Raw genomic sequence first — 260542 nt, 5'->3', positions numbered from 1 at the left:
TTGGTTCTGCCTGGTCGCAGGCAGGCAACTAGCCACGTGGTCGGGCCATTAGCGCTCACGCTGGAGAGCAACCATGCTAAGCCTGCCCTGGCAGGAGAACGCAGGCCGCTATCAAATACACTGGCCCTGTTGATAGTCACTCAAGAAGTCAGCTGCTCCTGAGCCTGCCGCAGGAGCCCTTTAGTAGCTTCAGCTGGAGAAAACAGAGGCGGGGGGGGGGGGGGGGGGGCGGGGGGGGACACAAGGTGGCTGCCAACAGGTGCAGCCCACCTCCCAGTCCCGGGTAGGGTTGGATGCATTGGCATGGAGACCAACTGAGACCTGGGCTTAAGTCCTGGATCCACCACCAGCTAGTGGTATGACCCGAAGCAAGTGTGTAAATTGCCTATGCCTCAGTCTTCTCATCCACCAAATAGTTGCTTCCTCAGAAGGTAATTGTGAGGACTGAGAAATGTGTGTAAAAAACTCAGCAATAAATGTTCCCTTGCATATCACCCCTACGGCGCAGATAAGCTGGACGTGCCATTTCCTATACGTAGCTGGTGCTCCCCCTCTTTGCACAGTCCATTTTCTCCCCTTATGTTCCCCTACTGAAATTCTACCCACCCATTAAGATTTAATTCAAAAGTCATCACTTTCATAAAGGCTTCCTTCCAACTAGATGGATCCTTCCTTCAGCTGTAGCTCTTTGTAACAGATAGAAACTGCATACGGGGCAGTAGTCCTCAATCCTGGCTGCATATTAGAACCACTTGGAAATCTATTAAAAATATTGATGCCTGGGCCCCTATCCCAGAAATTCTGATTTAATTGGTCTAGGGTGAGGCTTAAGCAGCAATATGTTTGAAAAGCTCCCTAGGTGATTCTAATGTGCAGCCAAGATTTAGAACTACTGTTGGTTGAATGAGTATGTGCTTAAATAATGTTTATCAATGAATTCAAGCTAAGATATTAATGGCTTAAAGTTTTAATAGACTAACCTTTAGAATACTTGCATTTTTATTAAAAGCAGTGCAATTCTATGCCCCAAGAATACAGAGGTAAATAAAATTTTTTAAAATGTCTAGCCTAAAGGAAGGAATTTAACTTGGGAGATGCACAGGCCTTATCCACACTAAAGCAAGATATGGGGTACTCTGATTAATCTAGGTTGGGTCCGGTGCCCATCTCTGTCTCATCACTATGGCCAAGGAAGCAGTCAATAGGGAGTTGTCAGCTTCCTTTACAAGTAAGGCCTGTGGCCAGAATAAGCATTTCTCAGAAGACAAGAGGTGAGTTCTGCTTGTAAAAGAACACAAGAGTACTGGGCAGATGTTGGGGATGAATCTCTACCACTGTGCATCTCTTGGCCACCTAGCTCTCTCATACACCTTCCTCTTATTGTTTAAATAATTCCCCCAAAACTTCCGTGGTTGATTGATTGCAAGAAAGGCTCCACTTCCCCACTTTGCCCTCTATCTATGCCCTTTGTGATGTGACCTTACAGTAACTTCCATCAAGAGGTAGAGTCCTTTTCCCCATTCTTTGAATCCGGGATGGCCTGCGACTTCCTGTGGCCAATAGAATAGGATAGAAGTGCCAGTGGGCTAGTTCTGAGCCTAGGCTGGAAGAGGCCCTGTGTGCTTCTGCTCTTTCTGTTAGAACCCTGCCACCAACATCAGAACCAACCCAGGCTAGTCTGATGGAGGATGAAAGACTCTGGAGGCAGAGCCAGATCATTCTAGGTGAGGCCACTTTAGACGAGGCAGCCCCCAGCCAACCCACCAGCTGAGTCCAGACACACGTGTAAGCTCAGCCAAGATCAGTTGAACCTAGCCAAGGCTGAAGAACGGCCCAACCAACCCACAAACTCATGAGCGAAATAAATGGTTGTTGTTTTAAGTCACTGGATTTTGTGGTTGCATGTTAACAGAATTTTTGTGGAAATAGATAACCAATATAGCCACCAGTTTACAAATGCAATAATCCTACATACAAACACAGACATATTCAGCCCACCTCAATGCAAATAGCTGAATGTCCAGTATCACAGGATAATGTCTGTTCCTGTCCATTAGGTGCAAATGTGACTTTTCTGATATTAACATTTAATAACAGCAGAAAATTAGGACAACGCGAATCAAAACTTCCCTCTTAGTAATGGGGGATAGAGAAGCACATGCAGGGGCAAACACTACGTAGCATTGATCCTTGCTATTGATCCTTGCCCAGAGTGTTCTAATTTCCTTTGGGAGTTGCCTTCACGCATTGTGTGTGTGGCCTTGGCAGGAGGTGATTCCAGCAACCTCTATCCACAAAAAAATATCCTGCTGGTCAGGGATAATAAGATAAATGATGACTTTACTAGGTCTCATTGGCATCTATGCGTTGAATCATTTCCCTGGCAGTATATTGAGTTCTTTAATTGGCCGATCTGGTAGCTCAGGTTCTGCCAGCTGGGTGATTTCCTCCTCCATTTTCTTCAATAGCGACCCTAAGAGAGAGAGGCTTTGGGAAGTTTGAACACCTCAACCGTCCAGCTCACCTACAACTGGTGCAGACCTAGAGGCCTAAGGATTTCCCTGGGACTGGGGCAATCGCTGGCTCCTGTCTCCAGATTTGAGATTTCTCTGGCAACATCATAAGTGCCTAGTCACCAGTGCCAGAAATGTGGTCCAGCCTGATATTTGAACTAAACATTGCTGTCGATTTTTTTTCCCAGCCTCTATCTGCCTAGGTCTTAGTTTAAAGCATTACATCTCTGCCTCTGCCCTGTGGTTGGGAGCATGGGCAGAGAAGGCAGACAAAACTAATCTCTCCCTTTACCCCAGCTAATGCTTGGGAGGGGCCTGGGAGATAAGATTTCCTAATTCGCCTGGGTTTTCCTTGGTATCCCACTTCAGGTTGGACCGAGAAATAGACTTTTGCAATTTGCCAGTGCGTGAATGCCACACCTTCAGCAGGATAGGACCACTGCTGAAGAACAGAAAGGGATTCGCTTAACAAGGACATTTTTTTCCTGCCATTTCTCTCATTTCATCATGGGCAAAGCACATCTTCCCCTTGCAGCACCATACCAAGTGCCTGAAGAGAGGCAGCCCTCACACTCTACTACCATGACATTTTCTACCACATCCTCCAAAACTTTAGTCTTTACGGACATGGGATTGGAATTCCAAGAGACCACAGGCTACAGTTTATTTTAACCAATAGCTTCAAATCTGTGTAACAGCTCCAGAATTGAATCACATGCTTGGAAGGTTTTTCCAGAGAAAGAAGGATGCTCTTCCCAGAACATCAACATTCTTGGCAAACAAAAGAAATCCCTGACTAATATAACTCCATATTGTACACTGCTCCTCTAAGGTTGACAACTCTGATTTATTGGTAGGGTTTGCTTTCAGTGGTACATTGAGAGGGATTCTGAGGCCATGTGGGGACTCTATGAGAAAGAATGCCATGATTAATTAGTTATGTCTGCCAAGGTCAAAGAAGGGAGAGTAACAAGACCTACGTCATGTTTTGCCATCCTTGTTCTAGACCAATTAAGCATAAGATCAGGTCTGCTATGTAGCCTGGTCTTTATAAGATAAGAGTTTGAGAATTTGATAAGCATTTAAGATAAAATTTGAGAAGAGTCTGACAAAAAATAATCACCTTAACTTCCTAATAAAATACGTTCACTTTCCGGAAAACTCATTCATTTGTATATATAAATCAACATTGTCAACAGAAGATTTTATTTGCACTCCAAATATGCTAAAGTCATCCCCGATTGAAACTGTCACATACTTAAGGTCACACACCTCTTTCTTTTGAAATAAAAATTCAGATAACAACTGAACACATATTATCTAAAAGTAATTTCATCTTTTTGAGACTCAGATATCTTTCTTTCTCAGAAACCATCGCCCTAAAATCTCCTACTTACTCCTCTTTCATCACCCTCAGCTGCCATGGAGGTTGGGAAATCCTGTATGCCACCTGCAGCTGGGTCCACTGTTGCCACAAACAGATCCAGGGTTCTGTTAGTAAGGAAGAAATGGGTGAATGGATATTGGGTAGGCAACTAATGATGTCTGCCAGAAAAAATCTAATTCAAAAGAGAGAATAATCCTGGCCCTCTGAGACTTAGAAACCATGGGAATCTGGACCACTAAGGAAATGGGAAACTTTCCTAATGAACATGAGCCCTGTCCCCATGGTCTACTCACTCTGCCCCAGGCCAAGTAAGATGTCCCTGCCGAGGACACAGTAAGTCTGAAGATGAGGCTAATTTCAGATACAAACATGTAACCCCTGGCTGGAAAAGAAGACTTATTTCTCAGAGGAACTAGAATTACTATAACTGACCAAGGTCTTATAAGCCTAGAGGTTTCTACCTGGAGCCAGAGATGGCCCTAACCTCCCAGAATGGAAGGCTGGAGTCTGTGACATGTTTTCCATGATGCAGCTAATCTGGCCAAGTGTTCCGCATGCTGCCAACAGTCCTGCTGAATCCTTCCTGACAGCCTTACAAGGCCTGCCACAGACTCCTGACCCCGCCCTGGCCTGCCCCTTCAGGACAGTTCGTCCCAGGAGACCCCACTAACCCTGCAATGACCCCTTGCCACTCTGACCTCTCCCTGAGCTTTCCGCCTCTGACCGCAAGAACTAAACAGTCCCATACTATACCCCAGGGAGGCCCCAAACACTGAGCCCAGGGAGTAGCTAATTGGTTTTTTACAAGCCTAAGATAATTCAGACATTTAAATATTGATGTTCATTTCTGGGCAGCTATAAACACAAAAGGGGGGAAAGAGCATGTTTAACTGCTTCCTGTCATTTGGTCTCACCGTGATAATGGTCTTTAGTCAATCAGACTAGCTTTCTCAAGAGGGAACTCATTTGCATTCCAAGGGTGTTCACTGTGCTCTGTCTCATTGTGACAGAATGGTCCATCCACTGGGTGGCTACTCTGTTCACCCAGCACCCCCACATTTTGGGTTGGCAGGATGGCTGTAGAAATCCTGGGCTAAAGGAAGAATAACGTAGACTATATTCAGCGCCCGAGGAAGCATTTCCCAGTAGCTGAGATCCTGCTGAGGATGGGGAGATGCTGATATTTGACTCCAGCTCAAGAGTGGGAGGCTGTGGTGCCCTGCCTTTCCCTCTTTGAAGCACACGTGTGAGGGGAGACACAGGTGGGGACTTAAGATGTCAGAGGTAGACCACTGAGCTGACACGTCCAAGAAGGAATCACGGTACCATTTCTGTCCTTCTCGAAATCCCACTTACCTCCTCTGCTAAACTCGTTCTGTGCTTGTCCCGTCAGGCCCTCAAAACCACTTGTCACTACGTCCCTGACATCTGCTCACTTTTTTTTCTTGTACTATTTTGTATTATTTCTTGAAAATGCCCATCAACAAGCAGACAATAATTTGTTACAGTGCTGATACTTCGGTTTTCACGTGTATTTGACTGTTATTATTAAAGACTCGTAATCTACCCATAGGATCTGCTTCTTTCTTAACCAGGATCAAGGAATACCACTAAGATGTGGAAATAATGTTAATAACAACAGCATTCTCTGGTTCAATTAAAATAGCATTAGTGTTACAATACAGGCCACAGAATTACAATTTGCTAATTTATGCACAATTGAAAGATGGTCTATCTCTCATAGGCTCTTATGTTAATAGGTACTTTATGTTATATTTACGTAGGTTCTCATATTATCACTCCTTAGATTCTAGACTTCTTGAGGGTAGTGTCTTCATTATTCTGAGGTCCTGGAGTCACATATTCACTTAGTACAAATTGGATGTTGATAGAAAGCACAATTTTCTTTCATTTTTCTATTAACTGATCCCCTTTATAAATGCCTAACTGGGCAGGAGGGAAAAAAACCCCTAAATTTATATTAACAACTCAGAAAATTTCATCCTCTTCATTAACTTTTACATTTTCTCTACCTAACTGCTCAATCTATTTTGGAAGAAATGCTCCATCTTTCAGATTTCTGCTTTCTCTCCCTGTTTTCCTCAAGGTGACCTCTGGGTACAGGGGGAGAGGTGGGGCTTCTGTGGCTTTGTGGTAGCAGTAGGGTGACAGGGTCCTCAGATCAGCACTCTATCCTGGATCTTCATGAGGTCTACTGCAAAGGGACTGGCCTGGACTGCCTGGGAACTAATGACCACAGCGGGTTAGCCACTCTCCTGCCAGGAGGTTCTGCTGGAAACCGATCCTGGAGCCTGGGGCTAGTGTAACTTTCGATCAGTTCTCTCTTTCGGCTTGATCTGGAGTTGGTCATTTCCCTGGTGACTTAGTCCCACATTTGCTCTTGCTTGTGCTCAGAACTCCCAATGGATCCTGGCACAGCCAATGTGCCTGGCAGTCCTCAATTGCTACCCCTAATAGAGTGACTGCCCTCCTTCTAGAAAGTTCTGTCAGACTCTTCCTTAACTTTCTGGGCTCCCCTTGGTTCTTCTGGGTCTCGTTCATGCCAAAGAGAAGCAGACAGTGAGCTGTTCAGAGGTCTGCCCTCTGCCTCACTTTGGGCTGTCTGTGAGTTTACTTTGCTATGGCCATTCTTGGTTGCTGAGAGTGGGCTACAAGGCTCTGTCCCCACAGAGCCCCAAGTGGAAAAGAGGACAGAAGCCCCTCTCTTCACCTTTGTCTTCAACTTAGCACATTTCATTGAATCTACGATGCCATTGGTTTTAAGATATACCATTGTTCTATACACCGCTCAAAAAGAAAATAATAGTGCCTAGGAGGCTATGGCAAATCCTGATGCATCCTGATTTCAGAGTTGTAAAAGTGTGAAAATATGTGTATATTAAATCAGTGGATGATTTATATGTGTAACATATGTTCCTGTCCAAAGAACGTGGGCCTGACCACTACTAACCATCCTCTCTCACTTCCTTCTCTCCACATTTCCTCAGGCCAAGAGGAAGCATGGGGCTTTTTGTTTCTTGTCATTGCATACTCCTGCTACCCTAGAGCAGCAAGCTTCACTTTCTAGCTTCCCGGTGTCACAGAAGAAACTCATCTATTCAGGGACGCATAGCTCTTGATACGATGATACAATGAATTTGGAAAGTCTTTTCTGTTTCAACAAGCCAACTTGTGACAAAATCCTCTTTTGGATATCAGAAATTGAATACTAGCTCTTTTTTTTCCTTTTTAAACCATTTCTATAACAATAATAAACTTCTAGAAAGCCTGCTTTTTGGATGACTCTGGCAGAACGGGGAGGAGTTCAGTTCAAGAAAATAAAAAACAAACAAGCAAAAAAAAAAAAAAATCAAACCACATGCAAATATTACCAAAAAATTATACTATTTCATTTTTATCTACCCACAAGGCCTAGCACGGAGCAATGGGAAAAACTGACATGCAGTAAATTGTAGCAGAATAACAAAGAATGAAAATATTTCTACTCGTTCCCACAGCCCCTTTTTACGAGTACCTCTGAAGGCAGAATTTGTATCATTGACTTTCTTGGCAATTTCCCACAAAAAACTAAATTAGACCTTGTTTGCAAGGGACCCACAGTGGATGTTGACTTAGCAGTTGACCTCTTTGCCATTTCCAAATTGATAATATCTCTCCCACCGAAAATAACCCTGGTGCCCTATATACTTTTGTATTTCTTTGTGTTGCGATGTTTGGATGAGGAATGACTATTAGATCCTTTTTACTATTCTAGTTTTTTAGTATCTCATATGAAAATTGTTATTATTATCCTGTATGAATGTGACTTTTTTTACTATTATTTTGGAGCAGGCCGAAAGAGAAATTCCAGGGGCAGGACTCGTAATGTAGGGGTTTTGTGCTGCTGCTGAAGTTTTTTCTTCCTGGCACTCTCTAAAAAGAAACTTTATTGAGGTGCCCGGTGGGTAATGGGAGTGGTTTCTCTGGCCAGCACTTAGCTGGCTGTACAAGCAACAACTACGTCTCAGGGCCTTTCTCCCCGTTAGCCTGTCCCAAGACACTGACAACAAAATCTAAACCTAAAGTAATCGGCAGGTCAACAGTAGATAGTACTGGAAGTACACAAAAAGAGGTCACAATCTGAGTGCGTTGACTTGTAGATAGGGAGCTGAAAGAAGTGAAAAACTTAGAGAATCACATGGACTTTTTCTTTCGTATTTTTCTTCACCAAAGCCTCATCAATTATTTCTCAGATTTTCAGTTGCAATGTTTTAATCACATAACTGTAGTTGAAAATATAATTTAAGTGAAACTATCATATTTCTTTAAATATGCATTTTGAAGTATGATGTTCACTATATTTGGGGTGAACTTGCGTGCGTGCGTGTGTTACAGTAAATCTCTAACAAACTTGACTTTGATGTGGAAGTCATCAGAGCAGCAGTGAGTGAATGTCGCTGAAATTCACATTGCAGGCATTTCTTTTGGATACTGATGGTGAGCAAAGTCATTATCAGTTTTGCAAAGTGATCTTTAGGATCCTAAAATGAATGAAACCTGGAGTTAGAAGATTCTCACAAATATCCAGGATTACTGTAGGCGGAACATTCTTTTCTAATAGTAACTAACTGTTAATGGCTTTCTCTAGCAGCAACTATGATGCAATATTTCCTCATCAGGTTTTTCTTCTGTTTGCAATTGCTCTTGTGCCTTATGCTGAGCAGCATTTCCCAGCAGCAGATTAATAGGATGCAACACAAAAAGGGCCAGTGAATCTGTTTGTTACAGTCTACTTACTAAAGCCATGGCTACAATACTCCAGTGCTGAAGTCAGTGAAAAGGCATCATCCAAATACAATCCAAGGAAAATGCAAGCTGATACAGCACAAAGATGCTTTGTTTAAGAATGGCAGAAATTTCCAGCAACTATCTGGAAAAAAAAAAAATGCAGGATGGGAGGGAATGTAATCAAATAACAAAACAAACCCAAACTAAAAGAGAATCTTTATAAACCAGCACAAGGACACTTTGTTGTTAAGTGCACACAATGAATTTTAAAGATCTTTGTTCAGAAGGGAAATAAAGTATTATGAAGGACTGACACATTTGATGGATGGATGGTTTCTGAAAAACCACATTATCAATTACTTTTTCCTTGTTTGGCTCCAGTCCAGTAATTTTTATTTGAACAAGCCACATGCTAGCATGGCTTTGATTGCAGGAAGTGACTGGTTGTTGTTAAAGGCTACTATTTCACTGATGGGCTTATCTCTTCCTCCCCCCTCCCCTTTCTGATGGGACGCAGATATGAAAGGCACAGCTTCAGTTGTTATAAACAGAGTCGGGGATTGTTTGACGGATCCACCCGTGTTTTGCTTTCAGCCTTCCGTGGTACAATCCGGACAATGTATTCAGCAGTGCTTCAGAAAACAAACACTTGAATTCAGCTTATTTCTGCCCTCGACTTGGATATGCAATTTTGATTTTTCTGACAGTCATGGCTCTCATAAATCTGTTTGTTAGCAAAAAACAATTCCGAATATGATATTCTTTTTGTTTTTTACATTAGACTACTATCTCAAGTGAACCTTGCTGAGATAAAAGGATCTTTATGAAACAGTCAACCTAAAATGTGTCAAGGGTCTTCTCAAACAATACGGTGCCTTACTCTTGCTTTACTTATTTTTCATCTAATCAAAACAAGTACATTAGAACACTGTTTATTAGTCTAAATATAAGAAATATAGCTGATTAAACCGTACTATTATCAGTTTTCCTCTATAATTAAAGAAAGATTAGGGGGCACTCATCAGTGGGCAGGAAATTATCTATGAAATCAACTGTTGATATCCCTGGGCGTGTGCGTGTGTGTGTGTTTTCGTGTCAGTATCCGCTACTCGTGATAACTTCCTTTATGATTAGAGTTTTTGTGTGTGGCCATTCCTGAAACTTAAAATATTTCTAAATTCCCAGGGTAGTATGTAGACAATAGGCTCTGGAGAGTTACTTAAGTATGGCCCCTACTTCCATATTTTAAACACTAACTTTAGTGATTATTCCTCTACTGAGAATTAAAAAATAAAAATAAAAAGATGGGCTGTGAGCATGGGTCATTGATTATTCATCAGAACGTAAAAACAATTTGAATGAATTAGGATTTAATCTTGTTCAATGGAGGAAATATAAATTTAGCAGCCATTTGTTGATTCACTGGTTCATATCAAAATTTGTCTAAAAAAGATCCCACAGCATAGAGAGATATATAAAATGTCTTATTAACCACAACTTAGTTCCTGAAAACAAAATGAAGAAAACAAAAGATATTTTGCATCAAAATTATGTATCTAAATGTCTTATTCCTTTCTGACCTAGAAAAGGGTAGTTTGGAAACAGGAAAAAAAAAGCTTCTAGAGAAACAGTTCTGGGTTTGAATCTTACGCTGCAATTTGCAGGCTGGGTGAATTTATGTACTCGTTAGAAAACCTGTCCAAGAGGCCATGGTCTCAGCTTTAAAATGAGGATGAGATGGAGATTAAGGTGTTGTATTAGATCATTTACAGGACAGTGCCTGGCACACTCAGTAAATGTTAGCTACCAATGGGGTTGATTACATGTAATAGCTGTGAAATAAATACAGGTCCTTCCTAGGATGTAACAGAAGGCTGTGAGGCGGGCTCATAACAGAAAGCAGAGGCTTTCCAGCTCCCTAAGTCTTGATACTCAAAAGCAAAATTACACATCCCTTTTTATCACTATTTAAATTTCCAGTTGAATTGACTAGTTAGCACTTTATTTACCAGTTCTTCCTCCCTAAGCTACAACTTTGTATACATTTGGTTTTAATAATTAGCAAAGTTCTAGTTGTGCATGCAGTAGCTTTACAGATAATAAAAATTTAATTAAACTTACTTTGATGCAACTTTGATTATACATTTTCCTAAGCATTGCATAAATAATTCAAAAATGTATGTGACTAACATACTTCATTCAACAAAATGTGGATTTTCAAAAGCTAAGTGTTAGATCGGGTTGTTTGTGTTAGGCTATTGTAAACATTCTGCTCTAGAACTGATAGAAAATGTACAATTAGCATACGTTTTGTCAGCACAGTTATTATTATCTAGCATTTTTATAGCTTACGGTACATTTCTGAATCTGACTAATTTTTACAACATGATTCACATGTTTACTGTTTTGGGAGCAAGTTGTTAGAGAACACTGATTGCAGCATAGCAATCTAAATGTTTCTAAATGCAATTTGCAATAAATATTTGACAATTCTTTATTTTCCATTTTCAACGTCTTATTAAAATATCCTTACACATGACAATTACCATCATAATAAATCATTTTCCACATGATTAATTATATATCTTAAAATTTTCAAAGAATATAAAATCCTCCAAGGAGTTAAAAACAAACTGTTTCCTGTCAAGAGAGCATAAGTACCGAGGGTCTTAAGGCTGTAAAGAAAAAATAGTCTAGGCCGCTGTTGAAATCCTTGATGAACGTCATTCCTGGAGAATATAAGATTATTTCCACCATGGCCTCCCTTTTAAAAGCCTAATTTCTTTTTAAATTCTCACTGGATAAATTATAAAAAGTGCCTCGTTTCGGATTACAAATCGAGAATGGAGAATGAGTGAGTTTTTTCTGCATTTCTCTCTTTCATACATAGAAGTTGCAAAAATTAATCAGATTCAGAAATCAACCCTAAGCTATAAAAATGCTCTACAGTAGTAACTGCACTGGAGAAAGATACGCCAATCACGCTGTGGGTACCCTTCCTAGGAAATGAGGGGAGATGAGGGAAGGAGAGTTGCTAAACTGGACAACGGCTGGGTGGCATCTCCGCTTGAGCAGCTCAAGGGGATGCAGATAACCAAGGGACAGGATGATTCATATTCTACGCTCATTTGTTCATCCTTCTGAGTTGGTAACTCCTTCCATCACCCAAACCTTCAGTAAATGTGTTTATCACAGACAGCTTGTGTCAAAGGTACTTCAGAAGAGTAAAGAATATCCTAAAGGGTAGCTGGTGTGGAAAAGGGACAGATGAGCATGAGGCATCAAGTGGAGCTCAAGCTTTCATTAGAAGCAAGAGATCACAGACAGCAATGATTCAGAGAAACAGAGCCCCTCCAGAATCCCTGGAGCTACTGAGAAGGATGTGAGGTCTCTCAGCCTGTACACGGGTGGATGGTGAATCATTCCCATTGAACGCTATAAGAACAAAGATGAAGATGACTACGTCCGATTAGCTGACATATGGGATATACTGCCAACACCTCTCTCTATATTTTCTAACTGTACATATTTTAGGATATTAATTCTTCTTCTTCTTCTTATATATAGCTATAAATTTAGATCATAGAGTTCATGTAAACCTATATTTATACACACTCATGAGTCAAGCCAGTCACTTTTCTCTGAGTTATAGTTTTCACACTTGGAAGGTGGTCACAATACCTGCTCACCCTACCTAACAGGGTTTTGTAAGGAAGAAGAGGCAATGTGGAAACACTTTGTAAAACACAAAGCACTGTAATTAACATAAGACATTAAAAGGCAGCTCCAGTGGTGTGGAACGAAGTGGAATCTGAAAGCTCAAGTTTGATTTCCAACTTGTTTGCTTACTAGCTGTGTGATGGTCAAGAGGCCATTGGTTTCTCCGAATGTCAGTTTCCTAGTCTGCAAAATGGGGATTTTAATAACTCATCCTTCTTATCTCTCGGTGTCTTTACATATTACCAAATGTAGTATGTGACAGCACCGTGTAAACATTTGTGATCCAGACAGAAATGAGGTACCAAATGGTCTCTCTTGTGGACATATTTAATAAAAACCCATAATAAAAGCATTTGAATCTTGTTCTATATAAAGCCAAGCAGTGGAGGCAGTGTGTGTTTGGGGTGGGGGGGCGGGGGGTGTCTCCATGAATGAAATTTCCCAGAATATCATAGTCTTTTCTAAAAGTAGTAGTGCATTGGACTAGACCTTACACTGTGAATGATGGCTCATTCACACTACTTTACAAGGATTTCTATTAAAGGAAGTCATGTGATTTACCAGAATTGTTCCAGGCTACATAATATTGAGGACGAGTTTTGAATTGAATTACAGCAGTGGGAGCCCACATACTAGCATTAAGATTATAGACCCTTACAGTTTTGACCGCTTTGTAAGACAACTAATCAATTTTTAACAAAATGTGTCTGCTTCCATTTCCTCCAAATCATATTCATTCTAGAAGTTCATTTCTTTGGAAGCATTAAAAACGGGGAAAGAAAAAGTGATCAAGCTTAGCAGAAGATCCTGAGTCAAAATCCATTCTATATGACCAATGCAACTCCCAAATTATAAAATAAAGCCTTTTTAGAGTTGCAAATGTTTGCATTTAGTGGGGAGAGGTTTAGAGATCATACCTTCTCTATCGATGGGACACCATATGGATGACATCAGACAGCTTCAAGGGACTAACCAAAGTTAACCAGATTGTGTGGATTGTGAGTTGAGCCCGAGTTCCAGTGAAAATAACCCTGGACTTTCATGAATTATTTTCTCATACTAAGCAGTATGGTATCTAGTTATATTTTCCTACATCTACCCCATTCCCACGCCACCCATTTAAGAAAGTAAATACATAGTTTTTCTCCTGTGACATCTGCCCTGCAGGCTGTTGTGATGGTCAGTGAGACCGGGAGCCTGTGGGAAGCCATGGTGAGAGCTGAATAGGTGTGAACCCTGCTGTGGTGGAAAGGAAAAGGACTAGAGCTTAAGCACCGTTGATGTTGATCATCTCTTTTGAACTGTGCTTCTCAAGCCTTCAGAGACTCAGAGGTGGGGGGCGGGAGGGAGGGAGGGAGCGGATTGCCTTCTCAGCAGCCACAGTAATCCTCAGGTTCAGCTTTTGTCCAGTGGCACCTGCAACACAGTCATCTCCCTGATTCACCCTCGACCCCCATTTCAGCAATAAAACATCTGCTTGAAAAGGAGTAAACCATGCAGGTGAGTTGGGTAGTGCTTATATCACATACTTTAATTGAATACCCACTTGTAGAAAATAGGTTTTATATAGGCATGAAATAAGGAGGTAGGAGACACAAGTTCTGATCTCCTCTTCGGTACTTACAAACTGTGTACCCTCTGGCAAATAACTTCTTTCTGAACCTCAGTTGATTCATCTTTAAAGTGGGGATAATAATACCTTATTTGCTTAAAGGCAAGGGAATGGAAAGGCAGAAAAATCTCTTAAAGGTCCCTTCTAGATTCAAGGAAAGTAAAGATAACGTGTTTTTCTTGAGTAAGAAGGTCATTTTTACTAGTGTATTTCTTAAATATGATTATTGCTTACATAGGTGTGACTACTGAAGACAGGGGGTCCTCTACAGACCTTTATCATCCTCACACACTCATTTATCCCAAAGCACCACATTAGTGCCAGTGTGAGTAAGCCAAAAGGGGATTCCTATCTTAATAACATAGAGTTCTTTCAGAAGGAGAAAGACTCCCTGCCTCTGTAGCTACTGATGCTGAATCCAGGTCACCAGTCCATTCTCCAGTTGACTCCATGGTGAGTTCTAGACAACCTTCCACACCCCACTGTGTCTGTGCCCCAAGCCCTGGGAGGGAAGAAAGGCCTCAGTCTTCCTTCTTGCCAGCAGATTCAATTAGGGACATCTCAAGAGATTCAAACAACGTAGCACTTCAATAAGGAGAGTTCTTTTCTTCCAGAAACCTCCTTAGTCCCTATGCAAATGTGTCCACCCTATTCCCAAGCCAAGACCCCCTCCTCAAAAAAAGCAGTGGGTGCCCACTTGCCCTTTATCCACTAAGTTAAGAAGGGACATACCAACACAAAGATAGCTTGGCAATCTCCACCACTAAACATAGAGGCAGCCGGCAAAGATAAGGCTCTGCCTCACCAGACAAGTTCAGAAATTTGGCATTCTTTGACATTGATGTCCTAATTTTTTTTTTTCCCTGAGGAAGATTCACCCTGAGCTAACATCTGTTGCCAATCTTCCTCTTGTTGCTTGAGGGGATTTGCCCTTAGCTAACATCTGTGCCAATCTTCCTCTATTTTGTATGTGGGTTGCTGCCACAGTGTGGCTGCTGACAAGTGGTGTAGGTCGGTACCCAGGAACGGAATCTGGGTGGCCGAAGTGGAGCATGCTGAACTTAACCACTAGGCCTCAGGGCCGGCCCCCTAAATTTTTGAAAATAAGGAGTATACTGTACAGTTATGTCCATCGTATCATAGATGGGAGGGTGCTAGCAAGTCATTTACTGAGCAAGTCAGTTGCTGATCTAGAAATGGATCTGCATGTCCTTGATTTTCTATGATCATTGCTGTTCTAGTTCTAAATTCAACGCAGAGCTTGACATTTCTGAACTGCATAGGTGGCCTCTCGGTAAATTAAAAGGAGCCCATCACTCATTAGCAGGGGTGAGGCCATAGCAGTGCCAAGTGGATGTGTGACGGGGAAGGGTGTACACCTCCATAATCGTCATCAGCTGCCTAAAATAAAAGTAACAGATATTCTTTAATATAGAAAAGAATGTTTTCTTAATCTTAGGCCAAGTGTGAATAAGGGCACTTAGGACCACTTTCACATTCGTAATGATCCTGTCACTCCCTGCTCAACAATCCTTCCTCTCCCCAACAATGGCTTTTAATTACACTCAGAATGGAAAATGAATGCCTTTATCAGGTGTAAGAAGTTCCACGTGATCTGGATCCACAGATGTGGCTGTGACCTGATCTTACACTATTTTTACCCTGGCACACACCAGTCTTTTAAAAATCCTCACATTCACCAACACTTCCGCAGATGGCACTTTTGCATCCACCTGAAATTTGCTTCTCAGTGATCTCTGCCATGGCTGGCTCTTTCTTGGCATTCAGGGTTCTGCTTAACTGTCACCTCTTCTAAGAAGCCTTCTATGACTTCCCTTCTGAACTAGTTCCACTACTCTAGTCCCGCCTATACCCCCTACCCTGCTTTATTTCTCTTCATGGCACATACCACCACCTTCGTATTATGCTGTTATTCGTTCAACTGTTTGTCTACCTCTCTCAGTCAGAATGTAAGCCCCAAGAGGGAAGAGATTTTGTTTACATAGTTTACGGTATCAGTCTGAGTCCAATTATGAGAAAAAGCATGCAGTAATTTGAACAAGGAAAGTTCAGTATAAAGAATTATTAACTATGACAGGAAATGAGAGTAAAGAGGGATTGGTGAGTAAGAGGTAAGGAGAACCTTAAAGAATACAGAAATAGCAGACGTAAGGAACAGCTACTACCCCTAGGGCTGAGATAGAGGACTCAAGAAAGAGCCTCCCCAAGACCCAAACACACCCTATGGCTGAAATCCAGCCCTTGCTCCAGAGGGCACAGCTGGAGTGGCTGGACTCTGCTGGAAACCTGCCTTCTGGAACTTGCCAGAAATCCACACTCCAGAACTTACCAGAAATCCATTCTCTGGGGTGCCAGGGAAAGCTTTTCAGGGAGATGTCTCATCAAGAGCACAGCTCCAGAAACACTGAAGGGGGGTCCCGGAGGAAGCTGCTGGCTGCTGGGTGCTGATTGCCACCTGTGCTGTAAGCACCTGCCCAGCTTGCACACCAGAACCAGGAAGCAAAACCCTTTCTTCTTGTACTGTCTCTCCAGCACCCTCTATCTACAATGCTTTGGTACCAGCTGGCAAAGGAACCTATTTAAAGGGCCCAGATCCATTTTCACAAAGCAAGCAAAGAGGATGATTTTGGAGCTGAGAAACAATAAATCAAAAATAGCTACATTTACTGTTAAATTCCCTCACCTGGCACATATTAGGTGTACAATAAATATTTGATGGAGGAATAAATGATTTATAACATATAACCTAAATGAAAACAATGTGCTTGCTTTGTATATATCACTTTAAGAGTGGAACCCCCAGGCCTGGCTTCCAACAGGAAGGATGCTGCTGAGCCTGTCCCACATGAAAATTGTAGAGCTCCCTACGGCAGGGTAGGAGTAAGACAAGCCCTCAAGTGACTTCACAGCTTGGCTCGACAGTTTGCAAGAAGTGCAATGAGTGAAGCGCAAGCAGACAGCAGAACAGACAAAAGCAGCCGTGAGCCCCACTCACTTTCTGTGTCTGGGCCCAGGCTGGGCCACCGGATGCTTCACTTGGCATCTTCCCGAGACATCATTGTGAATTATGTAGATCTGCCACATGGACAAAATGTGAAACATATCCAAGTGCTTGTATTTTAAAATGGTACTTAAAAAAATAAAGCAGCATCCTGATTTCTCTAGTCACTCTTCTGTTGACACAAACTGTCAAGAGAGTTTAGGAGAAAGGTCCCTGCTACAAGCTATTTGATATTTCTAACAAAGCAAAGTTTCCTCTTTGTCCACTGACCCTTTCAATAGCTCTTCAGGTTCTATTATTAGGATTCTTGTTCCTTATCCTGGGAAATAACCGCACAGAATTTCAATAAATATGGCCCAAATGATGCAGAGCTTTCTATATTGACACAACATGGTGCTCACTCATTAACGCCATCAACAATTGTTTACTGAGCATCAACTATGTGCCGGGCATCATTCTAGGCATTTGGAGTGTGGCCGTGAACACAACCAAGTCCCTGTTCTCATGGAACTTACTAATGTTCTGGCTAGAACAGATAACATGGAACTTCCTACAGAGGCTCTGTGGGTGAGCTAACAAACTACTGAAAAGCTCTCATGGGAGTAAATAACCAACCCTAGAATAAAACATGGTTGTTGCTAGAAATTGTCTCATTCAAGTCTTGGAGTTTTTGGTTCTTGGGAATGTTCCAAAACAGTGCTGACCAATGGAGATATGTGAGACACACAAAGTAATTTAACTTTTTCTAGTATCTGGGTTAAAAAAGTAAAAAAGAAACAAGCAAAATTAATTTTAGTAATATATTTTGTTTAACCAATTGTATTAAAAATATTAGAATTTCAACATGTAATCAGTGTAAATTATTGATGTATTTCCCTTTCCTTCTTTTGTACTAACTCTTCAAAATCCGGTGCATACCCATACTTACAGGGAATCTCATTTTGGACTGGCCGAGTTTCAGGTGCCCAGTAGCCATGTGTGGCTGGGTATTGTACAGAGGAGGTTCAGATACCCGCCCAAAGAGTCCTCCATCCTCTTATTTTGGGGATGGAGGAGAGTATATTTGCTGAATTGAAACATTCTGTCAACTCTAATTCTAGGATTTTAGTAAAGAATTTGAGGAAGGTGAAGACCACCACAGCCTTCCTTGGCACCAGCCCTCCACAGTGCCCAGTACAGAAAGAGGCCCACAGAATGAGCTAGGTTGGACATTAAGCCATTGTTTCATTCGTCCACCGAGGCAAGGGATATTATAAAGAAGAATGGTTTTCCACTCATGCTGAACCATCTCTGCCAACTAGTAGGAAACTAGAGCAGGCAAAGGACACACAGAAATGAACGTCCAAAACCCAGACTTTTAAATTAGCCAACACTCCGCTAGACCTTTTCAGAATTCCTCCCCACCCCCAAAGATTAGAGGTTCATTAGGAAAGGCTGTGAGCGAGCGCACGGCCTCCCCTTGAGCTAGGGAGCTGCACCCAACCGGATGAGAACTAAGGGTGCAAGCGCTGCTTGCCCCAGTTCGCCCCTTCTGGCCACCGAGTCGGCCCCCACCTCCTTGGCCCCTTCCCTAGAGATGCCTCTCCCCGTCGTGCCCCTGCCTCCCCTCCCCACTTTCCCAGCCCTTGTCCCTGCGGTGGCCAACCCGCTCGCTATCTTTCGGGGCCCTCGGGGCCCCCTGACCGTTTCAACCGCGACAAACTAGACCTGCTCCTCCAAAGACTGGGGAAAAAAGAGGGGCAGTCTTCTTCCTACTGATCCGGGGGAGGGAGCATCTCGGGGCGCGTAGGGGCGTTTTCTCCCCAGTGCCTGGGGCTGGCACTCAGTTGACACTACTTTAGTGCAGACCGACTGGCGGTCTGCGGCTGGGCCCCTCGGCAAAATTTTTTGGGGAATCAGGCGACCCCTACCTCCGGGGCCCCAGGTCTCACCCCAAGACTCGACGGTTACGCCCCCGCGACCCCCGGACGGAGCGTCTTGGGGAGCTTCCTTGCAGAGTCGCTTGGAGGCGGCCCCGCCTCGGGGTTAAACGATAATCACAGCCCCCTCGGGGCTGGGAGAGGCGTCCTCCCCACCCGCGTCCCCGGCCCCCCTCCCACCGGGTCAGCGTCTAGGAGCTCCGTCTCTGGCTCTAAACAAGAATAGGGGCCGGAGTCTGCGTTCACACGGAAAATTATGCTGGCTCCAGCGGCGCGTAAAATTGATGTGAACCGAACGAAGTGGGACCGGCGTGATCCTCCCTCTCTTGTCTCAACAGGGGTTTCGGCGCGTTACACAAGGCCGAGCTTGTCTCTTTAAGGAGACATTGGACCCTAATTAGTCCGCATTCCTGGCGCGGCCGCGGAGCTAGGGGCCGAGGGTGTTTGGGTTTGAGGGGGGCGGGTGGGAGGACGAGACTCGGAAAGAGATCTTCTGACCAGCCTCCATTCTCACCGCCCCCTCCACCCTCTTTATTTTGCCGCCACCACCGCCACCAACACCCAGTTCTGAAGATGCAGCCAGGGCAGCAGCAACAGCAGCAGCAGCCACCGCTTCTCGCAGTCCCACGTTACTTTGATTGACAGCTGAACAAATGTTTCCCCGGTTCGAACGCTCGCGCTAAGGAACGTCAGCCAAGGCAAAGCTCCGCCTTGGGCGGGCCATCTCCGCCCCGCCTTCGCTAACCCCATCCCTTTCCGTTCATTGGTCCGAGCTACGGACGACGCCTGGCCCCCACGTGGGATCCAGCCCGGCCGGCTCCTCCCCGCTGGCTCGCCATTTGTCAGCAGTGAAATGATGGGCAGTAACACAGAACGGCGATTAATGTTCAGCCATCTCTGATTGGTTGCTGGAGACGCCTGCCGCGCCGGGGGTGGGCGGGGCGCTTGGAGAGCGCCCCAGAGCGGTCGCGTGGCCGGCCGGTGGTTGTAGTCAATCTGGCCGAATCCTCAGCCGCGGTCGCCGGGGGCGGACTACATCTCCCGGGATGCTCCGCGGGCCCTCCACGGACGGTTGTGAATATGTATCAGAATGTTAATGATTAGCTGCTGCTAAATTTGGTCAAAGAAGTCACCTACACAGAGCGTGTTGTTAGAGCTGTTCCGAGCGGGTGTTTGGGCTGTTGGCTGCTTTCTTCCCCCTCTCACACACTTGTATATTATTTTGAGGTGGTGTTCGCAGAGTTTGAAAGGAGAGAGAATAAAAAAAAAAGCCGCAAGCGTTTCACTCTCCTTTATTTTTATAATCCCCTTCAATTTGGGGTTAAAAAAAAGACAAGAAAACAGGAAGGAAGAAAATAAGGAAATGAGATGTGGTAAAAGAAGCTAAAAGGTGCCTTTTTAAAAGATCGTTGCTGTGAAGTGAAAAAAAATCTCCAGAGAAACCAAAAAGCACCGCCGAGACCTCTTCCGAACCAAAGGAGTTTGTGTTTGCTTTTAGGAAAGAAGAGAGCGATCATTCATTCGGAGGAATAACAACCAATTAAAAGACAAATAAAAAAAAAGTTTGGAGTGGGACGCCGAGCGGCGGGCGAGCGGGCGGCGCTGCCGGCGGGCGCGGGGCGCGGAGCTCGCACTTGCCCGGCCGGGGCAGCGGCGGGCGCACCTCGGCGGAGCGAACGGCGGAGCGTTGCCGCGGGAGACGCGCGCCGGACAATGCCCGCGGCGGGCCAGTGACGCCCGCGGGGAATGCGGAGCGGCCCGGCCGCCGGCACCCAGCCGCCGCCGCCGCCGCCGCCGCCGCCGCGCGTTCCTGCCGCCCGCGTCACGCGAGACCCGGCGGGGGCCGGGACCGCCCGAGCCGCCCTCGGACCCAGCCGGCCGCCTCCGCCGCCGCCTCCTCCTCGGGGCCATTAAAGCCAATGAGCCGCGCGCCTCTGCCCAGCGCAGCCAACTAAATCGGTTTGGATGATTCGCGACCTGAGCAAGATGTACCCGCAGACCAGACACCCGGTGAGTGCGGGCGCCGGGGGAGTCCCCGCGTCGCCCCCTGCGCGCCGACTTGTGTCTCGGGCCGGAGGGGCGTGGAGGGCGGCCCGGAGCCCGCGCCCCGCTCGGGGAGCCGCCGCCCCCCGCCCCCCGGCGCGGGGGCACTCTCGGCGAGGGGGGGGGGCGCCGAGGCGATTGAGTTGTAGCCATTTTCTTATTGTTGTCTTTGAAGCCCCTGGAAGCCGCGCCGAGCCGTTGGCCGTCCCCGCGCCGCCCCTCGTCGCGGGGGGGCGGCGAGCGATGGAGGAGGCGCGACTCCGCGCCCGGGCGGGGAGGGCGCCCTCGGCGGCGGCGCGGCGGGGCCGGCGGCGGCTCCGGAGTGCGGGGCGCTGGCCCCTCGCGCCGCGGGCCCCGGGGAAGAGCGAGCGAGCCAGTCCGCCGGCCGGCCGCCGAGGGTGGCGGCCCCGTGCCCCCTCCCCCGACGCGACCGCGGCCCGACGCCATGGCGCGGGTCCCCCCGACGGGCCAGTTTCGATTCCGGGTGGGGAGGCAGTGGGCGCGGGGCGCCCGCCGTCGGCGAGGCGGGGGGCGGGGGCGGGAGCCTGCGGGGTCCGGGGCGGGCAGGGGGGCGCGGGGGCCCGGGGCACCCCGAGCCGAGCCCTGCGGGGCCGTGCGCCGAGGGGGGCGGGCGGAGAGTTTCCTCGCTCCTCGTGCCTGCGCGACGAGCCCCCCGCCCGCGCCGCGCGCTGTTTTCTCCAGCTCGCTGCCTCGCCTGTGATGTGGGCTAATTAAATATTTTATTGTTGTTCTTTAGGCACCGCATCAGCCTGCTCAACCCTTTAAATTTACAATTTCCGAGTCCTGTGATCGGATTAAGGAAGAGTTTCAGTTTTTACAGGCTCAGTACCACAGGTAACGATATTGACTTTAGCTGATCCTCCTGTTTGCCTAGCTCTTGTCTTCCCTACACACACACACACACACACACACACACACCCCCCCCCCCCCCCCCCCCGCTTTTTTTTTTTTTTTTGGCCTCCACAAAGGTGTTATTATCATTTTTCCTTGTGGGCAGAAAGGGCAAGTCACGGCCTCTCTTTCTTAGGCAGGTGTAAAGAAATTAAGCATCTCTCCTTTCTCCCATAAATAATAATAAAAAATAAAAGGAGGCAGAACAATCGAAACTGGGGGGACTTGGAAAACGCTGAGGCCAAACTTTCGGTATTGATTTATTGGGGCCAGGAGAATGGGAGGCTGGGAAGATTCTGGGGCCTTTTGCCTTCCTTGCTTCTTTATTACTCCGGGCTTGATTCCTTCTCACTTCTTTCTGCCGTTCCACCGAAATACCAAGAGCCGAGAGCCCTGAGAAGTCGCAAGTGAGCGGTTTCATTACTTTTATGCTGCAAAAAAATGTTTTGGTCTCTGAGACTGTCATTAGAGTGCCTTTGAAATATTTTTCTTTCACTAGCTTTTTAATGACGTGTAATTCGTATTTCGTAAATGCGAGAACCGAAACAAGCCACTGAACTCGATCCACACTTTGCCCCTGGGTGGTGGTATTCAACTTGTCTCTGTTTTGGAGGGAAAAAATAAGACATCATTCATAAGACACGCTTGATTCATGTTTTCATTAATCTCTTCGTGGAACATTAAAGAAAAAAACCTCCCTTTTGACATTGTGGGGGACTTACTTGTGCTTGGATATGTAGACATTGATGTTTATTTCCTTGTTCTTGTTTTGTTAAGTGAATTTAGTGAATATTCACTTCAGGATGAGGTTCCGGAGTTAAATTGGCTACAGGGATTTTTTTTTTCTTAAAACAAACAAACAAAAGCCCCACATTTGATCCTTGTTGAAAGGGCAAGTCCGGGCTGGTTCCAATCACCCCTTCCTCTCCCGCCTCTCTTTCAATAATGAGGGTGGTATTTAAGATAGTTGATTTGGCATTCTGCAGGTGATGATTTAGAGGAGGGAATGTGTATTTACGTTTGAAGGAGGTAAGTCGAGATCTGCGTGGTACTTAGATTTCCTTCTGTCTTGGACAGCCTGAAGCTGGAATGTGAGAAACTGGCCAGTGAGAAGACAGAGATGCAGCGGCATTATGTCATGGTAAGAAAACTGTGTCACAGATTCAAAGTGCCTGTTAGGTTGGGATACCAAAAGCAAGAATACGCTCAGATGGCTGGAGGCTGCAGGATGGATCACAGTTGCAGTGCCAGTGCAGTTGAGCTTGTGGGAATATGACCATTAGCAACCTGTAATTCCAGGTTGTTATAACTTGCCTTTGACAACCAGCTTTGATTGGAATTTTCAGAAAGTTCAGCTGCATGGGGTATAATTTTCTGTGCTTTGTTTTTACAGGTTGGAAAAAAAACAAACCTCATTTATGTTTTGTTTAGAGTCACAAGCAAAATGTTTTTGTGTTAATGGTTTTCTTTGTTGTTTTATTGCTCTTGCTCTGAACAATTTTAACCAGACAGTTTTTCTGTAAACTGTTACAATTTTAATGTGTTTTACTTCTTTTAAAGAATGATAGATAAGAAAAGACACCAGACAACCCTTCAGATTTTCCCCCAGTCTTTATGTTACTAGTGTGTGCGTATTGCGTGTGTTTTCAATTTCTATAGTGTTAGGTTGGTTTGAGGAGTGTTGTAGTGTCGTGTATAACCGATTTGTTCTGCCAGAATTTCTATAATGCCAGTTATACTACATGTTCAAAAAAATCGGATCTGCTTTTTCAGAAGTATTACCAAGCATATTTTTATGCTTGTTCATAAAGGCTCCAGAGTAACTCATTCATTTCCCATCGAGCCTTTTCCTTTGAATGTATGAATATAAGCAGTACACTACAAATGAGAAACTGAACTCTGAAGTAGCATCACCTTTTTGAACAGTTCTTTCAAAGCATCAGCATTTGCCTGACATGTTTTTGCCATTAACTTGCTCGCTGTGCCTAGGAAAGTCCATATGGTACCAAATTTTCATCAGACCTTTTTGATTCATCTGCCACTGATGTATAAAGACAACTGAAGATGTTAAGAATGCTATGTTTGAACTTGATTTTATTAGTTTCGTGAGTTAAGTCTCTTAGAGTCTGTCTTAAGGTGCTTCTAGTTTATTAGGCTGAAGACAGCGGTAGAATGTTGCTTCTGATTTAGCAGCATAGGTATTACAGATATTTTGATATGGGTGAGGCTTTTATGTCTGTATTAAACATATTTGGGGGATTTTGAACAAACCAGGGAGATTGATGAAAGCCACGAAGTTAATTACTTTTCCTTCTTTGACAGTATTATGAGATGTCCTATGGGTTGAATATAGAAATGCACAAGCAGGTAAGTTATTATTTCTTTATAACCATTTTAAATGACAATAGTACCGTGCACTTTAGAAAGAAGATTGTATATTTTGCAATTTTATTCTGCACATTTTTGTGGCTACCTGTATTTTCAAGGACTGTGTACTGGAGAGAATGCTGTTTTTTCAGGTGTGGATCCCCATCTTTTTTGCATATTCTAATTTTTTTCATTTAAAAATGTGATTTAAAATGTCTGAATGCATATTAAACTTTGTACACTTTCAAAAGCAGGATGCTCAATTTTAAAATATGTCTCGTTTTTCTTTTGAAAGAGTTAATTTGTGTTATTTCGGGCATCGAAAACTTGTTTAATGAAAGAGCTTTTCTTGGAAAATATGAGAAAGTAAAATTGTAAATTCTGTGGAGCCTCCGTTGGCTCAGTGTGAAAGAAAGGATAGAGGGTGAACTGGGAAGATCAAAATGAAATCTGTGGAGCTACAAAAGCAATTGATGTAAAATCCTTGTACTGGTCCCCTGAGGCTATTTAGTTGGGTCTTACCAGGAACTGTAACTGTTCCTTCCAAAATTTGTACAGAGTAAATGAGCCTGATAGGAGGATGTGATAAGGTTCAACACTGGGTCTTGAAATCTAGCAATTAGTTCAGCCAAAAAAAAAAAAAGCAAAGAAAAAAAGATAATGATTAGTCAGAAAGCATTGAGAGGTATGACTCAGACAGCCTTTTTTTGCAAGAGGCTGAATAAAATGGTTTGATTTAAGTTTTCTAGCTGGAAAAATAGCATATATATAAAAAATATTGTTTGGCAATAATAATTCCTCTAGGAGGCATTTCTTTTTAGTGATCTTCAGGTCTCTTTCATCAACCATTTCAGAAAAGGTGTGCACGTGTTTACCTGCTGCGAAAAGATGAGGGAGAACAATGTTTTTCATCTCTTATTTATACTTGTGGTGAATGTCATTACTTTCTAAGTTTAAAAAATATGAAATGATCACATATTATTAGGTTTTTACGACTTATGGATTCCTTTTTGCATATAGTTAATTACACGTTGATAGTAGATCTTTAAAAGATGACTGACAATAAAAGCAATCGGAGAGGTAGTGTTTGAAAACAAAAAGGTGGAAAAAATGAGTCATTACTTATACTGAGGACTTTTTATTTTAGATACTTCTTATTACTTCATATGCTGTTTGGTTATGTCAGTGTTAACGTTATCATATAGTTTGCTGTGTGTTAAAATTCTTATTTTGGTGTCTTTGCCGTTTCTGTTTAGATTAGTAATGTAAGTATCTTTTGCTTAAACACAGTCCGTCAAACTTACGGATAGACTGCCCTTCGCTGTACCTTACAGGAATAAATTACACAAGAGATATTGTTTGTTAATTATCCTCATTACATGTCATTTTAGATCTGGATCTTGTACAAGTCTTTTTTTTTTTTGTCCTCACCCAACCACTCAAGATTAGTGTCTTTTTAAAGATTGGACCAGATGATTAATGCCCCCTTATTTCTCCTCCTGTATCTTGTTTACCCTAACCACTTAGTTTCCAGATCTCTTTATACCATTTATAGTTCTGAGAGGCACAGAGCTTGTATTTGGCTGTATGTATTTCTTTGGTGGGGGTGGAGGGAGGTGTGCTCTGTGAGATTCCTTAATTTTACACATTTTATACCTTTGTAATTCTGTCGTCTTCTTGTCCAGCTGGCTTCAAATGCCATCCATTTAAAATTGAGAATGGAGTACATTTTCCCTTTTTTCCTCTTGCTTTTAAATTCAATCATATCAAGAATCCTGAGGGCAGTTTATCACATTATGAAATACAGACAGCCCTGCAAACCACCTACTTATTATATTTTCTTTCTTTCCCCCCTTAAGCACAGAGGCATATCTGTCTTTATTTGTTTTCCTAGGCAGACAGCCTTGGTTCCTCTTGGCCTCTCTTCCAGATGCACTCGCTGGATACCCTCGTAATGGAAAGCAGCAATAACGCAGGGAAGTTGCCCTGCGGTGTAATTGGGCCTAGTTCTCAAGATCGGGTTAGGCTTATTCACTTATTAGATTTGTGTCTCCAAGGGTTCAAGAGTAGGAGTCCCCGGAGTCCTTGGAAGTACCCTAGTAATTGGTGGCCCTGATATTTGAAACCTTTGTGTATTTTTTGGTTAAAGCTCCTGTTCTTCTTGGCTGCTGCCAGCCACAGAGTATTTATTTTCAGAGAAATTTTTCATTGGAACAGAAGATGACGGCTGTGATGGAGTCATGACTCTGTGACTTAGCAAACTGGTAAAAGGATAATAGCACAGAGCAGTGACAAAACAGGATGGGGGGGGTCGGTATTATGGCTCCTCCCCTTTCTGTATGTTGCTCATCATCAGTCACCCTGTGTTGATCCTGATAGAGAACTATAAAGTGAAACCTATGGGGAATTTGTCATTCTGAAATGAAAGCTAATGTAATTAGTACCAATTAAAGTACATTTAGTAAATTGGATTTAATCTTAATTAAGCCTGCATAATGTTGCCAATTTTTAACAATTATGTTTGAGAACATAATTAATTTAAATTTTGGTAACTGAGTAAATAACATTAGACTGGTAGAATTAGTTGATTTTTTTTTTTAAAGGGGAACTCGGTGACATGACATGGAATTAGAGCATAAAATATGTATCTAATTTCTGGTAATCTTTAGTAGGATCGATAGACTGAGCAGATGAAGCTGGGGAGAAAAACCAGGGAAGTTAGAGTGGAATGTTCTAGGCTATAATATGATAATGCTTCACTGCTGTCTTAAGTTCTAGCTTGAAAGTGAAGATGACAAATGGGACATGGTTAGAAATGGCACATGTTTTATTGTGATGTCTTCATAATGGAATTTTTTAAAATGAAAGAACATTGGCTTTTATTCTCTAAGGATTTCCCTAAGTGGGAGGTTTTGGTTTTTATTTGGATGAGACAGTTGGCCCTCGGGGCAGTTGTTACTTTTTTTGCTGATTGTTCCTCTTTATAGATACAGTGTGGCTCCTAAATGGGTCAGTGACCATGGGCGGGGCAGGGTGATGCCTGCAGTTGATAACATTGCTAAACGCTGTTCGTTCCCATCCTTCACCTGGAATGCTGTAATTAGGGAAGACCGCCCTGATTTAATCTGACAGCAGCAGTTACTACTTTAAAAAGTGAATGTTGCATGTAGATTAGGAACAGTAGGTAAGTGAATTCAGCCTCTAGAACAGACCACATTTTGAGAACATCTCATGACTTCCTCCTAGTGAATGTTCTATAATCTGAAGGTTCTTCTAAGAAACTTTAGCTTAGAATTGGGACTTTAGAGACTAGAAAATTGTAGAAATCTGCAATACTTAGAACCTAAGAGAAGTGAGTGCTGCACATTTGTATATATGTTTGTGTGTTCCTCTGTGTATATGTGCATGCATATGTGTGTATGCATGTATATGTGTGTGTATATATAATTACTGTTTTTTTAGAATCAGGGCAAGAAAACTCCTGTTTGACTCCAAGCCGTGTAAATTTTCTTATGAGACTTAGGCCACAACCATTTGAGTGCTGCTAAAATATTAATTGAATAGAAATGAAAGGGCCTTGCCAGCTGATAGGATATCATAATCATAGCCTCTCTGGTCGATGGTAAATGATGATAAATGACATTAGGAACCTTTTAGCAAACTGTAATAACTACAAGGAGGGAAGCAGTATGGATTTGCATTATATCTGATACCCTCTAGTACCAAGTGGATTGCCAATACTGCTTGTTTAGCATTTTCTAAGGGCAATAGGATATTGATTTCTGACTTACAAGGAACAGCTCTATTTTCACCATTGAAAAGTATTGCAGGTTGTTAAGAAGAAATTGACTTGAAGAGGCCGACTGCTGCCCATCATGGAGCAAATAAAGCAAAACTGCCGAAGCATGGTGGAGCAGAGAGACGGGCCCTCAGCAATTTGTTGCTATTAATTTACCATGCTCGACAGCAAATCAATCGGCATCTACTTCATCTGCTGGAGAAAATGCTGTCCAGGGCAGATAAAAGGCTCGGCATGGTACAGAGAATAGACTGGATTGGCCAAAAGGAGGCTGCAGTTAATGTGTAAATAAGTGAAATCAAGGCCACAGTTGCAGAAGAAGCTGTTGTTAATTAGGTTGGTGCTTTTTCATGAACTATTTTAGAAAGCAGCCGTGGATTTGGAGAGTCAAAAGAGATTTATTGAGGTTGAAGTAATAGATGACTGGCATGACATTCCAGCCTTGAGTGTGCTTGATTCTAGGGTGCAGTAAATTTATTTGGGGACAGTGCTTGCAGTGGAAGTCAATGTGTATAAAATTCTGTTTAGATTTCCCAGAAGAAAACTTGTTTTGGGGGCATTACTAATTTCTTGCAAATCTCCTCTCTTAGGTTGTATGTGCTTAGATTTGGAGGAGTAGGTGCAGGAGTAGGTATTTGAGAATGTAGGCAGAAGTGTGTCTGTTGTATTTTTACAGTGATTATTTTTTCCAGAAATGGATGTGATTGAGTTCTTGTATAATAATGAAAGTGAACTGTTACCAAGGGTTGGGGGTTTGAGCTGAAAATGACTAATAAACCAATGAAAATTATGCATATGGAACTTTCTTTTGCTGTATAAACATTAGGAAATAGTAATGTAGAGGGGCTGAACAGTGGGTGGGCACTACTGGACTGTAAAATCTCAGAGAGGGGTTACAAGTGGAATTTTGATGACTGTGCAAAAAAATTCCAGATACAATTAGGAGACCATGTGTGTGTGTTGGTGGGGGTGTTTCTTATGTTTTGTGTTTTTTATTAGGGTTTAAAGCCACCTTTTCTAACTTAAGATTACTTGTTCTTTGATAATATTCTGCAATTAATGTTAATCCAGTGGAGGTTATTGGTGGTGTTTTTGTCCTCTGCCTCTCTGATTTGGACATTTTGGGGTGGGACAGCAACTTCAGTCCCATTTACTAAATCTAGATATATATAGACTTTAAATTATGTTTTGTCCCAAACTGGGAGAGGACCTAGCATTAGGACATTTGATACCAAGTGGCAGTGCCTTGGTCGGGGACCTAGGGTGCTGTCGTTTTACGTGTCACAGGACCTTCAAGAGAAGCGGATCTGTCAAGGTGGGTGCATAATTAGGAGTGTTTTCTGGATAGCTTGGGTTTCTCCTTTTTCTCTTCTTGCGTGTTTGGTTCTTAATTTTCTCTTTCTTGAAGTTTCAAAATATCTGAAGATTTTTCACCTAAAGCGGTGATTGTTGAGCGAAATTGGAATCTCCTTTGAATGAGAGTGCATGTTTATTGTATATCTAGCATGTGCTTACCACTGACCTGGGCACATTGCCAAAATTCTTCAGTTCTCACAATGATTCTAAGAAAGGGATTATATCCAATCAAAGGATGATTGAACAGGGTCAGATCTGCACAAGGTGATACAGTTATTAGCTAGTGGATTCAGGACTGCAGATGAATTTACCTGGGAGGATGTCTCCTGGAAGATGGGGCTCCCCTGGTTGGAGGTTCAGGCCCCAGCTCATTGCTGGAATGGAGAGCCCCTGGGAGGCCGGGATAGTCCTTGGGTTTGTCCTTGAGTCACTGAACTTGAGGCTCATACCCCAAACTCCTGGAGTGTCAAGGCATTCTCTGCAGCTCTGCCTGGAGTTGAGGCGGGAAGGCTTGGCCTGGGCTCTCCATCCACACTGCTCTCAGTGGGTGAGAGGGCCAGGATCCCTTTCTCTTGGAGTCTCCCACAGGGGAGGAGAGCTGCTTGCTTATCAAGATTGAGTTTGCTTCCTCCCTGGGCAACCTATTTCTCATTTGTTTACAAACTTGCTCTTCCATTTAACTTTTATCTTTTCCTTGTGGCTTCTAAAACTATGCCTGAAGAAAAGGGGCTGTTTGTTAATCATCGTCCTGTGGGTTTTTGAAGGGGGAAGCTGGGAGGGGAAAATGTGATGTTTTGTGGCCTCTTTGTAGTTCAGAAAGAGGTTCTTAGATGCAGGAAATCACACGCAACTCAAACTTGTAAATGAAGGCAAATGTTTTGCTTTTACTGTAAAAGATTTTCTTTGCAGCATTCGAACAAAGGGATATTTCCTTCTCACTGCCCCTAATCCCTACTGAATATTGTTTATTTTTATTTTTTGTTTTCTGGGCAAGGTTCTGTGTATCCTAAATAATAAACTTCAAGCTGGGTTGGACTGATGGACTGACGAATAAGATGTGCCTTTGTGGGTGCTGGTGCAGACCCAGTGAGGTTGAGGTGGTGCAGGCACCAGCTCATTGTTCTCACATCCTTCATTTTGTCTTCCTTTCCTAGAATTTTACCTTCTTTTTTTTTTTGCGCTATAGAAGAGGGAAAGTCAATTGAGAATTAAATGTTTAAAATGTGCACTTAGAATTTGTTTGTTTTTAATAAGAGCGTTTTTATTGCCTTTCTTGTGACTGGATAGCTGGCTTATCGCTTCAGGACAGCAATAATATATTTGATGGCTGTGGAGTGAGTGAAAGGGATGTGATTTTTGGAAGGTACTTTCCCTCAATCCCACCCTACACCTCCTCTTAAAAAACTCCAGCAATGGTGGCAGATCCAGTGGTCTTGTGGCTAAGTTATCCTCAGTTTTGTGAGCTGGGCTGTTGGAGAGAAGCAGGAGGCAGCACACTGACGTGTGGGCAACTGAGTATTTACGCGGATGGTGACAGTTTGCAAGGCTTAGGACTTGTTCAGAGTAAGTGCACTGCAGACGGAGTTGATGAAATTGTTGCTCTCCTTTAAGGGGGGAGGGCCTCAGAAGTTTTAGTCAAAAGTGAACATAAGGGTTGTTGTGACTTTGCCTTAGTAACAGCTGTCAGTGGAAGTTGCTTTCTATCTGTACAGAGGGATTTAGCTGGCATTCATCAACACAAATCTATATACCCTCTCTCTTTTCATTGGAATGGACCCAGCGTTTATGCCCAGCTCTTGCTGTTTCTCTACCACCAAGCCAGAACTTTCCTCAGAGCACTGCAGTGTGTAACCCATGCTACATCCAGGGGAACGAAGGGTAGGTGTGGATTTTCTTAGCTGGATCTTCAAAGAAGCAGAAGAGAAATACTTAGGACACCTCTTACTTAGGTACTTTATTCACTGGTGAGTGGGTCACTTTGTGATAATTATTGAGGATTTTGCCCACAAATACTTGGCAGTTTGTAATGTGAAGGGAGCTTCTTCGTTTCATGGAGAGAAAGGGTGGCTGCTCTCCTGTTTCAGGGCTTGGGCTCCATCCACCGGTCAGGTCCTGGCGGGCCTCGGACCCCTGCAGCCTCCTGGTGCTTGGAGCGGCGCAGGCAGTGAGAGCATGTGGGAAGGAAAATGGATGTTGACCTTCCGATTTCTTAGCAAGCTTATTTCACTTATTATTATTCTAATTAGGATTCTGTTTTTATTTTCTAACTGTGTATTCTGCTTCTCTAGATCTGTAGATTATTTTGGCTAAATAATTTGCAAATGCAAGGAACTACAACTGGAAAGAATAGTAATCGCAGAAATGATGAGCAGTAGTACTCTCTAACTCCCTTTCTTTACAGAGAGCTTAAGGCATTTTATATGTTCTCCTTAATCTTCCTGATGTTCCTGTAAAGCAAGTAGCAAGCTTGAATCCATGTATTTATTTAAATAGCTTTTGTCAGTGGAGTACTCGACAGTTTGCCAAGCAGTGTCATTCCCCTGGCCTCCTTGAACAGATGACACTGAGGCTTAAGGGCTTAAGAGACTGGCCCTGTGTCACAGTATGGGAGGATCAGCATGCGGGCGGGGAGGCCAGGGTTCATGCGGGTCAGTGACTGTGCCCAGGGCGGGGTGGGGGGGTGGGGGGGCGGGAATTGCTGGCAGAAAGGGTAATAGTAGGTTTCTTGAGTTCCCTTTCAGGGCTCCCTTCACTGACTGTGCTGTTTCCAAACAGCAAATTGTGAGCTGGTTTCTGTGATTTCTTGGCTGTATGCAACATGAGAAGATAGGGATGCTCCTGGCAGTCCACGAGGTGTTACAGTGTCATCTCTAGCTGGAGATTTGATCTGTGTGTTTGTGTGTGAGTGCAGAGCCTCCCTCTCCTCCCCTTTACCATTCCAGTGTCCGGGCCCTGCCTGAGGGAGACTGCGATCCGCAAATTAAAATGCAAAGCCTACATCCACTTTTAGCAAAGCGCCTAATAAAGCTGTCTGTTCCCGCATTCCTGAACTGTACCATACGAACACTAGGCTAGATAGAAACTTGTTTCCTGCCAGTCTCCTCTCTCCCACTAGAACGTAAGCTCCGTGGGAACAGGGGCGTTTATTGCTGTTCTCTGCTGTGTCCCTGGTACTGAGAATGGTGCCTGCCACACAGTAGGTGCTCGTGAATGAGGGAATACTTGCATTCAGCCTGAGCTAGCCAAGAATATGTGTGATTTAATGTTTTTAAGGGCATATTTAGGTTGCAGGATAACAAATGCTGAGCCTCCACGCCCAGTTAGGCCTGTGGTGACTACCTGTTAAGTTTGTGGAAACGGGAAGTAAAAGCTGAGCTGGGTGCCTTTCAGGAGTGAGGAAGGATAGTTAAAGTAGAATATATGTATTTTAGCATGGTTAATCTGCCTTTTTAAAGATGAAAACATGAATCCTTCCTAACTGAATTTAAAATTCAGTTTGAACATCACTCCATCACTAGTCAGTGTGTCTCTGAAGAATTCTTTTACTATTTAAAGGTCTCTGTACATGTGGTTTGGGTGAGTGTGGGGAGATATTGATCTTAATTATACTGTGGTGTGTTTAGCTAACTTCCCTCAAAATCAGGAAAAATGCAAGCTTCTAGTTCTTTTCAAGAGACAAGGAACTTTGAAGATACCTTAGTTTTTTATTAGTGTAGATGGTAAAGTGTTGTTGAAAGTAATAATCATAACAGTAAGCCATTTTAGAGAGCTTATCGTGCAGGTGATATTTAGCTTATTCTTGCAACAACTTTATGAGATTGTAGTATTTTTATTTCCCATTTTGTGTATGAGGAGGCTGAGAGAGAAAGAGATTAAATAGCTTGTTGATATCAGCCAGCCAGTAACATATATCCTGGGTTTGACTCGATTTCAGATCACTGTTGATAGATGTTGCTGCCGTATTCCGAAAGCTGTTTGGAGCACTCTGCTACCAGCATGCTCTCCTTCCTCCCCGCAGCACTGGACTAAGTCAGGAGATTCAGGTTCCAGTTCTGACCTGGCCGTAACCAGCTCTGATATTGCTGAGTACCCTAACTTCACAGCACCCGACTTTCCTCAGCTTAAAACAAGAGTATAAGTGAAGGCTGGGACCGCTTTGAGCTCCTTTGGTCTAAAATGACTGTTTGGTTTTGGTTTGTTATTTCCTATGACCCAGTGAACAGAAATTGAGACTTACTATCACTTCTTTTTTAGTCTCAGAAAGTCCCTTTTAACACCTATTTTCAGAGTTTTTATTTTTAAGTCCAAAATTAACCTAATGAAGCTAGAAGTAAAAATGAATATTTATGTAGTACCTTATATTTTACAAGGTACTTTCTCATCCATGTTTTGTTGAAGTCCCAGTAATGTTGCTAACACATTTTCCCCATCTTGGGGGTGAGTAAAATGAGACTGGGATGTTAAGTGACAGAGTTCCGCAGTTAATTAGTGGATGGTTCAGAATTCACTGATTCTCCTAGGGCCGGCATTCAGGGTAAAGTAATGTTGATGCAGAACTAGAGCACTTATTGTAAAACATGTCATATAAAGATATGTGTATGTATATACATAATATAATACCAGTGCTGCTTTAAAGTGATCAGTTTTTATGTTTTCCCTTGGCATATGTTAAGAAAATTTAATCATACAACTTCTGAAATTGTATGAATTATAATGTGATCCAATAATTTTTTCCCAAAATGTTAAGGAGATGTGTAGTAGTTTATTACCTGTTGTGTAATTAGCTCCTGGGGTTAGTTACCCTTCCAGGATTCAATGTAGATGTCGGTTTCTCTAGCTAAGGGTAAAGTCTGCCTGTACACTGGCTTGCAACAAGCTTGAGAGCCTCAGTGCTCGGGTTGCTTGCATTGTCCTTTCAGAAGTCCTTTGCTTAGGGAAGGTTTGGACTTTTCAACTTGGTTTATGGTAAGTTAATCGTAGGAAAATAAAAGAAGGGGGGCATGTTTAGTTTTGGCCTTTTTAAGTGATGAATGGAGGGCATCACGTGGAGATTAGGCTCCTTGACTAAGGTGTAAGCTCCAGAGAGAAGGATGTGTTTGTTACTGCTCTGTCTCTTGCAGCTGAAATAGTGTTTGGAACTTGCTAGAGGAAGTGAATGAAGGAATGCTGGAAGAACTGAAGGAATGGTTTAATTTTTCCTTTCGTTGTGTCTCCTGTAGCACTCTGCATCTGAATGTCAGCCACCTGTGTCTGAGCTTTGTGTCTGAGCTCTGGGCAGGACTTGGCTTCATAATGAGCAAAAAAAGCCTAGGTAGGCAGTCAGAGGTTAGGGGTTCTCATCAGAGCTCTGACACAGGTCCTTGAGCTGGCGATCGGCATTTTTAAAATTTAGGGTTGGATTCATTTCCAGATGATGATTTATTTCTACAGTATCTTTCAGCTGTAACATCATATGATTTAAAAATGACCTGGTAGTCTAGTAGTTAAGTTCAGCACACTCTGCTTCAGCAGCCTGGGTTCACTTCCCAGGCATGGACCTACATCACTCGTCTGTCAGGACCGTGCTGTGGTGGTGGCTCACATATAAAAAGAGGAAGATTGGCAGTGGATGTTAGCTCAGAGTGAATCTACCTCAGCAAATAAAAAAATAAAAATGACCAGCGAAAAATAAAAATAAAGATGACCAGCTTTAGCAAAAAGTCTGTCCCTAATTTTATTGCTTGACACCAGAGGCATGCCATTTCAGTAAGTTAAGGTTTAGAATCAGTTTTACATATGAGGAAATATTAATTTTTTCTTTTTTGAATAAGCTTACTTTCACGGTGTCAGGCTATTGTAGACTGCTAAAAAACCCTAATATTGCCATTTTTACAACCTGGAACCATGTGCTGTGTTGCTTCTGTCATAGGTATGGTCATATCTTAGATGTCCTTCTCTAGGCCAAGAGCCTATCAGTGACTACACATAGTTACAGATTTTCCATATGTGTATCTTTGGCAAATATTAATAATAACAACAGTTTATTGAGCACCTACAGCATACCAGGTGAGGCACCAGATGCTTCAGATGTATTTGTTTAATTCATAACCCTTTGAGGAAGAGATCTGGTTATGCTCCTTGTGAATGAGGAAACTGAGGTAAAGAGGAGCTAAGCCATCTGCCCAGGGCCCCGCAGCTAGGAGGTTGCAGACTGGGGATTCACGCCCAGGCAGTCTGGCCTCAGAGCCCGTGTTCTGAACCATTGGTAAAACCTGCCTCCTAAGCAACCTTTTTAGTATGATAAGCTTGCTTTGTTTTGTTTTTGTTTTTTAAATGTATGAACTTAGTCTGCTGAGTTCTGAACACAGTGAGCTTAAGTGTTACAAATAATAGTGGCTCTCCGTTTGGGTATATATTTGTATCAGAAAGATACTTTTTGAATTCTCAGATCAGCACGTTCCCTGCCCCCTCATCCTTGTTGAGAAGTGCGGCGTTGAGGGGAGCAGTCTTGTTAGCTGAAGGCCTTTCTCTCTGCCACCTGGCCCTCCCTGCATGGGCGCCCTGCCTTGACTGCTTCACTAGCCATACCAGTGGGGGGAACACTTTTTTTAACAAGTAGAAATAGCTTTGGTTTTCAGATTCAGTTATTAATTCGCAAAGCAGTTCCTTTACTCTTTGCTTCAGGACTTTTTACTAGTGTAACTGTTTTGTTCTTTTTTCAAAGATTGGCACCTGAGCTAACATCTGTTGCCAATCTTCGTTTTCTTTTTCCTTCTTCTTCTCCCCAAAGTCCCCCAGTACATAGTTGTATATTCTAGTTGCAGGTCCTTCTGGTTGTGCTGTGTGAGATGCCACCTCAGTATGGCTTGATGAGACGTATCGTGTCTGCGCCCAGGATCTGAACCACTGGAACCCTGGGCCGCTGGAGCGGAGTGCGGACTTAACCACTCGGCCACTGGGCTGGCCCCTCCTAGTGTAACTGTTGAGTGGAAATATGGGTTGAGTGTAGTTTTTCAGCCAGGGTTGCAGAGCCATGCACATGGCCATGGATTGGTTAGTTATTCCAGGTTGTAGAAAAATAGTATAATTTTTTTGTGAAAAGTTCACTGGGTTAGTGAACTGATCACTTCATCTTTAATCTGCTGGCTCATGGCCTGGTGACCATAGATAGGCCTGTAGATATTTTGTACTTCCGAGCATGAAATTTCTAAAACAGGCACAGTACCTTTTATAACCACATGGGAGTGTCCAGAGGACTGAAAAACCATTGAGTGCCTGCCTGGGGTGAGAATAGGATGGGCGTCCTTGGCTGGATTTTTAAAGGATCCACATAGTCTTTGAACTGATTGTAAGATTGTGTGCCTTTGTGGGAGAAGAGTCCGAAGCACTCATTGATCTAGTGAGGAAACCAGCACCCAAACGAAGGAGGGTGAGAGCTGTTTCACTAGAGCAGTGGTCTCAAATGGGGTCATTTCCTTTTGCCCAAGGACATTTGGCAGTGTCTGCAATACTTCTGGTTGTCACAACTTGGAGGTGCTACTGGCATCTAATGGGTAGAGGCCAAGAATCAGCCTTGTCTGGCTTCTCTGGTTAATTAGGTCATTTTGAGAGAACCTGTTGAACCATGCCTGTCTTTTCAGGTTTTTTCCTCTCTTTCTGGGCTCTTATTTCAAGTTCAAATGGGGATGCTAGGTGGTCTTCTGTAAATATCTTTTTCCTAAAGAAGGGAGAGTAATAGACTTGTTCATTGGAACTGTTGGACTAGTGGAAATTTCTTGCTTTAAGTGAGGCCCGTTTGTCCTGGCTATCCATCGAGGGCACCAGAATTAGTCCTAGTCCTTTTCTAGGTGATACTTTTTCAGAAGTGTTGTCCTTCATTATTAGCCTTCCTTTGTCCATGCCAAACAGTCTCAAGTCATTTCAGCCATTCTCCTGGACACCGTCTGGTTAGTGTCAAGATGTATGTGATAGACTGGGCCACCTGAGAATTCAGCATGACTCGTTGGCCTGATCTGCCCCAGCTGAGGGATTAGGGCAGGTCTTGCTGCAAAATAGTCCTACTCTTTCACTTAGCTTCTTGGATATGTCCAAGTGTGTTGTGCTTATCTTTGTCTAGTCCTGATCACGTTGTAATAAACAAAATGGAACCTTGAGTTTTCTGAGTAGCCAGTGGGTCTAGATCACGGGTTTATTTTATTTTTGAATGTCTGGGCACTGATCTTGGGGTTGCTTTTTCACCCTGTATGTTCTTTTGTGCTGTGCTATGATTGTAGGTGACTATTGTAAAGGCTTTTGATTTTTTTGAGACATAAAACTGTTTTGGAGTGTGATTTATAACCTCTAAGTGTGTCTACTTTGGTTAACCTCCAAAAATATTATAGTTCACCTAAAGTGGTCCATTAAAAAATATGGTGCCAGTTCCACAGTTAGTTGCTTGAACGTTTTTTGGCTGAGTTGGGGAAGACAAAATGGTTGTTTGGGCTGCTGCTGCTTTTTTTTTTTTTTTGCTGAGGAAGATTCGCCCTGAGCTAACATCTGTGCCCATCTTCCTCTATTTTTTAGTATATGGGCTGCCAGCGTAGCATGGCCGTTAACAGAATGGTGTAGGTCTGCACCCAGAAACTGAACCCCGGCCACTGAAGCTGAGTGCGCTGAACTTAACCAACTGGCCACCAGTGCTGGCCCTTGTTGGGGCTTCTTAATGGAGAAATTGTGTCCTGCAAAATTCCAGAGTGCCCTTCTTTGGCTTTCACCTTTATGTGGATTCCCGGAATGTGGAGATGACGGCTCTACTTCCTTGAAAGCCTGTTCTTAGGTTTATGAGGTTTCAGATTTAGGAGAGGCTGGGTCAGGCATAGTACATTTATGTACAAAACTTCGCTTTTTAAGATGGCAGCTCATTTCCACATGCTTGCTATTGCTGGCCTAAGAAGGAGTCCCATAGTTAGGACCTCCTTTCATGAGATCTAAGCAGAGCTGATAGGGTTTTATTGTAAACTAAGCAAGCACTGTTAGGATATGTTGCTTCGGTTTAGGATGCGTATAGAACGAAATTCGGTAAGAGTTTGTAGAATTTGGATTGCAAGATGGTCTTCGTGCCAGCTTTCCAGGTTAGATTTATCAATCCCACTTTTTCTTTAATATTTGACTTTACAGTCTGGGAGCATGCTTTTGTCACTTTGTTTGAGGCTTACCCAAAAAATCAACTTTCTAAATGGAAACATTTAGCTTCTCAAATTGAAATATCTAGAACTGGACCTGCAAAGATTAAGATGATTATAACCTAAAGACTTAAACCGGGAAAAGAATTTAATCCTTGTGAGGTGGTTTTATTCGTCCTGCATTGAGAGAGGTGCTTGGTAAGAGTCAGTCTTCAGTGCCTCAGGTGGAAAGCAAAGGCTGCGATGGCTTTTGTTCGTTCATTCCACAAATGCTAGTTGACCTTGCAGTCGTGCAGGGCCCTTGGAGGGCTAGGGAGTTAGGAGAGGTAGATGCTTGCCTCCCTGGAGATTTTATGGCATTTGGACCATTGTGGAGACTGTAAGGCAGTGTGTGGTGATGCTGCTGTTGTGACGTAGGCAGAAAAGGAGGAAGTCTTTCTGGTTCCAGAGTGATTAAGGATGCTGTTATGCAGGATATAGGGACATTTTAGTGGGACCTCAGAGGAGGGGGTCACTTAAGCAGGAAGAAAGGAAAGGGAGGATTCCAAGTGGTAGTCCCAGAGACAGGAAAGTGCTGTGTATATTCAGGCTCTGGTTAGCATTTCCAGCTTGGTTGGGTGATAGAGGAGAGAGTGGTTGAGAAGGTTTGTTTGGGCTGTGTTGTAGAAGGGCTTGAATGCCAGTTCTAGTACCTGGGCTATCCAAGGAAAGCAGAGGGAAGGTTAAGCAGGCACTAGGGCGGGGACCATGTCTGTTCTGCTAATTTGCTTTGTTCTCAGCAGCTGTCATGGAGCCTGACAACAAATGTTCAATAAATGTTGATTGAAATGACTTGTGTGGAGAGGGACATGACTTGAGAGGGACAGGGTTGAGGAGGTGACCTGGGACTGGAAAGGAGGAACCCAAGTGACCCAGCAAATCATTGGATGAGGGATGTAGAAATACATAGGAGAAAGGCCTGAGACATTGACCTCAGCAGACTGGCAGAATCACGGTATCATTAGAAAAAGAGACCTTGCGGGTGACACTTCATCTTGATTATGCTAGGGGGTGAGATGCCTAGGGAGGAGGGAGTGGTGGAAGGAAGAGATAGGAAGGAAGGGGAGCTTGTTGCTTCTCTTCGCCTTCATCCCTCCATATCAGCACCTTCCCTTCATCTCCTGCCAAATCTCTACTCCTGCCAAGAACCTCAAGGATTCCTTTTCAGCAAGACCTGTATTGTGCCTTTATTCTACATCCAGACCACAATGGACCTTGCCAGGCAGCCCTTTGTGGGCAACGGTTTAAGGAACTTGTTTTAATAAGGAAGGTGTTTGACCTTTGTGTCAATGCATGAGAAAGTGTTTCCCTTTGTCATTTTGCTTGATCACTGCCATTACCTTTATATAGATACATAGTGGGAGTTTGCAAATGATCTGATTTTTGACTTTTCCCTTTTAAAGGTTTTTTTAACATTAAAAATAGGTACAGAATTCTCTAAATTATTCGTCAGCTATGGAAACTCGTTGCTCCAGTCGTTTGTTTCTTCTCTTTCTTTTAAATTGCTGTATCATTTGGCCAACACTGTGGATAGGTCAGCGATTTCATGTCCTTTTTGTGTTGAGAAATTGCATGTAAATATGAGGGTAAGTCTATAATTGTCTTGAGAAACTACTATATTTCAAAAGAAATAATTTTTCTCATTGTTCATTTTGTCCCTGATGAGCTGAACACTGAAATTACAATGGATGTTTTAGTCATTGTGTATGATATGTGTGGTTAATTTTCTTTTTTCCCCCCAAAGTGAAGCACATTCTGTGTTTTAGACCTTTCTCCCCTTTTAGATGCTTGTCTTAAGCTGCTGTAGTTGAGTGAGAACAGCAGTGATAGTAAGGAAAGTTAAGTAAACATGAAATTAAAAAGGCCAGAGAGTACATTTTGGTAAACCAAAATATTGTTTGGTGGCATAAAGCCGCAGATCCATTCCAAAAAAAAACATGCGGAAATGTGGTTTTGATGTCTGTCATGCAGTCTGTTTCAACTGTCAGAAACATACGTTGCTTTATGGGGTATTTTTTTCGAGTCTGACCGCAGCTTTTAATTTCCTTTACTCCACCCACACCTCTCACCACACCCACTTGTATCTAGTGTTAATTTATGGGCCATTTAAATGAAATGACATAATCGGCAACCACCAAAAGGGTCAGCAGTTATGGCAAAAGTCTCTTGTGTTAGGTGTGCTAAGTATCAGTTTTGTGCTTTTGGAAACTTTTGTAAGCAGAGCAGTTGTCCTTGTTTTTGGACTTTACAATCTAAGTTATATTGAGGTCTTTAACAGTTGGTTTTGAAGTGCTTTGGTCTTTTGCTAAAAAAGTGGTATATTCACATTAGAGGAATTTTAGAAAGGGAAAGACTCACGCATGGTCCTACCACTCTGGTGGAACTGCTGACCCAGACAGATGCTGTACTGTGTCTCCATCAGTTGTGCTGCGGCTGATGGAGAATCATGCTCCCCTACTCCATCAAAAACTGCTGGTCAAGGTTGAAAGGGTAATACATAAAATAAACATGAGTATGTTTTTCTTTCTTTTAAAAGTACAAAAAAGTCTATAGTAAAATGGAAACTTATGTTTAAAATTAATTTTGATTTATTGGTAACTTTATGGTTTCTTCAGCTTTTTTTTATGGGCAGCACAATCCTAAATGTGTTTTAGGATCTACTCATAATGCAGTGAGTAACTCGTTGTGATTTGGGTAAATCATTTAACTTTTCTGAGTCTCACTTCCTCGTCCATATCCATAAAAGGAGCAGATAGAACTGGATCAGTATGTTTTATAAGATGCTGGTTCCTGGGCCCCTTACCCTGAGATGTGGGCATCAGCATTTTCTAAAAGTTCCAGGAGTGATTCTGATGTGCAGCAGGGTTGAGAACCAGCAAACTAGAGTAGTGCTTCTCAAACTTCAGCGTGTCTGTCGGTCACTGGGGACCGTATTACGATCAGCTTCGATTTCTGCAGGTCTGGAGCCCTGCTTGATAGTCCCCAGTCTAACGCCAGTGATGCCCATGCTGCTGGTCTACTGACCTCATTTTGAGTAGCAAGGAGCCAGAGAATCTCCAGAATTTCTTCTATTTCTGTCATTTTTTATTTCCATAGTATAGTTTATGTAGTACACGAGAGTTCACGTGCTGCTTGAATGAGACCCCTTATCTAGGGTATCAAGATTGATAGGTAGTGTAATATCTGCATAACCTCTTATTGCTTAAGTTCCAGACATGCACCTCTGGAACGGGTTCGGCAGATGAAGTCGTTTTAATGGTACCTTGCTTTAGGTTGCCTCACTGAGCTCCACCTGGTGGCTGGTGGGTTGGTCCCTTGTTACAGAGAAGAGGGGCGCTTTTCATTTCTCCCTCTTCTGCTTACGAGACACCGCTCTAATCGGTACTTAGACTTTCAGATTCTCTCTCATCATCCCTTAACGGCTACCTTGCCCATATTGACCTCTAATTCCTGAGCAATATTTTAGGTAAATGGGCAGAAAGAATCATGAAGTAGTACATTTTGTTTTAATACGAGCACATTCCCTGCAGAAATTTATTAAACATAAGTAAAGCAAGGATAACTCCCGTTTTGAAGTGTATTTTGTTGTGGAAGAAACGCAAACGTACTTAAGCTGGAACATTTGCCGTGCTCTTCTTTAACCGTGTCATTTAGACATAAGAAAGTGCTGTTTATAACTGTAGTCCTTTGCTTTTGTTTGTTGTAGCACAGCGTCAGACTAGCAGGCAGCGGGTCTAGCGGGAAGACCCCGGCTGGGGTGTCTGCAGCCCTGATTTCGAGGCCGTCATCGACTCTTAAGTAGCTAAGTGTAACTGTGGACACTTAGCTTCTCCACGTAAACCAGGGGGTCTGGGAACGTCCCATTTGTTAAGGCTGTGTTGGAGAATTTTTTTTGCCTTGAGGGAGTATACCTATCACCTATTCTAAATTCCCAGGCAATAAGAAATTCTAGTGTGCAATGTAGGAGTGTGGCTTCAGAGCAGCGTTACTCAGTGTGGTCTGTGGACTGTTTGCTAAAGGTGGGCCTTAGATAGGAGCTGTGCCAGACTAGAAGTCAACATACCACGTCCTTCAGGCCTGTCCTTACTGTTCAAAAACAAAACCAAAGAACAAAAAATCCCATCTAGCTGAAGTAAACAACAGTTGATTTAATTCTGGCACAAGCCCTTTATCTTCTTGCTGATGGATCACAATTTGGGCACTGACTACTTTAAGTAGCTCTGCTTTAAATATTTAATTAGGGGTCGGCCCCGTGGCTGAGTGGTTAAGTTCGTGCGCACCGCTTGGGCAGCCCAGGGTTTGGCGAGTTCGGATCCTGGGCGTGGACATAGCACTGCTCATCAGGCCATGCTGAGGTGGCGTCCCACATAGCACAACCAGAGGGACCTACAACTAGAATGTACGACTATGCACTGGGGGGCTTTGGGGAGAAGAACAAGAAAAAAAGAATAATTAATCAAAAGATTTAACAGGGTGGTTTTATAAATTAGGAATAGACAAATTGAAGTTCATAAAATAAAGTGTAACCTAAAAAATAAAAACGTAAGTTTAAGGGCAAGTTAGGTTAAAGATCAAGTTCAAGGTGGTATGGTCATGTGCAAAATAGTAAGTTAAGTCAAGGCACTTGATACAGATTCACAAATAGGAAGCTGTAAAGTACTTCTGAGTTCTTTGTAATTTAATAACTTGCCTCAGAAGATTTGGTTTTTATTTTTACCATCTACCTGGTGGAAAAAACATATTTCTGTAAGTCTCACATAACTGTTATTCTGTAGTCTTAAATTGCAAGCAGCTTTGAAATTAAGCCTGACTTCCCCTCCACCCCTCTTCTCCCCCCCAGCCTGCTTTTACTACTATATATAAAATTTACTGCATCCAGGGCAAGTATCTGTTTACCAAGAAAAGAGGAAGAGAGATCCTTTGCCAGTAGCAAAACATAAATACTGAGAATGTCTTTTCTGGGTCACAGTGCAAGAAAGTGGAGAAACGGCAGATTTTCTGGGGCTGGGCCTGTGACCTCTCTCTCTGCAGTTGGTTGAGAGGCACTGTCCTCTGTGATACTGTGCCAGTGAGTCTGCCCCCACCCTCCGTTAGATCCACAGCCCTTCCTGGGTGTCGTATAAGTTAGTGAGGCCTGCCTTCCTGATTGAGAGAGAGGAAGAGCCCTGAGCTTGAATCGATACCTTACAATACGGTTGCCCAGTTTGTAGCACTATCTGATCTCAGTACTGTCTTAGGACAGAAATGCTTACCGTAAGGGATTTTATTCGTAAGTCTCCACTCATAAATATTTCTGCCAACTAGATATGGGACTGCTATTATTCTTCCCATTTCATGGTTGTGGAGATGGAGTCCCAGATCACTTAGGGGTTTGCTTAAAGTCGTGGTTCAGCTGGATTAGTAATTAGAGTCAACCTGGGATTTGTGAGTCCACTATTGTATCATTCACAATGTCTGGTGTGCTTTCCAGAATGTTTTGTCACTTGAGTCTGGATGCTTCCCTTGCCTTTCCATTGCTGTCCCGCAAAGCGAACCTTGAAACTGGCCTGTGACTTCCCTATCTTATTGGATGGAGCACCATGGCTTTACACGTTGGAGTCATAAGTTCCTTACTTCTCTCATTGTCCAAATCTAGTGAAGTCACAGCATGCTGCTGCCTCTCCCTATGCAGTGTCTCCTTTCCTTGCCTCACCGACACTCTCCAGCAGCCCCTCCTGTCTGGCTGGACTGCTTGGCTGACCTCGCGGCTGATGGCCGTGCCTGCAGCCTTTGCATTCCCCGCTCCTGGATCTGGGCTTGTGGGAGCTCAGGGTCCACTTCTGTGTCTGTCTGCATGGAGTCATTCTTGAGGGACCCTTCTCCACTCCTGGAAATCCAGCTAGTGTCTCAACATGGCTCTGTCCTCTCATTTTACTCCTTACCTGGGTGATGTTGTCCACTCTGCTGAGTAGATGAATCCCATTTTTTTTCTTACTGGGTGACATTGGTTTATAACATTATATAAATTTCAGATGTACGTTATTATATTTTGACTTCCATATAGACTGCATCGTGTTCACCACCAAAAGTCTGGTTGCCATCTGTCTCTTTGCAAATGTGTCTCTTTACCACTTTTGCCCTCCACCCACCAGTTTTTTCCTACAACCTAGATCTCTCCTCTGAGACCTTTCTGTGTAACCCAGTCCTCATTTCCCTTCACTGTCTCACAAGTACTTAAACTCAGCATGTCCCCAGGTGACATCCTTCCCCACTAGCTTGCTTGTGGTCCAGTCATCTCTATCTCGGGAAATGCCCAACACCATCCACCCAGTTTCTCAAGTCAGAAACGTGGAGGCAGCTGATGACTGCCTTTCCCTCACTCATTAGCCACACCCAGTCAGTCGGCTGGTCTGGAGTCTACTCCCAGTTACTCTTGCACTTGTTTAGTTCTCTCCAGCTATCTGATCATGGTGAATTACTTAACCACTTTATTCTTTGGTTTTATCTGTAAAATGAGGACGGAAATAATCCTCTTAAAATTGTTTTACACTTCAGTGAAATATCTGGCACGGAGGAAGCTCCGTGAATGTTAAAATGAGGAGGAGGAGGAGGAGGATCAGGAGGATCAGGAGGATCACGATCGTGGTCAGTGCTTTGACCACCATATTTAGGGTGACTCTCACCATGTGTAACTGGTCTGACCCAGGTGGAGATAATCCCAGGAGCACTGGGCTCTCCTGGGTCTGCTTCTCCACCCTCATCTCGTGCTGCCGCTTTCACTTGCCCTGTCGGAGGAGCGTGAATGTCCCACACTCGTGGAGCAGGCTGATCTTTCGCCTGCCCTTGCCCTTTCCCCCATCCCTCTCTCCTTTGTCTAGCAGACTCACTGCACCCTCAGGGAAACAGAGTCCTCTGGAAAGCATTTTAAAATACCCTGCATTCTGTATTTTTTCCCAATGTCTGTGTCATTTGCTAGGTTATGGGCTCTAAATCTTATCTTGTTCCCCTACTCTTTTCTTGGACTGTCACAGTGCCTAGTGTAGTAGACAATTAGAATAATTAGTATAGTAAACCTAGTATGGCTAGTATAGTAGACAGTTAATGAAAATTGTGGAATTAATGTGGCTCACATGTTGCTCTCTCCCCAAAGCCACTGTAATGACTTCAGCCAAAAGGGGTTTCTTCCACTCCCTCACCTTTGCATTTCTAGGGCTCCTCTGTGTACCCACCTAGGTACCACATGGTGTCTGTTACTGTGTTTAGGTCCATTTGGTCTTCACCTGAACTAGATTATAAACACTTCAAGGATCCAAATCAGTTCAACATTCGCTGCTGTTTCTCCTTAGCTGCTAGCTTAGAGTAGGAGTGAATGAATGAGCTGATATGTGAAAACATCTGGTTGAATTTCCTAAGCCTGTGGTGCTACAGGAATTCATATTGTTCTTATTCTGAAATTATCTTTCATCCTCCATCTTTCCTCTTGTGGTATGTTTTGTGGTTATAAATCTCTTCTGTCCTTCCACAGCCACTCAAATATAATCAGTGGCAAGAAGAGGGTGGAGGGCAGAAACGCACTGGAGTGTCTTGACCTCCTGTCTGGCATTTATCATAGCTTTCCCAGGAATTGTCCTTGATAGGTCCTTGCTGCCTTCCAAATAAAGTTCAGGCTCTTTAGCGTGGCATTCAAGACCTTCCACAGTCTGACCCTAGTGAACCCTTTCTGTCCTTATTTTCCTCTGTTTTCTATTGCATGCATCCTGCACTCTAGCTGAATGGTTTTTCAATCCTGCCTGTCCAGTAGAATCATTTGGGGAGCTTTAAAATAAAATATTGAAGCCTGGGTTCTACCCTCCGAGAGCGCGAGCTCATTGGTCTGCGGTGAGACCTGGCTGTTGGGGTTTGTGAAGGATCCACTAGTAACGTTATTGTAAAGCCAGGCCTGCAAACCGCTGACTAGCTCAGAGTTTCCCATGAAATATAATCTCTAAGGCCTTTGAGAAGAAAGAGTTCCATAGTCAAAGAAATTTGATTAGTACTGCATTTTATATGCCCCTTTCCAAAGGTTATAACTAACGTTGTCAAATGATAGACTGAGATGTCCAACAGGAAAAAAAACTTGTTTAACTTTAAGCTTTGTGAAGTTGTCAGATCAGGGAGCCCTTTGTGTCTACATAATACCTGTTAATATCTGCAAGACTTGGTATAGAACCTGCTTTGGGCAATGCTGCTTCCAGGCACATCTCAGTATTTGTTTTTTTTTTTTTTTGAGGAAGATTAGCCCTGAGCTAACATCTGCCAATCCTCCTGTTTTTGCTGAGGAAGACTGGCCCTGAGCTAACATCTGTGCCCGTCTTCCTCTACTTTATATGTGGGACGCCTGCCACAGCATGGTTTGTCAAGCACTGCTGTGTCCGCGCCTGGCATCCGAACTGGTGAACCCCGGGCCGCCAGAGCGAAACGTGTGAACTTAACCTCTGCGCACCAGCGGGCTGGCCCCTCACATCTCAGTTTTTAAGTCACTTCTTTATTTGTCCTTCGTTGATCATCTCATCTAAACCAGACCCACCCCTTGCCCGAGGCTTCTCTCTTAGATGCTTTGTTTTCTGCTTTGCATTTCTCAGTATCTGAAATTCCTCCTCGTGTAATTGTGTGTTTCCCTCTCTCTCCTGTCCCTACAATGTGAACTCCATGACAGCAGGGACTCATTTGTCTTGTTCACCTCTGTGTCTCCATGCTTGTGTCAGCACCTAAAATAGGCCTGACAAATAGTAAGTGTTTAATAATAAATATTTATTGAATGGACAGAAAGGCAGTAATACATTCATGGTTTTGGCTTTTTCTAAGGTACACGTGTTTAAATGTTTTAAACTGTGTGCACAATTTAATTTCAAAGCAGCTTGAAATACATTTTAAAAGTAACTTCGGATGCAGGAGTACAAATCCATGACGACAGTTTCCTACGCCTTTAATTTTCTCAACCTGCCTAGTAAAGTACTGAAAGGAAGAAAACGAGCAAAAGTAAATGTGAGCCTGATTAGAGGGAAAATGCTGTTATTTTTCTGATTGTAGAGAGTTCTCAGTCCGTGGTATGCGACTTGTTTTTTGTTTATTAATTTTTTAACCAGCTTGTCGCAGGCGGCTTCTCTTGGTGTGCTGGGGTCAGTAAAAGAGTGTGGGTGAGGATCAGGGAGTAACATTGGACTTTTGTGTGGGATACACTGCACCAATGACAAAAACCCACAAAAAACAGACAAGAAATTAGTAGATTCTAAGTAAAACCTTCCTAATTGTTAGAAGCCTCCCACAGGGAGTGTATTCACACAGGTTTGTCAGGGACGGTAGGGAGTGGATTTGTGTGTCTGAATCTGTACGTGGGATCCCGTGTGTGTGATGCTGCATCAATTCCTGGACTTGTTGGGAAGGGATTCGAATAGCATGTTCTCCCTAGGGGTCCTCCTGCTGCAGCTGTGTCCGTCGTTCGCCATACCCGGCTCTGGCTGTCCAGCTTTTGAGCTGGGTTGAGATATGTGAACTGCTCTGCACCCGAGGTAGTGTGTATAGTCCCTGTGACCCACGACACCTCGAATTATCAGAAACTGCTCTGTCTTCCTGTGAGACCAGGGTGTTGGCACATGGTGAGGGCCTTGCCTTGTGCTGTTAGTATTATCACATGGGTTCACTCAGGAGGTACCATCATGGAGATTTGTCATGACTCAGCGTGCAAGGTGCCCTCTTACAGATACCTCATTTCCAGTGGGTCAGGGGATCACAGTCTGGTGGGAGTAATCTCAGGAAGGGGGTTGAGTGGCATCTCCTTTATTGTATTTCTAAAGTAATCTTTTAAAACACATGGCCTGCCAAGGTTTCAGAATGGAAATTTTAATCATTTACTTATCAGTCAGAAATTGTCCAGAGTGAATTTGCATTTCCTTTTGTGGCCCACTGTGATTACCTAGTATTCTTTTGGAGCAGCATGGCATCCTAAATGCCAGAAAAGATGGTGTTGGGCAGGTAAACAAATCAAATCAGAGTATAAGCAGGTCTTCCAGATGGCTGTTCCTTTACGATTGAAGTGCTCTATTCCCAAACAAGATTGGCGTGCTTGCAGAAGATTTCAGGAGATTTCCAACCACCTAACTTGAACTGCAGTTTCTTCTGTTCATTCTACAAGTTTTTTTGAGTGTCTTCTATACACCAGGCAATGGGGTATAGACAAAAGATAGCTCTGCCCTCCTTGAGCCTACATTCTCTGGGACCTTGCTCCTCAGCGTGTGGTCTGCAGACCCACATTGCCAGTATCCCTTTGGAGTTTTTTAGAAGTGTAGACTCCCAGGCCTCCCTCCAGGCTGGATTCTAACAAGATTTCCAGGTGATGAGTATGTATATTAAAGTTTGAGAAGCACTACTCTGGTTCGTGTAAACAAAAACATAATGTGCGATAATTTCAGATGATTATAAATGCTGTGGAGAAAAGATTGTACTGGGCCAGAGAGTGACTGGGAGAAGGAGCCATAGGGATGGTGAGTGAAGAAGCCTGAGGAGGTGTCCTGTGGGCTGACACTGGGGTGAGGAGTAGGGAATGAGCCCTGAGCAAATCTGGGGAAGGCAGTTCCAGGCAGAGGGACTCCTCCTTGTCCTTGCCATGCTTTTTGTTCATCTCCGTTTTTTTGATGCCAGGATCAGGCCTCTGCTTCTCCCCTTTTCTGCCGTAGCCGGGCTGGGCCCATGGATTCACTTGCCCACTGTGCCTGGACCTGGTTGGCAGGCGGTATGAGTGCACACAGTGGAAGAGCCAAACTCTGATTTTGATAGGAGCCAAGCTATTTATCAAGGCAAGAAAACAGTCTAAGGGGACGGAAGGGTCTCGTGGCAATGATGGCTTCGAAGAGTTGGAATTTTATATAATTGGGAAGAGGAAGAGGAAACTAAGAGAGGCTGTGCTAGGATGAGAGGAAAGGATATGCTGAGGAACATGGATATGGATGAAGATTTGTTGAAAAATGGAGATAAGCAGGAAGGGAACAGAAAAGGAAGCCTTTAGCCTAACCTCAGAGGATAGGCTGGAAAACAGAGCCTGGGTCTCAGTGTGTGCAAGGGGCTTATTGCTCTCCTGTACATAGGTGTCCTTGGGAGAACTTGGTAAGGACCATTTGTGGTTTTTTTCTTTTTGGTTTTGTTCCAATATCCAGAGCTTCTCCGTCTTTAGGTATCTCTCACATGCATTTTAATTGCATAAATCATGTTGGGAAAAATCAAGGTGAATGATCTTCCTCTACTTTGGGCACAAGGAATATTTGTCCCTTCCACTGTTGCTGGGTATGAAATGCTTAATTGTAAATGAGCATTCAGAGGCGCCTGTACATTTATGTCAGTGGGAAGGAGTAGGACCCAAAAAAAAAAAAAAGACATTCAGAGACAGAGGAGATGAGAAAGCAGAAAGTAGCTGGCAAGGCTTGCTGTGCCACCCTGGCCCAGGAGTGAACTTGACTGTCTCACTGCTCAGATTAATCACGTTCTCTGACCAGCTCCACCTTGTTCCAAGAAGGTTGAGGTTCAGCTCACCAGGGGAAGTCATTTCCTTCCCCTGCTGCTAGAATCCCACTTTTCCCTCCCTTTTTTTTTTTTCATTTTCCCTACCTTTTCCCTCTGGTGAAGCTGAGTATAACCATGATAACATTGGTTACAATGCTTTTCAGACTTGATAACTGAAATGATTTGACCTTGTAAGAGTAATTAGTTCTCTGGCACAAAAATCATCATTCTCAACCTTGATGATATATCACTCTTAACATTTGAAGCCATATTTAAACACAATAACCAGGGCCCAGAAGATGTAGGTAGAATAATAGGCAAATATCTGGCATTTCCCTTAAAGACTTTCTAGAAAGCTCGGGAGGTGAGAGGAAGGGGCACGTTTTGCTTGCCAGTGCAAAAATGCATTAGTAAAGTACAGCTTCCCCTTTGGGGACAGATTGGGATAGTTTCATGAAGTGTAGGTATACTGCGATACTCGTCGGGAAGGACATTGTCCTGCACGCTCCTGCTCCAGCACCACAAACAGCAGCACCGGTAGATGGGGTACTGCAGTGTATGCAATTAACTGAGCTGCGCACAGGGTACTTGATGGCACACTTAGCATGCAGTAAAAGAGCATAAATATGCGTTGAAAACACAAAGCAGATTGTTAGTGCTTGAGGACTACTGTTAGAATCATTGCTTTAGTTAAACTCATTGGGTGAGGCGGGAGGGTGGGTGGGTAAAAAAATGGTTGAATATTGGCACTTTGATGTTGTTCAAGTAAGACTGAGAACTCCTAGACAGTACCTCTTTCTCTTAGAGGAAGTAGGATGATGAGACCTTTTAAAAAGTTTTAATACTTTGCAAAAAAAGTCTTAGTCGTTTGAAACAGTCCTTTCGGGACCTGTTAGATGTCCTGTTAAATTGATTCTTACAATGTTGTCACTCATTTTATTGTTTTATTAAGCAATATAAAGTATTTTGCACAAAATAAGCACCTCAACTAAAATAAAACTTGGGTGTCTGGTTTACCAGCTTGCTAGCAGTGCTGACAATACCTCTGATCTAAACTCTAAGCCTTATTCTAGTCTTTTTTTTTTTAAATACGTAAAATTTGTTTTATTTGTTACATGTTCTTATCTCTTTTGTAAGGTTGAATTTTGATGACAAGATAAAAACTGAGTTGTCAGTTTTGAGAAATAGTACTACTTGAATATTTTTCCTTATTTTTAGTCTGGATTTTTATTAAGTCAGGAGGAATTTCTCCTTAGTCCTCTGGCTTTTTAATCTAGGGGCAGGCAGTTTCAGTTCCAGAATTTCTCAGAAAATTTGGAACACATCTATGAACAAATTGAGATAATTTATTTTCTGACTGATATCAAAAATTGCAGTCCTGGTTCTGTAGTGGTAAAAGGAGGCTGAAGGAGAGGGTTGCAAGATTTATTTGTGCTTATTCCAAAAAGGATTTCAGACAGAATAAGAAGGAATTTTTCCTCATTTTTTAAAAGTGCTTGTATATAATGAATGAGTATATGTTCTTGATAAACACTTAAAAAATAAATTTATCTTTTAAAAAAAGTCTTTCGGCAAAGCAACTGTTGTAGAAAACAAATTAATTGTAAAAGGTTATTCTTCAAGAATGTTTTCCTGAAACTATAATTGTTGGGGCTTTGAGGGTTTTTTTTGTTTATTTTTTGCTGGTTGGCTGCTTCCTAATAATGTTTCGTTATTCTGTTTTATTTCAACAATACTGTTTAGTAGCGTTCTTATTTTGATGAGAAATATTTTTTAAACCAACAATTGCTTTTGATATATGTCTCTGATTACTAAAATAAAGTTATCTGTACTTTCTCTCAAGTTTATTATGTTGTTAAAATTTGTTTAATTTTTTAAGGAAATCATAGGCGGAAATAATCTAGATAAAAATTAGATTTTTATTATATTAGGGCTATTAGAGGGGATGTAATTTAATTCAAGTGTAGGCTTAGCTAGTTTTTGTCTTACTTAAATGACTAATGTAAGTTGTTATAAGTGATAAAGAAAATACATATTGGATATTGTGTGCTTTGGTGTTGTTGCTTTTTAATCTAGTGATTGAATTGTGGCGTTTCTTTTCAGTGCGTGGCATTGCTTTCACATGATGCAAGGTAGTTAATAAATTTTCCAATGTTCTTGAGTTGGAGTGTGAAGAAAAAAGGGACGAAAAGTTCTTCCCAGTGTTTTCCTGTTTCATTACTGATGGTCATGCTCCCAGTTGAGTGGCCGTCACCACTTGGGAGTGAGTTAGCCTGTCAGCGCTCATGTGCCAGGTGTTGGGTGCACAGCCAGGGTGTTTTCATGGAGGGCCGTTTTTTGCCAAGTTGCCCTTTTCTAAGATATCTTGCCCAAATAGGTTTTTTTTTTTAGTGGAAATGGTCATCATATTTATTGGTTCTTTTTACTGGAGGGTGGTGTAAAGATGGGAAATTAGAGGAGAAAATAGAATGGTAGTGAATTTTGTGGGTAGGAAAATACTATGTGTGGAACTTTTAAATGAATATTTTGATGGATAGGGGAAGATGTCATGGAAGTGTCAAAAATTGTTAATGTTTGACAAACTTTGGCTGCAAAAACAATCATTTTGTTATATTTTGGCATGAACAGTTGTCCTTTTATTGGGGCCATTAATGCTGTTTTGGAATATTCATGGGCATCTACAGACAGTCGTTTAGCAGTGTCCGTAAAGCATCAATACCGCAATAACATCCAGGAACCCTAACAGCAGTATTTCAGAGTCTCTGCCTGGTTAAATGGGCTATCTGTGAATGTACTTGCTCAGGGATGCATGAGCCACATCACCAATAAATTTGATTGGAAGCTGCAGCCCTGGCATAGGCTGATGGATAGCAGATTAGAGCCCTGATTAACCATGTGATTCGAAGACTGGGAATATATTGTCTAAGCAAGATTCATCAGACGCAATCAGAATTTCAAGTGGTCAGATGGAATTCAAATGTGTATTGTGGCTTTTCCTCCCATAGTGCTTTTCCTCCTAGGTTGCCTTTTTTCCCCTCTCTTTCCCCAAAGCTGAAAAATTCTTCTTTGATGAATCTGCTCCTTACCCTAAAGCTGTCTGTCTGTTATTCATCAGAAAGCAGGTCGCAGTTCAGTGAGCAGAAGAAAAGATTTTAATAGAAGCTGTGCCAAGGGCTGTAATGCATCATTTTAGGGCCCTAATTACATTACAATGACAAATATCAATGGTGACAACAGCAATAACCTACATCCTTTAATGGCTGTGCTGGAAAAGGAGTTTGGGCCCCACGCCATTAGATTAGACTCAGTTTCAAAACATAGGCCATTAGAAGTGTGTGTCCACAGTATTATTGGCTGATCCCTGAAGCCCAGTGGAAAGGCCTGTAAATAAATGATGCCTCCCTAAAGCTGGGTCCTATGGGACAAAAGAGGCAGAATTAGATGACCACGGAAGCCGCAGTGTTTCCGAGGCAACTTTAGCTTTCAAAGTGAGGAATGGCCTGCTTAATTTTATGAAATCACACACACTTCCCACCCGCCCTGCCGCCAATTAGCCTGACCATGAAAATGCCTTGGCAGGACAACTTAAAGAAATTAAGAAGTCTTTTAAACAAAAGGAGACCTTTAAAGAGTTTGGAAGATTCCTCCCCCCCTCCCCTTTTCTGTTGTATATGTTAACATACAGAATCAATAAGACAGCTTTTCTACTTTTCTACATGTATTTTTAATAAAATGTAGATTTCTTTTTTTCATGGTTGCTCAGAGTTAAAATACTCTAGGTCCAAAATGAAAGGAGCCAAATAAATACCTTCGGTTTTATTTTGCCAGATGAGTAAGTTTCCTTAGAGTAGTTTTTATTGCCTAGATTATGTAGGCAAACTAAAGAACTCGGTTTTCTTATGTGCCCACACATTTTTCAACCCTTCCAGCAAGGGACTATTTTATTTATGTAAACAACATAATGAGGAAAATATGCTTGGCAGATGGTTCTAAGCATTAGAATTATCAGTTTGGTCTGCCCCAAAGTGTCTCATTATCTTTATTCTCTCCCCCTCCACCTTTCCCCACAAAAAGCTTAACAAGCCAACGCCTTTGAGACACAGTGCCTTCAGTGTGGTGAATGCTGCTCTCTTTTCTCAGCTCACACTGGAATGTCACCCCATAGCCACTGTGCTGTGTTCGTCCAGGTGGAGAGTGGTTTGGTGATTCCCATTGCAGCTTTTCATGGTGGTTTAAGCATTCTTAAAGGATAGCTAAATGCTCCATGGGGCCAGTGCAGTAAATTAAATCAGGTCAGCACAGTTGGGTCCTTATTCACTGCTGCTTATTGGTGCTGCGTTTTTGTCCATCCTCTTAGGAATGCAGACTGGAATGGAAAGCTTAGGTTTGAAACTTCATGGTGAATTTGTGTTTTCTCTCGGCTGGCAAAGTTTTTAAGGTGCTGGCATTTAAAAGATTGCATAGCTACAAAGTCAGAAGGGTTGCTGATGAAAGACGGAAACCTAGATTGCATAAGTAGAGTGTCACTGTCATTCTGGTCATGACTTAGCAAGAAAAAGAGCATGTTTGTCCTCTTATAAAATGAGGAACTGACCCTGGATGGAATTTATTTTAAGAACCTCGGGAATAGCAATTGCTTTATGTTTTCTGCCTCTCAACACTTGTCTCCTTTACCCCATCGCATTATTAAAATAGAAGCTATTTTGTATGTATGTATATAAAAACCCACATATTTACATGTCACATACATGTCAAAGAATATCAGGAGCCATCTGATAATACAAATTAAGATGAACATCAGTGAAGCTCTGGGGAGGTTTTTAAAAAAACTTGATGGTAGTTCTTTTCTTTTTCTTTCTTTTTTTTTAACTTAGTGTAGCATCCTATTGGTATAAAATTTTTGTACTTACAAAAATTATTGGAGAATAAACTCTGTTACCTGACATTATTGGAACTTCTGAAGATCTATAGTACAATGATAATGTTCCAAGGTTAACCTTCATATACATACAGATTGCTTTCTGCTAAATACAGGAAGATTTTAGCATGTTCTAAACTTTGCACAGTGAAAACCCTGTTGGTACACATTTGGCATTTTTTATGCTTGAAGAAAACATGCCATCCTCCAAGAATTTAAAACTAAGGATCTGAATTAATCAACTTACTGGGTTAGTTGGATGCCGTTCTTTGGGAGGTTGGGGATTTTGTTAAGTCCCGGTGCCTGTGTTTGAAACAAAGCTCACAGATGCAGAAGTTTAGTGAGTTATTCATCGAGAGGCACTGGGATGTGGGGAAGAATGTCTCTTTACATTCTAAACTAAAATCTTAGGAAAAACCACATTAAAAAGAACAAGGGTCCTGTTGAAGGCTTTTGAAAGCTGATTTCCAGTCATGAAAATAAAATTCCTTTTTATGTTGTCCTGGTGCTTGAATAAGTTGACTTTTTAAGATGAATGCTGGTTAGTAAATTGTGCTATTAATGTGGCACTGTTGTCACTGACTCCTTTTAATAGGCTTGCTGATGAGAGTTTTTCTCTTCCTTAGGAAATATGCCAGCCAGAATATAAAGTGTTTTTTAATATCATCCTGTTAATATTTCGGGAATTTGTAACCAGCTGACTGTTCTCTTTATTGCTTTTCTTTCCTTTTTTTTTTTCTTCTTTTTTTGCAGGCAGAGATTGTCAAGAGACTGAATGCTATCTGTGCACAAGTCATTCCTTTCCTGTCCCAAGAGGTAAGGCAGCTGGTTTCTGGGCCTGGGCCAGCAGGTGCCATTGTAGCGGTTTTGCAGAAAAGGGATTGTGGAACTGACTCTCTGGCCTTGTCTCTTGGTGTTTGTATTGCACGTTTCTAAGATACAGTGTTTGCATTCCAACTTCTACACCTTATTAATATGCAGTGCCATATAATTGTTTATATAATGGAATATTTTCTAATGTGCAAAGTAAAATTCAATTGGTAAAACATTTTGCTGTCATTGGATGACATAGTGTTGCTCAGAATTTTGACTGTTTGTCATAATGGCATCTAATAGGGTCAAATGAAAAGTTTCCCAGGGACAGGAGCTTGTTCTACACTTTTATCACTGGCATTAGGAGTTGGCAGAAGACATATCAAGTAGAAAGGCTTTACACAGTAAACAAACTAATGCAATTTTTTGGCTAGCTGCTTTGAAAAAGTTACTTATTGGGGCCGGCCCAGTGGTACAGTGGTTAGGTATGCACATTCCACTTTGGTGGCCTGGGGTTTTCCGGTTCGGATCCCGGGTGCGGACCTGGCACCGCTTGGCAAGCCATGCTGTGGTAGGTGTCCCACATAGAAACTAGAGGAAGATGGGTTCGGGTGTTAGCTCAGGGCCAGTCTTCCTCAGCAAAAAGAGGAGAATTGGTGGCAAGATGTCAGCTCAGGGCTAATCTTCCTCAACAAAACAAAAACTTATTATTACCTGATGAAGTCTGTGTTGTTGGTTCATTTGGAAAAAGACAGGCAGCATAGACTCAGTGGACTTAATGCTCTGGGTACCATGGTTCTCACCCATTGCCAAGGGCTGGTGTCCACTCATTCGCTTTCTCTTGCTCACCCCCAGTGGAAGTGCATGCTGTCTGCAGGTACCCACAGTGGAATGAGGAGACGCATTTCTACTGCCTGGTGACTTCCTTCTGGCTTTTTTTTCTCTGTGTTTGCTTACTTCTGTTAGTTACAAAGTTTAGGTGGGAGTGCTGGAAAGGTTCATTTGCTCAGGTAAGATCAGCTGTGAGAAGGAAGAAGCTAGCTAATGGAGTATCTGCATATCTTGCAGCCACAGTGCTTTGTGTTGTGGGCTAGAAGGCACCAAGTCACTGTCCTCCTACCCTTCAGTTCTTTTAAGTGTGTTGCGCCACCGCTTTTCAGGAGAGCGGTTCATTTGACTGCCTACAAGTGGGCATGTGCTGATGTTAGCGTGCAACTGGTATTTGAGTATGCGCGTGTATTATACATAGGTGGGTTCCTGTGTGTCATGTTATCTGGTCTGAGCTGGGTTAGACCTCAGTAACCATGAGTACCTTTCATCAGCTGTGTATCCCATGGGGGTGCTCATGTTCACAAACCGTGGACCTAGGTTAACATCCTGAATTCAAATGCTCTTCTGGATCACAAACAACAAAGGGTGTCTTGTCTTTCTCCCCCTTTAGATGTGACCACAAAACCACCACCCACTGTATCCCCATTTACCTACTCCTACTTAGGTTTTGCTTGTGATGACTAGATTAGATGGAGTGGTAAAGGAGAGTTAAGGGGCCTGTTTGCGTTTCTTTGGGAAGCCTGGCTGCCTTTGCCTGATGCAGACCAGTGTGTATTTCTTCTTACTTTTAGCAGGTCTGCTTGATGGAGATGGAGAATGGGAAGAATGTATAATGCACAGAGCTGTAACCAGGCTGAGGTGTCATACCCCAAGGTAGAGAGAAAAGCTTGAATTATCCCTGGGGTGGTATTAGCCCTGGACCTCTGCAGGCACAGACCCCTATGTATAATCACCGATACAGCGTTTTCCCATGGCATTTTTGTAGGATTTGTGGGGTTATGTTCAGAAGTGGAAGGAGGTCTTAGGGGTGTTGATGGAGGTGATTTGCCAATAGGTTGTTTTCCCACGTGAGTTCTGTTGTTTCTGTGAGCGGGTCCAATAAGAACAGAATGTGTAATGTGAGTGGTGCTGAGCAAGACTGGACTGGACTTAATTGGCGAAGAAAGTTGTACCCTGTAGAGGAAAGCCATGGGGAGATGCTGGCAACTCCTTTTCTGCTTGAGGCTGGGACTATAGGCATCATAATCTTACCAACTATTTATTTCTCCAATATTTTCGCATTTCTTGGTTGAAATCCTTGATTCATGTGTAATGAATGACCTGTGTCATGGTTTTCTAAATCCTAATTCAGTATATATCTTTTGCTTACTTTGGATTTAATTGGCTCTTCTTTTTTTAGTTTCCTAAGGTGTGTGTTTATCTTTTACTGTGTGGGCCACAGACGCGTTTGCTCCTGTCCAGTCCGGGCCTCTCTGATGTTTTGTGTCTGAACATTGCCCACCTGGTTCCTCCTGTGGGCGTTTGGTGAGCCTCAGACTCCTCACTTCTACCCTGAGGCCAGATGGACCAGAATCTGGAGGGAGGGAAGGAGGCAGGTTCTTAGAGGAAGATGAATTCTATTTCCTGTCTCCTCAGAGGCATGGAAAATGACCCTTGCATGGCTGCGAGCGTCACTCGGTGCCAGGACTGAAGGCTCTTAATCTGATCTTTTAACACCGGCTCTCTGTGTGACGGTCTCACTGCCAAAACGGCAGCTGTGGCATTCAAATTGATTTTAAAATGTTTTTATTTAAAAATTAAGTGATTGTATTCAGAAAAAAAGTGAAACATTCCCTGAAGACTGGTACATAAACTGCAGCCCAGTGGTTGATTTTGGAGTTTGACAGGAACAAGAGGTAAATTTACAGACATCTAGGTGAAGTCTATTTTTAATTTAGCCTCCCATGTGCTGATTAATGAACCTGCTTAATAATGCTTGTGTTTAGTTTGTCACATTTTCTGAAATTAAAAAAAATATATAGTACTGTATGATAGCCACTCAATAAATTGTTTTAATGGCAAGACTTTTTTTTAGAAGTAAAGGTTGTATAATTGTAGTTCAGAAGTACTTGAACTGTGTCTATGTATATAACAATCACAGGAAAAAGAACTTTCCTATTAGATTTCACTAAAACATTTTTTAAAAAGTTATAGCCAATATATATCTTAATGATGTGCTTGTTGCACTCACAGACCACTTCCAAAGTCCCGGGCGTTAGACGAAGATATTGCCACCTCTTACCATTAAAGTGAGGAACTGCAATTCTTAAAATTTTATAGGATCCCTACTATCAGAGAAATGTTATGAGTCCACCTCTCTGAAGCTGTTTTTTGCTCCCACTTTCTTTTAGGAATGGGTAAGACTGATCTATCTTCTGCTGCCCTCCGATTTCTTCTTTAAAAGGCAAATCTCAAAGTCACAAGTGGGAAGCTCTTCTCTATCCTGCTTTGGGTCTCCTTTGCTGGGGAGGAGCTATAAATAATCAACTCCCTGTTGGCAGTTCCAGAAGCAAGAGATGCCAGGATGATGACAGTCACATCTGGGTCGAGTCCTGGCCTCCCTGTTAGGCCTTGCTTGGCTTACTATGACCGAGTTAAGCTGGGTGACCTTTAGCAAGTGATTGCCCTCACTAAGCCTCAGTTTCCTTGTCCGTATGATGAGGTTAATAATAGCCTGGAATGCGTGTGATCCCTGTGAGGATTGCTTGGGATTATACACATGCGGTTGAGCACACAGTGAGCACCTCCTCATGTTGCCCGGCAGTAGTACTGGCTGCCGCGGCGCCAGGGAAGCTCCAGGTTTTCTTCTGGGAGGACCTGGAGCCAGCGCTCCCTCCCCTTTTTAGTCATTGCCTTCCAGAAGAATGCAAATTGGTTATCTTCCCTCTAATGTCCTTCTTATAGAAGGAAAAAAGTGTAAATTAAAACTGAACCCAGGGCTGTGAACTAGCTAAAAAATCTCAGTGAGGCATATTAGGTAGCCCCAAGGGTGATTTTCTTCTAGCTCCAAAAATTAGTTTTCCAATTTAGCAAACACCTGTCTCTCCTCAACCAGTAAGCAAAGATCCAGAAGGTGACAGCTCTTCAAGGTGGTCAGCCTGTAACGCTCCCCTCTGAAGGAGCAGTGGTTTAGGATGGGGCTGGTTTTACCCACACAGCGCTCTAGGAAAACAAGCTTCGCGTCCATTTGGGGAACTGGCTGTTTTGAAAATACCTGGTTGCTGAGCTGAAGTTAGTTTTGTTTTTACAAGTAGTTTATATGGATGGACTCTCCTTTTCATCAGTGATTTCAGGACATAGCTTGTAGACCATTAGACCTTATGGGCCCCTCGGCAGAGTTGAAGGATGCGGGTAAGTACGGACTTAACTCGAGTGCCCCACCCCTCAACACACCTTTAAGGAGATTCTGATGTAGATTTAAAACTATGTGCTGCTTGTGCAAGCGTTTCTGCTAATTTGGAATCCGACCAACTCTGCCTCTTACTGGCTTTGTGCTGGGAAAGTTGATCTCTCAGAGCCTTAATGTTCCTATAGAATGGCAAGAATAACCCCATCTTTATAATGTGTATTGTATGTATTAAAATGTAAAGCACTTGGGATAGTAAATGCTAGTTTTGTTTTTTTCCCTTTCCTGGGAAATGGATTCTATTCCAGCTTATTTTGGTTTCCAAGACCTTTGGAGAGGAAGGACTTTGTAAAAACTGGAAGAATTCAAGGTATATATTTCATAAGGAGCTGGCTGGCGGTCTTCCTGTGAAGGTAGCTGGGCCATGCGGCTCCAAGGACTGCTACCAATGGTGGGCAGTTAGCTCCACACCGATTATCTTTCAGAAGGAAGGGAATACTTTCTGTTTTTGGTAAACCAGTAAGTATTATCTTAATCTGTTAGATTGCTTAAACATTATATATTGGGCACTAGCTGAGGACCTGATTTGGAGGATTTTTGGGTTGGCTAGGGTATGTTTCATGGTGATCAACAAGGTGCACCTAAGACCTTTGAGAGCTTCAGACTCCTGGTGGGCTGTAGGTCAGTAGGTGAAAGGGTCTTACCTTATAGTTGAACATCTTTCCCCAGGGTACAGTGGTATTTTCAGAAATGTGTTGCTCTGCTAACAAGGAGCAGAGTTCATTGGAAGAGTTATGTGAGAGGCAGTGTGGTAAGAGCCTGAGGTCAGGCTGACTTGGGACCAAATCCTGGCTCAGCCGCTTGCTTCTCCCATTATCATGTTGAGCAAAATACCAGCTTTTCTGGGCTGCAGTTTCCTCATCCATATAACATGGTATCTGTGCTGTAGGGTTTGTTATATGAGGATAAGTTACAGTGTAAAGGACCTAGCTGGGTATTTGGCTGCTTTAACAGAGATCAAAGGAATGGTGATTTAGTGAAGTTAAAAGCTGCTCTCTCTCTGACATAACAGTTTGCATAGAAGCAGCTGTAGCTAATTTGGTGACTTCATGATGTGGTGAACTCAAGTCCCTTCTCTATTGATTTTCATCATCCCTAGCACCATCACGTCCTGCCCCAGCCAGCAGGAAGGTAAAGAGAGAGAGGGCGTGTGTGTTTTCTTTTAAGGGCATGATGTCGAGGATGCTCACCTTTTTGCTCACTTTGCAGTGGCCAATGCCTAGTTCCCTGCCCACAGCCAGCTGCAAGGAGACTTGGCAATGTGGTCTTAGCTGAGTGGCCATTATGCCCACCTAAAACTTATACTAATGCAAGAGAAGGGATATCAGGAGATAACAGGCAGTTGATTCTAGTCACAGTGCTGTGTATTAATTAACAATAGTGGTCATTATTATTATTGCCAGTGTTGATTTGAAGGGAGGTCCTATTGAACCAATGGTGTGTCTTTGCATGACAAACTTTAGCTCTGACTAGATAGTCAGCACAACTCATATTTTAATTTATCACAGAAAATATACAGTAATGCATAGTTCTTGTTATAGAAGTCTCCTCCCAGGTCTGAATTGTAAGGAAGAGAGTCACCTGTCAGGTCTTGTTTATCATTTATCCATTCACAAAAGGTGGAAAGGAACTCACATGGATGGTATGGGCCCTGTGGGCCGTCTAGGTCTAAAAGCACAGCTTATGTTTATGCTCATATTTTAAAAAGTACAAAGATTCTTGAAGACACCTCTCAATCAAATGATGGGTAGAGCAGATCACACATATGCCTGCCGTGTTTTGTGGTAGCCATGCTGGAAGGAAAATGCCACTTGAAGCTAGAAAAGTTATTGTTAGGGAAATCTCATCTTGTGAGTGGAACATTTTTCAAGTCTTTAAATTAGTCCTTTCCACCTTACCTATCTCAGACATACTGTTTTGTGAACATGTATTGTTCTTGAACTGGGGAAAATGGGATCAAATTTTTTGACAGTCTTCCTCTCGCATAAGTACATATCGTGGAAGATGTATTGGATAAATCACTCTTTGTTTTGTAGAGTTTTAAGACATCTTAGAAAAATTAACTCAGGTTGATTGTTTTGTAGCATCAAACTTGATCCATTTTAATGTCTTGGGCCTCAAATCATTTCCAAACCACAGCCTAAAGTAACCTGAAATGTGTATACCTTACTGGAGGGAGTGAGAGAGCATAAAAGTGGTTCCTCATGACCAGTGGCTTCCTAATTCCCATTTATTAAACCCATAGTCATCCTTACCTTTGGAGAAATGGCATTATTTATCTTTAACCTTGTTTTCAGCAGATTGCTACAACTTGTTTCTAGTCATTCAGTGCCAAGGAGGATGAATATTCCCCTCCTCCCCCACTCCTCTGTAATTCCTTAGCTGAATTTTCTTGTTCCCTGAGTTACTGAAACTGGATTGCTCCGAGGCTGCTGGAGGAGCCCTGTGGACCAGACCTCCCGAGTCACGGGGAGTCAGGGCGGTGCCCAGCTTGGAGGCCCGGGCTTACCTGTGAGCAGCTGGTTTTCCTTGCATCTGTAAATATTGATTTAACAAATGAAATAAAGAATTCAAATCATTCTTTTGACTACATTTAACAGTAGTTCTATGATCATTAGAATTTTTAGAGTATAAATGGGAAATTAGGAGTGAAAATTTTAAGCCTTCTACTTTTATTCTTATATTTACCTAGGGAAAAGGGAACATTCGAACCTGAATGCTTTTTAGTGCAAATTTAATTTTAACTCAAAGCTTGGTTTTTATTGCCCTGTTAGCTTTTCTAACGGGTAGTAGCAAGTAGTTAGTGTTTTTTTGCCAGAATTCTGTTTGTTTGGGTGCTCTGCATTGCATTTAAATGGTAGAAAATATACAACTTATGTAATGGTGATAATAGGCATTTATTTAAATTCCAATAGGCTAGAATAGCTAGTGAAATCAAATGATACATGAATTTCTATTTTGGACATGCCATAAATTTGGTTCTTTTAATTTGATGGAAGACCAGCCCTTTCTGAGATATATGAGATATAGGTGTATCTCAAATGCTGTTTATTTGGCATCTGGGTTAACACAGTACTGATTTACTCTGAACCACATTTTACATGTATAGAATAATGGTAAAATGGAAGTTGAAAAACGTGATCAGTCACTTTCATATTGTGCCTTAGGGAGGAAATGAACAAAATGCGGTGGTTACATGCACTGGTGGCAGTGTTCTCGCCTCATAATGGCACCAGGTTAACTCATCTTATTGCTTGTTAACTTTGTAAGGAATCAATGGCTTGTGATAACACGGTTTGATGTTAGGAGAGCTTGGCTGAAACCACCAGAGATCCCCTGATAAGTATGCAGTGACACCCGTAAGTCTGTCTTCAAGAGCATTCATTAAATGCCAGCAGCCTTCACAGGAGACGTCTGCTTCCCAATCAGGGCCATTTTATCAGAGTTAGCAAGGTATTATGACAGCCCCGTATATCTAAGGAATGTCCTGAAGTAACTAATAGACCTGGATTGGGGCTTTAGAGGATTTGGTCCATTTTTCTGATTTCCGCATTGGCCCACCTTTTATTTAAAATGTATTTTTTCCCCACAATACTGAATGAGGTATCAGAGAGCATAATCCTGTCTCAGGTACCATGGTTGACTTATTGGCTTGTTCTACATGACCATGTGTTTTGGTGATAATTGGATGTTTGGTGAGATCCTTATGGTGGCATTATGGCCTGCTTGTCCTCAGCAAGTGAAAGATGATTCTCCAGAGGGAGAACTTTTTTTCTGCAGGTTTAAATGTGGACCACCTTCCAAAGGCAGCAGTGCTAAAAACCCTTATCTTTATGTGTCCAAAGAAATTAGCGTTAATTTGAGAAATTGATTCATTTCTTTGACTTTCAGTTAGGCAGTGATTGGATTATTACTGGGGCTAAGCTATACCATACTTTAAGTAGAGATGCATTGCCTAATACAGTAGCCAGAGCCATTTGTGACTATTTGGATTTAAAGTTAAATAAGGTTAATAATTCAGTTTCCCAGTCACGTTAGCCACATTTCAGGTGCTCATTATCCACCCATATGTGGCTAGTGGCCACCATATTCTTAGCACAGATCTAGAACATTTCTGACATTGCAGAAAGTTCTATTGGAAAGCATGGACTTGAGCTTGTTGGATCTATCAAAGAATGGCCGATCCCCAGCTGAATGAAAATGGAGAAGACAAGGCTGAAGGATCAGAAAGAAAAAGACCTTGGGCATTATTTCCCAAGGTGTGCTCCTCAGAGCTTTAATCCCATATTCCATAGCTGAAGTTGTTTGGAAAGCCCTGTGTACATATTCACTCTGTTTGAGATTTAAAGCTCGAAGAAGACCTGCAGTTTACCAGATGTTAGCCAAATTAAACCTGGTTTTTTTTTTTTTTAAAGTAATACCTAACAACTTATGAGACCAACGTTTCCTTGAATACCATTTAGAAGAGGCTGACTTGAGGAGTTTTTGGTTAAATTTGAGGCTTTTTTGTGTCAATAAACTTGGTAGAGTTACTGACAAAAGCTCAGTAGGATTTTAGCCTGACTTACTGGACACGGACATTCAGTTTGTTCTGCTCAGCCACACCTGGAGTACTGTGTCTAGTCACGTCAGGCATCAGGCATACCAGAGGAGTAGCCCGGAAGATGAGTGGCCTAGAGCCAGTGACCGGGGGATATTTATCCTGGAATAGAGAGAATTGAACACAGGCATTCTGCCATCTTCAAATACCTGAAGGGCACTCCAGTGGAGGAGAATTTAGAGGCAAAACTGGGGCCAGTGAGAAGAAGTTATGGGGAGTAGATTTCACTCACTATTAGGGCCCATTATTCCCAAATGGAAAAAAGCTTCTCTGTGAGGTAGTGAATTCCTTTTCAGAGGATGTAATCAAGCAGAGGCTGATTGATTACTTACTAGGGTGTGACAGAGGAGATTCATCATTAGATATAGTAATGGCCTTTGACCTGTGGTTGGTGCTGCAATGCCACCATCCCATTCCCCTCAGCCCAGGCAGCATTTAGAAGTCTGTAGGCATTTGGAAATATGGAGGGTGGTTTGTTGGTTGGTTGGTACAGTGCTTGGGAGGCTACTGGCATCTGGATCTCGTGATTTCTGAAGGCTCTTTCTAGTTCAGATTGAGTGGTTTTTCATGTACATGTGGCTAATGATTCCTGTTGGCAGAAAGGATCTTTGGTCCAAGTTCAGGCCTCAGTGTCCTTCACCTAGAATACTGCGTTAGCCTTCTAGCTGTTCTCCCTCCAGTCTGGTTCACCTCCCTGCCGTCTGGCTTCTTCTTATTCCCAGGTCTGTCTTACTAAAATGCAGAACTGATGGCACTCTGCTGCTAAAAAATTTTAATAAAAAATGTCTTACCAGGATAAAGTCCAACTTCTTTGCATGTCATGCAAAGCCCTTCAACTGTTTGGGCTCCTCCTGCCTTACAGATTTCACTTCCCACTAGTAGTACGTGGTTCTATAGGGTAGGCCTGTGTCGTACTCAAATGACTTAATGACTTTATGCGCTTGCCTTTGCTCTTCTTTTTGTGAATACCTCTTCCACTTTAAAGAGTTTTGCATGAGTGTCTTGCCACACATGCCCAAGAAGGCCCTCAAAATCCTACTGTGCCTTGTCTCTCCCAACTTCCCCTACCCTAGTCTCCTCCTCCAGCCACACATTCTTTCTCTTCCTTGACAGACAAGCTCCTTTCCCCCTCAGGGACCTTACGCAAGCAAGCTGTTCCCTCCCCTTGGAATTCTTTTCTCCTTGCTCTTCATCCACAGAGCTCCTGCAGATCTTTCAAGTCCCAGTTGTTGGGTCAGCTTCCTTAGGGAGTCTTCCCTCAGCCCTAAGATTAGGTTAGATAATTCCCTGATAAGTGATTGCATAGCATCCTGTAATTTTCTTCATGGACATTACTCTCCAACTGTAATTACTTTACAGAGCCTCTTGAGTATTATGCATTGTCTGTCTTGTTCATTATTCTAATCTCAGTTCCTACCACAGTGCCTGGTGCATAGTAGGTGCGGAAATAATTGGATGAATGAATAAGAAAACAAAACCCTATCCTCCTGCCCCAGGAAATGTGCTGGCCGTTCCTTCCTGTAACTTCCCCTGGGATTCTCTCTCCTATATTCTGGTACTGTAGGGCACTCTCTATGTCTGGAAGTTCTGTGAGGAGGGGGACCGTTATCTCTTGCTCACTTGTGTCTCCACCTGTCAGGAGTGTCAGTGTTGTTCATTATAAGAATCATACTTCATTTTACATCTCTGTTCTTACTACCCCTTTACTGACCCTATCAATAAGGGAGATATTTTAAAAAATTCTAGGATATAATATAGAGTTTTTTATTACTGTTTTTATTAGAGGTATCACATCTATTGCCATGCCCTAAAGTACTTTCATGGCAGGTATTGTCATTGTAATCTCTTCTGAGAAGCGTACGTTAAACACGGATTGTACACACTTTAGTGGTTTGTTAAGATCTGTTTCTCAGCAGGCTTTGTTGGACTGCTGAGCTTATATTAATTATTTCAGCCTCTTTCTTGTAGAAAAAAGTTTTCAATGCTTTTCCAGAACAAATGCAAAAATAATTTTATGATGAAAGTAAGTAGGCAAGTGATTTAGCATATAGAATTTCATTTTACTGGCTTTTTTTTTTTCCAACTGTGCTTGTATTCATTAAATCTCAATATTTTATTGAGATATAATTTACACATCATAAAATTCACTGATTGTAAATGTACAATTTAACGGTTTTTAGTAAATTTACAGAGTTGTGCAACCATAACCACAATGTGTAGGGGTTTTTTTTTTTTCAGGATTTTAAAAAAGATTATCAATCACAGTATTTTAAAGAATAAATAATTGGGCATTCTTTTCCTCTTCCAAATCCCTGTTAGAGGCCCCCTCTCTCACCCTTGGCTTATTAATATATTCTCAGTGGCATTTTATTTGGTGGCACTGGTGAAAAGGTCACACCGGGAGCTCATATCTGAGTGAGCAGCTTGAGCAATAAGAGCAGCCATAGTGTTGCCTGCCGCAGATTTCCTGGGGCTGGAGTGGCTGTCACCACTTGTGGTGAGGGGGCTGAGGGGATAGGCAGGAAGTGGGAGAGGAAATGAGATGTAGGGTGGAGTGAGGAGAGGAACAGATGGGGCAGGGGAAGAAAAGGGGAAGAGATGGCAGACATAATGGGAAAGCCATCGTGGTTCTGAGAAGATGTGAAAAACTTGCTGTATTTTCTGAATCACAGAGCTTACTTGTTAAAATTTGAAAATGGAAAAAAAAATGCCCCCTGTGGGTCAGTTTATGGGAGTACTTTAGGCTTCTTTCTCGAGTGTTCATTTTTTCTTTTGTGATCGTTTACCCCTTCTTCCCCAAGTTTTAATTTTCACCCCTTTCCTGGTGTGTGCTGCTTTAGTCTGTGGTGTAATGTTACTGTGTGGCTGAGTGAGCAATGTTGGGTGTTTCTGGTGCTTTGAGAGCACACAGGGGAGGAGGCATTCTTTCCCTTAGGGAGCTTCTGTTCCAAAGGTCCTTAAACAGCAGATGATTCACAGTTGTAAGCAGAAATAGGGAAGTAAAATCCTGAACTACAGGTGAAGTTCAGATGTGGTATTATAGCCCATGGCCATTGCCATGAGAGCAAAGGGAGGAGCTCAGTTGTGACTTCCATTGTCATTTTAGATTTTTAGCAAGAGTTTCTATAGGAGCATGTGAGTGTTATGGTTCACTGGTGTGTTTCTGGTTTTCTCAGTAAATGCACTTGATTTTAATGCTGAGCCAGAGCGGTTTCAGCCTAAGGCATCTTTGCCCATCTTGGCAGTTGGAATCCAGTTTATGAAGCAAGAGTTGATCAATCTTCATGGTAGGAAGGGCTTAACTAGATGCATTTTCTGCATCTCTGTCTCATAGAAGTGTTCTTTGAGTACTTAATACAGAGTAGATGATATTTCAGTAATACGGAGATTTTTCAGTAATATACAGAAATGGCACAGAGTAAGAGCTTAAAAGCTTTTGTTGAATGAATGGGTGCATGAGTGGAATGAATGATATACCTCTTGGATGTATACACATGTGGTGTTTTGGCGTCTGTTTCAGTGTTTTGGACATTTTGCGCAGCCATTGTTGAATGTTGGAAAGTAAGAGGTGGGAAATCCCATAAAATTTCCATGCATGTACTCACTTTGAGTACTAGATAAGTCTCAGAGTCGTCCTACATGTTATCTTTTTCTCTGCTTTCCAACTGCTGCCATTTTTCACTACTCTGATACACACATTGCCTTAAATCTAAACATGAGCTCTGTGCTTGGCACATAGTAGGTAGTCAGTAAACATACATGGTCAGGCTGGCTTCGAGGAGAAACTACTGTTACTGCTCATTTTACTGACTATGCCTCTTGATTCCTTTTAGTGTTTTCATAAATCTTTAGGATTTTTACTTTCTTTGGAGAAAAGAGGGAAATTAATTATTTCACTTTGACAAATACTTTATTAAAGAGTAAGAGAATGGATGGAGATATCTATGAAGACTTTGGGATTGCTTCTTAAGCCCTTATTTTTAAACTCTTACAGTTAAAAAAAAAAAAATCAGAGATACGTAGTTTAATGTTCTGAGTTTTAGTAAAAGCTTAAAATGCAGTGATCTGTTATTTGACATTTTTCTTCCCATTAGTTGCAGGCACAAAATACACATTTCTATTAGGAAATCAAGGATGAAAACACCACTTGTAGATGACTAATTTAAGCAGTTTCCCTTCCCACATCACCCCCTCACCCCCCATCACCACCCCTCCACAGCTGGGAGGTGGATAGTGGTCACCCTGGTTGATCTCAGTGACTGTGTGTTTGAGGGTTTTGGAATGTAGTGCGAGGTAGCTCAGGGAGAATTTCATGTTTCACTCGTGGCTTACCTCTTTGTATGTATTGGGCAGTATGATAGCTGAGCTTCATGTTCACTTCAAGTCAGTGGAGAAAGTTAACTACATTTCTCAACTGGGATCAGCCAAAATGAGACTCTTGCCGACCACACAGAGGACTGCCTGTTTCACAGCACAGTCCCTTTGGCTCTTCATTCACTAAACCTAGTGAAAGAAGTCCAGAAGAGACTATTTTAGACCGAATTTGAGTGTGTAGATCCTAGAATGTTCGAGTGTATTTAGTTGGGAATAATATTTACACTTTGGGGGTACTTGTCTAAGCTGTTGTGTATGTCCGAATGTAAGTGAGTGCCTCCATGTTGAGACGTCTGTGCTATTTTTCTAATGTTATAAAAATTACTAATGGCAGTTCTTGCTCATTTTCTTTAGAACTGAATCATGGATAGAGGGATTTTCATATACTATTCGTCCTAGTTTTTCCAAAGGAAAACTAACTTAAACTTGCAGGTTTTGGTTTTTCTATTGCATTTAAAAGAAATACCTGAAGTTCTTAAACTTTACTGCTAGGGAGAGTTGTACATTTTTAATCCCTTTTAAATTTGCAGCCCTTCCTGACAGAAATTAAAATGTGAACACTTTTTACATTTCCAGAAGAAACATGAATGTTTAGTTCTGTATGTCCTTCCGGTGTTTACTCTAACAGACAGCAGGAAAAATTTTAAAAATAAATACTTATAGGAAGTATTTTCAAAGTTTTTATGTAGATGGCAGAGAAAAGGGGGTACAAAGAAAGCAGGTCAAATGGGTTCTGTTGTTTTGTTTGTAGTATTAGTGGAAGGTGTTGGGTCAGTTTGCATCACTGACATGAAAGGAAAATGTAAGCTGCTTCTACCAGTTGTAAGGGAGCATCCTTCATGGGGGCGCAGTTGGATGCCCAGTTAGTTCTCAGCAGTGTAGACCCAAATGTACCCTAGAGATTTAGTCACCCTCCACCTGGGGCTTCTATTTGGAGTATGGAGACCCCTAAATCCTATTTTGCATGTAATTGAAGGTAGAGGACATGTTAGGAAAAGCTGTTCTTGACTGAGTAGACACAAATAATTGTATTCTGTTTCTGATCTTCATTTATAGCACCAGCAACAAGTGGTGCAGGCTGTGGAACGGGCCAAGCAGGTGACCATGGCAGAACTGAACGCCATCATTGGGGTACGTGGCCTTTCCATTTTAGCTCTGATCTTAGTGTTTGTCATCAGTTCTCTTGCTTTCTCTTCTTAAATTTTATTCCATCAAAGGGGCAAAGGGCAATAGAAGTCCATAAAGTGAAATTAAGCACTTTGCCTTCAGTCTCATGTGAAATTTGATGGCTGCCTCAGAAACTTTGGATCACATTCTCACCAATTCAGGTTGACATGTTCCCAAAAATTCTCCCCTAAGGAGACTGGGTAGTTCTCTTTTATAATATTTCTTTTGCAATCAGCTTCTGTTGCTAACCTATGCCAGAAAAAAGATACAGATTGCCCTGATGTCAAAATGGCCTGATTTTTTTATCTTTCCTCAAATATAGATTATCTTAATTATTATCATTTTTAGTGAAATGTGCATTTTCACATCTCCCTGCTACTCTTCCTCCCTTGTGATGAGTGGTTCTTGTGGGCTAGTGTCCATTTGTAGTAGAAAATAATAGATGAACTACACCTTTCTGAAAAATCAGTGGCCTAGTTGTAAAATCCTTCCTGCATAGTAGCATTAATGTTGCATAGAAATCCTGCTGGAATTCATGGGTTTGGGCAGTCACTCCACTTCCATTTTGTTCTCCCAGATTAAGATAACAAGTAATAAAATAAGGTGCTAAAACTTAGAAATAATAAAGGTGAGAAATCTTAGCTGAAAAGAGCACACTACTCACATCTCTATTTATGCACCTGGTACAAGCAGTTCCTTAGGTTATTCTAATAAAGACACTACAACTGTGCCTTCCTCTTTCTGCCCCCTCCCAAATACTTTCTTTTGTGTATAAATTATACACAAAAGTCTTTTCTCTTTTTTCCCCTCAGTGTATCAAACATACTTTGAAATGCTAATTATTCCATTTACTTTCATTAAAATTCAAATTGCCGAGTGAAGATGCGGAGAAGGGTCGCCTGATAATCAATCTGAAGTGAAGATATTGCTTCAATTACGCCTCTGTCTTTTAACAAGGAAATCAGAACTCTGGGGTGACTGCCGATGGTGGTAGGGCAGTAGTCTGATTGTAGCTTGTTTTTTGATGAGCTGTTTTGAGCTCTATTTTGTGTCCCTCTGACCACAAGAAAACAGTGGTAGTAAATTAGAAGACATAATAAAGGAGAAAGAGTAACCTTTATTTCCTCAGAAGGGCTCTTGGGAAAGAAGAGCCTGAATCAGAACAAGCCACACTACAGACTCACTTGTCATACATTTTCTGCCAGGGGTGAGGGAGAGATGAGAGATGATTATGTTTCACAGTTAGTTTTTATTTCCTAAAATTCCAGAAAAGAGTAGCGTAATAAATTTTTTAAAACACTGAGAAGGCATTCATCTTAAAGTTAGTGTATATGTATATATACCAGTTGTGTTTGCTCGAAGTGTGTGTTGTATTCACGCTGGGCTGGTTTTGGTTACCAAATCTCTCGAGGTCACCAGGGGCAGAATCTGCTTTTTTCAGCCGCTACCCTGTCCGCCGTCCGCCGTGAAGGAGACTGTGTGGAGTGAGGACTGACCGGAGGGCTTGCTGGGGCATTTCTGGCTTAGTGTTGATTGATTGTCTGAAATGCTAAAACGCAGGTAGCCATCCTACCTTCTGTCTGGTTGGCATCCTTCTGAAGGAAAACGGTGCTTTTTGTTTCTTTTTCGAGTCTTATTAGTTACTGTCTGTACACTGGAGAGATTAATCTAAATCAAAAACACATTGTTTTGTGTTGGATGTTGCTTAGAAACTTGAGGGGAGGTATAAAATCAGAACAAGTGCCCTTCCCTTCATCACATCAAGTACACTTTTAATACTGTTTTATATCTGTTTCATTTTACATATTTTGTTTTGAATGGGATGGCAGATTGCCTTTTCTCAGGGAAAGGATGACTTATTAGACTGTAGCCAAGTTACTGACAGACATATTGTGCGTGTATGGATTTAATTATTAAAACAAAGCTAATTTAATTTTGTGACTTAAAAACTTATTTGAAGAATTAACTCAGTCGAATTGCATGCTATCAAAGCAGCATGTGCTGTAGTTGCTGGATCTGGTGGGATTTCCAAATTATTTGTATCCTAGTAGAAAATGGAATAAAAAAATCACATAACCTGACTATTCTGAAAAATTGATTGCAGAAATAGAAAAACAAACCCAGCAGTTTTCAGGAGTCACAAACCAAGCAAGAAAAGAGCTCAATTATCAACTTACTTGCTGCCTTTCTGCTGCTGCTGTCCTCTGTCGTCTTTGGTCTTTTGTCTGTTTCAGCCCTGGTAGTGCCTTGTGTCCAGTCGTTTTCAGAGTTGTAACACTGTGGACTTTTAAATGCACCCGCTGTTCTGGCTGCCCTTGGACATGGCCGTGTTGTGAGGTGCTGGTATTTTGACCTGCTACTGAAAGTGGTGAGGGGTCAATTTTAGATTTTTGTTACTTGATCTTTAGAATGTAGTCGGCAACAATTTTGTGCACGGAGGGAATGAAAATTTTTCCTCCTGAGAGGCAAAGCCCTGTCTGAAGCCCCTGCACACCTTCATTTGTTTATCGGTGCACATGCATCTGTTTTATATGTGTGTGCACCATCTACACAAGCACAAATGTTCCCAGATTTAATGAAATCTGATGAAGCACCTTTTTAACTCTGCAATATTATTCTACCTTCATTGGCAAATGAGCCAAACCAGTGATCCATGCAGTTTAAATGCAAAATGCTGAAGTGAGCCTGAAACCTGGAGAGGCAGCTTGTTCTCTTGACAGTAAGCTAGTTGTGTTTAATGGAATGAAACACAGTTATAATGATTTCTTTCACAGGTCATGTTCAGTTTAAAACTGTTGATAGATTGAAATAAGTTAAATATCATTTATCTTTTATTTATAAGGAAAAAACCCAGGAAAATTCCTGTGTTGTTTTCTGCAGTTAATATTTTGTGTTTTGTTTTGAATTGGTCGTATTTTACACTTCCCTGAAGCTTTCCCGCAGTTTCCCCAAATGGGCTGAGGGAGCGTTGTGTCTCTGGTTTGATCTTGTCATGTGTCCTACTAGCCACTGTGTTTTTAAATTAGAATTTCTGCGCGATCACACTGTTGGAACAACACACAAATTGTAGTTTTAAATCAGTAATATGATCTAATTAGAAATGATGTTTTCATTTCCTGTATTATTAAATTGAGTCATCTGACTATCTTAAAATGCTTTTTAAATCCATTACACTATATAATCAGCACATGCTGTGTGAATGTGGTAATGCTTAATAAAGGAGGCTGATTTGGAACCTCATAAGAATCTCTCCAAAGAAACTACCATTAAGAAAAAAGTTTTGTTAGTACAAACATTGCAAAAGGAAATGTTTGGCTTGTAAAAACAGAAAATGGAGTTTCTTTGGATCCCCTCCCCCTCTTTTTTAACCTGACTCTTTGAAGAATAAAATGATAGAAATATGCTTTTTTTTTTTAAAAAAAAGCAAAGCACACTCCCTTAAAGAAATCCTTAAGAACAGGTATGCCATGGTGTTGTAGGAAAATGCAGTTTAGCACAAGAAATGCTGAACCTCAATTTTTAGCAGTGACATTTTAATGATAGGAAGTCTGCAAAATTATTTGCCATCAATTGTGAAGGCAATAACAAGCCTTGGTGGTTTTTCACACTCTCTGTGTTAAGTGCTTTCAGAATGACAGCGTAAACTGTGTTAGAGAACTCCAAGGAAGTAAAACTGATTAAAATGTTCATGCTTGAATGGTGCTGATGGAATAGTTCATTTGGACTTTCTCTACCTCCTGCAGCTCAAGCTGAAATATTAAAATTCAGTGGATTTAAATCTCTCTCCTCTCAGCTCAGGAAAAAAACATTACATTTTAATAGGTTTTAAACCCATAATTCATTGGTTTGGAGCAGCACTATTAAATCTATTTAAATATTACTTGTATTACTAAGGAAATGATTTAAATGACTTTGCCTTTACCATCCTCTGTGTTTGAGTTGATTTAAAAAAAGAAAGACAATACCTTTGGGGTTTTTTTCTTTCCTCTTAACATTTGTTTTATTGTCCTTGTCATATGATTGGCCCTTAAATTATATACATACACATTCCAGATTGGCATTTTGGCAGAGGGTCTTGCTGTATGATAGTTTTAAAACGTGTGTCCCTCTTTTTTCATTATAGATTTCAAAATGCCGTTTTCAGTTTCAGAGGCATTTAGATGCGCCACTGTGGTCATTTCCCTTGTTGTCTTTTTAAACTAATTGGCTGTTAGGCAAAAAACTGAAAGATATAAATTTGTAGGTAAATATAAAAACTTGTGTTTGTGTGTTTGTTTTCCCCTCCCTCACATGACAGCGTCCAATAACACAAAATTTGAATAAAATTAAAAATACAACTTCACTTTCTTAACAAAAGCAAAAGTTATTAAGTATCAAAAAAGCCGTATTTTCCTCTCTTCTGTGTTTACTCATAAAGGGTTTTCCAGAGATATTGTTACTTTTGCAGTGGCCTTGCTGTTGTCCTCTTTTGGGCACAGATATGGCAGCAGTGCTGAGCAGTGTTGTCCTTACCAGGCCCACCTTACCCCTCCTCTGCATTTCTCTCCTGCCTTTGTCATTACAGCATGTTATCCCCAGCTTGAGCCACCTCCCGAAAGCCACACTGGGAAGCTCTTGCATTTTCCCAGTGCTTTTTTTGGGGACTCCACCCTTCATTTACGCATGTGCAGCGTGGAAGCATGAGAGAGCTGCCCCCCACCCCATGGGGTAATCCTCGACCCTTAGGGAGTCAGTCACTGGAAGGCCCCCCTCCTGTCCTTTTGGTGGGCAGTTTTAAGTGCTTTCTGTGTTCCTCCACGAAGGATCCCAGCAGAATGGAGCTTCAGTTGCCTGTGGTGGTGATCAACTCAAGAATATATCCTTGTTTTGAGTTTCTCTCCTCTGATTCACTTTCCCTATGCCCCACGCCTGTTCTGGGATCATTTCTCAAAACTACCGGCAGCCAAGCCCTGTCCCTCCACTTTTCTAGAGGAACTAAGACACTCAGGATTTGACTTCACAGGCCTCAAGCTCTTTAAGGAGGCTTTCTGGTGTGGGTAGGCAGTTGTACTCTTGTGCCAGAATCATGGTTTGTTTTCTGATGTGAATTCTGTGCATAAAACATTTTCTTTAACAGCCTAGCTTTTACATTGTTTTTTAAGTAAGTAATTTTCAGTATACTTACAGGTGAGCTTCCCTTTTTTGTCCTCCCAGCTGATTACTATTGGTATTTTCTAAATATGGAGTAAACTTAAAAACGAGCCAGAAAATTGATTTGTGTTTTATCAGAGATTGTTGTTCAGCTTTGTTACTGTCTACTGAAGAGTGTGCCTGGAGCTTAAAGGCCTTATACGATATGCCGGCCCCTGACGGCATGATGTGCACAGCTTGGTAACACTGGGAAAGGGGAAAGAGGCTGGTGTTCTGTAATTGTAGGGCTTTGCTTACCTGCCCTCAGAAAGCATGATAAAGTTTGATTGCACGTAAGCCAGAGCAGCTGTACATCGTAAGTCCACACATTCCTCTCTATCTTGTACTGGTGTGCCTTCCCCTCACCTTTTCTTTTTAAACTGGTTCATTTACTGTGGATCAGGAGACTATGTTATTGAGTGTTGTAGTCATAATCTAATCTTTGTGCTACAGTTTGATGAGGCTCTAAGAGGCAGTAATTTCCCTTCTCTCATAACAAAGACTCTCATATATTTAAGTAATTTTTTAGCTCTGTCTCCACTTCAGAACTCCGTAAAAAACCTCGGTAAAGAACAGGATTTGTAATTTATGCGTATGGTGTGCTTTTAATTTCTGTTACAAAGCTGCCCTAGAAGAATTTTTTCTTGTTGCTAACGTGAAGGACTACTGTTTGTTCTTTGCATTGAGGGAGGAGATCTCTCCTCCTTCCCCCAATAAATGCATTTTCATGGCTCCAGGTAGAGTTAAGTGCAGAGAGTCACAAGAGCTGTAGAATGTCTCTCACTGGGTGCCTCTGACTTAGCTTAAGGTATGTGAGCATTGGGCTCCCGCTAGGAAGAGAACAGAGTTTCCCAGATCTGGGAATCTGCATTTCATTCACACCACAACACAGCAGGCCCAACCTGTATAGGGGTCCAGGGGTCCTGGTGGAACTGTTACACAGAAAAACAGCTTTCACTCAAGGCAGCTTGCAAGCTTGTTTGCACATTGTTATCCCTAATGATTGGTTAGTGTCCTCCCATTTTGCTTCCCTTTCTCTAATTCTCTGATTGACTTCCTCCTGGTAGTGTTCCTGCAAGCAGCACCTCCAGCTCATGTCTAGTAAGCCTTCTTTCCCTGTGCGCCCAGCCTGCCTTGTGTCCCTGAGAGCTGGGAGGGAGGGAGCTGGCCTAGGCTGTAAGACAGGCAAGCTCACCCCAAACGGGCAGCGAAAGAGTTGGTGACTTAGGCTAAGTTTTAAGGACTATTATTGTGTATTCCTCAAAGCTCCCTCTGTTTGAGAAAATCCTACCTGAAAATGCATTCGTGATCTTAAGTGTTCTCCTAAAGACCTTTTGTAGAAAGGTTAAAACCTTTTAGTGAATGGTAAGAATGATTTATGATTACATCCACTCATTCATTCATTCCACAAATATTTGAGTATCTTCACCAAATCCTATCAAAGGGGCACATTTTAATTTTCACTTTGAATGTTATTTTTAAATGTTTTCTGAAATGATCCTCAAATTACATTTAAATCATTTTATTAAGGTTTTATTAGTTGTAATCGTTTTTGGTTTTACATTTTACTACACATAATAAGCTTTTAATTAACACATTTTAATTTTGGTACAACTTCAGTTTCCAAGGATAACAGGGTAAAGAAAGAGATAATAGAAAACATGATAAAAATGAGGCTGCATATGTTTACAGATTTGTATATTTTTTATATTTGCAGCTATTTGGAATTAGGAATCTAGAAATACGAATCATTATTCTTTTTTTAAGTCAGGTTTATTGAGGTCTAGTTTACATAGAGGAAATTTTCCTTTTCTAGCATACGGTGTGATGAGTTTTGACCACCAAGTGCAGTTGTGTAACTGCCACCACTCTCAAGATACAGAGCATTTCTCTCTAGCCCTACCCTGTTCCTCCAAATTCTCTTATTCTTTGTAGTCAGTGCTATTCTCTACTCTAGTCCCTGGAGACCACCGATAATGTTTTTTCTTCCAAAGTGAGCATTTTTGAGAATGTTGTGTAAGTGGAATTACACACTATAATGTAGCCTTTTGAGTTTTCATCCTTCATTTAGCATAATGCCTTTGAGATCTGTCCGTGTGTTTCCCTGGATCAGTACTAGTTAGTGCCTTTGTAGAGCTGGGTAATATTCCATTATATGGATGTACCCGTTTGTTTACCTTCACCCCTTGAAGGACATTGGGTTTTCTCCAGGTTTTGGTGATTCGTAAATAAAGCCCCAAGAAATATTCACATACAGGTTTTTGTAGAATATAAGTTTTCATTTGGGGGGCAGTTACTTGGAAGTAGGATTGCTCAGTTTTACGTTTAACTTTCTAAGTGGCTGCCCTAGGTTTGCCAAGTGACCATTTTGTTTTCAGTCTCACTAGTCTGTATGAGAGAGCCCTTGCTCCACATCCTCACCAGCATGTGGAATTCTAGGTTTTTGGAGTTTTTTAGCCGTTTCTAATAGCTGTACGGTGGTACTCATGTTTTTATGCATTTCTGTAATAGCTAATGAGGTTTCTTTTTATGTGCTTGTTTCCCATACCTATATCTTCTCTGACGAGTATCTGCTCAAATCTTTGCCTTGTTTTTTCTTGAGTCAGTTCTTTTTTATTTTTGAGTTTTGAGAGTTTTTTAATATTCTGGATTTAAGTCCTTCATGTATTTTTCAAATATATTCTCCCAATCTGTGGTGCTTAATTTTTTTTAATAGTGTTTGAAGAACAGAAGTTTTTAACATGGATGATGTCTAATTTATGACTATTTTTTATGAGTCTTACTTTTGATGTGTTCCTCAGTGATCTTTGCCTAACCCACCACAAAGGTTTTCTTGTAGAAATTTTACATTTAGGTCCATGATCCAGTTGAAGTTAATTTTTGTTTATGGCGTGAGTTGTGGGTAGAGTTTCTTTTTTCTTTTTTTTTTCAGATGGACATCCGATTCACTGGTTCCAGCACCATTTGTTGAAAAGACTGTCTTTTCTCCATTGAATTGCATTTGTACCATTGTTGAAAATTGATCGACTCTATGTGTGGGTCCATTTCTAGGCTCTATTCTCTTCCGTTCGAGTGCATAGCTAGTCTTTTGCCAGTGACACAGTGTCTTGATTTCTGTAGCTTTCATTATTGATATTCTCCATTCTATTTTGTGCTTATTCTTTACTGTTCTCACCCTCTTTCCAGTACCCCTCAGAGCTCTGGTTAAAACTCAGAACTCAGGAAGGTTAACCCTTTGCTCTGATGGCTGCCCATTTTGCTTAGAATGAAGTTGAAATTTCTTACCATGGCCTGCAAGACGGTGAGCTGACCCTTCACCCACCTCTCTGATGTCGTCTACTACTCATTCTCTTTATTTGACTTGTCCTTCAGGCACATGGCCTTTTTCTTCTGTCCCTAGATCACCCCAGGCATCTTCTTGACTGAGGGTTTGTGCACCACCTCTTCCACCCTCTAGAATGTCCGTCTTCCACCTCTTGACGTGGTTTTCCTCATGCTCTTCTTTGAAGTCCCATCTCAGATTTCATCTCCTGAGAAAGGATTTCTCTGGCTGGCAGATGTTAATAGCTCTTTCACATAACTCATTCTCTGTCCCATTAGCCCATTTTATTTTTCTCATAGCAATAACCATTTATGTGTGTGATTTTCCCGTCACTAGAACGTGAGATCTTGTTCATTTCTATAGCCATGGTGCCTAGGACGATATCTAGCTCATCTTTTTCAATAAATATTTGTACAATAAGTACTCAGTAACTGTTGAATAAATGTACAATAATTTGTTTATAATATTTAATAAAGATCTGTTCAATAAATATTTGTTAAATGAACAAATAATCAGTTTTGAGCTATTTTCACATTGGGACTTTTACCCCCACAATTTTGAGCCAAGATTGAGAGAAATTGTGAACTGATAGATAATACACAATTCTGGCTATCACCTATATAGTATGAGCTTAGGAATTTCACTTAGAAGTTTTCTCACCTGCGGTGTAGAATGCAGGACCGGAGCTGATAGCCCCTGAAGTATTATCTGCTCTTCTAACATCGTATGGTTTTGTAAACCTCTTTGTTTTGATGATCATAGGATATTTTTAAAACTTAGGGACCTTTTGATTTCTCTGGATTTATTGTATCCCTAGGCTTATATTCTTTTCCCTAAACATGTAACTAAAAATAGCAAATGTTTTTGAGTATTTGCTTTGTGTCAAGTACTGTGCTAAGCATTTGCATGTATTATTCTATTTAATCTTCACATCATCCCCACGTGGAAGGTAGTCTTACTGTCCCCAACTTTGCAGATAATGAAGCTAAGGCTCCGAAGGGTTGTTAGTAGTTTTCTGAAGGCCACACAGGGAGAAACTGGTAGAATGGGGATCTAAACTTAGACTGACTTCAGAGCTCACGCATTTAACCGTTCTGTTACACTGTCCCTTATTTGTTCCCTCGACTTGTGTTCGTCTTTCTCTTACACTAGGATCAATAGTCTCTTTATCCCTCTGTGCTAATAGGATTGTCCAGTGCTTAGTGTCCAGAGTGCAAGGAGAGAAATGGAAGTTGGGTGTGCCTGATGCACATAGTAATTGGTTAGCCTAAGTTCTCTGAATTGTATTAGTTCCATAGAGCAGTTGGATACTTTTGACTCCTGCTATTGTTTCCTGTCTGTTGTAACTTACTCTCCTACGTGAGAATCAACAGTTGTCATAAACACTACTACCAAAGCAAGTATTTTAAACTTAGGTCCTTGGATCTTCTCAGATTTCATGCTTGGGTCTTAGGCTGTTCATTAGCTCCCTGAGATGTTGGCAAAATTGTGTGTGGGGGTGGGAGGGTGGGGTATACGTTTCCTGGGGAAGAAATTTTGATCTTAGATTCACCAAGGGTCCCATGACGCAAAAATGTTTAAACCTGTGCTTATGGGACTAGAACTCTGCAAGATCCAGATAGGAAAGAACAAAGTGTTTGGTGGAAAACCTGTAGCTAGAAAGCACTTGTCTATAGCATTACGAGGAGACATTGCTGGATGGTTGTTCAGAAACCTGGAAATCAGGAGTTGACACTGAATTTGTTTCTAAATATTGGGGGAGTTTCTTCAACTATTGACGGGTTGGGGAAAAAAACAACTACATTTTGTTGATACTGTCATAGGTATTATGGAAAATAAGTTAGCCACATTAAACATTTAAACTTTAACTAACAATTAATGATAATGACTGCTTGGGATATTGTTTATATTAAAAGGAATTAACTGGAGCCAGCAGCTCAAATAGTCATAAAGAAAGTACAGGCAAGTAAATATTTCTTCAGAATGCTTTGTGTTTTACTTTCCTGTTTATAGAAACATCCTTTAAAGTTCTGGGGCACAATGACAACTAAGAACTGGTCCCTGCCCCTTCAGCGCTCATGGTTTCATGAGAGGAGTAGATCCATAGATGGATAAATCTCATTTATATAAATTTGTGAACCAAGCACAAGGGGAGACTGACTGGGGTGGCAGTTATCCATGAAAATAAAAGTGAGGGTCAGCTAATTAGAGCAGTGGGTGAGGAAGGGGGATGACTGGTAGGCAAGGAACAATGGGTCCACGCTAGGGGACGTAAATAAGTTAGAACCCATAGAGATTGCTGGGATATTTTGGAGAGTTCTGTCTTTGAAATTATTTCATTGCCTTATACTACATAAACTGTGTATTTTTTCTCTGCTTCCATTTCTCCATCTTGAGAAAATCTTGTCCATCCTACTTGTGAATAACAACTGCTTCATGGGTTATAGTAATATTGCAAACTTAAATAATGATGTTGACCTACTAAGCAAGAGTTTTAGCTAAACCCCCCCCCTCCCCCCCAACCCTTTTAAGAAAAAATAAAGATGGCACATTCTTGATCCCTTTTTAAGGTGCTTCCCTGGCTAGTCTGCCCTTGTGAGTCTCGTACGTTTTTTCCCCTTGGTAGATTCGTAACAAAGGAAAGAGTTTATCTTGGCCCAGCTTGTCTTCTGTGGCCAACAGGGACAGTGCCACTGTGGTCCCAAAGCAAAGTGGCAGTCATGTTGTATTTTTTTATTTCCCTAGGGTGTTTCTGGATTGACCCAAAGCAATTTGTAGACACAGCTCTGCACAAATTAATATCTGGGAGAAGAAACTGTTGAGAGGAGAAAAACAGTTCAAGCTACTGTCTACTTGGATTGAAAGCTCAGAGGTTGCTCCTGGGTTTCTTTCAGCTAATAGCCTCAGAATGGCCTATGAGTAAAGACAGATGTCAAGGGGCTGGCTCGGTGGCGCAGTGGTTACGTTCACATGTTCTGCTTCTCGGTGGCCCCGGGGCTCGCCGGTTCGGATCCTGGGTGCAGACATGGCACCACTTGGCAAAAGCCATGCTGTGGCAGGCGTCCCACATATAAAGTAGAGGAAGATGGGCACAGATGTTCGCTCAGGGCCAGGCTTCTTCAGCAAAAAGAGGAGGATTGACAGTAGTTAGCTCAGGGCTAATCTTCCTCAAAAAAAAAAAAAAGACAGACAGATGTCAAGGCAGGTTTTGTTGGTTGTTTCTTATGGGCAGAGCCTACCTCCTACAATGGAGGCTAAAACATTCCAGATACTCTGTCCAGCCTTCCTCACAGCTGAGCTGTGGGCATGTGACCCTGTCTAGGTCAATGAGATATAAGGAGATACCTTCTTGTCCTTAACAGAAAGAACCATAAAGAGAGAATTACCCTCCTTTCTGCATTTGAACATGGTCATGTGAGATTATGAGTTAATGCTTGGAGATGTGGCAGCCATCTGGGGGGAAATGGGATACAAGAGAGGCCACAAGAATCAGAGATGTTGACCCGGAGGCTTGATATTGCCAAGTCATCCAACCAACTCAGGACCACTTCTGTGAGAATTAAACACCCCTATTATTTAAAGGCCACTTTCATTTGGGCATTCTGTAACTTGCAGAGGAGCTATCTTAACTGATATACTGTAATGCCATGGTGACTTTCTACATATGTATCAAAATTGGAAACAACCTGAGCTTTAACCCAGTGATTGAGGATTGCTCAAGCGAACTCTCATATATCTATACAATGGCGTATATTGTGTAGCCATTACAAATGATGTCGTGGTCAAAGCATTACTTAGGGATATGGGAAAATGTTTTTTGATACACACTAAATAGAACAAGAAGTAGCATTTTAAATTACAGGATAGCATGATGCATTGAAATGCATTGAAAAATACTAGATGGACTCAACCAACGTTATATTAGTAGTTTTCTTTGGATGGTAGGATTATGCTTGGCTTTTGATTTCTTTCCATTCTATTTGTCTTCGTTTAACATATAGCTTGTCCAATCTAAAAAAGTTAAAACCATGAACCTAAAACTGCTCTATAAAAGTAAAGTATTAAAAAATTATAAAACAATTTTTTTCTAGGCCCATTCTTCCTCTCTTCTTCCCCATCTGAATTAATAGTACAAGCATCTACCCAGTTAGTTGAGGCCCGACTTTACAAGGTATCCTGTAAAATTTCAGAGGGGCCAGCCTGGTGGCCCAGCAATTAAGTTTGCGTGTTATGCTTCAGTGGCCTGGGGTTCGCCAGTTCAGCTCCCGGGTGTGCACCTGTGCACCGCTTGTCAAGCCATGCTGTGGCAGGTGTCCCACATACAAAGTCGAGGAAAATGGGCACAGAGGTTAGCTCAGGACCAGTGTCGCTCAGCAAAAAAGAGGAGGATTGGCGGTAGATGTTAGCTCAAGGCTAATCTTCCTCAAAAAAAAAAAAATTTTTCAGGAAAAAAAGAGTTTGTTTTTTATCTTGAAGTAGAGAATGATTTCTTAATGGGTTGCAGAAAGCTCAAACCATAAGAAAAAAGATTGATAATATTACTCAGTTAAAATTAAAAACATCTGTTCTTCAAAAGATATCTTAAAGAAAATGAAAAGACAAGCCAGAAACTGAGAGAAGGTATTTGTAACACATATAGCCAAAAATTGATTATGATCCAGCCTATACCAGTTAAGGACAAACTAAAAGTTCAACTTAAAAAACAAAACAAAACCAAAAAAATTCACCACAGCCTAAAAGTCTTATTATTATTAATATTTTTTAAAGATAGGCTTTTTCTTTTTGGTGAGGAAGATTGACCCTGAGCAACATCTGTTGCCAATCTTCCTTTTTTTGTTTCTTTTTCCCCTTCCCCAAAGCCTCAATACACAGTTGTGTATCCTAGTAGTAGGTCCTTCTAGTGCTTCTATGTGGGATGCCGCCACAGCATGGCTTGATGACTGATGTGTCCGTCTACGCCCAGGATCCAAACTGGCGAACCCCGAGCAACTGAAGTAGTGTGTGTGAACTTAACCACGACGCTACCAGGCCTGCCCCAGGGTTGTCTTACTCTTAAATGAAAGTCTAATGCCCTTTCCTTCGTCCATGATCGGATTCTTCTAATATTCATATTCTGTCACACTTGCCCCTTGCTCCCTGGGTTCCCATCAGACTTCCTTTTTTTCCTTGGCCCCTCAGGCACCTTTCCTCTTCTGGGCCTCTGCAACTGCTTTTCTCTCACCTGCGATTCCCTTCTCCCAGTTCTCTGCAATGTACTCTCATTCTCAGCCTTCAGGTCTCAGTTCAAGATCACTTCCCTAGAGGGGCTGTCTCTGTTGATTTTTTATGAATGAAGGATTGTTTACCTCTTGTGGTAAGACCTCCCTAGTTAAGAAAGATGAGGTAGCCGACTGGGTGGTGTGGCACGTGCTCCATTCTTGATGCTGATGCATTCTCCCACCAACTTTTACCTCGAGTCTCAGTGTGCAGGTGTTGGCCTGTAAAATTCTGCAGCCAATTCCAATGTTGGGGAGCTAGGTTCATGCCACCAGGCAATTCTCAACCATCAGCTGGGTGTCCTACAATTCAATTCACTTCTGATACTGTCTACTGTGAGATGGCGTCAGATCTCACAGGTTAAGAACTCAGTCCTACAAGACTGTCCTCCCACCCCGCTGCTTCAGATGCCAATTGCAAGTCCAGGTTTTCACCTTTGCTTCCAACAGCCCCTTCCTTGGGTTTGAGTAATTTGCTTGACCGACTCATAGAACTCAGAGAAACATTTTACTTACTAATTACTTGTTTATTATATGAGTATAACTCAGGAACAGCCAGATGGAAGAGATGCTTAGGGCAAGGTATGGGGAAAGGGACCATACTGTCGCTGAGGTGCCACACTCTCCACATCTTCACATATTCATCAAGCCAGAAGCCCTCTGGACCCTGTCCTTTTGGGTTTCTATGGAGGCTTTGTTACATCAGCAGGATTGATTACATCATTGGCCGTTGATGATGGAACGCAATCTCCAGGCCCTCTCCCCTCCCAGGAGGTTGAGGAGTGGGACTGAAAGTTCCAACCCTCTAATCACATGGTTGGTTCCCCTGGCAACTAACTCCCATCCTTAGGTGTTTTCCTAAAGTCACCTAATTAAAATAACAAAAGATGTCCTTATTGCTCTCATCATTTAGGAAGTTTCAAGGGTTTTAGGAGCTCGCTGGCAGAAATGGAGATGAAGACCAAATATATATTTCTTGTTATAAATACAGTATCACAGCCTGGTTCAGTGTTCTTCAAATGGCAGGTCATGAGAGTCACGAGTATGCAGTGAAATAATTCAGTGAGCTGTAGTCAACATTTTTTACTAAAAAATATAAAAGAGTAGAAAACATTAGAGTGTGCCACACATAGTATTTGGTATTGTATGCTGAACTTTTCATTTACATGTGTATTGTATACACAGGAAACACACGAGTTGTCAGAATGTTGGGAAGCAACTCATCTAGGTATCATCTGAGGTTCATTCTACTTGTAAAGTTCGAAGATCAAGTGCAAGGTTGTTGAAAACCTAAAGTAGATAGGCTTTTTAAATGTGGCTTTACTTTTTTTAAGTACTCTGAAGTAACAAAAGAAAGGTTTTCTGAGCAGGATCCCGTCCTTATCTTGGTGACGTATGACTAAAATACAAAATAGCAGCATCAGTTTCAATAAGATAATGTGTTAAAAATCTCTGAAAAAAATTCTTTAAATAGCTTAAACAACTACTTCCTCTGGGAAATTGTATTTCTATTATTAATTTGCTTAGAAATACCTTTCTTAGTAAACTTGGGACCAATTCAGAAAAAATTCTAACAGGGTCACTGATGGGAAAGTTAATATAATGAATCAGGTGTTTGGCTTTTATGCCCTCCTTTTCTTGCTGGTATTACTTCATGAGTTACATTGCAGTTAGGACGATGGAGTCCTTGGCACTGCACTCCTGGGCTTTGCTTCTTTTCTCTGTTACCTGTCCTCGCCTTAAAGACTAGGCCGGGGATCTTGAGGACCACAGGGAGCTGTGGTTTTATGCTGGCCGCGCGCATCTTTCTTGGGTTGCTCTAAATGCAGGTCCTTCCCCTGCAGTAAATCTCATGGTTTAAGTCATCAGGAATGAGTTACAGATAAGCTTAGGTTGAAAAGTTCCTTCGTTTGTTCTTTTTTTATTCTTGTTTCTTTTCATTTGTTCACTGAAACTTTAGCTTCTGCTAGAGGTATTTGTTAAAAGCAAGAACTCCCAATCTTTTGGCCAGAAGGGCACATCTTGTTTTCCCCACCCCCACAACTAGAGGGAAGTGGAAAGAATAGTAAAACAAACACGGTGTACTCATCACCTAGATTCACTAGTTAATATTTTGTCACTTTTGCTTTATGTTTGTGTATACACACACAGACGTACATACTCTTTGTGCTGAACTGTTTGAAGGCCAGGGTCAGTCATGATGACATTTCACACCTTAACACATCAGCTTGCATCTTCTGTGAGCAAGGGCCCTTTCCTGTATAAACATGACACAGTGAACCGTCCACATAGCCAGTTTATAGCTCATATTCTTATTTCCCCAGTTGTCCACAAAATGTCCTTGATAGCACCTTTTCCTCCCTCACGCTTTCCCCTAATCTAGGACTCACATTACAAAATGCCTTTGTTGTCCTGTCTCTTTAGTCCTCTCTCGTGTAGAACAATCCCCAAACCATTTTACTTTATGACATTGGCATTTCGAAGATTCCAGGCCAGGCTTATGGAATGTCCCACAATCTGGATTTGTCTGGATTGTTTGCTTATGTTTAGGTTCAGGTGAAGCATTTTTAGTAAAAATACTACCCCTTGTTTCACATTATCGGTGAAGTTTGGTAATCTGTGGGGTGATGCTTTGACACTGAGTAACCTGTTCCTAGCAGCTGTTTACCCAGGGGTTTTAGCATCTGTTGATACCATTAATACATTTGAAGTGGTGAAGTGGTAAATTTTAAATTTTTTCTCCTTTAAATTAATATTATTCCATAAAGAAGAGGACCCCGACCCTCCCCCCGCCCCCCGTGTGTGTGTGTGTGTGTGAGTGTGGAATTTTTTCCAATAACAGCAGCCGCCATTTATTGAGTGCTTATTATTTGCCAAGCACTGTGCTAAGGGTTTTATATGCACAGTCTCATATAATTCTCCCCACAGTCTTAGGGAGGTAGATTTTATAACTGTCCCCACTTTGTACATGAAGAAACCGAGACTTGGAAAGGTGAAGTGACGGCTCTTGCTTACATAGATGGTAAGCATTCCAGCCAGGTGGCTCTGATGCTACTTCATTATGATGCGTCCCTGAATGCCATCCGGGTCTCCTTTCTCAGACTCAGCCCAACCCCGACAGACAGTGTCCTTACTAAAAGGGTATCTTTACAGTCCAAGGAGTATAGATACCAGCCTAGTCCTGGGCCCTCACCTGTGCTTGCTGCTCTATTTCAGAGTCTGTTGCCCCCTCTCTCCTGGCCCCTCTGAAGGTCTCTTGGGCCCTCCCTCACTTATCTCCTAGCCTGGCGGCTCCTGGGTGGATCGCAGCACACGTGCTGAGTGCACGCAGCTTGGCCAGCTGGTAGAAGAGGAGTTGTGGGCCTGGGAGCCGTTCTGTAGTCCTTTGCCCCAAAATGCCCCACAGCTCCTCCTGTTTTCTTGGGGACCCATGGATCCCCCTCCTGGAAACTTTTTATTAAAATGTGTTCTAATCTATTATACTTACTATTCCTCATGCTTAAGTTGTGCTTAAGTTGTCTGAAGTTTTGCCAGTGAGGACCCCTTGAAGTTGGCTTGTTGTCCTGTTTGTCACTATCCATTAGTCTAGGGAGCTTTCTTGCTTTCTGCAAGATGTAGCAGGCTCACCTTGCACTTTTTTTTTTAAAGAAACCAAGATATGGCACTAAGTGTGCTCATAGCTACTGGAGTGTCATTACTTCTAAGAAAAATGCGTATTTTTTTTTGAGGATCCTTCTGTTGTTGATAGCATAGTAGGGATGAGGAACAAGAAAACCTCTGTCTGGTTTCCAGTTGGAGATGGTCCAGAATTGTTAGGGACGTGTATGGACTGCAACTGTGCCCTCACCCAGCTCCTGGTTGGTCATTAGCCTGTCAAACCCTGGTGATCAAGTAGTTGGGGACATTCAATTAAAAAGAATTCCTGTCTTTGCTCAGAAAGATAACATTTCCTGTGAACTTCAATTTGCAGCGATTTTTTTTCTACCCTTCCTTACAAACTTGAAACTGCAAGGAAATAATTCTTTCTTACAGAAACTCCAGTAAAAAGCTATTAACAGAACTGAGGCTCTGTCTACCACCTCATTGCTATATATTTTCAGAAATAATTACTATTTTTCAAAATTAAATTTATTATCTTAATGGAGTACTTACTTGCCTACGTTTCAAGTTCACTCCATTTTAGTGTTTATTCTCTTGAATGGCTTAGCAAGGGAACAGAAAAGAGGATTTTTCTTTTGTATTGTGGTTTGAGATGAGTTGTTTGTTGTTGTTTAATGTCACCCAAAGATAATCATGGCTTAGGAATGCCAGTGAGAAGAATTTTTCCAAGATATGTATCTTTCTCAGTATATTATTCTCAGTTATGGTTACATACAGTGTAGTTTGTTTTTTTTTTAAGATTTTATTTTGCCTTTTTCTCCCAAAACCCCCCAGTACATAGTTGTGTATTTTTAGTTGTGGGTCCTTGTAGTTGTGGCATGTGGGACGCCGCCTCAGCGTGGCCTGATGAGCGGTGCCATGTTTGCGCCCAGGATTTGGACTGGTACAACCCTGGACCAGCAAAGCAGAGCTCGTGAACTTAACCACTCAGCCACGGGGCCGGCCCCCAGTGTAGTTTATTTTAATGTTTAATTGGTACTGCTGCAGTATATGCCATCCTCTTTGATTCTTTGGCTTTATTGTTTTTTGGGTTTTTCCTTCTAAAATCAACATTTAACCTACCGGTTAGTAATTATGTAGAATGGTGATTTATCTTAAATTATTTTAGTAAGAAATCAATGTTGATCTGTGTACTCAATATACATTTGCCTTCCCTCTGTCTTTAAAAGCAAGAGGTTTGATGTTTCTTAGCGTGACTAGAGGGTGAAGTAGTAACCCTTTGCAGGTTAATTGCTCTGTAATTAGCACAGATGGGGCAGGGATCTGAGGACAGTGTTAGTGTCATGGGGAAACATCTCCAAGCTTTCTTCTATTGTAGGGCAGTCCGTTAGGTTACCTACTCTCAGCTCCTTGAGTAATATCCAGAGAGACTTGACTCCTTCTCCAGGGAATCTGCTTTGAGTTTTCCTCTGTTGATGAGATTCTTTTTTATATTGAATTCTTGAATGTTATTTGAAATTTGGTAAAACCTTTTTTTAAATAGAGGAAAGGGTGAAGTTCAGTTTAGCTGTTGGTGACTTACTGTTTTTATTTAAAGAAGATGGCCTCTAGGTCATTGATTTCATTGACTAATCAAGAGTCATCATCTGTTGTATCTGTCAGTTTATTACTACGACAGTTTCTAAGGTGAGAAAACTTACAAAGAAGCTTAAAAATGACCACTGAATATGGAGTGGTCTAGTTTATTGATGTAAACATTTTAAAACCTACCAAAGTATTTCAGTATATCTGTCTTATATTTTTATCTTATACTTTTTGGTGACTTATTTAATCTCATTTTTATCGTAGTTTTATATTTTAAACACTTGATAAAAATTATTACTTTCTATAGGATGCTGTACCAAGTGTGCTTTTTTTGGTTTGATATTTTCTGTGTATGATGGATGACTTGTAAAAGGGGTTTATGGTAACCCCTTCTCATTTTTTTTCCTCATAAGTTCTAGGCATATTCTTTTGAACAATCTGACTGTAATTTGGATGTTGGCATTCATAAGATCTTGGAAAGGGCTTTATAATTTTGGTGTAATAAGTAAAAAATTAAAACCTCTTAATGTAGTGTGGCATCCTTGAACAGAAAAATGATATTAGTGGAAAAACTAGGGAAATCTGAATAAAGTCTGTAGTTGGATTAATAGTAATGTACCAATGTTAATTTTTTAGTTTTGATAAATTCTCTGGTTATGTAAGATGTCTTAACAGTGAAAGTCTGCTAAAAGGAATATAGGAACTCTTTTTCTATTTAGTAGAATTTACTTCTTCGGAAGGTTTAAGTACGTGGTGATGTGACTAAGTCCTGGTGAGCTGGGTGCCAGGGTGCAAAGGCCTGAGGCTGGCCTCTTCTCTCCAGAGTCTCACAATCTCGTTGGCAAGTCAAGGTCATCTCATTAATAAAAAGATGAATAACAGTACCTTTATGAGGCAGCCTATGCCAGTGAATGAGACAGGGGGCCCTGTAAGATGGTGGTCAGGTGGAATGTTTGGAGAAGCCTTTGCAGAACAGGTGAAACATGAGCTGAGCTGGGCTGGGTGAGCACAACTTAGATAACTAATGGAGGGGTGGTTCTGAGAGACGGGAGATGACATGAATTGAGGAAAAAAATTGCCAGTGGTGATGCAGGATAGGTTCATTGGAACCAAAATGAGCTTCTGGAGACTTGTAGTAATCAAAGTGTGGGATAATAAGGGTCTCCCTAGTATATGGTGGCACTAGAAACATAAGGAATTATTTCAGAATTGACAGGATTGAGTGATTATGGATATAGGAGCATAGAAGAAAAACGAATCGACAGTGACTGATATTTTGAGCCAGTAGAAGGTGCTTAGAGGGTTTGTGTTTAACATTTTCATCTTCAGGTAATGCTGGACTCCCAAGTCAAATTGTCTGGCAAGAAGGTAGACGAGGGGTACTGGAGCACGGGAGAGGAGCGGAAGGGTTAGGACTTTACTTTTTAGTGAGCAGGAGAAAAAGCCAAGATGGGACTCTAATGGGAGCATTCCGAGAGCTCACGAGAGCCCTGGTGATCGTTGCAGGGGGAGCAGAGCTTCAGCAAGGAGGATGTGCTGTCCATGGCTGCAAATATGTCAGAGAGGAAGAAAACTGTGAAATCTGGAAATAAATGCTGTCTAAATGGTTATCAGTTTTATGAGAATGGTGGGCCTGGAATCCCGATTACGGGGGGTTAAGGAGTAAGGGGTGTGCATATGTGTTTGTGTGTGTATACAGGAGAGGATTGTTGAAAAGCGGGGACAGCAGATTTACCCCAGCTTTTAAAGAAGTTTGGCTGTGTGAAGACAAAGATACAGATACATATACAGGGCAGTAGCCGAAGAGGGCAAAGGAAGGTTGTTTTAATTAAGTTTAACAAACATTTATCAAGTGCCAGTTATGTGCAAGGACCTTGTATTAGGGGCGGTGGAGGACACAAAAAGTGATTAAAATACCGTGTTTTTTCCCCTCCTGAAGAAGCGCTTCCTTAAGTTCCTTTGGCATTAGATAGGCAATTCATCTTAAACAAAATGTTAGGGATGTTGATGTTAAGCTTGCAAGCAGAAAGACAAAAATCAGTGACACAACAACCGAGGATTGGGGAGAGAGTTGTAGAATTGACGGAGCAGGGGAAAAAAACATGAAAAGATGATACAGCCCTTGTGGGTAGGGAGGGGTCGGCTTTGGAAGGGAAAAGGGATCCTCCTTTGTCCAAGGTGGGCATGGAGGGAGGAGAGGAATAAGGTAGAGTTAGAGCTGTTTTGAGGTAGAATAGAGCACAAGTGAGGAGCCCAAGAAGTCTTCACTATGAATGGCATGTGCAACAGACTAGGGCTATATTGTCTGCCTTTGAAAAGTTGCCTGGTCGAATGGAAAAATAAGACTGTTAATACTTAGATTTTTGTCCTGTGAGAAAAAAATAAAAGTGAAACACCTGGATCACTGAAGATACTGCTTTTGGCTGAGGGTTTTTTTCTTTTTTAATGTCTAATGAAATAGACATGTATTTTTTAAGTGCTCAGCTAGTACAGGACTATCTCAGTGCCTGCAGTTCACTGGGCTTCTGTCAGATGTGGACACTCACGGAGCTCAGAGTCAAGGAAGGGTGATGAGAGAGAGAGGTGCAGGCTCTGAATAAATGCTTGCCAGTTGAACTCTGATCTGAGATAGAAAGTGTCTACGTGCCCGACCCGTGCACGCCAAGTATTTGGGGATTTAGAGAAGAGAATTGGAGGAATTTTGAACAAGATTTTGAAATGAATTTGCCGTATATTTACCTAAAGGCTTTGTTTTCTTCATAGATGTTATTTTCTGCACATTTAGAAAATGTGACTGTGTGCTCATACTTTCTGGTCAGAACTAAATAGCTGTACATAAAGAAAGATGAGCATGATGTTGGCCACTCAGAGAAGAAACACATTGTTTTGAACTATCTGGTTAGGTAACACTTTGGCAGGGCTTCGGGGTGGGCATCGGCAGGTGGAGCGTCTGGATCGCTGCTCTAATTTTCCATTTTCTGTATGTAAACTTGCCTTAGAAGTGTTTGTATTTATTGTATTGACTATATTTAAGTGCACATAGCCAGAAAATAGGTGTAGGTCAGCTGGAGAAAAGAGCTAATTAGTGCTGTACTTTGACTTTTATAGTCAGACGCAGGAAGACATGTAGAGGGGAAGAGCAAGGAAAGAGAAGTAATTTGAGGAGGAGAAAAAGTGATCACTTTTTTCTTTCAAGTGTTTCTTTAAAAATTCAAAAAAGCATTTCAAGATCCTTCTTACCAGGGAAGAGGGAGCAGAATATGCCACCCCACACATTTTTTAAAAAGCTGTTTTGTGAAATCCTGCTCAGACAGAAAATTATCGAAGAGACTATTTGGCTATCATAGGATAGCCCTGAAAAGTGGTTTATTTAAAGGCATTAATTAAAATGTAATCAGTACGAAAGTTAGTCTGAGAATTTCTCAACACTTGTTCTCGTAGAACGTTGTTAGTCAGGGTCCTGTTGAAGGGCTTCCTGTTGAGGGTCACATTTAACTTAGCATCCTCATTGGCTCCTCCCCAGCCCAGTTCCCAGATGGAAGAGGCGGCAAGGCCTGCCCACAGTGGTTCCTGTAGCTGAGCTTGAGGCGGCCTCGACTGAGGTCAAGCACGCCCATTCTGGCCTCTCGAGGGCTTTCTCCATGTGTTGCCAGTGTGCTGGTAAAAATGACTTTAAACTCTTGTCAGCACAGTTACTGGTGCATGCATCACAGTCCCACTCAGATAAACCTGTCACAACGCAGAGGCGGCCACTGGAGAAGAGTACAAGGGCAGGCCTCTAGCTTTCCATTCGAGCATCACTAAACGTGCACAGAGTGCCCAATTATTTCAGCATTATTGAGCAAGCCTACAGGAGGACCCAAGCCTTGCTACATTAGATTTTCTTTAGTAATTTGCTCAAGTACCGCTGAGGACACTTAAAGGGCTTAAAACGGTGGCTGCAACCAGTTTCCTTTTCTGGGTTGTTAATTCAGGTTTTCTTTTTCAAATTAACTCTCGGTGCATGCTGTGCAGTGGTTCAGGGAGAACTGTTGAACACTAATTTTCTCAATTTTCAGCTTTTTTTGTTCAACATAACTGCTTTAACAGTTAGTCACGTATTTTTTTTTCCCCTGCTTTATTTCCCAAACACCCCCGGTACATAGTTGTATATCTTAGTTGCAGGTCCTTCTAGTTGTGGGATGTGGGACACTGCCTCAATGTGGCCTGACGCGTGGTGCCGTGTCCACGCCCAGGATCTGAACCCTGGGCTGCCGCAGCGGAGCGCGCAAACTTGACCACTCGGCCACGGAGCCGGCCCCCAACGTATATGTTTTGATTAGAAATGTATGATAGCGAGGCCTTATATTTTGGAGAACAAAATCCAGACTCTGTGTTAAAGAAGTCAGAATTTCAACTATTAAAAGTTACTTAGATAATTTCACTACTTAAAAATTAAGCTATTTAAAGTGCATTGTAAAACCCTGAAATCTAAGAAAGATAGCGTTCTCCATATATATCTCCCTCCTTCCCCTTTTTAAAAATATATGTGAAGGATAAATCTTTCCTTCATGGATGCTGGGTTTTCCATTTTCTTTTTGCACTTCCTTTCTCTCTTTTTGTTGCTGGGGAAGGGGGGTGGGGCAGATATAAGGGACAAGTTCAATATCTTTGTCTCATTTCTCACAGCAGCAACAACTCCAGGCCCAGCATTTGTCACATGGACATGGTCTGCCGGTGCCTCTGACCCCACACCCTTCTGGGCTTCAGCCCCCTGCCATTCCACCCATCGGTAGCAGTGCCGGCCTTCTGGCTCTCTCCAGTGCCCTGGGAGGCCAGTCCCACCTTCCAATTAAAGATGAGAAGAAGCACCATGACAGTGATCACCAAAGAGGTGAGCGATTCTCTCAGGATGTCAATCTGATATTACCTGCTTGCTGCTGAGGGTAGAGTCTGGCTGCCAATGTTTATTCTGTCTTTGGATTTAATTTTACTGGTGACTAAACAAAGGGTTTCTGTTGGGAGGTAGATTAATTAGTGGAAGCGGTCATTTGCCAACTGATACCTTAGTGGTTGGCAAGAGTTAATGCACTCCTCGAAGGCAAGGGAGCCTGCTCCTGCTTATTGCCTTTGATCCAGCTGCTACCTCCTGTGCTCGCTAAGTCTTAAGTCAGTTATGAAATCCCACCATAGTCTGTGTTTGAAATAGTGAGTGGCATTAATAGCTAATTTTGACCGAATCTATTTTGGGGAAAGACTGACTGATAAAGCCTCACTTGATAATTTGACAGAATCAATTATTATTTATAAATCAGATCAGCCTATATAGTGCAGTGAAAACCTCACAGGTAAGAAAGCAATTTCGGTAGTCTTAGTAATTGAGAAAGTGCAGCCCAAATTAATGAAGTCTGCTGGTTTAACTACCTCTCTCACCCAGTCTGTATAGAAGCACGAAATGGACTCATTTCTTCTGATAAGAACAACACAATGTATGCAATTGTTTTAAATTTTAATTGATTTAAAGGCCAGTTGTGTTCCTTCTAGGTTGGTCTCCTCCCTCCACAAAAGTAGGTGATGATGCAGAGACATTTTGATGTGACTGTATGTTTGTAGGGTGCTTACTGATAATTCTTATTAGTTAATGGCAGAAAAGCAAATGAAAATGTCTCTCCCAGCATTCCTTTGTGGGAATTTACTTAGCACATAGGCGGTTCATTAGTTGGAAGGGTGTGGTTCATTATTAAAACCTCATATCTATTCCTGTTTCAGTGTCATTACCATGAATTATCATCTTGGGTAAATGCTATTTATCACATAAACATAAATTTCCCATCTCTGATGTTGAAAATACTATAATATCTGTTGTGCAGTTACCTTAATGCTATAGTTCAGAGCTAAGGCATGATTACAAACACTTTTCTAAGTGTAAGAGTTGATAAGGAGTATGAATCATGAATATCCAGCTTTGGTTTCTGAAATTGTATCAAAGGTAGGTTGACTCTCTGTGAATCTGGTTGAGTAGTGTTAATAATTAACTTTATAGCAAAGTTGACGTCTGTGCCATTTATTATTTAGCAGAGATGAAGTTTGATAAGTGTATGATTTTATGTAAACTAAGTGGTATTTTCCTTTTTTCCTTCTTCCCACCACTTGATCTGTGTGTGTTGCTGCTGTTTTGCCTACAGACAGAGACTCCATCAAGGTAGGACTCAACTTCACAGATGAAGGAATGGCTTAAAGGGGCTCACAGTGATGTGAATAAATCTGGCAATAGATTCTTCGAGATGTAGGGAATGATTGGTGGGCTTTACCACATAGTGGTTAACAGCATTTTTGAATTGCTTTCATTTGTGTGGTTGAGATTTTTGAAAATGTTGGTCCCATTTCTCTATCAGAACCAGATTTGTAGACCAATATTGAATTATAAGATCTAGCTTGCATTGCTCTTTTTATTATCTCTCGCCATGTGAAAAAGAATAACTTTTTCTTCAGTTGGGCTTTGGCTATAAGGTAAATAATAATGAAAGGAAATAAATTGGTTTGCAAGGAAATACACATTAGTCTCATATTTTGGGAAGTAGTTCCATCCTACAAAACTCTTTATCAAAACATTTGTTTAAGAGGATTTTTCTTCACCAGAAAGAATTTTTGTTTTTTAATTTAAACATCTTGGTTTCCAGTGTAGCAAATTATTCTCCTTAGGTTTTGCATCTGTATTATCTGCCTTCTGTATCTCTTTATAGACAAGTTGTCAGGAAAGAGGAAAAGTATTTTGGGCTGAATGATTTGGATATGCTTGTGTAACACCAGAGTGGGATGCACTAAGGATGCCTGAATTTATATAGTAAGCAAACAAGAAAAACAGGCTACCATGGCAGGGAATGAGTAAAACATGAGACTTGCTTGAGCACTTCGAGCCAGGCACAATGTAAATATGCTACCATCTTATGCATGAATGTATTACGTGTTCCATTGTGTTTTGTTTGTATAGATTAGAAGGAAAGGGCAGTTCTCAAGCAATGGCCAAAGCATGGTTGTATCAATTCCTTGTCTTGTATTTTACAATTGAATGTTTTGGAGCATGGGCAGTTATATCTCTTGCAGTTTCTAATGAAGTTATATATGTGAGGACTAAAATCTTCTCCACAAACCACCTGTGCTGTCACTTTGAATGCCTCTTTACTACTTGTCCTTCTACAATAAAAGGGAAGGAGGGTTTTTTCCAAAGTCCTTAAATACAGTCATGCATTGCTTAAGAATGGGGGTACTTCTGAGAAATATGTCGTTAGGCCATTTTGTCATTGTGCGATCACAGAGTGTACTTACACAAACCTAGATGGTATAGCCTACCCCACTCCTAGGTTCTATGGTCCTGTTCTTATGGGACCACCATCGTATATGACGTCCGTCATTGAAACGTTATTTGGCACCTGACTGTAATGGAAAATAAAAATGAAGTCTATCTATTTTACCCTTCAAGAATCTTTGTAATTTGAAAGGGCATGTACACACCCATAGAAATGTCAACATTTACAATTGGAACTGCACACATTGAATTATTTAATTATGCATTTACAGTTGTGTATTTTGTTGTGTAATATGCATATCAATACCTAGATTAAAAAGTATTCTTAAAATGTAGTAAGTGTTCCCCACATGTGTACTTAGGAAGTAGTAAGTAAATGCATTGACCAGGATTAGCCGATAGCAGCCCTTGGAAAGCCTGTCTAGTTATTCTGAGGCCGTACTATAAACATTCCCTGCCTTTTTTTTGATAAATACATACCTTTAGGCAGGCCGGTGAACTTAACGAAAGCCTGCTCTCCTGCCCCACTCCCGGAAGACTGTGAAAATATTTATACTCCAGTGCACACTTTGTGTCAATTACATTTTATATTCCCTCATGCCAGAGAAGGGTGTTTTGGAATCGTCTATAATCTTTCAGGATGAGTCTGGGAATGAGTGTCTGTATAGCTAGAAGCCAGGGGAAAAAGAAAAAGGAAATAGAGACGGATGATTTTGCCTTGATTTATTATGGAACGTAGCTATAAATCGACTATAGATACAGTTCTCAAATTTGAAATTGTGTTGTGTCAGGTTTGGGGCTGTCCTGTGGCTTTGCGGGGTGAAATAGTTTGCTAATTTTCATAAACGTGTTCGTGATGCTCAGAGAAGCAGTTAGTTGCTTGTTCCATCGATCGTCCTCATCCTTCTGTAAGTGGTTCCTGGTTAAGAGGGGCTTTTTATGATTGTCTGCTGTATGACTTGAGATGGTTTTTATCTGCCAGAGCATGCCAGTTGCCTGCAGCTGGAGTCGGGCTTGTATGAAATAATTTATTCATGCAGGATAATGCTCCTTAACATTTAACAGGTAATGAATGTGACATAAATTTCCTTCTTGCTTTTAATTTTTCCCTTTCCTCTTCTAATGTGCAAACAGGCAGCTCTAGTACTCTAAATAATAAGTAATTTTTGGCCATCTGTCAAGAGGAAATTTCAATACAAATTTAAATTAATGGTGCCTGAAATTTTTTATAGCTCCTCTAAAAGCCTCTAATGTGCAGAAAATTCTGAATCTGCTGGTAGTAATTAGTGTTGCATGTAATGAGGATGTGGGCAGTGTTATACAGCCCCAGCGTAACATTTTGATATGGTAGCAAAATTTTGATTTATACAAGGTTGTGGATGGGTTTAATTGTGAGAGATACTTTAAAATGTTTTCTTGACGTTACAGATTATTAAACAGGGCAGATTTCAGAATAGCTCATAAAATATAAATTTAAACTTAATGTAAAGATTCAGGTAATTAAGGTGCTACTTTAGGTGCCAAGTAAAATGAAAGAAATTCACTTGTTAAAGTGTTGGGCCTTTTTCCTCCTTTTTCTTTCTCAGAAGTTCTCTGGTCACTAAACCACTTGCTCTTGGCTTTATTGATCATGTTTTCTATAGCTTCAGTCACCCAAGTATTCCTAAGCCTGTTATTTGCAGACCTATATCTGAGCTTTTCAACAAGGGTGGAGAATGTAAGTATGGACCTAAAGGAGAAAGCGCTGGAGGAGCCCAAGAATCAATTTATTTGCTGATGAGAAACCAGAATAGTGTGTGTTGTGGGGCTTCTGAAGGGGCCAGGGCACCTGCTTGTCACTTGGCTCTCCAGTGACTCCATGTGCCCAACCAGAAGCTTCAGATTGGGGACTGAAAATGTCAAGAAACGGACCATGAGCTGCTCTTACCCTTAATGGTAGGGTGGAAAGCCTAAATTTAGCTCTGCAGAAAAGGCCCTCTAAACAGGTTCCGACTTCTCTTTCATGGGCTGAGGGGAGCGGCGGTGGGGGGGGGGCTTGCTCACCTTCTGCTGGAGTGTTTAGAACTGTTTCCATCATCCCTTGAAAAGATGTAAGTGAAGCCAAAGCAATGTTTTCTGAGGTGGTGGAGCCTTCCACTGTCCGTCCCTCCTACTCAAAGCTGAGGGGTAGAAGTAGGTTGGCTCTGAAGTGGTGGCAGAGAGGACATTCCCACACGCTGTCAGGAGCTTCCTAGTTGCTGGAGGTACCAGTTCATGAAGAGGTGTCGTTAGCTTTACATCACTCACTTTTCACCTGAGTGGCTGAAATGAGGGTAACTATTCAGAGCTGTGTAGGCCAAATTGCCTAAAACTTGGTGGGAATTTGAGGTTGAGAAAGCAGTCTGTTTGCCGCCCAAGTGTCTACACAGTTTCAATACCTTCTAGCAAAAAGACACCCAAATCAAGACCAGCTTGAATATAGAGAGCAAAATTCACTATCCCCAATTATTGATTAGCTTCATGGCCTCTCCCAAGTTGAAATTATCATGCGTGCTTTATTACTTCCTAAGTCTTTTTCGTGTACCTGCACGGTCCTCCTGCTTTCTATCTTGAATGCACTGACCTCCTCAAGTCGGGCCTGTGAGGGATTTCCCATCTTTTATTTGTAAAATATAGCGTAAGTACATTTTTTTCCTGTAAGCAATGTTTTTATTTTTATTTCATTGGAATGTCTTCCCCAAAGTGCTGTATGCTTCATCAAAGAGTATGGGCATTTTTAGTGACTTGTATGTTGCCAGTTGATCTCAAGAAACACGGTACCATTTTAAAATGCCTAATACAATGTTTGAGTTTGTTTCCACACATTCTGCCAGTATTGAACTGTTTAGTTTTTATAATTTTTGCTAGAATAAGAAGTATGGATGACTTTATTTTTTTAAATTTATATATGGTTATTTTTTAAGCTAAATGCTTTTCTATGAGTGTATGTACTAGGCTTTTTTTTCTTCCATGTGAAGTCTTTGTTTTTGTTTGAGAGTTTTCATAGTGATCCATTCATTAGTGGTATCCAAGGGAACGCCAGTTAATCTTGCCCCAGCTATATTTTGGTGTGTATTCTATGTAGATGACTAAAACATCATACATTGCATTTCTTCTAGTCTCTCCAGTTACCTTCTGTTGGTAGTGAATGTCTATCAGTTTAGAATTAGGCTGAGGCTGTTTTTATGTTCAAATTGAAGTGCATGATTCAGGCCAAGAAAGCACTTTTGGGTGTTACAGGTGAAAATGAGTTTTTAGCCTGAATTCACGAAATAATTACTTATTTTTGCCCCTCACTTTTGTACATCAAGACTTAATGGTCAAGGTTCTCTTCCAGGATCTTGTGTGACCTGTGTGACGTGGTCCCCCCCAACGCACACCTATTTCTCTGTCTCAAAGGAATATCACTCTGGAAAGAATATGCCTTTAATATGTTTAACCCCTCAGCATGTACTGTGTGGGGAAAAAAAGGAGCAGAGAAGGAACCACCTGAGGAGGAAAGAGGGGCCAGTAGGAGAGGGAATAACCAAATGGCCCAGGGAGTTGTGTTTTTCGCACTGCATCCTCCCACACACCTGTTTTAAGTAACATTGGAGTGTTTGTAATTTTACCTTTTGGGAGAAAGTTTGGTGGGATAGATTTGCATTACTATAGACTTCACAAAGACACATTATAAAAAGACAAATGCATAATGTAATAGAAGGATAGATTAAAAAGAGGAATAGATGAAATTGATAAAACATTAAAACAGGGAATAAACAAAACAGAAAAAATCTAGACTAAACTGTAGTGGGGCTTACGTTATCTCCTGTTTTCCTCTCACTTGTCAGTAATCTGAGAAAAGAAGCAGATAGGGCTGTGACTTGGGCCTTCCAGTTTATCCACTCGAACCCAGCGAAAAGACCGTGGATCCCTAGTTCCCCACCCAGCCTCGCTGATTGTAGGCTCACTGCACGTGGGGCTCCTAGGATAGATTTCAACTGTGAAGGTAGCTGGTGTATGCCTATCCTTATCTCATACACGGGAAAGGTTTGGAGGTTAAGGCCCTGCCTAAGATCACATGGCCAGTGCCATTCTCAAAAGCAAGCTTTTGGTCTCATTCTTTCTTGTGAAAATTTGAAACATACTCAGGAGTAGAAATAATAATACGAAGATCCTCCATATATTCCACCTCGACACATAAGAACTATCAATATTTAGCCACGTTTTAATCTATTCCTTTATTTCTTTGCTGAAATATTTTAAAGATATTAGCATGCATTTTACATAAAATGAACACATTTCTCTATATATAATAGACATTTTTTGGTAACCACAATGCCATTAATCACTTAATAAAAATAATTCTTTGATAGTTTCTAATATTCAGCCTATGGACAAACTTTGATTATTTAAAATAATTGGTTTGCTTGAAATGGGATCCAAATGGGATCCATTCCATTTTGTTGTACTATATGTTAGTTCTCTTTTAATCTAAGCGTTTCCCTCACTTTTAAAATTCTTCCTATTCCACTGATTGGGCCAGCCTTCCTGTAGAATGAATGGCACATATTCTAGATGTCTCTGTGTGCTTCTTTGTGGTGTTAAGAATACTTTCTGCTGAATCATACCAGGAAAAGTCTTTTTCTTATGATGGGAGGATGAGTAGAACAGTGAAGTCTAGGTTTGCATGTACATGTTGGTGGCGAACAGTTTAATGAAGTTTACCAGTAATCAAGGGAGTAAAATGCCTGGAAATGTACACTGATCATCAATAAATAGAATTCTATTTGTATCCTTAACCTTTACACACAGACTATGATGTATTTGAAATCCAACTACACTTTCTAAAAAGTACGTACTGTTTAAGATAGGCTTTTTAAAATACCTTTTTAAGTAGGATTTTTAAACTATATTAAGCGCATCTATTTCCTTGTGGGTGGTGTCCCTGATGCCCCATGACCGAACAGAGTAAGGTTCTTTCCCACTAAAGTTTTAGCTCCTTGAGGGCAAGAATCTTAATCTTTGTGGAAAGGTATAGAAGAACAAATCATGGATTGTTTGAGGAGGGAACTCTCATAGAATTAGAAATATCTGGACTCCATGCTCAGAATCCTCTCTCCCCCTCCAGGGAAGCTATGTGTCAATGGGCAAGTTGCTAAATTTCCCTGGATCTCGAAGCTACGACTCTAGGCCTTTTTTCAAGCATTTAGAATGTAGATGTTTTGTTACATTATTTAATCCCATCTTAGAAATGAATTTTACAATAAAAATCTTGTTTCATAGGGTTATTTCAGCAGTAAAGTTGGCGGTACCATTAGCCAAATAAACACAGAGGTAATTGTATTTCATTTTGAAGGCTGGGTTATATGGGGATAGTTTAATGTTTTAAAGTATACCTTTCAAGCATTTAATGTTTAACTCTTTCAGTTTTCCAAAATAAGATAGTAATTTGAAATTAAAAATTTCAACATTACTTAACTGTTGCATTGTAATTCTTTGTAGGGGTGTGTTTGTTTCTACCATATATTTTGCTATTGAGAGTTACCTTGTCAAAGAACAGTCAGAAACTTGTGTTCTCTGAGTTTGTGGTGCAGTAATTTGTTCATATTAATTGATACCTGCCTTCAGGCATGTAAACTGTATGAAAGGTAACAGGTGCCTTAATTCCACAAAATGTCGTAATTGTTTGTCGAACACATGAATCAGTATCTTTAGGGCATAGCTGGTTCTCAGGTGGTGAGCATGACTGGACTAATGATGTGACTGGGGGAGGTGTGCTTGTCTGCTGCGCCCTCCTCCACTGATCGAGGAGGCAGACCAAATAGTAATTAACAGAGGAGGGCTGCTTGTGCAGTCTGCCTTCCCCAGCTGATTTTTGCCAATGGTAGTGTAATGCTTTTCCTCCAGAAACCGACCCTCTTAGTTACTAGACTCACATTTTCATCCTGATGTTTAATGTCTTTAATTTTCTTAATTAGAATGCATTTCATCTCTTGCAAAAATATTATACCATGAAGTTTTTATGTAATTGGCACTTGAATTTCAAAAGCATTTATTTCTCAAAATGTAGATAATTCTTCCAAAATAATTATTCCAAGCAATTTTTCACCGTCTTTTTCTTGTATTCTTAGATTAACACTTTCCCATAACCCACTCTGGAAAAACCATAAAATCACCCAGGGAGAAGCTGAATGCTCTCACTTCTTGCTTTCGTGAATCATTTTGGCTGTGACACTACCTCTATCGAACTTAAATATTTTGTTCTATGATGGTTTGAAATAATTCAGGTATCTTCTGGGTTAAAGACTCTACATCTGGGGGCCACCAGCAACTAGGGTTGTAATTTTTGGCATGAAGAGGAGTCATATCTAATTATTACCATGGCAGTTGCATTGGGACAGGATTGAGCAGAATCCAGCTTTGTGAAAGAGGACTAGAAAGGAAGTTTGCTGAGGGCTGAATAATATTTTGAGTAATTCTTTTAAATAAGCTTGCTGTTAAATGAAAGAATAAAATCATTTTTCAAGACTAAATAATGCTGCTTAGATCTAGCAAATCAAAATTTTAAATCTTAGAGTTGAATACTTAGTTGTTTTACTTTGAATCTAAATATTAAAGTAAGTGTTGCTTTGCTTATCAGAGTCATTATTCAGAACGAATCCAATTATTTCTGTGTTTACACCGCTTTAAACAACATTTTAAGCTTCAGGTGCTAGTATGGTAACGGTAACTCCTGTTCACGCGTGATGGTGTAATTGGTGGTAAAGTCTTTCCCTCCCCCCGCCCTTAGGTTCAGAGGTGCCTCTGGTTTTGCTTCACTGGAACCAGGAAAACAACAGCACACACGCACGCACACAGGCAGTCTACTCGTGCACAATCTCCCTGTCTTCTCTCACATTGTTTAATGTTCCATCCCCTCTCCGTCTGAATGTTCACGAAGAGCTTAGACTTTCCTGTCCTTCACTACCCCCCCCCGCCCAGTACTGAATTGTAGGCAATGAGGTAGAAGTTAAAACGTCTTAAGTATTATTGTTGTAAGTGAACTTTCTAAGATATGGTGATAGGGTGAGCCTGAGGAATTCTTTTTCATGGAAATGGATGCATTATTTAATTGTATAACACCCTAAGGATTCTTTAATTTTTTTTTCAAAATTGGTACTTTGCAAGTTGTAGAGCGTTCAGATTTAAGGGAAAGAGGAGGGGGTGGGGGTGGGGAGGTAAACAGGATAGTGGTGCCACCAAATGAGAGAAGCCAGCAGGCAATATAGCAGCACCTCATTTTTATTTATTCTTCCTTTCGGTCATTTTAATTATTCTAGAAATTTTCAAGTATTCTATTCATTTATCTTCCTTTAAACTTCTGTTTTTCCTGAGCGACATTTGCCCTTTTGAACAACAAAATAAAATTGGAAATGCTAATGTTTTGAGCCAACTAAAGGAGGAAAATAAAAATGTCACCATGGTAACAAAGCTGCTTTCTAGATGGTTTCCTAAGATATGCCTGAACTAGAAGCAGATGTCTGATTTGAGAATCTTGCCTCCTTCAATGTAAACAAATAACTTCTGGGCAGGTGTTGGAAATAATATGGAAATCCTATTAAGGGGCCCCAGGTTCCTGTCAGTCAGGAAGCCCGTGCCACAAAAGGGCTGGTTGTCACATAAAGGAGCAGAGTAAATTCTCATTAGGCTCGAGCTTTTCCCAGGAAATGATTGTCTCCGTGTGTTCTTTCTCCTGTGAATCTGAATGTAAGCTGTTGCTTCTATTGATCTATTCACTGGCTTTATTTTTCTCCTCTTCATTCCAGATCCTCCCTCGCCCCCTCCAGCCAGCCTGTATTCTCCCCCTCGCCCACCCCTTCCCTTTAGATTAACACTTGATCTGTGCTACTGCTCTGAGAGTTGTGACATTTGTGATTTTAACCTCCCACCCTGGGTGGGGAGGGGGGGAGGAGAGAAGTCAGTCTTCGTGCCTGGGCCTATTGGACAAAGAACCAGGCTGATTAGGCCAAGGGCTGAGGGCTGTTTGGAACTGGCAAAGCGAGCAGCAGCCACGGTCCTGAGTACTGTTCTGTGTACATTTACTTGGAGTTAGATTTTTATGAATAAAGCAGAAACTAAAAGTATGAAGAGACTGCTTTTAATGAACTTTTCAAAACCTATATAGTTGTCTGGTAAGCCTCTAAAACTATGCTAATACTGGAGCTCCTAGCCACATGAAGCTTTTTAAATTTAAATTAGTTAAAATGAAATAAAATTTAAAAACCCAGTTTCTCAGTTGCGCTAGCCATATTTGAAGTGCTCAGTAGCCACATGTGGCGGTCGAAACTGCCATACCAGTGCAGAAACAGAACATTCCCATCATCGCAGAAAGTTCTATTGTATAGGAAGAGATTGGCCTGGAGAGGCTTGCTGTTTCTGCTGTTCCATCTGGGTGAAACTGACTCCCCATATTCAAAAGCAAGCTTCCTCCCCATGTGTAGAAAATAAAGGGGCGTGTGTGTATTTCAGTTTTATAGCTTCTATACCCCTCAGGAATGGTGATACGGCCGGGTGCACTAATATAGTGATCTTTCAGTGATTGTAGGTCTCTTTTTTTCCCTTGTGGAACTGGTTGAGCAGTTTAACATGGATCTTCCCAAAATGGACCTCCAGGAGCTGCATTTTAATGTTTCTAGAGGGAAAGTTGAGGCAGTTTGGTCGTGGTGGTAGGGGGATTTAAAGGCTGGACATAACGATACTCTTTCTAATACTCGGAAGGTTAAATGTGGATAAGCACAAAACAAGGCTTCAGAAAAGCCACACTGTTATTATGCAGCATTTCTCGGACTACAGTCCCTGAGACGTACTTCATAAAGCCAATAAAGCGCGCACTGGTGGTCTCCCGTTGCCGTAGCAACGGACCATGGGGCACAGTGTATGTGAAATGCGTGAACATCTGTAAATTAATCTTTTTTAGTTTGTTCTTTTCGTGGCACTGATTGGGCCACTCGGGCTTGTGCCTGTGACTCTGTGTGTGGAGGGGGTAATCTGGAGCTGTCCCCAGGTCCTTGCCTTAAAGTGGATGGTGGGATGGCGAGTGAAGGGAGATTGATCCTGGTAGTGCATTCGACAGTGGAGGGATTTGGCCTGACAGCACTCCTAGTGGGACATTATTAGCTTACTTTCTGGTGCATGGGGAAATGAATAAAAAATTTCCTAGTAAATCTGGGCATTATTGGGTTTATTGGGCTGCCCTGAAAAGAAAATCTTCAGAGAAAATTGAAATAATCACTTGTGTTTATACCATAGTTATAGGGACTTGAAAGGTCTCTGAGTTATTTCACACCCTTGCCCTAGCCCCGAGCCCAGCCTCGGCCCCGGGATTATCAGCAAACCCTATTGGACCAGTCTGACTGAGACTCCTGAATTGCATGCTTAGACTGGAATCTGTTTTGATAATAAAACCTGGTCGTAACCTAGTCTGACCTTATTTCGGGGAAATTTTCAACTAAACTGGTGACATTTTTGCTCTTGGGAGAATAGAGCAAGCTATGACTACATAGAGAAGCATCCAGGAGCAGTACTTTGGTTAGATAGTTATTCCTCTGTTCCTAACAAGATTGTCTGCAATTTTTCCCCTCCCCCATGGCCCCCATTTTCAAACTGGCACCCCTCCCTCCAGGCTGTAGCACCACTCTACAGACTTTGTGTTCAGTTCCTCCTGTCAGCGCCAGATGCTCACTTGTAAACTGTTTTGCTCATCCTTGTCATTTTCAATTCTTTTCTTTTCTTCTTTCTTTCTCCTACCTTTTTTCCTCTCCCTCCATTCTTACGGGTCAGCCCTCTTTCCTTCTTGATAAGTGTATTAAGACAAAAGTCTATGCTACATGCTAGTTCATTTGATTTACTTGATTGTCATTAATATTGAGGGCCATTTAAGCAGGAAGAACTCTTGTCAATTTGTGTTTGTTTTCCTTTGGATAGCTGTACCTCTGTAGCTGAGAGATTTCCTGGTTTTCTGTTAGACAACTAATCAAAAATTATTATTTTAATGGTTCCTGACTTCGAAACCTGTTGGTGTTGATAGATGAACTTGAAAATCGAGCAATTCAGTCTAAATAAAATATTTAAAGTAAGTCGGTAGGTATTGATTTGGCAGCTGGAGGGCAAATACGCCTGCACTGCCTCGTTGGGGGTGCACAGGAAAGATTAGATAGAATCCTTTCCCTCCAATCGCTTTCCTATTAAGGTATGGAACTGAGGTACACTGCTGTCTGAGTAGAATAAAATGTATTAATGGATTGTTCCTCTTCATTTCTCTGAGCTTCCAGGTAGTCTTGAATTCTTTTAAAATGTGCATATAAAACTAGTTTATGATGATTTGGAGGACTAGCTTCTGAAAGCAGTCTTCCTAGGAAGCTGCCAGGGCTGATGTGCAAATGCATGCAAATGTGGACCCCTTAGCGAACGCAGACAGCAGCGCCAGCGGCAGCGTCCGGTAGACGCCCAGTCCCCGTGGTGCCTTGTACTTGGCGTCCACGTGTTTGGAGGAGTCAGCAAAGCAATTGCACTTTAGAACTAAACTGTTAGCCTCGGACTTGGGGGTTGAACCTCCTCACCTGCTTCTCAGGCAGCTTCTCTGATTAAAAAATAGCTTTCTGTTTCTGCTCCAGTACATAGCCCCATTTCAGTTCAGGTGAAATTTTCTTCTTTCAAGAATTATTAAATTTTAAACTTTCCAACTTTCTGATTGTCACTAGAAGCCAGCCTCAGAAGTACAGCAGTTAAAGGGATTATTAGAGATGTTTAGAAGGAAGTAGAATTCTCAAATTGTGTTTTTCATGTCCTGGACTATTATTTGTTCTTTGAAAGCACAACTTTTTATGCCAAAAACTAAAAATTCTTAGACACTCCTGGTAAGAAGTGAAAATTCCACGGTAATAAATGGCAGTGAGTAAGCTGGCTGTAGTGAGGAGAGGAAATGAGTTTGGATCTCGGCTGTTTCCTTCATCTGTGTTTGACAAAGTGTTTTAAAAGCAGTAATTTCGTAATCTGGATGGTTGAAGGCTGGAAGAGGAAAGAGAACACGAATAATCTAGAAGAGAAAAGGTTTCCAGCATTATTTTATCCCTACAGTATGCACTAGCCCAGCAAACAGCAATAATCCTTGAATTTTATTTTTAACTTTTTAACTCTGAGTTTTTAAAGTATTTATGGAAATAAAATCAGTACTTTCATTACTGTTGTGGATATGTGAATTTATAAAAACAAAAGGTATTTAAGGGAAAAAATTCTTGCATAGTTTTCTTATACACAGTATTTCAGTGGAATGTTCAGTGGTAGGAGTGATCTCAAAAGATGGGGTTCCCAAAACTACATGATACTGTCCACTCGTGGACCACCCCTAACATTTGCAGGGTCTGCAAAAGAGTAAAAATGGAGATTCTCATATCATATGTCTAAGTATTTAAAAGCTAAAATCCAATTAAAAAACACACCTTCATGATGTTCTCAAAGGCCAGGTTTGAATTTAAAATTCTCAAGCCCCTTGGAATTCATTGCTGGAACCACATGGGCCCTCTTGTATTTTCTTGTAGATGCCGCGGCTTTCAGTTAAAAAAGCTTCATTTCACCCTAGTGGCTGCCCTCAGGTCTAGGTGTGCTGAAACCAATAGCCTGGTCTACCCTTGGGAGGCCCCGTGAAGAGGACTGTAAGCCCTGAGCATGGGCCTTGGACAGGGAATTTCAAGGTCCTGGTGCCCAGCTCATAGTCTAGAGGTGTGGTGGGCAGAGGGTGTGTCTGGGCATGTCCCTTTGGTCCTGAGGAGAGGCTCAGCTGGATGAGGGCTCGGACCCCAGGTCCCAGACCCCTCTTGCCAGGCTCTTTGGTTTGTATATGATTTCACAAGCCGTCCATACCATTAAGAGGAAAGAAAGGGAAGTGGGAATTTAGAAGTTACACCTCAAAATAATTCTTTGTTAAATAAACATCAACATTTTTCTCAAAATTAGATCAGAGAATTGTCATTCTAAAATATCTTTATATTTAGGTATAGTTTAGGTACTTTTAAACTCTGCTTTGTAGCTTGTTTATATATGTTTAACTAGGCTTTTTAAATACTCCATTAAAAGTCCTAAAGGCGTATTGCACCCATTGCAGTGCTTGTGAAAGGCAGAGGAGAGACTTAAAGTTGAATGAGGTGAAAGACAGTCCAGCTCCACTCATGGGTGCTGTGAATGGCTGAATAAATGACTTTCCACTCGGCCCCACCCCCAGTCTGGGCCATAGTAAAGCTTGGGCCTGTAGTGACAGTGCCAGGCAAGGTTAGACCTGAAGCGTTAGTCGCAAAGACTTGGCTTTGTTAGACTACAGATTATCACTGGGAACTAACTCGGGTCATGATTTCTGTTTTCACCTGCTTTTGTTCCTTTCATGTGCTTCTGCAGTCAGACAGCTGGAAGTGCCCCAGAAATATTTCAAGAGCACTGTTTAGTAGTTGATGTGGAAAGTCGTTGAATAATTCACATAACAGATGATTAGACAAGCGCTTGTCCATCTGACTGAATTATTCTGCATGTTTGCTGAAGCAGTGAAGGAGGATCACAGCGTTTCCTCCTCCAGAGGGTATACAAGTGGCCATATTGACCCATCTAGTTATTGGGTTTCAGCCTTTTGTTGACATTGTTGTAAATGAAAGCAGCCCGGCCAAGCCCGGAGCAGCTGGGCTGGATAATTGTGAAGGATTCATGCTTGTTGCTGTTACCCCCAGTGTTTGCAGTGGGTTGTTTGCTTTGACTTTTGTTGAACTGTTGACAAAAGCATTAGATACAAATGGGAACAAATAAAGTGGTGAGATGCCAGGAGGGCTTGGCAGGAGTAGTGGTTTTCATTCTGACTTAAATGGGGGATCTCGGCACTTATCTAGATGGGAAACGGAAGGCGGGAGGCAGAGAGAGAGTGTGTGTGTGTGTGTGTGTGTGTGTCTAACTGTATTCTTTTCGGATAGCTTTGCTCACAGAGGTGAGAGAATTAAGGAGGCCACCATGTCTTAAACCTTAAAAAAGCCACACCATACTTTGCCCTTCAGGTGTGTTGCTGGCCAGGAATGCCATAACAGAAATAGTTTCTGGATTTCACCTTCTCAGCCTAAAAAAACATGTTTTATAATGGAAGTATTTTGGATTGGGGAGATGACAGGCATGACGTTGAGGTAGGGAGGATTAAGAAAAACAGTATATGCTAAAATAGTATAGCTAGCAAAATGGAAGTCATTTACTGGAACGCTTTTAATTTGGTTTAAACAAAATACTCTTTTGTATATTCAAATAGGGAGTAGCTCAGCTGTTGTGAAGCCAGAAAATTAATGGTATTTTTAGTGAAATAGCAAAAGCATGTCAACAACATAGCTGCCGATGATAATGCTGGCATTTTATTCATGAGGAGTTATCGGTGCAGGTTACTGGACAGCATAGTGTGACTGGAAATGATTGAGTGTCGGAGAAGCTGCTGTCCTTCTGCTCGATGATTTCATTTTGCATTTAGTCTTCCTCAGGCTTCATTTGTGCCTGTATTTTGCCTATCAAAACCAAAATATAAAGTCTTCTTGGCTGAGGATTGTACGCGTATCTCCCTTGAAAATGTCTCGAAGTGAAAGTCCCCTTTGAGTATTGATTCAGAAGCTGCAGGGTGTGTTTTCGATGCACAGATGGTCAGTGGAGGTGGGTAGTCCTTGCAGAAAGGTCTCTGAAGAATTCATCTAAATGGGCGTATGGGAGTTGTCTAAAAGCGCTAACCAGCAAAAAAAAACTTAGAGCAGTGGGAGAGATGGATGACTGTCACAGAGTTTGCCTTCCCTGGCAAGTAAAGGATTTGGACCACATAGTGAGGCCAGAAAAATGTTGATGAAACCCAGGCAAGGATAGACAGAAACTGTACTTAGGAAGTTAAAGTGCCCTCAGAGACAGTGCGTTTTAGTGATATGAGTGTCAGAGAGTTTACTAAAAGTATATTTGAATGGTTAGAAAAATTAAGCCATGTCTTTGTTGTTTGGTCTCCAAATTTGGTCCGAAGGGCCTCGGGTACCCTCGGTATGACCACCTTTTGTCGGTACTGTTCACCCAGTTTGGGAGGAAGGAGGAGGCTGGTGCTTCCTCTTCCACACTGTGCTCCAGCATCATCTGGTGGATTTTCCTCTACCACAGGGACAAAAAGAATGGATTGTACCTTTGTGTGATTGTTCTTTGGTTCCAGTACCTCATATGACCAAATCTTAAGGAATTATAGTGGGAAAAAATAGGAATTTACTGAGTTTATGTGAAAAGTGGGAATGGTCCATTGTTTCAATCTCTGTAGACTCTCTAGTACTAGAGACTAGTAATCAGTTGGGAGTTGGAGCCGGTGATTTTATGGGTAAACAGAAATGGAGGTGTGCATTATATGACTGCACTCTACCGTTTGCTAAAAAGAAATGCATTTCAATGCTTCCTGGGTTTCAACTCATAGCTGATAATTTTGCTAATTTTAATACTAGATGATCAAGTGTAGGGACCTAGATCTGAAGTTCATGAGAAGAAGCCCCTGAAAGGACTGCTGCTGAGTGGGAAGAATTGCATCTGGGTGGCTGAGCAGTTCATGTTTCTTCCAGAGTTTAGTCCTCAAGGGAGGAGGTGGGGAAATCATGCAAGTTAGAAAACTTGAAGAGACAGTAAGGCAAGAAGTTTATCATCATTAGCAAGCTAGAAGAAGGAAAGAGACCGAGACTCCACAGACTTGACTCCGCATGACTCCCAAATTATGAGACCCCGGGCAAAAATGCAGCCAAAGGCTCACAGGGAAAGGAATGAGTTCAAGAGAAATTGGCCTAAGCAAGACAGATAGATGGGTGCGTTCACCATCAGGCAGTGGCCAGAGCCACAAGGGGCAGCATGTTTCGGAAGAGACGTGTTTTATAGACGGATCTTCCGAATTCCTCCTCTCTTACTACTCGAGCAGGTATTCCTGTTTCCTGTGCTCTTAAAGCTGAAAGAACACCCTTGTAAAGGGTGACTCAAGGTGGCCCTTTGTACACTCTTTGAACCACATTTCTTAATGTGCGGTTCTGTGTGTTGGGACCTGTCCACATGTGTGCATGTGACACGCTGTGAACTCTTGCTAGCCCACAGGTGAAAGGCAGTGCTGGGATACTGGCTAGAAACTCAAGTTCTGGAGTTAGGTGGCCTGGGTTCAAACCCTGCCGTCTGCTGTTTACCACCCTGTGACTTTGGGCAGGCTACTTCTCTCGTATTCTGTATACTGTGACGGGGACAGTAAAGGTAAATTTTCAGGGGTGCCTGATACTTAGTAGATGCTCAGTGAATCTGTTAGTATCTTTTCAGCACACAATACAGATAATTTGAAAATAACTTGGTTCCGTTTATTCTTTTGGGATTTAATATTTAAATTAACTTGTATTCCACAGGCAAGCACCTGACTGACAGCAGAAAGGAGCAAACTAGAAGTGTGCCAGGCTATGGGGAAATTATTCTGGGATTAAAATTTTGCTGCACAAAATCTACAAAATGGATCTTGTATGTGCAGATGGTTGAGAATTAACTTTAGCTGATCTGAGCACATGCTTAATTCCAAAGGGAATTGCGTGTTTTGGGATGGGTCAGCCTCGACTGAGAACATGACTTTTATATATTTTACAGCAAAAACTACTTGCCACTCATAATAGATGAGACCAAACAGGGAGAACCTGTGGGTTCCCGTCAGTCTAAATCCTGATTTTAGAAGACATCCCCCTGCTGTGCCAGCGCTCTGTGCTTCCTCTGGTAGAAGCTACTGACTACTCTTAACCACCCTTACCAGGGTGGAAGGACTGGTCTGCGGACCGTGGGCCTGCGGTTCACCTTGTGTTTTGCGGAGAGCCTGTTTTATTTTCATGTCAGATTATCTGTGAAATGGACTTCTTCCTCCAGGGTCAGAAAGCGTAGCAGCCCCGCCGTTTCTCTAATTGTATGGGGAGAGGGAGTATACCCAATGGATGCTTGTCGAGCAGGAGAGACTCTTGCTGCTTTTCATTATTTTACTACTCAGACACCTAATCCCTGTCATAAGGTTGGCTGTCTGGGGAAGGAACACACCTCCCTGCACCGTAATACTGATTTATTTGCAGCTCCTTTTCCTCAGGCTGAGTTAATAGGAGTCTCACGAGGCAATGAGAGTTGGTCTTGGTGTGGGCTTTGGCAGGAGTGCGTCTGAGGGAAGAAGGATGTTTGCGACATCCGGGGTTCTGGGGGACAGCAGGCCTGGGCCCAGCACGGGAGGCTAGGGACTGCGCACACACCCCTATTCGAGAGATACTCTCGTAAGGGGAATGCTGAGAGGAGAAGGCTTCTCACAGTGTGCTACCTGGGCACTGTGTTTTCAGTAGAGAGATTCTCCAGAAAAAATGTCAGTCTGGAAGATTTCATATGGCCTATGCTTTTTAGGCCACTGAAATAATATTTTACCTTCTTTTGCTTATTTTATCTGTATTTTGTGTGCCTTTTCAGTGGTAAGTGCTCTGCTTATCTTCCAGAGTTTACAAAAAATGAGGGACCCCTCCCATCATGGGGAGAGAGTACCCAGAATGTAAACTGAGATTACTTGGTCATACCAAAAGGGTTCTAGCAAATTCTGTATTTTCTGAATAGGAGTGACAGAAGGGCCACAGTTCTGAAAGCAAGGTAACACACTGGGCATAGGGTGGAGCTTGCCCTTGTGGGGAGAGTGCTGGTATAGCTGGGTTTCCCACTGGAGAGGGCAGTGAGGGGCACCTGAGCAGATAGGATTTCAGCTCCCTACAGGGGCCAGGGCCGGTCTGACAGAGCTTTAGAAGGTGTCCTTGAGTGGCTCTGTTTTCTAAAGAATTACCTCAGCTGGATGTTTAGAGCCATTTTCCTGGATGATCTGTTTCCTGTGAAACAGAGGACCTGGGAGCCGTCAGGCGATAACTTGGGGCAGCCCGTTCTTACAAGTCACCAAACTTTGCTTTTAGAAAAGTGTTACCTCCACCAAAGTCCCAAGAACCCTTTGTGGGGTCAGCTATGCTTAAGAATTCTGGAGTCTTTGTTTCTCTTTCTCCTCCCGGAGACGCCACTTTTGAGTGCTTATTAGCTCAGTTTGGAATTTGATCAAAAGAGATGCGCATTTCTCTGGTTATCAAAACTAAACACCAACTATGTTTCTTTATAGAGATTTATTTTATTTAAACGATAAGGAAAAGGAATATACATTTCTCTAGCTCAAAAACCTCTAAGAGGAAGGACTAGATTAAGTGGAAACTTTCTATGGCCACAATCAGAGTTCTGTTAAAGAAACAAGTGCGAGTGAGGGCAGGTGGGATGGAGAATACTAGCAGCCCAGGGACTCAATTAAAAATGCTTTAAAGATGTGATTCCGGTCAATTTGGGTAGTCGTAGAACATTGCAAGATGTGTGAAAGCATGCTTGAAGTGCCAGCAGCCAGTGAAAAGGGCACGGTGTCAGAAATCCTGCTAGAAATTATCTGCCTTTGGCTTTCAGAAATGTGAAGGATACGTTATTGAAGAATTCAGAATATCAGAGAAAATTGTACAGTCTTTGCATTCTACAAGAAATGAAAATTTTAAAGAGCTAGTTTTCTTTGGCTTAAGATACTGAAATTTTTTGTGGTTGTCACAACATTTGTTTTGGGAGATGTACAAATCAAATCTGATTATAACAAATATCATTACAGCAAAAATATTGCTATAACCAAACAATTTCTAGACCCCAACCAATAGTCCACTTACTTAAAACAGTGTTGAATGTAACTCAGTTTCTTTAAAGCAAAATACTGTGGGGTAGTCTTGGAGGTTTTTCCTTCATGATTTACTTACCTCCTGGAATCCATGTATGTGGATTGGCAGTAAGTGATTTCAAAAATATTTGTTTACCTTTGGAATACACTATATGAGTTTTAAAGTGTAGTTTCCCTTTCAAATTATCCATGTTAAAGTATTTGCTTTGGTGGGAGGAGTCCACCCCAAATGAAATGCTGCTGTCTGGTTCCCTACTTTGCATATGTTAGTTTCTCTTATTTTTATATCCAGAAAGTTCTTCATGTATAACTTTCCCCTAAAAAAATTAAAGTAGTAGCATAATTTACATCTTACTCATTGTCAGCTGCTAAAACCACAGGCCGCAACTTGCTCAAATGTAGTAAATGCGAAACAAAACGGAGGCTCAAAATACGGTTATGGTGAATGGTCATTGTCACGTGTGAGTAGTGTTTGCCTCTGAGCCTGGCGCAGTGCTTTCCATCCTGGCTGTGCATGCCTTCCTCAGCGGGGTAGCAGACCAGGCAGTTCTGGTTGGTGGCCCCTGCCTCTGGCTGTCCCTGGGCCCATCACCCTAGGATCTTCCTCTTAATTGCCCTCACTTTCTCTAGTCCCCTCATGTGACACATACCTCAGGCTTCCCTTCCCAGACAAGAATAATTAAGTTGTGGCCTATTGCTTTTCTCGATGTTTATGGAAATTCCTAGAAAGCTGCTTAGTACAGAGTGTAAAGCATACACTTTGTAGCCACTGCCATGGGTTCTGGAGACAGCTCTACCATCTGCTAGTTTTGTGACCTTGGACAATAATAATAAAAATAATTAGCACTCAGGGTACGTTTACACTGTGCTGGCTAGGTCTGTACAGCCATCCTTCTGTTGAGTCGTAAGTGTCCACTAAGGTGGAGTTTACTGTTACCTCCAGGCTCCAGTGAGGAAAGTGAGATGCAGGGAAGCTGAGTGACTTGCCCACTGTCACTCCTAATGTAGTCTGTCAGGTGAGCTGATGAGAAGCAAGTTAGCCTCCAGAGCCTGTCCTCCTCCTGTCTACACTCGGGTCAGTTCAGGCCTTGTCGGGGTGTACTTTACTTGCTGTAGGATAGTGTGAGGATTAGAGACATACACGAGAAGACTCAGAAAGGGGCTTGCTACTTACGAGGGCAGTTAATAAATATTCTTTCCTGTCTGTCAAGTCCACAAAAATCCAAAGTAAATAATGCTCATTTTGTCTATCTGTAATACCCCTGATGTGGTGAGTTCTTTGTGTGACTTATGTGTCATGTGTCCTTAGAGGGTAAGCTCTTTACGGGAGGAGGAAGCATGAATTTTTAATACTTCACATTTTGTGGACCTTGAAAATGGTGATTCGAAGCCATTTTTATTTCACAGCATTTTGGAATGTCATCATACAGTCCTGTGTGTGTTTTTATGTTAAATTTCTCATATCCAGCAGATGTATCCTCCTCCTCTTAACAGCTCAGAATCTGATTAATTAAAATTTATGCAGATGAGAATCTGACAAAGAGTTTAACTTGTAGCCTCATCTGTTTGTTGGAGATTAAGAGGAATACTCTTAGAGTAATAGAATTCCCCAGTGTGGGTTTTATAGTGTGATGTCATTTTCATTTAATGGAGAAGCAAAGGTAGGCTTTTTTTTTTTAAATAAGTGATAATACCTCCTAACTTAAGTGTCTATAATAATTTATAATTTTTAAATCTGTGCTTGTAGCTCTCCCTTAATTGATGAACAAATGCTCATGCTTTCAATGTCTCGGCTGTTCCTATCAGCTGACCTTTGGAGATTGATGACGACATGGATTGGAGGGACCACTTGTGTTTCATAAATAACTTAGAGGCCCCTCTGAACTGTTGTTTTCCTTTCCAGTCCTTCTGTTCCCTCCCTCTGCTGCCACCCCTCCTCCCACCAAAAAAGGATCACTTAGTACCTTTCAAATAGAACAGATGGCGTGGTTGGGTGCGAGTCACAGAGGAGTGAATACTTGATTCCAGTGCTGTATCAGTTTGTTGAGGGATAACTTGAGGAATTAAGCTGAGGACTGTATATGATGGTGATTTATACTGTTGGAATACCAGATTGGGGCCCAAAGCTTGACAAAAGCATTTTTGTGCCAATTTGTGAATCCAGTTGAAAAAAATTAAGACATACAAATTAAATCTCATTTATTGTACATTTAACAAACTGCCTTTATTTAAAACAAAACAAAAACAGTAAGATGTCAGGCTATCCTGTAAATCCAGAATGTCTAGTCTTTAACACCTATTTGTGACTGGGGGCTTAATCATGTTCAAAATTCCTGTTCTCTAGGCACTGTCAGTGCCACCCTCATGAGTTTATTTGCTTCCCCTTTAAACACGATTCTCAGCTTTACGTTAGGGAACTAAAGTGAGGTGAGATGGTGTCTTAGAATCCTACATTGGCCCCCTTGATCTGATTGGATCACAGACATCATGGAAGATGCTTAAAGCTAGATTGCCCTGGTAGAGTGGCAGTAAGGGATGGCTCTTTTCTGCTCATTTTCTTCTACTGCCATATTTGACGGTCTGTTAATTGCCACTGATGTTTGTTTTAGATACTCTAATTAAAGGGATTCTTCACTGTTTTTGCTCCCCAAGGCCTTTCTAACAAAGGGCACAACAGATAAAGTAAATAAATTACTGCTTTCGTTATCACTGTTTGGTTCGGTAATCTAACTCATGGAGTGTATTTTATTATTTTTAAAATTAAAATATGTAGAAAGAGAAAAGAAAGGCCAACTGGAGATATGATAGAAAGAGCATTAGACTGGGATTCAGGGGATCTGCCGCCACCATCTGATCTTGGAGCTGCCTCAGACATGTAAATCAAAGATTTGTTCGATAATTTAATTTACTTCCTATGTGTGAAGGTGCATTTCACCCCACCCCCCCATCTGTGTGAGAATGATGCTGTTAGCCATGACTCAAGCAGTGGTGTAATGGAAGGAGAGTGGGTTTGGAATTGGCGAGATCTAGGTTCAAGTCACCGTCTGTTGTAGACTAGCGATAGGCGACTTAGCAAATTAGTCAATTTCTCCCGGTTAGGTTCTTTATAATAACAACAACGGTAATAATATTATCCATTTCACTGGGTTATTACAAGATCAAATGAGACAATGTGTGTAAAGTACCTTGCAAAAATGCCTGGGATCTAGTGAATTCTCTGTAAATGCTAGTATCATGTATTTAAAATGATATTCTGGCTAGTTCAGAATACTTTTTGCATGCTAAAAGTTGTAGTGCCTAGAATTAATGAAGTTTGTGGCCTCTTTATGATTTTCTGTCCTTTTGAAAATGTACCCACAGTGGAAATAATAGTAATGGCTAGACTGCTGGAGCATCTGGAGCACGTGTCATGTGCCAGCCATTGGGCCCCTGTGTTTTCAGTGCCTTGTCTCATTTTAGGGTGTCCTTTCCCTTTCCTTCAAGATGTTAATTTTAGTTATCTGTAAGCACTGGACTCTGATAATGGCAGGGACTTTTTAAATTTTTTGAAATTGATAATCATGGGTCTTGATAACCTGTTTTATAGTTATTTCTTCCCTAAGATACTTCTGTATTTTGAATTTGTATATAACCATTTTTATTTTCTTTTCTGGAAACAAACTTATGTTGAGCCTGTACCATCCCAGAAGTTCTAAGATGTAGCATCCTCACAGCTATCCTGCTTCTGAGTTTTGTAGCCTTGTTGTTAATTTCACATCTCTATGAATGTGGTCCAGTTATGGGCGCTTTTTCTTATAGCATCAGGATTGGGTAGTATAAGAGGTTCTTTACATTTACCAAACTCAGAAACTTCAGAAGGAAGATTACTGAAAGGTTAACCTTACCAAGTGCTCTTAGTCAAACTTCTTCCTTCTCTTTTGAATGCCTATTTGTGTATAAAGGTGAGTATCACATATGTAGCTTGTTAGCAAAGCAATATTGAGGGATGCAATTGCTCAACAAGTTAGGGAACTATTTTATACTGTATACAGTTCCTGTGTCTGTTATAGAAATTAGTAGACTATGTTGTGAAACACGTGAAATGAGGCAGAAAAGAAATTGTGCACTACCTTACTGAGTCAAGGATGCTTAGGTCCAGGGATGATGGAGCTTCATTAAGTTATGTGTGGGAACCTGCCTGTTTGATCATTAGAACCTGTGTTTCCTCGTAATCCAGACTCTGTGAGCCTAATGCAATAAAGCCGAAAATCATGTGTAGACTTTAATCTGCATACGTTGTTTTGGATAAATGTCCTTGTTTATCAGCAGAATTCCATTGCAAGCTTGAATTGGAAACCACTTGCAGACCTTGTTCTAATCCTAGCTTCCAACTCTTACGAGGTAGACGACCATGGACAAGTTCTTTCACTTGCTTTTACTTGGTATTAGCACCAGAGTGGTTGGACTAGGAGCTCTCTCAAGCTTGTGTCTCCGTCTAAAAACTGAGATTCAATCTGGGGAAAATTATGTATTAATGGATTAAAATAAGTCTTGGATATACTTTGTCAACTATGGTAAAAGGAGCTCGCCATCTACCAACTCAGTGAACACTGTATTTTGTTTTTCATGTTTAGGTGTACAAATGAAAATAGCTTTCATTTATTTGTTAGATTTTGATAAAGGGCTGCTTTATACAGGTTGCTGTAGCAAAAGCAAAGGTCAATTGGGCACAGACTCTTTGTTCATAGAGTGACAGGATATACATACTAAGAAGGTCATAAGATCTCTAGCTTTCATAATATGGGATGTTGGAGCATGCTGTCTCAGAAATTAGAGATGTAGGGTCCACTTAAGGTGGGCCGTTCCAAAGCCATATTGCCTTTCTAGCCACAGGTATTTAGTGATTCAGTGGGTAATTATTAAGAAAGCCATGCTACATACTTTCCAAGGATCCCTTAATTCTGTCCTAGGAAGTATTTTATCTATGTTTTTAAAGCTGATTTTTTTTTTAAATGACTATTGTGTGTCATAAGAAAATGTTGCTGGGGCAGCTCCACGGCAAGTTCGTGCACTGTGCTTCGGCGGCCCAGGGTTTCCCCGGTTCGGATCCTGGGCACAGACCTAGCACCACTCACCAAGCCATGTTGAGGTAGTGTCCCACACAGCAGAACCAGAAGGACCTACAACTAAGATATACAGCTGTGTACTGGGGGGCTTTGGGGAGAAGAAGAAAAAAAACGATTGGCAACAGAGGTTAGCTCAGGTGCTTGATTAGCTTGAACTCACCTCAACTGGAGACTCAGGTAGTCTGTTGTAAAGATCTGGTGCCATAGGCCACCCTAATGCAGCAGAAGTTGGCAATTACTTGACGTTTGGTTTTGGAATCACCATATTCTGTGGTTTTCTTAAGTTAAAACTTTATAAAAGAGAGAGAAATAAATTTTCAGACTCTTCCAAGATTAGGCAGGCCCACAGTCCGTTATCCACTACTATGAAATCAAAAAGCTCTGAAAACAGTAAGGTTTTTTTGCGTCTCATTTGGTAACAAAACTGAATTGACTATAGAAATATTAACGTTTGATTATGGGGTCTTATCCCAGACCCTATTACAGTAAGTGTATCACTGCCTTTCTCAGTTTCCCAAAATACTGATTTCCAAAGCACATCTGGCCCCAAAGGATTTCCTGACATGCAGTCTCTTAAATGCAGCCTTGGACTTGTGTGCTTATCTTATCACCGACTTTTCCATGGACACAACGCTTTGAGGGCAAAGACCTTGTCCTTTTCAGCTTTGAACATTCCGTTATTCCTGTCTCAGTGCCTCTGTTACAGTAGTCATTTGTTACACTCTTGAATAAATGAGTGAAGAGAGGGAAAAACGTTCAGGCAACTTGAGCCCATTTTGCTCCAGACCAGTCAGCCAGCAATTTCTCATCCAGTGTCCTAGGCGTAAGTTAAGCCATGAAACTGAGTTGACTGATAACTGAAGTTATCAGATGACAATTTATGACCTTTCTCCTGCCTTTAAAATGATGAAAATCAAAATGCTTAAGCGTCTCAGGGTGGGGAAGTGACTCTGGGGTAGAGTGGCAGACCATGCCACGCAGATCCTCATCTCCCCCTTGCGTCCTGTGAGTGCACCCTGAGGAGGAGTGCTGGAAACTTGCTGTGATTGTTGTAGTCTTCAGATTATGAAAAATGTAGGAATACACCACATTCTCTTGCAGTTATATAGATGAGAGGGTAGGCAAACTATGGCCCACAGGCCAACTCATTTCCTGGTCTGATTTTTTGTGGCCTATGAGCCAAGACGGGTTTTACATTTTTAAAAGATTGTAAACAAACAATGTTCAACAGAGACCTTGTGTGGTCTGCAAAGCCTAAAATGATTACTGTCAAGCCCTTTATGGAAGAAATTGGCCCACCTTTGATATAGACCATTAATTTAACTTCCAACTTACTCCTACTGTCTTTAAGATGAATTCCTTCCTTCTTTGTCCCCATTCTTCTTTGTCTCCAAGAGTCTACTGACTCCATGGTCATTCTTTGAGAGTTCAGATGGTACTTTTTTTGTGAAATGATAACCCTGCAAGATGCTTTTGTATCCCCTTTTTAAAATCTCCTCGGGGAAATTTAAATGAAGATGAGATGTAGAATTAAGCTGAGCATAAACATGAAGTTGAGAGTTACTTTAATATTCAAATGTGGAGAGAACCAGTTTAGAGTTTCCACAGTGCCTTTCCTGACTAATTTTATGAAGATATTACTTTGGGCCCTTCCTCTTCAAAATTCCTTTGAGTCACAAAATTGTGTACACAATTTGAATAATGAGAATTATTTCAAAAATAGTGATTTGGGAAAATGTTTATTGCTTTTTAAAGAAATGATATTTTAAAAATCATGATACATATCTAAGTTATTAATCCTGGAATATCAATGTAACTTAGGATTCATACTGGTGAGCCATTCTATTTTTTCTAAATTATTTCAGTGACATCAATATGCAGTGTTTTATATCTTGCCTTTTTACCCCGTGAATTGAGTAATCTCACTGACCTTGTCATGTTCTCCTTATTTCGTGTCAGGGTATTAGTGAAAATGAGTTGATGTCTAGAGTTGGAAGCCCTATCTTCTAATGCCAGCTTTACTTCTCTCTAGCTGTGTGACCGTAAGCAGTCGCTTAATCTCACTAGATTTCTATTTGCTCCTCACTAACATAGTCGTGATAGTTCTATCCTAGCAGTGTTTTGGGGAGGGCAGCGAATATGGTGATATATGTGGAAATGATCTGAAAATTCTAGAATGCTTTTCAAATGTTAGTTGGTATTGGTGAAGCAGCAATGAATTTATGATAGTTTACCATTTATACGTATGTTGATTCATTTCATAAGGTATTAGAAGTCATAAGGCTGAGAAGCAGAAAAGAGTGAATTTGCTTTTTAATTTACATTGTTTTCATCTATTCCTAATATGGATGGCTTGAAAAGGGGAAGGGGCTTTATTCCTATAGTGCCTGTTTTCAGTTAAATGATTATATCTGTTAGCAATTGCTGTGTAATAAACCTTTTCAAAATTTAGTGATGTAAAATCAAGACTATTTAGTATCATTGGTCTTTGTATTGGCTGCACACAAAGTTCTTCTACCTGGGCAAGGTTTGGCTGTCTTGGCTGACTTTGTTCTTGTGTCTCTGGTCAGCTACGTGGTCTAGAATGGCTTCGGCTCAAGTGACCTGGCTCTCCCCAACATATCTCTTGTACCCCTCCAACAGTCTAGCCAAGGCTTGTTCTTCTGGCAGTGGCAAAGTCCAAGAGAGCTTCTCTTTGCATGTTTGCTGCTGTACCCTTGGCCACAGCAAGTCACATGACCAGATCTAGCATCAGTATGACGAGGTGCTACCAAATGTGGATGCAGGGGGGTATGAAAAAGCTTGGCCACTATTGCATTCAGCCTACGCAGTGGGCTTAGAGGTAAAGGAAGATCTGCCCAAGTGGGAACCGGATTGTAGCCTGGCACGTGAGTCATGGTGGTCCCATGTTCTTAAGAACGCCTTGCATAATTCCAGTGCTTACACACTCCCATTCCTCATTGTTGTAATAGAACCGTGGCAGCTTCATAATCTGACTGCTCCTCAAGAAATAGCCCACGCCCAACTGTGCACCTCTTGTGTTTTAAATAATACAAAGGATATTGTCTCCAAGACAACTTTGATGAAATGTCAGCTTTCTCTAGGTTCTGAACTCACATAAGAAGCACTGTTATCTTCATCCCTGCTGGGTAATTTGTATACTGCAGTACTTTGTTTGGAAACATGCCTGTTGTTCTTTAAAATATGCTTAATGCTAGATTAGAGAACAGATTTTTTTTTTTCTGTTTATGCAAGCTCATTTCTAAAGCATTTAAAATAAAGAGCTTGGGCATGTATGGTATTTAAAAACCCTTCACATGATGTTTTTAAAACAGATCAATTTCAGCATTAAAATGTTAGGAATTCAGCCAAGGAAAATTCAACTTGGATTGTATAGCTGTAATGATAATGTATTATAACCATCTTCTTTGAAAGTGATTGTACTAGCAGAGTTGAACCTGGTGAATTACATAATTTGAGTGCTTGCCAGAACACTGTTGTAGGGGGTTATTCAAGTCTTTCCTAAACAAAAGCAAAACGAAAGATGGATTTTCTTATGAAGTACTTAAATCACAAGAATAGTCGTCACAAGATATCTAAAGAGAACTCATTTGAATTGAACAGAAGGTCATATGTCTGAATGTCACTTATCACACTTAACTACTTGGCAGAATATTAGGATGTAAGAGCGCGTGATTTCTTTTTTAGCTACTTTGGCTTGAATTAAAAGTGTCTTGAGTTTGCTTATTATTTATCAAAAAATATTTTCAAGTCAGAAGTAACTTTGTGATTAAGACGATTGATTTCAGATATTGACTCACAAGTCAATTAATAAAAGTAGGTACCAATCACATCATTTAGGCATTTTGTTGTTAATCTTTAAAAAAAATTCTTTTTAGAGGAAAAAGCTCATGTAATCTTAGTTCCTCCTCCATTGAGTAGCCTTCTGTCTCAAGGGACCACACTTTGCCTGAGGAGTGTTTTTCTGGGTCTCTCACATCTTGTCTGCTGCTGCTCACGCTCATTCAAGGTCTTGAGTCAGAGAATGTGTTGGAGGTCAAGTTCTTCATTTTGCGTTTTGTATATTGTTCCTTTGGAGAAGTATTACAGGTTGAATTCCTTAATACCCCTAAAAGTAGAGATGAGGCAAGACTCCGAAAGAAATAAGAAGTGAGTGAGAGAACTTTTCTGTGGAGATTCTAGCTTTAAAAAGCCAGTGCACCCTGACACTGAAGGCCCACATGGATGTGGTGAGAAAATCATCTAGAAGGAATAGTTGTGGAGACACTTCAGCGACACTGTTACCATTACTGAATGGGGGGATGAGGGCAGGGAAATACATAAACGGAGAGAGAAGGCCGTGCGAAGACAGAGGCAGAGATTGGAGCTAGGCTGCCACAAACCGAGCAATGCCTGAAGCTGGAGAGGCAAAGACAGCTTCTTCCCTAGAGCTTTCAGAGGGAGCCCTGCCAATACCTTGATCTTGGACTTCTAGCCTCCAGAGCTGTGAGAGAATCAATTTCTGTTGTTTGAAGCTACCTGGTTTGTGGGACTTTGTTGCAGCTGCCCTAGGAAACCAGTCCACTCCCAAGGGTTAAGTGTATCTGTCAATTTTCTTTCATCATCAGAGTAGTAATTACTGTATGATGATAAAGTGAAGATCTGCGTGTACTAAACAACAGAACTCGTGGTATGTGTTGAAGTTAGCAAAATTTTGTTTTTCAATGGCTGGCCGAGTACAGGCGCTCTACTTAGGCCCTGGGATATAGTGGTGAAAACAACAAATGTCTGCCCTCATGGAGTGCACGTTTCATTGGGAGACACATTCAGTATACGATTAACAATTCTGATGAAGTTGCTCAGTTGACTTTTATGTAGCCTACATCTTGGTCCTTTTTGTTCCATCCTCTGGGATCCTAATTGACCTTTGGATTCAGCCTTTGGTGATGTAGCAAGCCTGTCCGTGCTTTTCGCACTCTCGTGGGCTCGGGTCAGTCTGACCACGCACAGTTGCGCAGGAGCACAGTTCACATGGACTATGTTTGCATATGTGGTGCTCCCCCCACTTGTGCAGTCCACATCCTGTGCAGTCATGTGGTGGCCCCATGGATGCTACATTTTCTCTCATCTCCCTCCCCCTTCAAAAAAATAAAGTGGAGAGCTCTAAGCTTTTCCTTCTCTGAGTTTTCTTTTTACCCATTTTAATGTCCTTTTTATTTTTCATGTTTACAAAATTTTAAGTTTTCACTTCATACATGTTTGATAGAGTTCTTTGCCTGAGTCACATAAATTTGAACCAAGATATGTGAGACCTAATGAAGCAAGCCCCTTTGTCACTTCCTTGACCCCTTTTGTGTCCTCTTTTATTGATGCGCCCTGCTCCTCTGGATACAGGTTGGTTTCTTTTCACAGTACACAGGCTTCACATCCTCTTCCTCTTATTAAAATCCAGAGGATTGGCTTCTAGTATGCGCCCTGTGTTACTTTGTGTGAGTTCCTTCATCCCTCGAGATTCAGGTTTCTTCCTGCATAAAGTGAGGAGGTTGAAGTAGACAAGAGCTCCTCAAACTTTTAATGAGCATCGAAAGCACACATGTTGGTTCAAATGCAGATTCTGATTCAGTAGATCTGAGGCGGGGCCTGAGATGCTGCATTTCTAAGAACCTCTTAGGAGATTTCGATGCTGCTAGACAGTGGACCACACTTGAACAGCAAAGGGCTAGATAATTTCTCTGTTCCCTCCTAGCTAAAGATGAGAACTTTCCTGCCATGTTCGGTAGAGCCTGTTTGTGGCTGCGAGCTCCATGTTGAGAGGGCCCACCAGTGGTCTTCACATTCCCATATTCTCACTGCACAGTACACTGTGTTCCAAAGGAAGGGCCAAGTACACTTGCTCTTGTCCAACAGTGCTTGAAAGGACCTGCAGTCTGCACTTCTTGTTTTATAACTTGGCCCATTTTTTTTTTTCTCAGACTGAAGCTAAACTCATTGTCTAATGCGTAATTAGAATTAGCCTTCAGGTTACAGAGTTCTTCTTGTGGATATTTGCCTTGGGTTTCCCCCATTCCTTCATCTCATAGTAATGGTAGATTTATAACCTCCTCATAACTATGATTAAATGTCTCAGTTCTGTTGCTTTATGTGGCATTCTTGGCCACTTAATTACTCTACATTAAATGGTATGTTGTTGCTGTCAGTGCAGTTGGATTGCATTGTGGATAGCATCTTTGGATATTTTGAAAAATGTTCCTATCATACAATGTGAGCTTGTAAATAGAAGTGCTGAGCATGCATAAATGTGCTTTAAGAAATTATTTCTTTATTACTGTTTTGTTGAACTGATAGTGACACTAAACATCAAGACTTTGATGTTTTATACGGTATTCTTCCCCAGTAATTAACTTGCACTAATGAAGTTAATTAGTAGGGAAGAATGCCGTATAAAACATCAAAGTCTTGATGTTTAATCACAGCTTAAAAAAGAAGTTTTATACTCTTCGATTGCCAAACACATTCCAATTAGCCCCAGGAAGGTCAAAAATTCTGTTTTCCCTCATGGTCTTCAAAGCTTTTCCTGACTCTCTCCTGGTTTGACTGTTGGTTCCTGGAGCCTGAGTGTTAATCTAGACAAGCTTACAGTGGCGTGTGGAGGGTGAAGTGTCTTCCCACAAGCTATAAAGCAGTGTAACCGAGAGACTCAGTTTCTGCAAAAGGCAGTAAAGACTTCTCCTGTGATGTGCTGATGGGGGGAATGCAACTCACAGATTAATGGGTGTTTCTCTCTTGTACCCCCTAATTTTATTATTAATTTAGAGCCACTCCGTTTTCCTCTGTTACCATCGGTTGCTCTTCGCAGCCGCTTCTCTAATGTCTGATAGGCATATTTCCCTAATGAACTCAGACTGCAAGGAAGCATGGTTTAAAGGGGTAGAATGTAAGCTAGGGCACTGCAGAGTTGACTATAGGAATTCTTAAATGACCAGTAGTCAGGCAACAACAAGAACTACTTCTCAGGTCATTTCCCTGCCGTGTGTGTTAGATCAGTTTTTATTTTATTTTATTTTTTTAAATCAAGCAGGATTTACAATAGCAATAATTAATTCAGATAAGCAATTATGGTGATTGACCTTGGCGATGAGTATCCTTGGCTTTTACCACAGTTTGCTTAATACCTGAGGATGGCCAATTATCTCATAATGCCCACTTTATTGAGATTATTGTTTTAATTATGGCACTCAAAATACATCACTTTGTCAGCATGGTAGAGTCACGCGTGGGAACGCCACATTCAGGAGTTGAGAAATGTGTAGAGAGCATCTGGCCTCATCTTGTGACATGGTCGTGATTGAGTTTTTCATCCCAACTCCAAACTATGATTTTGAAATATGTTATTTCTTACTAGTTAAGTGTGGTTCATCCTGACAAGAACAGCCACAGGGAGATAAAGTCTGGGATGCTGTCACTACCTCTGAGCTCTTTGTGCTCTCTGAAAGGCCTGCAGCTGCCTTGGCGCCAATAGGCAGGTGGTTCTAGTTGATTAGGAGTTCTGACTGACAGCAGTCACTGGGGCTGCTGATTGTCTGGCTTTGCCTTGGGTCAGAGCCTCGCAGCTTTAGAATTACATAGGGGCTTTTAAAGTTGTCCAGGCACCCCCTTTGCGGTGAGTCTGACTTCCTTGCTCTGGGGCAGATCCAGGTGGGGCTTTCTTTAAAGCTCCACAGGTGGCTGTAGCCAGGGCCGAGAAGCACTGCCCAGTCCTGGAAGTGTTTGCTCCCACTGGCTTGTCTCCTCCTGGCCCGTGACTCCATCCCAGAGACAGGACACCTTTTGGGGTCTTAGCTGCTCTGTGCCTTACTCTCCTCTGCTTCCTCCCAGACTTGGCCTAACTTCCTCCCATGCCTGAAATTACCTCAGGCCAGGTTTTGGCCCTGGCCCAGCTTACTCCTCCTTCTGAAGCAGTGCCCTGGAAGTCTCAGTGGATAAATCCCACCCCTTTTCTTATTAACATCTTACTGTGCTCTTATATTTCAGTTTTCTATTGGTCACAGAAATATGTCTTACCTTTCTTCTTTGTAAGTTTCTTTGAGAAAGGATCAGCATTTATTCTTTAGCATCTATCTAAATCCCTGGTATACCGCTTTGTGGAAATTTAATTCTGTGGCTAGATCAGTTGTTGGCCCCCACCCCCACCCCTACGCTTTTGTAATAAACCTGGAGGATGTCGCTCACATCCACCATGCAGTCCCACGAGCTCCTTGAGATTAGGCACATTCTCGTGGGATACCTCAAACTTCTGCCCTTTCTTTTTCTGGTTTGAGCCTATATCAGATTGCAGATGCAGGAAGATGACACCAGTATGTTGACAAACCTGATTGCGTTCTAATTACATGCATACATATATATCTGCACATGTTCACGCGTGCTTACAGCACGTACACATATGTACGTATGAAGAGAGTCACTGGGTTATACCTGTACATCTCTCAAATCCATCCTCTTCTTCCCTTGTCCACCACTCCCTCCAGTCCAAGCCACCAGCGTCTCCCCTGGACCACTGCTTCCCCTCCAAAGCTCTGTTACCTGGCAGGCCCACTTAAGCCATGCTAACAGCACCAGTAAAGCAGAGGCACCAAAAGTGATGAAAGCTCAGCTTTGATGGTCTAATTCAGAATTTTGCTATTTTAATTTTAGCATGCATGTCAGGTTTATGTTGTACACTTGATATTATTTTTATTTTTGATTACCAAGGGTGGAGATAGACAATGTAATCTTCTTTGTTCTTAAGTGATTTTAAAGGTCTTACTCTGACTATGGCCCCTATTCTGTGCAGTTTTTAGAAGGTGCGTCATCTCATGGCTCCCCTTTAGTGGCGCTTAGAATAAAACACAGACTTCGCCATGGTCTGCTGGATTCTGCACAGCCTGGTCCCTGCCTCTTCCCACCATTGTCCCCTCATGCCCTCTCCCCATGGCAGGCCCTCAGCCCTTCTCTCCCTCTAGTATCACCGTGGACTTTCCACCTTTTTGGGCCCTATGCGTGTTCCATTCCTTCTTTTCTGCCACCTTCTTCTCCTGCCTCTTACATGCTTGGCTCCCAGTTTTGTTTCTGGAGTCAGCCTAAATGTCATCTCTTTGAAGAGGTGGTTTCTGACCATCTTGTCATTAGTTTGTCTCATTCTTGGCATCCTGTTTATTTCCTTTGTAACATGTTGCCATTTGCACTTTTTATTATTCACTTTTTATTTATTAATAACTTAATTTATTTTCATGTTCCCTGACTAGAGTAAGTGCTCTGTGAGGGCAGGGTTCTCATCCACCCTTTTTATTGTGTTCTGAGTCAGTGCCTTAGCCCAGGAGAGTACCCAGCACACAGTTGGGCCTCAGCGCAGTAAGTGCTGGTGTGTAGTTATTAACAAGGGATACATGCTGTGCTCCCCTTCCCCCATTAGACTTGATGCCTCACTCACTTCGGACTCATTTGTCAGATTCCAGTGACGTTAGGGTTGCAAGTCTAGTCTTCACTCTGTCACTCTGACGCAAGGTCGTGCTGGAGGGCTGCCAGGTGTTCTACAGATAAGGAGAAAGAGCAGAACTTCTGAAGAGGGCACCAAGCTGAGAAGGCAGATAGATCCCCAGACTAGAGAACATGCTGTCTGAAATGTTTGAATCTGGACAGAGTGGCATTTCCCCGGAACCTGAGATCTGAAGAAGTGCCCATTACCTTCTTTCAAAGGAAGGCCAAGAGGAGACTTGCACAGCAGCTCTTGGGGCCTCCTGCTGCCCTGATGGGCTTGCTGGCAAAGGCTTGGCCATTGTCTTCCAGGGCAAATTCCACCAGAAAGTATGAAAGGAAGGGCGGCAGTATGCCTGCCACGTCATGTAGTTATCTCATTTAATCTTCATGACAATCCTGTAGGACCAATATCCTTATCTCCATATTACAGGTATGAAAATTGAGGCCTTGAGGGGTTAACTTGCCAGAATCACCTAGCTAACAGGTGGAAACCAGAGCACTCTCACTCTGGAGCCCGTGATTATTCCATTCCATTCCCTTTCTTCTGGACCCCACAGTGCTGTAAAACTGATGCCTTATTCACTTTGTGTCCCCAGTGTCTAGCATAGTGCCAACACAGAATAGCTATTCAGCTAAAGTTGTAGAATTCGACTGGTGTCACAGAGCATGACTCTTTTTGCAAAGTCTTTGTAATTCTTCAGATTGAGGAGTAAAGCCTCATTTTCCATTTGCCCACTAGTATTGAAAGTACTTCTGCACAATCACCCTCTGCCTCCAGTGGTCTGGCTGGTGCTGTCAAGGCTGTTAATGGCCTCTCCGACCCACTCTCCATTCCCAGTGGAAGGAAGTCCATGGCTGTTTTAGCAAACTTGGTCAGTGGCTCAAGGTTTATAACATGGCATTTGATTAATCTCATGCTCCTGGATGTTTTCTTGTACACACTAGGTTGTGGGATCTTCTGCATCTAGATTTCTGTGCGCTGAACACTTACAAAGCAAAAGACTACCAAGATGGTAGCCTCTTGGCTATGTTAGCAGAGGGCTCTCCTGCTATGGGATGTGTGTGCTTGTGTGTGTGTACATGTGTGAGAGAGACAGACAGGGGAGACACCCTACCACAAAAGTCATACCTGTACTTTGAGTTATTTTTATTTTCATTCATTTGTTCAGCAAACACTGGACTATCCTTACATTGCGAAGTGCAGGATGTCCTTCAAGCCATATTTAGTATTAAATAACAAAAGCGTACTACTGAGTAGTGCTCTTCTTTTTTAATAAAATAATGATTGATCGAACGGTCTTCACCTTGTTTCTCAGTGTGGTGAGTGAGAGCATTTTCTTCCAGTCCATTTTCAGCGTGCTGCTATTACCGCACCATTTAGCTCGATGCCAAATTGCAGTTGGCTCCATTCAGTTCTGTTTACCGAGGAGCGCTGTAGTGATTAAATGTCACTGAGTACACCGAGTATACAAAAGTAATTAACCTAAAAGGACATGTTAGAATAAGGGTCAACAACCTCTTTAGCCCATAGTGCCACTGGCAAGACTAAGTATTGACAGAGGTATTGCTGTCCGGCTGGGGTGTGATGCGGGGGTGGAGGGAGAGGAGAGGGAAAGGTCAGAGAAGCTGGAGCAGCGGACCAGCACTCATGGTCTTTTGGGATACAAGTGGAGCGGAGCTCTGAGACATTTTTCCGTCATTCCTTACCGTTTAGCTCTCTGACCCATGGTCGCTTGTTGGGGGAGTGGGGGAGATTAGACCAGAACCTGACTCCCCTTTCAACAGCTAGCACTGGTTAGTGGAATAATACTGTTTTCTGGTTAGACCAGAGGAATCTTGGCATGTGCTTGGTGAATCACCCTGTTCTTCCAGTGTTGTGTGTATCTTATCAAACCCTTGCATCTTTAAATCCAGTTGTCAAATGAAATGTGCTGCTTGAGATCATTCCCTTGGAACTATTTGAAATTGTGCCTCTAAGTGTCTGTCTCATTTGTTTTCATTCCTCAGTATACTGAAGTCATTTTGTTAAACTGATATTAATGCCTTATGTTGCTTTACATACTAAAAATTTACATAAAACTCTAGGTAGTTGTCTGTGATGTAAAAAATCAACCAACGTAAAGCTCTTTTTTTAAAAAAACAAGTGTTATTATCTGTCTGCCCTACATTTGGCTTTTTCTTTCATCACCTGTGTGTGGTGACTTAACTATCCAGAAAAAAAAGGAGAGTACTGAAGGTTTTTTTTCCTTTTACCACATACCTCCTTGGGGCATAAACATTTCAAGGGGATCCCCAGGGATCCCGAATCTCTAAGTGAGCAGCCACAGAAAGACTGCTGATGCCTGCATTCCTCACATGGTGCTCTGTGAGGCAGGATTCATTTGAATCCCGCCTTTTCAGTGGGCAGACCTGAGTAAGATTTGTTTCTTTCCAGTCACAGACAGCTGATGAAGGGCATGATGAGAGACGAGGAAGAGGGATAACCAGTTGAAAAATGTCCCCCTTATGCTGAAGATTTATCTCTTTTAGAATAAAGAAGAATTGGTGGCCTTGATGCGTTTATGCAGCAACAGCTATTCCCTGTGTGCCGACCCAGAGGTCAAACCTGGTGCTGGCCGTCAGGGAGAGGACCTGTGCCCATGATTGGGGGTGGAGCAAACAAGGAAGAGGGGCCACCTTTGACTCTTTTCTTTACATGGCACCCTTCAGACCTTCATTTCAGTTTTACTTTTTCACTACTTCTTCTTAATATCTTTTCAGCATAGTCCTGAATATTGTCTTGTCACGATACCACGTTCTAAATGAACCGCTTTTGAAGGCTGCCTCCTTCCTTTGGTGTGCCTACACGCACCTGCACACACACGCACACACAGAGCTCTTCTTCTAAGATAGTCATTATATTGAGCACTGAGAATATAAAGAAAGAAGGCGCAACAGTACGTGCCCTTTAGGAGTGCGTTATCTTTAATCTCAACATACTGAAAATAGTATGGGAACAGGTGATGTATGAACATCGATGCATGAGCAGATCAGGTGATGTCCTCATTCACTTGTTCAGCAGCCAATAATTGAGGCGCTAAACCAACTGCTGAGTTTTCCTTGTGATGAAACCAGCCGTGGTCCCTGCCTTCATGGAACTTCTAGTCAAGTAGAAGAGCTAAGCAAATAATCAAAATAATGGCCATGATACAAATTGTAGGAAGGAAGTCAACAAGGGGCTATGATAGAGATTTCCAGAAGGGATCTCCTTAGATGGCATCACCAACAAGACCTTTCTGAGAAAGTGGCATTTAAGCTGAGACATAAAAGGTGAAAAGATGCTGGCCACTCAGAGCCTGGGACAGAGAGCTCTTGGCAGAAACCTGCACTGAGGGGTAAAAGAGATGGGGTGTCCCAGCACAAGGAGGGAGAGACCTTCAGCTGAGATTCCAGAAGGTAGGCAGGAGCCAGCTCAGGCCTATATTTCTGTACAGTGCTAGATGCTTGTATTATTGGGTGTTGATTCTTATTGTGACTTCAGTAACTTTTAGACCTGTGTCATCTCATGTGGTAGCCACAAGCTGTATGTGGCTAATTGAGCATTGGAAATTAGCCAATCCAAATTGAGATGTGCTGTAAGTGTAAAGTGCACACCAGATTTTAAAGACCTAGTACTAAAAAAAAGAATGTAAAATGTCTCATTAATAATTTTGATATTGATTACATGTTGACATGGTGCTTTTGGATACATTGGGTTAAATAACATGTAGCTCACATTATATTTCTGTTTGCCAGTTCTGTTCTAGAACAACTCACTTTAGTGTTTTAATGAAGGACCTTAAGACCACATTGGCTAAGTGATCCCTGAAAACTCACCCTTTGAGGTGGTATGAAGAAGGCTTGGAGTATCTGATTAGCAACTTTAAAACTGTTGGGCAGCCTGCCTTTAAACTGATATACTGTCCTTTCCCTCTGTGTTCCTGAGTTACCCTCCAGTATTGTATAGAGTGTATTTGCATACATACTGCATAAGAATATATATGCAGCTCTGTGGAGTTAACATTCTTTGGAAGAAAAAAAATGTTTAGCCTTTCAAATAGATTAAAACAGTTTACTGGAAAAAATAGCAACATTTAAGACTTTCTTTTCCAATAAATTTTAATAGTTACTAAAATGAGGATTCTGGTCCATTAAGATATAGCTTGCCAAGTCTTAAAGCTGAGTCACTTATTTTCTCTGAGCAGCTACCCTACTTCAGCTTCTTTCGAATCAGCTGTTAGAAGAATGTGGGTATTTTGATTCAAGAACAGCACAGTACAAGAATAGGTCTAAAGCAAATTCACCTTCCCAGAAAATTCAGGAAGGAAACTTTTGCCAACCACTCTGTTTTTAGGACAAATTCATATATCACATCGTATTTGTCACTGATACTTAGTAACATTGATTATAAGGCAATAGGTGAATGAATGATTTAGGGTGTATTTTATAGGTGCTTTACCAAAAAACTAATCCCGGAAGCAAGTGGCAGGTGCATGTGACTCTACTGAGTGTCTGCATACAAGATTTACAGAATCTGTATTAATGAGGGAGGAGAATTCTTGGTCTAGGACAAATACACATAGGACTGTTAGGTCTTGCCAACTTTGAGGAAGTCCATTGAATTGAAGGGCATGACATGGCTTCGGGGTGATTAGACAGTTTAAAAGATGTAGGTGACTTCTATGTATTATTCGTGGGCTCTCTTCTTCATGAGTGGTAAGGGGATGTACTTAATCCCCTCTCATTCCCCCAGTTCCTTCCTCTTGTGACCCACAGTTTGGACCACATGCAGACAGTGGCTGTACAAGATGGAAGCTGTGGTGCTTATACAAGAATCAAACCTGTGTCTTTGGTGTCAAAGCATCACGTTGCAGCAGCTCAGCTTGCCAGCTAAAGTAACTGTATTCAATGAAATTTCTGGGGTGGAGCCAACGGCTTTATTCCAGGAAGAGGAAATAACAGTCAAGAAACCCCAAGAGGACATTAAGATAATGTCCTAATTTAAAATCAATTTTATTGATACCTTATAAATTATTACAGCATTTTATCCTGACCAAATAATACATAGTGCTGAGACTATGGAAACAAAACATGAATGACCGAATATTGAAGTGCTGTATATTCTACTGCATGAAGGAAAAAATATGTTGGACTTTTGTATTCTAAGTGTTTTTAACCCATGGAGCCCTGCTGGAGGGCAAAGTGTATATTTCATTCATCTTTGTTTCTGTGCTTAGTAGGTATTCAGTAAATACCTGTTGAATGTGTCTGTAAGTGGACTAAGATTGTGTGGTTGTTTCCACATTAGCGGAAAAGGAACAGCTCTTCGTGATGCTAGGTACTGTGCTTCACAACATGCACTCTCCTCTCAGCCTCGCAGCAACATTTCTAAGGAAATACTTCTGTTATCCTCATTTTTACCCATTGGGAAATTGGAAGCTTTAGAGGTTTATTAAGTTGTTCAAGGTCACACAGCAAATGGTATAGCCTGGTCTTGAACCCAGAGCTGACTCTAGCTAGCACCCATACTATGATCATTGTGGACGCCACCTCTCTTCTTAATCATTCCTCTGATTTGAGAAAATTTTGATTATCTACCAAAGAAGTTCATCTTGGTCCAAGTTTCTCTCACCAGGAGAGAAGCAGAAAGACAAAGACAGCATTAGAACATTTTAAAGAATTTGTTGTTCATGAAAATGTTATAGAAGGTGAAACATTTGTTAAGAACAGATTCATTATATGGAGATTATATTAAATCCTGTTTTAACAACGGCAGGTCTTCAAAAAGTTGCAGTCATCTTTGAAGGTAAATTTGGATTTATGTTAATTTGAAAAAGCAAGTTCAGTTAGGGTTATATGTTTTTTAATGACTTCTTAAGCAAGTTATAAAATAAAGTCTTACTGTAATGAACAATAAACTGACAGCAGTGGACTGTCTCAACGCCCTACCATATTTGGGTTTTTCACCACCTGCATGCTATATATTTTAAGCGAATTTACATAAATTTGCATGTGTTATGAGTCAGTATGTAAGACGTACATTTTGACGAAATAATTTTCATTTTAAAGTTTTTACATTTAATTTTTCCCAATTGAGGATTATCTTCTCTCTCTCCTGGTTGTTTCTCTATAAATGAGATAAATGTTAAAATGTTGTAGCAGTTATTTTGTGTAATACTATACAATCAATATCATTGGTTTATGGTTCTATGTTAGTTTGGTAAGCATGGATTTGTTCAGGATATTACTTCCAAACATGTTGGAAGTATGTCAGAACTGAAATGCTTTGAGGCCTGGTGAATGTTCTGATTCTGGATGACTCATGGTTGTAGGGCTCCTCCTCTCGAAGGCCCTTCTGCCCAGTTGAAGGCCTGGGCTGAGTCCCTGCTCATCTCCAGCAGCACCTTGGCGTTTCTGACTCAAGAAAACTCAACAGTATTCCTGTCTGTTCTAGACATGGTCTTTTCCAGAAGAAATTAAATTGAGGACTTTGGTTATGGCATCAGTAAAGAGTCGACAGGGCTCTTGAGCCTGCCTTCTTCATCCTCCCCACCCCCACCACCACAAACAAATTCCCTCTGAATTGTCCCTGACCCAAACTAATTCCTGTACCAAATGAGCCACAGTTAGAGGAGCAGCATAATTTATCATCTATGCTGAGCTATTGTTGAGAGTAAAGAGAGGCCTGGACGACATGTGTAAAACAGGGTGAACCAAGACTGGCAGTGACCCTAGCCAGATTTTCATGGTGCCCTCTGCCCTGTCATTATCCCCTTTATCTGTTTGAAAATGGATTTACCCTTTGGTACCAAGTACATGGGGTGTTTGAAGTCCTTAGCTGATGAGCAAACAAACCATAACAAATGAGTTTCAGTGTTCTTGATCATGGTTGTCCACTTGACCTTTAGCATAGTCTTTCTGGTTGGAATCTTGTAGGGGGGCCAGGGACATTTGAGCACTGCACCTATGCAAATGGAAAGCAGAATTAGCTTGATATGCATTTGAAATCAAATTAGAAAGTCCTATGTGAAGGTAGTATTTATAGTCCTGCCTGCAGTATTGAACCAAAACCTTCCTGTGATTGTTGAAAGGAGATGTGTTTTGGTTAATAGCGGCCTATTGAAACCCTGTCATTATGGACCATCTGTGTATCTATGCTGAGGGGGAGTACTACAGAAAGGCTTAGAATAGCCCTTCCTTGCGGCTTAAAATAGAAGATCCTTACGAGCTCTGTTGTCAGGAGTGCAGTGCACAGTCGGAGTGCTGGGTCCCTGTTGCAGAGCCCTCAGTTGTCTGCTTGGGATTGTGCCGTGTACTGTGTGGGGATTCTTTCACTTACTCCTCAAAGCAGCCGGGTGAGGGAGTGGGTGGGGTGTTAGCCCACACTACAGAGAGACTGAGACTGAGCAATAGCCCCAAGGCTACACAGCTATTAAGTGGAAGACTCTGGACTCAAACCCAGGCAGTCTGGCTCCAGAGAGATGCTCCTGCCTGCTAGTAAAATTTGTGCTACCTGTTATTAAAATCAGCTAATTATAACAGCATTACCTCTTTTGGGTGGGGTACTTTATAGGAATTTTTCTCATACATGGTCGTCTTTGATCTTGAGGTGGTGGAGGAGCACAGGTGAAAGGATGGGGTCATCCACTTCTATTGCTAGAGGTGCCAGTTTTCCAGCTGACTTGGTCAGTAGCCTAGTGAGTAAAGTCTAGGTTGGCTTTCAAACTAGAACTTAGAATTTTTCTTATGTTGAGGTAAAACGTGATTTGTTAATGTTAGGAATAACTGTCTTTAAAGCTTATCTTTTGCTACCAAAGCCATTGGGATTTCCATATGAGACTTACAAATTTTTATTATTTTTTTCCTTGGTCTCACCTTGTTTCTCCCCCTTTTTCTTTCATTAAACATCTGCCTTTTTCTTTTGAATATCCCAGTGTAAGTGTTTACTTTGTGAAAATACAGAGCTTTTTACTAAACGTTCACATTTAAGGTCTTTGCCTTCTCTGGATCAGCCACTGCTTCTGATTGTGACTCTCTGTTCCTAACAAATTTGCTGATATAGTTACATGATCAAACTGTAGTGAGAAAAGATTTATGTTTAATGTATCTAAATTTGTAGATTTACGCAGAGTCAGGGTGCAGCTCCAGTAAGTTTCTTATGTAGTAAGCTAGGGAAATACTCAACCTAGCTAGACTTAGAAAATAACTACAGAGAAATAAAAATAAGCTTTTCTAGTAAAAGCATGACTTTGTCTTTATCAGTATTTATTTAATTCATCCTGTTCACATGCCCAGTAAAGATTCAAGTGGCCTTCCAGAGGCAGAATGGCGGACTTGTAAGATTCATGATGAGAGGCTGTGCCAAGTCCAATTTGATTCCAAAGCAATTATGCTATTAGAACACTGCTGATTGCCCCAGTGCCCATTGTGCAGCTTAACCTTTAAATGCTAGTGATAATCAACTACTTTATCATCTACCAGGAAACTCCAACATGCAACTGTGTTCTGTAGTAAAATTCACAAATAAAATACGGCCCCCAGAGCCAGAAACAGCCAGTTTAAGAAAAATAAAGATATTTGTACATGTGTACCAATAAATAAGCATAAAGATCCAAATAAGCATTACAATTTAGTATTAATTTTTAAGAAAGTATTTCATCATTGTTTAAACATCAGTTTTTCCTTTTGGACAGAGTGGAAATAACTTTCAGTGGAGCGTATCAGAATCAGAAGACAGATAATTAATTATACACATGTACACTCAGTTTTTTCTTCTTTTTGTAAAATATCAAATTAGTAAGATGAAGTCATCTAGAGGTAGGTAAAGGGATAAAAGTGAAGGAAAGGCAGAGCTGCTGTCATATTGTTGGTTCCAAGGGGGGTCTACTCAGATCTTACTCTCGTGAATGGTTTCCCATGGAACCATTCAGCCCAGTGGCCTTCTGAAAGAGAATGTATCACATGAATTTTGGATTAAGATTGAGGAGTGCAGAGGAGATGTTCACTCATTTATGCTCAAAAACTTTTCTGGGCCATTCTCTGCTGCTCATTGTACTGGGTGCCCCCACTCTCGGGAACCACAGTCTGGAGTGGCAAGTGGCCTTGTAAACAAATAGCCATAAATTGATTGCGAGTCCTCTACTCATTGGGTGAACAAAATGTTAAGTGAACAAAGGGGAATGAGTGATTAATTCTGCCTGACAGCATCTGAAGGAGCTTTGAAAAGTGACAGTAGAGCTGGTTCTTAAGAATGAGGAGGATTTCAAAAGAAAGACACTGAGGGAAAGAACATTCTTGTAAGCCAGGACAAAAAAGGCTACAGATGCAATGAAAATTCATGGAGCACTGGGGAACAAGCAGCTCATAGCGCTAAGACGAAACCAGTGCCCTGGATTGGGGTGTGGAGTGAAAGGCTTTGGAAAACAGCCATACTTAGAAATTTGGACTTTTTTCCCTATAGACAATGGAAACCGTTTGTCATTTTTAAGGAAGGGTGAGAAGTAGTCAAATCTCTCTTTGGGAAATATGAATCCCAGAAGTGTGGAGGATAGACTGGAGAGGGGAGAAACTAGATTATGGGGTTCTGGCATTAAATATGGTACGTAATAGCTCACCGATGATGTTTGCAAGCATGATTTCAATGGAGTGTAATGGTCATAAAAACCTGATTGCATTGGGTCATTGTGTGAAAGCAAAGCAGAAGCACGGAACCAAGTCTTAGGAACGAGGATTGGAACTCAGTGGAGATATAGGAAAGTTAAAAAGGAGTCGACTTTTTAAAATAGTTTGGCTTCTCATGTTTTGCTTCAGTCTTCAGCCTTACTGAATAACGCCTGCCATCTTTTCTGCCACTAGGCTTAAGGGTGAATGTTTGAGTAGGGATAGTTAGAGGATTTGGTGCATACAATTTAGAGTATTCCTATAAAACCTTGAGACTGGTACAGGACAAGGTTTAGAGCTATCCAATCCCTATCAGTAGGCGCTCAATCACTGGTCCTTCTCACCTTCCTCTGCCATCAAACTTCCACCCACACGCCTGCCTTTGGAGCTGGTTATGGAGTTGCCATCACCACCCTGACCAGTAGGGGATAATCTCTTGGTAGCTATACTGACCTAGGTGTGACCAAAGTCTGTTGGTTTTCCTCTAACAACATGCTTTGAAAGTTTCGCCACAAGAGAGAATGTGGCCTTTATGGTTCAATGGAAGTAAAATGGAATATAAAGCCAAAAGTTCTGGATAACACACTGCCTCCCGTAGTTAATTAAAAGACTCTTGTAAATTTATAAATGTTAATTATTACTAACAGACTAAGATAAAGGAAAAAAGTACAGAGAGTTAATTTTATATAAGATGAATAAAGTTACAAACGAGCAAGAGCTTTACTGAACAGTTTCCTGAATCGATTTAGATGTCAGGCAGAGATATTCTGGTGGTGAGTCTTTGTTCTTCCTCAAACTTTTTCCTTATCTCCAAGTGTTCTTTCCACTGCTTTCCAAGAGCAGCCCTTTCCTACCCCAGGCGGGCTTCATGTAGCACTCAAGAGCCCTGCCCTGGTGCCCTGCTGGGGACCTTGGCTTCTCCAGCGTTTACCATTTGCCCTCAACAGGTTAGCTCTGCACTCAGTACGGCTCGCCTTCATTTAGAGCTGCTCTTCAGTCTGTCTGGAACTGAGTCATGCCTAGTTCTTAAGGTGACCTCAAGTTTTCATCCAAGTTTCCTCACTTCTTTCATGATTTTGAACTCTCGGAGTGTCTAAATGTGCCAAGTAACCACCTAACCTTAATGGTAGACACTCACTCTCCATGCTCCAGGTCTTGCTGGTATTTGTTTTCTGTTTGTGGGACTCCTCTCTCTCTCTCTCCAGTTAAGAGCTCTTGGGAAAAGCAGAGATGACTGACCATGATCCCAAGAGGGAGGGGCTACCTTTCTCCAGTCTCTGGTCCTCATGGGGTTCCTGGGTTTCCAGAGATAAAAAGGAGCAGGCTTATGGAAACTCTAGGTGTCAGAGAGGAATAAAGTACATTTTTGTGGGACGTGTGCATGTATGTGTGTTTGCTTGCTACTCTGCATCTCCCATGCCCTTAAGATAGGGGACTAAGCAAAATTGTATAAATATGACCTTTGTGTCACGTGATCACCATTTTGGGGTACTTAAATACCCAAAGAGTACCTCTCCCCTTTTTTCATTGAAGAATTATTAATTATCTCTCAAGCTAGACTCTTAATTTATTCATAGTTTCTCTGTAGAGGCTTGAAATACTGGCTTCCCATTAGCCAGCAAACTTTGGGGAAAAAAAAAAGCCTACTGTCTCTTTCCTCCCCTCCTTTCTCAGCAGTGTAATATCAGCACCGTCAGACCAAGCCCATTCCGTCTTTTGAGTTTACACTATTCCCTGCCTCCTTTTATTCCTCTGCCCCATCACTTTCTGTCTGGTTCTTTCCTTTATTTCCCCATTCCTTTCCCCTTTCTTTTTATCCTTGTTTTTCTCTTTCTACCTCTGTTTTCTTCATTTCACCTCCTCCTCCCCTCTCTCCTGTCTCCTCTTAGCAGCTTTGCAAGTGTGTACTAATGAACAGAAAGGAAACAGTTTCAAGGACGTAATTAGAAAAAGTCACACTGTTAAATGGTTGATCATTCTCAACCTCGCTTCCCTTTCTCATTCCAGAGCTCTTCGGTATCCCCGTCAGCCAGCTTCCGAGGTGCTGAGAAGCACAGAAACTCCACAGATTACTCCTCTGATAGCAAAAAGCAGAAAACTGAAGAAAAGGAAATTGCAGCTCGTTATGTAGGTTCATTCACCTTTGCTATGGGGAGGCCAGTTTACCTCACTTTTTATCAGCAGCCATTTTACCCTTTGACTGTTACCAGCCAAAACTGGAACACAGGATAACAACATCCTAGGAGAAAAGATAGTGCATTTATAGCTCTGTCTCAGTTGGCTAGCCGAAGTCCTATGTGTGTGCAGGTGAGCGCACATGCACGTGAGCAAGAACAGAATGCTGTATCTGGCAACTGATGGAAGACTTAGGTGTTCCTTATTATTATTTGTATAGATGCATTTACTTCCCTCCATATATTTCAAGGTGGCTGAATGTTCTGTGGTCAGCTAGAAATGGTTAAGGAAAACTGTAAGGTAATAGAGAGCCTGTTAACAAGTCTAGATGAACTCATGTGCTGAGGAATATAGCACGTTTTGTGGAATGTAACTTACAGAGACATCCAGGATGTCCCCAGCGTGGTTGAAACTCATTTTTCATCAGTGACTGGTCCTTGAAGGTCACATAGTGAAGGGAGGATGCTGGATGGGACCCATGTAGTGGCACGCAGTCACCGCTCTACTTTCTGTGGTGGTACCCTGCAAGACTGCAGGCCTCAAAAAAGCTGAAAATTTAGATTTTGACATGAAACCTCCCAATTTTAAAATTTTGGCTACTTATCTAGTTTTTTAAAAACACTAACAGATCACTCCAGTCTGTAGGCTAGATTTAGTCTGGGCATGCCAGTTTGCACTAGAGGCTCCAGAAGGACAAGCAAGCCCTGAAGTTCACTTCTTTAAAGTGTAAAATGGAAGCATCATATTACCTACCTCATAACGTCATCATGAAGATTAAAGAACACAGTACATTGCAGGGTCTTTAGCACTGTTTAGTGCAGTTCATTTTTAGAAGCTGGGAGGAATTAGTCTGGACTTATCTAGCGTAAATCTGGCCTTTTTTTTTTTTTTTTTTGCTGGGGGAGGAGATAATGCTTCTCAATTGTCAATGCAGGACAGCGATGGTGAGAAGAGTGATGACAACTTGGTGGTTGACGTTTCCAATGAGGTATGTTTATGGCTCATTTAACTTCCTGCCCTTACCCAGCTGCGACAATGACTAGTGTCCGAACAATTAGTATCCAAAATGCTTTCTTAATTTCTAAAGGGACTCTCTTTTTATTTACCTGAAAAATTTATGTATTACTGATTTTGTGTGTTACTTATTCTTTTTTGGTTGCCATTTTCTATGAATGCAGATGTGTTTTGCTTACCACCGTGAATGCACACCAGGCATCTGTGGTCAGTCTACAGATCTCATTGACAAGTAACTTGCAAATTTGTAGGGTTTTGATTTTTGTTTTTGTTTTAAGTAAGTACTATAAATATTTTAGTATTCTCTTTGACTTCAACACTGAATATTTTCTTCAGCAAATTCAGTGAGTCTTATCTATTCCAGAACGTTTTGTGCTTCTGAGCTATCAAATGCTTTTGGCTAGAAACGTCCACACCCAAGTACTCTGGCATTGTGAATGCTCTATACTGCATTTATACTGTGATGTTCCTTTGCAGGATCCATCTTCCCCTCGAGGGAGCCCAGCGCATTCCCCGAGAGAGAACGGCTTGGACAAGACACGCCTGCTCAAGAAAGATGCCCCCATCAGTCCAGCCTCCATCGCATCTTCCAGCAGCACTCCCTCCTCCAAATCCAAAGAACTTAGCCTTGTAAGCAGTCCTTCGCCCTTTGTCTTAGTGTTTCCTGTTTCAAGGTGGTTGGCTTTGCTTATTTTTTTAATTTTGTATTCTTCACTTTTTCCTATAGGACTTTTATTTCTAAATATATGTATATGTTCAGTATTCAAGTTTAATTGACAAAAGTATTTTTGCAACAGAAGGGGTTTACTGACTTGATGGTGATGGATGTTTGTGTCATGAGTCTTTTTGTAAGGATGGGGGAGGGATATGGGGAAATTGAGTGAAACATGTCTGAGTGAAGATGAAGAAATGCACACTGGGGTTACAGAGATGGTTTTGTCACTGTGGTTTATGGTAAATTTAGTTTGGGGCTTGGATGTGATTTTGTTGCCAGCTTTATTTGAGTTACCAAGCTATATATGACTGCAATAATTTTCCCTTCCTATCTAAAAAGTAATCTGTCATTTACAAAGTCTACCTTGACTCACACTGCAAATCACAAATGCAAAAATGAAACTGCTTGCTTGCAAGCCGGGATAATCTCGCCATCCCCCTTCTTCTGTGGCTGTGTAGTTAATTGCATTTTTGTGTGGTGGGTCTTCTTTTTCTCTCACCAGTTACTTCTATGTAGCATAACATTTACAAAAAAAGAAATTCAGTTTTCAAATAACCATTTGAAGTCACAGCTAAAGGAAAGAAAATTCCTCAGTTTATCTGCAGATTAGGAGAATATGTCTAACAGAGGACTAGATGAGGTTTTTTTCTGTTTTTTTTTCTCTTGGCCTTCTTGTAATGAATGGCACCTCCTCTGTGCTGATCTCTATGACGATTCAAGCTTGGATCTTTTCTAATGGGACCTGTTAACCACGAAGCCTCTTGTGACATGAACAGTCCACCCTGAGCCCAACTCAAACCACTGAAACTTAAATCAAAGCCACCAGCAAGTGGCCAGGCACAGGATGTCATGATTTGTCTCCATCCACCTGACTCAGACCAATTTCCTGGAAATGGTCTACCCTAAATTCAGCTTCAATTTATGTCCTGGACATTGGTTTTGTGGTCTCTGGGAACTCTCTTTGTTTCTTTGTTAGCTCTCTTTAATTAATGAAAATAAAGGCCCAAGCTGAAGAAACTTTTCTATTTCTTTTTTCATTGTTTAACATTATTGTTAAAACTGTGTTCTGGGGCTGGCCCTGTGGCTGAGTGGTTAAGTTCCTGCACTCTACTTCAACGGCCCAGGATTTCACCAGTTCCGATCCTGGGTGTGGACCCAGCACCGCTCATCAAACCATGCTGAGGTGGCGTCCCACGTAGCAGAACTAGAGGGACCTACAACTAGAATGTACAGCTATGTACTGAAGGGTCTTTGGGGAGAAGAAAAAAAAGAAGAAGATTGGCAACAGATATTAGCTCAGGGCCAATCTTTTAAAAAAAAAAAATGTTGAAAAAAAAACCTGTGTTCTAATTGCCAGTGTATTCCATTACATCTCTTGTTAGAATGAAAAATCTACAACTCCTGTTTCAAAGTCCAACACCCCTACTCCACGAACCGATGCGCCCACACCTGGCAGCAATTCCACCCCTGGATTGAGGCCTGTACCTGGAAAACCACCAGGAGTCGACCCTTTGGGTTAGTAAGAAAAAAGCCTTTCTACATATTTATACTTCTTGTTTTTTAAGAAAATGAAGCAATTTCAAGAGTGCAATACATTGAGTACTAATAACCAGCATTGAATAGCTATTAAGACAGTTATTTAACCCAAACCAAAGGCCTGGCACCTACCATGTCTGGTGCACATACTGTGTGTTCGGTAAAATAAGTGAACCAATGAACACGAGTGAAAGCTGGAATGGCTTTTAAGAATATTAAAATAGGCTCATTTGAACCATGATCCTGTTTTTTAACGTATACAGGAATGTCTTAATTATTGTTTCCTCTGTCTTGGTTTTCCTCTTTTCTCCTTCCATTTTGGTCTGTAGCCTCCAGCTTAAGGACCCCGATGGCAGTACCTTGTCCCTATCCAACCCCGTTCGGGATCGTGCCCCACGCTGGGATGAACGGCGAGCTGACCAGCCCCGGCGCCGCCTACGCGGGGCTGCACAACATCTCCCCGCAGATGAGCGCGGCTGCTGCCGCCGCCGCCGCTGCCGCCGCCTACGGAAGGTCACCAGTGGTACGTGTGGGAGCTTCCACAGAACGAGGCAGTGCAGAGCACAGAGGACTGTCGTACATGTTTTTTTAATGTAGTTTGTATAATTTAATGTATTTATAAAGGGACCTGTGTATTTGTAATTAAACTGCATGTAATTATATCGTAAGATCCATTTTCTCTTGTAAAGTGAGAGTTTCTTTTTTATTTTTATATTCCATTTTATAAAAAAGTTTAAACCTATAAAAGTACAGCAAATAGTATAATAATATAGTGAACCTTTGTTTCCATCATGAGCCTCAATAATTATTAGTGTAATTTTTTTCACGTATGTTCCACTCCCAATTATGTTACCATCAAATCATAAACATCCTATCATTTTGTCAGTAAATACTTCTATATGTTTCTAAAATCTTATTTTTAAAGGCTCTCTTCTCCCGGGTTTTAGAAGAGGTACTGAGTAGGATGGAACGAGGTAATGTAACTGTGTCTGTTTTTATTGTTTTGCTGGGAACAACTTTAGGTTGGATTTGATCCTCACCATCACATGCGCGTGCCAGCAATCCCTCCAAACCTGACAGGCATTCCAGGAGGAAAACCGTGAGTACCTCTGTGCCTGCGCGCTCGGGTGTGCCAGCCCGGGCCCTGGCTGGCCCTTCTAGACTTTGAGCGCTGCTAGGTAGTGTAGGGGAGTTCCCACCGCTTGCATTTTTTTCCCTTGCAAAGTAGTTTTCATTTTCTCTTAGCAAGAGGAAATAGATAATGAGGTGGGGTTTGGTATTTTCATTTTAAAATCTTGGGCTTCTAATATGGAAATGCAAATTGCTGAGGCATCTCCAAGCAGTCAGGTCTTCTCTGCATCTGTTACTGGTTTCAAGGCAGTGCTTTTGTTGCCTTGGAAAAAAAGTCTTATGTGCAAACCTGGATGCTCAAAATTTGAGCATGTTGGGAAAAGACCTGCCAAACTTCAAAGGCTGAAAAGAAAGAAGTGTGGTCTTACACTCAGTTATGTTTCTAGAAAAGGTAGCTTGCTCAGTTGGCTTCTTGTCTTGTGAGCTAGGTATTTAGAGTCTCTGTATTCACAGCTCCCTTGAGTGATGAAGGTAAAACACATGCATCAGTTGTTCTAGCCTCTTCCTGTACATTCTAATCTCTCAGCATATCTCCCTCCACATCCTTCATTTCAATCCAGTGCACCTTTTTATTACCCCCTATGCACAGTTCTCTCTGCGGTTTGGCTTCATCTTCCCAGATACAAAGACTTTACTCTAAAATAACGCCGGCTCCTCCTTTAAAATCCCAGCCTGCTCCCTCTCTCCTCTCTTTTAGAAAGCATCCCCTTCAGACCCTCCCTGCCTTGCTCATCACATGTATGTTTATTCTCATCGCTCTTTCCGTTGGCATCCACTCTGTCACTATACTCCTGCTGCTTCTCCAGTCTCTAGTGCTTTCTCACCTGCCCCGTGCCATCCAGACTTCACCCTCAGGACAGTACAGTCCCCTCCTCCCAGAGCCTTCCCTGCTGCCTTGCTTGTCTAAGAGCATTTGCTCTTTCTCCTACTTCCTGCAACACTTTTTCTGTCTTTTACTGTCTCACTTCAGGAGTCTGCTAAGATATCACTTATGAGCATTGTGCATTGACAACCCTCTCTAACATAGCATCCTTCTCTTCCTCCTCATCATCCTTCTTTTCTATTCCCTGCTTTTTTCATACTTGTCTGCAGCCATTGTTTGCCTCTCCCCACTTTAATATAAGTTCCATGAGAGCAGTGCAGAACTCGTTGCTGTTCACTTATTGCTCCAGTGCCTAGAATGATACCTGGTTCATGTTTGGTGCTCACAGTATATAATGAGTGAACGAATGAATGGAGGTATGTGCCGATCTCTCTCTTCTCTGACCTCCCGTTGCTTATTTATTCACTGCTGTATCCTCAGGCCCTTAGTTGTCACCATGTTGTTTCTTACGTGTCCTCTCCTTCTCCCCAAGTTGCCTACCCCTCAGTGTTCATCCTGTCTGCTTGACCCTCTCCTCACTCTCCACTGATGCGTCGAACTCTTGTTTCTTCCTCCTGAACTCACTTCTCCGCAGACCCTACCCTAAACTTCACTGTTGCTCAAACAATGCAGGCTCCGTAGCCAAGTTGCTCAGTAAATATTTGACTGATTAATAAGGGAGGCACAGCAAATTAGACTTGGAGTTCCTTGAGAGTTGAAGGTATAAATATCAATTACCGTAAAATTCTATGTACTTGTATGTGTTCTGCAAATAGTTGTTGACTGACTGACAAGTCTTGTTGACCAAGAACTCTGATGTATTTGAAGGTAAAAGTTTGGTCTCTTTCCAGCAGTGAGTAAATAACAAGGTCATAGGATTAACCGAATAACTCCAATACCTCTGAGTTCCATCTGAACCTGTGGGGAGAGGGGTTCCTTCAGGGAAGGGGAAGGTACTGCCTTGGTACCACTTAGTTAACCAGTGTTTAGTTAACCCAGAGCTATAGCATAACCGCTTGAGCAGAGGAGGTGCTGCTCCTCATCTCACCTGCTGCCCAGAAGCCACAAGGGAAGGGTGAAAGTGTGTTCAGTGTATTGAAAGAAGCAACGACAGTGTTGGTTTGGGGCTTTGGCCCAGTGGAACCACTGTAGAAACACAGCTGGTCTGGTTCAGGTGCTGCTTCTGAGCCTTGAGCTGGGCTCCCTTCCTTCTCCCAGCCTTGACTCGTAGCATTACAAAAATTTTGAGATCCATCTGGGAGGGTTGATGGGTTGGAGGATGGTTGAGAACTTTTGTTCCTGGGAGTGATGGAGTCATACCTAATGTGGTTGGCAAATGACACCAGATTCCCAGAGAGAGTATGGTGTGGTCGATAGAGTATGACAGTTCTGGAGTGTGACAGATCCGAGTTTGAATTCTGACCCTGCCAATTGACAGCAAGGAAGAGAGTGATTTTGTGCACCGTTGCCTAGCTTTGTGAGCTTCAGTAAACCAGAGCTAGCACCTCCCAACAAAGAGGGGATGAGGACAGACTAAGATAATGTACAATATATTTAGTACTTAGGTTGGTACATGGTGGCGATTCAGTCAACTGCAGCATCATTTCCCATTCAGTTTTGGCCCAGGGTACTATCAGTTTTTCAACTGCTTATGCGGTAGAACGTATGCAGGGGGTGGAAATGGCTCACAAGCTTAGACTGAGTAAATTAGACTTCACGTTCCTGTCAGTGGTATGTCTTTATATAACAGGGCATCAAGACATACAAATCTACGTTCACTTATGCATGTAGAGATGATATACTTTCAGTTAGATTTTTACAGAAGAAATTATGTGCTCTCCAAATTATAAGATCCAGAACTGTGAACCTTTGTGTTGTGCATATCTTTCAACAGGAAAAGTATTTTTTGTGCTGAAACATAAACATAAATGCCCTAAAAGCCTACCCCACCACAGCCCCTCACAGAGTAACTGCCTCTCTCCAGAAAGACTTAAAACAGTTGCACATCTCTGTCCTAATTATTTTTACAAAATGAATTGCTAGATATTATCCAAAGTTATAATTAAATGCATATGCCAAACTAATGAATAAAGTAGCATTAATTTGATAATTCACATTGGGTCCTCTTGTCTATTCTTGTGAATTAGCAAGGGTTCCACTCAATGTGTAATTGGAATGACAACATAGTTTAATTTCAACATAAGCCAAAAATGGACTTTCTCCCTCACCTGCCACTTAAATGAGGCTTCTATAAATAGTGTAAAACTATTCAGTTAAAACCATAGTACTAATTGTATTATGGGATGTAGCATGTGCATACAGCTGTAACAAAAGATCTCAGGTTTATGGATTTTAGGCTGCTCACAATTCAGAAATCATTCTCAGTTTTGTTTGTTTTTGTAAAGCAAGATTTTTCAAAATAGGAATAATACTTGACACATGGTCAACCCTCAACAAGTATTTGTTAGCTGGCTAAGCTACTAGTGGGTTCACAAGCTACTTAGAACCTAATTTACTATTGTACTTTACAATAGCCAGACCTTTAATTGTGAATTCAAGGTCTAGTTCCGTCTTGTGAGACATTGAAAACTGGGAGGAGATGTTGCACAGTATGAGAAAGGTGAGTAACATTACAGAATTGGGCCTCTCAGAGTAAATGAGGTGGAGGTGGGAGGCCAAAGACCTTCTTTAAGCTGGATTTTCGTCGAAAGATGATGAGCCAAATAAAATAACAATTTTGCACATGTTTTGAAAAGAACGACTTGCAGATGCCTTGATTGTTTGAAGTATGATTCTTTCAGAAAGTCCAAACTTGTCTGTTCTCTTCACCATCTCCTTTCGTGAGCCGTTGTTAGCTCTCAGTAGCTTCACCTGCTGAGTGTGTGTGTGTGTGTCTGTCTGTCTGTACACACAATGTGCTGGGAGAGTGCAGGTCACTATATTTCACTGGCCCCCTCGTCCTCTCCCTCCAGCCCTGTGTTTCTAGTTACTTGCTGGACATCTCAGCCAGGCATCTTCAGTGTGTATTACTTGCACTTCAGATTCATCGTATTCACAAAATGCTTCCCCAAGTTAGATCTTCCTCCCAATTTGCCCATTGTTCAGTAGCTACTACTACTCTGTTTCTTGTTTCCTGAGCCCGGAAACTCGGTTATTATTAACTCCATCCTCACATCTAATTAGTGAAGTCCTACAGAATTTTATATCCACTGTTACTTCCAGTGTGTCATCCTTCCCCTTGCCTGGTTCAGGTCCCCCATTACCTCTCATCTAGATTATTGAAATAATTGTCTCTTATTCCTCCTATCCATCATCCTCCTTGTTACCAAATTTATTCTATAAATGGCTTTGCCCCAATAATGTCGTATTCCTTCTCCTCGCACAAATACCTGTCATTAAATTCTGTTTGTGAAGTTCTCAGGCTGGCATTCTAGCATTGTATTGCTCCCTTTATAGCATTATGTTGAGTTATGTATTTCTCTGATATATTTTATCAGACTGTGCTTGGCCAGCTCTTCCGACCACTTACTGTGGAGTCATGGTTGAATAAATGAATCCCTGGATTGAAACCAATTCAGAAATTTCCCCTATCATTTCACCTCATTGTTTTAGAGCCCTTGTTCTCTGCTCTTCTCACCCCCTGGAATTGTTTTTCCATCTTCCTCCCTCCTTGGTCAAATCCCTTCATTCTGTAATATCCATCTTTAGTACCACGTCTCTCAAGAAACATGCTTTATCTTTCCTTTTTGAACCACCACAGAACTTTGTACTTCCCATCTTCCTCCTGGTATTGTGAGCACTTCTGTCCTTTTCTCATCACACTTTCTAGATATAAAGCCACTTGAGGTCAAGGCCAGTGCCTTACCTGATGTTGTGTCTTAGCATGACACATATGAGTGTATGTGGATAAGAGGTACTAACTGACGCATTTAATTGGATGGAAACAGAATAGATCTTCAAGCCTGGGTTTCTCCGATTTCTTGGAAGATTGGTTTTCATTACATATTCCAGTCCTCCTTGCTAGCAACACGTGAAAGAGTGTGTTGAAATTTGATAGTAAGTACATAGTAGAGCTTTATTTTTCTAGTCTTGAGTATCTTACGTACACTGACCACAGACAGGGCCCCATTATGCCCTTACTGCAGGGGGCCTCTGGAAATTCCTCGTGAGGGCATTTCAGGAGTGTGGTAGGAGCTCACGGAGTGCTTGTGGTTGAGGTGAAGACCGTCTTATTGAACCCTCGAGAGAAAGAAATTGTGTGCCTGGTTTCTTAACTATTTAACTTCTCAAGGCTCTTTAAAAACCGTTTAATGATTCTTGAGAGAAGGGATGTCTTTTCAAGTAAATTATCATTAAGAATGTATAACACCATCTAAACTTGGAATAACCTTCCTTTGCCTTCCTTTAAAAGATTTAGTCTTGACCTCTTAATTGCTAAATCAATTAGCCTTTTTCTCCATTGTCATCCCTCAGAATCTCACCCTTTCTCTATGAGCATTGCCGCCTTCCCCTCCTTGCCTGCACTGACACCTGGCCCCTGAGGGGACCCCTGCGCCTGCAGCCCTCTCAGGAGGGCCCTTTCCTTTGTTTCACACCCACAATCCTCAGGGCCAGCGGTGAGGGTGATAAAGGCTGTGTCACCCCCTTCTCCAGTCTCTTCTAGAACCGAACTCCTATACCATTTTGTGAAAATCCTGCCTTTTTCAGGCTTGTGCCATTGGAATCTACTTGCTTCTCTACCTTGTTGGGGGATTTCCTCAATTTATTGAAGACTTCACACTTGGCTCAAGGTCTTCCTCCACTCAGAGCCCGCCATCGTCCTGGGTGACTTGTGTTCACGTGGTCAGCCCCCCCAGGAACCTTGGACCACATCACCTCTAGTGAATTTCTGCCCTTCTCAACTGCAGTCACCTACTGACAGGTTCACAAAGAAGACTTTGTGATCGCCCCTCACTGTGTCACCTCCAGAATCCAAATGTCCCATCCAACATAGCCCCCTCTACCTCCACCCAGCCAGAGTGATCATGTGAATTGCGAGTCTGTTCCCTGCTTCCTCTCTCACGCCCTAGCCATTGGCTTCTCCCCTGGATTACTGCACTAGCCTCCTGACTAGTTTTCCTTCCTCCTTTCTGCCACCTACAATGTGTTCTTCACTCAGCAACCAGAAGGGTCCTTTAAAACATTAACTGGATCACATCATTCTCCTGCACAGAAGTCTTCAGTGACTTCCCGTTCTACTCAGAGCAACGTCCAGCTCCTCCTCACAGCCTGCGAGCCCCTTTGTAATGCGGCCCTGCCTCTCTCTTCAGCGTGGCACTCTCCGCTCTCCTGAGCGCGCTCTGGCCTTCTCCCTTGGTCTGCTTCAGGGACTTGGCATTTGCTGTTCCTCATGCCCCTCAGCATGTGCCAGGCCCCTGTCCTCCCTCAGGTCTCAGCTCACCTCAGACCTCTCTGCACCTTTAGTCTCTCATTCTGAAACCACATGTGTGTGTGACGGCGTTTCCTACCGTCTGAGGTTACTTACGTATCTGCTTGTGTGATACCTGTTTTCCCTTCTGGATACAGCCTCTGGAGGATAGGGACTTGGTCTGTCTTGTTCACCCCCAATTCCCAGCACCTGACACCACCTGGCTCATCTTAGTCATTTAATCAGTATTTTCTGATGAAATGGATAATAAGCATTTGACCTTGCTCTGGCCTTCGATTTGCCATCCTCCTTCTCATACCGTCTTCCTCTTTGCCTAGGTAATTAACACCCATTCTTTTTTTTTTTTCCTTCTCCCCAAAGCCCCCGAGTACATAGTTGTATATTGTAGTTGTGAGTGCCCCTGGTTGTGCTATGTGGGATGCCACCTCAGCATGGCCTGATGAGCTGTGCCACGTCCGTGCCCAGGATCTGAACCAGCGAAACCCTGAGCCACCAAAGTGGAGCATGTGAACTTAACCACTCGGCTCCAGGGCCGGCCCCTAACACCCATTCTGTATATCTCAGCCCTGTGGCATTTTCCCTCTCCTCCTCACTCTGTAAAATTCCAGGAGCACCCTGCCATGTCCACTCTTCATAGCATTGACCATCTGACGTTTTTATATTTATTTATGTGAGTATCTCACTAATGTATGTGCCCACCTGCTCCCCTCCCACCCAGCATCTTTAGGAGAATGCGGGTATGTGGGTTTTTCTTTCTGTTGTATCCCCTATCCTTTTAGTGTGCTGCTTGGCAGGTTCGGGTACCCAGTAAATCCATGTGGAATGGATGCATCTCTCAGTGAGCTGTCATGTGATTGCCCATCTTCTCCCCCTTCTGCTTGATCATGATCATCCTCCTTATTAGCTGCCTATGACTTTCTTGCTGGTGCTTCCTTAAATGTAAAGCATTCTCTTAGATTCTGCGTCTAATCTACTCACTGTGTAATCTGCTCCAGGACCATGCTTTCTGCCTCTTAGCTTCAGCTGTCACCTCTTTGTCAAGGACCACATGCTGATCTTTCTCAGCTGACCTTTCTTGAACCACAGTGCTCAACTTTCTGTTCAGCTGGTTGGGTTCCCATCTGCCCTCAAGTTGAAGAAAACCAAACTGTCTGCCTCCAACCTGCATACCCTTTAGTTTTGGTTCCCTCTCACCTTATAATGTAGTGCAGTCGACAAGTCACCTAGGTTCCAACCCTAGAGTCTTCCCCAGCATCTCTCTCAGGTCACACATCCAGTGTGTCTCCAAGTCTGTTGACACTTAAGAAGTATCTTAGATCCTTTGTCTTCTCAGCTCCCCGCTCGACAAGTCTGACATACTACCTTTCTTCTCCAGGCTGGTTCTGAGCCCTTCTCAGTAGTCTGCAGAGATAGGAAAAGCCCTCCACTGTCAGGCGCCCATGCCTTTCACCACCACAGTGCGTACATCATCCTTTCTGGAGACACGTGGCTGATGAGGGCCCCTCAGTCATGAGCTAAATTTTGATGAATGTGGCTAGCCTGTAGACTTTTGCATTAAGGAACCATAAACTGTTTTCATTTGATTCTAAAACTTCCCTGCACTTTGGCCCAAGCTCCCGTCCTTTGTGTACCCACAAATTCTTTCCCTTGGTATGTCTTTTGTAAACTTCTTTGTGTAAAGAGAACACATTCCGAAGTCCCATGCCAAAGCAGAATGACATCATTTCCAAACTGGGCTGTTGCTTGTGATATCCCTCAAGACAGACCAGCTCCTGCCACCCACTGCTGACGTCCCCTGCCTCCAGGAGCCCAGCCTGCCTCCCAGCAGCCCCACTCCTTGGCCCCCTCCTTGACTTCAGTGCCCTCCGAATAGACGTGTCTGTAGAGGGAGATGTTAACTTAGGTGCGTTTAGAACCAAGTGTTGTCACACCTGGAGAGTCTTCCTCAGTCAGACATGAGCGGCTGTTGAACTGCTGATGGGCGCTCCCAGGGGAGCCTTCGGGGCAGTCCTGCAGGACGGCTTCCCAGGCCATTTGGAATTACTAGAATTTGTGGTTGTCAAGTCTGGTAGGACTTTATCCTTTTATTTTTTTATTTTTGGTTGGGGGCACCTCTGCCATTTTACCTTCAAAGCCAGACTCTTGACTCCTTAAAGCTTCATAATTTGGCTTATTTATCTCCGTTAGTAAGTCACTTGATGAGACTGAAGTAATCTAAAGGCAAAATCTCATGGTAGGCCTCTGAATCACCCAAAGTAGAAGGCGATGCAAGTATGCAGAGTGCCCTGAAGGAGCAGGCACTGTACTGGGCATTGGCTGTCTTATTTAATTCTCTGTCGACGTAGGTAACGTTTTCTCCATTTGAAAGATTAAAACTGAGATTCAGAGAGGCTGAGTAACTAACGTCACACAGTGGGTAGTGAAGAGTCCACCTGAGATTTGATCACAGATCCAGCTCTATGACTCTGAAAAGTGTATTCTTTCCCCCATCCTAGGTACATTTGACTTGTATGCAAATCATAAGTAGTGCTAAAGATGTTTTATTTTTTATCTCACTACATGAATCAGTTAAGTAACAGTTTCCACATTCTTCTCTTTCTGTCTTTTCTCCTCTCCACTGCCTTAGAGCATACTCCTTCCACGTGACTGCAGACGGTCAGATGCAGCCTGTCCCTTTCCCCCCCGACGCCCTCATTGGACACGGAATCCCCCGACATGCTCGCCAGATCAACACCCTGAACCACGGGGAGGTGGTGTGCGCAGTGACCATCAGCAACCCCACGAGACACGTGTACACGGGTGGGAAGGGCTGCGTCAAGGTCTGGGACATCAGCCACCCTGGCAACAAGAGCCCCGTCTCTCAGCTCGACTGTCTGGTGAGTGAACACAGACGAACCGGGCTTAGAGCTTCATTCAGAAAATAGGGCAGGATGGTGAGAGACCTGGACGTCAGAGCAACACTCAGTGTTGATCCCGAGGGGGTAGCTGTCGTCGCTGGGTTGTGGTCTTTTGCTCAGAGATTCAGAGTGCTGACAAGGAGGTGTGTCTTCTTCCAGTTCTGTAAGGCAGAATTATCCAGTTCTTCAGATGGCACACGCACCGGTATGGTTTTCGTCACCACTGCCCAGTGTGTGGGAACAGGCAAACCACTTGTTTTCCTATCTGATGAAGGGGTTTAAGAAAACTAAGAGCCCATAGGGGTGTCTGTGAGAGTGCACATGAATATTGTAATCTGTCACTTTGTGAGGTAGGAGTACTTAATACTTCATGTGGCAAGCACTAGCTACCCCTTAACCGTTTCCTGGGTATTTGTCCTTGAGTTATTTGGGAAATTGTAATTTGATTTTCTTCCTTAGACCAGCAGTAGAATTTTTTGCTGCAACACAATGCTAGGTCAATTTAACATAATTATGTATACAGGATTCCCATAACTTCATGAGCTGGGAGGAAATTGTTTTGTTTTCTGTCGCTTATCACTCCTTGGTCACATCTAGCCTCCAGTTGATGCTGCTGAATCAAACCTGTGCTGTGCTTTAGCCAGGGACGCGGGCCTGGTGAAGGGAGGAGACCATGAGCTGGGCAGTCGCAGGGCCTTTCTCCAGCTGGGCCGAACACACCCGTCCCCGGCGTGGCTGCTCCGGGGGTGTGAGGGTGGCTGCGTGGGCATGTGCGTGTGTCTGTGTGGGCAAATGACTCAGGCAGCTGGTTGATTTGGTGGTGGTGGGAGTGGGTCTAGATCTTTGCATTTTCATGCTAATTAAGATTAAATATCTCAGTACTAAATTTTGTAGATCAAGTTTAAGTACTTCCCTAATTTCATGTAATTTTCTAGCATTAATCCACTTTATCATTGTCAAAAGTAAAAATGGCTCATTAAAACCGGGAGGGAGCACAATACTTTTATGGATTTCGGCTCTCATGTTAATGCTGTTTTCCTTTCCTCGTGAGTAATCTCTTGATGGTTTTTGTCTCTACAGAACAGGGATAACTACATCCGTTCCTGCCGATTGCTCCCTGATGGGCGCACCCTAATTGTGGGAGGCGAAGCCAGTACCCTGTCTATTTGGGACCTGGCGGCCCCGACCCCGCGCATCAAGGCCGAGCTGACGTCCTCGGCCCCCGCCTGCTACGCCCTGGCCATCAGCCCCGACTCCAAGGTCTGCTTCTCGTGCTGCAGCGACGGCAACATCGCTGTGTGGGACCTACACAACCAGACGCTGGTGAGGTGGGTCAGCCGAATCCCTTACCAGGGCGTGAGGAGGAGCCGATTGCCCCACACTGTGCCAGAGATCTGTGTGTGTGTCTATCTGCTTGTCTAAAAGATGAAATATAAATATGTCACTAGAAATTGTTAAGAAAGGGCCCGTTTTAAGATGCTAGAAACCATTGATGTAAAATCTTGTTTTCTGCACTATTTGAACTTTATCAAATAAGGGAGTTGTTTTCCTTTTTTGTTTGTTTGTTTTGACGTTATACTAAGTATCACCAATTCAGGTTTAAAAAAATGAGGTCAGTTTTACATGATTAACGTTCATAAGGTTCCCGTGAGCTCATGAGCTCCGTGTTGTTTTTAGTGCTATTGAGTCAATTCCCACTCCTAGTGAATCTGTGCACAGCAGAGTGGAGCCCTGCCAGGTCTTTTTCTGCTGTTGTCTCATCTTCCAGTGCTGTATCAGACAATGCTATGCTGCTATTCATGGGGTTTTCATGGCCAATTTTTTCAAGAGTGGGTGGCCGGGTCCTTCTTCCTAGTCTCCCTTAATCTAGAAGCTCTGCTGAAACCTGTCCACCATGGGTGACCCTGCTGGTATTTGAAATACTGGTGGCATAGCTTTCAGCGTCACAGCAACATGCAGCCACCACAGTATGACAACTGACAGATGGGTGATGTGGTTACCTGACCGGGAAATGAACCCAGGCCGAGACAGTGAGACAGCCGAATTCTAACCACTAGACCACCAGGGCTGGCTCATGAGCTCATTAGACATCTGTAATTTGCCATCTGTGCTTGCTAACAAACCATTATTGTCGATAGACACGCGTTGAGAAGATCCACAGTGTGTGGCACTATCCTTGGTGCCGTATGTATCTGACACATTTATTCCTTCAAAGAAAAAATTCTTGAGGGGCTGGCCTCGTGGCATAGTGGTTGAGTTGTGTGCTCTGCTTCTGCAGCCTGGGGTTTGCTGGTTTGGATCCCAGGCGTGGACCTATACACTGCTTGTCAAGCCATGCTGTGGCGATGTCCCCCATGCAAGGTGGAGAAGAATTGGCACAGATATTAGTTCAGGGACGTTCTTTCTCAAGCACAAAGAGGAAGACTGGCAACAGAGGTTAGCTGAAGGCCAATCTTCCTCACTTAAAAAAAAATAATAATAAAATAACAATAGTTGTTGAGTACTTACCATGGGCCCAGGCATTGCGTTTGGTGCCGTTCACCCTGAAAAGGTCTAGATGATGTGTAGTCCCGCCTTTAGGAAGGGATGGACAGAACTGAGATGTCTGTTTAGAAATGAGATTGTGGAGGATCGGTGTGGACAGGTAAGCCCTGAGAGGAGTGTCCACATGTCAGCACCTGAGAGAGCAGGAAGCAGGAGGCAGGACCCGATAACCGGTGTGAGAAGGTTGTACCAAGCCTGGCTATGCAAGGGGAGCGAGGAAGGAAAAGAGGCCTCTCCTGTCTGTAAGGTATTCTGCAGGACTGAGCTCTATGTATGATTCTAAAGGCAAAAATAGTCATCCCTCTTGTTTCTTTTGGCTAAGGCTTCTACAAGGAAGTCTTTTAGCCCCTTCTCCCGCCGTGTCTTGTCCACTTGACCAGCTCCTGGGGTAGCTGAGTCACACTGAGTTCGTTTCCCTGAGCCTGACTTGAGAGTGGCCTTTCTGTCTTGCACAGCCACCTGCAATTGCCTTCTTGCTCACTGGGGAGTTTGATCTGCCTCTCCCTGCACCTATCTCATCGCTTTGTAGAAGGGAAGATGCTTTTTACATCCTCATAAATTCTCCAGTAGGTTCAGAATATGTCTGTGATTAGTTCATATACATGTAGCTGTGGGGTTTTTTGTTTATTTCTTCAGTTGGAGATGTTTCCCCATCAGTTATAGTTATCATGTTTTAGCATAAGAGTAATTTGAAGAGTACTTTCTAAGTGTTCAGAATAAAAAGTGCAGGAAATTCGGCATCTCAGTTAAACTTCAATCTCTCTTCATTATATGCTTTGTTATGACTTTGAATAATTAGGAAACATAAAGCAAAATGAAATCTACAAATAAGTCCTGCAATGAAATTGATCGCCAAGGCATTCTAAATTGAGTTCACTTAAAAACTAACTTTCAAAACTTTTCCCTGCATTTTGACATTTTCAGGCAATTCCAGGGCCACACAGACGGGGCCAGCTGTATTGACATTTCTAATGATGGCACCAAGCTCTGGACGGGCGGCCTGGACAACACGGTCAGATCCTGGGACCTGCGCGAGGGGCGGCAGCTGCAGCAGCACGACTTCACCTCCCAGGTGTGCGCTTGTACCTGGGCCCTGCTGGAGGATGTGGTTTTGTGAAATAGAGGACATCCTTAGGAAGGGGCTTTCACTTACCATGTGACCTGGATTAGATAACTGAAAATTGTATTGTATTCTGTCAAAATACAAAAGTGTATATTCTATTAAAGAATTAAAATAGTCATTTATTATAAGCTTCTAGCAGGCTTTTATTTCAAAGACTGTTACTCTGTATGTATTTGAATTTTGCATAATTGATAAGTCATATTGTGGAAATCTGTCTCATTACTTTTGGGATCACCTATTTGGCTTTAATTTCTTCCTGTACAATTGAAATTATCTTGATTTTCTTCATAATTAAGTAGTGTCCCCAGAAGAAAAGGAAGTGCATCTTCTGTACCCACCGCCACTCTCACTTGTTTTAATTCTAGATCTTTTCTCTGGGCTACTGCCCGACGGGAGAGTGGCTCGCCGTGGGAATGGAGAACAGCAACGTGGAAGTGCTGCATGTCACCAAGCCAGACAAATACCAGCTACATCTTCACGAGAGCTGTGTGCTGTCGCTCAAGTTTGCCCATTGTGGTAAGCAAGCCTCTCTTGTCCGTTTTCTGTCAACGAGAATCGTCCCTTCTCCTCTCCTGCTGGTTCATTTAAGTCAGGTCTTTTAGTTCATTAACGTGTCCCTCTTCAGGATTGTATCACTGCCATACGTGCCTGCTTCCCTACTGCCATGTCCTTTTCTGGCGTTGATCCACTTTATCCTTGTCATATGTGTAAATGACACGTTAAATCTAGGAAAGGAAACTCTTGTTTGTTGCAAGTCAGTTGAGTTTTCTGTGACTAGTTTGTTGCTCTGTAAAGGAAATCTCTGGTGTCTGACAAAGTAACACGAACATGGCTTTTTCAAAACCCTCTTCCTGTAGGGAAATGGTTTGTAAGCACTGGAAAGGACAACCTTCTGAATGCCTGGAGAACACCGTACGGGGCCAGTATTTTCCAGGTAACACTCACCTTGTTCACCCTTCACTCTCTGTGTGCTCCGTGCATGGTGACTCTCTCCGTGTGTTGTGGCAGATTGGTACTGCACGTAAGTGTCCTGGGAGCTAGGAGCTAGTGTGTGTTCCCAGTGCAAGAGGAAAACTGTGCCTGGGGGGGCGTGTCACAGCCACAGCCTTGGAGATAGGGATCTCCTCCAGTCCCTCTGAGCCCAGAGCCGGACTGCTATGCCCCTTGCACTAAGCGACTCTTCATGCCTCAGTCCCTTTGTACACTAGAGTAGAAGTTTCTGTCTGTGCGATTTTTCTTTTCCTTGGGTTGTATCTTTTTAAAATTTGAGCATTTTGCTGAATACTCTTATTAGTGTTGTTATTTATTTGAATTTATGGAAAAGCTCAATAAATCTTGATTAATTTTATAAACATTTATTCTTGTTGTTGACTCAGTGGTACTTTGTGTAGTTTGTGAAACATAATACACACACACAATCTCTCTCCTGGGAATCTCTTTTACTGGTATGTGAAAACTTCATAGGCAAGTTTAAGACTTCTCTTTTTAGCCTGTATTTAGGATATTATTTTTTAAGTATTCTTTCTTTGGGAGTAACATAACAGATTTGCAGTTTTCTTGACCAAGTGATATTAAGCCATCATAGAGTAGACTATAATTCAGTTGAATCTAAAAATACATATATTAAGTGAAAATACGGTGCAAGGTAAGCAGTAGGACAAAAATAGCTGATTCTTGCTGTCATGAAGTTTATAATCTAAAACAGTGTTTTCCGTGTTGTGGGTCACAACTTTTTAGATGGTCCCAATCAAGACTTAAAAAAAATGAAATAAAAAATATTAGAGTGCATCTTTTGTACTAAGTCTAAGTACTATGTCTTCGTGTATACTAGGTCGTGAAGTAAAATATGTTTATTACGGGTTGCAATCAAAAAAGTCTGAGAAACACTGGCAGTGGTTAGGAACTGCATGTCAAGCTTTTATTTCTTAAGTGTTCAAAGTCCTGCTTAAGATCCTATGGGGTGGGTTGGTTGGTGTGTGTGTGTGTGTGTTTTTAGCACAGTTCAGTTACAAGTGCACACTGAACCCTGTGTGGTTAGTGTAGTTGAACAAGGTATCCACACTTAGAACTCTAAGTGTGGTGCGTTTTTCTTTCTCACTCTTGAATCCCTCCCTGCTTGCAAATTTGTGTTCTATTTCTACATGGGAAAATTAGATTTTATATTGGAAATACTTTTACCTTCTCTATCTCAAAAACTGTAGTCTTGGCCATGCTCTTTTCCATGTATTGCCTCACTTGGACCCTGTAGCAGCCCTCTGAGGCGGCAGGCAGGTGAGCCACCTGCGCTTGTGTGCGTCTGAGGCAGCCAAGGCTCACGCACTGGGCGATGCGCCTGCTGTTCGCAGCTTCCCCTGAATCCAGGCCATCTGAGGGAGGCTGAGGGTTCTCTGTACTGAGAACACTCTGCTCCTAACGGCTCGGAGAACAGCACTGGAAGTAGGCCCTTCCTTTCTCAGCACGGGGGCTCGTACCACCCACTTGCCTGGCACCTGATGTCACGAGAGCAGGAGCCTGTAGACTGACATGGTGGGGTGTCCCTAGGAGTGCCCTGGCCTGGCCATTTTAGGGAAGCCCTCACCTGGGCTCCTGTTGGTCAGTGGAACACGCACGTTATGCTTCTTTTTGCTCCAGTCTTGCCTCTCAGTCTTCATGGGTTTTTCTTTCAGTGCCTAACATTTTGTTTATGTTTCTTTCCTAGTCCAAAGAATCCTCATCGGTGCTTAGCTGTGACATCTCGGCAGATGACAAATACATTGTCACTGGCTCTGGCGATAAGAAGGCCACGGTCTATGAAGTTATTTATTAAGGACAAATCTTCATGCGAACTGGACTCCTCCTTGTAGCACTTTGTTCTGTCATCCTTTCTTCCCCCGCATCTAAAACCAAGGATTTCAATGCTCATTGCAGTTGTGGAGTTAAACCCCTTCCTTCCCCCGCTGCCTCCTTGCTGTTGAATCGTGAATACTCATTAAGAACCTGTGATACCAAATCTTCAGCTGTCTACTTGGAAGAACATGGGATAACCATACATAACAGTGAACGGAATCTTTAATTATGTATTATATCTGTAATATATTTATTTTGTTTAAAGAAGGCTTTCTAACAATGACTGACGAAATGAAGCTCTCTGTTCCCGCATTGATAATGAGGATGCGTTGTATTTGATACCCCTTCCCCCCTTTTTTTGGCAAAGGAGGGGAAAGGAAGGTTTAAAATAATTGATTAAAATGTCACTAAATGTAGACTAATGACTGTATAGAGATGTGAAATGTATAATTACATATGGAAGCAATATGTTGCTGTGTTATTAGATTTTTTGTTTTTGTTTTCTACTTATTTTAAAGATGTTTGGAAATTTGGCTGAATAATTAAAACAGTACAGGCCACGTCATATTCATTTGAGTCTATTTGGACAACTTTAACCAGTATATCTAGAGCTTTAGATTACATTCAATAAAAGTAATTGGACTTTTTCTTTTTTCTTTTTTTGACTTGTTGACAAGTGTCTTTGTAATATGTTCTTAATGCCTTTTTTTATTGTATTATAGACAGATGAACAAATTAAATCTGGCCTCAAAGAGAGAACTTAATCCCTTCTGGATATTTTTGCCACGTTTCTTTGCAAAGGGAGATGTTTATCTTTGGGCGGTTTTGTCATTAGGAGAAATTATGGGCTATTTTTTGGCATGTTCTTGGGGAACTGCACAGATTCAGGGGAGGAATCCTCCTGCTGTGCAAGTCAAGGCATTTCCAATACCAGGACATCAGAGGAGGATTGCAGGGGCCTCTCTCTGAAAACCAGAAAGAATGGACTCTCGCCTCGAGGAGGACTTGCTTTCTTTATCCCCAGGCCTTTCCATGTCTTAGTTGGATGTCCCTGAAATGGACACAGGCTGTGCCATTGTGCCAGAAACATTGTGTTATCTTTTATGTTGTTGTTGTTGCTGTTAAACTATGATATGTGACTCCTTTTTTTATTATTATTTTTTGTTTGAATGCTTTAAAAATCTTTTAAGTCTGTGGATCTGCTGATGTACAGTGCCTTTGCTGCTATGGATCAAAATCAAGAGAACCGTGTAGATAAACTTTATTGTATAAGTAGAAAATTACTTAATTTCATACTAGAAATGGATGGATGCTGCAAGTGGAAATGGACTGTCCAATGACGTTCCTAATGTGGTAGCAGAAAAAAAAATGGTGTCTTAAGTGCTTAGTGTTTGATGTCATTAACAGTTTCGTAAAACTCTACAGTGTAGAAAGATTTTGATACTAAACTGTGCATTGTACATAGTTCTAATGCATTGTATTGACCACCAGTACTTCTGTAATGGTAGATTGTTTGTGCATTCAGACTTTTAAGCATTAAACATAAATAACTTCTAGTATGTTTATTTCTCATTCTTTGTTTTGCTGGCTTTAGTTTATTTTGTATGTTTGACTCTGCCACTTCTATCTTTTAAAAATTATTAATTTAATTCAAAGGAGACAGATGTTAAAGTAATGTGGGTTTTTTCATTGTCACTACTTTGTTTTTATTTTCATCTGGGAAGAGCACACAAGAGGTTGTCAATGACAGGTTGCTACACAATGTTTCTTGAGTACCTCTTTGGTTTGTGAAAATATTGTCTATCAAAAAGTTGTCATGTTGCTCAAAATCTTGATGCTTTTAGAGCCATGCTGTTCAATATGGTTACCGCTAGTCATTTGTGCCTGTTTAAATTTAACTGTATTAAAATTAAAAATTCAGTTAATCGGTCACACTAACTCCATTTCAAGTATTCAGTAGTCCCATGTGGCTAGTGGCTACCAGATTGGACTGCACACATTTGGAGAATATTTCCATCATTAAAGTAAGTTCTCTGGGCCACTGCTGCTTTAGAGTCAGCCCGTGTGCACCATTTCCAGCCATGTGGATTTGGGAAACATTTCCAATGTAATGCCCTGAAGTCTTTGAGTGCACAAGGCCTCTTGGGCTGCTTCTGGTTGGGGGTGGAGATTCCGCATAAGGAGCAGCTTAAAGAATTCTAAATTCCTGGGACTCAAAAACCTGATGTTTTAAGGCTGTGCTGGGAAGAAGGCTGGGGGTGGGGAGCCCCGTGGTGACCTGGGGTGTGCTCGGTGATCCGCTGTAAGAGGGTTGATTCTTCAGCTGCTAAGCGGAGACCAGCAGTGTTCATCAGTGGGGTTGGAAGCAGCCCTTCAAACGGGAGTGAGTGCTGCCACCTCGGGGGATAACGTTTGTCAAATTTTCTTAGCTCAATTAATTTCTGTGTATCCTTATTAAAATTTCTTAAAAAGTGATCAAGATTGGGAGTAAAAGAAAAATCATTTGGCACAAAGAGTATGACACTTGCACACTGCATTTATACCTCTAGGGGCAAAGAGCCTTCCGAGAGGAGTTGAAATTCCGTGGGTGCCTGACGGGTCAGGTCTGAGATGCTCTTCATTTCCCTTTAGAGAGATCCAAAACATTGGCTGTTGTGCTGGATTAAAAACTGAGACGAATGCATAATTAAACTTAGCTTCTTAAAATAAATGAGCATCCTTTTCCTATCATTGCTGAGGTTTTATCAAATTAGATTCTTTTGATAAAAATCTCAGGCCTGGATTGATCTGCATAGAAGTCTTAATGTTGTTGATTTATAATTATGACTTGGATTACCATAGTTTTCACTCCGTGATCTTGCAGAGTCTGAAGAACAAAGACAGGAATCGCCCTGAACCAGGGAGAACTTAGTTCCAGTGAAAGAAGAGTGGTGTAGGACTGGAAGATTGACTTATTTAGAACTACGGAGGAACTGAAAGAAACCCAGATTGTGAAGAAGCCGTCAAAACCTTCCTAAGACTGGCAGGTCAAATGTAGAGTAACAAACGCCAAGATCTTCAAGTTTTTACCCATACACACCTCACTTTTGGCACTACTTAGCAAGGTGGCTTCTTGGCCAGTGAGCCTCTTGGCCAGCCTTGTCCTAGAATGGTGTGTGCCGAAATTTTAACTGCACCCTGTAACACCTACAGGTGGTTGGAATCTGCAGCCATGAGATATCCAGAAACTCAGCTTCAGACCATCTCCCGTAGCCGTGAAATTCTGGGATACTGCAGCCAAGAGGAGGAGACATTGATGTCCCACAGTCAGAAGATAGCATTCTGGAAGAGCTGCCAGCCTTTGTGAGCAGCCAGACCGTCAGCCATACCCTCAGCTGTCAACTCTCTTACTTTTTGCATCCTCAGTCTGGACATTCTTGCACCGGCATTGTATAACATGAAAACAAAATGTCCAGCTCAGGGTGTTTGTCACTTGATATTTTTGGCAGTTGTACAGAAATTCACAAATGCGTATTCCTTGCTCAGCATTAAGTAAGCAATTACAAAACTATAAAGATGTTGGTACAAAAAATTTCTTTGACGTTCTTGGATGCTCATTTCTGTAGCTACCCCGCTCCTGGGCAACCTGTAGAGTGGCGTTCAACAATGAGCTTTGGGTCCTGCCATCCCTCCGTTTTTCACTGGGGCATCAGCAATAGAAGCAGTGGCTCACAACCATCCCTATTCTTTTGAGCTAATTACATTTATTTGCTTTTCAGTTCAAACTTCCATTCAGAACTGACAGTAAAAATGACTTATTGTGATAACCCAAGCACGTCAGAAACCTCTCATTTATTAGAACATTTTAAGAACAATTCTATCATAATGGTAGATATTAACTCTCATTAAAAGCTACTGTTAGCATTTTATTTTTGTTTGGGCTTTTGGCAGCAAATGACAGAATCTTTTGGGTCCCAGATGGAATTAGCAGGGGAACTGGTCTCTAGTTTACCTCTCCCCGGGGAAGGAATTCTCAGCTGGGATCTTCCGTATCTGGCCTTCAAGGAAGGAGAATCCCCACAGGGCTGCCTTCAGCCCAGAGGAAAACCGTGAGCACAAGTGTTTTCACAAAAGTTGTCCCATTTGATCTCGCAGCAGGCCTAGACAGGCTGGATACTAGAATACTGAATTTACACAAAAGCACACAAAGGATGAGAAGAGAAAAGTGATCTACCCAAACTCCCTGTCTCCTAGGGACGACAAACTGACCTGAGCCCCAAGGCTGCAGACTTGCGGTCCGACTTCTGTGTTGTCTGCCCAGTGTGGTGGATTGGAAGAAAAACGGAAAAGGAGTGTTACAGACACTTCTACCACCCTGCTCTGCCCCTCAGTTTCACACAAGGCAACTGGCTTGAGGCTTCAGTGTCCAGAACCTCTTGAAAACGTCTTAAATCAATCACAAATTGTTTTTTGAGTGCCTGTGATGTGTCTACCTACCATAGACTGAACACAGTACATACATTACAGAAACCACTCGGGGACAAGTAGGCTTCCACAGGCGTGACCCTGATGACCTTGGTGACCCTGGGCCTCTTGCTGCCTCCAGCAGGGAGCCTCGCCTGTTAACTTCCCGTTATGGCTTGAGAACTTCCAGAACCAACAAGTTTTATGTTATTTTGGAAGGAGATTTAAACTCACGTAAATGTCATGGTTTATTTGTCTTGGGCCCAGCAAAATATACACGCACTAGAAGGTACTTGTGAGGTATTTGGGTTTTGAGAATTTAGGCAGTAAATTTTTGGACTCTGTTTAGGTGGAGTCCAAACTAATGCCCAAATGGTATTTAGGGGCCTAGCATTTCTCCCCAGACCGGGGTAGCAGTTGGCCATTTCCCAATCTTTACTAGATTCCTCCCCAGCTCTAAAACAAACTACTGTGGTGGTACCCTGGCCATATTTTGAGTCATGTGGCAGGAAGTATGAGTTGATCTAGAGATTTTTGCTCTCCCAGGAGGCTGGGAAGTAGCAGAATGAGTTAGCAGTGGGAACTAAGTCAAAGATAGAACACTGCAGGCCTTGTGATCATGAGGGGTCCAGCAGAGGAAACTGTCAGGCCAGCATCGCAGGACAGGAAGAGACACCACCACGAGGAGCCACCATGAGGGATGGAGCGAGACCCCCAGACCACAAAGCATCTAGCAGAACAATTTTCCATAGGACAATTTCCTCCTATTTGAAGGACTTCACTCAGATGCCTCTTTGCCCCCAAAGGGATTAGCTTAAACTTCAACATTGAGGTTACGTTTTAGCATCTAACATGGAGAAGCCTGGTGCTGCCAAGAACAAAGCACCACCCTTGCAGCCTGCTAGTCTTTCCCAGATGAGTGAAAACAACACTGTTTCTGGATTAATTGAAGAAATCGTCTGGGAAACTGTTCTTAAATCCCTTTCAGATATTCACAGCCCCTTTCAGTTTTCCTCCAAGTAGACAATCAGTCTTAATGAAATGTGATTTCAGGTTTCATGGCTGAGTCAGGAAATTCAAAGCTAGGGTTTCCACATTGATGGTTAGTCAACCCCACTACATGCGCATCTTCGGGCATCAAAGTTTTACTGTGAACGCGAACAGCCCCCTGGATGCAAGATGCTTGTGAAGGTTAGTTCCTCTGAGGACAAGGGCCTTGGTTCAGAGACACTTGTTCCTGAGCAATGGTCTTAAAAATAAAGCATAAAGAGCTCCTGACGAGAAAGTTAGTGGTGACTCAAGCTGACTAAAAGTGAAGAATTTAGCTCCAATCTCTGAGGGAGGTGGACGTGGTTTCACATTGAGTGGCTCAGTTTGAGGTGCTTCCTCTCGGCCAACATGGCTTTGCAGATATCTGTGGGTACAGATTTAAGCCAGGAGTACCAAAAAGACTTGAGTTCAGCTCTAGACTTTTGGCAGACAGCGTTTCTACCTCACGATATTTTGTCTTTCTTTGAATGTCTTTTTCTTGCCAAAGATTTGTTTTTGCGCAAGTTACAGAGAACAGTGTCATGTGTCTTTCATTTTACATGCTATTAGGTTTGTAAAACTCATGTAAACTTGTAACCTGACCACAGAGTTGGAGGGGTGAATAAGATAAGCCAAGTTAGTGATGCTCAAGCTTATAAAGATTTATCTTTCTTTGCCCCTAGCTTTATTGAGATATAATTGACATAAAACATTGTGGAAGTGGAGGGTACAGAACACGATGATTTGATACACATATATATTGTGAAATCATTACAATGAGGTTAGTTAACACATCCATCATCTCATGTAATTATAATTTGTTTGTGTATGTGCATGGTGAGAACATCTAAGATTTATTCTCATAGCAATTTTCAAGTGTACGGCACAGTATTGTTACAGATAGTTACCATGCTGAATATGGTCCCCAGAACTTAGTCATCTTATAACTGGACATTGGTAACCTTTGAGCAACATCTCTCCATTTCCCCCAAACCGCCCCCCACCCGAGCCCCTGGCAATCACTATTCTACAGTTTCTATGAGTTTGGCTATTTTCAGATTCCACATATAAGTGAGATCATATGGTATTTGTCTTTCTCTATCTGACTCATTTAACATAATGCCCTCGAGGTCCATCCATGTTGTCATAAATGGCAGGATTTCCTTCTTTCTTATGGCTGAATAATATTCCATTGTGTGTGTGTGTGTATTTATGTATATATATACAACACATTTTTTAATCCATTTATCTGCTGATGGACACTTAGGTTGTTTCCATGTCTTGGCTATTGTGAATAATGCTGCAATGAACATGGGAGTGCAGATATCTCTGAGAGACTGGTTTCTTCTTTGGATATATACCCAGGAGTAGGATTGCTGGATCATATGGGCGTTTTATTTTTAATTTTAGGGAGAACCTCCATACTGTTTTCCATAGTGACTGCACCAATTTACATTCCCACCAACAGTGCATAAATGTTCCCTTTTCTCCACATCCTTGCCGGCGTTTCTCTCTTGTCTTTTTGATGACAGCCATTCTATCAAGTGTGAGGTGATATATCATGTGGTTTTGATTTGCCTTTCGCTAACAATTAGTGATGTTGAGCACCTTTTCATTTACCTCTAGGCCATCTGTATGTGTAATTTTGGAAAAATGTCTATTCAGGTCTTCTGCCCATTTTTAAATTGGATGATTTTTTTGCTATTAAGTTATATGAGTTTCTTATATATTTTGAATATTAACCCCCTATCTGATAGGTGGTTTGCAAATATTTTCTCTTCATAGGTTGCCTCTTTGTGTTGTTGATTAGTTCTTTTGCTGTGCAGACAGCTTTTTAGTTTGATGTAGTCCCACTTTCTTTATTTTGTTGCTTGTGCTTTTGGTGTCATATCCAAAAAGTCATTGCCAAGACCAATGTCAGGGAGCTTTTTTCCTATGTTTTCTTCTAGGACTTTTACAGTTTCAGGTCTTATATTTACCTGTTTGTTCTATTATGAGTTAATTTTTGTGACTTGTGTCAGATAGGGGTCCAATTTCATTCTTTTGCCTGTGAACATCCAGTTTTCCTAACACCATTTATGGAAAAGACTATCTTTTCCTCGTGGTGTATTCTTAGGTCCCTCGTCAAATATTAGTTGGTTATATAGACATGGATTTATTTCTGGGTTTGTGATTCTGTTCTATTGGTCTGTGTCTGTTTTTATGCCACTACCAAACTGTTTTGAGTACTATAGCTTCATAGTATAGTTTAAAATCAGGAAGTTTGATGCTTTCAGCTTTTTTCTTTCTCAAGATTGCTTTGACTATTTAGGGTCTTTTGTGGTTCCATATGAATTTTAGCATTGTTTTTTCTATTTATGTGAAAAATACCATTGGAATTTTGGTAGAGATGGCACTGAATTTACAGATGGCTTTGGGTAGCACGGACATTTTAACAATATCCTTCTGACCCATGAACAGGGGACAGCTTTCCATTTGTGTCCTTTTCAATTTCTTTCATCAATGTCTTATAATTTTTACTGTAGAGGTCTTTCACCTCCTTGGTTAAATTTATTCCTAAGTATTTTATTGTTTTTTGGTTACATCCCACCAAGCAGCACTCCATAAGCAACACTAATATTTCTGGGGGAAAGCATGGATGTTTATATTAAGTGGAGTAAGTGATGACTATAAACATCTACAGCTCAGTTCAGGTCAGTTTTGCCCCAAATGCATCATGAAAAAACTGGTGTTCTTGAAATTCTCCATCTTGGAATTGGAAATAAGGAATTTGTGGACTGTACTCCTGTTATCCCCATTTTACACATGAGAAATTGGATCCACAGAGGTCAAGTGAGTTGAATGACAGAAGTTTTCTCTGATGGCAGAGCTAATGTCCTTCACCTCTCCCCACCGTCTGCATGTCAGTGACTAGAATGAGGTTGTCCAGAATGTTCCTTTCGTTCTCTCTTTTGTATTGCTCTGTCTCACACCCATATACTACTTACATATGCTCTCTGCATCCCTTCTTCAACCAGTTACCAAAAATGACTCTGTCAGTATGCCCAAGCAAAATTCCATGCTTTTTTTTTAAAAAAGAGAAAACAGTAGGGCCAGAGCTTTGCTAACGTGTCCTTGCTCTGAGAAGCTCACTTCTTGGTTTGATGCTATTTTCTATGTGACTAAAAGTCTGATCTTTAGACAAGAGGCAGTGTTAAAACAATATACTTTAGCAGTAACAAAAACCTCAGCAAAAAACATGTGGAATCAAAAATATCAAAAAAACTCATGAGCCAGCCCTGATGGCCTAGTGGTTAAAAGTTTGGCGTACTCCGCTCTGGTGTCCTGGGTTCAGTTCCCAGGCACAGAAGCACACCACTCCTCTGTCAGTAGCCATGCTGTGATGGCGGCTCACATAGAAGAACTAGAAGGACTTACAACTAGAGTATACAACTGTGTACAGGGGCTTTGGGGAGAAGAAAAAAAAAGAGGAAGCTTGGCAACAGATAATAACTCAGGATGTCTCTTCCCCAACAAAAAAATTAAACAAAAAAAATTCAAATTTTCTGATTAGAAGTGTCTTAATTTAGACCTTTTTCCTCCTCCAAACTTTAAATGTGGTTAGCTTTTTGCTTTTTTACTTTGTATTCTCTTGATAAAATGGAGTGTGCTTTGCTTCAGCCTTGCTTCCTTTTTTTGAAAAGCACTTGGTAACATGTACAATAGTCTTGTTTGAAAGATGGTCACATGGGAAGGCTTTCTTTGATTACTAGTGTGTGTTTTGATTCATGAGCTCATAAAGGCCCACAAATGGTGGTTAAAACAGAATTGTTTACAGTCATGTTAAAATTGCACTGAGGTCACAGGAGGCCCTGCTCGCAGGGTAGATTGAGCTGCAAGGCAAAGGACAGAGGTTGCTTGAAATCCTGGGAGCTGCTAGTCTGAGTCCACAAAGGCATTTTGATCTGTTGCTCTAGTTTGGGGACCGTTTGATTATGTACTCTGAGCACTTAATATCACACACCTATGTGTGTGTGAAGAAGGTCGAGTCTCTCCACCGCCAAGAAAGGAATTCTTAGGGAATTCAGAGAGATGACTTTGTAGAGTTTTAATTAAGATCTCATCACAGAACTTGGACCAGTTCAGTTACCATCTGAATTGCTTTCCTGTGAAAAACAAGGGCTGCCAAAGCCAGCACAGGGATGCATAGCTATTTAGACAAGTGCATAATTGGTTCCCCAGAGGAGAATTGGGCAGCTATGAGTGTTTTAAGGGTCATCTTTTAAGGATGTTGCAAAACTATAATCCTGTTCATCGGTGGTCCCTGAAAATCTTTCCTGAAATCCCCAACAGTCCAGGGAGGTATCACGAGGTCCAGAATTGAACACTGACACCTGGCTCGCTTCCCCCTCTGTTTGAAGACAACGATGGCATACGATGCCAGTAGCTGGCACAGCCGGCAGTAATAAATGTTAGCTCTCCCCCCTTTCACCCAACTCCACTCACACCGTTAGATAAGACAGCATTTTCAGTGGATATTTGCTCTTGTGACTATTATTTGACTAACATATGTATAGAAATTGCCATGTAAAATGTGGCAATAATCAAGCAGGTTGGCAAATGTGTTGAAAAAGAAAAATTTGCACAAATTTTTATAATGCAGATGGAGGAAACCTTTTTTAAAAAAAAATTCAGTTTTTATCCCAATGTTTTCTAAGAAATACCATATCTTAATGTTCAAGCAAATACCCACCCCAGCAGATGTGTGTGGCTACCAGTATTAAAGGGATATTGATGGAAAAGTCTGCCTCTTTCACGCAGAGGACGCCTTCTTTGCCACGCATCTTTATGAAAGAGAAGTTTCTGTTTCTTAGCATTATATATGTGGCTCAAATTAAATTCTCACTTTAAAACATAAAGTCTGTTGAGGCTGAATTGTAAAAATCCTATTGCACACGTATTTGGGAATTTGGAGACTTGGGAAGATGATAAGTTGGTAGATGATTGAGAACAAGTCTGAGAAGAGTTAAATATCCACATCATTCATTTATTCAACAAAACTTTATTACACAGCTTCTCTGTGTTTTAAGACACTGAGCTAGATAGACACTGGGGATACAGAAATGCACAGAACAGAGATGGTCCCTGACCTCAAAGAGCTTGGAATGAAACGGGGCTTCATGTGAGTCATTGGTCACAACATAGTTGCATGCATGGTGTGCTAGGGGAGTTCAAGACACTCTAGAACCACATGGAAGGGAACATAACCCAGACTTGTAGGGTCAGGGTAGGCTTCTGGAAGAAGTGACACCTAAGACAAAACCTGAAGAATATGTAGGGATTGGTCAGATAAGGAGATTGTGTATGTGGTAGAGGCAATGCAGAGGCAAGAAGTGAAAATTCCCAGAGGTGATAGAGAGCACGGGGACTTCAGACAACTTGGAAGCCCTTTGGTATGGCTGGTGGTTGGAGGGTAATAGGTGGAGCTTAAAAACTGTGAAGACCCTTGTGAGCCATGTGAGGATTTATAACTTTGCACTAAGGGCAATAAGGCCTTGTGAAAGATTTTTGTTGGTTGGTTGGTTGGTTGGTTTGGGTTTTTTTTGGTGAGGAAGACTGGCCCTGAGCAAGCATCCGTTGCCAATCTTCCTCTTTTTGCTTGAGGAAGATTGTCCCTGAGCTAACATCCATGCTGATCTCTCGCTATTTTGTATGAGGGATGCTGCCACAGCATGGCTTGATATGCACTGTGTAGGTCCACATCTGGGATCTGAAACCTACAACCCCGGGGCCACCAAAGCAGAGCACACAAACTTAACCACTATGCCACTGGGCCGGCCCCAAGGCCCTATGAAAGATTTTAAGCAGGGGAGTAGCATTGTCAGATACTGATTTGGGGAGGATCACTCAGCTACACGTAGAGAGTGGATTAGGAGAGTGGACTGTAGGTAGAGACTACTTAGGAAGCTATAGCAGGGGTCCAAGTGTGAGAAAATGGTGGCCTGAACAAAGATAGTGACAATGGAGATGTGAACGGGTCCTAGAGACAGTGAAGGGGATAGAACTGATCAGGAATGGGTGATTTATTGCATGCTGAATTAAGGTTTTTATTTGTTTATTTTTCTGTTTTGTTAGCAAGCAAAAGAAACTGTCTTTGACCAACTTAAGTAAAAAAGGGATCTCTTGGAAGGCCGTCAGGATAGGTCACAGAGTCAAAGAGAAAGTGGAATAAAAAGCTTGGGGATCCAAGAAGCAGAGAGCTTCATCTCTTCACAGTCTTCAAAAGCCCAAGGGGCCATTTTTTCTAGGGTATTGGCTGTAAAATTTGTTGGTTCTAACCATCTCTCATCTCTCAGATATATTCACTCAGAATTCAAAGTCTCAGGAAAGAAAATCTGAGTGAGCCAGCTTAGATCCAATGCCCCTCCTCCACCCATGCAGCCAGGATTGGTGCATTCTGTTACCAGTGATGTGGAAGAAAGAGGAGCAGGGCCAACCAAAGCAGCTGCTTCAACCATGTGGAGGATGTGGAGGGGGTGGGCAGAGACAGGAGTCAGGTGAGGCCCAGGTCTCTGGCCCGGGCAAGTGCGTGAATGGTGGTATCATTCTCTGAGACAGGAGAAGGAGCAAGTTTGAAATGAGCAGCGGGGAATGGCATTTAGTATTGAACATACACATGAAAAGGTATCGCAGGAAAGTGAAAATACTAGTCTAGAACGAAGAACTTTCTCAGCTGAGGAGCTAGTCCTCAGTATTCACATGGTAATAGAATCCATGGGAATGGAGGAGATAGTATAAGGAAAGTGTGGAGTAGGAGGGGAAGGGAGGCTTGGACAGAATCCTCAGGATTCAAACAGGCAGATCTAAGAGAAAATGGAGCTAAAATAGGTTGGCCACAGGCTGTAATTGCCTCCTCTGAGATGGCCTCCAATGATCCCTACCTCCTGGTATTCATACTTCTGTGTAGTTTCCCTCCTCCGTTATACCAGAACTGATCTATGTAACGGATAGAATATGCAAAAGCAATGGCATATTAGGTTATAAAAGACACTGTGGCTTCTGTTTTGCTCTCTCTCTCCATCTTGGATCTTTCACTCTGCCAGTTGCCATCTTGTGAGCACCCTACGTAAAACCATGTGATGAGCAATTCAGGCCATTGACTGGCTGCCATGTGAGTGAGCTCAGAAGCACGTCCTCCAGCCCCAGTCAAGCCTCGGATGACTACAGCCCCAGGTCCCACCTTGCTCGTGGATTCGAAAGATCCTGAACCATAACCACCTGGCTAAGCTGCTTCCCAATTTCTGACCCACAGAAATTGTGAGATAATACATTTTTGCTGTTTTAAACCACCAGGTTCTGAGGTAATTTGTTACACAGTAATAGATATCTATTACACTATTTGTAACTTGGATCTTTTCGATGTTTTCCCTCCTATGTTAATTCAGTTCCATTATTTAGTTTTCTTTGCATCACACTTTATTTCTGATCTCTCTCCAAATTATTATTAAACCAATAATGACTTTCCCTTGTTCATTTCTTGCTGTATCTATTTTGCTCTGTAAACTTAATTGTCCTGTAATTGTAACTTCTTGGGATTTTTATTAGTTAAGTAGATTTTTAACATCTAAGGAGTAAGCTATACAAAGAAAGCTTTCTTTAGTTATAGTGGGAAAAAGAGAGGACCAAGGAAATTGACCTGCTAGAAAGAAGGAAGAAAAGTTGTCAAGATGGAAAGATGTCAAGGTTGGGCAGACCCTGCTAATGGTAGTTGAGCTTTCCCTTTATGCAAGAATGGTCAACCCTTAAAGGGCAACTGCCTTATTTTTCCCTGGGAGGGTGGAACGTTAAAGGAAATCTGGAGATTTTAAGTGGCTAAAGAAAACTTTAAAGTGTTGATTATATTCTGCTTATATTCAAATAATTTAAGGATATTTAAGAATTGATGGCTATTATTGCTTTGGAGAATTCTCTGAAAGAGTAATTATAGTACCATTTCTCAAAAAAGGGATGGGGATTATAGTTCTTTATCTAACCTTCAATTCACTCTTATGGAAAAGAGCACAGCAACTATGCAAATAACAAAATAGCATGAAATATTTGCAACATATCTGAGAAAGTTTTAATATTTTATATGTATAATACTTTTACAAATCAAATAGAAAATGTACTAATAGAGAATTGGGTACACAAATGGACTGTTGAGCAAAGGATGAGAAATCTATTATTAGAATTTATAACTGAATAAATCAAAATTAAAGAAAGATACCATTTTTTACCTGTCAAACTGGTAAAAACAATTATTTAAAAATTCACTTAGGGAGGGGTAGATAACAGCCATTCTCAAAGATTGCAGATGAGAGCTGAAATTGATAAAACTTTTCTGAAAGAATTCTTGGAAATGTGCTCAGTCATCTTAATAATGTACATAAGCTTTGACTCAAAAATAAGACTTCTATGATTTACTCTAAGTAAATATCTGAAAGTATAATCAAATATTTTTTTAAAAAAGGATTTTAATTGCAGTGTTTTTTTGAAATCTGGTTATAAATGACGGAAACCCAACTTGAAAAAGCATAAGCAAAAGCAGAGAGTTTATTGGCTAGGGGAATCCAAAGGTTTGAAGAACTGAGTTATAGAAAATGTACAGAAGGGCATGGATGCAGCTGGGTCTCAGGACCAAGTGGAATCAGGCTTTGAATGTTGCCAGGTCTTCTCCCACCCCTCTTATCTGCTGCTCTCTGAGTGTTCTTTTATTTTTAGGACAGACTGGCTTTTCCTCACGGTGGGAAACGTCTCCATTGGTCCGATGGACGTTTTTAACAAAGGAGAGGCTGACTGATCTCAAGCTCTCTGAGTTGTAGTTCAGAAACAATTCTATGAAAAGATTCTGAAGGCCCACTCTGGATCAGGAGCTCACCCATGGAACAGTCAATTGAAGTGGTGGTGATTGGCCTATATTGACTCAAGCACCCACTTCAGATGAATTGGTTGTGGCCACGATAGTGAGGATATGAGAAAACATGGCAGTTTCTGTCATAACCGTGTAGCCTTGGTGAATGGGGGGGGGGGGGGGCTGGTATAGTGATTGGGCAGGCAACCCCATAGATGCCCACCAGAAAATTTTGGCTTTTTTCCATGTTATAAGCCAATCAGTAGATAGAGTATGGCGTCTAAAATATGGAAACTGGGGATAGGGGCTGAGAAACACGGAGTGAACATCAGACAGCTACTAGTGACTTCAGATTGATGGCAGAGGATAGGAAGTTGGTAGGTATGTCACTGAACCTGTAAGTTACTTTCTTGTGGTCGACTTTCCTGCATGTGAATGGAAGTGAGGAAATACTATTTATTACATACCTGTGATATGCCTAACTCTGGGGGAAGTACCTACTCTCTAAATACCTATATCTAAACACCTTCATATATACATACGCTGTATATATAAATTTATATATGATATAATAAAATCTATTTCTGATTTCAACTCTCTAAGATTTAGGAGGCCCGTTTTACATACAAGAACTTGGAAGGCTGAGAAAGGTTAAATAACTTACCCAAAGTTGTACAACTAGTGAGAAGCCAAGCCAGCTTTGAAGCCCTGACTCCTATGCTGGCTCCTCATATCACCTAGTCTTTCTCAAAATTTTTACCCCAAGATGTCTTAAGGATATGGCATGTCTTTCACTTACCCAGCATTTCGCATGCCATTCTTTTTGCATTTTACAAAGCTTGAGTTTATGTAGTTTTTCTCCAAAATGAATTTTATACCATTATTTCTCCATATTTATAAAACCTATCAAAGTAATTTGTAACTGAGTCTATCCCAAACAATGTAAATCCCTTCCCTACTATCCTCCCATGTGCCCTGAGGGAGCTGGGTCTTCATAGGGAGGGGAAAATCTCCAATATGCTGGTCTCTGCCCACCAGTGCATTTCAGAGTCACAGTAATTCACTGAGCAGTACCTATCCCACCCATCATTCTTTCATTGAACACGTGTTGATTGAGCGCACACTAGGGCTGTTTTGGGCCTGATGAGCCTGTTAAACGGTCCTAAAGCCATTCATTCCTGTGCCGAATATCACACCAAATAGCTCCTACCCAACCCCCCACCCACCAATTTAAGGCTGAAACACTGAGAGCTGTGCTTTTTAGTAAACCTTTACAGCAAATTTCTTCTGAAGTCATCTGTTGATGAGCATATCATGGAAGACAGAATCAAGAGCTTTGTAAAATTCAAGCTCTGTTACCTCTATTTCATCCCTCTGATCTACCGGGCCTGTCACTCTGTTTTAGAAGGAAATTAGATGGTTCTGACAAGACTGTTCTTCACAAAGCAATGTTGATTATTACCTAGTGTTCTGCAAGTGTATGGGTGTTTGCAAATTGATTTTTTGATGATTTGTTCTAGTATTTTTCAGGTATGAAAACTAAACTGACTACTCTATGATTTTTAGGGCTGTCCCTTTCTCGGTTTCAAATATAGATCTTATCTCTACTTTTGTACTATTTAGTGGCCTCACTGATTTCTGTCTAATTTTCAAGATTGCTTTTGAAAAACCTCATTAGGCTTGCTTAGAATGGAAACAGTTTAAGGAAAGGAAACAAACATTTGCAGTCAATTTTTTTCTTAAAAAGAAAACATGGTAACAAAGAACTGAAATCTGGAGTTTCTTACAAATTGGCAAACTCCTAAATATTTGCTAGGTCACCATCCGCCGCTCTCACGTTGTCCTTCAACAAAACCTAGAATTTATAAGGTTACCATTACAGGGGCAGAACAAGAAGTGATCTTAGTGAAATAGTTAAAGATGTTTAAGGCAATTTGATTCAAATATTTCTTCCCCTTGGCAAGCTCGTTTTGTGAAAGACCTACACAGATTACAGGATAATGTATACTTTTGAAATACAAAGAGATTTATTTAGCCCTCCAGAGAATGATCACTAATGGAGATCAGTGCATCTGCTTTTTCCTGCCATTAAGATAAGTTCAAAGTCATACTGGAACATAGGTGATATCTCCTTCTAACTAATATTATGAAAATGTGGTCATCAACCAGCTTAGACTGTTACTATGTGGAAATGATACAAAGATGACAACTTTTGAGGTTGCGTTAACCAGCTCGTAGGAAAACCAGAGAACGGCTGTGAAAATTCCTCCCCCAAAACATCTGGGGGATGAACAAGGAGGATACCCCTGGATGTGGTCCGGAGAGAGAAACGATGGGTTTGTCTTCATTTTCTAGTTCCTTTTTTGGCACCATCGTAGGCTCATCAGTACACTTAGCTTGGGAGTCCAAAAGCTCCAGTTCAGTAGAGAGAGCTTTGTGACTCCAAGGCAGACAGAACCATTTTTCAATTGCAAAAGCACTTAATTCTTTCTCACTTTAAGTGTGAAAGCCATTTGGGTGATAGCCCAGGCAGGGTATTGCAGACCGGGAGTGAAAAACTCTTGGCCTCTGAGAAGAAACAGTAGGAAAAAAAAATTCAGTTACCATTTACTAAGAGACCAAGAAAAAAAAAAAGTACTGCATTTAGAAAAAATTGCTTTTGGCAACTGTGCCTAAGACTCTCAAATTTGGAAGTTAAACATGGGAAAATGTTATAAACGGGTTGCACCATATTTGTCTATCACTCTCTTTTGGAAGTGGCAATCTGGGCGACTGGAAAGTATGAACACATCTCTATTCTGGTGCAGCTTGCTGAGAACTGCAAGTTACAGAATGAAGCCTGCCTGTTGGGCTGCCGCTTATAAATAGAAGGAATCTGGTTCATGCCATAGAGGGGGAGCTTCCGTTTGATTTTTTGCATGTGTGAAGGCAGCTAGTGTGTATTTGACAGGACAGCTCAGCTGTCGTGAGCTGGCAAGTAGTGACAGAAGGGAGAAAGGGGCCCCGCAAATAGCCATTCTCTGAATGTGCTCCTTGAGGAGTTGGGATGTTTCCTGGGGCAGTAATCCTCATGCCTGGGTTAGGATGCGAGGCTGGCTAGGGTGTCGCAGAGGAGGCTGAGGGAGCTCTGGAGTGTCACAGAGCTTCAGAGCTACCCATAGCTATTTGACCACAACTCATCTTCCGAGGTGACAGCCATTCTCTTTTGCTTCCTTATTTTTTGATGGTGATAGTCATTTTATGAGACGATGGGCCTATGGGAATTTTGGGAGGATTATGGGATGCTCCTATTCAGATAGGAAAATAATAGAGGTAACAGTATGTGCTGAGTGGGCTACTGCATTTACAGCGTTTTATTTAATTCCCACAGTAACACAGTTATGCAGGTGGCATCAGCCCAACTTAAATGGATGAAAATGGAGGTTCAGGGAAGTAAAGTGATTGGCTCAAAGTCTACAAGCAGTAAGCGGTGTGATCAGTCTACCCAAGTTGACCTGGCAACCTATGATCACCTGCTTCACCATCTCCTCCCATCAGGAAAGCACACCTGTAGGTTGCATTGAAAGCCTGATTATCTAGGGGGCCAGTGGGCCTTTGCCATGTAGGCTGGGTGTGACTTATGTCTCTGCCCTTCTACAGAGGAGTGGTAGGAGCTCAGCAGCCAGCCATCGCTGGCAATTCTGTGGAGAGGCCACATACTGTAGTTCAGCACCAGGCCTGCTTTGCAGAGGGGATTATTAAACCATTTGTCAACCCTCTGGGAGCCTTTCAGTTTTCAGGGTGAGCAAGAAGTCCTTATTCATCCCTCTGGGATTGTTGTCATCCAGCTGTCATTTGGGCCCTTAAAGTGCAAGAGTTTGTGCTGTTTGCCTGGCCATATTTCTCACAGCGACATCTGTCCCTGCTTATCACAAAGAGGCACACATGCATGAATGAAAGAGCACACGGGCACCTCTGCCACTTGGGATCCAGCGCTCAGTGCTGGGACGGTAACCCAAACGTCCCCCTTCAGGACGAACGCTGTTCAGGCCCCAGGGAAATACTTCTCTGTCCTTGCCCTTTGTCCTTAAAAATAAACAAACAAAAAAGATGACTCCATCCAAATGTCTTGCAGACTTATGAGTTGTACTTACGTCAGCGACGAACACTGCTTTGGAGCATGTGAAAGGATTTGAGCAGCAGAAGCGCTTAGGTAAGAGAAAAGACGAATTAATTAACTTGTCAAATCATTCTTCTCTGATAGTGTGAATGTGATAGAGTCTTGTGTGATCAAATATCATTTCCCAGTAGTGCCGAGCATCCCCTTTCTTATTCTTCCTCGTAGTTCCAGAGGCCTTTACAAATTATCACAGCATTCAGAGCACTGGCACGTGGAGTCTGAGGAGCATTGTCTAAAATTAAATAATCCAAATAACTACCAAATCTGTATGGATGTGGACCTAGATATAATGTGAGAAGGATAATTCTTTACATTATTATATGGCTTCAGATATTGTATTAAAAGAGGGTGGAAATCATGATAAGACAATTTATATACTGAAATTAAAATATTTTGTAATATTTTTCATGGTAACAATAATCTATTGTATGCAACTCAAATGCAATGTTTGTGCATGTTCTATAAAGAAATTTTTTTGAGAATAATCTTTTTTTTTTTTTTGTGAGGAAGATTAGCCCTGAGCTAACATCTGTTGCCAATCTTCCTATTTTTTTTCTCCCCAAAGCCCCAGTACATAGTTGTATATCCTAGTTGTGGGTCCTTCTAGTTCCTCTATGTGGGATGCTGCCTCAGCGTGGTTTGATGAGTGCTGTGTAGGTCTGCACACAGGATCCGAACCAGCGAACCTGGGGCCGCTGAAGTGGAGTGTGTGAACTCGACCACTACGCCACCGGGCTGGCCTCTATAAAGGAATTTTATTAAAAACTCCAGTTGCTGCCACTTTACTAGAATGAATGTTATCCAAATAGAAATTAATAATAAAAGAATTACCTGAGAACTATAACATTTCAAGGAAAGTGTCTATTTTAGCATCACTGTCAATAGACTGCTAAATATGTGCAAGTGTTGATTATAACATAATTAGTGTTTTGCTGAAACAAAGGCAAGAAAAGCACATTCTATGGAATGTTTTTATGAGTTAATGAGAGTTATTTTCTTCCTTATAAAACATCACTAGCCCATTAAGAAAACCCCCAGACGTGCACAATATCATTCAATCCTGTCAGCTCTGACAGCTTGTTGACTTCCGGTCACACAAAACCACAGCTTTAAACAAAGGTGTCCATTCTATCACCATGAGTATTTATGTGTCAAGGACAGGGATAGAAGATATGTTATTCAGCCGTTTGTTACCTTTTTTTTTACCTTATAATTATTTAGATCTACGGCTCGTGGGCTTCCGTTTGAACTCTTCCCACATTTTGCCTTCTTTCCCTTCATTCCCCCTTCTTGACTTTCTCCTCCTTTGATATGGCTTTATTTCTCCCTCTTATTCCTCTCGTCTTTCCTCTGTCCTCATAAATCTCGCTGCATAATCTCAAGTGCTTAATAAACGTAGTATTTCTTTATTTTCGTGAAATCGCACCAAAGCCGTCTCTGAGGCCCCATCTCTCCCAGATGGCTAGAAAATCCAACCTTAGTTGTTATGGAGGAGGATGTGAGGGTGGAATTCTCCTCCTCTTTCTCTTTCTCTAGAGCCATTTAACAAATCAGAAAGTTTAACAGAAATCAGAAGGGTCTCTCACTTCAGGACATCAGATTGATCACTGAAATCTTGTGTCCCAAACTAGGTGACTCACTGAGGGCTGTCGGTTCTGCAGCTTCCTTGCAAAGCCGGGACGCAGTCTCAGTCATCACTACTGTTGGGAGCCTGGTCTTTGGAGTCTAGCCTCTCCAGGAACCCACAGCCATTCCCTCGGGCTCCTGCCACCCCTCCAAGGTGCTGAGAGAGCTGAATGGGGGTCACACTGTTTGATGGGTCTGCCAACCCCAACCCTTTGCCAGTCTGGGGGAAATATTTCTGCTTCCTTTAGCAACCTTCAAATTCTCCCTCCTTCCCCATCCCCAGGATGATTCCTTCAGGGATCCTGTGCTTCTGGAAAAACGAGCTTGAGAGTCAAATTGTCTAAAGGCGATTTCTGCTTTTAGGGATCACAAACTCCTCTGAAGCAAGGAAGTGAACACAAAGGCCTGGCTATCTGCTTGAAAGAGGGAAAAGAAAAATACAGGAAGGGAAAAACGAATCAACTTTAAAAAATTATCTCACGCATTTGGACTTGGGACGTGAGGGGAAGAGGGCAGCGTCTGCTTAATTCTGGAGATGTATGGAGGGTTGGAAAATAGAAGCAGGGACGCAGCTAACTATGACTGATTTTAGGTGATAAGAGAAATTTCAGATTTTGGTCTGGGCTAACCATTTGGCTCACTGGAAGAGGAATGGAGTCTCAAGGTTATACTTCTGACCAGGAACGAAGTCACTGCATCTGGCTCGTGCATTCCCTGGGGTGTATCTCTTAGAAATTAGTGTTTTCTTCAAAATCCAGCACTTGTCCCCCTCCAACACCTGCCTGCTGCCCCGTAAATACTTAACATACAGACAAAATTAAACACGCTTAAAGGTGAGTTCCTTCCTTCCTTTATATATTCACTTATTTGTTCAATAAATATTTGTTGAGGGTCTTCTAATTGCCAGGCATTATCCTAGGTGCTGAGTGTACACTGGTGCATAAAGTAGACTTGATGTTGTCCTATGGAACTTACAGCCCCATAGGGAAGATATTCAATGAACAAAAAACCAAAGAAACATGAAATTGTGCTAAGAGAGTGAACACAGAGAGTGGCTGGGAAGTTGAAAGAGGCTAAAATATTATTGTTTGGAGAATTGGAGGAATTAGGAAGTTTGTGCCTTCTCCATGGAAGGCTCAGAAGAATTTCTTCACTGTACACAAATTTGAGAGGATGACATATGAGAAAGCACTTTCTTTCATTCTAAGGGGTTGAGCTGGCACCAAAAGCTGGAAGCTTTAGGGCTAGCCATACTGGGTGACAGGATGAAGGATTTTCTGAGTTGTGAAAGAATGGACAGGCTGCTTGGAGGGGCTCCAGGTCAGGAGTTCGCTTGATTAAAAACGGCCACAATTACTACTCAGTAATAAAAAGGAGGAAACATACAATGTGGGTGAATCTCAAAAATATTATGCTGAGTGAAAGAAGCCTTTCACAAAAGACAATATATTGTGTGATTCCATTTACTTGAAATTCTAGAATAGGCAAAACTAATCTACCAGAACTGGGATTGCCCGGGGAAGGGAAAGGATGGTGAGGGCTGGGATGAACCAGGAAAGGGTGTGAGGGAACTGGTTGGGTTAATGGACACGTTCTACATCTTGATAGAGATCTGGTTTACACAGGTATATGCATTGTCAATACTCATCCAATGGTTCATTTAATATTCGTGCATTTCACTATATGCATATTTTACCTGAAAATAAGGAAGGGAGGAAGGAAGGAAAAGAAAGGAAGAAAAAGAAAGAAAGAAGGAAACAAAGAAAAGGCAAATATTGAACTTTAGTTAATGATATGCATGCTGGAGTTTTAGGGGTGAAATGGGCTGATGTCTGCAATTTACTTTGAAATACCTGAAAAAGTAAGATGGACTGGTATACAGGTAGATAAGCGATAAGGCAAATATAGCCAGATGTTAACAACTGTAGAATCTGAGTAGGGGATATGGGAGGATTCTCAGTACAAGTCTTCAGCTTTGCTAATGTTTCAATCTTTTCTTAATAAAATGTTAAGGAAAGCACAGTCACTATTTATTGAATACCTACTACAATCTATTAGTCGCTGTTCAATGCATTTTAGATATATATTGCCTCTAAGGCTAATGAGAATAATTTATGGAAGATATTATATTTTTTCTGTTGTAAATTAGCAAATTGTAAATCAGGAAACTAGGGCTAAGAAAAGTCAGATAACTTATCCAAAACCGTATGATTATGTGTCCAGCCTGTCTGTTTTCAAAGTCTGCACCTGTGCCATCCAATGTGATACCCCCCAGCCACAGGTGGCTCTTGAGCCTTAAAATGTGGTTAGTGTGACTAAACATCTGAATTTATAATTTCATTTAATTTAAACTTAAAGAACTGATACTCAGTTGAGTTATTGGAAAACAGCTCATCTACTGGAAAAATTTTAAGTATGTTCATAACATTTTGGGTAAGTGGATCTACTTTTTCAACTGCAAATTTTATGAAATCTAAAATATCAAATTTTACCAATGAAAATTTAGCATTCAAATTGGAACATGCCATAAGTGTGAAATAGACACATTTTGAACAGTTATTACAAAAAAAGAATGTAAACTATCTCATTAATAATTTTTATATTGTTGAAATGATAATATTTTGAATGTATTGGGTTAAACTTTTAAATATTAAAATTAGTTTCACCCATTTTTTTAATTTTTAAAAAGTTTACCATTACGTATGTAACATATTTCTATTGGACAGAGTTGGTCTATGCTCTTTCCAGTGGACCCCAGCATGGATAGTATTCGTATTTAGGTTAGGGGATGCAAATTACAAGGAGTTGGGGTGGGCTAGGGTGGGGTTGCACTAAATCACTAACCATGACCCTTAACCATGAGGTCCTGGGAAATTTTATGTAGTGCTTACTGGGTACCAGGGACTATTTTTAAGTCTTGACATTTATTAATTCATTTAATCCTTACCAAAACTCTATGAGGTAGGTGCTACTATTATTATCCCCATTTTACAGATGAGGAAACTGAGGCACAGAGGCACGTACACAGATATTTAGTAGCAGCTAAATCAAAGGAAAGGGACTGGGATATGCTCAGAATTTCCAACAGTCTTTCAGAACTTTCTTTCAGTGACTTCCATTTACAGATTTGGCTTCAATCTTTCAGATTCTTGAGAATATTTTCATCCTCTTAGGACACTGGCCCCGTTTTCATACACAAGCAGCTCTCTGAATTGTGCATGCCTTCACAGAATTCTAAGGCATTTATTCAAACAACGCGGATCAAACTAGATAATTGGCTAACAGGAGTACACTGTAGCTGAGCAAATGGATTATTAGAAGGGTCCCATTTGAGAATTCACCATTTTCTCTCAGTAGAAAGGGTAATCTCTCTAAAAGCCTGCCACACCCCGTGATAATTGACTTAGGGTAGAATTGCCCCGGCAGAAGCCTCCTGCGTTTCTACGGCCGTGTGGTGCTGGAAGACTCCAAGGGGCCCAGGAGCTGCCGGCTTGTTCTTCCTAGAGGGAAGACCAGGAGAGAAGGAGATGCAGCATTCCGAGGCAGTTAAGTTCCCAAGCGCTAGGCTTTGCTCATTTGGAAGAGAACTTGGATTGGCTGGTGTTCTAGAAACTGCAACAAAGAAACTCAGGTGACTCGTCAAAAATAACTTGAGCGGCTTGGATAGCAGGCACTGTTGTTTTTCCGTACCCGAGACCAAGCCTTTCCCCTCTTTTACGAGTATGTCTTAAAAGTTCGTGTCAGAACTGATGCTAGTTGTAACCCATGTCTCTTTTCAGAAGGCATTGCCTGCTGTGGTCATGAGACCCAGCATGCTGTGTGCAGTTAACACACTGGCAAATCTTTCAAACAGTAAAAGAAGAAGCTCTAAAAATTCAGGAGATTGTGGCCATAGTCCAGTGCTGAGAGGGTAGAAAGTGGTAAGATGGAAAAGTCTGGAAGAGCAGAACATCCGAGGATGACACACTTCGGAATTCTCCTAAAAGCACAGAAGGTGCCAAATATAAATATCCAAAGGATTGAGACCACCAATAAGATTCCAAGTTTGTTGCTCATCAGTGACAAATGGCGGGGAGCATCTTGCATTTTGTTTTATCTGGACCAGTGCTCCTTAAAGCATAGTCCTGACCAGCAGTGTCAGCATCACCTGGGACCTTGTTAGAAATGCAAATTGAGACCTCATCTCTAATGTGCTAGATCAGAATCTCTGGGGTTGGTGACCAAGAATCTGCATTTTAACAATATCCCCAGATCGGTGCTTCTTAAACTATCTGTGGTGAAGGACAAGTGTTTTTTTTTTTTTTTTTTTTAATTTGTCATTAACCCATTCTTTTGTAAAATATCCTCTTCAGTGAGACAAATCCACAGTCACCCCGGGCTGTTGCAGCAATGTCCCTTGCTGTAAAAGTTTGAAACACCTCCTTGCCACTTGTGTACCTTTTTTGTTGGAGACTGGTAACAACGAGTTCATGGGCTGGCCCAGTCCACGAACCCCGCTTTCAGTAGCACTCATCGAAGCATGCTTCTCCAGTACCCGGGCCTTCCTCACTCCAGAATGATCACTGCTGCTCCCTGGCACTCCTGGATCTTTGCCACGGAGCCTCCAGAAAATAAAGACAAGGAGATGAGAGTAAATCAGAAAGTACCCCTTCTATTTAGGTTGGTCAGACGGTTACTAAACACACTTTCAAATAACCCTTTTCAGCTAAATAAATTAGGCAAAATTTTAGTCACGGATGGATCGCCTCTTACGTTATTGCATTCGAATGGTGAATCACAAAGATTCGCTCTTCATATATTACTGCTGTGGTTCATGAAAATAACAGTTGCCATGAGTATGTAGATATTATGGAGCAAAGTAAATTTATTTTCACGTCTCTCTTCCAATAGGACTGAGTTTCTAATTTTCTGCTAAAAGGCTATGTTACAGAATTTCGCTGGTCGGATGACATTTGGAGTCCATCAGATTCTAATTGATGAATAAACACAGGGAGAATGTTTCTCTCCAGGACTTAAATTACAGAGTTGACTTTGTCACATGAGATTGAGGTGTTACAAAAATTTTGCTTTAATCTGTTCTCCATTTGGTTATCCTCATCCCATAGAAACATCACTTAAAATCCTGTTAAAATACATTAGGGCTTATTACACCCCTTGTTTATATTAGGGATTCAGTAAGAGAAGGTGTCAATGATGTAAACATTACATAAAAGTAAAGGCTTCAGAGATGAAAACAGTGCTTAATGGCGCTGCTTTGCTAGTGGGAAATGAATTCTGATATTATCCAGAACTGCTTCTTACTCTGAGATGCTCCCCACTTACAAAGAGTGTCAAACAGCCTTTTGGCAACCTTCGAAAAAAATCTATGATTGTTTACATGAAAGTGTTTCAAACTCTTCATCTGCTATAAATTGTGTACAGCCAAGTGGGTGCATTAGGATTTATACTAAATCTCTTTATCTGGTAAGATAAAATAAATGTTTATAATTTCCCTGAAATGTATTTGCTTTTCCCATGGCTTTAGATAATACTGTTAACCCCCTAAAAGGAACATTTAAGAAATAGCTGTTTAACCTAAAACACAAACAGTAGCATAAGACCTTTGGTATTTTCTAGTGTCTGAAAATGAATAATTGTGCCTTTCCCAATTATTTGACCTCTTCTATAAGAAGGGGGCTGGTTTGTGAAGTCTATCCAGATTTTAAGAATACCTATGGCAAGTCGTTTTGAATGGTTTCTCATCTTGATTTCTTGAATTCACTTGATGAAAGTATGCCCTAAAGAAAACGCAAATTAAAACCACAGTAAGATATCATCTTATATCCACCAGAGTGGCAAAACAGGGGAAAAAGTCAACGATACCAAGTATTGGTGAGGACGTGATGCAAAGAGAACTCTCATACAAGCTGGTGGCAGTGTGAATTGGTGCAGACACTTTGGAAAACAATTTGGTCCTATGTAGGAATGCAGAGCATGTGAACACTCTACAACCCAGCATTCCCTTCCTAGGTGTCTACCGTATGGACATTCTTGCCTTCGTGCCCTAGGATATACACAAAAATATTCTTTTTTAGTGAAGTTTCTAATAGCAAAAATTCCCAAGAAACTCAAATGGCCATCTGACAGGAGAAGGGATAAATTCATACTGTTGTATTCATACAACTGCAGCAAAAGTGAATAAAATACAGCTACCTGCATCAACATGGATGAATCTTAAAAACATACGATTAGATAATAAAGCAAGTTCTAGAGGAATACATACGATAAGATTTTGTTTGAATAAAGTTAAATAATGTGCAAAACTAGCAATATGTATGTGCAATAATATGACTAAGAAATGCAAGTGAATTATTAACAGAAAATAAGATAGTTATCTTTTAGGGGGAAGGAGGAGCAATCAGTAAAGGAGAGAAATAGTGAAATTTGGAGGAACTGGTCATATTTTATTTCTGGAGTTGGGTAGTGGACACATGGGTGTATTTTTAAAACCAGACAGATGAGTTATATATAATTTATGGGCATGACATTTTTTTCATAACAAAATAAAAATAAATGGAAAAAGAGTATACCCTATAAAGAAACCATGAGACCCATATCTGTTCGGTCCCGTTAGTTTATCCCTGAGTAACAAACATCTGCAAATTCTCGATGGCTCAGTGAAGCAAAGTTTATTTTTCTCTCATGGCTACATGTCCACTGAGAGTCATCGGGGGCCTCTGACCATAGTGGTGACTGAAGGACCCAGGCTTTCAGAGCTTCTATATGGAAAAGAGCTTCTATGACTGCTTGTGGGAAAAATGATCACCAGATCATCACTGAGGGTGGGGAAAGGGAGAGGAAGAAGGAACCGGACGAATCAAGCACTGGTTCCTCAGATTCCTACCTGGAAATGATACGTCACTTCCACTCACATTTCATTGACCAAGTCAAGCCCTATGGCCCTGCCAGCACCAAAGTATTAGGAAAGTGCCATCTTACTATGCCTCTGGAAAGAGAACCTGAATATTTGTGAATAAACCTAGTGACCGTAATGACTGCCATACGACCACAGCCAAATTTGGAGTTCATTGCTGCTTGTCATATCCCAAGCTGCAGAAGAACACACATTTACGTTTATTTGCCATTACAACTCTCATAAAGACACAAAATGCTGAACTGGGACAGGTCCTTTCTTGATAGTGTTAGAAGAGAATCCCTTCTGAAGATGAGACGCTCTTGTTCCAAACAAAAACCATACACTTGGAGCAAAGGTCTCTTACCGGGATAAAGGTGTGTGGGTCTTCTCCGTTATCTGTGGAGGGAGAAGGTAAAGATACTCAGTGTTCCACTTCCCAAAACTGAGAAAGGGCATGTTGGGGTGGCAATGTGGGTGGGTAGAGGATGGCTGGCGGCGATACCGATAGAAATCCAAGATTATGTGAAAACACAGCAACTAGAAGTTACAAATTCATCACCGAGATCTGCCCCCCTTTGAGTCAGAGTGCCAGAGCCTCATCTGGGTCAGACACACCTGCATCCAGGCAATCATGGGAATGAGAAAACACATGCCAACCTCCGACCTGAGTGGGGAAGCCAACTTCCAATGTCTTTTCCCCAGGGATGAGCCAAAGACTAGCTCTTTGCTCTCAGCCCCATTCCTTGTCCAGGACACATTGGAAAACTACATTTCCCAGTCACCTTCGCAATTAGGTTAGGGCTATGGAGTCTGGGTTCTGGATAATGGAACACAGTGGACATGGTGTGGTGTCTAGACCTGACCATAAAACAGTAGCACAATGTCCCATACTTTGTCACTTCCCTTGTCTTTGGGCCAAATGCAGATGCACCACTATGAGGAGCCAACCAGATGCCAGAAGCCTGGGTCCCCAAATCACCCCATTGAAGGCTGACTGCTGAACACCCAATTGGATAATGATATGAGCAAGAAATAAGTCTTTAATTAGTGAAGGCAGTGAGATCTGAGGCTGTTAGTTTCATCAGTTAGGGTTACTTTACCATAAATAATACAGGGAATCACAACCCCTCTCTTCAAGGCTACTGTTGGCAAAGAACTCTGCTCAGCTGAATTCAGATAATTCTCCAGGACAAGTCCTCCTGGTATATAAGAGAGGCTTGTCATCTTTTCTTACTACCCTCAAATAGGTAGGCAGGCCAGGCCTTGTCCACATGTTGGGTGACCATTCAGAGTTGGTATTATAATTTGATCACATAGAAATGCTTCAACCGATTTAAAAAGTTTCATCCCACTTAGACTTTCTGGTTGTCTGGGATTTTGAACATTAGCTTACCTCTGCAAATGATATAAGAGCTGGGTATTTTTAGCAGAAAGTGTGATGTGATTTAGGAGATGATATAATTAATTCTATAAATGTCTGGACAGGCTACTTTTTATGTTTTAGGGTCAATTAGGCATAACAAGCCCATTGGATGAAGAGGGATATAGGCTCCCAATGCTGTTTTATGTATGTGGAAGAGAAATACCCAGAGGGAAAAAGCCTGGAATCCAAAGTAGATGAGCAGACAAAGATGATGTTCAGGAAGGGAACTGTCCGGGTTGGGGGGCGAATCTTGTTTCTGGGCAGTGAGTAAAGGAGATAAAATGCAGATTGTAGTCGTAGTGGTGGGACATGTAGGGTGGCCCTGAGTGGGTTTGCTCTTCCTCACAGAAGAGGAAGAATTAGCAGTTGCTTGATCCAGGACACACAGTGACAAGAGAAAACTATAATGGCTGGGTGGCCTCTCAAGAAGAGTTAGTCACACATCAGCTGAAGCATTTGATGTGTTTGGCTCTCGTCACGCGGAGACTTGTGTTCTTGTTTTTCATACTCAAATCTAAGAAGCAGTCTGGTGACTGGTTGACTCAGGAGTCAAAAATCTAAACCTAATCTTGATCCCATCGCTTGTCGTAGGTGTAGTCCTGGGCAAACTCTATTTCCCCTGGGAGCTTCAGTGTCCGCATCTATGAAATGAGGATTCCACTGAAATTTTGTGAGACGCAAATGATATAAGACACGTGAAAAAAACTATAGCAGTGCCTGGCATATCACTAATATTCAATCATTTTGGCTCCCTTAATTCTTTCCTCTATTTGATAGTAAGTTCCTTGAAGAAAGGATCAGGGTGCCTTCATTTCACATCGCCCTAAGGGCCTGGAGCGCCATCTGGAACACTGCAGGTGCTAGACAAACACTTATTATATGTGCATATGAAAGGGCCAGTGGTGAGACTATGGGGTTAACCATTGCACCCTAGAAAATTAAATATTGACCTTTTTCCTTTGAAATTTCCCATGAATTTCCCTTAAGGTGGGTGTGTTAGATAGCTTTTAGTTTCAGCAGTATTTAACAGAGACCTGGGGGCTGAAAAGATAGAAGTTTATCTCTCTCTCATGTAAAAGTCTTAATGTAGGCAGTACAGGGCTGGTGTAGTGGCCCCATTGTGTGTCCCAGTGACCTCTGGCCTCATTGTCCCAGAGGGAGGAAAGGCTCCACAGCCAGAAGTGGTAAACAGCCACTCCCTTTAATGACACAACCAGAAAGTTGCTTTCCCTTATATCCCATTAGCCATAAATTCTAGCAGCAAAGGAGATTGGGAATGGAATTTTTATTCCAGGTGGCCACGTGGCTTCGGTTACTCGGAAAGGGAGATGAAATGCTAGATAACAATCTGAAGCTCCTTCTACGGTCTTTCTTCTCTAACACTTCCTGGAAAATGGAATGGTTACTGATCCCCTATCTTGGACCATAAGGATGGCAGCCACTTCCCAGTGATGGAGGAGAGAAAGTCTAGAAGTATCCTGAGTCCCAGATAAAGGAGGAGCTGCCAGACTGTCCTGAATTGTCCGTTTATGTGTAAGAAATAAATTGCTTTCTTAAAACCCCCATTATTTTGGATCTTTGCTATCCACAACTAAACCTATATTCTAAATAATGCAGGAGGGTGTTGTGTGTGTGTGTGTCTGCGTGGAGATGTGTGAGCGGGGAAACTTTAACCTGTCCATGTTGGGACCCACTGGGCAGTACCCACTCTCTCTCCTGGCTCGGCAGCTACACTGACTGGCAGGAAACCATTCTTCTCTCTACTCAGCTGTGACTTCATTCTATTAGGCTAAAACTTAAATCAGACATGAGTTGATATACCGAATTGTACTACAGTGGCCTCTGATTTATTCTCTTCTCACTTAGAGGGTCAGCCCCTATACTTATGTTTTATCCCAGCAGTACAAATTGTACAAGACTCTTTAAAAAAAAAATCAAACCAATCAGAAGTAATAAGATGTTAAAACACAGTCTTGCCTTGCTGTAGAAACTCTCAGTATGTGAAAATTCAGATATATTTAGAGTAATAAGGCCTGTACAAAAAGATTGAACTCTTTACAAAATAATTTACTGAACACCTAATAGTTTGCTGAATACCTAAATACCTTTAAATAGTGACATTTCCTTACACATTTACAATACTGTGCCCAAATTACTTCAAATTTTCACATAATCCATCTGTTACATAAAATGAGATACACCGGCTCAAACACCCATCATGGGTCTGAATAAAATAGATGCGATTTTACCAGTGTAACATTGTTTTTTCAATGTGACTGCTTTGACATTAACAGTCAAAATGAATAACCTGAAGGAAGAAATATTTTCTAAAGAAACAGTAAAGGAATTAAAATGGTGTTCTCGTTTACACAAGATCAAGCCTTCCATGTAACTTTCTGTTATATTTCATCAGAGTTCTGACGGATCTTTTTTTTTTCACATTTTAGAGTTCATACCTTGTGTACTTTATAGTTTATACCTTGTGTATTTTTAATGTCATTTAAAAAAATCTCAAGTCCAGGCATTTTTCCTTCTTACACTGCAGCTATGATAGTACAGAAAGTTGGAACTAAAATAATTATGATCCCTTAAGGCAAGACCTCCAGCTTTTGAAGTAGGCCAGACTTCATACCTAACAGTTTTAACCTCTAATAACACAGAGAAATAGAAAGAGTGCCTACAAGGAGAATCAGCCTTTCATCTGGGCTGTCTTTTCGTTATGAGATCTTAAAAAACAAAACAAAACAAAACAGAACAAAACTGCTGCAATGATCTATTCTCTTGGTTTTCTTCAGGAAGAAAATTTTCTGGATTTGAATGGAGCATCTTTCTTTACCCATGAATCCATGGAGAAGTCCACTTTTTATGAGCAGTCAATTAAATAACTCAGTAGCTCTGAAGCCCCAGTTCTATTTGGAGCTCACGCTGCCACTTCGTGGGGAGGAAAGGCCCTGGCAGGAGTCCGAGTCCATACACCAGGCAAGAAAACCAAAGTCTATGAAGAGTGTTGAGTACCATCTCTACTGGATGATGCTGTGACCGCCGAACCGTTCAGGACTGCGATCAGGGCCCCAGTTCAGGTTGATTGTCTCTTCTCTTCCATTCCCAGGGAACATCTTCTCCAGATAGGCGGGGATGGGATAATCTTTTATCAGCACTCTAAATGCAAGTTTATAGAAAGAAACCCAATTAGCAGAGGGAAAGCCGTATATAGACACAGACCATGTATGACTACAAAAACTCTCACACCTGTAGGCTCCTTTCTGCCCAGAATATCTATCCTGTGGTCCATTCTCCCCTCTCTCTGCCTCTGGGAAGCAGGGGTCTCCCTTTTCAGGGCTCCTCATGGAAGGCTGCATTGGTTAGGGGGTTTGCCCTCCCAGCTCTGACCTGGCCAGAGTGCCCTTGGGACTTCTTCAAGACTCAGATGGACTTCTGCATCCGAGTGTTGCTTGCTGGGTTTCTGGGCTCCGTGGATTGGTTGCTGAATTTGGTTGGTTGCTGCGCTCCACTTGGAGGAAGGAAGCAGAGAAAACCCCTCTCAGATTCATGTCTTGCTTTTTCTTCTTGCCAATGTGTTGCTGGGCCCTCTTCTGTCTCCATCTATCTTCATGCTGAAACACTTCAAACAGTTCCTCTCTCTGCCTCAAAAATGACCAGCAGAACTGCACCTAACCACAGGCCAGATGCTTCCGGCCTGTGTTCTTCTGCCAGACAGACCCCTGCGGACAAGCTCTGGTAACCACTTTCTGTTCTGCCTTTTGTTTAGTTGCTTCATGAACCGTAGACGCTAGTTGGAGAGGAGGACCCTGGAGTGGAGTGGAGATAGCTTTGAACTTGAAGCCAGACAGACAACAGTTTCAATCCTCCTGGCTTGTGAGCTTAGTGTCTGTGTGATCTTCAAACGTCATTTAACCTAACTGAGACTCAGTTTCTTCACATGTAAAATGGATACACACATCCCCTGCAAAGTCAACAGGAGCCAACAGAAACCCCTTCCCCAGGCCCTCAGACTTAATATCTAGGTGTACTTTTTTGAAGATTTACCACACATCTTCTGTTTAACAGCTAAAGCCAGACTCACTTAAGAAGGCAGAAATGGAAGTTAGTGTCAAAATCGAGAGATTTTCTAATAACATGCTGTTGTAAAGTTGAATTGCGTCAATTGATAGAAGAGAGCCTGGCCAAGTGGGCTGCAGGTGGAGGCTCCGCAAAGGTAGTTCCCTTCTCTTCTCCTTTCCCGTGGCCTTCTGCAGAGCCCCGTGGGTACACTTGTTTCTCTAGATTCCAGGCAGAGGTCCCTAGGAAATGAGGGAAGAGGAGGTGAACATTGTCCAACCCCCATGCAAGTCTTTCGGAATGTTGGGTTTTCTTTTATAGAGCAGGCTTGTCGATGTGTGTTCCTGTAAAGCAACATCCCAGCGATCTAATGCTGTTCAGGAGTGATCACTGAAGGTTTGCACGGGCATCCACAGGAGCCTTCTCCAAACTTCCGATGGCTCCTTATTGACTGTGGTCCGAGGCCACAGAGCATGTGCTCACCTGAGATGCCTGCTAAGCCAAGAAAAGGATTGGTGGGGCGCGTGGTCGTTTGCAAAGCCACTAACCACACTGTGGTTGAGACAGCAACAGCTCTGAGGGGGGGCTTTGGAAGTGAAGGGAGAGCCGAAGCTATTACTGAAGAGGAATTGTTTCTTCAGACAGCTTTCCCATTTCTCTCAGCGTGTGGTTTTGGTTTGCAGCAACGAGGCGGGAATCAGATTCTGCTCAGCCTCCATCGCTCCATGTCGGCAGGCAGGGCATTCTGCAGTGTGTGTGGTATTCATTCCAAAGCGAAGGCTGCCACAGAGAGATTGATGGCTGACCTTTTCTTCATTCATCCTGTGTGCACATTTACTGAGTGCTGATTATGTGCCCTGTATTGTTTTTTAAGCGCTCTGCTGGTCTGAACTCATTTATTCCTCACAGCACCTCTGTGAGGTGGGCACCATTTTTATCCCTGATGCACAAAAAGAGAAACTGAGGCAGGGGGAGGTGAGGCTTTCTTCATGCCCTTCTGTTACTAGGAATCACTTTAGTTTTACAGTTATTGACCTGAAGGTGGCAATTGCTGGGAACTTTTCCTAAGGGATCTGGCCTGAACCATTTGCTCACTAAGCAATTACCATGTTGGTTGCAGACAATGGCAGATGATCCAGACAGAGCGAGGAAGAGGACTATGGCGAAGTAGCACTGATATCAGCCCCTTCTATGTCGTGGAGGAGGTGGCCTGGACGGCCATGTTTATAGAAGACACCTGTAGTTTTCAGATCTTTCATGAGTCTCTGACCTTAGGCCTGTGATTCTGTAAAACATCCCACATTTCCTTCCAAAGCAAAGGCATCAACGTGCATCTCTTCTCCGATAACTCTTTAAAGGAGGTTTAATAGCCCATTCATTTAGAATACGTCGGTGGAGCATATCCCAAATTGTGTATTGTATCTTCTGTCATGGTTACCTTAAAACAAATAAACGGAGATTAACAAAATGAAACTCAATACTTACTCCATTGGCAATGAGGAATAAGTTGGGCAAGATGGTAGCATTTATAGATCACTCCTGCCCTTTGAACTCAGCAGAATCTGGTGGAAGATTTGACTGCAAACCTGATGAGGGGAGGATGCCCAGAGCCAGGTGCTGGTTGAACTGTGACAATGTTTTCACAGTACCTACAATCCTGCAGTGGAGTGATAGTCTGGGATTATTGTCAGGGTGCTGGCAGACAATATGGAAGAACGGAGTTCAGTGAGTAAGAAAGGATGTGGAGGGCAGGTGAAGTTGATTAAGACAAGTGGTTCAAAATTTAGGCTGTTAATCCCAAGTGTCGTCACTGTTCTGTTTTATAGCAGCTAGCTTATACCATAGTGGTAGGTGAAGGGCCACCAGGAAACTAGGCTGGACAGCACTGGACTAGCTCATGATGAGCCAAAAAAATGCTTAGTTATCCAAGACAACGGGCATTTTTAAGGGTGGAGAAGGAACAGGGCCTCATTCTCTGCTCTGTTCTTACTGCATGACCCCAGTGACTGCACATAGGGTGTCTCCAATTTCTCCCCAATGCCATGATCCTCAGGAATTCTGTCCATTTGGCCTCTTAGGATGGGTTAATCCAATGCAGTTTGGAAGTGCTAGTATTTCAGTTATCCTCAGGCCCTTCCATCCTTCTTCCCTCTCCCCCCACCTCTTGAAATCCTTTATACTCTTCAGTGTGCATCTCAGAGGCTGCTTTGTCTATGAGGCTCTCCAATATTCTGTTTCCTCCCATCTTAAGCTTGATTTAATCGTTCTCTCTGCGCTTCCTGTATTATAGCACGCACCTAAGACTATCTTGTATTTATCTTTATTATTTGTGCTCATGTCTTACTTTGACTGAAAGCCCCCTGAGGGTCGGATTCATGTTTCGTCATCGGTGCTGCCTCCATATCACCTTGCACAGTGTCTTGTACAAAGTGAATACCTAATAACTTCTTCTGGATTAATCTTGAAGATTAAAGGTCTTCTGTAGTCCAGGTTGAACAGAGAACATCAAACTTTTCTGAAAACTCGCAGCTTTGTGCGGTGGACTGAGGCAGCCATAGATGAGGCCTCCATGTGTGGAGAGATATTTGTAGGTCTGAGCATTTCTACACCAAGCCAGAACTCATCTAGATGCTCCTTAAGTAATGGCTCCTCCTCAGTTTTTCTCCTGGCTGGTCTCTTTGTCCTCCTTGCAGAGATTAACCCAGTAGCTGCCTTTTTTTCTGGTATGCTCTAAAGGACTCACTAGCATCTTCTTTGCTTTTTAGAGAGCTTGGATTGTCAGCGGAGGGGAGGGCCTCTCTGGGGTTCAGCAGGGTTTGTCTCCTTCTCTCTCTGCTGCGTTAGCCTCAGTCTGGAGTGTGGAGGTGAACTCCTTGCTGCCAGGGCAGCTGTGCTCTGGCTACCAGGCTTGGACTTCTGTGACCCCGAGAAGATGGGCTCATGGAAGCAATAAGTGACACTCCCCATCAGCTGGTTGAGGATTAGCTTCATCAGCCCAGGGGAAAGCTTGTCATTGCTGTTATCAAATAGCAGTCCATGATTATTTTTGTATATCTTGAGGCCAGGGCCCAATAGTTCAAAAGCAGAAAGTGAATAGAGAGTTTTCTGCTCTTTCTACTCTACTGTTTCAATATTTTTGCCATTCGTTTTAAAACCTACAGAATGTTCTGTATCTGTAATGGCCCCTAGCTGAATTATCAGACAACCTCTAGATCTTGATACTAATTCTCATCTCTACTTTCTTAAGAGAGCCTGGCTTTTGACTATTTGACAGAATTCCTGGGGAGGTAAATCTTAAAAAGACACGCAGAGACAAAACCTGAGGACCAGGGCCAGGGGTTTCTGCTCAGCGCCTGGCCACTCAGCTTGGCTTCTGGGATGTGGAAGACACAGAAATGAGGTCTTTGGAAGTAAGGTGGCTGGAGTGGACACATCTCTTTAGTCACAAGGTCACTAGAAACCTGGAAGGAGGCCTGAAACGTCCCCTGGTCCTTCCTGTTCACCTTGTTTATTTGACACCCCTATATTCTTTGATCCCTTCTCATCTTCTACAGTCTCTTGCTGATCACAACCAGGATCTACTGACTGAAAGCAAAAGAGTTTCACCTATTCTTCAGTGTGGACAAGACACTGGAAAGAATGTGTATAAATCATCAAGAGTAGAAACCGCAGCTTCAACAATATGTAACTGGTGAGTTTAACAGCATCACTTATGACATAAACAAAACACAGCGTTATAGTCTTTCGCCAAACATGCCTTTAAGCTTGATTCTGGGGGATTAATTTTGCCCTGCCCCAGATGTCAACTCAGGCAGATCTTATGACTTTTTCCTCCAGACTTTTTATAAAAGATACTCCAAGGTCACTTGAGTTTGCAAACACAATCTCAATTCAGTAACTAGAATGTCACGGTAAAGATGTTAATCAAACCTTTGAAAGTGACAGCATTCGATCGTTTGCTTCCTTCAGCTCTGACCTGTGTCAGGCCTGGTCCTCCAGTCTTTACTCCTTCTCAGCTGCGCCTCCCTGCTCACCTCACCCTCCGTATTCACCTCCCCTCTCTGCTCACCTCCCCTCTGCTCTCTGCTTACCTTCCATCTCTGCTCATTTTGCTCTCCTTGCTCACTTCTTCCTCCCTACGCACTTTTCCTCACCTGCTGATTCCCTGTCGAGGTAAAAGAAGGGGACTTTGTGGTTTTCACTAGGCTGAGAGCTTTGTTACCTCTACGCCTAAAGCTACCATCCCTAGTTAGGCTGCTGATGATTAAAACAGACCTTTTCTCCATGGCTGCTTTTTCGGTTGTTGGAGGTACCCTGCTGAACTTTCCTCCTGCAAATTTCATTACCTATGTGGATTCATCTCAATTTCAGCTAGCCGTTTGTCACTCCTCCCTCAGCCCATAGGTATCCAGTGATACCCTTCCAACCCCTCCTTCTTACCTTCTGTATTTCCCTGTTGGGTAGGACCCAACACAAGATGAGCTGGGTCTCTCTGGCATGGCCTACATCAGTTCCCAGGATCCTTAGCCCAACAGCCCTGAGGATGTAGGATGACCCCACCACAGAGCACTCTCCTGGCTCCATGGCCGAAACAGCCGGGCAGCTCTTTATTCCTGGGATACATTTCCCCAGTAGAAGGCAGACCTCAGACAGTACATCACTTTGGCTTTCTCAGTCATGAGTTGGAAACTGGTCTTCTGTATCTATCAACTGCATTTCAAACCTTTCTGAGGAGTCCTTGAACGTCTTCACCAGCCCATCACTCTATATCATTTAAGATAGAAGGTGATATCCTCCGTCATTCTTTGACAAAAGGGAGAATGGGGGTTCACAGTACAGCAACACCTCTTGCAAAAAAATTTAAAAATTAAAAGAAAAAAGGAAAACAGAAAAAAAGGGGAAAAAACACTTTGCCAATTTCTTTTTCCCATCCTCTCTGATCTTCTTTCATAGTTTTGATCTGGCTAACATTCAAGATTCATGGGACAAAGTTTTGAGGCCATTTCCTTCATCCATTTGTCTATGGAGGTGAAGATCTTGCTTACTCTCATTTCGATGTGTGGTATCTGTCATGTTACCCAGTTGAAGGTGAGGCTGGAAGAATTTAATTCTAACACGGTGCTGCATGTATGCTCCAAAGTAGCTCTGATTAGTTAAATCTGTGCCTCTAATCTGCTCCTGCCCAGGGATATCAGCAAGACGATTGGGCCTGTCAATTTCAGAAGCCACGAAAGAATAAGCCTGTTGGGACTAGTCCTTTTTATTTTTGTTTATATTGCCCTAGGCAATGCCAGTACTTCTACCCAATCCTTGGAGGTAAAGGTGGGGAGGGTAATGGCCAATTAGGAAGGGTCTCAGCTCACTTCTGTGAGTGGAAAAACAGAAAATGAGAGGTTTTTTTCCTGTAGTGTTTCAGTGTACAAGATGAGGTGGAAAGGGAGAGGTGCATATTCATTGGCATTCAGAGAGAAATCACTAGTCAGCTCTAATCACTAATCGCTAACCACAATCTCTAGTGAGCGAGTTCACAAGTGCCACCATAGCATGATATTTCCCCTTATGGGCTATACTGGCTATCTAATAATACAGTAATGCTACATTGCAAGCCCTCGGAAGCTCAGTGGCCTCTAACATCAATGTCTATTGCTTGTGCTTCAGGAGGTCCTTTGGGGATGGAGCAGATAGTTCTGCCGATCTGGCTGGGCTCACTCGACTTGAATGGAGATTGAATGGGTGCTGGCTGATCTAGACGGACCTCAGCTGGAGTGAAAGTGGAGCTCTGGCTGTGCTGCATCTGCATCCTCTCCTATAACCGGCTGGCTCAGGCACGTAGAGGCACTGAAGTGAGTAGAAATACGCAAGCACTCTTGAGGCCCAGGTTTGGAACTAACATGCCACTTTTCAACCTGGATATCCTGTATTTTTTATTTGCTAAGTCTCGCAGCTCTATACTTCATTTTACTGGCCAAAAGAAGTCACATGGCTGAGCTCCGAGTGGGGGGCAGGGCAGATCACCCTGTCCACAGAGGGAGGCCCTGAAAAGTTATATGACAAAAGGAAGGATCTAGGGATGGTTAGAGTTATGCAATCAACCCACCACATGAGCTGTTTTATAAACTCCTATTTTCTGCCTAAAGACCATCACAGTCATAGTGCTCCTTTTCGTGTTCTCTTCCCCTGCATTACTAGCAGGAGACGTTGACTTTATTTTGAGGACTTGAGTTTCTGCTTGCAGGAGAAGCTGAGAAGGGGACATATTCCCTTGCTAAAGTGACTCCCGTTCTCATAAAGCGTTTCAGTACAGAGGATTCAAATTTCTGCTTTGGCAGCATGACAGATTTCATCACCTTTTGCTCCTTCGTGGTCCCAAAGAGTCAAAACTGTCAATGTTAACTCGGAGAATGTCAGGGTACTATGGTGCCAGAATCACGTGTGAGAAAGAATAACCAGAGGAGCTGGAAGAAGGATGAACAGCACCAAATGGGAGTTAGAATACTTGAAAGACAGAGGCAGGAGTGGCAGGAAGAAGCTGGCAAATGGAATGTAACTCAGGTCAGGGTTTCCCAGCAACTGGCGATGGTGTACATTCCCCAGTTCCCTGCGAGGACTGGGAACTCCTGGTCCATATCTGCTTTAGACACAGAAATCCAGTTTCTGAACTGGTTTCCTTCCAGGTTTAGATACATGTTAGTCTGATGGGAGAACGCCCCTTGGTAGAATTAAAATTGGTTGAAACCTTCCTGTATGAAAACTAACTGCACAGAAATATTAATTAATCTCTATTTTTCTGTTATATTCTGTTAATTTTATAATCAATGTTTCCATACATTAGAGATAACGAATACAAAAATGGTGTTTGACTCCTCATATATTCTTACATTTTTGAGTTACAAATTCCCCCAGAGAGAAATCATACCAATTCTACGTTAGTGTGGAATATTCCGAATTTGGTTCCTGCTGTTGTTAAATGAAGTAACTTCATGATTTTTCTGATATGTATTTGTTTTGTGTAAATAATAAGATTTGAGGATTGAAAGAAGAGGAAGCAGCTATTAGCATGATTTAATATTTATTGCTTTTCAAGTAGTAGATATTCATTGACTTGAGGGTAAATTATTTTATTTATTTCTCTGAAAAAATGTAATATCCAGTGAATGAGGGCTGATGATACGTTTTCTTGACAAGTGCTTTCAAGAAGACCATTTCTAAATGCAAAAATGCCAAACAAAATATTGGGAAGAACTTGCATATTTCTTTAGTAAGTTCATAGTGATCCACTCTGCCCTTTTCATTTTTCTGTGCTCCTTAAGAATTCTTTCTTTATATGTTTAGGAATTGTTTTTATGCTTTGAGTTGAAATATTTTGTGGAGCAACCACTTTCTATATCTGTTTTACACTCTTACTTGGTTCATTAAAATGCATTTTTAAGAGTTATGGTCCTGAGTAGCTTAGATTTATGACCTTCACTACTTAGAGTCAACAGTATATCAAGTCTGGTATGGTTGATGGAGTGGAGAGAATATTTAGCTCAAACTAATGAAATTTTATAATCTTTGGCAATAAAGGGTAAAGATCTAAATTCATTTAGAAACTAACATTAGAAAATAATGCCTTGTAATTTTATAGCTTATCATCTCAGTTGGTTCTCAAAATAGCCTTGCTTGGTATAGGCAAGTCAGGTCTGTCACATCCCCATGTTAATTACGAGAAAACTGAGGTTGGGAGAGGTTGAGTGAATGGGCCCTGTCATCCTGCTGGGATGTTGAAGAACTAGGAGAGGAATCCAGGTTTTCTGTCTCCCAGTCCTGTCTTTTTTTTTTTTTTTTTTTTTTTAAGATTTTATTTTTCCTTTTTCTCCCCAAAGCCCCCCGGTACATAGTTGCATATTCTTCGTTGTGGGTCCTTCTAGTGGTGGCATGTGGGACGCTGCCTCAGCGTGGTTTGATGAGCAGTGCCATGTCCGCGCCCAGGATTCGAACCAACGAAACACTGGGCCGCCTGCAGCGGAGCGCGCGAACTTAACCACTTGGCCACGGGGCCAGCCCCTACCAGTCCTGTCTTTTTACATTACACTGCTATGATTTTTAAGACAGAAGTGGTTAGTTAGGGTGAGGCCTGGACATACAAAGATGAATGAGACACCATCCCTAATTTCAGGGGCTAGTTGGGAGGTTCAGCTGGGAGACAGACGTTGCATCTGTCATGAAGCCTTTGCAGTGCAATTTGGTAAGGACAATAATAAGAGCTACGGATGAGACCCTGAGGAAAGGAGGGCCTAATGCTGTTGGATGGGAGTGGGAAGAGTTTAAGCTCTGTGTTTAGGAGAAGGAGTTTTGGTCTACAGCAATATTTCTCTTCCATAACACCTGTGCCTGGAATAGAAAATTTTTTTGTTTTTTTCCCTGTGGTCAGGAGACTGAGTGATTCAGGAATTAAGCTGATGGTACTGAATACAGCAACTCTAGCTGAGCAAACAAGTCTGTGGCAATTAAAGAATTCTTGGTCTAGGAGTAAGGAACATTCCCAAGGAAAAGCAGTGGGGTTAAGGCCTGGAGAGAAGACAGAGCCAGAGTTTTGACCCACCTGGAGCTTCAGAAAGTCATCGTGGCAGACGGTATTCTCCAAAGATGGCTACAACAATATCTTTCATCTCCCATGCTCTTCGACAATGTGACCGTCTATTGCTCTAGAGGTTGAGTCTAATTTTTCTCCCCTTGAATGTGGGTGAACTTGTGACTGCTTCAACCCATAGAATATGCAAAAGGGATACTGTGTGATTTCCAAGACACAAAACATGAGGCAACTTCTGCATCATTTGCTGGAATGCTTGCTTTATTCAGCCTACTCTCTATAAAAATGAAATCGATACTGTCAAAGATGAACTAAACCATTTATGTATCTTCTCTCTCTCTCTCATTTGTCTATCTATCTATCTGTCTATCATCTATCTACCTACCTATCTATCATTTCTCTATCTTAGTATGAGAGAAAATTTTTCTATAGCAATTAGTTTTCTTTTACTATTCGTTCTTTCACTAGTGGAGTCAAATTATGGATATGTGAAATTCCTTTGTACAAAAGATCAGAATGAAAGCTGAAGTTGAAAACGGATCCATTTGTTTATTTAAAACCAAAAGGAAAGAAAAAGACTGGTGAAAAAGGGGAAAATGTTGTACCCTATCCTAAAATAGTCTAATGTTCCTCTTCCATGACCTCTCGTTTTGTGAGTTTTTCTCTATCTCTCTGGCTTCTCCTACTCAGTTTTTTCGTGGCCTTTGTTTGCTCTGTCCATCCCTTACTTTTTGGTGGTTTCCATGGTTACTTCCAAGGCCCTTTTTCCTTTCCTTTTAATTCCTTTTTCTTCCCATATTTTCCCCTCCTTTCTCCCTCACCACACTCTCCACGGGTGACCTTATTCCCTCTTCTGGCTTAATTACTATTTATTGCCGACAGTCACTAACTTCACGAACGTTTAAGTGCCTTCTGTGTGCCAGGCATTCTTCTAAGAGCTGGGGATACAGTTACAGCTTAACATTTTTAGTGGTTTTATGCTTGTGAATTTTATTTTCAACTGGCAGTATCACCACAGAAATTCAAATATTATTGTATAAATTTACATTAACATAAAATATGTGTTCTGAAGACGATGAGTGTTTGGGAAAGAATGAGTAACTAGCTAGCAGCTTGAGCCAGCAGACTTTTCCGACTTCTTAACTTGGAAAGAGTATGTGTTTATCCTTGGTATTAAGGTAGCACGATTGATGAGAAAATAATTTTCCCTTTTGACACATATTGCACTGGGTAGGATGCAATCGGGAAGTCCTCTATGATGACAGCTTTTAATGGCAGAAAACCTGCTTGAGGTAGATGCCAAGAGAGAAAGAACCAGGAAGGGTCATCTTACTCTAGTCTACTGGCTCTCACTCATTGTGGATTGTCCTGGATATTGTGAGCCAGGTTTCTGGATTTTAGATTATCTTGATTGACTTATTCCTTGGACTGGAGTTATTTGGTAATGTTAATAGGGACTTTCCAGAGGAATAACTAGGAAAAATGCCATAAAACCATTCACGCGGTTGAAAGCAGACGTCTTTGGTGATATTTATATTGGGCAGAGACTGTGCCTTATTTTGGATTATACTTAAGGACATTCTTGGCTTCCAACAACTTCTAACCCTAATGAAACTTGCAAAATTATTTAGTTTGGAAAGATGCAGAAAAGCAAATTTTAAATTGTCATGTAGCTTTTTTTTCAATCCATCGAGGAGCTTAAAAATCAACATGAAGGCATACCCCCAGCAGTGCTGTTAAAAAAAACCTCAAAAAGAGTTCATTTAAAAAAAAAAGTTCATCTAAATCAAAATAAATAGCCAACATCTTTTCACAGACTATTTGCTTCTAGACTTTCTGGGTATTTTTTACTTTTTATTATCATGCTGTTTAGGACTCCTTTTCCTTTTGAATTCAAGACACCAAAGGGTTTCGTTCTGAAACTATCTTCCAGCAAAGCAGCTGGTGGTCTGTTACATGCACAAAGAGTGCTTACCTTTTACAAAGCTTAGCATCCTCTTCTTACATCCATGTTCTACTGCTCTGGAATGCCAGTCTTTACTAATTACCTTCAACTGTGTCACTGCCGTCTCCTGAGGTGATCTCTGGTATTTTTATACCTAAGATCTACAGGCCAATTATTAAATCATGCCCAATGTCAGTAATGGGTTTTGTTGCAGGCAGCAAATGTGAGTTTCCTTTCGTTTTGTTTGGTCAAGAAGTTTCCAGTTAAACTGAGGAGAAACACAAATGCATCTGCGATAGGGATGGGAGAGAAAATAGGAGAAATTCATAATAGAGCGGAGGGCAACTTTGAGTAGTGGCAATATCAAAACTCATAACATTTCCTGAAGCACAATAACTTGCTGAATATAGCAGAGTGGGAGGGAGCTAACACCTATTGAAATACCTACCACGTGTCAGGCTCTGGGCTAAGATTTTCTCGATCTTTCTTATTTAAATCGCACAACATAATTAGGAAGTGATGTTGATCCCTAACTCACAGACGAGAAAGCTAAAGTTCAAAGATGTGAAACAATTTGTGCCAGATTACACAGCTAGTAAAGAAAGAGCCAGGATTTGAACCCAAATTTGAATCCACAAGCCTTGCTTTTTTTCCAGGATACTCTGAATACCAAACTATAAATGGTATCTGTCAACTATTTTCTTTCACCATGCCTCAGGAAGGACGGGGCCAAGACATCCTCACAATTCCTTGAAATGTGACATTTGACCTCCCTAAGTGAAAACAACCAGAAGCATTACCTTCACAGAACATGAGGGAAATACTTTAAGGTCTCTAAACGTCAGCCCAAGACATACTTTTGACATTCAGACTAACAATCCCTATTTATGCCATAAAACAACCACCTCAAAACCTGAGTCTCTTATTCTCCCATTTTAGCCACAGAAAAAGGGAAGCGTTACTCTGGTTTTTCTGTTTGTTGAGAGGAAAGGATAAAATGAATGATTGTGAAGATGCTGCATTTTAATGGTACGGTTCGCTCCGCCCTTTCCACTAATTGGCTTCTGAATGCTTTTCCTCCAAGACTTCATTAGAAACATCCTACCTGGTGCTTTAAAAATGTGAAGATTTTTTTCATTGTTGTTGTTAAGCAGTTCTTTAAAAAAAAAAAGAGGAAAGAAAGAAACTTAATTTAAAGTTTAGTTTCAATATGCTTGAATTTTAATCTCATGTTTCTCAGCTGAGGCACATTTTTCTTTTGGATCAGAAAGCACTCCTGGCTGCTATCAAGAGTAAGAAATACGGTCCTGAGACAGATGTCTGTTTCCGCTGCCAGGCTGGTGTGCAAGCCGACCGTGTCTCCTCCGTCGTCTGAATGGGGGGTTGGGGGGAAGCGGCAAGGAGGTATTATCAAGCATTCTGCCTAAAACATTTTTTTTCACCCCAGTGCTCTTGCCACATCCAATGTCTTTTAAAATAACAGCAAAATGTCTCTGAAAGTAGATGGCGTTAGTGTGAGGTGAGTCCCTAAGGCTTCTAAACTTGTGAATCACGCTTACCCTGAGAGGCAGACAAGCTGTGCGCTGGGTCAGCCCTGGATGTGAATCTCAGCCCTAATGACTTCTAACCAGCTTTGTCTTGGGATAGTGATGGGACGGGATATAGAACAAGACCTTTCTTGTAATCTTGGAATTTAAGGCTCGTAAATCGAAGACAATGGGCAGTAAGTGCCCATACCTTGTAAGAAGATGTCTAGACATTTCTTTGTAGGCTTTATTAGGAAGTGGTAAAACTAGTCTCTGAGCTCTTTGCCCCCATTCCCCGGCTCCACTCTATATAAGAGAAAGTTAGATGGTGTAGTAGAGAGCAAAAGGATTCTTTGAAGGGTGTGAACAGGATTAGAAAATGCCAGGGTGTTCCTCCTGTACTTCCTTCTTGCTTCAGATCCTGGAAAACCATTGTTAGAGACAGAGACCATCGGATGGGAAGGAAAGTTGACGTTTCACAATCCTGCTGTTTGCTTAATGACCTACAACAGAAGTCAGCACACTTTTTCTATAAAAAGGCAAGTAGTAAATATTTTAGACATTGTGGGCCATGTGGTCCTAGATGCAACTATTCATCTCTGCCATTGGAGAGCGAAAGGAACCCTAGACAACAGTTAAATGTGGCTGTGTTCCGATAAAACTTTATCTTTCAAAGTCTACTGGTCACATTGGCCTGTGGGTCATAGTTTGTGGGTCCCTGACTTAGAGATTCAACCTTTAGTTCTTTAGGATTGGATTAGAAGTGAGTTCCGGGAAGACTGTCCGATGGGCATGTGGGAAAATTAAGACTCCAGTATCCTGTGATGACCTGGTCCAGAGAAATTGTGAAAGACTTTGCAATGAGCAAAAAAGATGACTGAGTCTCTTTTTAATGAAGCTAGGCATTGTCTAGACCACTTTCCTGGGTTATGTGATTCCTTGGAGTCTGCAGTGTTCATGTTTTGGGGGTTACTTTACAATTCTGTAAATTATAGAAACCTGATAGTAATGCAAATCCTTTCTGTCCACCGAGATGCAAGTGAATTGTGTCTGACGGACATGTAGTGAATTCCTCCTTCTTCTCCTCCAAAGAAGCCAGTTTTACATCTATTAAGCAAATTCCTTTCATTTCAGCATTCCTAATTGCCCAAATATGAATCTGCATCTCGAATTCTCCTTGAGCTGCTTCTAACATCTTACTGGTTCCTTTACTAATTAATGAGCTAAAGATAATCTTTGACACGTATTCATTTTATATTTGCATGAGAGTCATGATTTTGTCCTTTAACAGCCAAGAAAGAAGAGAAGAAACTAGAGAAAGTGTGTTGGGCATGTCTCATGCATCACTTCAAAATTCTCCTGGCCACTCACCTCTGACTCCAGGCCCTGCTGTTGTTTCCTGCAGGCGCGATGAGACAGAGTCTGGCCTCAGGCCCACACTGCACAGCCTTCCCTTCCTGCCCTGGGGCTTCTCTGATATAGGGACCCTGAACTCATTTATACTCAGCTTGGAATTGTGGGGAGTTAATACCAGTGGGGCCACATGTGGCCAATGGTGGATGAGAGACAACAGACAAATGCCTTCTGCTTTCCTCAGTCCCCCCACCTCCCTACTCTTAGATGCATTTCCTAAAGGTCTGTAGTCTGTCCTGACAGGATGCCCACCGTGTCCTTCATGAGGGCCGACTTGGTAAAAAGCATGCCTGCACGGGCTTTGCCTCCTTCTGTTTCTCTCCTCCCCTCCTGCTTTCTTGCTCCTGGGAATCATAACCCCAAGTAAACTAGCTGCAAGCAAGCCTCTGTCTCAGGCCCTACTTTTTGGGAACCTAGGCTAAGACAGGGAGAAAACTGCCCTTTAATTGCTCGCTGCACAAACATTCACAATGTTTCCTGAAGGCCAGGTTGACTATGAGGATAGCCAGGAGCGAACTGTACTGGAAGAAACCAGTCTCGAAGGAGTGTTTGTTGGGACGAGGGGATCCTAACAGAAAGAGGTACATGAAGTGTACAAACAGAAGGCAGGAACTGAGGTGGAGTAAAAGAGGTCAGCCTGAAATAGCATTCCCTGCCCTTAGGACTGGTGCAGTGGGAGGTCACTGAGGAGGATATGGAAACATTTGCAATGAACGCCATACAAGAGCTAGAATTTGAATGACTGCTTTGCAAAGGTCGTTAGAGGTATGAAAGAGAACCATAAAAAGCATCAACTAGGAAAAGAAGCTTTTCCTCCTTCACCAGTTATTCCACCTGCTACTCTTGACCACGGAGGAGCAAGAGCCATCAGCATGAGTAGGCAAGGAGTTGATTGAGGAGAGGAAAAGAAGAGCTCGTGCCACCTCCCCCTCCTCACTTGTGGTCTATAAAATTGTGGGTTAGGATTAGAGGTGCAGGAGGGGACGTGTTCTTCATTGGTTGAGAGATTGAAGTTTTGATTTGGACTGGGTTGGACGTCTTTTTTTAATTTAATATGTTATTTTTAATTTCAGTCTTATCGAGATAGAATTGACTTACAGCATTGTATAAGTTTAAGGCATATAGCACAATGACTTGACATAGATATATTGTGAAATGATTGCCACAATAAGTTTAGTTGACACCCATCACCTCATATACTTACAAAAAAATGCTTTGTTCCTTGTGATGAGAACTTTTAGGATTTACTCTCTTAGCGACTTTCAAATATGCTATGCAGCAGGTTATCTATAGTCATCATGCTGTGTGTTACGCCCCCAGCACTTAGTATCTTATAACTGGAAGTTTGTACCTTTTGACTACCTTCCTCCCATTCCTCCACTTCTCCCATTGTCCCCCCAGCCCCTGCCTCTGGTAACAAGTCTAATCTCTTTTTCTATGAGGTTTTTTTTCTTTAGATTCCATGTAGAAGTGAGATCATGCAATATTTGTCTTTCTCTCTCTGACTTATTTCATTTAACATAATGTCCTCAAGGTCCATCCATGTTGTCACAAATGGCAGAATTTCCTTCTGTCTTATGGCGGAATAATATTCCTTTGTATATATGTATATACTATATATTCTTTATCCATTCATCTGCTGATGGACACTTAGGTTGTTTCCATTTCTTAGCTACTGTGAATAATACTGCAATGAACATGGGAGTGCCACCATCTCTTTGACGTAGGGATTTCGTTTCTTTTAGATAAATGCCAAGAAGTGGCATTGCTGGATCATATGGCAAAGCTATTTTTAATTTTTTGAGGGACCTGCATACTGATTTCCATAATTGCTGCACAATTTACATTCCCATCAACAGTGCACAAGGGTTCCCTTCTCTCCACATCCTCGTCAGCATTTGTTTTGCTTGTCTTTTTGATGATAGCCATTCTGACAGATGTGAGGTGATATCTCATTGTGGTTTTGATTCGCATTTCCCTAATGGTTAGTAATGTTGAGTATCTTTTTATGTACTAGTTGGCCATTTGAATATCTTCTTTGGAAAAACATCTATTCAGGTCCTTTGCCTTTTTTTTTGAGGAAGATTAGCCTTGAGCTAACATCTGCTGCCAATCCTCCTCTTTTTGCTGAGGAAGACTGGCCCTGAGCTAACATCCATGCCCATCTTCCTCTACTTTATATGTGGGACGCCTGCCACAGCATGGCTCAACAAGTGTTACATAGTCATGCACCCAGAATCCGAACTGGTGACCCAGGCCACCGAACCGGAATGTGTGCATTTAACTGCTGTGCCACCGGGCCGGCCCCAGCCCATTTTTCAATTGGATTATTTGTTTTTTTCCCTGTTGAGTTTATGAGTTCTTAATATATTTTGGATATTAGCTCCTTATCAGACATATGATTTGCAAATATTTTCTCCCTTTTCATTCTGTTGATCATTTCTTTTGCTTTTGATGTAGTCCCGCTTGTTTATTTTCTACTTTATTGCTTGTGCTTTATGTGTCATATCCAAAAAATCACTGCCAAGATCCATGTCAAGGAGCTTACTGTCCATGTTTTTTCCTAGGAGTTTTATAGTTACATGTCTTTCATTTGTCTTCAATTCATTTCAAGTTACTTTTTGTGATGGGTTGAACTTTTTAACACCTGAACATATAACTCTTTCTTTGCTTAAAAATGACTAGAAAGCTACGGAATCTGCCACAGATATTGTCAGGGGCAGGGAAAGGAAAGCTGACAATACATAAGGGCCCTTTCCTGAGTTTGTCCCCTTCAATAAACTAATTATTTGTTTAACTTCCCTGGTTTTATTTTTCTTATCTTTCAAATGGGGATACTAAACCTAGCTTATAGGTTTATTTGTAAAGATTCAATAAAATGCTTGGTGTAGGGTATGTTGACTGACTGATTGATGCATGGAAAGAGAATGAAGGCACAGAACTCAGACTCCATTGGATGGATACTTTTACCTCTCAAGTGATCTCAATTCAAATGATCATCTTCAAATGTTGCCACCTCTCAACTCTTCTGGTCACTTTACTTTAAATCCTGTCTAATCATCTGAGTGCCTTTTTCTTAGGTAACTCAGTTGGATAGGCAGGATTTTTTTGATTGTGGTTTGGATGACATTGTTCCGACTTCTATTTTATGTCTGTCAGGGCAGCTCAACGTTTTCCCCAATGCACCTCTGCGTCACTTCCCCTTTGTTACCTAAGCGCGTTAAGCCACATTGTCGTGAAACTTAGCATCACTATTAATAAAAAGCATGGGGCTGAGATGCACATGCCTTTTATGCTCAAGTGCTTTACCCTGAACAAGGTAATCCCAGGAGCATGTACGTAACTTTCTTCTTTAAGTCATAAGATGTTATTTGTCACTCATCAACATAAAGTTGTCATTTTCAAGATGAATTTACAGAATTGCCAGAACTTAACTTTTTTCCGTAAAACAGGAGTGCTTCCCTTTTTGCTCCACAGTGCTTCTGACTCACGCTTCATTCTTGCTATTTTTTCTTGCTGGGAAATACGTGTACAAAGCACTTTGTCTGGGGGCTGTGGCCAGGTCTGAATTAACATTTTCCAAAAGTTCAGCTATCAATAGGAGAGTTTCTCTTACCGTCCCCTCCCCTCATTGTCTCCCCTGCTCAAATTTAATTTGTAAAATATTCCCCAAGAAAGAAAATAACAACATCTGGGGAAGCATGAAAACAACTCCTTCTGTGATATGGGTGATTATTCCAACTGCCCATCACACGTTTACAGAGGAGCGATAGACATCCCACCTCTGACCTTTGAACGTGCAGGGTCTCCCCAAAACGAGCAATAGCACATCTCCACCAGGCTTGGTCCATGCATGTGCTGTCTCCCCTGAAGAAGAAAGGAAGTCTAGGAAAGGCCATGTCTGCGTGGCTTTGTGGCAAATCTCAAGCAGGATTGGCCCTCAGTAAAATGTTCAAGTCACAAAAGTTTGACACATGTACATTTTGGTTATTATTTTAGCTTTTTTTATTCCTATTCCGACCCCCAACGCCACTTCCATCTGCCCCAAGCTGCTTGTTGTCCTGTAGGTCCCACTACCTTAAGGTGCACCATACTTGGTCACCCAGTAGGTCCTCAATGAGTGTTTGTTGAATGAATAAATGACACACATGACTAAGGGAATTTGATCCCTGTCTGTTGCTAATGGGCTTGTTTTCCCCTGTAGTGTTGTTGCTTGCAACATTAGAAGTCGTGGAGTGGAGGTATTACAGTGGTTCCTGTGCCTCCAAAGACTCAAATACATCCGGAAGCCAATTAAAAACATTTCCATAATGTGTATACTATAAATTTTTCTTGTATGTGTATGAGATTGGGATTCATGAAATGTAATTATGCTTATAAACCTTACTGGACAGAGTTTAAAAATAATGATGAAAACCTGTAAATTTGTATTTATTGCCACGAGAGGATGTTGACATGTCATTTTGTGAGAGAAGTGAGTTATAAAACAGTATGAAAGCATGATGTCCTTCCTACAAGATAGTACATAAAATACTGGATAAATAGATGGATGCATAGATAGATGGAGAGCAGGACAAAAAGGAATCATCTGACAAGCACATCTTATTTTGTTTATTTCTTCATTTTGGTGAAATACATCATCAAGTCGATTTCTGAGAATATGAGCATAGGAGGTTAACTTCTTTTAGATCTTTCTTTTTTTCCCTTCTTATGTTTAATTTGTGCAATGTTTCTCTTATTCTCTCCTTGCTCCTTTTAAAAATAGCCTTCTGTTCTTGTTCTATGGATGTGAGTCTCTAATGTCCTGAAAATTTAATTGTAATTTTTAAAGTATTTGTCTCTATTTTCTCCTGCAATTTTGTTTTCTTATTTGTTTGTTTGATCTTGGGCTTTCCTATTTGTTGGTGGTGGATGCTGGTGACTTCTGGCCAAACTGGTCATATTTAAGAAGCAGGCGCTAAAGGTGAATGGAGGCGCTGGTTGTATGAGGCAGCTTTGTCAACTGCTGGTGTTTGCTGGCAGGCTCTCTGACACTCTCACTGGGTCATTTAAATTCCTCCAATTTCCCGCTAGCCAGGGCAGGTTAGGGGAGTGCCAGGCAGCATTCTGAAAGGCAGCCAAGGAAGGCACTGGCGGATCACTGCTTCATCTGTACATTTTCACTGTCATCTCCCTCTTTTCTGCTTCTTGCATGATCCCAATGATCAGCTCTGCCTGGGATTACTAAATCCGGAGCCCGTGGTTTAAGTGCTCTGGGTAAATCTCCTCATTCTTTCCTAGTGGAGCGGGTGGGAACTGAATGCCCTGGGAAGAACCAGCATCTGGGAATCTACCTACTGCCTGTCTGGACTTCAACCATAAAAGGACTTAAGACATAAGTGCAATATGTCTAAATGATATATTTGACTTATATACATACATTTTAATATATTTTAAGTATACTTAACATATTATAAATGTAAATTTTGTATATTTTAAAAATATTATAGCTATATTTAACTCACAAACACAAATAGTGCTTTGGCCATAATGTTAGACTATATTCTCTGCTGGAAATAGCTAATTATTTATAAAGAAAATTAATTTATCTTTAGTTGTTTACACAGGTATTAACAGGTGATTTTCTTTCATACTTTCCCTTCTTTTGCTTTATGTTGTTTTAAATTATAGAAAATGCATGCTTGCTATAAGATATTAAATTGATACAGAAGGGGATACAGTGGAAATTGAATGTCCCTTCACCTTCTCTCCTACTCCTCAACCATGCACTCCTTCCCAGAAGTGAGCACTTTCCTTCGTTTGGTTTTTTGTGAGGAAGATTGGCCCTGAGCTAACATCTATGTCAATCTTCTTCTAATTTTATGTGGGATGCCACCACAGCATGGCTTGACAATTATGCTAGGTCTGTGCCCAGGATCCGAACCTATGAATCCCAGGTCACTGAAGTGGAGTGCATGAACTTAACCTCTATGCCACAAGGCCAGCCCCCGAGAAGCGACCACTTTCAAGAATGGGTGTCAATGATCTGTACTGCCTTTTTGGCTATTGTTTCTGACTTTCGCCCTTCAATTAATTTAATGCCTATTAGCAGGCCTCCTGGAAAATAGATGGAAAAGTTTAGAATACAACCTCTCGAAAGTATATCATTTATTCGCATATTGGAGCAGGTTTGGTGGAAGGTAAAGAGTTGTACTTTACCTGAATGCTGGCTTCTTTCAAGAACTTTCAATTAATTATAACAGGCCAATATTTCCCCAGTTACCATGGCTAACTGAAGGCTATCATACAAATTGGTTTTATAGATCATAACATTGGGTATCAGACTTTAAGAGAGATTATTTTAAAGAGTTTCCTTGTATTCTGTGCTAGGAGAAAGATCCAGGTGGGAGACTAGCAAAGACATGAAGAATCTGAACTGACATCCCAGTAAAAACCTGCACGCTGTGAGAAGCATTCAAATAAGTTTTTAATGAACTGGTTCCTTTGGCTTATTTTAAGATCTATATGTAGGGGGAAATAAAAGCATGACAGCAATAGAATAGATGGAAAGAAATTCAACAAGATTCTGCCCCATTAGTTATGACTGACAAGGAAAAGATAACAGCCAAAAAGCAAATGGCGTTTGTTAACAGAACAAGATAATGATAATGGGACTTTCACAAATATATCAGGGAAGAAGTAGATAAAAGTTTTTAAAAAGTTTAGTAATCGGTAGAGATAGACATAATATGAATGACTCTAAAATGGCTGAGATATTGGTGTTTAAATTCCGTCACTCCTAAGAGAAATAAAGAAGGGAAGTTTAGATCACTAATGAATAGTGAAGAAAATTGCAAACATGGCTACTAAAAATGAAGATAAGTGACTGTTTGTTGCTGGAAAATTTGAACTTAGATCTATCAGCACATCTGGTTGACGTGCCGTCTCTTGGGTAATAAGAGAATCAGCTAACGTGCCTACCAAACCACTTATGATGCATAATTTTTACAAGATGATTGTGCTGATTTAACGTGAACTAAATATCTAAATGCACTGAACACTGGAGCTGCCAATTTTCGAAGAAGGAAAGCAGGGGAACAGGAAAAACAAAAATTTGAATAGTTTTCAGGCTAAACGCCTCCCTCCTTTAGCTCAGAAGGCCAGTAGTCATAAGAAGTTCTGTGTAATCCCTTATCTAATGTGAATTTAAGCTAAGGAAATGGGAGCACACTCGCTATCTCATTTCCTCCTCACCTTTATTTGCCAAAAAAAGGGAAAAAAACTGTTGATCAAATTCAGAGAAATAATATAGTAGGTTGTCTAGTCTACAAACCCTGTCTCCACAGAAGTATCTGTGAGCCGTGGGAGGAAAATATTAGAGCTCCTATTTATCTATTGATCTTCTAATTCTACTAACATATTATCTAAAATGAGAAATAAATTGCTTATAGTGTTTAATTTATTGATTGACACTGGCATCCTTATTTTGGATCGCTGCACAAAAGATCAGATGTTGGTAGATGGTTCACCATTTGTTTGCTTTCAGCAACCTGCAATCTTTTACAGCTTATATGGGCCTGTTTAAATTTTACAGAGGATATTATCTTGTTTGCATCTGAATCTTCAGAAAAAAAGTGAACCAAAAAGATTCCTGCAAAGACACCACAGATAAAATACAATAATGACCGTGATTAAGCACAGGTGAGCATCAGGAACATGGCAGAGCTGCCGTTTTACCCACTCCTAGTAAGAGCTCATGGTTAGCCATTTAAGAGACAAAAGCAATAACAATCCAATCATCCAGTTATTGGACATAAAGCTTAGAAATTATCAAGAAGGCTTTTTGACCTGTGAATATACACCTACAAAAAGGGATCAGCTACTGACAAGTGTCAAGTCATCACGATTCACAGAATGTTTAAAAGCAGTTTTATTTCATCTCGTCCTTTAAGTTGTCTAAATTTGCTACAAGTATAAATGTATAAATATTCATATTTGGGAATGCTTGCCAAAATTCATTAATGGTGTACAGAATTAAAAATGCTTGGAGATCACTGTATGTGAGAGCGTATATGAAAAAGAGATGCTGCAGAGATTCTCAAAAGGGGTGCTCTATAATGCTTAGAATGTTTATTACCTTGTATGCCATATTTAGGCATAAATTCCATGATTTTACACAAATACGCTTTGCAATAACTAAATTACTTTGCCATTCTTTTTCAGTTTTATTGAGGTCAAATTGATAAGTAATGTGTAATTTCAGGTGTGCATTATGAGACATCAGTTTCTGTATAGACTGCATCATGCTCACCACCAATAGTCTAATTTTTATCTGTCACCATATATATGTGCCCTTTACCCCTTTCACTACCCTCCCCCACCCCCACCTTTCCCCTCTGGTAACCGCTAATCTATTCTCTTTATCCATGTGTTTATCTTCCATCTATGAGTGAAATCATATGATGTTTGTCTTTCTCTGCCTGGCTTATTTCGCTTAACATAATACCCTCAAGGTCCATCCATGTTGTTGCAAATGGGACAATTTGTCTTTTTGTATAGATGATTAGTATTCCATTGTATATATATACCACCTCTTCTTTATCCATTCATTAGTTGAAGGGCACTTGGGTTGCTTCCACATCTTGGCTATTGTGAATAATGCTGCAATGAACATGGGGACGCATAAATCTCTTTGAATTGTTGATTTCATGTTCTTTGGATAAGTACCCAGTAGTGGGATAGCTGGATCGTATGGTATTTCTCTTTTTAATTTTTTGAGATATCTCCACAGTATTTACCATACCGGCTGCACCAGTTTGCATTCCCACCAACAGTATATGAAGGTCCCCTTTTCTCCACATCCTCCCAGACGTATGTTATTTTTCGTCTTGTTAATTTTAGCCATTCTGACAGGTATAAGGTAATATCTCATTGTAGTTTTGACTTGCATTTCCCTAATGATTAGTGATGTTGAACATCTTTTCATGTGCCTATTGCCCACCTGTATATCTTCTTCGGAAAAATGTCTGTTGGTATCCTCTGTCTGTTTTTTGATCGAGTTGTTTGTTTCTTTGTTGTTGAGTTGTATGAGTTCTTTATATATTTTTGAGATTAACCCCTTTCAGACATATGATTTGCAAATATTTTCTCCCAGTTGGTGGATTGTCTTTTTGTTTTGTGCATGGTTTCCTTTCCCTTGAAGAAGCTTTTTAGTCTGATGTAGTCTCATTTTTTTCTTTTGTTTCCTTTGCCTGAGTAGACATGGTATTCAAAAAGATGCTGCTAAGACTGATGTCAAAATGCGTATTGCCCATATTTTCTTCTAGGAATTTTATGGCTTCAGGTATCACATTCAAGTCTTTAGTCCATTTTGAGTTAACTTTTGTGTATGATGTAAGATAAAGGTCTACCTTCATTCTTTTGCATGTGGCCGTCCAGTTTTCCCAACACTATTTATTGAAGAGCCTTTCCTTTCTCCATTGTATGCTCGTGGCTCGTTTGTTGAAAATTAGCTGTCCATAGATGTGCAGTATTATTTCTGGGCTTTCAATTCTGTCCCATTGATCTGTGTGTCTGTTTTTGTGCCAGTTGCATGGTGTTTTTATTACCATAGTTTTGTAGTATATTTTGAAGTCAGGAATTGTGATGCCTCCAGCTTTGTTCTTTTTTCTAGGATTGCTTTGGCCATTCAGGGTCTTTTGTTGTTCCAAATAAATTTTAGGATCCTTTGTTCTACTTCCGTGAAGAATGTCATTGGGATTCTGATTGAGAGTGCAATGAATCTGTAGATTGCTTTAGCTAATATGGACATTTTTAACTGTGTTTGTTCTTCCAATCCATGAGCATAGAATATTTTTCCATTTCTTTATATCATCATTGATTTCTTTCAGAAATGTCTTATAGTTTTCATTGTATAAGTCTTTTACCTCCTTTGTTAAATTTATTGCTAGATATTCTTTCTGTTGCGATTGTAAATGGGATTGTATTCTTGACTTCTCTTTCTGCTAGTTTGTTATTAGTGTGTAGAAATGCAACTGATTTTTATAGGTTGATTTCTTTCCCTGCAACTTTGCTATAGTTGTTGATTATTTCTAATAGTTTTCTGGTGGATTCTTTAGGATTTTCTATATATAGAATCATGTCATCTGCAAACAACAAGAGTTTCACTTCTTCCTTTCTTATTTGGATACTTTTTATTTCTTTTTCTTGCCTAATTTTTATGGCCAAAACCTCCAGCACTATGTTGAATAGAGTGGTGAGAGTGGGCACCCTTCTTCCTGTTCTCAGAGGGATGGCTTTCAGTTTTTCACAATTAACTATGATGTTGGCTGTGAGTTTGTCATATATAGCCTTTATTATGTTGAGGGACTTTCCTTTTATATCTGTTTTATTTAGTTTTCATCATAAATGGATGTTGGATCTTGTCAATGCTTTCCCTGCATCTACTGTGATGATCATGTGATTTTTATTCTTCGTTTTGTTAATGTAGTGTATCACCTTGATTGATGTGCAGGTGTTGAACCATCCTGCCTCTCTGGTATAAATCCCACTTGATCATGGTGTATGATCCTTTTAATGTACTGCTGTATTTGGTTTGCCAGTATTTTGTTGAGGATCTTTGCATCTATCTTCATCACTGACACTGGCCTGTAATTTTCATTCTTTGTGTTGTTCTTGTCCAGTTTTGGTATCAGGTAATTTTGGTCTTATAGAATGAGTTAGCAAGTGTTCCATCTTCTTCAGTCTTTTGGAATAGTTTCAGAAGGATAAATGAGAAATCTTCTTTGAATGTTTGGTAGAATTCTCCAGAGATGCCATCTTGTCCTGGACTTTCGTTTTTTTGGGAGGTTTTTGATTACCATTTCAATCTCTTTACTTGTGATTGGTCTATTCAGGTTCTCTATTTCTTCTTAATTCAGTTTTGGGAGGTTGTATGAGTCTAAGAATTTAACTATTTCTTATAGGTTATCCAATTTGTTGGCATCTAGTTTTTCATAGTATTCTCTTATAATCCTTTGTATTTCTGTGGTGTCCATTGTAATTTCTCCTCTTTCATTTCTAGTTTTATTTGTTTGAGCCATCTCATTTTTTCTTAGTGAGTCTGGCTAAGGGTTTGCCAATTTTATATATCTTCTCAAAGAACCAGATCTTAGTTTCATTGATCATTTCTACTGTTTTTTTTTTTTTTTGGTCTCTATTTCACTTATTTCTGCTCTAATTTTTATTTCTTTCCTTCTGCTGACTTTGGGCTTTGTTTGTCTTCTTCTAGTTCTGTTAGGTGTAGTTTAAGATTACTTATTTGATATTTTTCTTGTTTGTTGAGGTAGGCCTGTATTGCTATAAATTTCCCTCTGAACTTTTGCTGAATCCTTTAAGAGTTGGTGTGTTGTATTTTCATTTGTCTCCAGGTACTTTTTGATTTCTCCTTTGATTTCTTCCCCTTCTGAGTTATTGTTGTCACAGTTATTCTTTTTTGTGTTGTGAGTGATTACATTGAAATATTTATAGTTATTTTTGATCTTTCTTTTTGTTTATTTTTTATGTTGTAATTAAGTATTTGCTAACCTGTTCTTATAGAGAGCTGCAATTTTCTTGTTTTGTCTATCTATTTGTCTCCTTGCTGAAAGCTTTGTAAACCTCTGTCTTTTGTTTTAGCAAGGAGAGCTTCCTTCATCATTTCACGTAAGGGAGGTCTAGTGGTAATGAACTCCCTCAGCTTTTTTTTATCTGGGAAAACTTTTATTTCTTTATTGAATCTGAAGAATAGTTTCACTGGATAAAGTTTTCTTGGCTGAAAGTTTTTGTCTTTCAGTATTTTGAATATATCATTCCATTCTCCCCTAACCTGTCAGGTTTCTGCTGAGAAATCACTGAAATCCTGATGGGGTTCCTTTGTAGGTTATTTTCTTCCGCCTTGCTGCCCTCAATATTTCTTCTCTGTCATTGACTTTTGAAGTTTTAATATTATATGCCTTGTAGAAGGTCTTTTTCTGTTGATGTAATTAGGAGTTCTATTGGCTTCATGTACTTGTAAGTTCAGTTATTTCCCCAGGTTTGGGACGTTCTCAGCTATTATTTCTTTGAACAAGCTCTCTGCTCCTTCCCATCCCTCTTCTGCCTCTGGAATACTTATAATCCTTATATTGCTTTTCATAATTGAGTTGGATATTTCTTGAAGAATTTCCCCTTTTTAAAAAAATCTTAGTTCTCTCTCCTACTCTACCTGAAGCACTTCTACATTTCTGTCCTCTAGTTCACTAATTCTGTCTTCCACAACATCAGCTCTATTTTTATAGTTTCTAGATTTTTATTTCAGATGCTTATTTCATATGTTCCTCATATCCAGAATTTCTGTTTGCTTTTTTTCAGTTTCAATTTCTTTGGTGAAGTATTCCTTCTGCTCATTAATTTCATTCCTGAGCTCATTGAACTGTCTTTCTGAGTTTTCTTGTAACTCATTGAGTTCTTTATGACAATTATTTTGAGTTCTGTCTTATTTAGGTTGTAAATTTCTGTGACTTCAGGGTTGTTTTCTGGAGACTTGCCATTTTCCTTCTGCTCTGAAATGTTACTGTAGTTCATGTTGTTTGATGAGTTGATCCTTTGCTGGCACATTTGTGGTAGTATCAGGTTGCAAATTGATCAGTTGCACACTGTGGGGGAAGCAGTGTGTTTTCTGATCCCGTCCCATGTGCTGGAAGTTGCGTGGGTAAGCCTACTCTGCATTTGCCCAGGCTGGCTGCAGCCACTGTGCAGGTTGTGCTCATATGGGCAGGGCCTCTGTGTTGGGTGGGGAACTGGCTGAACTGCTGCACACTAGGTGGGAGGGGCTCCTATATGTGGGCTGAGCCAGCACTTGGTATGTTCTGTGGGCTGCTGTGCTCCATGGGCAGGGGCGCCTTCTGAGCAGGTGGGGCACCTTCTCAACTGTGCTGTGCTAGGGGTGAGGGCCGCTCATGTGGGGGCTGAGCTTCTACCCAGTGAGTCCTGTGGGCAGCTGTGCTCCACAGGTAGGGGTGCCTTCTGAGTGGGTGGGGCACCTTCTTGCCTGTGTTGTGCTCAGCAGGTGAGCACCTTTGTAGGGGCTGAGCCACCACCACTTGGTGTAGAGTCTTCCCACTGGTGGTGCTGCCACGGCACGGTGGGTGCTCCTGCAGGTTGGGGTGCAACTCTGAGAGCGTTCATACAGGCCAGGCTTTCCCTGCTTCCTCTTACAGTCGTGCCTGCTGCTGCATGAGGATCCATGACCTGGCTTGCTGCCGCCGGGTGGCAGGGGCAGTGTGTTCACCTAGTTCCACTCCCTCCTGGGGATCCAGTCTTCTGACCTTCAGATGTAGAGCTGTGTGGATGTCTCAGACATCCTTTTGTGCTGTGTAGAGAATCCTCTGTTGATTAATGAATGTCCATTTAGTTGTAACTTAAAGGGAAGAGACTAAGGGAATGACTCACTCTGCCATGATGCTGATATCCTACTTTGCCTTTTTATGAGTTCTTCTATAATAGAGTCATGTCATTTTCCCTGTTCTTTCATAAATAAATGAAGACCAATTGGATGAAAAGCAAAGATTATTTATTTTGAGCCTGTTACAGCAACGGAGTCAGCCACCATCACTTGCATTTGGTAGTGACTCAAAGGCAGGCAGGGGAAAGCATTCTAATGAAAGAAAAGGAAGCCTTCAGGGTGCCCCAATTGGAGGGTGTTGGCCTGGGGAAGCTGGAGGTGAGATAACCAGAAGCAAGGCATCCTATGTGACTGGTTAGGTGTGCATTTGGCTTTCTCCAATTGGTCCTAAGTTGGAAACAGGGACAGAAATTAGGGAAGCTGTCAGTTACTAATCAACTCCTGGCCATTTTGGACTGATTGTTACAGAGGTTATTGTTTGGCTTCCTGGATTGTTACTGGAGATAGCAATATGGCTTCCTGAAAGCCTGACTTACAGCAGGCTGGCTTCCTGGGCTGGTTCTTGTAGATAAGTCTTGGCTTCTTGGGCAGGTTTCTGAAGGGTGTGGGTCAGAGTTCTATTTTTATACATGGTCTGGCCATTTTCCATTTGTATATTTTGTTTCTTAATGGCTATTTAGTTTTATGATTTTCCTTTACCACTCTTCTTAAAAATGCCTTCTGGGGTATTGCACAGACACTTTCTGTCTAGACAATTTATTGAAAATTTGCAAAATGACTTAAAATAATTAGAGGATCCTTCCTTCTGCCTCCCAAATGCTTCAAAATGAAGACAAGAGTGCTGCAATCACTGCTCTGGAGACTTCTTGGTGTAAATTATTCTTTCCAGCCTTTGGGAAAGTGAATCTACGGCATGTAGAAAGGAAGAGTCAGTGCTCTAGAGGGTCTCTGGGATCTTTCTAAAAAATCTTTCTCTCTCTCTCTCTTTTTATAACCTTTGCTTTATTGAATCCTCTTAACACCTCCAAGAATTAAAGGACATGTACTCCATCACGCCCTTTCATCTTTCAGGATTCCTTCCAGCTATTCTGAGGTATGGCGAGGTGGTAAGGAGGAGTTCAGAAATGTTGAATTTATTGTATTTGCTGTGGGTTTGTCCATCAACCATGGATAGAGACTTCTCAACACCCAGAGGACCATAGCTCTTCACAGAATGATATCTTTAACCATTTCTAAAGGTGTAGACAGCATCTATCAGTTGCTGTGAAGAAAGGGGACCATTCTTATCCATTGGCCATGTATTTCCTCATCAGCATTTCTCCCAAAGCAGGGGTTTAGGGAGCAATTACTAAAGCCTTGTAGAGATAGAGTGGGGCAGGATGAAGGTAGAAGGTACATCAGGTATTATACCTAATCTAGCTACCCTGTATAGCACAAGAACCTCAGTACTAAAGCACCTGGATGAGAGGGAGAGATTCTGAAAATTCCAAAAGTGCATTTCACAGAATTTTTTATCTTTTGTTAGGCACAGATCCACAAGGACCTTCTGAGTCATGTTTGTCACCCGAGTCAATAAACATCTGGCCTCTTTTCAGTCTGGATCATCAGTCTTAATACCAAAAGGCAAATGGCAACTCAAGGCAACAACCACATTCCCCTGCACTTCCCTTCTCTGAGTTTGCCCTTTCTCTCCTTCACTTCCCATAATCCACAGCTGCTTCTTTTTAGCACTCTCCCCAGCTCTCAGTGCTCCTTTCTCTCCATCATCTGTGTTTCCTAGAATGAGCTACCCCTCAATACGGAAATACTGGTGTTCAGAGAACTCTCTTGCACTTTGCCAATTTTACAGTCTCTATCTGCCCAGTGAATGTCAAAATTTCCTCACCTCTCCCCGTTTCTGCTAGCTCTGCAGAGGTTTTGAGTGGTGGAGTGATGAATAGGGAGAAGTGTTTTTGGCTTTGGACTATGTTAAAATTTACTTAATTTTGGAAACTTCCCTTGTGGACTACTTGACAAATTTTCCTTTCTCTTTCTCAATATTTTTACCTTATTCAATGTGACCAATAATCTTCACCTCAATCTTACTATAAGAGAGCATTTGCACTCTCCCTGCTCTGGGAATTTATAGAACAAAGCTTTTCTACATGAACAGACCATGCTCAACCCAAATCAGTCCTCAATTTACCAAGCCTTAGGATGTTCTAGAATGCTGCTCTAGACTGGTAGTTATGAAAAGAAGTTTCACGAGTATTTAGGAAGATTAGCCCACCAATATAATGCAGATCATAAGTATTTTATGTGTTAGAAGAAGATAATCACCATCTTTTTTTTCTGATTATATCCCATTCAATCTGTGTCAAGTAATTTGCTAAATGTTTCAAACTGTAGCTAATATTTGGGTTGTGGCCAATTAATTTATTATAAATAAGACTTCTATGAACACCTTGGTATATAGTTTTTCCGAATTTAACATTAAGACAGTATTCCAGAAGAAAAAGTTTTTTATAAAAAGAGGTTCTATCAACACATAGTCCTTTTATCATTTTCTTTTTGTTGATTTTTTTTAAATCTATATAATTCCTTCTCTGGTGTTCTATTATTAAAAATAGTCCAACTAATATTTACTTCATTATAATACCAGAAGATAATGAATATTTATTCCCTTACTTGTCTTCCTATTTGTCCATTGTGTTACAATTTAATAGAACATGTTGGTGAAACTTAATTTCCTGTTTATCCAATTAAAAGTGCATTCTTTGAACTGAAAATTAGTTAGTTAATTTGGCAGTTTAATAGTAAAATATCTTAATTTGAAGAAGTAAACTGAATTATGTGATTACTTTCAAAAATATATTTTTTGAACCACTAACAAACTGATAGATATTATATTAACATTTTTTACGAAAGATTACATCTATGGGTGATTTCAAAATATGAACCAATTTGTGTCAAAATAAAAGTAAAGAATCTATTTTGAATCATCTATAAAATAAAAAGAACTATTATTAGTGCTTCAGAATTTTTCATATCCATGAACATTTCTAATAAACATACTTTAATCCCTACATAGTATTTATTTTTTTAAAAAATTAGTTTTTGAGAAATCTTGTGAATAAGCCTAAGGAGTGGGAATTCACTAGGAAAGTAAATCATTCTCATCAAATATTTAATGATCATCTGTGTTGCATGGAATACAAAGAAACACAAGTTAAAATTCACTGCATTCAAAGAATAACAAATGAAAAATGCAAGGCATAAATACTTAAAAAGTTAAATATTTTATCTGAACCTCAATTTAATTGTAGAATTGGACCATCTGAGCATCACAAGTAATACTGCACAAATATCAAAATTTTAATCAAATTTCTGTGATGAGATGTAATTTGGTGAAGAAATTATATGTTGAGAGAAATTGTTCCAGAGATTATATCTGAGAAAAACACTCTAACTGCTTTGAGAGTGGGCTAGGGAGAATTGCTAAAAGGAAAGGGATTTTTATCCTATCAAAACTTCCCTAATCAGTGGCTATGTGGAGAACTCATGGAAGGAATGAGGAATGTATAGAACAAAGCTTTCCTACATGGACAGACCATGAAGAGTGTTCAGCCCAAATCACTTCTCATTTAACCAAGTCATAGGAGGTTCTAGAATGTTGCTCTAGTCTGGTAATTCTGCAATGAAGTTCCACGAGTATTCAGGAAGATTATACTGCAAATATAACAATGACCATAAGCATTTTATACACGGTTTCTTCAAAATAGATTTTGAAGCACATAAGTCCTGGTTAGTGGTAATAACAATGGTAGGCCACCTTCATAGAAATACAGAAATCTCAGAGAGCTTATTGTACCAAAAAGTGTATGAGACAAAGATACACAATCATAAAAGGCAGACTTCATTTTCACCGAGGGTGCTAGTTTGAATCCTCTGAGAAGTGAACATCAAGGCAGAATTAGATGCACTGGAGATATTTTGGGGAAGATGTCAGTGAATGATAGAAGAAAGGCAAGCAGATTAGGTGGGGAGAGTCTTCAGACTGTAATAAGGGCTCGACACCTATGAAAGGAGAAAGGGAGGAAAGGAAGATTGGTTTGGAAGAGCCTCAGACTATAGTGCACCTCTGAGAAAATCTCAGCCAGTCACAGGGCAAAATCAAGGCAGAAGTGGACGGTACTGATTCTGACCATAATAAGATTGGTAGTAAATTAAGTGTGAAAGGGTGCTTGAATTTTTAGCAGCAAAAGATTATAAAGAAAAAGGAAATATTCTATTTTTAAAGATAGATGACTGAGATTTAAATTGCTGGCAATATGTAGCAGACTAGATGATATGAAAAAAAAAACAACAAAATCTTGGGCTACAAATAGGTGAAGTTGATTGGTAAATTATGACATTTCTAAATGAAGAGTTGAATATTCAAGAAAGTTAAAGAAATCCTAGGAACTCAATTTTCTTTTCATCTTTAGTTCCTAGGATTTCTTTAATTTTCTTGAATGTGGGAGATAATCTTTGTCTGCCTATTGATGGGTGGGGTGCTGGTTCTGAAGGTCAAGGGCATGCATTTTTATGGTCACCAGGCAGAAAATAGGAACTGCATCTCTGGTCTATGTAAGGAGAGGAATTGAAAGAGAAACTGACTCTACCCCAAATTCCCACATATAAAAGTCTATAAGGAATTACCCTAAATGATACCAGTATGGGTGTGGGGGAACCAAACAAACAAATGAACACCAAACCACAAAACCACTTACCAGCCCAAGGAGGGGAAAAAACCTTATCTGCCTGTTTGGCTTGGGTTATGGGTGGGGGAAAAAGTCTCCCTGGTGATTTCATAGTTATAGGTCTACCTTCACATGGGTTTGTTACACTACTTGCATCATTTGGTAATCTATAAGCCAAGAATTTATGATAAATATTGGTCTGTCTCTGGTAATATCTCTTTGTGACCTGACAGAAACAAACACAAAATATTTCTAGGAGGATACCGTATCAATGCATCTTCTCAATAATCCCATCTATAAAGTGAAGTGAACATGAGTTTATAATCCAAAATTGCAAAACACATAAGGAAAGACACACCAAAATTAAGGAGTAGCAGATTCAACAAATAGGTGAATCAAGAATTTGAGGGAATAGAATTAATAAAGGGAGACTTTAAAATAAGTAATTGTAAAATGACTAAAATATGATTCACATCAATATACTTCATAGTGAAACACTGTGAAACATAGAAAACATCAACTTCAAAGGAAACATCTTAAAAACAGCCAGAAAGAAAAGCTACATTACCAAAAGCTTATGACACTTAAATAGTCAGCAAACTTCTTGAAAACACCAGTATAAGACATCCAGGAAAATTATTGCAAACATAAAGAACACAATAATAAATATAAATATGACAATAAAAAATGTAAATGGTCTAAATTTGATAGTTAAAAGTCAATGATTTCTCTGATTGCATTAAAATATCAAATTAGGTATATGCTATTTACAAATGATCTTTAAAACATAAATATTTGGGAAAGCTTAATGGAAAGAATGGGAAAAGTTATGACACAGAAATATTAACCAAGCTTTAAGTCAGCATAGCCATATTTAATTCAGACAAAACAAACTTCAACACCAAAAATATCTTTAAGGGTAAAGGGATTACTCCATAATCACTAACATTTTAATTCACTCTGAGTTCTATAATTCTATACTATAATCACTTATAATAGGATCCCCCAATCTCATTTATTTAATATTAATTGAAAGTCGTTCTGTTCCAGAGCCTTTTCTAGGTGTTGGGCACACACTGGTGAACAAAACAGACAAAAATTCTTGCTTTCATAGAACTTATATTCTAGTTTTGGAGTGAGAGGAGGATAGATAATTAAGTATTAAACAAAGAAAAAATTTCAAGAGGTAATATGTACTATGAAAAATAATGAATAGTGTAAGAGGATAAAAAGAAATAATATGAGGGTACTATTTTTGATAGGAGGGTAAGGAAGCTTTTTTAAATGAAGTGACATTTGAGCTGAGACCCAAAGGAAGTGAAGGTGGATATATAAGGGAGAGCTTTCAGAGAAGAGGGATTAGTAAATGCAAAGACCTTGAGGCAAGAATAGGCTTAATGTGCTCATGGAACAGCAAGGAGGCCAGTACAACGGGAGTGGAGTTAGCAGTAAAGAAAGTGGCAGGAAATGATGTCAGAAAGGTAGTAGTCAGATCGTGCAGATTTTGATGGCCATTGTAGTGATTTTGGACTTTTTTTCAGAGTGAGATGGGACGCCTTTGAGTAGAGGTGTGTGACCTGATAGCGCTTTTGTTTTAAGGCTCACTTGGGCTATGGTGCAGAGTTTAGGCTGTGGGAGGGTGAAGAAATAGCAAGAAGACTGTCTCTTTTTTTTGGAAGACCAGTTTGTATGCTATTGCCAGAGTTCAGAGGAGAGGCAATTGTGGCTTGGAACACTGGAAGCAATGAGAAAAAGTCAGATTCTGGGTAGACGTCAAAATGGAGCCCTTCATTTTGGGATCTGATGTGTGAGAAAAAGAGGTGTTAAGAATGAGCCCACGTTTTCTAGTTTGAGAAGTGGAAAAAATAAGTGTTGTCAGTTACTGAGATGGGGAGGACCACAGAAGGAGCAGGTATGGGTGGGAAAATTAAAAGTTGGACATGAATGCCCAATAGAGAAGATATAATATAATTTCAAGGATCAGAGAAAAATTTAATAGTCATAGTGTGGATTGTAATACACTTATACCAGTAATGGATTGATTGAATAGACAAAAATTGGGTTAGAAAAGATTTGAACAGTGCAATTAAGAAATTTTATTTCATGAAATACATAGACTCCTGCATGTCATACAACATTTACAAAAACTGTCCAGGTACTGGACTACAAAACAAGTCTCAATAAATTTCAAGAATTGGTAATCTATGGACTACACACTTAAATCACAACACAATCAAGGAATGAGTCAAGAACAAAGAAGAGCTGAAAAAATAACCAAAAGAAAGCAGGCTGGGAAGAAAAGGATTTTGGAGAAAGGAAATATCATCCAAAAGTATTTCTGAGAAGCTGTAGCTACATCTAGACAAGCTCAATATCTTTGATTATGCTTGTGGGAAAGTCTTTACATCTTGCTTGGTTCCTTGTCAGGAGTTCCCTTGAACTAGGCTAATGTTGGCCTGCTCCTGAAACTTCCCAGGATTTCCTATAACTTGGACGATTTACTTAAGGCCAACTCTTTCCTTAGAATCTTTAAATTTCAGAATTTTCTTTTCTTTATTTTTATTGGGGTCATATTGGCTTATAACACTGTGCAAATTTCAAGTGCACATTATTATATTCCAGTTTCTGTAGAGATTGCATTGTGTTCACCACCAATAGTTTAGTTCTTATTCATCACTACACAAGTGCCCATTTATCCCTTTCACCTTCCCCCCTACCCCTTCCTGCAGAGATTTTGTATTTTTTTATGACTGACTAGCATTCCATTGTGTATATATAGATATACCACATCTTCTTTATCCAGTCATCTGTTGATGGGCACTTGGGTTGCTTCCATGTTTTGGCTATTGTGAATACTGCTGCAATGAATATAAGGGTACATAAATCTCCTTGAATTGTTTATTTCATGTTCTTTGGATAAATTCTCAGTAGTGGGATAGCTGGGTTGTATGGTATTTCTATTTTTAATTTTTTGAGAAATCTCCATACTATTTTCCATAGTGGCTGCACCAGCTTGCATTCCCACCAGTAATGTATGAGAGTTCCCTTTTCTCCACATCTTCTCCAACGCTTGTTATTTCTTTTTTAATTGTTCTAATAGCCACATCATTTTAGCCTCCCGAAAGTAGCCACGGTTGTTGGGCCTCCCAAGTTTGTTCTGGTCAGGCCTGAGTCTGGGTGGTCCTTGGGATCCTAGAGCTGTCCTGAATTTAACCATATGGCAGGAAATAGGGAGCTCCCCAGGTTATCCTGGTCTAGGTGTCAGTGATCTGTACTTCCCTGCTGTGTGACTGGCTCACGTGGTTATGTTAGGGAACCAGAAACAAGCCTGTCCTGCCTTGTATGCTTTCCTCGAGCTACTGTGACCACCGTAGAAATAAGCCCCAACAAGTCACAAAAGAGAAGCTCTGCAGCTTCCTGCAATGCCTGCTCCTCTTTCTGAACTGACTTCCTCTCTGCTCTGGCTCTCCTTTTCTGTTTCTGCTCTTCCAGGCTACAGACTTTTTGCCCCACCTATCCCTTGGGGTAGACGCTCTTGTGCTCCCACATGGAACCTTGCCAAATTCACTTCCTTTACTTCCTGGCTCTTTCAGCGGTGCTTTCCAATATTCCTTTAGACCATATGTTTCTACAGTTGAACGGCCTTCTAGCTAGGTTTCAGCTCAGTTTGAGAACCTGTCTCCAGTCCTGCTGCCGTCTGGGTTGCAGAAGCCCACTGCTCACCACAGCTGCCTGAGATGGGGACCGGGACAGAGGCGGACAGTTATTCCATAGACTTCTAATTACTGTTATTTTTTCCTGACCACAAAAGTAATAGATGGTGAATTGTAGAAATTTTGAAAAAATATAAGAAGACAATCGATACCACTTGTAATTCTATTTAGAGGTATCCTTTGTTAACATTTTGGTGCATTTCCTACCTCAAACGTATAACATATCTGACAAAATGAACAGATTTCTAAAAAAGAGTTGGATTATACTCTACATATAGACTTTGTGCTACTTTGTTCCTTAACCTAAATAAATATTATCCCAAATCCATGAAAATCTTTGTAACATGATTTTAAATAATTGCACAATATTTCAGTATATGTGTGTCCTTTAAACTGAATATTTTATTCTGCTTTTTTGCTTGTGTTATTTTTTTCCTGGAAGCATTGTATTCTTCTTGGTAAAACAATGACGTTTATGAGTATGATTTACTTCCTGATATTACTACACTTTTTAAAGTCAAAATCTTACATTTCTAGTTATTATTTTTTTAAAAGAAGAATTATAAATTCTGAGCTTCCTAAAGGCCGTATAATTTTACCTTTGTGAAAGGATTCAATTTTTAAACTTTTGTTTTCATTAGTGAATTAGCTTTGGGTATTTTTAAAGATTTAGGGTCTTACTAACCTAATGGCGCAATAATTAAATCTTCAAGTTCTTTAGGAATAAGACTTCAAGTCTGAGGAAGGCCAGCAAACCAGAACCTCAGCTTCACTTTCCATTTCTGGGGAAGGTAAAAATTATACTTCTAAAAATGTCCCCAATGCTTCCAGACTAATAAACATCTCTTGTTACAAATTATTAGAACGCTAAGAAACAGAATTATTTTCTGTTTTATCTCTTTACCTCTGCGACATCCAGCCCAAGCCCTACCACTTCTTCCTGGGACGAATGATTGAACCTTCTGAATCCTCAGTTTCCTTGTGTGCAAAATGGAATTATAATTGTACCTTCTTAATTGGGCTGTGGTAAGGATTAAATATGTCATGTCCAGTGGCCATCCTGGATCATTAAATTTGAGATATTATTAATATAGTTCTTATGTTCTGGTGGAGATAGCATAACATGGTCATTAATGCTATGGACTCTGGAGTAAGGCTAACTGGGTGCAAACCTGGCACGCCACTTAGTCCTCTGTGGCCATGGGAAGTCACTTATCCTCTTGTGTGTCAGTTTTCTCATCTGTAAAAAGGAAACAATAACAGTATCTACTGCATGGGATTTTATGAGGATTAAATACCTTAATATATATGGAAAGTACTGAAAACTATGTCTAGCACATACTAATTGCTATATAAGTGATTGTTTAAATTAAATAAAATACTTAATCCATATTTTAAGTCATAAGTGGATGAAATAGTTATAGAACAAAACTAAATCATGTCATTTATTTCAAAGCTATAGTAGCCAAAACAGCATGGTACTGGCACAAAAACAGACACAGACCAATGGAACAGAATTGAGAGTCCAGAAATAAACCTACTGTGTCAATATTTCTTTTTCTCTGACGTGTTCAGTAACCAGAAGAACTGCATAATCGGAGACTGTTCCGATTGAGTACTAAAGAGTACTCAATTTGACCAATACCCAAAGAAGCACTTGCCAGATTGTTGAGAGGGAAGGTTAATGCTTCAGAATCATCAACATCTGAGATGAGTCGGCTGATGCCTACTTTCACATTCCTCAGTAGAGCCCAAGGACACAAGAGAAGTATCATGAGTGGGTAGCCTTCTCTATATATGTTTATGGGACTATTGTCATCCTTTTAAGTGAAGAAAAGTAGTAGCTTTTAGACTTTTAAATGTCTTAGACTGTCCTTGGGCAAAAAGGCATTCACACTGAATGAAAAAAATATAAACAGTGTTACTGTATTCCTCTTACACTAAGACTCTTCATAAAGAATCACCTAATAGGCTAGAAGACTTCAAAGAAAATCAGAATTATTTTCCATAAGGCAAATGAGCATTTTGATCGCCTCCCTGTTTTAGAAGTATTAAGAGTTCTTCAAATAAGATCCAAAGTGCAGCAAAACGTAATCATCCAACTTGGAAGGCAGCCACGCAATGGGATGACTGAATAAACATTACCATGGAGTGTCATTTATCTCAGGCTTTAGTGGGAATGGGAGAGAAGTTGTGGAGGGATTTCCTGCCAAAATGCAAGGTTAAACCTAAAGAGAAGTTAGTATCCTCCAGGGGCCATTGTTTCCCCATTATGAGCCTTGGAGAAGATTTCATTTCACTGATTATATTTAAAAATCATATTTTGAATGGAGGTAGGCAGAGTTGGTTTTGAACATCTATAATTTGAAAATTCTTCTGGAAATGTGATGGTCAATTTGCAAGGATATGAATATAGTTTTGCGGCTGGCCTTTTCTTCAACGCAGTTTTCTGCTGACAAATTAGGACCATTAAAAATTCCTTGCAGTAGAGGCATTTGATTGTTTAAGATGAGATTGTGGATACCTTCACAGCCTTTGACAGGGGACGGAAAGCATAATTTGGAACCTGTAATGTAAACCTGGAGACAACAGAGTAACTTAACAGACCTGAATCAAGCATAAACAATGAAGCGGTTTCAAAGGCTTGGTCTCCCCAAATGTCACGTTCCACGGAAGAATGCTTTCTCTATTTGATCTGTCACTAGAACTCTCAAAACATGACACTCCTTGAACATAATATACTTTGATGATAAACTAGATTAACTTTCCCAGTGCAAGTGAAAGGCCACCTGTTGCCAGAATGGCCATATTCCTCGTTGGCTGTCTTGTAGCTGTCATCACTTCAATGCAATCTGCAGCCGACATGCTGGAATATAATGAATATGTCAGAAGTTGGAGGTCAGCCATCCAAGTACATGAAAACTTGGCTCGCCTACAGTGTCAGCATGGAGGCCTCCCCTATCATCTTGTGCAAAGGATTTCTGCACCACTTGATTTGTTTGCACAGGGTTTGTTGCTGTTGGATGGGGCGCATTTCTGAGAGGCTTTTTGACAGCCCATTCAAATATTTTCAGTGTGGAAAATAGGGCTTCTGGTGTCAAGCTCTTCAAATAATAATAGGTGGTGTGAAATGCCGTGGTAGCTGATGGTGGTGGGGGTCTGTTGTTGGTTTTTAGTGCAGCAATATCCACAGAGACTGTTAGAAGTGTTTTGATTGGAGTGGAGAAGAGGGTTGGTTAGACGATCAGAGCTAGTGAAGCAATCTTAGTAGAGCTCAATTGCTACCTTCTCCTACCCTCCCTGAACAGACTGTGGTATTTGTGGTCAGTTGGGCCACAAACTCTTGGTGTAAGGAAGTATAAATTGTGCATGATATTTATTTATATGTCATATATTTATAAAATATACAATATAATATGTGTCAGTTTTCCCAGGTCACAATGAGGAACAATATAAGATTTTAGTATATTCATGGCATATCTGTTCTTTTCCTCTTTCTTCTCAAAAAGTAAAGTCTGTTTTAGCTAACAGCATCAGCAAGAGGCCCTCTGAAGTCTTGGTGAGTATGACTGAAGAATCATGAGTAGTTCCATTGGCTGAACGTAGGAGAGCTTAAAAGCAGTCTTGGCTGTTGTTAAATGCTTGCCTCAAACCTTTAAGGGCCAACTAAAAGGAGAATTCTGGTCCTGGCTTTAGCTACAGCAGAGTTTCTCAACTTGGTACTATTGACATTTTGGATTGGATAATTCTGTGTGGTAGGAGCCGTCTTGTGCACCATAGGGTATTTAGCAGAATCCCTGGTCTCTACCCACCAGATTCCAGGAGCACCTTCCTGGCCATGACAATAAAAATGTTTCCAGATGTCCCAAATTGCCAGTTGTCCTCTGGGGCTTAAAGGGGGGCAAAATTGCCCCCAGTTGATAACCACTGAATTAGGGGGATATTAGGATCCTAAAAGTATATATTACATTATAATATCATAAAGAAGCAAATTATGTGCATAAACTCATCTTCCTAAGTTTATCTCCCCAGTTTTAACATCAAAATATCAACTGAAAAGGGTGGGAGGTTTATTGCACTCTATACTGTAACTTACACTCATACCTCCTAAGAGCATGGGTTTGGGTAGCCAAAGGTCTAAGTTTATCTTCTGTTGGTTTTGATAGTCATAGCATAATAGCTCTCATTTATCGGGGGACAATTATGGCGCCCCACCCTGTGCTAAGTCACTTATCTGTGCTATTTCACTTGATCCTTGTAACAAATGCAGACGTTAACTACTTTATCATACTCATATCAGATGAGTACACTGAAGCTTGGAACATTTAAGGCATTTGCCCAAGCCTGTATCCTTAGTCAGTAACAGCACTTGTGTGTAAATCTAGGTGGTCTCACCTAGAACTTGTACGTTGAACTACTCATATACAGTTTCTCCCTTTGTGAACTGGATCACGATAGAAGGAAACCTGCTTCTGTGCACAGAACTGTTCCTGGTACTCAACAGCTGAGGCTCAGCATATTTCTTTCTAGCACGTTCACATAATTTAGGCCTCAGTGAGTCACATCCTATAATCGCTTTATGAGAACAAAGTGGCAAATCGCTAATTTAAAATTATCCCTGTCAAAAGAAGATAAGAAAATTACGTGTGGGTTTGATAAAAAACATTTTATATCTCTTCTAAAACACTTGTTACATTTTATCGAGATGTGACCTTATAAACTTAGACCTATAATGTATTGGCGAGCTGTGTGCTCATGAGGAATTCAAATTCCCACTCAATATTTAATATGCTTTAATTAACTCAATGTTTAATCTTTATTATTTGTTTCCATCATCTCTAACATTTTCTACACATGTTGTCAGGGGAAAATATATGACTACTGAATTACCTTTTTTCCCTCTTGCCCTGTTAGAAGAGGTTTAAAAACTAGTGAAATAGTAAAAAATCAGGCAGATTGAACAAAACAAAGCAAAACAAAAGCAGGGACATCAATTAATCCACAGCTTGGACGTGAGCTAACAAATTTGCTCTCATCTATGTTTTTTTATTCTGATACTAGAGCTTCTTTTTCCCTTCTTTATTTATTTTTCTTTTAATCATTGCTTTAGTTTATCTTCATTTATCCTACTGCATTTCCCTAATTGATTGTAAAAGTAGTGTAAGAAGAGTCTTCTTTCTTAGGCTTTTTTTAAATTGGTGCATTAGGTCATTTCTTCATCAGCACTTAGCAGACACTCAGTAAATATTTACTGTCTTATGGAGCCCAGTAGACAAGTCACAGTAGGAATCATATCATAAAAACAGAAGATGTAGACGAAACTTAGCCATGTGGAAAGTAACTGTACAGCCTTTAAATGGTGGCAGACAGGAAAGGCAGTGAATTTTTTTTATGTAAAAACATTTTTTTAGTGTGTCTCAGTTTACCTTTTGTGTGTGTGTATGAAGAAGATTGGCCCTGAGTTAACATCTGTTACCAATCTTCCTCTTTTTTTTCCCTCTCCAAAGTCCCAGTACGTAATTGTGTACCCTAGATGAAAGTCGTTCTAGTTCTTCTATGTGGGATGCCACCACAGCATGGCTTGATGAGTCATGCTATGTCCGTGCCCAGGATCTGAACTGGTGCACCCTGGGCCACTGAAGTAGAGTGTGCAAACTTAACGTCTCAGCCAGGGGGCTAGCCCTGTGAATGGCTATTACCATATTTCACTGATTGCTTTTTAAATACTCTTTATCATGGAGAATTTCAAACATACACAAAAGTAGAAAGAACAGTAAATGAGTCCCCATACACTGTTCACTTGTCCTAAAAATCATCAAACCATGGCCAGTCTTGTCACATACCAGGTTAGTTATTTATTGGAGTAAAATGAAGTACCCCAAAATTTAGCAGCTGTAAACAACATACATTTATTATCTCACAGTTTCTGCAGCTTAGCTCTCCAGAGAGGGCTCATTTGGGTCCTCTGGCTCCGGGTCTCTCACAAGGCTGCACTCACCTCAAAGCTCACCTGGGAGGGGGCCACTTTCTAGCTTACTCAAGTCATTGTTGGCAGGATTCAGTTGCTCACGAGCTGTTGGCCAAGGCCTGCCTCTGTTCCTTTCTGTGTGGGCATCTTTATAGAGCGTCTCATAACATGGCAGCTGTGTCATCAGAATGCTGGCAAGAAAGAGAGCAAGACGAGAAGTCACAGTCTTTTGTCACCTAATCATAAAAGAGGTATTCCATTATCCTTGCTGAATTTGCTCTTTAGAAAAAAGTCACTAGGTCCAGTCCACATTCAAGTGGAGGGAATTACATAAGGTGTATCCACCAGAAGGTGGGGTCATTGGGGGATATTTTTGAAGTCTGCCTGTCACACATATACACCCCCAAATCACTCCTTCCCTCCCACATTATTTTGAAGCAAATCCCACATTTCATATCATCTTTTCTGTAAATGCTTCAACATGTATCTCTAAAACATAAAGGCACTTTCAAAAAGTATGGAACCATAGGACTATTATTACACTTAGAATTTAATAATAATTCTCTAATATTTTTAAGTATCCAATCACTGCTCAAATTTCGAATTGCATGAATATATAATGCATTGAGATAGATCGATATGTTTTAAAATACCTTTTAGGTCTTATTGTTTTTCCCTCTTCTTTCTTCTCCCTTTTTTCCCCCTTTGTAATTTATTTGGGGAAACCAGCCTATTTGACTGTAGAGTTTCTTGCAGTCTGAGTTGTGGTGATTGGCTCCCTGCAGTATTAATTTATCATGTCCTTAATATTTCCTTATAAATTGATAATCATTGATTTTATTTTTGAGGAAGATTAGCCCTGAGCTAACATCTGCTGCCAATCCCCCTCTTTTTGCTAAGGAAGACTGGCCCTGAGCTAACATCTGCTCCCTTCTTCCTCTACTTTATATGTGGGACACCTGCTACAGCATGGCTTGATAAGTGGTGCCATGTTTGCACCCGGGATCTGAACTAGTGAACCCCGGGCCGCCAAAGTGGAACGTGTGAACTTAATCTCTGTGCCATGGGGCCAGTCCCTAATTATTGATTTTTTAAGGTGGCATTTTTCACACACTGGAATCAGGGTGCATCTTACCATCAAAAGCATTGTATAATTTCTCAGGTAACATTTATGATACTGTTGTCTTGCTTCAGCATGTGCAAACTTGTCTTGACTATTTATATTGTTTCACTTCATCTGAATTACAGGCACTGTTGCTGTTATGCGTGTTGAGTTCAATTGCTATTTAATTTTTTTTTTCAAAAAGGTTACACTATGATTGTGTATTGAAAGGAAAGTCAGTGCGTGTACAGGATAACACAGAAACAGAACAAGGGGTGTCAATTTGATTCATTCACAAGTGGATCACTATAACCCTTGATGTTTCTGACCAGAAACTGAGAAAGGACGTTGAAGAAGAAATATGAGTCCTGATGTTGTCTGAAAAGGATCAAAAAAGTACCAGCATCAACACTTGCCAATAGAAAATCGGCCCCTTGGAAGAAAATTTCATAGTCAATAGTGGAGTACTCTTTCAACTTATACTCAAGATATATGTTGTCTTTCAATAAAATAGTGTGAAAAAACACAGAAATCAATGGCTTTAAATATAAAAGTGATTTTTGTTGAATTCTTTTTTATTTGTTTTGCAGAACTTTATTGGCTTTGGGAAACACTAAGTGAAAACAGCACAAACAAAATTGCATAATCAGTGTTGGCCTAATTAATGCATAGGAAAAAGACTGGATGGAAATATATCAAATTGCTACCAATATTGATGAGATTCTGGGACACATTTTTTCTTTATATTTTGTTGCTGTTTTCCTGAATTTTTTTTACAACGAACAAGCGTATCTTTTAAAATCAGGAAAAAAATCCAGTAAGTATTATTTTTGTAAAAGCACTATGTCAGAAAACTGACTTGCTAGATTGTGGATTGGCTTCTGTAGGGGAAGCTACGAATGTTCTGGGGCCTGCAGGTTGCATGTGAGTTTCAGTTCCTGGCTGTGGAGGCCTATGGCAGTCTTCCTGTGGACGGAACCCTGCCTTCTTCTTGCTTGGCGAGCGCCCACCCACCCCGCCTCTGACACTGTTTCAGGGCTGTCTGATGAGGGATGTTCTCCAATCCTTGTGCATTTTTCCCCCAGAGAACTCAGGTACTATATTCTCATGATGAGCTTGGAGTACAGAAGGGCCTGTTGGATTCTATATGTGAAGAATTTTTTTGTAGTTTCTTAATCATCAGCATTTTCGCTAATATTTTCCTTTTCGTGGACACACAGTCGTGATAAATCACAAATATCTGTACAAGTTTTAAGAAATCACTTCCTAAATAAGTGCAAAATGAATATAGTATAAAATAATAGAATATAGAATAAAATAAGTATAAAGTAAAAATTCTAAATGATTAAACAAACACGTTATCAGTTTAATTGGTAGCATTCCTTTTTTTTTCCCCCTAGAGGCTTTTAAAATAATTGTGTGTTTTTCAACTAGGTTACCAGATTTGATGACATATATTACTAACAGCAAAATAAAAAAACAAACTAAAACAATGCTGTCTTCTAGAGCTAAGCTTAGGAGATTTAGGTATCTATCTCTTTCTCCTCTCCTCATATGCCTCTTCTTATTGATAATCCCACATTTCCTTGGTACCAGATATCAGGAGTTGTTAGATACATCATGAATTTTATAACAGCTTTTCAGAAAAAAGGAGCACCTATAAAATTACGTAACTTTTTTTTTTGTCATAGACATACATTCTTCAGTTCGTAAGTTTGGTTGGAGCCTGTCTTTTCACATTTAGAGTCCAGATGTTTTCCTGAGTCTATTTTGGACACCATTTGTGGTGTCATGGTGACCTTCTCCAATGCACCTTATAATCTGTCTTTTATAATCTGTTCCTCTTTAACACATTTAGGAACAAAGGAGTAATTTCAAGGGATATCACAGTATTCCAGGCTTGATGAACAGTTCCTTTGCGATTAAAATTATTACATTTTTCTCTCTTAACTGAATTACACATTGATGGACATTAAACAGTCCTTAAAAGTCAGCTGGGGATTTCTGATACATGGATAAGGTACCAGACCCGTAGCCATTTGGCACTCAGGAATAGACATCATCACCTTTCATAGTTTTGAGGAACCCATGCCTATTCCAAGAGATTTGGCAATTTCCACTGCCTTTATTTGCTCTTCATAGAGCATGACAATATTCTGCAAAGACATTATTATTTGTTTCTCTGTTAAATTTTAATATATTTGTTTCTCTGCTAAATTTTAATATGTTCTTTTTGAAGACATTTTAAATGACAACTAGGATCCAAATTTAAAATAAGGTTCAACTGCATGCCATGCTAACAAGGCTTATATCTCAGCTTAGGTGAGACCCGGATGGATCTGTAACCTTCTACACATGTGTTAATTTGCACGTGTGCAGGCATTGACATCTATGTCACAACTTACTCCTCTGCCAAGTCTCTTTTGGCACTGACTATAAATTACATACGAATTTGGGATATGTTAAAATGTGAAAAGTTCTGCATCTTAGACTTGATGAAATACAGTAATAAATAACATTTATAGACAGTGTATAATATACTGGATACTTTACCTATATTATTTCACTTAATCTTCATAATGACCCTATGAAGCAGTACTGTTATTTTACAGATGAAGAAAACTGAGTCTTAGGGAGTTTAAGTCATTTGCCCAGGGAAAAGGCAGAATTGGGTCAAAGCCTGAACCTGAAAGCACGTGCTATCTTTACTTCCCCACTTTCATCCCAGTAAAGGCTTACTTTTTTATACACTAATAGCGCTGTCCAATAGACCTCTCTGTGATGGAAATGTTCTCTACCTATCCTGTCCAATATTGGTAGTCTAGGCACCTGAGGCTACTTAGCAGTTGAAATGTGATCAGCATGACTGAATAATTAAAATTTTAATGCTATTTAATTTTAGTTAATTCAATTTAAATAGGCACCTGTGGCTGGTGGATCCCATGCTTGAGAGTGCAGCCACTCTATAGAATGAAAGTCACTGTATTTCCAGGAAAATATCAAACAGTTAAGGGGCGCAGAGTTCACCTTTGCTCTTGCAAAAGTCGTGTCTACACAAGTGCAAATTCTCAAGTAATGACTTCTCTGAGACAATGTGACTATTCTCATGGTCTTTTGGAAGCTGATCGGCAAATCTCTGCTTTAACAAGAGGGGGAAGCTGGAAAACTATCCTACCACAGTATAGCGTATTTACTCATGATGGAGAGAGGTCCCTTATAGGATTCTTCGTAGGTCCACTGTGATGGGTTTTTGTTGATGTTAATACTTTGCAGTTGTAAAATACTTTACATTTTACCTACCAGTTTCCAATTATCTTATAAAATTTTTCCAAATATACTTTAACAATTGGTATTACTATCCCCATTTTACAGAAGAGGAAATCAAGACTCAGAGAGGCTATGTGACTTGCCCAGGATCACAAAGTAAGGAGTGACTTACCTGGGCTGGTATCTAGATCCTTCGATTTCCAGTCTGTTGAGCTTTCCATTACAAGGAACTATTTCTCCACTTTTGCATTCAAGCATATTTTATTCAAAAACAAATACAGACCAAACAGACTCTGCCTGTAGAAACTCTGACCTTGGATAAAGATGATTCCATGCAAGTTGGTGGAATAAGGTGTCACTCAATGGAGCATTTGCCCTTCCCAAGGGAAGGCTTACCAATGGTTTGAGTAATGTCACTGTTTTTAGGTTGACTGGCTTCCAGCCGAGTGGCTATAGTGGAGGATCTGTCACAGGGGCGTTAGCTCTGCTGCTTTTCAATATGGTCGTATGAGCAAGTATTAGGTTTGAGCTTTGCAGAGAAAATGAGCACGTCATAATCCCAATGCCTCCTGGGTATTTTGGTTAGCTTCAAGTACCATTCCTTTTGTAATTAAGTGGGAAAGGGAAAACAGATGGTCACCTTGTCAAATCTTGTTTTCAAGTTAAATACACATAGCCCTCTTTCATAAGTAGGATAATTCTCTTTTAATGGTAATGCTTTAAGATAGGGAAACACTGGTGGTTTTGCGTGAGATCCAATGGATGTGCATGTAATATTCACCTTGAACAGTGCACTTGGAAAAAAAAAATGCCTCGATTTTTATGGAAGTGCCACCTGTAATCTTCTGTGTTGCCGAGAACAGTAATCATTTAGCTTCTCTGTACTTTAGTCTCCTTAGGGTTACACCTTCTGTACATATACGCAAAGCACACACATGGAGCCATAATATTTATCTGGGCACTGGCAGGTGCCATTCAATTGGAGATTAAAGGAACAGGGAGAGAGTTGCCCGGACGGTCCCACTGTTAGTCCATTTTGTTTACTTTTTGGATATTGAGGAGGATCCTGAGACGTGAGGGAATCAATAACTACTCAAAGCTGGAAGCAATCTCTTACTCAGCTGGTTCCTAGAACAATCGATTACGGAGATCTTAGGCCTTTGCCAGATTTCTTCTCCATGTCATGGGGAAAATAGAGAAAATACCTTCAGTTAAAAAAAGGTTTTTTTGAGGCTGTATAGAAATGAGACGCTGGTCTTCTTGTCTTTGCCAATTCCAAAGTCCCTCTTTCACCCCTTTCTAGAAGTGTCTCCTTTTTACTTCCTTTCTGTCCTTTTAATGTCACACTCTCTGGGTCATCCACATTACAAAGAATAAAAGTGGACTTGCAGACAAAGAGAAAACCTTGATTCAGTTTCTACTTCTAGAAAAACGAGAGATTTTTGTCATTGCTTTTCTATCAATCAACAATGATTTATTGAGCGCCTACTGTGTACTTAGATCTATGTTGGAATTCTCCCTCTTGCCTGAAGCAGAGCGCATTGATTTTTAGAACCACCTTTAGCTAAGACTTTAATTTAAGATCCAGTATTATTTTTTTTAAAGGTGTGTCATTCCTCCTGGATTTCTGAAGTCTTTTGTTTTCTGCCTATGTGTTGGCTTGGGGGAAATTTTCTTTTTGTTTATTTCGTTTAGCCAGAAGTAAAGGAGACAACTTTAGCTTGGTATTTTTAGGAAGTTTTTTTTTTCCAAAGTGTTTTGATATTGTGGCTGATGGTCTAGTTAATTCGCAAAGGGTTTGTAGTTACTATAAATGCTTACTATCTACAAATGTACAGTTTGGGAGATCACCTAGTACCATGTGCGCACCTTAAAAATATGCCTACAGATAGCACGAGTAGACTTAGGCTCAGTTTACTGAAATATCTTTTTGACTAGAACATTGTACATAACCCGCCAGCTACTAAGCTCAAATGTTGGCTAATAAAGATGACAACAAAAGGTATATACGTAAAAATCTATTTGATAATCATTTCGTATTCTGTGAACATATTATAAAACCTACATGAGTCTAAATTAAGAAACAAACAAATCCTGAATTTTGCCATTACTGAAGAAAAGATGCTACTAGCTCAGAAGTGGAGACCTAGATGCTAATTCGTTGATGTTTATTGAAATTTATTATTAATGAATTAATTGGCCAAAATCCGAGTCTGCGTCACGTGAGTTCCACTATGAATGAGGCTGTGCTGCAGAGACAAGTGCCTTTTCCACCAGGTCTTGTTTTTCTCCGTGGTTCTTAAGGAGGGTCTTCTTTGCATTATTCAATGTTTTCGGCTTATTCGTAATTCTTGGAGGAAAGGTTGCACAAAACCACAAATATTTCAAATGTCGTTGTTATCACTGTATTACTCATTCAGACTGCAAATGAAACCAGGAATGCTTTTGCCATTTAAAACTTCCAGAGCAAGAGCGAGACTCTGAGGTCAAGCAGATGCGGGAAAAGCACCTTCGTTCAATGTTGGTTTTGCTAACAAAAGTGAAAGCTTAATATATGTGACAGATTTCTCTTTCCTTCTTCCTCTTGTTAAATTGTTAGCTGGTCATTGTGTTTCAAAGGGCAATTATAAGAACATACACTTCTTTAAGATCTGAAAACTCAAGTATCCTTGATTCAGTAAAAGATATCTTTTATTTTTTTAATTAAAGCATTTGTGTGACATTGGAATTCAGAAGTTATATTTTATTGGAAATTGCTTTTAATAGTTCAATTTGTTTGTTTAAGCTAGGACAGCTTAATGAGTTCAACTTTATATGTAAGAAAACCATGTTCAAAGCCTTCAGAACTGATCTAAGACTGAGGTCTCCTTAAGAACGCTTATTCACCCTTGGCCTTTATACTTGACCTTTAATTTATAAAATAAGATTTTCCTCTTGTCCTGTGTCTTAACTTCTTCCTTTCTTTGTGTGGGGGGATTTGGAGATGGTACGAGAATTCATTTTTTTCTCTCTTCAATTTGAAGATGAAAAGGTGATCTGTGCATCGTTTAAACTCCTGGATTATTACTTAGGGTAATAACAATAATACGTGATATTTACCTGAAAAGATGCTGTAAAGAAAGAAACATTTAATTCTGATTCCTTTTTTAATGTACTGAATCTGGGCACATTCAGAAAAATGTCTCTGCGGGTTCTCTGTGGAGGGTAGGATTCACGCTGTTGTTGCAGGCTGATTTCTGGCAATGATGACTCTATTTCCATTTTTTTTCCCTTTTCCCTTCCCTTCGTCTTCAAAGGCTATCCTCCTGCAGTCACCACCTGCTTTCCCTCCCATGACATAAGCGCACATTATTTCATACTCAGTACTGAGTACCACCGTTTGCTCTTAAGTTCCCCCTCCCCACGCAGGAGTTACAACTTGAAATCAACATTTGCGTCCCCTTAGAGAAAAATTATTATGGAAATTTCTGGATTATCTCCACACCCTCTACTTGAATTCAAATGATAACACAATCAATCCAGGAAAGGAAATCATTCTAAAATTTCATACTATGATTAGAAGTATAATCTTGCTGAAAGAGAAAATTTCTAATTATTAAATTAGAAGAGTCACATGTCTCCAAGTGAAGATTCTGAGCTCTGCATCTTTGGAGAAAACGGTTACTTTGGCTGAAAACGTACACTGGGCACTGAGTCCGCCATGTTGTAAGTGCGCAATAAATATCGGTTGCATTAAAATTTAAAAGTTTGTCCACTCCTAAAACCATAGAAAGCTTTTCTGATTTTTCTTTTGCCACTTTTAAATAACATACTGATTTGTTTCCATCATGAAATAAAAATTTTCCTTCTAAACCTAGCTAAAAATTTAATTATAATGGGAGAGTAAGAGAAGAGGATAGACTGAGAAAGAAAGGAGGAAAAAAGAAAAAAAAAAGAGAAAGAGGAAGAAAAGAGAAGGAAGGAAGGAAACGAAGACAGTCTGCACCCACGTTTGGTTGCTGTCCTGAGATTAAACCCGACCACACAGAACCCAAAGGAAGCGAGCATCATTTAACATTCAACTTGCGATTCATTTTGTGACTCTATCATTCTGCCAGCTCATTTGTCTGCAGTTTAAAATGTGTTATAAAGTCAAAACTTAGAAGTAAAATTCTTTCACTTCCTGATACTAGAGTGAGCGTGGTCCATCTGCCTGTTTTGGATCATTTCTAAGCATTTCTCAAAGGTTAGTTCCACTTTGCCTGAAACATGGTGTTTTGAACCATCGAAAACTGTTTCATCAAAACTTTACCAGATCACAATTTCTTTTTTTAAATTCCCTATTGGCAGATATTACTATTCAAGTGGTTTAACATTAGTCACCTTGCCCTATTAATTTTGTTTCTAAAAATCTCTTGACTATATCCTCTTTCATTCGTACCCCAGGCACTGTCTTACATCCTGATCACCAGGCCTGCTCCTGGGTCCTGGGTTGACTTCTGTTCCAATCTTTCCTAATTTAATTATTTCTTTTGGCTGTTATTAGGATTATTTTCCTCAGAAATAGGATAAGTCTGGGGCTGGCCCGGTGGCGCAGCGATTAATTTCGCGCGTTCCAATTCTTGGCGGCTCTGGGTTTGCCAGTTCGGATCCCGGGTGCGGACATGGCACCGCTTGGCAGAAGCCAAGCTGTGGCAGGCGTCCCACATATAAAGTAGAGGAAGATGGGCACAGATGTTAGCTCAGGGCCAGCCTTCCTCAGCAAAAAGAGGAGGACTGGCAGTAGTTAGCTCAGGGCTAATCTTCCTAAAAAAAAAATAAAAAGAAATAGGATAAATCATGACTTTTTTTCCTTCCAAAAGCCGTCAGTGGTTTTCATGTGCTTACATAGTAAAATCTGAACCACTTCGAGATCTTCTATCATCTAGCCCCCAAATACCTTCTGAGACTCAACTTCCCCTGCATCCCTCTATGCATATTAGACTTTTGTTCCAATGAGCTCCACAATTTGGACCAGAGGCTTTCACAATTCTTTTTCTTTGTTCGTGCTAATTCCTCATCCTGAATGTCCTTAATCTGCTTTTATAGTTGTGGAAACCCTAGCTCAACTCAAATAGCATCCCCTTGTGAAGCCGTGGGCTCATCCCCCAGCTGAAAGTAATTGTTCTTTCCACGCTCCTCCTATAGCACCTGAAGTAAATTAATAGTGATGGAAAAAGGTTTACAGTTCAATCAAACTCCCTTTAGGGAATCATCTTAGTGTTAGAGAAATGATTTAGTTTTCAATGAAGAAATACCAAACAAATCAGGGTAAATAAAAGAAGTATTTATTGCTCATGTAACCAAAAATCCTCTGGCTGAGTGTCGTGTCCAGCCAATGTTCTCAAAGATCTGTCCGTCAGTATATTTCTTGGCTCTCATTTCCTCCATGTTGATTTTAGTCTTTAGCAGACCCTTCACTCATACATGATAGGACAGTGGTTCTCAGAAGCCCCAGATTTACATGGTATTTTTAGCTCTTAATCTCAGGAGAGAAATCCTCTTCCACAGCACTGAATCAACACTCCCTGCCCCCTGCCTATACGACACTGATTGTCCCTATTTGGGTCTTTGTCCACTTTGACTCTACCAATGTTTCTGGGAACCTGGCGTTTTCTGATTGGCCGCTCTTGGTCAGCTGTTCATTCCTAGGTGAAGGCGATGGGGCCAGCTGATGGACAGGCACTCCAGAATCCTGTAGAGTGAGAAAGAAGAAGAAAGTGATTTTTATTCATGACATCCTCTATTGGATCCTCATATTTTGCCCTCTGTTGTGTCTCACTGTTCATGTGTATCTTACTCTTTTAATTCTAAGCTTCTTGAAGGCAAGTATCAACACACATTCAATAAATGTTAGCTGATTCAATAAATGTTAGTTGGGTGAAGCCTTTATCAGGCAGATGGCAAATGAAATAGTGCCCAAAGATACCGTTTTAATGGACTAATTTTCTTTTCAATCCTTTCAAAGCCCCGTAGGTGAAACTTGGTATCTTCCAGTGATCAAGGAAGATTGGGGTCCACAGAAAATGAGGGAGGGGATTAACATTTAAGATACAATCAGTTTATTTAAACCTCAGACACCAAACACTTCTAACTATGATTTGGCTAGCAGAAATGATTTAAATTAAAAAAAATTTTTTTTGAGGAAGATTAGACCTGAGCTAACATCTGTTACCAATCCTCCTCTTTTTGCTGAGGAAGACTGGTCCTGAGCTAACATCTGTGCCATCTTCTTCCACTTTAAGTGTGGGATGCCTACCATAGCATGGCAAGACCAGCGGTGCCATGTCCACACCTGGGATCTGAACTGTCAAACCCTGGGCCACTGAAGCAGAACGTGCGCACTTAACCGCTGCGCCACCAGGCCAGGCCCTAAATTACAATTTTTTGACTTAGAAAAATTATTATTTTTAGCGGAGAAAATGTTGATATAGTTTATTTCCATCACTAAAACAATAATACTTAAAACTTGCATTTTTATTTTCTCACAATTTGGCAGTCAGTTTTGTTTTATACTCTTAGAAAGTATGAGGTCTTGCCAAGTAGAGTTTTAAAATCTTCAAAATGGAAAGTTAAAGAGTAGTTCCTCATTTCTTTCCTTTTCTTAGGAACTTTAAATAATCTAAGAAAATGACCCTGCTTTGCATTTCTTTGCTCTAAATAGTCTAAGTGCTTTACTTAAACTAGTTATTTCATTAGCCTGACGTTACACAAGACAGTTGGTCACACTTGGCCATGATACCAACGGTACCACATTGTGAACACCTAACTTGTATTGTTTCCTTCAGGGAGCTTTTAATAGAACAATTTCTAAGCTTATTTTCGTCAAATCTGTGTTCTAGAGTCGTTGAGTGTAGGGTTCAGCATTCTGGATTTGGAACCAGACTGAAACTGATGTGAAATCTAACTCTGCCACTAATTAGCTCCGGGCATCCTGGGACAAGTTTCTTAGGCTCCCTGAATTTCAGTTTGCTCATCTGTAAAATGGGGCTAATAATATCCGGCTCAGAGAACTGCAAATATTAAAGGGGATAATGTGATATTGTGAATGGAGTATATGGACCATTGTCAAGGCTCAACATAATATAAGGGCTCTCATTACAGGAGCTATTATTGTACTTCTGCTGGTACCTATTGCTTTAGAGAGGACACAAAGCTGGAAACCACTGGGGAAGGAATATTTGAGCAGTTGTATTAAAAGGACTCCTGCCTAAAATGGAAAATGTAGCATTTAAAAGACAAAACCATGTCCTTATTTCATCACTAACAAGAGGCCCTGCCTTCACCCTTTGGTGGGCTGATGCCTCCACCACTTTCTTCTCACTCCTCCCAATGCTCCTCCTCTCTAATGGCAACTACCAGTCTTTTGTGACCAAAGACCCCTCCTCCATAGATGGACCACGAGAACCACAAGGCCAGTCCCAGTGTGACTTTCATCTCCCACCAAATGCAATATCCTACTTCATTTAAGATTAAATTTAATCTGTTCGGAAAACGTGAAGCTGCTGTTCTCCAGTTTCTTAAATATAAAGGATGTGAGACGAAGCAAGGCCTAGCATACAGGGAGATGTAACTAGGCACCCGGGGTTCTAAGCTGGCCACAGCTCACGCAGCTTCATTGTGATTACAGTCATGGTAGTCTTTGACTGACGACGATTTGCTTAACCTCACAGTTGTGATGATTCTGGCTTCGCACACTGTCTCCTGTAACGAGCCTTTCTGTTTGATATGTGCACACTACGGGTGTTCATTCTTCCACCAGTCCCTGCCCACTGTCGTTTGCTGTTTATAGTCATTTGAGAAACTTTTTCATTTTGCAGTAAGTTCAGACTTACAGAAATGTTGCGATACTGGTTAAGAGAACTATATAGCTTTTACCAGATTCACAAGTGAGGTTTTGAATGAACACATGTTAAAGACTTTAACTCATTATTAATGAGGGAAACAGGCAAATGTTACAACGGTTCAAAGTTTCGTTTATAGATCAGGAATATGGAAATGAGTTTGCAAATGGTGCGTCTTCTGCAATAGAGAGGGAAGCCAACTGAAGCTCCACTTGACAAAATTTATTTATACGTCTTTAGACAAGAATTATTTTGCCTTGCCATGATGATTCACTAATTTTTAACACTTGCCACATATCCTTTTATCATTCCCTCTTTTTCTAATCAAATTTTTCAGAATCCTTTGAGAATAATTTGCATGCATCATGCCTTTATACCCATTAATACCTCTAATTCACTGTGAATCGTGGAAGAAAACACATTCTCTTACATAACCACAGCTAGCTATTCAATTCAGAAAATTTAACATTGATATGATACTTTAAACTACAATCTATGTTTTATCGGTTTTTCTAATAGTATTAATAATATCCTTGATGGCGTTTTTCACTCTCTAGTACTGAATTTAGTCCGGGGTCACATACTTCATACAGTTATCATGTCTCTTTAGTCTTTATATTTTTTAGAAAAATTTAAAGTTTGTCTACATTCAAAATTTAGAGTCAAAGATTGTGGCATTTCCATATTTGTGTGTGTGTTTGTGTTGCTTCATTTATGATAATATCCTCAGCTATTATGTCAAACGCTGACTGTTTTTTAAATGCATTTTGACTCCAAAGTAATACTGGGGCAGGGGGAGTGAATAGCAAGCATAAATCAGAACATCAAACTAAGTCCCACCATGCCTACAGTGTACAAATAGCTGTTGATGAGTTTGCCATGCTTACTGAACTGAATAAGTATAAAAGCTTTTCTTGTGCATTCCTATTTTCAGGCCCAATACAGTACGTTAACCTCAGAATATCAAATTGAATCAGGGGCTCTGAGAAGAGCCGCCTGCAAAGCAGTTCGAATGACACTCTTCATTACACTATCTAGATTCAGATTTCAGACAACCACAACTGGGGCTTTTCCAACCTCTCACCTGGAGTCAGAGACGCAGTGTCACTCAAATCAGCGCCTGCCTCCCCACAGTGGCTCCCGGACCTCTTCAAATGTGAAGTCCACCGAGGTCCAGAGTGCCGAGCCCCGGATTGTTAGGAAGAACCCCTTTTGCAGTGACAGTTTTCTTTCGAGGCCCAAACACACAGCCCCTGCAAGGCTGTTCGCCACACAGTATGTCAGCACATATTATGCAGTCTGCGGCTGAGTGGATGTGTCAGCTGCCCATTAGACCACACTAAAATAGAATTGCTGGGAGCCTGAAGCATGAAGCATGATATTAGATAAAGTGATGAAATTTCACTCGATTAAAGAGCCAGGTCAAGGACAGTTACCTCAGGAAATTCCTTTTTTCCTCGAATATTCTCGCAACTTTGATGAATTTATCGTTTCCTTGCTTATTTTTCATTATCGTCTGGGGCTTTATGAACAATAAAATTGCCCTCAGCAGGCACTGACATATTGGAGTGATCAGAATCACAGGTTATGTTGATTCAAAGAAAGAAAGGGGGAAAAAGGACGGGATTGACATTGCCGCAGGTCAAAAGCCCTTGGAAATGTTGGATTGATTTGTTTAGACAGTTGTTTGATTTCTCTCTCTCTTTCTCTTTCTCCAGCTCTTTTGTTTTTTTTTCCCCCTAGTAAAGGAATAGGAAAAAGAACAGAAAAGGGTAATCTTTTTTATTTTAGGCCAGCTGAAGGATAGGAACAGGAGCATATGGCTTGGCAGAAATTTTTGTTTTTATTTATTTGATTTATAAGGACAGGAGAGAAATGCTTCTTGCAAAGGGCTTCTTTTATCAAAAGGACTTGCAGGCTGGAAGTAAATGACTGCGTACCTGCATTGCTTCTTAAACCTGGGCTGAAAAACCACAGCGAGCCAGGGCAAAGCTGCCTGGCTGCAACCCGGAGGAGGAAAAATAGCGTTTTGGTTCATTAGTGCTTTACTCTGACTTAATTTCATTTATAATAACATTTGAGAAGTAAGAGAAAAGAAAGGTGAATATTCACACATTTCAGTTTTGCCCTTGGGGCTTAATGATTCTCTCAATCTCTCCTGCTCCCCTCCTCTCCTTCCAGGGAGGGGTGGAGGTTCTTAAGGCCGAGGGACATCCTGGGACATCCAGGATGGAGCAGCACAGAGGCCAGCTAATAGGATCACGTTGAACTCTGATTCAGTTGGTTCAGCTGTTCCTTCGTTGGGTTAGAAAATCCGCGGTTGCAAATCTGCTCATCTGGAGGGTTGAGGACATTTTGGAGGAATAAGCTTTCAGCACCGCTCCAGGGTCATTACAAACTCTCAAACTCGGTCAATGATAGAGTAACCTTAGTTCGGTGAATTACCGGTGCAATGTTTTTTGACACCGGTGCTCCAATTCCATTCTATGTACATAGGCTGCTTGAGTTTTTAGATTTCTCTTTCTCCCTTCATAAAACAGGGATAATATTAGCATATTATACCTATTCTATCTTACAAGACCATAATGAAGATGAAATAAGGTCATCTATTTGCAGGTATGTTGAGTTCTTAAGAAGAAAAGTATCATCTAGATTCCAATGGTGCCATGATTATATTTTCATAACAGTATTAATTTTTAATATCGGGGGGCAAAGAATTTGTGCGACCCGGTAAGCTGTACTTTCTTGGAATGTGATACACTTAAAATTTAGATCTTCTTTTTTAGCAGTTTCCTTAGGCATTACATGAATGTTTCCATAAATCACACTTCTTTTGTAACAGCATTTCCCAGGTGAAAGTAGATGTTCAAGGAAGAAGTATGTTAAATAATCAATCGCCTGTTGGGATAGGCAGGAAAATGCAAGACAGCTTGTTGGGAACAATGTTGATGTCTCTATGTTTTCATAATTGATAGGACAAAAGTGAGAGGGGGGAATTTTTTTCTTTTAATTACAGAAAGAAAAGCATGATTACTTGCTCCATAGAAAATGTTAGACAATTGCTTTCAGATCTGATCAGCTGTAACGTTTCTTTTCTTTTTCCTCTGGAGCCAAGGGGGTTTTATTTTTTGTTTTTCAAAATATTGAAGTGGTTTGAAAGATCAGAAGGCAGTTGTGCTAAATTTTCTATTATTAGCATGGAAGTGATAACAGCTTTCTCATCCCTTGGGAGAAGAGGTGGCAGTTGGAGGCTGACAAACTCTGAGTGCTGTATCCGCAAGCTTTTCATCAAAACAAAAGAAGGAGTAAGAATCTCTGCATGTAGCAGAATGATGAGTCTGTTATTTCTTTTTTTCAGTATGAGGTGAGGGTTAAAGACACACAGCTCATTAGATAAAAGAGAGCCCATGGAGTGGGAGGAGTTTTAAGTCCTCCCTTCCATATTCTCGTGAGTTGGATTCTGTTCTGTTGGAGGCCATGGACTTAGCTGCTACTCTCTTTGTCCTCAAGGCTCCAAGGGTCAGCTGCACCATCTCCTGTGTTTTTCACTAGTTGCTTGCCTTGGGATCTTGGTTTCTTTGCTAGTGTCATTTTATTTTGACCTAACAAAATCCTTCACTCAGCTACAGAATGAGGAAGGCCCACACCAAGTGTTGGTTGGCAAGGTAAATGCATTTTTTAAGACGCGGGAGGAAGCGTTTGACATGTTTTCTTCCTCTTCACCAAACGCCTAGGCAGCCCCAGGCAAGAATTGTATTCTACTTATGGTCATCTTGCTTATGATGAAAATTACATGTTTTTTCTCCAGGAACAATAAAAAAAATTATTTTGAAACCTCTCGTTGGCACCTTTAAGAAACACAATAAATAGAAGAACATGCTTATCAAGACTCCTCTTCCTTTTCTCCATGATAAATTCAGGAAATATTCCATTAGAAGAAAGGTTTGGTTTCCCGTGTGGATTGTGAAATCTCTTGGGTTATATTAAAGCTGTAAATGCAGTTCAGAGCAGCTCAGAGCCTCACTCTAGGGGATGGGGCCTTTTTATTTTTCGTTCTTTCCCAAGAGGCTCTGATTAGTCTAACACTCATTTGGTGCAATAATGGAAAGGAAATTTCCCATAGGCAACCGCGACAGAGCCTCCATTGACTGGTTGCTACCTTGGGAGAATCAGGAACTTCTCCTGTCTGCTGGCAGAACACACGCTCCCTGGGAGACGGCAACTGGGAAGACAGACGCCTCTGACAAGGGCAGAACTTCTACTGCAGAATATTCTGGAGCAGTGCGCGATGGGAGATTTTGTCTTCCCAATCAAATCGCCTTGGCACTTTTTTTCTCCATTTTAAAATTTGTGTTTTTAGTTTGTTTTAGATAAGAGAACGAAAGGGGCAAAATGCTCTAGACCTGCATTCTTCTGATCTGAAGGGCTCATCGTTTCTGTTTTGAACACTGATTTCTGTCACCTCAGCCAGCATGAAGGAAGAGACGCATTTCTTTTTCTCTCCTCGACACCTTCAATGACATGACACACGAATGATGGACTATGTAATGATTGACCCAAGCTTGATCTTTCTGCCTGGGGGCACACACAGCTCTTAAAGCCTCAGCAAGTCCTTCTTTCTCTATTTGTTATTTTTTACATCTCTCACGTCGAGAAGCCAGGGTATTTAAAATCCACCTACTTTTTAATCCTTTAAAAGGTAAATTCATTTTTCTTACTATTGAGCAACTATCCTCATAAGCCAAAGTAGTCACGTCCTAATTGCAGGGAAATTCCACAAGTATTTTAATTGTGATTCTTTCATTCTTTAATTACTGGGGTTTTATATGACCTCTTCTTTATCTGGGCACTGCACAGAGAGGAGAAATTGTGTGTCCTTCAGTCTTAAGGTTAATCCATCAGTCATGTCACTTTGACTGATGATGTTCTTGCCCAGGTACCATGCAGCCTACGCCTTCTGCTGGATTCAGCTGGATTCATTCCCGTCTGGTTCACGGTGGTGCAGGAGATGTGACATGCCAGGGAGCTTGCTCACAGCCAATGCTGGATTTCTTAAGAGCACTTGAGCACCTCTTGAATGACAAGGGAATTCCTCTAACAACACTGACGTGGGATTCCTTTAGGAGAGAACATTAGATTCGCTTGTTTTTTCTGCCTGTCTTGTCCAGGTAGGATTTCATATAGGGATGAGTGAGTGGACAGAAAGGAAGATGAGGTAGCTCTCATAGATCTGGGTTTTAAATTAAACATAGCCACGTGGACATTAAGAATTAAAACACATTTGATATGGCCACAGGAGAAATCTGCCAGTTCCCAAGATCCAATGGCATTTAAATACCATTCAGGCCAATTGGTCTTAAAACTCATCACGAAGCGTGGAAACAAAAAGGAGGAAGGAATATCAGAAACATATTTTGTTTAGGAAGGCTTTAACAATTTAGATGTGTTCAAAGAGAGTTTTCAGTGGCTCTGTCTGAAAGATGTTGCTAGTTTTGCCTCATGTCAATTATTGCCTGAACCCAACTGAGATTGAATTTCAGATCCTAAACAATAAATGAGAGAAGAGGGGTGGGGACTGCTGGTCTGTGAGGGACAGAGGGGTGGAGGTCAGGGAAGGTGTCATTGAGAAGATGACATTTGACCAAGACCTTGAAGGAGGTGATCAAATCAGCCTTGTAGAATCTTCCAGGTAAAGATAATGGCAAGTCAAAGGCCATGAGGTAGGAGTGTGCCTGGTGAGCCTGAAGAAAACTGAGGAGACTAGATTTTCATGGAATGTTGCTGTGAATGGTGACAGAGAAGGAAAGGTGGGGTTATGAAAGAACATCTCTTCAACATGCTTGATGCTGATGGGCATAACCCAAAAGAAAGGGAGAAATTCGTGAAGTAGGGAAAAGGTTGGGAGAGGTGAAGTTTCAGGAGTTAGGTTCAAATAAGAGATCAGAGATGGAGTCTAGTATACATGTGGGGGCTTGGCTATAGAGAAGCCTAAATAGTTCACCCATCATAGCAGAAAGGAAGGAAGGGCACATGGGCACCACGCCAGGTAACAAAGGAGATTTGGTGTCGGGAGCTTCAGAAGTTCTCCTGATTTTGTGTGTGTGTATGTGTAGGTAAAGTTAGTGACTGAGAGTAAAGATGGGAAATATGTGTTGTAGGTTTGAGAGAAAGAAAAAGTCAGGAAACAGTCATCTAGGGCAGTGGTCTTCAAAGTGTGGTCCAGCCAGCAGCATCAGCAGCATCAGCATCACCTGTTAGGGGCACCCCACACTGGCTGATTCAGAAACTTTGGGGTGGGGCCCAGCAATCTGAGTTTTTACATAAACTCCAGGTGATTCTGTGGTAGTCTCAAACTCAAGAACCACTAGTTCAGGGTAACCAGAGAGTGATTGGATTATGGGAATGTTGTCTGATTGGTTGGCAGAACAAAGGACCTCCTTGAGGACAGTGGTCAGGAATTTAAAATGAGATCAGTCAGCAAGCTGTGTGGCTTTCTCTGGCCGTGACTGTCTCTGTGGGTGCACAGAGTAAACTGGTTAGATTAAACCTGGCCTGGGGTTGTCCCAGGTAAGAACAATGAATCAAGATTGTTAAGAGTATGTGCAAAGGCATACTATAATGATGGACCATCACAAGCTAGGTAAGGTGGGGAACCGAGGGACCATAAAAATATGTAATCAATGGTTAACAGCTCCTAGTGGGTCCAAAGTTTCTTAGACTTGGGGTATTAGCAAGAATGAGCTAAAAAAACCCAATACTTGAAATTATAATTATGGAGGGATTGCATTTGCTGGTAATGACAAGTCTAGGGTATGACTTTTGGAGTGAGTGGTTGAGGGCAGGGTAGAGGACGTGAGAGTTGGAGGAGAGGACATCAAGAAACTGAGAGTCTAGGATATTGGAAAGATCAGATACATTGAAGTCACCAAATGTGTTGGAGAAGTGGCAGTGAGCCAGGAGATAAAATCTTCAAGGAATTAGAAGAATGACTTGGGAATGACTTGCAGTCACCTACAACACATTGAAACAGTGACTGACAAAGACTAATGACATGACAGTCAAAGATGAAGATTGATTCTTTTGGCTGTTGTTCCTGTGGTGGGAAGGAGGCAATACGAAACAATAAGGACACCTACCCGCCTCCCCGCCCCCTCCCCCCCCCCCCACCAGGCCTGGCATTGCAATAATCTTGCAAGACACAACAGCCATTACCTCAGAGGGCTGGGTGAAAAGCATGTAGCTTCCTGAAGGGAGAGTCAGCTCATTTAGAGCAAGAAGTGAAAGGAAAGTTCTGAGAAGAACTCAGGAGAAGCTGATGATGGAGCACAAATTCTAGAAGGCCTTGTGGATTTGGGGATGCGTTATAGAGTGGATGAGAAAAGGGAAAATATAGAGACAGTAGAGGAGAAGAGTCCAGGAAGATGAGAGATGATTAGCAATCTTGGGCTTTTTGTGGAGCCTGACATACATCAGAGAACAGGATAAAATGAGATTTGCCTAGATGTCCTCAGAGTAGATACTGAGGACAAGGCTGGGGGTGTTGTAGGGCTGTAACATGCGAGGGTCTTCCCAAGAACATTCTTTACTCCTGCCAATGGTGGTGTGAGGCCAGGGATGGGCAGTCTTATCCTTGGAATCTGGAAATTCAGGAGAGCTGTGGGGACGAGGGCAGAGTGATCTTCAATTGGATGTGTGAATGGTTATCCAATCAGGGTAGATTTGGAAGTGTCTGTTGGAAAACGGTGTTGGAAATGAGTTGAAGAGTAGATGAGTCAAGGCTAATTTAATTTCAACACCCCAAACCATGCCCAACTCAAAAGTTGCAGGGTGGTGATAAAAGTTCTGCTTATCTATTCTTGTCTTCTTTAAGCCTTGGAAGTAAAAAAGAAAACAGGAGATAGAAAAAAATATCTGAATTTGTATCCAATCATCCTCTCAGTTTTGCTAGAATCAATGATTGCCCCTCAAGTGTATTCACTGGTACAATTTCTAGCACGGGAGATCACTTCATTCCTTGTGGGTGCCCCATTCATCTGTCCCGGCAGGTTCACATATGAGGACTCATTTGGTTTGTTTGCTGGTGCAGAGGTGCTGTTAGGACCCAGCATGGTTTGGTAGCTTGAGCACAGGTCCTGGGTGTGAGGAGTGTGCCTAGGATGCACTAATGCCTACTTTGCTGGGGATGCGCACCTGGAATGCAGACATGAGGACTACCAAAAAAGCAGTTGTGTTGGATGCCAAATACTTTCAGAACAGCTCACTCCAGTGGAAACCTCTCCAAGTCTGGCAAGAATCCCAAGGTCTCCGGGCTGTACATGCTCAGTTTTCACACTGTAAGCCATTGCTTTGTGTGAAAATGCTCAGATGCAGTTAGAATTCTTATAATGTGCCTTTAGCGGCATAATACTGTATGTAGAGTGACAAGCCCCATTAGAAAATGCACTCTCCCTTCACCTCTAGGCTTAATGTGTGGCCAGGGAGGGGACTGATGCAAAAATAATACCTCTTAATGAGTCAAGATCGCTTCTAGAAGAATTTAAAGAAGAATTAGGCATTTTCAAGGAAATGGGTAATGGAGGAAACTCTGGAGAGCTGCTGGCAACTTTGAGAACATGCAGAGAGCTGGAGGGATGAGAGAAAAAGACCCGCTTCTCCAAGGCTCGTACTAAGAAACAAAGCAAAACAAAACAACCATGAAACCCAAACAAAAACCCTTCGAACCTTTAAGGAGGACTTAAGTGGAAAGTCAGTCCCTTTGTCACCCCCTCCCCTTCTAGTACTATTTCTACCAAACACTGGTCACAGTGTCGTTTCCAGATTTTTTCTATGTTTAGAACGTATCACTTTAAAAAACACAAATGGAATCAAACTATAAATATGATGCTGTAATTTCATTTTTAATTGATTGTATTTTGGACATGAAGATTTACCGTAATCTTTTTTTCAGCTGGTGAATGTTCTATGTATAGGTAAGTCATGGTTTATATAACCCATCCCGATGAACATTGAAATGGCTTTCATTTAGGCTATTACCACAAGACAGCAGTGAATATCCTTGTGCAAATGTTTTTGTACACTAACACAAGTCTGTCTAGGAGCTAAATTTCTAGAAGTGTAATTCTGGGTCAAAGACTACATGCATTTTTTTTTTTTTTGAGGAAGATTAGCCCTGAGCTAATATCCGCTGCCAATTCTCCTCTTTTTGCTGAGGAAGATTGGCCCTGAACTAACATCTGTGACCATCTTCCTTTATTTTATACGTGGGACGCCTGCCACAGCATGGCTTGATAAGCAGTGCATAGGTGCATGCCTGGCATCTGAATCGGTGAACCCCAGGCCACCAAAGCAGAGCATGCAAACTTAACTGCCACACCACTGGGCCGGCCACCATGCGTATTTTCTTAGCTTGATGAAGAAGGCATTCTACCTTTGGTTCAAAGCATTCTTATGAATCAATAAGTAAAAGAGGAATAAGAAAACACAAAACTCAGTAAAGGGAAAGGTATATGACAGGAAGAGAAAGTCCATTGGTTAATAAGCAAATGAAAAGATACTTAGTCTCACTCATAATTACAGAAATCCCTATAGAACTGATAAACATTTAGAAGTTTCATTCCCCCATGTCAAGGATGAGAGAATGGGGACGCAGCATGGGCCACGCTGTTGACGGTGGTGTGAGCGATCGTCACTGTTGTGGAAGGTGCTTTAGCAATAGCTTAGCCAGTGTTTTCCCTCCCTGGTGCCCTGCCACTTGGCCTCAAGCTACACTCTGCTCACTTGATTAGGGGAAGGCCTTTAGGCACTCATTATAGTTTATTTTTCAGTTTGGAAATCTGTCTGCTTTGCCTCGTTATGGATTGATTCACTAGTTTAGCTCTGAAGGCATTTTGTTTCATTCAATTAATAAATGTTTATTAGGCATCCACTATTTCCAAATGGGAACACAGTGGGGTCATGGTGGTGACTACCAGTGGACATGACAGATGAGGCCTCTGCTGTCACAGAATTTTTACTCTACTGGGGGAAGGTGGCAGCAAGCAAACACAGAATCAGATATATGATATATAGCAGGAGGTGACAAGCACTGTGGTGGAAACAAAACAAGTAAAGTGCTGGCGAGTGGCTGGGGTCTATTTAGGTAGGATGCTAGAGAGTCCCTGAAGAGATGACATGTAAGCTGCACGCTGAATGACAAGAAAGAGCCGGCCATGGAAAGGGCCCTCCAAGCAGAGAGCACAGCATGGGCAAAGGTCCTGGAGCAGGCTGGAGGACCTGTGTTATGGAGGGAATTGTGTTTTCCTAAAATTCATATATTGAAGGCCTAAGATCCCATGTGACTGTATTTGGAGACAGGGCCTTTAAAGCGGTTATTAGGGTTAGTGAAGTCATAGGATGGGACTCGAATCCAATATGACTGGTGTCCTTATAAGAGGAGAAAGAGACTCCAGGCATATGCATGCACAGAAGGAGGGCCATATGAGGACACAGAGAGAAGGCAGCTGTCTGCAAGCCAAAGAGAGAGGCCTCAGGAGAAACCGAACCTGCCACCACTGTGATCTTGGGCTTCCAGCCTCCAGAACTGTGAGAAAATAAATGTCTCCTGTTTAAGCCACCAGTCTGTGGTATTTTGTTATGGCAGTCCAAGCAGGCAAGGACAACCAGTGTGGCTGAAGCTTAGTGACGAGGAGACGAGAGGGAGGACATCAAGTTTTGAGACGTAGGCAGGGGCCAGAATGACGAGAGCTTTGAGGGCCCAGGCAAAGAGGCCAGGTTTTGCTCTAAGTGTGATGGGAAGATATGTGGAGGTGACATTTTAAAATCTCTCTCTGATTGGTTTGAGGAGAATGGAATGGAATAGGTAATTAAGACGTGGGAAGGACATGAGGAGGCCTTCATGGAAGTCCAGAAGAGAGAACAGATGTTGGTGTCGGCTAGATTGTAGAGATGGAGACAGGGAGAGGTGAACGGAGTTGGGGCATGGTTTGGTGTAAGTGAGGGAAGCCTAGGGGACCCCTCCCCAGTGGTGGACCAAGGCAGGGTGGTGAGGGTGAGCCATCCGGTCAGTGGTGCATTGTCTGTAGAGAATTTAAAGACAATAATAACACCAACCACAAGTCTCTGCTTTTTGCTATCATCGTGCGCTGACAATTCTAGACAATGTCAGTGATAAAATGTTTCCCACAGCAAGCATGATGAGCATCTCCTAACATTTCCCACCACTTACTTTGGTACCCTACTGCTGGGCTCAGACACTGGGAGAGGGAGTGTGAGCCCAGTAACTCAGCCACCGGTGCATTGAGGCTACATGAGTATCTCAAGTTCTCCCCGTCACACTAGGAATTTCCCTCCCTCCCTGATGCGTGAGTGGATAAAGGGGTGAGTAGAAAAAGCAACAGAATCTTCTTTGCCAGCACTTTCTCACTTCATGGGACAGAGCAGATCCCTCCTCTGTGCTTGAGGCACAAACAAAGGGAGAGGTGGCAAGATATTTCTGAATTCTCCTCAGCTTTCTTCTCTCTTCCAAACCTTCAGACTAGAACAGCCAAGGATGAGGCTGTCCCCTGAGAGAATGGGCCAGCAGCTTGTCAGGGCAGCCCTGCTCCTCGTGGACCAGTCCCAACACCCAATAAGACTCCAAGTGTCGTTTCCTGGCCCAAGTGAGCTGTGTAGTTCAGCTCTTACCCTTAGAGTATATAGAAGGTTCATAAAAGGACAGTAAGTTGTTTCAAAGGCCAAGTTAACTTTTAGGCTGAACTCTTATCTCAAACTATACCAAAGCACATTAGCCAAAATAACTCACCAGAAATTATGCAATGGATGCAAATAATATCGATTCCCCAAATGTGAACAACGGATCACTTCTCTCACTATTAAAATCCCAGAAGAAATTAGAGTCCAAAAGTGAAATCAAAATGGAAATCCCCTTTCCTTTGTAAACAAGACACTTAATTCTAAAATACCTTCCTCCTCCACTTCCCATTCTGCTCAGAGTTGGAGAGTCTCACCTGGCTTCTGCAGGCTGTGCCATCTTCCCGGGCGTGCGACAGTGGTTGTGCCCTCTTAAGACTGGATTCATTCAACCTCGGAACTCGAATGTGTCCCATGTCCCCAAAAGGTCAAAAAGTCAACTGACTCCTAAGATGGTTGATCAGAGCATTGGACCCTTACAAACAACCTTAATATGAGACCCCCAGTGACAGCATTGCACAAATAGAAGCAATGTTCCCCTCTGACTTGAGCCAGCAATGGATCAAAGCTGAGAGCTGGTGGAGGAAGTAGCACAGAGAAAAGAAAGTACGAAGGAAAAAATCATCTTGTCTTTAGATTTGCCGGGATGCCAGTTACTCTATGCCAGCTGTCTGGAGTATACAACATGTTCACTTAAACTCAGTTGGGAAAATTTTCCATCGTGAGCTTCCACATTCTGCCATATGCTCCTCCCTGAGCCTTACATAAGGCCAAAGCTTCTTTGCCTGAGCTGCTGCCATTGGAACTTTCCCCTTCAGAATCCTTAGGGGAAGCAAAGACCTCTGTTTGCTGCATGCTTGTCCCCCAAAACTTGTAGTCCATGGAGTTCTTAAGCTCTTTGTGGCTACTGAAATCCTCCAAACCTGTGCCTCATTGGTCCCTGAGAAATAATGACCCCAGAAGCATTTCCTTTTCTCAGTTTTTTTCTTCATTCCACAGGCTTTGAATAAATTTACTCAAGAGGCAGCACAAAATTCCTTGTTAACCACCCATTTCCTGGTACGTTGAGAACACAGCTGTGGACAAATGGGAAAAACCAAGCAAATATCCTTTGTGTCTCATATGCCCAGCTCTCCAAAATCTCAGGCATTGAAATCTCTGCACATCTCCCCGGGCCTTTTGCAGGTGATCTTCCTTAGATGCATTAAGCACCCTGCTCTTTCTAGGGCCTTGGGTCTGTCCAAGGCTCTGTGAGACCCTGAACTCCTCGAGAAGTGAGGTGATCCAGAGAAGACTTTACTGCTGCCATATGCAAACTCTCTGTCTCTGCTCTCAACAAGATCCCTGTGTATTCATTTTGAGGTTCTGAATCAACGGTGAGTCCCTTTTAGTGGTAATTCCTCCTGTGGCTGCTCACCTTAGGATACCTGGCCCAGATGAAGATGGTTCTTGACTGCTGGGACCTGGGATTACCAACACCAAACTCCTTGGCCTTGACATCCCAGATCTGTCTTAGCCATCCACCTGTAAGGGGCAGAGGAATTGGCTCAGAGAGAGAAGGGTGTGGCCTGCATCTCAGTCACCATAAGAAATGGAACAAGAAAGAAGTAAGTGCTTCTTCTGAGCATGTGAGAAGTGAAAAAGGAAGTTGATGGGCTAGTTCCTGTGTGGAGGCACAGTGTCTTAGTCCATTGGGGTTGCTGTAATGAATGATCATCGACTTAGTGGCTTATAAATGACAAATATTTATTTCTCATGGTTCTGGAGGCTGGAAGTCCAAGATCAAAGTGCTGGCAGGTGTAGTGTCTGGTGTGGGCCTGCTTCCTCACTGATGGCCATCTTTTCACTGCAACCTCACATGGTGGAAAGGATGAGCTAGCTCTCTGGGGTCTTTTTATAAGGGCACTAATCCTATTCATGAGGGCTCTGCCCCCATGACCTCAGCACCTTCCAAAGGCCCCGCCTCCTAATACTAACACCTTGGGGGTTAGGATTTCAACATATGAATTTTGGGAGGACACAGACATTCAGACTATAGTACATGGCATTCCTGGCCACTAC

The 260542-nt window shown here is 41.4% G+C and overlaps 1 protein-coding gene across 12 annotated transcripts; it reads left to right on the top strand.

Annotated features, from left to right (window-relative positions):
- The first annotated feature begins 20721 nt into the window (after nucleotides 1–20721).
- TLE4 (TLE family member 4, transcriptional corepressor) lies at nucleotides 20722–162376 on the top strand. 12 transcript variants are annotated; one of them, XM_023627153.2, is made up of 20 exons: nucleotides 20722–20971; nucleotides 21762–21859; nucleotides 22994–23057; nucleotides 24239–24283; nucleotides 55800–55862; nucleotides 70166–70240; nucleotides 93878–94079; nucleotides 95371–95387; nucleotides 140577–140696; nucleotides 141679–141732; nucleotides 142236–142388; nucleotides 143856–143988; nucleotides 144339–144532; nucleotides 145032–145108; nucleotides 154057–154306; nucleotides 155408–155655; nucleotides 157796–157943; nucleotides 158360–158510; nucleotides 158852–158928; nucleotides 160693–162376. In XM_023627153.2, the coding sequence occupies exons 1-20, from the start codon at nucleotides 20927–20929 to the stop codon at nucleotides 160798–160800; spliced, it is 2322 nt and encodes a 773-aa protein (XP_023482921.1). In that variant the 5' UTR covers nucleotides 20722–20926; the 3' UTR covers nucleotides 160801–162376. The 12 variants fall into 12 exon arrangements, with proteins under 12 accessions (XP_023482921.1, XP_023482920.1, XP_023482925.1 ...); XM_023627152.2 differs by having other exon boundaries at nucleotides 93875–94079; XM_023627154.2 differs by lacking the exon at nucleotides 20722–20971 and adding an exon at nucleotides 21249–21488 and having other exon boundaries at nucleotides 93875–94079.
- The last annotated feature ends 98166 nt before the right edge of the window (nucleotides 162377–260542 follow it).

Source organism: Equus caballus, chromosome 23, assembly GCF_041296265.1.
Source record: "Equus caballus isolate H_3958 breed thoroughbred chromosome 23, TB-T2T, whole genome shotgun sequence".
Lineage (NCBI taxonomy): Eukaryota > Metazoa > Chordata > Mammalia > Perissodactyla > Equidae > Equus > Equus caballus.
The sequence above is the reverse complement of the archived record's forward strand: the minus strand, read 5'-3'. Positions and strand labels throughout refer to the sequence as shown.

What these genes read in the sequence shown, in the direction of transcription:
- TLE4 (XM_023627152.2), top strand. Translation starts at nt 20,927, where the DNA reads ATGATTCGCGACCTGAGCAAGATGTACCCGCAGACCAGACACCCG. An exon ending in TGCAGCGGCATTATGTCATG is followed by an intron (nt 23,058 to 24,238) that starts GTAAGAAAACTG and finishes CTTCTTTGACAG; the next exon opens with TATTATGAGATGTCCTATGG. An exon ending in GGCATTCCAGGAGGAAAACC is followed by an intron (nt 145,109 to 154,056) that starts GTGAGTACCTCT and finishes CCACTGCCTTAG; the next exon opens with AGCATACTCCTTCCACGTGA.